Source organism: Saccoglossus kowalevskii, chromosome 12 (assembly GCF_978046115.1).
Source record: "Saccoglossus kowalevskii chromosome 12, keSacKowa6.1, whole genome shotgun sequence".
Classification (NCBI taxonomy): domain Eukaryota; kingdom Metazoa; phylum Hemichordata; class Enteropneusta; family Harrimaniidae; genus Saccoglossus; species Saccoglossus kowalevskii.
The window spans coordinates 26,972,389-27,260,746 of record NC_140652.1 but is presented as its reverse complement, the minus strand read 5'-3'; the positions used below and the strand labels follow the sequence as shown (position 1 = coordinate 27,260,746).

At 34.6% G+C, this 288,358-nt stretch overlaps 7 protein-coding genes and 1 long non-coding RNA gene across 8 annotated transcripts; 5 read left to right on the top strand and 3 right to left on the bottom strand.

Annotated features, from left to right (window-relative positions):
* Positions 1–37,416: 37,416 nt before the first annotated feature.
* Positions 37,417–42,302, top strand: LOC146735686 (uncharacterized). The gene is made up of 6 exons (XM_085506216.1): positions 37,417–37,536; positions 39,050–39,119; positions 39,227–39,493; positions 40,041–40,366; positions 40,742–41,040; positions 42,061–42,302. The coding sequence occupies exons 1-6, from the start codon at positions 37,474–37,476 to the stop codon at positions 42,071–42,073; spliced, it is 1,038 nt and encodes a 345-aa protein (XP_085362342.1). The 5' UTR covers positions 37,417–37,473; the 3' UTR covers positions 42,074–42,302.
* A 2,475-nt stretch (positions 42,303–44,777) lies between these two features.
* Positions 44,778–46,541, bottom strand: LOC146735685 (uncharacterized). Its single transcript, XM_085506005.1, has one exon. It carries the CDS (start codon positions 46,539–46,541, stop codon positions 44,778–44,780), a length of 1,764 nt encoding a protein of 587 aa, XP_085362131.1.
* A 17,625-nt stretch (positions 46,542–64,166) lies between these two features.
* Positions 64,167–77,935, bottom strand: LOC146735684 (BMP-binding endothelial regulator protein-like). Its single transcript, XM_085506004.1, has 13 exons — positions 77,873–77,935; positions 75,570–75,639; positions 75,395–75,476; positions 75,165–75,272; positions 74,926–75,033; positions 74,015–74,125; positions 73,075–73,203; positions 72,501–72,521; positions 70,218–70,352; positions 69,772–69,882; positions 66,898–67,130; positions 66,023–66,324; positions 64,167–64,392 (listed from the first exon to the last, which is right to left on the bottom strand). The coding sequence occupies exons 2-13, from the start codon at positions 75,630–75,632 to the stop codon at positions 64,356–64,358; spliced, it is 1,440 nt and encodes a 479-aa protein (XP_085362130.1). The 5' UTR covers positions 75,633–75,639; positions 77,873–77,935; the 3' UTR covers positions 64,167–64,355.
* Positions 77,936–114,110: 36,175 nt separating this feature from the next.
* On the top strand, positions 114,111–118,979 carry LOC102804404 (uncharacterized). The gene is made up of 6 exons (XM_085506215.1): positions 114,111–114,249; positions 115,780–115,849; positions 115,956–116,222; positions 116,770–117,104; positions 117,479–117,777; positions 118,815–118,979. Exons 1-6 carry the CDS (start codon positions 114,187–114,189, stop codon positions 118,825–118,827), a joined length of 1,047 nt encoding a protein of 348 aa, XP_085362341.1. The 5' UTR covers positions 114,111–114,186; the 3' UTR covers positions 118,828–118,979.
* Positions 118,980–125,452: 6,473 nt separating this feature from the next.
* LOC146735683 (uncharacterized) lies at positions 125,453–126,889 on the top strand. The gene is made up of 2 exons (XR_014931181.1): positions 125,453–125,521; positions 126,621–126,889. It is a non-coding gene; the product is annotated as an uncharacterized LOC146735683 (long non-coding RNA).
* Positions 126,890–132,702: 5,813 nt separating this feature from the next.
* LOC146735682 (fucolectin-like) lies at positions 132,703–140,045 on the top strand. The gene is made up of 5 exons (XM_085506214.1): positions 132,703–132,799; positions 134,777–134,843; positions 137,755–137,776; positions 138,780–138,989; positions 139,642–140,045. Exons 2-5 carry the CDS (start codon positions 134,781–134,783, stop codon positions 139,851–139,853), a joined length of 507 nt encoding a protein of 168 aa, XP_085362340.1. The 5' UTR covers positions 132,703–132,799; positions 134,777–134,780; the 3' UTR covers positions 139,854–140,045.
* A 532-nt stretch (positions 140,046–140,577) lies between these two features.
* Positions 140,578–142,211, top strand: LOC146735681 (fucolectin-like). Its single transcript, XM_085506003.1, has 3 exons — positions 140,578–140,665; positions 141,145–141,354; positions 142,000–142,211. Exons 1-3 carry the CDS (start codon positions 140,578–140,580, stop codon positions 142,209–142,211), a joined length of 510 nt encoding a protein of 169 aa, XP_085362129.1.
* A 2,898-nt stretch (positions 142,212–145,109) lies between these two features.
* LOC100379008 (uncharacterized) lies at positions 145,110–248,476 on the bottom strand. Its single transcript, XM_085506544.1, has 36 exons — positions 247,142–248,476; positions 239,978–240,096; positions 239,071–239,207; positions 238,799–238,874; positions 238,403–238,561; positions 237,255–237,372; positions 236,905–237,033; positions 236,129–236,185; positions 234,609–234,668; positions 230,719–230,922; positions 229,995–230,219; positions 229,592–229,718; positions 228,903–229,057; positions 228,291–228,412; positions 226,169–226,200; positions 225,425–225,573; positions 212,720–212,833; positions 211,333–211,459; positions 210,203–210,713; positions 208,958–209,099; positions 203,982–204,082; positions 203,232–203,506; positions 202,517–202,713; positions 201,204–201,356; positions 183,765–184,015; positions 166,560–166,731; positions 165,644–165,775; positions 164,447–164,544; positions 163,967–164,016; positions 162,371–162,417; positions 157,486–157,563; positions 156,117–156,242; positions 153,012–153,187; positions 151,916–152,062; positions 149,357–149,482; positions 145,110–148,695 (listed from the first exon to the last, which is right to left on the bottom strand). The coding sequence occupies exons 1-36, from the start codon at positions 248,474–248,476 to the stop codon at positions 148,458–148,460; spliced, it is 6,465 nt and encodes a 2,154-aa protein (XP_085362670.1). The 3' UTR covers positions 145,110–148,457.
* Between the last annotated feature and the right edge of the window lie 39,882 nt (positions 248,477–288,358).

Genomic DNA, 288,358 nt, shown 5'->3' with positions numbered 1-288,358 from the left:
TCTGGTGAAAAATGTCAATATGGATTGTTGTTCTTGATGAGTAAGATGTCAATGATGCGTTCTTCTCTTAATAATGTATTCAGGAATGGGGGGATAATCTGTATTGTTCTTAAAATTCAATTATTGCTTGGCGACCAATTGCACTATGTGCTTGCTGTGTGAGAATGACATTTGTACAGGAATAGCATGTGTCCATGTTGTGTACATTTCTCGCTTATGCGTTTGGATTATTGTGCATGATCTTTATTATTCTTAAAATTCAAATATTGATTGGCGATAAATATACTATTGATTACTGTTCTTACAATGAAATGTACATCATTTCTCGTCCATAGGTTTTGGGGATAATCTTTATTGCTCTTAAAATTCAATATTGTTTTGCAACAAATATTACTGTGAATGGTAATATAACGAGGACATGTAATTATGGTGCATTCCTAATTCATGTGTTTGCAATATTTGAGACAATCTTTGTTGTTAAATACCGGTAAATCCTATTATGCTGGGATTTCCGTATGAAGGTAAGATGTATCTAAAGTGTTTTGTTGTTCATGAATATTTAGTACTGTCTTGAGAACATGTGCTTTTATCCATTCTGCACAATCTGTATCATCATTTGTGGTTTAAATAAAAGTATGATGTCTGATTTGAGAAAATGCTGTAATTAGGGAGAAAATTAGACAAATCGCCATCACTCACTGTAAACATGCTGTTATACAATTAGTTCTGTTTAGGTTATTTATTTTTCGATGGTAGGCTGTTTATTGGTTGTTTATTAATTGGTTCACTCGAACTTCCACACTGGCTTACTGTTGACCAGTCTAATTGAACGCATGAAGCTCAAACTATAATATTTGAGACAAAGGTGGGCGAATGTATCCTGTATATGTATATCACACGATAAAATGTGACGTATATTCGGTCCAAGCTGGTTAAAATTAATGGATATGATTTCGTGTGTATCTTGTGCAAATATAATGTTTTCAGTTTTTAAGTGTCGACGTCATCTTTTTCATTCCAGACTTTAATACAACGCTATCGTAACATCTGTTCTTGCAGGTTTTGAAATGATTATTTCTGTCTGACATACATAACCGTCACCGTAACAATCGGTGTGCATTGATGGCTGAGACTGATTCGTTAATTGTGTAAATGAAAGCGTGTTGACAAAATGTACACAAGCGCAGGTAATATCAGCGTAAATAACACATAATTCCTACAAAACTGCACACGCTTGGGCGTTTACTTTTTATCCAAATGTTTACAGTGCGGATTGATATTCCCGTGCATGAGGTTGTAAAAATTAATAACTAGCGCGAGCGTTGTAACGTTGGGTCGCGCAAGCACATTTTTTGAACTAGAACCTCGAACTCGCAAACTCTTGAATGCGGTTAGATATCAGCCCTTAAGGTCTCCCTAGTTATAAATAGCTAGTTATGATCGAGGTTTTATAAAGGAAATAGCCGCACGATCATGACAACATTGTGTCAACTCTAACTAACTGAAACCAGTTTGAAGTACCGCCTTATATGTATAAAAAACAATATGGTCCAAATATGGTCAAACAGTGTCGGGAGTGATATGGAAAATCATTGCAAGCGCATCGGATTTCTCATAGGTCACGAGGCCTGGCAATGCAACGGTAATGAGTATTACTGGTTCTAGTGCTATTCTATTGAATGTAACTTATAGTGAATTGAAACGATAAGTTGTGAATTGTGATCCGACAAATGTACATAAAATTATAAATTTATATAGTGTACTCACAAATCTACCAACAGAGTTGGCATCATCTAACAGCTGTCTGTACAATTCTTGTCGCTTTTGTTTGACTCCATTCGAGTAGAGTACACAGAAACAAAGTCGGCTTTCAGCATTCAAGAAGTAAAACAACACAAGTCGGGAGTAGCGTTTGTTATATACAGCTGTATGGTAACAATAGTTGATGAAATCGCATAATGCGAACCGTTAATACTTCGACAATGATCACCAATTTGACTCGGATCACAGCATGGGAAACATATTCATTGTTCGTATACGGTACCATGTGAGCATGCACGCTTTGCATTGTCGTGTCCTATATATGTCGCTTGTGAACGACGAGTGCGATTGTCGCACATCTGGCATTAGAGGTGATCCCTTTCTCTGATTAATAGTTGTGTAACTATTGTTGCTAGACCTAGCGATGTGTTCGCCTACCATTCATCATCCTGGTACTACGGCCTATACAAACAATTCGTGTATACAAAGATAGTGTACTAGCATATATAAGAGAAACAGATTATTCAAATTGAAACTTAATATTGTAATTAGATTAACACATGTAATATGAATGATGTATCGAACGCGCATGCGTGTACACTGTAACCATCCATTATTCATAGTGTACAATAGGCACACACATTATGCCCGGGTGTTTGGTCGTTGGGAGATAGTCGACCAGTGTTTTTTGGTGCAGAGAAGTAAAGTTAAGGTAGATAACCCACTTATGAAATATACTACTATAGCAAAATCTGAATGCATTATCTGAACGATCCAGTCTAATATGCATATGTGCCATGCCTGTTGACTCTCAAATACCCTCAGTTTACCTCGAAGGACTTATATTTTTGAGTGGGCAAAGACATCAGAATGGAACATATTGGCGATGACCTATTTATATGCTATTGCAAGAAACGCTGTATATTCAATATCACCATCTTCCTGAACAGATGATGCAAGCAATTATTTTTGCGAGAGACCATAGTGTGATATGAATGCAGAACATAACCTATCACCGTCATTCTTGTCGCTTTAAGTTGATGTACATTGGTACATTGAATCTTATATGTATATGATTGTACTCTAGTCCCAATTCCGTCATCGCAAACCGTCAATCCAGACGATCATCATACAGTGGCTTGGGGTTAATAATTTCAACAGGTTAGGGGCAGAGATACAGCTACATAACTGATTGTTATTCTGTAGGGTGTGGCGCTGCTCACCTGGTATCATTTCCATTACAAACCAAATGGAGTGACGCCACTGTATATTATGAACAACTTGTTGGAGAAACAGATGAAAATAGTAGAAAATCGCCAATCGTAGAGGCGCTAGTAGGTGACGGTATACTCTCTCATCCGACTGTTACCATGTATTACAGATGCCGCAATTTCATAGACTCTATTATGACAATTTGATATTGCAACTGGCTATTGGTAGACATAGTATACAAATATGCTTGATATACTTGGTATATAGAAATAAAGGTATTATTGTCTTTCCACAATTGTTGATCACAGCCTCATTGTATAGGCCTTAAAACTAGATTACATGTAAGTGAACCCTCGTTTTCAAACATAATGTGCTTGCTTGATTGTTTGACTTACTGACTAACCGACCCGACTTGACTGACGATTGATTATGAACTAAAACTAATATAAATCATTCACTATTCATTATGGTCGTCTCATAGTGTCACGTGCATGTTATTTTTTGTAAAATGTTACAACCTTTTATGTTGCAGTTTTAATTTCTACTATATCATAATTATTCGATTGTTTGAATATCCGTATGTAATGATTGAATATCTGAATGTATTGCACGAATATACAAATGTAACAATTGATTGTCAAAATGTCAAACATTCGAATGCAATAACCAAATATCCAAAAGTAGTGAAAAAATTTCTGAATGAAATGAACAAATTCTCGAATGAAATGATCAGCATGAATTTTACGCTCAATAGTGTTTTATCATATACGTATTTCGCAATTAGCGTTAATACGTTCCATGGATTTATATCCAACACAACGCGTCCTAGAAACCGAAAATTCTCTCTTTTCCATCAAAACTTATCTCCTGTTCGTGTTCGTTGTTACTAAGATGACAGTGATGTCACTAAAATAAGTGATGATATCACTGTCGTTAATTCAGTTACTATAAAATTATATCCTATCGTGTTGTGTGTGTGTGTTTTTTTTTTTCTCTTGTCTGGTTCGGTCATATTTGTTTTTCATAATTTACATAATTGGTTTTGTTTTAATTTCCCATCAAGCTATGTCGGAGAAAGAAGAAAGAAACAATTATCGCCTGAGCGAATAAATCACCATTCGAAACCCTCATTGTCAGTAATTATTTCGTGAAAAGTAACATATGCGCTGTCGTATCATACCAACGACACTGATACGTAATGGTTGCATAAAAAATGCAAATTTTGCATTTCTCTCCAAGCTGACGCCTTGTTTTGTGACACAATGTAACATGTACTTCCCATGGTCAAAAATTAACATTAGGTATGACATAGAACACATTGCCAATATAATGCATAACTGTGTAATTAAAGTAGAGAATTCCTTCTTTATACACACAATACATCGATGAAAACTTAATGTATGCAATTATCCACTCGGGCCACTTTGAGAATTGATGAATCATTGTGTGATTTCTTTCAGCACGTTTTATCTGAAACGCAATGTATGAGGGCGTACTTCATTTACGTTGGCTGTATGGCTTGTGTGTGGCTTTGTTTATTGCCGAATACCAGTGACCTGTGGATTGGGCAATTCTCAATTAGACACTTCCAAAATGGCTGAAAATATTAAAGGTAGAAAGCTTGACAAATCACTGTGTTTTATTTACTGATATATTTTGTAGAAGTTTGAGCTGGTCAACATGTGTTTTCTGACCAGAATTCTATTACATGCACGCGGTTGCAACAAATCGAAACAATATTTTGATCTTCTTTGTAACCGTTTTTGGAGAAATTCACTCAAATACTAACATTGTTCTCTATGAAGTTCAAATTAGTGATATGAGGCCTACAGAACCAATCCCAATAACACCCATTTGCGATTGTTCTTATTTAAAGAACAAACGCACAAATGCACAGTAACCATATATATGTATTTCAGTTCGTAACTTTGTCAGTTGTCTTGCAGTCATGGATTATTTTGATTCTAAATATGTTTTATTTTTGGTTGTTAACCCACCATAATGCAAGTTCAACAACTCCTGGGTCAGCCGTGTCTTGTATATAATAATACATCTGGGAGGTAATGTGGACTATCGATGACCTAACTCACCCATGTCAAGCGAGTTGTAGCGTGTGTGTCCTGTTTATGTGATTGGTCGTTGTTTGTGTACTAATATATATGTGACATTACTTGACGGACACACCATACACGATGGCTTTATTTTGCAGTGCAGTCTGTTTCTTGCATAACACACGTTTTATTGATTGTATTTACGGTATATATATATATATATATATATATATATATATATATATACATTTGGAGGATATCATTTATGGGGGCATATGCCGGGGTGGCACCTTGCTGCACCCAACCTCTGTGCCCACTCATTTGGCTTACTCTGATCAAGTGTCCAAGCTTGGGCACAGCCTATGCCCGGTAACTCGTCCGTAGGCCGTCTAAACCGGCCAAGATTCCGTGCAGACAGAATTTGGACGGTAGGGTCGTTCCCCAAGAAGCGAGCAACGTGCAGGTAACCCTCACCATGCCAGCCTCCCTGAGATGGTGGACACATGGTCCTGCCAGTGTTACCCAAGGATGACAAGTTGTTACAAACGTGTTAAGTCTTTGCCCCGGTCGCTCAGTAAGTGTCCAGGCCTCACAATAATAAAGTAAGTCCAGGAGAACAAGGAATTTGAAGACTCGGACCTTTATCCCTCTACTCAGATATCGCGAATGCCACACACCATTGAACAGCGATCTCATAGCACCATGTGCGACCTCAGCCTCACAGCTGACAGAGCTGCTGATCACGCTGCCAAGGTAGACAAACGAATCAGTGACATCCACTATCTCACCCTTCGTCGAGACAGACCTGACAGCGGTATCCAAGCTGACCCCGAAAGTCTTAATCCACGACATGGGGGAGTCCAAGCGGTTTGGCCTCCGGACGCAGTGCATCAAGTGCTCCCACTAGAGAATCAACCAACTCGACCAACAATGCGGCATCATCTGCAAAGTCAAGATCAGTTATCTTGACACTTCCAAACGAGACCCCACAACCTGTGCTTTCCATAACACATCCCATCACCATAACACCTGTGCATCGACAGGAAAATAGACAGACACGCCACCAGCACACTTAACAGCACTCTCAGTTCCAGCATACAGAGAGGAGATCAGGTCCACCAAAGGTGTGGGTATACCATGAACCTTGAGGATTCTCCATAAGGCTTCTAAACACAAGGCCTTGCTGAAATCAACATAGGCTACGAAGAAACCTCCATTGAATTCCTGCATCTGCTCAGACAGCAACATAGCACTGAGATACGGTCAACGATGGGCCGCTTGCGAGTAAAGCCAGACTGCTCAGAACGCTTTTGGAGGAGCAGCTGTTGGCGGATATGGTTCAGAAGAATCCGCGCAAATATCTTGCCGGATACCGACAGGAGCGTCACCCCTCTGTGGTTGGTACAGTTCTGGATATCATGGTCCTGAAAATAGCAGTTTTATTTGTTTAAACTTGACGTATTTGCGCGCAACTTCTTACATGGAGATAAGAAGTCAAAATGTTAGCTTTAGACGTTTCTTAGTCTGTGCTAAGCGTACAAGTTTAATCTGGTTCGTTTTCAAGACCCAGTCTAGATACTTAGCACGGGCTAACGGGCATTGAATTTGTGAATGTTCGTCACATTTGAGCGTTCTGACATCTTATTTCTTCTTTTCGCTATAACCAAGTGTTTTGCCTATACGTTCTAAATCTATATTGTCATCAAGTTGTTTTCCAAAACAAAGAAATATTTTCCGCCGTGCCATAGCAACTGCAGTAAATAATTACATAATAGTTGGCTTTTAAATTACATTTCAATTTTTTTTATTTAATCTGACATCTTGTTTTGATCGTTCGTAATAAAAATAAGCAAGTGTTAATTAGTTAATTTGGATTGAAATACATGGATGACGCACTGTGACAAAGTATCAACCCATATCTGTCTTGTTTCATGATATTTTCGAGTTCACATCGTCGAACAGGAATATTAGTATGAAATTACGCAGAGTGTTTCTCAGGACATAGAAAAAAGATGCGTTTTTCTACTATAGGGTAAACTCGAATAGTTAGTTGATATAACATGTTTGCAGTCTGGAGCACAAATGTACACCCATTTATAATTTTATATAGAAAAATACTTACTTTCAGCAGATACATTTGTTGCTTAGTGCTAAGTACTACATTTACATAGTAGTTGAGAGTATGCCGAACAATGTATAACACGCTTGTTCTATGAGAATAATATATTTATCTACACCCCGTGAGGCAAAAAGTGTTATTTTTCTACATGTTCGTTTCTTAGTCCAAATCGTCAATGATCGTTCTTTTTGTTGTAAAAAATGTGTCAATATGTGTTCATGGTGTGTGCATTTCTTGTGAATGTGCTTGCAATTTCGGGGATTAATTTTATTGTTCTCAAAATACATTTATTATCTGGCAAATTGTTTACTAGAAATCACTTGTCTTGCTGTGTAAGGATGACATATGTCCATTGTGTGCACATTTCTCGGTCATGTGTGCATGAACTTTATTATCACAGGGATACCACTTTCAAAGACCCCCACCACAAAATGTCATGCTGGTGTTAGATTTTCAAACCCAACTGTTTTTGAAAGCGAGAAACCCCATTTTTGTTTTACTTTCTGTAGCACAAATATAGTTGCAGTAGGACAAGTTACCAGTCAATACTACAAAGTGCGTTATATTGTTTTCCATTTCCTCGCCTAGAAATCGACTGGATTATCAAATATCGATAACATATTTTAAAACTTGTTTACTAGTAAGAAGTAATCAACACGAGAGCCTTTAATAGCGAAATCCCCCCAAACTACGCGTAGTCTTGTGGCGTCTCACCACAAAATAGCGATGTCTTGTGGCAGTATCTCTGAAGAGAATAATGTTCATGGTGCAAAGATTTCTCGATCACATGTTTTGGAAATTGTCATTTTTGACTGGCAATAAATGTTACTAACCAATCGTTGTTGTATTCATGTTTTAAAATGATATGGTCTGAACAATTGCTTGGGATATTGGGTTCAATCTTCATTATTTTGTGAAATTCACTTATTGTCTGGCGGTAAATGTCAGTATGGATCGTGTGTCTGATAAGTAAAAATGGCATGTGTCAAAAGTGTGTTCGTTTCTTGATAATGTGTTTAGAGTTTTGGGATAATCTTTATTGTTCTTAAAATTCAATATTGTCTGGTGATAAGTCTCAATATGGATTGTTGTTCTTGATGAGTAAGAATGGCATTTCTCAATGATGCGTTCTTCTCTTGATAATGTATTCTGAATTGGCGGATAATCTTTATTGTTCTTAAAATTCAATTATTGTTTGGCGACCAATTTTACTATGTAGTTGCTGTGTGAGAATGACATTTGTACAGGAATAGCATGTGTCCATGTTTTGTACATTTCTCGTTTATGCGTTTGGATTATTGTGCATGATCTTTATTATTCTTAAAATTCAAATATTGATTGGCGATAAATGTACTATTGATTGCTGTTCTAACAATGCAATGTACATCATTTCTCGGCCATGTGCTTGAATTGTTTGAGATAATCTTTATTGCTCTTAAAATTCAATATTGTCTGGCAATAAATATTACTGTGAATGGTTCCTATTATATATCGAGGACATGTAATTATGGTGTTGTGCATTCCTAATTCATGTGTTTGCAATATTTGAGACAACCTTTGTTGTTAAATACCGGTAAATGCTATTATGCTGAGATTTCTGTATGAAGGTAAGATGTGTGTAAAGTGTTTACATTTGTTGTTCATGAATATGTAGTGCTGTCTTGTGAACATGTGCTTTTATCCCCTCTGCACAATCTATATCATCATTAATGGTTTAAATAAAAAGTATGATGTCTGATATGAGAAAATATCGTCAACGCCATCACTCACTGTAAACATGCTGGTATAGTATTAGTGCTGTTTAGGTTATGTATTTGTCGATGGTAGGCTGTTTGTTGGTTGTTTATTAATTGTTTCACTCGAACTTTCACACTGGCTTACAGACTCTAGTCTAACACCAGTCTAATTGAACGCACGAAGCACAAACTATAATATTTGAGACAAAGGTGGGTGAATGTATCCTGTACATGTATATCACACGATAAAATGTGTCGTATATTCTATCCAAGCTGGTTAAAATTAATTAATTAATATGATTTCGTGTGTATCTTGTGCAAATAAATTGTTTTCAGTTTTTAAGTGTCGACGTCATCTTTTTCATTCCAGACTTTAATACGACTCTATCGTAACATCTGTTCTTGCAGGTTTTGAAATGATTATTTCTGCCTGACATACTTTAATGATTATTATTATCTCATATGGTAGTGTACTCCCTACTACCGTAACAATCGTTGTGCATTGATGGCTGAGACTGATTCGTGTATTGTGTAAATGAAAGCGTGTTGACAAAATGTAAACAAGCGCAGGTAATAGCAGCGTAAATAACACATAATTCCTACAAAACTGCACACGCTTGGGCGTTTACTTTTTATTCAAATGTTTACAGTGTGGATTGATATTCCCGTGCATGAGGTTGTTAAAATTAACAACACGCGCGAGCGTTGTAACATTGGGTCGCACACGCACATTCTTTGAACTAGAACCTCGAACTCGCAAACTCTTGAAAGCGGTTAGATATCAGCCCTTAAGATCTCCCTAGTTATAAATAGCTATTTATGATCGAGGTTTTATAAAGGAAATAGCCGCAAAGATCATGACAACATTGTGTCAATTCTAACTAACTGGAACCAGTTTGGAGTACCGCTTTGTACGTATAAAAAACAATATGGTCCAAATATGGTCAAACAGTGTCCGGAGTGATATGGAAAATCATTGCACGCGCATCGGATTTCTCATAGGTCACGAGGCCTGGCAATGCCACGATAATGAGTATTACTGGTTCTAGTGCTATTCTATTGAATGTAACTCTATAGTGGATTGAAAATCTTAGTTGTGAATTGTGATCCGACAAATGTACATAAAATTAGAAAATGATATAGTGTACTCACAAATCGGCCAACAGAAATAGCATCATCATACAGCTGTCTGCAAAATTCTTGTCGCTTTTGTTTGATTCCACATTAGAGTAGGGTACACAGAAATAAAGTCGGCTTTCAGCATTCAAGAAGTAAAACAACAGTCGGGAGTAGCGTTAGTTATGTACAGCTGTATGGTAATAATAGTTGATGAAATATCGCATAATTCATTGTTCGTATACGGTACCATGTGAGCATGCACGCTTTGCATTGTCGTGTCCTATATATGTCGCTTGTGAAAGACGAGTGCGATTGTCCTACATCTATCCATAGAGGTGATCCCTTTCTCTGATTAATAGTTGTGTAACTATTGTTGCTACACCTAGCGATGTGTTCGCCTACCATTGATCATCCTGGTACTACGGCTCATACAAACAATTCGTGTATACAAAGATAGTGTACTAGCATATATAAGAGAAACGGATTATTCAAATTGAAACTTAATATTGTAATTAGATGAACACATGTAATATGAATGACGTATCGAACGCGCATGCGTGTACTCTTTCATCCATCCATTATTCATAATATAATAGGCACACACATTATGCCATGGCGTTTGGTCGTTGTGAGCTGATCGCCCAATGTTTTTTGGTGAAGAGAAGTAAAGTTAAGTTAGACAACCCACTTACCAAGTGCCATGACGTCATGGCATTGAGATATACTGCTATGGCAAAATCATGCATTAACTGAACGATCCAGACTAATATGCATATTTGCCACGTCTGTTGATTCTCAAATACCCTCAGTTTACCTATAAAAACTTATATTTTCGAGTGGTCAAAGACATCGGAATGGAATATATTGGCGATCACCTATTTATATGCTATTGTAAGAAACGCTATATATTCAATATCACCATCTTCCTGAATAGATGATGCAAGCAATTATTTTTGCGAGAGACCATAGTGTGATATGAATGCAGAACATAACCTATCACCGTCATTCGTGCCGCTTTAAGTTGTTGTACATTGGTACATTGAATCTTATATATATATATATATGATTGTACTCTCGTTGAACTGATTGATGCAAATCTAGTCCCAATTCCGTCATCGCAAATCGTCAATCCAAACGATCATCATACTGTGGTTTGGGGTTAGTAATTTCAACTGGTCAGGGGCAGAGATACAGCTACACAACTGATTGTTATTCTGTAGGGTTTGTCGCTGTTCACCTGTAATCATTTCCATTACAAACCAAATGGATTGACGCCACTGTATATTATAAACAACTTGTTGGAGAAACAGATGGCAACAAAGCCAGTAGAATGAAAGCCACTATTCTATGTTGGACTAGTAGAAAATCGCTAATCGTAGAGACGCTAGTAGATGACGGTATACTCTCTTATTCGACTGTTACCATGTATTACAGATGCCGCAATTTCATAGACTATATTATGACAATTTGATATTGCAACTGGCTACTGGTAGACATAGTCTACAAATATGCTTGATATACTTGGTATATAGAAATAAAGGTATTATTGTCTTTCCCCAATTGTTGATCACAGCCTCATTGTATAGGCCTTAAAACTAGATTACATGTAAGTGAACCCTCGTTTTCAAACATAATGTGATTGCTTGATTGTTTGTTTGACTGACTAACCGACCGACCCAACCCGACTTGACTGATGATTGATTATGAACTAAAACTAATATAAATCATTCACTATTCATTATGGTCGTCTCATAGTGTCATATGCATGTCATTTTGTAAAATGTTACACCCTTTTATGTTGCAGTTTTAATTTCTACTATATCATAATTATTCGATTGTTTGAATATCCGTATGTAATGATTGAATATCTGAATGTATTGCACGAATATACAAATGTAACAATTGATTGACAAAATGATCAAATATTCGAATGCAATTACCAAATATCCAAAAGTAGTGATAACATTTCTGAAAGAAATGAACAAATTCTCGAATACAATTATCAGCATGAATTCTACGCTCAATAGTGTTTTATGATATACGATATATTTTGCAATTAGCGTCCTGGAAACCGAAAATTCCCTCTTTTCCCTAAAAAATAACCCCCTCTCCGAGTTTGTTGTTGTTAAGGTGACAGTGATGTGTATCGTGATTGAGAACTTATTTAAATAACTAAAATAAGTGCAAATATCACTGTCGTTAATTCAGATAATATAAAATTATATCCTATCGTGTTGTGTGTGTGTATTTTCTTCTTGTCTGGTCCGGTCATATTTGTTTTTCATAATTTACGTAATTGGTTTGTGTTTTAATTTCCCATCAAGCTATGTCGGAGAAAGAAACAATTATCGCCTGAGCGAATAAATCCGCATATGAAACCCTCATTGTCAGTAATTATTTCGTGAAAAGTAACATATTGACGCAATGTATGAGGGCGTACTTCATTTACGTTGGCTGTATGGCTTGTGTGTGGCTTTGTTTATTGCCCAATACCAGTGACCTGTGGATTGGGCAATTCTCAATTAGACACTTCCCAAATGGTTGCTTTGCTGAAAATATTAAAGGTAGAAAGCTTGACAAATCACTGTGTTTTATTTACTTATATATTTTGTAGAAGTTTGAGCTGGTCAACATGTGTTTTCTGACCAGAATTATATTACATGCACGCGGTTTCAACAAATCAAAACAATATTTTGATCTTCTTTGTAACCGTTTTTAGAGAAATTCTCTCAAACGCTAACATTGTTTTCTATGAAGTTCTAATTAGTGATATGAGGCCTACAGAACCAATCCCAATAACACCCATTTGCGATTGTTCTTATTTAAAAAAACAAACGCACACATGCACAGTAATCATATATATGTATTTCAGTTCGTAACTTTGTCAGTTGTCTTGCAGTCATGGATTATTTTGATTCTAAATATGTTTTATTTTTGGTTGTTAACCCACCATAATGCAAGTTCAACAACTCCTGGGTAAGCCGTGTCTTGTATATAATAATACATCTGGGAGGTAATGTGGACTATCGATGACCTAACTCACCCATGTCAAGCGAGTTGTAGCATGTGTGTTCTGTTTATGTGATTGTTCGTTGTTTGTGTACTAATATATATGTGACATTACTTGACGGACACACCATACACGATGGCTTTATTTTGCAGTGCATTCTGTTTCTTGCATAATACACGTTTTATTGATTGTATTTACGGTTTATATATGTATACATTTGGAGGATATCATTTATTGGGGCATATGCCGGGGTGGCACCTTGGTGCACCCAACCTCTGCGCCCACTTTTTTGGCTTACTCTGATCAAGTGTCCAAGCATGGGCACAGCCTATGCCCGATAACTCGTCCGTAGGCCGTCTCAACCGGAGAAGATTCCGTGTAGACAGAATTTGAACGGTAGGATCGTTCCCGAGAAGCGAGCAAGGTGCAGATAACCCTCACCATGCCAGCCTCCCTGTGCTGGTGGACACCTGGTCCTGCCAGTGTTACCCAAGGATTCGTCGCATGGAGGTTGTCACAAAGGTGTTACGTCTTTGCCCCGGTCGCTTAGTAAGTGTCCAGGCCTCACAATAATAAAGTAAGTTAGGAGAACAAGGAATTTGAAGACTCGGACCTTTACCCCTCTACTCAGATATCGTGAATGCCACACACCTTTTTCCAGTGATCTCATAGCACCATGTGCGACCTCAGCCTCACAGCTGACAGAGTTGCTGATCACGCTGCCAAGGTAGGCAAACGAATCAGTGACATCCACATTCTCACCCTTCGTCGAGACAGACCTGACACCGGTATCCAAGCTAACACCGAAAATCTTAACCCACGACATGGGGAGTCCAAGCAATTCGGCCTCCGAACGCAGTGCATCAAGTGCTCCCACTAGAGAATCAACCAACACGATCAACAATGCGACATCATCTGCAAAGTCAAAATCAGTTATCTTGACACTTCCAAACGAGATCCCACAACCTGTGCTTTCCATAACACATCCCAAATTACAGTCAATACAAGTGTTGAAAAGCATAGGAGCCAGTGTGCATCGACAGGAAAATAGACAGACACGTCACCAGCACACTTAACATCACTCTCTGTTCCAGCATACAGAGAGGAGATCAGGTCCTTCAGAGGTGTGGGGATACCACGAACCTTGAGGATTCTCCATAAGGCCTCTGTACACACGGAGACAAAGACCTTGCAGAAATCAGTATGGGCTTCTAAGAACCCTCTATTGAATTCCTGCATCTGCTCAGACAGCAACATAGCACTAAGATACGGTCAACGATGGGTCGCTTGGGAGTAAAGCCAGACTGCTCAGAACACTGTTGAAGAGCAGCTGGTGGCGGTTATGGTTCAGAAGAATCCGCGCAAATATCTTGCCGGATACCGACAGGAGAGTCACCCCTCTGTGGTTGGTACAGTCCTGCATATCATGGTCCTAAAAATGGCAGTTTTATTTGTTTACACTTGACGTATTTGCGCGCAACGTTTCTGAGTCCGTGCTAAGCGTTCACACATGTTAAGTACAAGTTTAATCTGGTTCCCTTTCAAGACCCAGTCTAGATACTTAGCACAGGCTAACGGGCATTGAATTTGTGAATATTCGTCACATTTGAGCTTTCTGACATCCTCTTTTCGTTATAACCAAGTGTTTTGCCTATACGTTCTAAATCTAAATTGTCATCAAGTTGTTTTCCGAAACAAAGAAATTGCCGGTGTAAATTAGTTGTAAATAAATCCCGCTATATTGTAGAAATCTCAAATATTTTCCGCCGTGCCATAGCAACTGTAGTAAACACTTACATAATAGTTGGCTTTTAAATTACATTTCATTTTTTTTATTTAATCTGACATCTTGTGTTGATCGTTCGTAATAAAAATAAGCAAGTGTTAATTAGTTAATTTGGATTAAAATACATGGATGACGCATTGTGACAAAGTACCAACCCATATCTGTCTTGTTTCATGATATTTTCGAGTTCACATCGTCGAACAGGAATATTAGTATGAAATTACGCAGAGTGTTTCTCAGGACATAGAAAAAAGATGCGTTTTTCTACTATAGAGTAAACTCCAATAGTTAGTTGATATAACATGTTTGCAGTCTGGAGCACAAATGTACACCCATTTATAACTTTATATAGAAAAAAATACTTTCTTTCAGCAGATACATTTAGTTGCTTAGTGCTAAATACTACATTTACATAGTAGTTGAGAGTATGCCTAACAATGGATAACACGCTTGTTCTATGAGAATAATATATTTATCTACACCCCGTGGGGCAAAAAGTGTTATTTCTTTTCATGTTCGTTTCTTAGTCCAAATCGTCAATGATAGTTGTTTTTGTTGTAAAAATATGTGACAATATGTGTTCATGGTGTGTGCATTTCTTGTGAATGTGCTTGCAATTTCGGGGATTATTTTTATTGTTCTCAAAATACATTTATTACCTGGCAAATTGCTTACTAGAAATCACTTGTCTTGCTGTGTAAGGATGACATATGTTCATTGTGTGTACATTTCTCGGGCATGTGTGCATAAACTTTATTATCACAGGGATACCACTTTCAAAGACGCCCACCAAAAATGTCATGCTGGTGTTGGATTTTCGAATCCAACTGTTTTTGAAAGCGAGAAACCCCATTTTTGTTTTACTTTCTGTAGCACAAACATAGTAGCAGAAGGACAAGTTACCAGTCAATACTACAAAGTGCGTTATTTTGTTTTCCATTTCCTCGCCTAGAAATCGACTGCATTATCAAATATCGATAACATATTTTAAAACTTGTTTACCAGTAAGAAGTAATCAACACGAGAGCCTTTAATAGCGAAATCACGTCAAAACTACGCGTAGTCTTGTGGCGTCTCACCACAAAATAGCGATGTTTTGTGGCAGTATCTCTGAAGAGAATGATGTTCATGGTGCGAAGATTTCTCGTTCACATGTTTCGGAAATTGTCATTATTGACTGGCAATACATGTTACTAACCAACCGTTGTTGTATTGATATATTAGAATGACATAGTCTGAACAAGTGCTTGGAATATTGGGTTCAATCTTTATTATTTTTTGAAATGCACTTATTGTCTGTCGATAAACGGCAGTATGGATCGTGTTTCTGATAAGTAAAAATGGCATGTGTCAAAAGTGTGTTCGTTTCTTAATAATGTGTTTAGAATTTTGGGGATAATCTTTATTGTTCTTAAAATTCAATTATTGTCTGGTGAAAAATGTCAATATGGATTGTTGTTCTTGATGAGTAAGAGTGGCATTTGTCAATGATGCGTTCTTCTCTTAATAATGTATTCAGGAATGGGGGGATAATCTGCATTGTTCTTAAAATTCAATTATTGCTTGGCGACCAATTGCACTATGTGCTTGCTGTGTGAGAATGACATTTGTACAGGAATAGCATGTGTCCATGTTGTGTACATTTCTCGCTTATGCGTTTGGATAATTGTGCATAATCTTTATTATTCTTAAAATTCAAAAATTGATTGGCGATAAATGTACTACTGATTACATTCTTACAATGAAATGTACATAATTTCTCGTCCATATGCTTGAAGTTTTGGGGATAATCTTTATTGCTCTTAAAATTCAATATTGTTTGGCAATAAATATTACTGTGAATGGTTGTATAACGAGGAGATGTAATTATGGTGTTGTGCATTCCTAATTCATGTGTTTGCAATATTTGATACAATCTTTGTTGTTAAATACCGGTAAATGCTATTATGCTGTGATTTCTGTATGAAGGTAAGATGGGTCTAAAGTGTGTACATTTGTTGTTCATGAATAGCTAGTACTGTCTTGAGAACATGTGCTTTTATCCATTCTGCACAATCTGTATCATCATTTGTGGTTTAAATAAAAAGTATGATGTCTGATATTAGAAAATATCGTCAATGATGTAATTAGGGAGAAATTAGACAAATCGCCATCACTCACTGTAAACATGTTGTTATAGAATTAGTGCTATTTAGGTTATTTATTTGTCGATGGTAGGCTGTTTATTGGTTGTTTATTAATTGGTTCACTCGAACTTCCACACTAGCTTACTGTTGACCATTCTAATTGAACGCATGAAGCTCAAACTATAATATTTGAGACAAAGGTGGGTGAATGTATCTTGTACATGTATATCACACGATAAAATGTGTCGTATATTCGGGCGAAGCTGGTTAAATTAATGGATATGATTTCATGTGTATCTTGAGCAAATATATGTTTTCAGTTTTTAAGTGTCGACGTCATCTTTTTCATTCCAGACTTTAATACGACGCTATCGTAACATCTATTCTTGCAGGGTTTGAAATGATTATTTCTGCCTGACATACATAACCGTCACCGTAACAATCGGTGTGCATTGATGGCTGAGACTGATTCGTTAATTGTGTAAATGAAAGCGTGTTGACAAAATGTACACAAGCTCAGGTAATATCAGCGTAAATAACACATAATTCCTACAAAACTGCACACGCTTGGGCGTTTACTTTTTATCCAAATGTTTACAGTGTGGATTGATATTCCCGTGCATGAGGTTCTAAAAATTAATAACTAGCGCGAGCGTTGTAACGTTGGGTCGCGCACGCACATTCTTTGAACTAGAACCTCGCAAACTCGCAAACTCTTGAACGCGGTTAGATATCAGCCCTTAAGGTCTCCCTAGTTATAAATAGCTAGTTATGATCGATGTTTTTTAAAGGAAATAGCCGCAAGATTATGACAACATTGTGTCAACTCTAACTAACTGGAACCAGTTTGGAGTACCGCCTTATATGTATAAAAACAATATGGTCCAAATATGGTCAAACAGTGTCGGGAGTGATATGTAAAATCATTGCACGCGCATCGGATTTCTCATAGGTCACGAGACCTGGCAATGCAACGATAATTAGTATTACTGGTTCTAGTGCAATTCTATTGAATGTAACTTATAGTGGATTGAAACCATAAGTTGTGAATTGTGATCCGACAAATGTACATAAAATTATAAATTTATATAGTGTACTCACAAATCTACCAACAGAGTTGGCATCATCTAACAGCTGTCTGTAAAATTCTTGTCGCTTTTGTTTGACTCCATTCGAGTAGAGTACACAGAAACAAAGTCGGCTTTCACCATTCAAGTCGTAAAACAGTACGAGTCAGAAGTAGCGTTAGTTATATACAGCTGTATGGTAACAATAGTTGATGAAATATCGCATAATGCGTACCGTTAATACTTCGACAATGGTCACCATGAGACTCGGATCACAGCATTGAAAACATATTCATTGTTCGTATACGGTACAATGTGAGCATGCACGCTTTGCATTGTCGTGTTCTATATATGTCGCTTGTGAACGGCGAGTGCGATTGTCCTACATCTAGCGTTAGAGGTGATTCCCTTTCTCTGATGAACAGTTATGTAACTATTGTTGCTAGACCTTGCGATGTGTTCGCCTACCATTGATCATCCTGGTACTACGGCCAATAAAAACAGTTCGTGTATACAATGATAGTGTACTAGCATATATAAGAGAAACGGATTATTCAAATTGAAACTTAATATTGTAATTAGATGAACACATGTAATATGAATGATGTATCGAACGCGCATGCGTGTACACTGTCACCATCCATTATTCATAGTGTGCAATAGGCACACACATTATGCCCGGGTGTTTGGTCGTTGAGAGATAATCGACCAGTGTTTTTTGGTGCAGAGAAGTAAAGTTAAGGTAGATAACCCACTTATCAAGTGCCATGTCGTCATGGCATTGAAATTTACTACTATAGGAAAATCTGAATGCATTATCTGAACGATTCAGACTAATATGCATATTTCCCATGCCTGTTGACTCTCAAATACCCTCAGTTTACCTCGAAGGACTTATATTTTCGAGTGGGCAAAGACATCAGAATGGAACATATTGGCGATGACCTATTTATATGCTATTGCAAGAAACGCTATATATTCAATATCACCATCTTCCTGAACAGATGATGCAAGCAATTATTTTTGCGAGAGAGCATAGTGTGATATGAATGCAGAACATAACATATCACCGTCATTCGTGTCGCTTGAAGTTGATGTACATTGGTACATTGAATCTTATATATATATATATATATATAGATGATTGTACTCTAGTCCCAATTCCGTCATCGCAAACCGTCAATCCAGACGATCGTCATACAGTGGTTTGGGGTTAGTAATTTCAACAGGTCAGGGGCAGAGATACAGCTACATAACTGATTGTTATTCTGTAGGGTGTATCGCTGCTCACCTGGTATCAATTCCATTACAAACCAAATGGAGTGACGCCACTGTATATTATAAACAACTTGTTGGAGAAACAGATGGAAACAAAGCCAGTAGAATGAAAGCCACTATTCTATGTTGGACTAGTAGAAAATCGCTAATCGTAGAGACGCTAGTAGATGACGGTATACTCTCTTATTCGACTGTTACCATGTATTACAGATGCCGCAATTTCATAGACTATATTATGACAATTTGATATTGCAACTGGCTACTGGTAGACATAGTCTACAAATATGCTTGATATACTTGGTATATAGAAATAAAGATATTATTGTCTTTCCACAATTGTTGATCACAGCCTTATTTTATAGGCCTTAAAACTAGATAACTTGTAAGTGACCCCTCGTTTTCAAACATAATGTGATTGCTTGAGTGTTTGTTTGTTTGACTGACTAACCGACCCGACTTGACTGATGATTGATTATGAACTAAAACTAATATAAATCATTCACTATTCATTATGGTCGTCTCATAGTGTCATATGCATGTCATTTTGTAAAATGTTACACCCTTTTATGTTGCAGTTTTAATTTCTACTATATCATAATTAATCGATTGTTTGAATATCCGTATGTAATGATTGAATATCTGAATGTATTGCACGAATATACAAATGTAACAATTGATTGTCAAAATGATCAAATATTCGAATGCAATAACCAAATATCCAAAAGTAGTGATAACATTTCTGAATGAAATGAACAAATTCTCGAATACAATTATCAGCATGAATTCTACGCTCAATAGTGTTTTATGATATACGATATATTTTGCAATTGGCGTCAATACGTTCCGTGGATTCATATCCAACACAAGGCGTCCTAGAAACCGGAAATTTCCTCTTTTCCATAAAAAATAAGCCCCTCTCCAAGTTTGTTGTTGTTAAGGTGACAGTGATGTGTATCGTGATTGAGAACTTATGTAAATAACTAAAATAAGTGCAAATATCACTGTCGTTAATTCAGTTAATATATAATTATATCCTATCGTGTTGTGTGTGTGTGTTTTTCTTCTTGTCTGGTCCGGTCATATTTGTTTTTCATAATTTACATAATTGGTTTTTGTTTTAATTTCCCATCAAGCTATGTCGGAGAAAGAAACAATTATCGCCTGAGCGAATAAATCCCCATATGAAACCCTCATTGTCATTAATTATTTCGTGAAAAGTAACATCTTGATGTAATCATCTCTAATATGCACTGTCGTATCATAGCAACGACAGTGATACATAGTGGTTGGATAGAAATGCAAATTTTACATTTCTCTCTAAGCTTGCGCCTTGTTTTGTGACACAATGTAACATGTACTTCGCATGGTCAAAAATTAACATTAGGTATGACACAGAACACATTGCCAATATAGTGCATAACTGTGCAATGAAAGCATAGAATTCCTTCTTTATACACACAATAAATCGATGAAACCTTAATGTATGCAATTATCCACTCGGGCCACTTTGAGAATTGTTGAATAATTGTGTGTTTTCTTTCAGCACGTTTTATCTGAAACGCAATGTATGAGGGCGTACTTCATTTACGTTGGCTGTATGGCTTTTGTGTGGCTTTTTTATTGCCCAATACCAGTGACCTGTGGATTGGGCAATTCTCAATTAGACACTTGCGAAATGGTTGCTTTGCTGAAAATATTAAAGGTAGAAAGCTTGACAAATCACTGTGTTTTATTTACTTATATATTTTGTAGAAGTTTGAGCTGGTCAACATGTGTTTTCTGACCAGAATTATATTACATGCACACGGTTTCAACAAATCAAAACAATATTTTGATCTTCTTTGTAACTGTTTTTAGAGAAAATCTCTCAAACGATAACATTGTTCTCTATGAAGTTCAAATTAGTGATATGAGGCCTACAGAACCAATCCCAATAACACGCATTTGCGATTAATCTTATTTAAAGAACAAACGCACACATGCACAGTAACCATATATATGTATTTCAGTTCGTAACTTTGTCAGTTGTCTTGCAGTCATGGATTATTTTGGTTCTAAATATGTTTTATTTTTGGTTGTTAACCCACCATAATGCATGTTCAACAACTCCTGGGTAAGCCGTGTCCTGTATATAATAATACATCTGGGAGGTAATGTGGACTATCGATGACCTAACTCACCCATGTCAAGCGAGTTGTAGCGTGTGTGTTCTGTTTATGTGATTGTTCGTTGTTTGTGTACTAATATATATGTGACATTACTTGACGGACACACCATACACGATGGCTTTATTTTGCAGTGCAGTCTGCTTCTTGCATAAAACACGTGTTATTGATTGTATTTACGGTATATATATATGTATACATTTGGAGGATATCATTTATGGGGGCATATGCCGGGGTGGCACCTTGGTCCATGTGTCCAAGCATGGGCACAGCCTATGCCCGATAACTCGGCCGTAGGCCGCCTCAACCGGCCAAGATTCCGTGCAGACAGAATTTGGACGGTAGGGTCGTGCAGGTAACCCTCACCATGCCAGCCTCCCTGAGCTGGTGGACACATGGTCCTGCCAGTGTTACCCAAGGATTCGCCGCATGGAGGTTGTCACAAAGGTGTTAAGTATTTGCCCCGGTCGCTTAGTAAGTGTCCAGGCCTCACAATAATAAAGTAAGTCCAGGAGAACAAGGAATTTGAAGACTCGGACCTTTACCCCTCTACTCAGATATCGCGAATGCCACACACCTTTGTCCAGCGATCTCATAGCACTATGTGCGACCTCAGCCTCACAGCTGACAGAGCTGCTGATCACGCTGCCAAGGTAGGCAAACGAATCAGTGACATCCACATTCTCACCCTTCGTCGAGACAGACCTGACAGCGGTATCCAAGTTAACCCCGAAAGTCTTAACCCACGACATGGGGAGTCCAAGCAATTCAGCTTCCGCACGCAGTGCATCAAGTGCTCCCACTAGAGAATCAACCAACTCGACCAACAATGCGGCATCATCTGCAAAGTCAAAAGTTATCAGTTATCTTGACACTTCCAAACGAGACCCCACAACCTGTGCTTTCCATAACACCTCCCACAATCCAGTCAATACAAGTGTTGAAAAGCATAGGAGCCAGTGTGCATCGACAGGAAAATAGACAGACACGCCACCAGCACACTTAACAGCACTCTCTGTTCCAGCATACAGAGAGGAGATCGGGTCTACCAGAGGTGTGGGGATACCACGAACCTTGAGGATTCTCCATAAGGCCTCTATACACACGGAGACGAAGGCCTTGCAGAAATCAATATAGGCTTCTAAGAATCCTCTATTGAATTCCTGCATCTGCTCAGACAGCAACATAGCACTGAGATACGGTCAACGATGGGCCGCTTGGGAGTAAAGCCAGACTGCTCAGAACACTGTTAGAGGAGCAGCTGGTGGCGGTTATGGTTTAGAAGAATCCGAGCAAATATCATGCCGGATACCGACAGGAGCGTCACCCCTCTGTGGTTGGTACGTCCTCGATATCATGGTCCTGAAAATGGCTGTTTTATTTGTTTGCACCTGACGTATTTGCGCGCAACGTTTCTTAGTCCGTGCTAAGCGTTCACACATGTTAAGTACAAGTTCAATCTGGTTCACTTTCAAAACCCAGTCTAGATACTTAGCACAGGCTAACGGGCATTGAATTTGTGAATATTCGTCACATTTGAGCGTTCTGACATCTTATTTCTTCTTTTCGTTATAACCAAGTGTTTTGCCTATACGTTCTAAATCTAAATTTTCATCAAGTTGTTTTCCAAAACAAAGAAATTGCCGGTGTAAATTAGTTGTAAATAAATCCCGCCATATTGTAGAAATCTCAAATATTTTCCGCCGTGCCATAGCAACTGCCGTAAACAGTTACATAATAGTTGGCTTTTAAATTACATTTCAATTTTTTTTATTTAATCTGACGTCTTGTGTTGATCGTTCGTAATAAAAATAAGCAAGTGTTAATTAGTTAATTTGGATTGAAATACATGGATGACGCATTGCGACAAAGTATCAATCCATATCTGACTTGTTTCATCATATTTTCGAGTTCACATCGTCGAACAGGAATATTAGTATGAAATTAGGCAGAGTGTTTCTCGGGACATAGAAAAGAGATGCGTTTTTCTACTGTAGTGTAAACTCGAATAGTTAGTTGATATAACATGTTTGCAGTCTGGAGCACAAATGTACACCCATTTATAACTTTATATAGAAAAAAATACTTTCTTTCAGCAGATACATGTATTGCTTAGTGCTAAGTGATACATTTACATAGTAGTTGAGAGTATGCCTAACAATGGATAACACGCTTGTTCTATGAAAATAATATATTTATCTAAACCCTGTTAGGCAAAAAGTGCTATTTCTCTTCATGTTCGTTTCTTAGTCCAAATCGTCAATGATCGTTCTTTTTGTTGTAAAAAATGTGTCAATATGTGTTCATGGTGTGTGCATTTCTTGTGAATGTGCTTGCAATTTCGGGGATTATTTTTATTGTTCTCAAAATACATTTATTACCTGGCAATTTGCTTACTAGGAATCACTTGTCTTGCTGTGTAAGGATAACATATGTTCATTGTGTGTACATTTCTCGGCCATGTGTGCATGAACTTTATTATCACAGGGATACCACTTTCAAAGACGCCCACCAAAAATGTCATGCTGGTGTTGGATTTTCGAACCCAACTGTTTTTGAAAGCGAGAAACCCCATTTTTGTTTTACTTTCTGTAGCACAAACATAGTACCAGAAGGACAAGTTACCAGTCAATACTACAAAGTGCCTTATTTTGCTTTCCATTTCCTCGCCTAGAAATCGACTGGATTATCAAATATCGATAACATATTTTAAAACTTGTTTACCAGTAAGAAGTAATCAACACGAGAGCCTTTAATAGCGAAATCACGTCAAAACTACGCGTAGTCTTGTGGCGTCTCACCACAAAATAGCGATGTTTTGTGGCAGTATCTCTGAAGAGAATGATGTTCATGATGCGAAGATTTCTCGTTCACATGTTTCGGAAATTGTCATTATTGACTGGCAATAAATGTTACTAACCAACCGTTGATGTATTGATATATTAGAATGACATAGTCTGAACAAGTGCTTGGAATATTGGGTTCAATCTTTATTATTTTTTGAAATGCACTTATTGTCTGTCGATAAACGGCAGTATGGATCGTGTTTCTGATAAGTAAAAATGGCATGTGTCAAAAGTGTGTTCGTTTCTTAATAATGTGTTTAGAATTTTTGGGATAATCTTTATTGTTCTTAAAATTCAATTATTGTCTGGTGAAAAATGTCAATATGGATTGTTGTTCTTGATGAGTAAGAGTGGCATTTGTCAATGATGCGTTCTTCTTTTAATAATGTATTCAGGAATGGGGGATAATCTGTATTGTTCTTAAAATTCAATTATTGCTTGGCGACCAATTCCACTATGTGCTTGCTGTGTGAGAATGACATTTGTACAGGAATAGCATGTGTCCATGTTGTGTACATTTCTCGCTTATGCGTTTGGATTATTGTGCATGATCTTTATTATTCTTAAAATTCAAATATTGATTGGCGATAATACTGTTCTTACAATAAAATGTACATCATTTCTCGTCCATAAGTTTTGGGGATAATCTTTATTGCTCTTAAAATTCAATATTGTTTTGCAACAAATATTACTGTGAATGGTAATATAACGAGGACATGTAATTATGGTGCATTCCTAATTCATGTGTTTGCAATATTTGAGACAATCTTTGTTGTTAAATACCGGTAAATCCTATTATGCTGGGATTTCCGTATGAAGGTAAGATGTATCTAAAGTGTTTACATTTGTTGTTCATGAATATTTAGTACTGTCTTGAGAACATGTGCTTTTATCCATTCTGCACAATCTGTATCGTCATTTGTGGTTTAAATAAAAAGTATGATGTCTGATATGAGAAAATATCGTCAACGCCATCACTCACTGTAAACATGCTGGTATAGTATTAGTGCTGTTTAGGTTATGTATTTTTCGATGGTAGGCTGTTTGTTGGTTGTTTATTAATTGCTTCACTCGAACTTCCACACTGGCTTACAGACTCTAGTCTAACACCAGTCTAATTGAACGCACGAAGCACAAACTATAATATTTGAGACAAAGGTGGGTGAATGTATCCTGTACATGTATATCACACGATAAAATGTGTCGTATATTCTATCCAAGCTGGTTAAAATTAATTAATTAATTAATATGATTTCGTGTGTATCTTGTGCAAATATATTGTTTTCAGTTTTTAAGTGTCGACGTCATCTTTTTCATTCCAGACTTTAATACGACTCTATCGTAACATCTGTTCTTGCAGGTTTTGAAATGATTATTTCTGCCTGACATACACTATTGATTATTATTATGTCATATGGTAGTGTACTCCCTAATACCGTAACAATCGGTGTGCATTGATGGCTGAGACTGATTCGTTAATTGTGTAAATAAAAGCGTGTTGACAAAATGTAAACAAGCGTGGGTAATATCAGCGTAAATAACACATAATGCCTGCAAAACTGCACACGCTTGGGCGTTTTCTTTTTATTCGAATATTTACAGTGTGGATTTATATTCCCGTGCATGAGGTTGTTAAAATTAACAACACGCGCGAGCGTTATAACATTAGGTCGCGCACGCACATTCTTTGAACTAGAACTCCGAACTCGCAAACGCAAATGATGTTTTATAAAGGAAATACCCGCAAGATCATGACAACTATCTGTCAACTCTAACTAACTGGAACCAGTTTTGAGTACCGCCTCACATGTATAAAAAAGAATATGGTCCAAATATGGTCAAACGGTGCGGGGAGTGATATGGAAAATCATTACACGCGCATCGGATTTCTCATAGGTCACGAGGCCTGGCAATGCCACGATAATGAGTATTACTGGTTCTAGTGCAATTCTATTGAATGTAACTTATAGAGGATTGAAACCCTTAGTTGTGAATTGTGATCCGACAAATGTACATACAATTAGAAATAGAAATAGTGTACTCACAAATCGACCAAGAGAGATAACATCATCAAACAGCTGTCTGCTAAATTCTTGTCGCGTTTGTTTGACTCCACATTAGAGTAGGGTACACAGAAACAAAGTCGCCTTTTACCATTAATGAAGTAAAATAACACGAGTCGGGAGTAGCGTTAGTTATATACAGCTGTATGGTAACAAAGTATCGTACAATGCGTATCATTAATACTTCGACAATGAGCACTATTGCGCCTGGGATCACACCATGGGAAACATAATCATTGTTCGTATGTCGTACCATGTGATCATGCACGCTTTGGGTTGTTGTGTCCTATATTCGTCGCTTGTGAAAGACGAGTGCGATTGTCCTTACATCTAGCATTAAAGGTGATTTCCTTTCTCTGACTAATAGTTGTGTAACTATTGTCGCTGGACCTAGCGTTGTGTTCGCCTACCATTGATCAACCTGGTTCTACGGCCTATACAAACAGTTCGTGTATACAAAGATAGTGTACTATTATATATAAGAGAAACGGATTATTCAAATTGAAACTTAATATTGTAATTAGATGAACACATGTATTGTGAATGATGTATCGAACGCACATGCGTGTACACTGTCATTCATCCATTATTCATCGTGTACAATAGACACACACATTATGCCAGGGCGTTTGGTCGTTGTGAGCTGGTCGCACAATGGTGTTTGGTGAAGAGAAGTAAAGTTAAGGTAGATAACCTACTTATCAAGTGCCATGACGTCATGGCATTGAAATATACTGCTATGGCAAAAGAAGCACTCATCATGCAATATGTAACGATCCAGACTCCTAAACTGCATATTTACTGCGCCTGTTAACACTCAAATATGCCCAGTTTACCTGGAATGACTTATATTTTTGAGTGGTCAAAGAAATCTAAATGGGATACATACAATCTATATATATGCTATATATATATATATATATATATATATATATATATATATTGCCAGAAACGTCTCATATTCGATATCACCATCTTCCTGAACAGATGATGCAAGCAATTATTTTTCTGAGAGACCATAGTGTGACATGAATGCAGAACATAACCTATCACCGTCAGTCGTGCCGCTTTAAGTTGAGCGACTTTGGTTAATTTGAGTTATAGTTGGATAATGTCATTTGGGAAATGGGATTCCCGCCGATGACGATTGATCCCTGGTGGAAGATCGGTTGCCAACGCGTACCATCGTCCGCCTGCACGGTGTTGTTCCGTTCGGACATTCCTCCCTCCACAACACCGTGCGGTAATACCATTCATAACCGTGTATGTCATGTGGTTGCGCGATAGAAAGTTTACCGACCAATAGAAAGCTTTGTTACAAAGACTGCCAGAAAGCGCGCAGAGCTCTGCATTTCTGATGTTTTCGGCTTCATTGCTGCCGATATGTGTTGCAGTGATATCAAGAGCTTTGGGATATAACATCTACTCTTCTATAATAGTCAAGAGTGGTGACAACACTATTACCACTATTATTAAGTAAAGCTTGAATAGCTTTGGTCTGAATATCAGTGAGTTGCATGATGTATGGATATTGTCGCTGTATCGCCTCGACATCCAAGCCAACACAGCTTTAGCTGTGCTCAGAGAGATTTATTTTCGGGTCAGGCATTTTCACCGCCTGGCAACCATCATGGTGAAACAAAGGCCAATAAATTCTCAGAAAACGGTATTTTGGGATGGTTGTTGTCACTCCCTACATATGCAACATATTTAAATTTGGTTGGATTTCTTCAAAGTTTGTGCTATGTTCTCGATTTTAGCTATTTTCACCGGCTTTTTGATCAGTGCACAGCAGCTCGCGCAGAGTCCATAGAAATACATGGTAGAGTGGTGCGTGTCTTAAATAGCAATGTGGAGCGTTTAGTGACTTAGCTCTGCCTCGAAGATTTTGATAGCTTGGCCAAGCGCATTGAAGAAAGAAGTTATATGATTGGCTGTTGTTAAACTGATTCTAAACTGTGAGGGCATTGTCACATACACATAGTCCTAATGAAATACTTCAAGGTGATAGTGGACTACTTCGCCGGAACATTCACCTTGAAAATTCAAGATGAAGCGTACTTGTGAAGGCGAATTCTAAGGTATCGAAAATGTATATATATGATTATACTCTCGTTGAACTGATTGATGCAAATCCTAGTCACAATTCCGTCATTGCAAAATCGTCAATCCAAACGATCATCATACTGTAATTTGGGGTTAGTAATTTCAGGTCAGGGGCAGAGATGCAGCTACATAACTGAATGTTATTCTGTAGGTTGTGTTGCTGCTCACCTAATGTCATTTCCATTACAAATCAAATAGAATGACGCCACTGTATATTAAAACATTTTTTGGGGGGAAACATGAAAACAGAGCCAGTAGAATCATAGCAACACTGCAACGTTTATGTCAGACTAATTTTAGACTGGTTGGAGGACATTTTATGAGAGGGTATTGTGGTCGACTACTATAAATAATAACAAATAATTTTTAGATGTGATGATCAGCTCACAAAATTATCAACTTCTAGATACACACAAATTATATGTATGGTAGAGAAACTATAAACTGTTGAATCCACTGAAAGAGTTGCATATTCAGCCAGATGTTGCGTTTTCTTATCTGTGCACAATCAATCAACATGTGAATCTCTTGAGCATTAACACAATGGAAAGTGATGACTTCATCAGTTATGTTGTTATGGGTTGTAACAATGATGCATCGATTATCAAATGATCAAATATTCGAATGCAATATCCTAACGTAACGTTCGAATGTTTAAATAAAATGATCAAAAACGCCCACTCTTCGCTCACAACACCCCCCCCCCAGGTCAATGCTGTTAAGCTAACAGTGACAGTGAAGTTTATCGTGGTTTGAACTTATGTAATTAATAAAATGAACTGCAACTATTACTGTAGGCCAGATTTCATTTTGTATGTAATTCTAAGTAGACTATTTTAATAAAAATATTAACAACGAATAAGGATTCTATTTAAAATCGCTGAGAAACATGCCACTAACAACACCTTCTCGTAGGTCTTTTAGGCGGGAGTTTTCAAAATTGTTTTAGTTATGTGGTACCAGGAATCCACATTTCTTGGTCAAGTCAAATCAGAGTCTTAGTCGCTGAATGATGTAAATGTCACGTGTCAAAAACATGACCGACCATTCGTCCTGCTGCTAAGGCAATGCTATATTATCATGTAATGATAATGATGTCCAGAGGTAAGCCTGAAGGAAGAAATGACTGAATTTGACAAATGTGTTTATCTCTTTACTTGGAGCACCATATCTTCAGAACTTTTTTCAATTTCATGGTGAGTTATCCATTGTTTTCAAATATTGTTGGTTAGTGCACGATTGTGTTTTGTGAGTTTGCATTGGGGAAGTAATTATTGTCACGTTTTTTATGATCTGTCATATGTTAGTTTGGCGATGACTAGCATTTTTAACATCTCACTTTATGAACGCAGGAACAGGTACACTTCAGTTTTAGTAATGTATTTGTTCATGCATTTTTTGTTATTTTCCTTAGTTTGACATCGTTCATAGTGTCCGCGTTTCACTGATAATTATGTTTATCCGCGTGAGTAGACTCGGACGCCATCGTTGGTTCTAATTTCAGTTTACGACTCGTGCTGGACGTTTTCTCTGTATTGTGTCGATTTATACATAAAGTATTTATTTCATGAATATTTCTCATTAATATTTCACATTTAAAATGTGACGAGTTTGGTGATGACATTCTGCTGGTCTTTTATTCACCTACTTATCAGGTGACGTCTAATATCCAAAGAATGGCGGACCTGTGAATTGGAAGTGCTTTCAATTAAGACAAGTTTTTTTTTGTTCATTAAAACGAATAACGTAAAGCTATAACGTTTGGACCATTAGACACTCTGTAAATAACATCGGAGAAACGCATGGTAAAGATTATGTTACAATAAAGTAAGCATGTACTGCGTGCGTGACTCGAACCAGCCCTCTGGTCTCGAGACCTGGGTGGAAGAAAAACTTTGCACAATTTTTGTTTTTCCTTCATTCATTTTGTTGATGACCTTTTTTTGCACGGTGTGAAATATCCCTAAGATTTTGTTTATAATTCATATAATTGTCTGAATTCAAAAAATGCCACTTGTACTGTAGACTACTTTTGCCAAACTTTGATGGTATGGCATTCAATTGGTTTAACGGTTTCAGATCATTTAGTAACCATTGCAGATATCAGAGTATCAGAGGTGATTCTTCCAACTGTGATTGTTGTATTACAATGTTGTTTACTAGTTCACTTTCTTTGCTTGCTTTCAGAAAATCGCCTGCATTTGCAAACAGTTTAAAATGACAAAGATAAGAATGTATATTTCATCTTCCCAAGTCTGACAATATTAGGTTCTGTCATATATCAGCAATTAATTCTGCATTGACCAAACCATTTTGTTAGCGCTTGTGCTCCATTTTAAGTCATAACTGACTATTACTGGCTGTCATGTAATTTTCAAGAGGAGTTAATGTCAATCTTATTTACAGAATATAAATGAACGTATTCTGTAGGTTTAGTTATTCAAGACAATTGTGTGGTGTTGCAGTAACAACAATTAAAACTCAATAGTTATTAATCTAACACCATGTGAATATATTCCCTGACAGTTTTTAGCAGATGAGAAACACTCACTCCATGATATCACTAGAAGGATGATGATTGGAAGAATGATTTGAACTAATGGAAGAACTCCCAAATATTATACATGGCCTACCAGTTTTGAGCATGGCGACCTTCGCAGAAGTCTTTCCTCTTTCATGATGCTTAAACTGCTTTGACTGTTCGAACAGAAATCAAAACTGGTCTTCTCGCAGCCACTTGCACCAAACTAGTGATTATCACATCTTGTTTCATAACCATCATGTTGGCATATAGTTTGTCGCTCCTATTTATGGAATTTCTAAATACATTACGATACCTTAGCCAAATTTGTCAAGCAACACTTTTCGGACATCACAGGAAATATTAGAACCAATCACAACAGTAACTTTTCTTTAGTGTTTTTCAATAGGGGTGTGTGACTACTAAGAAACCTAAATTTGAAAAGAACAAGCCCAAAACTGAAAGTGATAGTTCCACATAACCTAAGTAGGGAATATTCAAGACTTGAGAGCTTGATATACTGATAAAAGAACTCACATCTACCAGTTCTCCTTCATGAGCGTGGTGTTCATTGAAGGAATGTTCAGAAATGTTCAGTGACGGTGGTGGTAGTCCCAGCCTCATCCTCAATTGTTAACATTGTCCCACCATTCTATCTTTGATTGAGCTCTTTTCCACATTGAATTCTCACCCACCACATGGCTCTGAGCAGCGGGTGGAACTAGTGTAAATTCCCTCTTATGATAGGTTAAGTTTGGCATAATTGCCTCTTTCTCCGGCTAGGACAGTCACGCCGGAAATGATAAAGAGCACCATATATCTAACAACCAGTCTTGGAAACAATGGTAGCACTTCTGCAATCTGGATTAACCTGGACCAACTTTATGAAAGCATCAATCAGCTTCTGGTGGTTGGCTATTTGGATTCACAGCTGCATTACAATCTCCTTACTTTCACCATCAGTGACCAAGCTTGGCCATACAGTCGGACAGATCATCTAAACTTTCCTCCTCACCATGCTTGTTTCGAAAGAACTGTTGCTGAAGTTGTATCAGACTATGCTCTGTGAGCACTGCGAGAATCTTATCTTGATCTCGTCTCAGTTACTCATCTGTAGCATAAATATCTCTACGAACTTCTCCTGCCAGGTGTTCCACAATAAAGGTTGTTCTTCCCTTGCTGAGTTGTCTGGTAGCGAGTATAGCTTCTGCATCCTCAACCCATTCTACTGTGTGTTGATGCATCTGAGATGACTCGTTTATTTTGAGCAGTACATTTGTTTATTTTTGTGTGCCATAAAATATTGGAGATGAAGTGCCAGCAAGGTACCATAAACTTTGCTAGAGGCGGCGAATGCCAGCAGAGTGCCGTAAATGTCACTGGAGATGCCAAGAAAGTACTGTACATGTGGAAGAGTTCTTGTAAATGTCACGTTCAATAAAATATTGGAGGCAGTTAATTTTATTATTACAACACAATGATAAATATCCTACCATACCATACCATACCATGAATCTAGGGAACATATTTACATGTTACCAGGTTTCACCACTTATACTATTTTTTGCTGAAAAGAGTTTCAATAAGATTTCCCATGTGAAGTATTATTATTTTGGGGTTTCTTTTTGTACTGTTGACAACCCAAACATGTAAATATACAGATCAAGATCCAACAAGTAATTAGTTACTTTTATCACATTGTGTTCGCGTTGGTAGTGTTCGTTTGGCCACTAATTCCCTCCTTTATCTGTAATTTACATAATTGGATTTTGCTTGGACCTAGCAAATTTGATATAATTTCCCATCAAGCAGTGCGTCATGTGGCCAATCTAGCTGTGATATTTTCGACAGTATTTGCAATCGTCATCAGAATTAGGTTTCAACGGATCCTTTTTACAGAGCCCTCTTGTTTCTTTCACAATAAAAGTTTTCTCCATTATATTGTATTTATTGTTTATTGTTGTTTAAGAGTGTCATAGTCCTTGTATATGCTTGATAAAGAATAAAACATAGCCCGTACAAAGAAACCGTGTGCGAACGCTTATCACGGGCAAGGAAACGCTAAATTCGGATTAAACCTCATATGTTTTTAAGACACATTCCAGATGCCTATATAAGGTGTGAACGCTTAGCCCGGACTAAGCGCTAACAATGCCACTGTATTAAATGTTCATTTGAAAGATTTATACTGCTTAGTAATCATAGTTAAGAATATAAAACTTTGGATAAACTTTATCCCGAGCTAATCGTTGCGTGTTTTCTCCCGATAAACATATGAGATGATAAGATTAAATCTGTACACGTCGAGTATATTTTTACGTGATGATATATAAATATGCCTGAATATGACAGGAATAACATTTTTTGGCCGTACCTCACACTACATAAGCTCGTCCAGTTAGCTCTGCAGCTTGTCAACAACCATGCCATTTATTACTTTTAACTTGTTTTTAAACCTCGCTCCAGTAACTCACGACATTCTTAGTGTGGATATCAGTCACTAGATAACAACTAGAAAAATAACGCTCGGTATAAACTATGTTATATGTACGGCTTATCAGCGGCAGTATACAGTATTGCACCACTCAATGCAACTCATCAAATCAAAATATGGAGAGGTTTAAATTCGCAGCACATTTGATTACAACGCGATTGAGTCTAAATTGGTGTTAATAACCCCGCAACACAATTAATGAGAAAAAACAAAATCACAAAAAAGGTGAAATTTGTGACTCACATATATTGTAGGGACGGTTCTTAATTCATCGACCAAATCACGTGACCGTATGGCTGCCTTCGTCTAAGGAAACGATCGTTTTATATTTGCCAGTTCTAATTGCAATTGCATGTTTTGATTGTACATGATATACAAAAGAAAAACCCCTAATATCGGCAAAAAATGTCGTTTTCACTAGTTGACTGTCATGTGCTGAGCTGCGCACAGTGTTGTGATGGTGAATGTTATGTAAACATAATCAACGCTGTTTGTTTGCAAACGATTAGTGAAGTGTACTATCTGCCGTAGTAGTTCTGATTTTAATAATTATTGACATTGGCTACACAATAAATTACACATAAAAATTATTAGTTGTTTCAAGAAGTCACGTTATGAACAGATCTTTTAGGTAAGTGATTCAGAAATATTTTATGTCGTTATTTGAAATGTTAGTTTCCGTCACACGGCAACTCAAATTTCAGATTGATGATCCTTCCCGACTGTCTTGAACCAATATGTTCACTGAACCATGCGACAAATTACAATTTTGCTGATCAAACTTCATCTTTCTCACACATGCTCACGATGTGAAAGGAAACAGCAAAAGTAGAAAATGATAGAGACATGATGACACAGCAAATGTATATACGTCATCCTAGCATTTGACTAACAATGCCAGTTAACGATCAAGAGCGCTCCCTCATCGACCAGTTTCAAACATTTCTAAATCGCCCACCGCCATCCGTTTCAAAATAACGATCGTCAGTTGAGCTTTTGTCAAATTACATAAATTTGTCAAATTCATTTCTATGTTTACTATTTGTGTAAATTCGCAACTTTCATGTGAGTGTTTTCCCGAGCTTACCAAATCAACTCTAATTACTCATTAAGCTGTGTTCCAAAGCAAAGAATTACCGCTGGGAATAAATCCCCTATGATGCAGTATTACTCTCTAATATGCCTTGTCCTGTCATATCAAATGTGGTAAAATACATATTAGTTGTATTTAAAATAATTGTTTTCCAAGCTGACACCTTGTTTTGGTCGTTTGCAGTGATCCACAACAGTTAAACTAAATAGAGAGTACGAATGGCATATGTTATCTGACCAGGTCTAAAAATCACGCTTTCTGTTAGCAGGAACGTCGTTCCTCGCCTGGGGCCGAGTACTACATTCACGCCGGTACATTGCCGCTACGTGGGGTAAAGTAATGTACAATATATAGTTGTATACGAGAATGATGTTTTAAATGAACACTTTAAACTTTACATCAATATATAAGACAATTGCAGTTTATTTACAGGAAAAAAAAATACTCTCTTCTGGAGACGTTGGACATGACGAAAAATTGACCTGTGGGGAGGGTAGCTAAAACTGCCCGCTTATATTCATGTGACTGCTTCTATCAAATAAAACAAAATGTCGTACTCAATGACTCTCCGTGAGACCGCCTAGTAACAGCAATACTCTATGTAAATAATATATGTCACTGACATTTCCCCGTGTGGTGAAGAGTGTTAATACACTTCTTGCCTGTTTTGTAGACGGAATCACCAGTGATAAATCAACAGTGTGGAGCTTACATCACAGTGAGCAACAAGTTTAAAGCACCCACACAGTAAAATGTATAGTGAATGTGGTACACAATATCCATTATTCATATCACGCCATCACGTGGTGTCTCCACATTAATATTGAATGACGCTTGGGTAGAGTATGCAAATTCAGTCCAACACCCAGGAACTGAATGGCACACTGTATTATACTAATTTGAGGCGGATAGCTGCGAAATACACGCGACATGACAGACATATTCATTTACTTTTCAGAATTGCATGTGTCCATCACAAGAAAATAAAATTATGGCATAATTATGGAACATTTTGTTAAATGCGTGTTTCATAATGAATATTTGCTTCCACATCAACAATATTTTTAATTAGTAATTAGGAGTGCACCAGGCAAACATATTGTATGTGCCAGGAAAGGATTGTTCAATATGAACAATACAAACACTTGATAGCATCAACCTTGAAGAAATAGAGTTGAGTACCAATGACAAACACGGTGACAGAGATGCACATGTGAAAGCAAGGACAGCTTTTCAACAACTCAAAAACATCTGTAAATCGAAAGTGTTAAGGCAATTGGTTAACTCCAATGTAAAGACAGCTCTTCTCTGAGACTCGGAGAGTGACAAAAACATCACCAATAAAGCGTAGGCCTTCATCAATAACTGTCTTAGACGATTCCCCTGGCCAAACACGATCAGCAACTATAATCTATGGATGAGAGCACACGTACAAGCAGAAGAGAAAATTCACAGAAAAAGATGGCGATGGATAGGTCACACGCTGTTGAAACACTATCAGACAGATCCTGACGTGGAATCCTAAAGGAAAGACGACCTGGTGAAGAGATCGTCAAGTAGACAACAAGAGGCTAAAATACAACTGCAATAACATAGATAAGGAGGCCTTGGGTGGGCGTGATCGCCGGAAGTTTATGGTCACATACCACAATTTTATTGGCAGTAACTAGTCGTAATATTGTATGTTTACTTGAAATCGAAAATACAAAACACCCTTTGCCCTCGGGCATGTTGAAGGGCTCATAGCAATGTATACAACACGTGTAAATTACACTGTTTCGTTACATGAAAATCAAATCCACGCTACACGGCGACCATTACCTTATAACTAGAGTGTGTGCTTGACGTGAGATTGTTTCGTAATGCCATAAATATGTTTTTATTTTTGATTTTAATAGTACAACTTGTTTTAGGAGCATTACATTTGAATAGCAGGAGGGAGATGATGATCTTGAGAGATATGGCGATGAGGGCAGTGTAACAATCGGAAACGCTGGTAAAAGAATGGCTTGTTGCATTTTAGGCAGTACCGATAACTTCGGGGGCTAGACTTATCCTTGCATCGAGTTTTCCGATCACAATAATTTAATAGAATCGAATTGAATACTAGTTCATATCATATCAACACACTATTATAATTCAAATCACTGTACATCTACTTTGTGTGTGGCCTTTTCTCACTTGTAGATGTTGACATATTAACGAATAAACAACCACATTATGATTAGAATGGGAACAGATTTTGTTGGCGTTGTTAAGCCTTGATTCACTCACACTGGCACATATTGTTACAGTACATTAACACATACAGTAAGACAAAATACAATAAACACTAAGCCACGTCCACTATAAACTAATATTTGATTAATTTGTCTTTTAAGAAAGGAAAATGTAACGTAAAATTCACGTTCTATGCACAATAGTAATATTGTATTCGTACGCATAATTTTAAGTTTTTAAGTAAGTGAATACAACATAGAACGGAAACAGTGTTTTGACGGACTATCATCATCTATTGTGTTCTAAATGAAATAAATTATGTCACTGATATTGTCCTATTGTACCATCTTTGTACTTATAATTCCTAATAACATTATTAGAAGTAACATTTGATACTCATCAACATAGTTATGGCGTAGTTAAATAAAACAACTGTAACCCATGCTCTTTGAACTATGAAGTAATAGGCGACACTGTGTGCACAACATAGATAATGCTCCTGATAGCGTAACATCTGCTTCCTGTGCTTTAACACCTTTAGATGTGTAACCATATGCTTATGATATTATGATATGACCATATGCTGACGTCATATCGAATAATCAATTAGAAATCAATCTCTATAGATAGTCTATATTATTCACTAGCGACGTTTGCCCTGCATCTATTCCACTGAGGTATCATATAGCTGCATTTCAAGATGGTCGTTGTCAATGTTATAGCTGTGACTACCCTGCTTTTAAGTGTTGTATTGATTGTAAAGGTAAGTTAGGTTAATCAACAAACAATATGTGTCCATATGGGCTCGCAGATAACATCAATCCTTATGTATCATGTTACTCGCATAACATTCACTTTAATTGGAAACATTAATTTTGTATGGAAATCACAAACACGTACATTTCCACACGTTCTTAAAACCCTAGTATGTTCGATGACATTGGTGTATAATTACAGTAATACTACTTTGTGGCCTTATGCTGTTGTTCGATGTTGGAAGGTTTTTGCCAAGCATGTTAAGAAAGTGCTGTTCAAAAATGCTTGTTTACTGTGAAAATATTCTTTGTTCTCAACAATACCCAATTAATCGGAGAGGAATGCTTTGCAGAACTTGGTTTTTCTCACATGACTCAGGTGAAGACCATAAAGTTCCCTTCATTATTTAAACACGTGGCACATATTGTAAACAGCAACACTCTGGATTGGAACCAGATAGTCGAGCTATATGAATGGATGGCCGTTCGACTTAAAGAGCTAAAACCCGACAAATGAGCATTATTACTTCGTTAAAATACAGCAATTCCGAATATGTATATTTATGGTCACGGAACTAGTAAGATCTTCGGCCTGTTAACTGCCTCTAGCGTAACTATCAGTAAACTATAATATCGTGTGAACTAAGATACTATTACAATATATTCACCCTCGAAAAAAATGCTTATTAATATTAAGAGAAACATAAGTTTAATCAAACATATTCTTTTGGAATCTAAACATATTTGGTAATAATTTGAAAAATCAGTTGATTACATAAAACTGTGAGATTTGATTGCATACATGTGCTCATTTATATCTCAAAAGTAACTATTATAGCTATTACAGAAAATTTTGAATTATTTAAATGGTTTACAAACCGAATAGATGATGTTTTTTACACTGTTCTATTATCAGCTTGCTCTTCACGTTCTATGTTTAGCCTCGTTGACGCCCAGTGACGCAAGTGATTTTATACTGCATCCGCAATTAATCTGGAGAATCTAACCTATATGAAGCGTTCAGGCCTTGTCAATTGGGCAGCAACTCGTCTTGTACCGTCACTGAAATAGTAAACTCTGTGAGCTTTTAAATGTTGTTTAGCTATTTGGAATATTTCGTTAAAGTTTGTGTGCAATGAGAATGTTACTTTGTTTGAGTTACTGTAGCATCGTCACAAACGAATCACTGTGATTTTGTATTCAAATAAACGCTACAAAAAAACTGGTTGGGCTTACCCTTTGATGTTATGTCCTATACAAACTTATGAAGGCAGACAATTCAAGGCAATGAATGCGACAGAAGCAGAAACAGGATGCTCATAATATTTACAGTCCTTCAAGCAAGAATGGCAAAAAAGCACTATTTAGATTTTAATTACAGATTTCAAATTGTCAGAATAATATTTTCAAATACTACACTTTGTTTACATGTTGTGTTCACCATAAGCATTTCGCTCTATAATTCCTTAACCAGTTGGTTACTGACTATTGTTTGTGTTTGTCATCAATCAAACCATACAGGGTAAAGAATATCATTACTTGGATCCAAGTGGGGTAGATGATAATGAGGAGCACAACATAGCTAAACGAGGTAAATATTATTTTGAGTTTTGTAGTCATTCAGTGTATTGCATATACTAAATATTATTTTGCATGATATATTTTTCTGACAATTCTGTACATGTTTTTTTTTTCCAGACCTTAAAATGAATTTGATTTGGAAAGACTGCAATAGCCGTATTGACCTTACAATTGAGGTGAATAAAGATGATGAACAACAAGCCATTATTGATTTTCAATTAAATAGCACTGATGGTGTCAGTGCTTCGGGACAAGTGACACTACCACCTGGTCAGAACAACATGACAGAGGAAGTAATTCTTGGAGGGAAAGGTCCGTGGGCTACGTGGGTATATCTAACAATTAATCAAACAAAGACTTATGAACAGCGAGTCTTGGAACCATGTGAGTAACAGTTAACATAACGCAATGCAAACTAGCTGCAAGTGCAAACCTCCAAAACAGATGCAAATTATTTATGTTTACTGTATTGTTTCTTCTGTATTGTATTAATATATCTAATTTACTGGCTTAAGATTTAAAGACGAACCTTAGCTTGCAATAAATGTTCTTGGGATACCCCTCCATCAATAACTGTTTCTGTTATAAATGGAGAATAAATTTTGCACTATCAATGGTAACCATTCCTACTTCCATACCAAAATATCGAGCGTGTTCACATCAAACCGATTGATCATTGTGTCAATGGTAACCCTAGTTTTTTCAATTCATGGCTTTTACTCAATTTACAAAAAATTGCCAACAGCGCAAAATATGGGACCCTAAAATAACTGAACTATATAATTTAATGTAATTGCAATGTAGCTAGTTCAGTTGCACTTCACTTGTCATCGAATACTTAGGGTAGCAATAATTTGATTCTATGTTTCTCAGGTTAGCATCAATACATTATAATTCATTATTGACAGCATGCATTTGTGTTATGCATTAGGTTCGACACCCGAAACAGAGTGGACTTTTGAAAAACAAAATGAGTCGACATCAGAACAATTAGTATTACCTGAACCTGACGCAGGAGTGAAAAAAGACCCCCACTTCACAACATTCGATGGAGTGAAGTATAACTTTCAAGGTCTTTGTACATATATACTCACCCAAGACTGCACGAGTATAATGAACCCATCATTTAGAATCACTGCTGACTTTCGTGGGAAATATTCCAAACTACGAGCCAAGCCATTGACACGAATTGAGACAGTTAATATTTATGTTGGGGGAAAACTGTTGTTACGTATATTGAAGAAAAATGCATTCTTGGTAATATAGAAGTCATGTTTCTATTACTATCTTCAATAATTTATTTTTCGCCAATAAGGCAACGCACATATAATAGTATAATAGTAATATCTTTTGATCTTGTGTTCATTAGTCATTCGTCACTAGACGAATTTGGAACAATACTAGTTGCATTGTTGTATATCCGCTGAAACGAAGAGTTGCAACGTGGCTTGTGCAGGAGCGTTTTGTCTTAACTCACAGATGAATATTGTGTATCATGGTTACAGCTAGCCATTATAATGAATTTAGGGGGGGTTACAGGATTGGTAGATAACATAAAATAATTACTATTTTTGTGATTTCATTACTTCGCTTCATTACAAATTTGACATCATCACAACATTTGCTCCATAGATCAAAGGAAATTTGTTCACCAAATCAAAGGCTGTAATAGGAAACGAAGAAGGTACTGTAAACATCATAGATGAGCACATGTACGTTGAACTATGGTATCCCCGAGTTTCTTTGATTTGGACCAAGACGATACGCGGCATTGACATCGATTTAAAGGATCCTGCAATGCGTGGTAAAGTATGCGGATTACTGGGAAATTATAATGGTAACCCTGACGATGATTTCATGAAACCTAATGGGCAAATATTGTCTAAGAACGATATCTATGAACTTGGGGAGAGTTGGATGGTTCCTGAAAGGTGAGTTGTCAGTTTATAGACTTGTACAAACAATTTAAGTTCGTAATACAATCTTAATGTAAATATTAAAAAATAAATTAATTTTATATAGACAAGAATATGACTAAAGTCAAATGAACAGTTGCGTATCACTGTCAGGATGTCGTTTGGCGCGTCTTCTGTTATTGTATGACGATTCTCACATACTCTAGCAACAGAAGCTACACATTATTTGAAGTCAGTTATTGCTAATTATGACAGTGGTGACTTCTCTGTAGACAATACTTACGTGTAATTATAAGCTTAGTGGAATTTTCAACTATTGGTATTATGTGTTATCATTACTGCATTTTCGATACGATGCTCATGTTTCAGTACCAAAAGTTAAAAAAGAAAATGGTGCTTGGAAAATGTCTTTAGAGACGCTTGTTATATTCAAGGTGTACGAAAGATTGAATATTACCAAGAACCAGGACAATTTGACCATACATTATATTTTCAAATAATAACAAAACACTATTAAAGACAAGCAGTTCGTTGGTTTCACCACAAATTAATCAAATGTGTTTTAATTGCACATATTTATCATACATTTTTACGGTTTTAATAAAATCGCGTAATACTTTTAAATTTATTAATAAATCGTTCAACGAAGGAGTTTCTTTTAAAACCTGCTAGTAGCCTATGGTATTTAAATGATACACTAAATTGGTTACACAAAAATCATTTTCGGCGAATGGAAAATGTTGCGCATACAACATGACGAGTACAAATGGTTTTAATATGCCTCTTCTTTAAAATAAATGGTAACATATTTCATGCATATTAACAATAATCTTTCAGCTTATAACTCTCAGGACATTTTTATGTCACAGTGATAGGTAAATGTGCATTTCATTTCAAGCTGATTCGCAAGTATTATAATTGATACCAACTAATATAAATGAGAGCAGTTTAACCTAAACTCCACGAACAATTCTGAACATAAAATAATGTTAACATCACTTGAAAACAACTTATAATTCCTTCTTTTTTTTCCAGCTGTGATTACTAACTAATGGTGTAAACGGACACAAACAGTATTTTATTAGCATAACAAAAATTATATTGTAATTCAAAATAATTGGGATATGTATATGTATGTTGTATTGTTAGTAGATATATAAAATGGTTCTACATCTCACCAGATCGTTATCTGTTTGTTTGGGTGAAATGAATTAAGCCACAGTGATAATAATTAGGCATATATAATAAATATAGTAATACCAGGAGTAGATTCACAAGTTTGTGTGATTGTTTTAATATAAATAATGATGTTGTCTCTAGGTCAGGGGATCGGATCAAAAATTAACTCCTAATGCACATCATCCGTCAATCGTATACATACAATAGTTTATTAGGTACAGCACAATCTAGCCTTGGTATGGTTCTCGCCTCTGACATTGGCTTACCCTGAAGGAGTGAAGGCGTCAAAGACGCACTACACACTACATCAAGGTTGATACTATCATGCGGTAAGAGGTTGAGAGAACATTCAATAATGTACACATAAATATTACCACATAAATAAACTGGCCAGGAAAACTTTATAAATAGAAATAAGAAATGAAAGCCCAAGGCCTAACTGCGCGAGAACAGCACTATTTGGTATCTGAAATACCTGGCAAGCAAACCGCGACAGTAATTTGATTATTAAAGAGATTACGTAATTAATACGACCCCAATATTTAGATGGATGTATTAAATTGTAAGTTATGTGCTTTTTTTCGATTTACGATGACCAAGGTTGCTTAAAACCAGAATGTGCACAGTAATGAATTAATACCTAATACTGTGATATTCAACTTCACTTTCTTACATTCTTGTTCTGAATGTAATTGAAAATTGGATGAAAAAAACACTTACCTGGAACCATATTTGGCCGTCTCAATTTGTTTTTATATCGCGTGTTGTATTTGTATTCATTATCCAGGCACAGTCAGCTGGCGCACACGTGATAATAAAATAAATACGATATTTACTACATTGAGGCCGCCATCTTGAATGACGCATAATACTAAATAAGAAACAAGTTGTGAAACGCGTTTTTAAGATTCCTGCAAATCAGGACAAAAATACTAATCTTTCACAAAAATACGATCCATTGGGGTTATATTAAGCCAACCGCTAACAAAATTCGGCCTAATTTGTCGTTTTTGTGTGGTAAAATCCCTTGCATACGAACACCTAATTACACAAAGAACCTAGAACACTTTCCTGGGGTATTTAAAACTAAAAATTTGCATTCCAGCTCAGCAGCCAATCAGCGACGGCCTAGCGCTTAGATGACAATTTCGGTTTCACATACCCCGGCTTAGTGTAGTGTTCTTCGCGTAATTAGGTGTTCGTATGCAAGGGATTTTTTCACACAAAAACGACGAATTGGGCCGGATTTCGTTATCGGTTGGCTAAATATAACCCCAACGGACCGTATTTTTGTGAAAGATTGGTATTTTTGTCCTGATTTGTAGGAATCTGAAAAACGCGTTTCACAACTTGTCTCTTATTTAGTTTTATGCGTCATTCAAGATGGCGGCCCCCATGTAGTAAATATCGTATTTATTTTATTATCACGTGTTCGCCAGCTGACTGTGTATCCAGGCATCATAATTTCACCACCATCGACAAATATAATCAAGGTTTATGAAATGCAAGTAATCCAAACCTCATATTGTTGCCTGAACCCAAACATACCCAGGCTTACTTAGCTCCAATAAATCTATGTAAGATCAATTTCACGTGCTCACAACATGTCTAGTTTTGTTATATTACTACCTACCCAAGCCAGCCGCCGAATCTTCCTTCCATGGTGCAGTATGTGCTAAAATATAAACAGGTGATTGAGAGGCACTTCTGTTTGTGCAACTTGTTCGTTTTTCTAACGCGGCGTCTCTAACAAAAGATGCGACATGGGAGACTTACAGAAGTTGACAGCATCAATAAACAACACCGACTGCACTAAAACTATAATCATTAGGTGATTCACTGACGCCTTTGTTTTTTGTGCAGGGAGTAGGACGAAAATTACTAAAAACAATAAAAATATATATTTCCATCTACCACCTCCTGTATAAATTATTGTTCTCCTTGCTATTCCCCTTCACCGCCTAAATTCAGAATGAACTGTATACTGGCTCAAACAGATTACCCAGAAAAATGTTGAATATAAGATGTCGCCATAACAGAATGCACAACAAAGACTAACCATGGACCAAACATAGACTAACAGACTTGTACAAAACAACCCTGACAAATTCGATCATAATACAATCGGTATAAAATTATGTTCGACCAAACTTTTCATACATGCCATGATATTGTGAACAGAGATGGATCAAGGGTGAGTCATGACAACTTAAAGTAGAACATCAAATCATCAAAAGATGTTTAGTGGTCTGAGGATGAGACTGTGACGATAAAGACGATAAAGATAAACTGCCAGCTGACCTAAATCACAATGTGCACCGTCCAACAACAGCGTTTCTTGAAGCGGATGTTGAGGGACCGAGTATTTATGTACCGACACTTGGATAAAAACATGCACTGTGGTTGTTGTCAAAAATAATACAATACCAAAAAGATCATTTGTACATTTTTTTCAACAATCCAAGATGGCGTTCAAACCACGTGACTGATCAAAATTATATTATTATTCTCGTATGACGCTATGGCAAGACTAGTTATATACAACATATCCAGTTGATCAGTTGAATTACCTCTCAGAAACAAATGCGCAGACATTTGATAGTTATGCCTAAAATCCAAAATTGTGGCTTAGATAAAAAACTAACTCCTAAAAGCATAGGACCTCTGATAGTCCTCCTATACAACAGCTCAAAGGGGGCAAAACCTGTTGATTCTTGGGGCACTTCTCTATAGGCGAATAGCAATGCATTGATGTAGCGGTGCCACTGCTTTGGCTGCTCACTGCATAAACGCTTCAACATTGCTTTTAACGTACCATTAAACTTTTTAACCAGCCCATTACACATTGGATGATAAGGGGTGGTTGACAGTTGTCTAATACTCATCAGACGAGAAACTTCACACATACACTCTGACACGAACTGAGTTCCAATGTCATGTAAAATCTCCTCGGGTATACCTAGGCGACTGTACATATGAACCAGTGCTTCAGCTACATCCTCTGTACTGATATGTTTCAGGGGTATTGCCTCTGGATACCTGGTAGCATAGTCTACTAATGTCAAGATGTACATATGACCTTTTTCAATAGGAGGGTGAATAGGACCAACTAAATCAATAGCAACCCTTTTGAACGGCACATCTATCAGTGACATCTTCTGAAGGGGGACTTTTGCAATTTTACCTTTAGGTACCGTTTTCTGGCAAATATCACAAGATCTACAGAATCTTGTTATGTCACCATGTATTCCTGGCCAGTAGAAATTGCTCAGGACTCTATCACTAGTTTTCTTTACGCCCATATGCCCTCCCGTTATCGAATCATGCGCCACCATCATGACCTGGTTACGCAATGGCATAGGTACAACCATCTGCTTAACAGACCTACCCTGATTCACATGAGGATGAGTAAACTGTCTGTATAGTATACCGCCTTTCTTCAGAAACATAACTTTCTGGTTACCTTTAAACTTAGGTTCCTTCAAGGACCAATATTTACTGAGAGATGGATCTTCATGCTGCAATTTTACTAGCTGAGCCTTATTTACATCTAATGACTTACCCCCGTCAGGTACACACAAAGGAACTATTTTGTTACCTTTCTTAGCCATAGCACGAGTAACCACTGCACAAATTTCTTGCCATTGTGGGTCAAGATCATCTGGTTCCCTGGCTCCTTCAACATTACCAATGACTAGATCATAAATAGCATCAGGCAAACACTGTGCCTCCACCTCACCAGTGAAATACGGGGTGTCTACATAAAGCTTAGCTATAGGTACAGTACGTGCAGTATTATCTATCATGAGCATACAACAAAACTTTCCAGTGTACTGGTTGTCACTAACAAAATCTCTTTTTACTACCACATCACTACAGCCAGTGTCCCTCAATGTGGTAACCACTTTCTCTCCAATCATTCCTTTTACCACAGGCATTTTGGTTTTAGATTTAACAGATTGTTGGAAACAGGCATTATGGACTAGTGGTATTCTCTTTCCGCCAGCCAACAAAAGCTCACCACCACCAATACAAGATTCAATATCAGCTTTGGTTGTGAACTTGGGTTGCACTAAACATACTGCACTAATTTCACTTTCCTGTTCTGCATCACCACCTAAATCAACCACAGCAGCACCGACTTTTTTCACATTAGGCCTATTACCAAACCTTGTTGGAAATCGACATGTAACAGATCTGTGTCCCAAACGGCCACAATTATAACATCTGACCCCGTAACCCTGTGAAGGCCTCACTTTGCACTCTCGAGACATATGACCATACTCTTTGCATTTATAATACTGAACATCAGAATTGATTTCCTGACCACCCGGCATCTGAGATTTTATACATGGGAAGTCGCAAGGGGAGGTCAACTTCCTGTCATGAGCAATTAAGTAACGGTCGGCATACTTAGCCAATTCATCAAGAGTTCTAGGCTGATTCTCGCGCATGCGTATGGATACATCCCTGGGACAAGATGTTTAGAAGACATCCAAAATTGCGGCAAAAAAATGTGACCAATCATAACCATTTTTTCAAACTTGAATCTGATCGCCTAAAGCCTCAGAAAGCAGTCATATAGCTACTTCACAGAGGGGACTATAAATTGGGAGAATTCCAAACTATTTTGCAGTTTTTTTCTTTTTAATTGCAAATTTTTTTTTCAAGAATCTTGGTCAGAATTATGTTTTCATATGTCGAGATACTAGCAGGAAATTTACGTAAGGGTAATTTTGTGTTCATATGAATTTGGAACAATTTTCACTAGATTTGGAAGATTCTATTTTTTGGCCGCAATTTGTGCTTGCCCAGTACTATTCTTAGAGTTTGTTTTGTTAAGCATCCCCCGCACCCACAGCTATCGAATATTCTGCCTCTTCGTGTTTAGAGAATATCGGTACATCAACAGTGTGCATTCTGTAACATTATGTTGCTGGAAATGTTAGATATGTGCTTGCTTGGAGGGCCTACAACGAGTAGTATGGTACAGAAATTTGGTTTTAGTCTGAGTGCCTGTGTTATCAATATCACCGCCACGGCAGTAGTCGGGATTCGATTCTTTAAACGAATTGGCCAACTGTACTTTTACAATGAATGATCGATGGTTGATTTTCAAAATTAAACGCTCAATGTAGGAAAACTGTAAATTTTAATCCCACTTTGCTTATCAGTACAGAAAGTAAACAGCTATATCACGTACAACATTGACTGGATATACTGCCCTCACGGGCGAGAATACGTTAATACACACTATTTTTTTACACAAAAAAACAATCAAAGATTGCGCCCTCTTCAGGGCAACCACGCGTTTTATTTAAACACTCACCATATGACAATACAACATTTTTAAACACCCATGCCACTTTATAACACACACGTCATTTAAAAACTCGCATTTATTGTGTGTAAAAAAATAGCGTGTAGTTAGGTATTGTTAACTTCAAACATAATATAAGTTAATCGGGTTCACTACTTAATGAGATTGTGCATTACGCTTTAGGCATCGCAGTCCTCTCGCACTTTGCTCTCTTGCCTACGGCTACTCTATTGTAGTTCTTTCGCTTCCAATACACTTTGAAAATAAACTGAGTTTCTATGGCAAGGAACATTCAATATCTTTGAAAATAAACCAACAGCAGTTTGGACTATTAGTAACTCAATTAATCATTTATTTTGAGAATAAATAGAATTCAGTATTGTCACAAGGTATGTATTAAAATATATTCACTATGGTCAGTTAAAAATAAAATATTGATTGATGCATTGTGTTTGAGTGGTACACAGAATCACCGACGATATAGGAACGATCAAAGTGGTGCAATTGTGTCAGAAACCGTTAGCGCACATATGATACTATATGCCTCCACAAGACGTCACTGTTACACGGGTCATTCAACTTCATTGGAAAGAAGCTATAACCCAAATTAACAGGTATAAAGTTCACTCTTGCCATATAACTTCACGGAGGTATCGTAGACCATGCCATAACGCTACTGTGAATAGTAAATAGGCTGTAACGGGAAATGTCAGCTAAAAAACGTCCGAAATTTACGTAAGGGTAATTTTGTGTTCATATGAATTTGGAACAATTTTCACTAGATTTGGAAGATTCTATTTTTTGTCAGCAATTTGTGCTTGCCCAATACTATTCTTAGAGTTTGTTTTGTTAAGCATCCCCCGCACCCACAGCTATCGAATATTCTGCCTCTTCGTGTTTAGAGAATATCGGTACATCAACAGTGTGCTTTCTGTAACATTATGTTGCTGGAAATGTTAGATATGTGCTTGCTTGGAGGGCCTACAACGAGTAGTATGGTACAGAAATTTGGTTTTAGTCTGAGTGCCTGTGTTATCAATATCACCGCCACGGCAGTAGTCGGGATTCGATTCTTTAAACGAATCGGCCTACTGTACTTTTACAATGAATGATCGATGGTTGATTTTCAAAATTAAACGCTCAATGTAGGAAAATCGTAAATTATAATCCCACTTTGCTTATCAGTGCAGAAAATAAACAGCTGTGTCACATACGACATTGACTGGATATAGTGCCCTCACGGGCGAGAATACGTTATTACACACTATTTTTTTACTCAAAAAATCAATCAAAGATTGCGCCCTCTTCAGGGCAACCACGCGTTTTATTTATACACTCACCATATGAAAATACAACATTTTTAAACACCCATGCCACTTTATAACACACACGTCATTTAAAAATTCGCATTTATTGTGTGTAAAAAATAGCGTGTAGTTAGATATTGTTAACTTCAAACATAATATAAGTTAATCGGGTTCACTACTTAATGAGATTGTGCATTACGCTTTAGGCATCGCAGTCCTCTCGCACTTTGCTCTCTCGCCTACGGCTACTCTATTGTAGTTCTTTCGCTTCCAATACACTTTGCAAAATAAACTGAGTTTCTATGGCAAGGAACATTCAATATCTTTGAAAATAAACCAACAGCAGTTTGGACTATTAGTAACTCAATTAATCATTTATTTTGAGAATAAATAGAATTCAGTATTGTCACAAGGTATGTATTAAAATATATTCACTATGGTCAGTTAAAAATAAAATATTGATTGATGCATTGTGTTTGAGTGGTACACAGAATCACCGACGATAAAGGAACGATCAAAGTGGTGCAATTGTGTCAGAAACCGTTAGCGCACATATGATACTATATGCCTCCACAAGACGTAACTGTTACACGGGTCATTCACCTTGATTGGAAAGAAGCTATAACCCAAATTAACAGGTATAAAGTTCACTCTTGCCATATAACTTCATGGAGGTATGGTAGACCATGCCATAACGCTACTGTGAATAGTAAATAGCCTGTAACGGGAAATGTCAGCTAAAAAACGTCCGAAATTTACGTAAGGGTAATTTTGTGTTCATATGAATTTGGAACAATTTTCACTAGATTTGGAAGATTCTATTTTTTGTCAGCAATTTGTGCTTGCCCAATACTATTCTTAAAGTTTGTTTTGTTAAGCATCCCCCGCACCCACAGCTATCGAATATTCTGCCTCTTCGTGTTTAGAGAATATCGGTACATCAACAGTGTACATTCTGTAACATTATGTTGCTGGAAATGTTAGATATGTGCTTGCTTGGAGGGCCTACAACGAGTAGTATGGTACAGAAATTTGGTTTTAGTCTGAGTGCCTGTGTTATCAATATCACCGCCACGGCAGTAGTCGGGATTCGATTCTTTAAACGAATCGGCCTACTGTACTTTTACAATGAATGATCGATGGTTGATTTTCAAAATTAAACGCTCAATGTAGGAAAATCGTAAATTATAATCCCACTTTGCTTATCAGTACAGAAAATAAACAGCTGTGTCACATACGACATTGACTGGATATAGTGCCCTCACGGGCGAGAATACGTTATTACACACTAATTTTTTACTCAAAAAATCAATCAAAGATTGCGCCCTCTGCAGGGCAACTACGCGTTTTATTTAAACACTCACCATATGACAATACAACATTTTTAAACACCCATGCCACTTTATAACACACACGTCATTTAAAAACTCGCATTTATTGTGTGTAAAAAATAGCGTGTAGTTAGATATTGTTAACTTCAAACATAATATAAGTTAATCGGGTTCACTACTTAATGAGATTGTGCATTACGCTTTAGGCATCGCAGTACTATCGCGATTTGCTCTCGCCTACGGCTATTCTATTGTAGTTCGTTCGCTTCCAATACACTTTTCAAAATAAACTGAGTTTCTATGGCAAGGAACATTCAATATCTTTGAAAATAAACCAACAGCAGTTTGGACTATTAGTAACTCAGTTAATCATTTATTTTGAGAATAAATAGAATTCAGTATTGTCACAAGGTATGTATTAAAATATATTCACTATTGCCAGTTAACAATAAAATATTGATTGATGCATTGTGTTCGAGTGGTACACAGAATCACCGACGATATAGGAACGATCAAAGTGGTGCAATTGTGTCAGAAACCGTTAGCGCACATATGATACTATATGCCTCCACAAGACGTCACTATTACACGAGTCATTCAACTTGATTGGAAAGAAGCTATAACCCAAATTAACAGGTATAAAGTTCACTCTTGCCATATAACTTCATGGAGGTATCGTAGACCATGCCATAACGCTACTGTGAATAGTAAATAGGCTGTAACGGGAAATGTCAGCCAAAAAACGTCCGATGGAGAAAGTGATGATTTTTGTTGTTGTTAATTTGTAAAAATGTGTGTAAGCACGAATGTACTCATAGTAGTGTATAATCGTAGCATTTAGTTGTTTCGTTATTGCTTGTTTATCGCTAATGGCAACAAACGTAGGATACGATCTCTGCTCCCATGCAAATGACGGAGAGATAGTCATTTTATATCCGAGAATGTTGCATTTTCTCTAGTGTCTGGCGTTATCGAACGTTTTTAACTTGAACCCATATTAGGTGTCCCTGTTTGCGAGCGTTCATGTTCCAGATAACATAAATGACGAATACACCAACATATGTTGTGTATCATCTATGTGGGAGATATATTTCACATGGGAAAACTTCAACACTAATCAATTGGATCGTATTCTGTCGACTAATCCGTACACAAAAAATACGTTCTTTGGCGGTTACACTTGCGACCAACTACCTAAAACGCTTGTATCAAACACAGATGACAGTAGCGGGAGTGGAACGCATTGGGTGTTTTTTTTTATCTGTAGGATCCATATCATGGAGAATATTTGGCTCGTACGGTAGTCAACACAATTACATCGAATTTCTTGAATGAAACGTTCGTACGTGGATCTACAATCATTGAATATTCAAGCACCACTCTCTACAGTGCGTGGCGAATACAATTACTTGCTGCGCAAGTGTTGAGGGTGACATATGCACTTCGTAGTTGACTCTTTCACTCCTGATAGACATTTACACGACGTTTATATGAACAGATACATCAAGAACTCTGTCTCTGATTAGAAAGTGTATGTGTTGACTTTCCGATGTTACTCAGTTTTGTATTGTCCCAATCATTTTTTTTCACCTAATCATATCGTATATTCGTGGCATTAAAAAGTAATACTTAAACACAAAACTTAAACACATTATAAAGTTATACTTTATGTAGCTGTTCGTCGATTTAACTTTTATTTATCGCTGTTTATTATAACTCTTATTGTTCTATGTTACTCAGTTTTTTATCGATTTTTTGTTATTTACTCAAAAATAGAAATATTTAACTATGCTAAAAATATATACTCTTTTTTCTGTAATAAACATCGTTAGTTATAAATAAAACGTGTATTTAGTAACATAAGCAGTGTGAATGTATGTGCATGTGTGTATGTGAGCGCCCTCTACCGTCCAATCATAAAACACATGCTGGGTGAGACGTCATTGTTCGTACAAATGGAGAAGAAAAAATATGCTTATTTATGTTAATTTATTCACGGCGTCCTCGTTACTCGCTCGATTTAAAAGTACTTAATTTATGCAAAAGAATTCACACAATCATATTGTGACGTCATAATTATTCAAATTCCGTTCACGGTAATTTAGCCATATACAATTGTAACGTAATAATGTATGCATATTATATTGTGATGTCACACATTATGTTAATTTATGCGCATATTATACTGTGACGTCATAATTTATGCTAATTTATCCACGGATTCTATTGTGACGTCTTAATGGTTCAAGTCTACCTATAGTGTACCTTCAACTACTTACGTACAGGCAATCGGATGATGAATGAAGTGTTTTAGATGCGCTACGAGGATAATTATAAAAATTAACATGTGTCAAGGAAACAAATAGTCGTATTGTTTTTGTTTTTTTCAGCAATGTGTAAATTTTAGTTTCACACATTTGGCGACAAATACTATGTTTTACTTTCATACTCTATTTTACTCGTGCCACATTTTTTTCATTGAAAATCAAAAACGTTCTCAGTTACAACACAAAAAAAACACTTTACATTGTTGTACAAATAACATCTGATTAGGGAAGGATAGTCTTATTTGGATTACACTAAGTGCGGGCTAGGATTAAAGCTAATCTCATACTCTTACATATGTTCGGCTAGACCCAGTTGCATTCACGGGAACAGCAGTTGTATGGGCTATGGAACACTTAAACACTGCTCAGTACAGATGCCAGGAAGGTATACATGTTTACATTTTTGTACAAATAACACCTGATTAGGAAATGGCAGTCTTATTGGGATTACACTAAGTACGGGCTAGGATTAAAGTTAATCTCATACGCATACATATGTTCGGTTAGACCCAATTGCATTCACAGAAACAGCAATTGTACGGGCTATGGAACACTTAAACACTGCTCAGTACAGTTGCCAGGAAGGTATACATGTTCGGTATATGCTAAAAGTGAAAGAAAAACAATAACAATGCAAATTCATATAAAATGCTGAATAAATATAAGTAGTACAGAGTCTCTAAGTAGTTCATTTCTTTTTTTTAAAAAATGTCTGAACTCACGTCAAAAACGCCACATCGAATTGAATAGCCATAGATATAAAAGTAAATCTTTCAAAGGGAAATTGAATACAATAGTGTTCTGGCACTTAGCCTAAGCTTAGCGTTCACATTCACGCACACTTCGTTAGTCCTTGCTGACAGTCCAGACTGGATCTTAAAATTGGTCAGATTTAGCTCGTACTTACAGTTACTTAGCCCGTAATATGAGTTCATAGCAAATAATTAAAACATAATTACATCAACAGTGTCAGTAGTTTGGTATTAAAGATCACATCAGGTCACGGTTCACAAGCAATCGAATTCTGTGCAAAGTTCCAGATACAATAAACTGTTGAGGGCGCTGCATTGCAAAATCGAGCTCGAATGGCAACTGAAAATGGTGGATCCCTGGTTTCGAAACTAGTTCTTCTTGACAAGACGAATATCAACACGGCACGCTGACGAACACATCTCTCCCCTCTTTGTAGTTTGCTATAGTGTCAGCTGTAAGTTTTTAATTATTACTACACACAACAGCGACTCTGAGATCTACGACATCAGTATCAACTGTGTGAATAATTGTGCGATTCATTCCCTGTCCTTGTTTGGCATTCTTTTTATGTACAACAATCCTGGTGTCAGCCTCCTCGTGGTTACACGGGTTGATCAGGGTTGTGTCTCTTTGAGGCCAGCATAACACATTCTCCCCAATTGTCACTATGATGGTCTACTCTTCGGGTCTCAGATTTTCGTGTATGAACTGAGCAAGGTACAAAAATAGTTCGGTCTTATTATCACTATGGCGCAGAAAAGACTTCCAATCCGTAGGAACTTGTAAATTAATTTTCACACGCCGACGAGATCCCAGACCACGATGAACTCTGGCAGAATCCTTTAGTGAGCTCTCCAGGTAGACATTGAATACCACATCGATTCTCAATGCATTGGTTGACAACTTTCTTAATCGTGCAAGAACCGTCTTAGAGGCATAATCTTCAAACGTCATATTGGTATCTGGCTTCAACCAATTGATCAGTGCTGCTCCATCAAGGACTATCATTTCTGTTTCTGAGGGATCACAGCTATAAATTGAGTAATTCATGCTCTCGAGCTGTTTCAACAGCTCTACTTTGTTCCGTAATCTCAATTCACTGTTTTGTGAGATTAACGGAGGTGTGCTCTGGTTTTCATGCCGGAAAAACTCTTCTATATTGCCATCCCTATTCTGACATTCAATGAAGAGACGGGAAAACAATCTAACGTCATTCTTCAAAGATGTCATACACTTTTGTTGCTTTCTTTGTCCTTTGGGTGAGTTGAAGTTGCTCAATTTATTTCTTATGATAGTCTCTGACAATGAGCCCTTCTTCTCAAGCAGCCTTTCAGTGATGAATCCTTCAAAATGTTTTCGGCCCACTTCTTCAATCTTGTCTAGATTTGACACTGCAAATCTTTGGTGTCTATTCCCTGTGAGTAAGACAATCAATGAATCTGTCGACTCTAAAAATGGATTCCCAAATTCAGGTATTGTGCATTGCAAGTTAAAACATCTGCAGAAATTCTCTTTTGAAATAGTGCTGTTTCTTCATGCTGCTTCTTCTCCATCCTGTTTTTTTTAGGAACGTTGTTCTTGAATGCCTCTGTCAATGCAGATATTTGGGGGCCTGAGATGAGCCAGCGATGTAGGACATTCTCAATGCTTGTGATGCCAATTCCATCTTGCCCTTTCACTTTCTTATTGTTTTGTTCGTGAGCATGATCAATCGATATTCCTGAGAACCTATTCTCTGAATTGTGAACTACAAATTTCCAATCTACAAAATTCTGATAAACTTTAGGATATTGTTCGCTTAAACTCAAAATGTCTCTTAGGTGAACAGGAAGCCACTGAGAATAGTTCCATCAGGCAAAATATTTCAATATACAATTGAAAATCCCCTTCTGTGAGTGATTTTACAAATGTGAGCAGTAATATTTCCAATTCTAAAGCAGTTAACCAGTATCTGAATTGAGGAATGTTTTTAGACTGCTGGTAGAAGACTTCAAAATCTACATCGTTGTGAAGGGAAGGAGCATCTTTAAGTAGTGAATATAGTGCGGCAGCACTAACTTCATGTGCATATCGACTTCTTTTACATGGCTGCATTGCAGTATTGCAGCAGCTCTTCCACTTGTCGTAACTCTGGCTTCTTCAAGAGCTTGAATCCACCCACTGTCTTTAAGCCAGGATCCGATCAGGCTAATAAACGCCATTTCAATGTGTAACCCACTTAACATTACTAGTAGCATATTCTCTCAAAACTTCTCAGGTTATGTCCACTGAACTGTGTTTGCTATGGCATAGAGCGGCTGATCATATGTCATAACAGATGTCTGTCCTGGGTTGAGAAAAGCTGTCACTTTTTTAATAACTTCATGCTATGGCACATCAAGGCTACAGAATGGGAATCTCCTTTGAAAGGAGGAAGCATTGGTGAGATGGTTTTCAACACTACTAGCTCATGATCTTGGTTGGCGTGGTAGGCCGACCAAGATAACAGGCATTGAGGACTTTCCATCATTCGCAACCTTACAAACTCAAGCCACGTCTTCCCATATTTCATAACTTCACTCAGAGAACTAATTTCTTTTTATATTCAGGATGTGTATTTAGGAATAGGAGGAGTCTTGTTTTTCATCATTATTGGTGTGATTGTCGATTACTCTTCTGGCAAATTGGCCTTTCGTTTTCTCAAACCATATCTTTGTAATAACTACCATCACGAGGCTGGCCAATGTTATGATCATCAGGATGCTGGAATATTCAAATTCCTGTTCCATGGAATGATTCCTTTGTAGACGCGGAGGTAAGGTCATGGTCCAGATTGTCATAAGCTGATGTGGTAAACACATATTTTACAAGGTTTTCAGGACAGACAACCTCTTCCTCATCACATTTTGTGCACAATGAAAGTACTATAGTGTTTTCAATTTTCAGAACTCTGTCATAGGAAATTGATAGGCCGATAACATCTCATCAGCTAACTTGGCCAGGCGAGTTTGTAAATAAACATGTACAGCGAGTGGTGGTTCTCGGTCTTTGCTATGACGATGATACACCTTATTATTCAAATCTCGTCATCGCTTACAGAAATTTAATATGACCATCTGTGAAACGGAGAGACGTGTTTGGTTTTGAGATAACATATCATGCTTATTCTTTCCTGCAAGATCAGACGCATTGAAAATCATGCTGATCAGAGTGAGCAACGTTTTAGGAACAGATTCCATCTGAGCATCTTTGCTAAATGTACCATCAAATTTGATTGCAGTGGTAAAAATATATCTTCGTATGATGCTTGCCGCCTTTGCGAGATATGTTCCTTCATCGTCACCACAGTCTGCATAAGCCATTTGGATCATTTCTTTCTAGACAACGTGTATACATATCGCGTCCTTTCATTTCAGCTATCAGGCCTGGTAAAATAGTAAGAATTCGATCTATAAGATGTGTGCTGTTTACACGAGTATCCACAAGTTACTGAACAGATCGCCGATGCCGCCAATGAAAACATAGACACTGATAACGTTAGTAATTTTATTGATCCATTTGATAAAAATGAATACTTTGATATAGATGAAGTGAGGTATGACCCCCTCCTTCAAGAAAAATCACAACCCCCAAACCGCCCTCTTCAATGAACAGCTTATCACTACCGAATATGTTAGTTGCTGACCCTGACAGTGACCAGGATAGTGAAGACGGGCAATGTGGTGATATAGAGGTCGAGTCTATTTGTTCTGAAATATCTGATCTGCAAGATAGTCACGAACAAGAAAAACTACTTATCCCCTCTGGGCTGATTACACTTTTAGACGACATTAAAGGGTCTAAAATGATCCTGGAGTGTTGTTTAGATTTTTCAATTTTTACACATCCAACAAATGGATGTGCACTCGATTTGCAATGTTGTCAGTGGGCGTCTACTTCACTTAAAAGTTTCTGTGAACGAGGTGACGTACCATCTACTCAATGTCTACGCCCCAGCAAACGGGGCAGATCATCTGACGTTTTTCATACACGCAACCATCCAGAATCGGCACGTTTTCTAAACAGCATAACTAATCGCTTCAAACTTCTTGACAGCTGGCGTCGGTTACATGGTGACGCACACAACTTTACTTGGGTCAGAGGAGACAATGGCTCTCGGATAGAAACTTTTTATGTAAATAAATCGTTAACTTCACATGTTACGAGCGTGTCTTTTATCCCATCTTTTTACTACTCAGATTTGTTATGTCACAAAAACAAGTCAATAACCGCTCTCCTTCATGGTGCTTCAACACCAGTCTACTTGACAATCAGTATATTGTGATACACTCACTAATTGTTGGCAAATATGGCGAGAGAGAAGGTCAACCTATCCATCTATTCAGAAGTGGTGGGATATCGGGAAAAATAAAAGAAACAGTATACGATACTCACATCAAATCACAAACGCAATAAAGACATGCTCACACATGAATTTATTAATCTCGAAGCCCGCCTTACCTTGAATCCAACATTAACTGTGGAATATGAACAACAAAAATTGCACTTGCATCGCTCATTAAAAGCAAGAGGGTCATCAATTCGCCCACGGCATCTGCTTTTAAACGAGTCTGATACAAGTAGTACATTCTTTTTTAATCTTGAAGCTCGCACAAGACAATGAATCAAATTTGTAACCATGACAACATCCTTACTGAAGAATTATGAGAAATATGTAACTCAGCGGTTTTACTGTGGCTCGTTTTCTCCCTCTCCTATTTCAGAGGGAGCTCAAAATAAAATTCACTGTGATATTCCTCAGCTTGACACTGACACCGCTGAAATGTGCGAGAGTCCAGTCACGCTTGATGAACTAATGAGCTAACTGCATCAATTAAGCTTGTCTCTATTGGAAGAACCTCTGGTATAGATGGACTACCAGGAAATATTTTAAACAATTCTGGGCTGTTCTGAGGTTTTTTCAGTCTTCATCACTGAGGGCGTCCTACCACTGTCCTGCCTGACTATAACATTTCCATGTAAACACTGTCACGACTGGGCAGATTATCTATCCTGATCAAAGCTACAGAATTCCAGGCAGGCAGATATAAGACAACATCCGCTTAGAATGTGACACTTACTGTAATGAATCACATAACCCGCTTGGAATTTTGGCGCTTGATCAGGAAAATGTAACTGATAGAGTTCACCATGATCACTTCTTTAGAACTTTGAGTGCATTTGGATTTGGTGAAAACTTATATTTATAAAACTAATCTACACTGGAACACAAACCGTAATCCGCGTAAACAGCGCCCTCCCTTCACCTGTACCCATTCTTCAGGGGATTAGACAGGGTTGCGCCCTCTCTGGTCAACTTTATGCACTGGCTATTGAGCCTCTCCTCTATATACTAAGGACAAAATTGAGATTGAAGATTGAAGGTATCATTATCCCAGAAACAAACAGCAGGCGATGCCAACTCTCCGCCTATGCAAATGTTAATTTCTTCATCATGAAGATTTTGACAAACTATCACGATAATAATAATAAGTATGCATTTATATAGCGCCATATATCCAAAATTAAATGTTCATAAGCACTTAACAATATAAAAGAGATAACGTTATAAACAAACATAATAAACTCAAAAACTGCTGACTATCAAAAGTCTGTTTAAAAAGGATGAGTTTTAAGTTTCTTCTTAAAAATGTCAATATTGTCTGAGAGTTTGATATGTAGGGGTAGTTCATTCCATAAGGCAGGAGCAGTATGGCAGATGGCTCGATGACCGAATGATTTGGTATTAGTTTTTGGAACGTTCAGAAGAATTTTATGTGTAGAGTGTAGACTGTGGGTGGGTTTGTACGATGAAACAAGTTCGCAAATGTAGGATGGCAGGGTGTTGTGAATTACATGAAACGCGATTAACATGATCTATATGTATATATCGGGTAAAAAGGAAATCACAAAATAGCTTACTGTTAGTCTAGTCTGATTTCCAATATACACTGGAAGTAAATTATAATGTATAAAGTGGAGGGCTAAAAATAAGTATATTAATATAATGATTAACTAACCAAATTAATAAATAACTAAATAAATGATTATGTAAATTAATACAAATAAGTGATTAATAAACATATAGCTTATTAGCCAATAAATAAACAAATATGTCTGTATGGCATCACGCTTTGCAGACACCACCACCAAGGAAACACCGGCAGCGTCCTATGGGTGGGGATGGTGGGCCACAAACATGACGATTATACTCCCCTTCCTAATAGGACGTCATTGCCAACATCCCTCGCGTTTGTGGTCACCCACCCCAGCACCAAACACCGTTGGCAACCGCGACAGTGGTACCGCCAACACCAACCTGATGCCATACAGAACTTTGAAGTCTAAGAAAATAAATAGTAAACAAATAAATCAGGTTTAAAAGAAAATGAATAAATAAACAACTTGGCAAACAAAATCATACGTATCTAGTTTTCTGTCAATAACAATTGTTTAATCGTTTTTTTGAACGAGCTGCGTGAGATAATTGACCTAATTGTAGCCGGGATATCATTCCATATTTTCGCACCTGAGTATGTCATCGAAAACTGGCCAACAATTGTACGGGTATATTCAACAAAAAGATTTGTGCAGTTGTCTGGAGGATTGAGTCAAAGATGATGGTACAGGTGGCTAATTTGTGCATCATATAGATATCAAGGATGTTTAATTTTTTGAATGAAAGGGCCGAGAGTTCAGTGAACGAACTAAACGTCATTGCACGAACTAACATTTTCTGGGTCATATAAATGAAATTTAAGTGTGAGTGATATGGAAATCGATTGGGGCATTTTGAATGGTCCAATCTCAGATGACGAGATACATGAAAGTCTGAAACATATCAAAAACGGCAAATCAACAGGTTCTGGTGGTCTTATTTGCGAATTTTTAAAAAAAATGCAGAACCATTTGTGATTCCCTATCTAAATATTCTTTTAATTCAATTTTTGATACCGGAACTTTCCCAAGTACCTGGTCAAAATCGACTATTGTCCCGGTTTACAAAAAATACACGGTTTATGACCCAGGGAATTATAGGGCAATCTCTTTAATTAGTATTGTTGGTAAAAGTTTCACTCTATTTTTGAACTTTCAACTCTACTGCTGGTCGGAGGCTCTTGGTAAAATAAATGAAGCACACGCAGGTACTCAACGGATACTCAACTTTTGATAATATTTTTATTCTACAATCTTCGGTACAAAAATACATAACACGTAAAAGAGGGAAATTCTATTGTGTTTTCGTAAATTTTTCCAAGGCCTTTGACATGGTAGAAAGACAGCGACTATGGTATATTTTGACATAGGGTGGGTGACTGGAAAAATGTTTCGTATACTTGCTAGTATTTACTCCAATGTTAGATAGATTATAAAATCAACTAATCATACGGAATATTTTGACTGCCCAGTTGTATGTTAAGTCCGTTCCTATTTTCCTTCTTCTTTAATGAACTAGCTATTGAACTACAACAGCCTCCTCACCATGGTATTCAACTTTCCCCTGACCTCATTGAACTCTTTTGTTTATTATTTGCTGACGATATTGAGTTTTTTTCGGACACTGTCATTGGCCTACAAAGATTAATTCGTTAGCTTGAGGGGTGTTGTGATAAATAGCAAATGACAGTGGGGTTGGACAAAACAAAAGTAATCGTTTTCAAAGCGGGGGTCAGATCTGAAAAGTGGTATTTTCAAACAGACAACTGGAGGTAGTTTGACATTACAAATATTTGGGAAGTTCAGTATCATGTCGATTACAGTGGACCTCTGCAACGAAGTCTTTAGCACAACAAGCTAAAAAAGCATTTATGGGTATATATTATGAAAAATACTAGCCCTTTAAAATATGATTCATATTTTAATATTTTTGATTCCATAATTTTACCTATTTCAACCTATGCTTTTGAGGTATGGGGGTGTCACACGCAACGTAATATTACCGTAATTGGTATAGTACAGATGTGATGGTTCAAATACCAAAATGGCAACAGTAACATAAAGACTTCCCTGGCAGCGATGATAACATACGAACACGGAGCCAACAGATGAGGTTTCAACTGGTACTGGTATTATTATACTCTGCAAACATCAAGTACAATAACGCGGTAAAACTCCAAACTCCAATAACTAGATACTTAAACTCCAACACAATTCAACGAGATCTCCGATCTGAACTCAGTGCTGAACAACTTTCCTATATATACCCCCACTGTCTATAAATAGACCATTACATCAGCATACATAATGAGTCTGGAACTTACTACCAATTTCTAGAATGTTCCATTACCTTCTATTGCCTCCTACAGTGTTCTATTATTTATTCAACCATTTTTAAAAAAAAATCTAGAATATTCCACCCAGACACAGTACGGTTTTAGAACATTCTCAGTGACACGGAAGTGGTAAATAAGTCGTATGCGACAGGGGGTTTAAAAAATATGAATGTCTGGAACTTATTCAATATCTGGCTTGCAAATATTCCCTTGGTGTTTCCACACGATCACTTAACAACTATGTACTGAGCGAGTGTGGAAAATACCTATTTTCCTTTACCCCGCAAAACGATGCATCAAATATTGGGCTAAAATCATCATGCCAAGTAACAGATACCCACGTACAACATGTTATATAACATAGACAAATCGGGGTGAGGGCAAAAGCTACCTGGGTGGCAGTCATAAGGAAAGTGTTGTATTTGTGAAAATTAGAACATGTTTGGTATTCGCAGAAAGTTGGCAATATTCAGGAATTTGTAAGCGTATTTCCATGTCGTTTTAGGCAATATCTACATCGTGAGTGGCTTACTGATGTTTGTTCTTTAGACAAACTGGTTACATCTGGGGAATTCGACTTTACATTGCAGCCTAAAAAATTACCTAAATTCCGTTATTCCCATAGAGTCGCACGGTTTCGATGTTCCTCTCACTACCTTCGCACCGAAAAGAGATCGTGGTGTAATTGAGAGAGACGAACGTATTTTCCCTCTTTGTGACATACATGAAATTGAAAATGAGTTCCACTTTCCCCTTGTTTCCCCATATTAACATGAATTGCGAATCTCATACCCCGTCTTTTGATAAATTTATAGAACTTGTTACTACTCATAATTCTGACATTTTACTGGCTGCATACATGTTTCATGCATTGAAATTTAGGAATGAAATATGTGATTTTATTTTAATATTTTTCTTGTAAAGTATTTTTATTTTTTCGACTGTTCTTCTTGTACATATAAATACTTTTATGGCCGATGGCCTTGAATTTGTAAATAAAGACAGTTGATATAGTTATGTATCACCCCAAACATCCAGACCATAAGTAATATTCGGCAGTTATAAAAAAATAGTAACATTCTATGACGTGTCTGAGTTTAAATAATAGGCCACATTTTATAATTATACTGTTGATGTGATCGATGTGACTGGACCAAGTAAGATGTTTATCCAATAAAACACCAACAAATGAAACTACCCTGACTTCTTGAACACATTTTCCTCTGATGCTAATTGGGCCCGTCACATTAGGTAAGTTTTGTAAGCTACTAAAAACGATATAATTCGTTTTCTTTTTATTTATGAAAAGTTTGTTGACATCACACCATACCAGGACATCAAATGGGCGGTTGTTTCATGTAAAAATGTTGGCATGAATGCCCAGCGTCGGGTGTTCTTCATTCGTAGATTGAAACGTTTTCATTTGCAGACTGCTTTGCTGCTTAAATTTTGCCGCTCCGTGATCGAGAGTATCTTGATGCTCTCCGTCGGTGTGGTTTAGTAACGTCAGTTATGAAAACCAGATGCTCCTGGACGATGTGGTGGTGGGCGCGTCGCGTATTATTGGGATCCAACTTCATCCCTCTATGCGATGTGTACTGGAAACGCCTGGACAAGCCAGCCGAACGCATCAACGGTGACACGTCTCATCCTGCGCATGATCTCTGGAATCCACATCGCCCTGTCAGCCAAAGGCTTCTACCCCATAGCCGTACGAAGCATGACGTCAAATTTATGTAAGGCCCCTAGGTAGTCTTTTTGCATCTAGCCAATGATTGGATTGTATTTTAGATTGTATTTTAGTACGCAAGGCCAATCCAATTTCTATGTATATTTTAATATATTTAGCCAGTAAACTATGATGTTACCTAATTTCACAGTAAAGAACATTGTTTGTGCTAGATAACCCTACCTATACCTATATTTGTGAGCAATTGACTTTAATTATAGACGAAATTTAAAATAGTTTATTTTCATTTAATTTAAATACAAATTCGCCCGGATTTAAACATGAACATGATTTTTGTTCTTGGTGGATGACCAGAACATGACTAGGTGTAAAAAAGTAATATACTATGACTAAAATGCAATTAGTATGACTACCAGCCATTGATTTCGAGCATTATTCAATTCACTGATCGTCTCAACAAGAGGGGGGTTACAGATTTGCTTACATCTGTTTTGGGGGACTCGTTACAGGTAATAGAAATGTTGTATAACACTATAACATAAACTGTCGTCATAGTAATTATGTCTTTCCAATTGTGTATTTCAGAAAAAATTAAGAGTATTCTTTTTCTACAAAGCCTGGCAAACAGTGGTACAAGTGTACAAGAACAAGGCTCATCCATGATGCTTTGAAGTGGCGGTGCAGATAGTAGATGGTGGTATACTATAGCATGATTTAATTTTAATGTTTTGAAACTGAGTGCGCAAATGGCAAATGGTGGCTGACATTTGATTTGGTTTAGGTTCATTATTATAAATAACGTGATAAATATATATGTAGCAGTTTATGTAAAAACATTAGTTTAGTACCAAACATGAATGAGATGTGCATCACAGATATGATACAGTATATACGTTATTCATTTCAAAACAGAGAAAATGAAAATAATATGATCACAACGTGGTTTCCAGTGCTCAATGATAATTTATTTTACAATTACTGCAAACGCACACCAAGAAAACGTAATCAATGACAACCCCAAAGAAGTAAAGACGTATTTATGCTAAATAAATCAAGTCATTCAATATGGTATGCGAATTTAAATCAAACAATAAACATGCAACGTGATTCAATTTAGACAATATACATATTTTTATATTCCATCATTCTTGGCCAGTTTCTTACTGCAACTGAAAGTAAAACGAAAAATAAAGCAACGTTAGTACACATAAGATTGTTATCGTAATATTTTCATGAATCTTTCAGCCAAGGGAAACATATTTCTATCACATTTGCATAGCCTATTTCAGATGGAACTTGTTTCTGCTAAAAATTAATATAATAGCGGGGATTAGAAAAGGTAATCAAGCATTTCAAAATAATATTAAATATATCTATTTATTGCAGTCTCTCTTACTTATTATTGTTTTGTTTATTTGTAATGTTTAGTTAATTTTTCCAAACGAATTATAATGCTAGGATGATTTGCAGACAATGGTGTATAACGTGAGGCAAAATAGAGTTATCTGGTTTCACCAGAACACCACTAGAGGGCGTAATAAAGTATCCGGATGACAGCCATGTTCGGCTCTTGGAGTGAAGTTGAGTTAATACAACATTGTATGCACCCAATTAGCATCAAGTGGAAAGCGTATTATTTCCAGATTCGGGTTTCAATAATATAAAATGGTTTACTGGCGAAATATCCTCGACTTTCGGACGTTATTTTTCGTGACTTTCCACGAAACAACTTTTCATCGTAAGGGAAATAACATTTTTTCTTCACTGTTCGTTTAGTCTGTCACACTTATTTCAGGTGACATACAATCGATGATGATAACTAAACCCATGAATGTTCATATTTATACATGTATGTACAACGGCAATAATGATAGCCGCAAACGTGAACCTGAAGATAACAGCGATGTTTTATTACAGTAGAAATTTTAGGGAAAACAGTCTGCACATATAATTTGTAGCAATTAAATATATGACATGTACACATAATTGTTATTGGTGGTGCTTTTTTCACAATCCCTGGTACTTATAACGTTAACGTTAACTTTTAACGGTTTTGAAAAGTACGACGGGATTATTTCACGATCGCCAGACTTCAAAGAACGTACATTTAGTGTATCACCATGCTCTACAAGTTCAATAAGCTTTGAATTTCGTGCATCACTGCATGTTATACAACGCTCCTGGGGGTATTTACGAATTCTGCACCTTTCTTCGAACTTGAGATTACTCAAGTTATTACGCCCTGGTCATTGAAAAACAAATCCACTCGCAGTGCGCCCGCACGCGTTCAAAACTTTGGATGGTCATGCAAATGACAGAAATTTGGAACTCGAAAGTTATTCCTAATAATTTTATTCGTATTTCAAAATAGTTTGTTCATCTGCTTGGTAACCAAACCATCCCCTATATGTATTTGAATAATGCATCGCCTTTGTTTTGTGCATACTCATTGTATTATATAACGCACACCAGTCAGAAAACCTTAATTCTGTATAAAAAAAGTTGATGTTTGTTCAAAACCCAACAAAGGAAATTGATGAATAAACAATGGTCACAATTTGCACGTTCTGAAATTAGTTTCAATTATTCAAATCACTATTACATGGAAACATCGATAGAGTTATTCGGCACCATGTACGTGACTTCTTTTCAACAAAAATTTCCACATTCCGTGCATTCTAAATTCAATTTTTTCAAACAAAGGCACGTTTCAAATATGTTGAAAATACGTTTGTTTTCGTTGATACATTTTAACATGTTTTTAGAGAGGGCAATAATGTGCTGGTGTGTGTTTGTTACCTTCCTGGCACCTCCCAGCTGTATCCAAATTCATTGACATCATCAGTCAATTTCAATGTGCCATCAGGTAATAACATTTTCATATCATTTTCTTCATCTCCATTGGCGTCACCTAGCAACCCACACACCATTCCATGCCACGCTTCATCTAAGTCGGTAGTCACAGCACCATTTCCATTCCATGAGAGTGTAAATACGCCGGGATAATCTACGATAACCCTTGTTCTTTGTTTATTAAATCTGATTTGTGTAATGTTGTTAATGGTGACAGGCAGTGAGAAATATACGGATTTACCGTCCACCTGTGTCAAAAAATCGGATAATTAGCGGCATTATATACCATTCCCCATTCACTGTGAGATCCCGCGTTATGTGTGAAACCGAACGTGACACCGGACACACAGAAGTCGTAATGGAGTCAAAACATCGCACGGGATTCTACAAACGCGAAAGTATTTTTGGTTAAATAATACGCTATAAACATTTGACGATGGTCATTTACAAACTTATTTTAAGACCCGATTATTACATCAACTTTAATGCACTGGTTAGACACTAGCTTTGTAGCACTATATATAACCACAGACAAATGGCAAAAAGTAGACAGTTTTCAAATAACAGCAAAAATACAATAACATGAGAAATATAAATATAAATACAAATAATGATAAGGTGATATTATATGTTACTCCTTCATTGCATTAACCTCAGCTATCCTTAGTTCATTAACTTGAAACAGCTTGGTTAACAAATTCTTTGTAAAAAGCAAAACAAATCTCTAGGGAAAGTGATCCGCCCACCTTTACTCAAAAATGCTCAGGGCTTCTTTTTGGAAAATCGTCTCAGTCTAAGATAATAAAATGTTATGAGTTTACCTTGACATCAGTATTACTCAGTTCAATGACAGCAGTTGGTAAGAATATCCATACAACTAAAACATAGGTCTTGTTATGGCCGTCATTGAAAGATGAGTAGTGTTCAGTATGGACAGCAAATTGCTTCTTTCCTGTGCAATCCTGGAACAACTTGTATGTACAGGGTCCGTGGAAGTTAAACTTCAAACCATCAAAAGTCTCGAAGTGGGGGTCGCCCAATTCATGTCCTCCTTCTACAAAATATGAATATTTGATTTAGATCTACATTTACAATCAAAATGATGATTTAAAAATATCTTTTCAAACATCATGTCCACATTACATTTTCCTGTTCGAAACGCACTACCATGTAAGTTTTTTGTGTGTACACAAATATATATTCAAAATGATTAAAAGCAGACGAACATAAAGATTAAAACACATCACATGTTATAAACAAATCAGAAAAAGTAGAACATTTAGTTTTTGACTCCCGTGTGCGAAGCACAAAGGGGAGTCTTTGCAGTTACCCTGTCTGTATGTATGTATGTATGTATGTATGTATGTATGTATGTATGTATGTCACTTTATTTGTTCCACCGTTATCTCAAGAACCACTAATCAAATTTTGGTGAAACTTGGTACATAGATGCTCTGGAATAATGCGCAGAGTTGATTAGGTTTTGGTAAAAATCTATGAATATTAATTACCTAATTTGCATGATAATTAGCTGATTTTTAGCTGTTCCAAGACTGTTCCACTGATATCTAAAGAACCACTCATTGGATTTTGATGAAATTTGGCACATGGATGCTCTGAACTAGTGCGCAGATTTGATTAGTTTTGGGTAAAAATCTATGAATATTAATTACCTAATTTGCATGATAATTAACTGATTTTAAGCTGTTCTATGATTGTTCCACTGATTTTTGAAGAACCACTCATTGGATTTCAATGAAACTTGGCACATGGATGCTCTGAACTAATGCGTAGATTTGATTAGTTTTGGGTAAAAATCTGTTAATATTATTAATTACCTAATTTACATAATGATTAATCAATTTTCGGCTTTTCCACTGATATCTCAAGTACTAATCATAACATTTCAATAAAACTTGGGACACTGCACATACCTGATAGTTTTTAGGGTAATATCAGTACATATTAATTACCTAATTTGCATAATTAATTAATTTTCAGCTTTTGATATTTCGAGTAGTAATGATCACGTTTCAATGAAACTTGGTACATAGTTACTTGAGGACTGTGCAGAGACCTAATTAGTTTTTGGGTAAATATTTGTGCATATTAATCACCTTATTAGCATAATTAGTTAATTTTCAGCTTTTCACCTGATATCTCAAGTACTAATCATCACATTTCAATGAGACTTGCGACATAGATATTCTAGGACTATGCAGAGACCTGATTAATTTAGGGATAAATAATTGTGCCTATTAATTACCTAATTTGCATAACTAGTTAATTTTTTGCTGTTCTATCTAAAAACCACTCATTGGATTTCAATGAAACTTTTAAATAGTACCCATCACATTTCAATGAACCTAAGACTATGCACCATATTAATTTTTGGTAAATATTTATGCTTCTTAATCACCTAATTAACATAATTATTTAATACTGATATCTCAAGTATTGATCATCACATTTGAATAAAACTTGGTACATACATTCTCTAGGACAATAGACAGTCTGATTAATTTTGGGTTAAAATCTGTTCATATTAATTCTCTAATTAGTATAATAATTAACATTTTTTGGTTCTAATCACATTTCAATGAAACTTGGTACATTGTGCAGACCTTATTAGTTTTACGCTTAAATCTGTTCATATTAGTTACCTTATTTGCATAATTAGTTTTCAGCTATTCCATCAATATCTCAAGTATAAGTAATTTTGAATTAATTTGTAATGTGTCTCAAAAACTCTCAGCACACGGGAGTTCTTTCTAAGCTTTCTTTGATTTAAGACTTTGTTTCAAAATAAATAAATGTGATCGACAACCACATTTTAAGCCACATATTAATTGCCAGAGCAATGTGATGGTTCTCAAAAAATTATTATTAACAAAAATAAATAATAAATATGTGTTACCATCTCAGTTTTCCCGAAGATCTTCAATGTACATATCACGTATTAGGGTAAGCTGGCTGGCACTTATCAAATATAGAGAATTTTAACAAATCTAAAAGACATTCTTTCTGTTCACCCACAAATGTTGTATTTTTGTATTAAATACCGATGTTTTACAATCGGTTTAATTATACGATTGCTGTATTGTACGACATTGCAATTATCCTAAAAGATATTTAAACAAGAAAGGTGCACAACAACCTGATTAAACTAATTTTACAAAATTATTAATCACACCCGAAAGCCCGAAAATAACTTGCTTTGAAACAAGCCATCTCATTTACTGTAAAATCGACATACCAATTCAAACTACAGTGATTTTGTATTAATATAAACGTTATATGACAAACTGTCACTCAATAACAAAATTACAAAGTCGTCAGGATCGCATATTAGATTCTAAACACACTTTGTACTTTTGTTTACCAGCATTTGACGAAGTTGAGTAATATGTTTTAGCTGGAACAAAATGGGTTCAGGATTCATTGTGGTACCCCAAACAAAAAAAATATCAGCTTAAAATACTTACGTCCTTGGTGATCTGTAAACGCAATCATAGAACATGTTGACATTAATACTGATGAGCATAGATACTATACAAATGAATACATTAATTGTATTTTTATTACAAATATCATTGAATACGCGTTTCTAGTTTAATATGTATGTATATTGATAAGTTGTTTTGTTTTAAATTCAACTTACAGTTCTGAAATAATGAAAAACATGAATTACTCACGTTTTAAACAGCATTTTTCACCTTCTCCTGCACATCTACAAAGTGTACGAGCTACTGAGTATATGTTGTTACATTCTTGGAGACACTTTCCATTACACGCATTGCAGTGCACTATATTAAATGATACAAAATATTAATATTCTGAACATTTTTAGTCGTAGAACTACTAATGAATGTACTGTTTGAATAAATAAATGAATAAATAGCAACAAAATAAATAGCCTTTATCGAAACAATGTTTTTCCATGTTTGCTGTAATCAATTATTCTATCAAATAAAAATGGTTATTGCTGTATCGTTTTGTCAATCTTGACCATCTTCGGTTGGCAAATGGTATTTATTTGTCCAAACATAAATTGCTATTGTTGTTCAAACAACATAGTCTCAATATAAACACATTATTTCATTTGTATTTGTAATGAACCTGTTTATCTTGAATTACTTACATATTTTTTTACAGCATATGCACCCATTGTCACAAAACTCGCCATCTCTCCCCACTTTTTTCTCATCCCACTCGCATGCAGATGTTGTCCTGCACGTGCCACGACCTGGAAACTGTTTGGCACATTTGTCCTCATCTAAAAAATAATGTTCAACTAATGATAATATGCATTTTCTATGTTTAATTATAGTTCCGTATTATTATTTTGCTTTTATTTTATTTTTTTATCATTATATAATATTAAAACAATACAAATACAAAATAACATAACACCGTAAAAATTAAGATGAAAAAACAAAACAAAACAATAATTTAGAGTAATTCCATTGAATCAAACAGGGGTCCCATATACGTTTGAATCCATGTAGAGAATCTTTCTGTATGGCCTTGGAATACTCAATATTAAAGGTTGACATGCCTGTACACTTGGCTGCACCTGTTTCCATTTTCACCGCATAATAGACAATTTTGTAAAAAGTACTAGAAAATTTAAAAGGGAGGTGTGATTTCTGTTTGAATTTAAAGGTATGCCCAATATTATATATTTCTGAGAAAATTGTATGCAAATATTGCCGTTAACGTCTAAATAATTTTTTACCTGTGTTCAAAGCTCAAGCACATGGGGGCATTCGAAAAACAAATGATGACATCTTTCTACAAACAAACCACAAAAGAACATCTTTCATCCTCTACCAAATTTCTTAATGCAAGTATATATTAGTTGGTGTAATTCTATGTAATAATCGAAATTGAACATTTCTCAATGATAGATACGCTTGAGCAAGTGATGTTTAATTTTAGTTGACTAATAAAACGTTGTTTCCATGTATAAAATTCATCACTGAGTAATTTATAAATCCAGAATGATTTCATGGATTTCATAAATGATAATAAATGGGTCAATTTCAAGCCACCATCGTTGTATTCTAGGCACATTCTATTTCTATCAATTTTATCATAATTAGAGTTTCAAATAAAATTGTCAATTATTTTTTCCAGGTCTTTGATAATATTAGCCGACATGTTTGGAAGAACTGTCAACAAATGAGCCAGTTTTGAAATTGCTAATGTTTTTACCACTGTAACTTTTCTTATGAGTGTCAAGTGTCTCTTTTCCCATGACTTAAACAACTTTTTAATATCGTTGATAGCGGGAATATAATTAAGGTCACATAATTTAGCTTTTATTTGGTTTAGTGAGAATGTTAATAGCTTAATGATCAGGTGTGTATAATCTTGGCTCATATCACACACACGAAATGTAAAACTACAATCAAGGTCATAGATGGGAAAGTATTTCCTGTCGAATATGGTTACCATATGATGACCAAGTGTATCTCGGTATTTGTATGATCTAAATAGTCAAGCAGCAGTGATAGGAAGCCATGTAATAGTTTTGTTTATATTACGCGCTGTTAACATGCAAAAACTTCTGATGACTGATGACTATACGAATTATTCGTTTTTAAACTCTTCAAAATATGATCATTTTGAATGTTCTTGCTATATGCAAGAAGTTCGCTGATGCGTAGCAAATTAGTGTTTGATATGCATAAGAACCTCTGATAGAATTAGCCCTTAATTTATTTACAATGTTGCCCAAATTTTAAACTATTGATTTATATTTAATTGATGGCAGCCTGTAAACCGCTAGTAGCGCACGTTCAAGGAACGGCGTCGCTGTATGCACATTTATTGAACGGACATTTTCTCTTAAGACAGGCTCCAACGAGTTTAATCAGTTTATGCTGAGAAATGTTAATATACAAATGCGGCATTTATTCATTCTAAGCTACATAATGTCACGCAAATGTGTTCTGATCAGTAAGCAATGTTAAATATGAGGTTATTACGAGAATACCTCAAAGTACGCACGAAGACAGTACAGTTGGAGTATCGACCGACGAGCAGCGGAGGCCGATGCGCGGCGTACTGTCTGAGTGAGTATTGTGAGGTATTCTCGTAATAACCTTAGAATTATACATCTTTTACTACCAAGGATACATCATGGGAATGCCAACATCCAAAAAGTTTAGAAGAGAATCTGCGAACTTCATTGTGTGGAGTCCGGTCAAACCCCGTTCGCAAACATGTTTGTTTTTATTATTAGAGGACGCTTACGGGCGTTAATCATTCCATATTTGGTGTTCGCATTTCCATATATGGTATTATGAAAATACACCGTAAAATACCGATCAATTACGGCACGCTGTAACTTATGGCATTAAGGTGACAGATGTATAATAATAGTAAAATATATTGTGTAATATCTGTAATTACTCACTGTCTTTATTTTGATTACAATCTGCAAATTGAAAAAAAACATACATTACAAGTTAGTATATTTGTTAACAAATAATGTCTCTGGTGTTTGTAATGTTATAACTGACAATTTGACAAGGACAATATTGTTTCTCATCACACAAGAACGTAAACGTTAACGCCACTAATTTACAATAACAAGAATGAATAGACAAATGGAAAGTTAAACCGTGTAGACACCTGCCTAAGAGTATTCGAAGGAATAACATAATTTAACACACATGGTGCGACAAGACAACTACAATTTGTAAATAGTCGGTTATGAGTATGTTTGTACATTGAATCGATAAAAAATAACTCTTTTTATTTACACAAACAAAAATAAAACATAAAAAAATCATTATGACACACAATCTGTATATATGTTACACAAAGTCTATATTATTGAAACTATTGAAACTGAAACAGTATATGCTGGAATTTGGTGAAACACTATGTGTGTTTAGAAAGATTGTAAACAAATATTGCCAACTACTGAGAGAGGTATACAGAACGTTAATTCTTAACTGCATAGTACTAGAAAATTGATGACTTACTCTTTTTGCAGCATTTTTTATTTGCAGGACACACACATGGCTGGTCTTTACATTCAATTGTTATTGGTGGGTTGCAATTAATATTGCATGATTTGTCGTGGCAATAGAACTCGTTTGTGTCACAGCTATCTGTGTTAAAAATAAAACTTTTACTGTGTTACAATATGAAACGTTTGCTGTTCATTTGATCAATTTGAAGTATAAAACGTAGGCTCATATTTATTTTCAAATATATTATTCTACAAAAATAATCTTGTTGGATATAATACAAATACAAATCAAGTGATTTCCGTATCATCACAGAAACCAAATGGCGCTAGTAATAAACACTTGCAAATTTTAGCTGAAACATCTTATTTAATATGAAAATAAGTAAATAGCGGATAATTTTGAACTAATCTAGGTGATAATCTCGTCGCGTTAAATATTTTAATTTTAATATTAAAACACATGTAGAATAATTTGAATAGATTCAAACACATTTTGAAGAAGTATATAAACCGTACGTAAATTATATTAAATAATATTTATTCGGAGCATCATTGCACTTCAAACTGAACAGCTAAACAAATTATGCAGAATATATAATATTTTGTTCACTTCTTACTGACATGACAAATGCCTACTCATGATTATTCTAATTAAACCATTCACCCAATTTAGACATGTATTTTGCCTGACTAAATTGAAGATTCAATTGTAGTAAAATATATTTTCAAGAAATTCTGATAAAACAAATTGGGTCATATTTATTATGAATATTATTTTCTTTTTGAGTATGTGTCAACTCATACATTTAGTCTTTGTAACTACTATGCGGGAGCTTCACGCCAAACAATGGTGACTAGACGGTTAAGATGTTTAAATCAAAATACAGAACTATACATAAAACTATACGTATTCGCATGTGAATTTAGCAAAAGGATCGAACAGAACTTACTATCAGCAATACAACATTTTTGGCCGTCACAGTGACATGATTTCGTTGGAGACTCTTTTGTCTTATCTGGGCAGACATCGAAACATTTACCTTTGCATTTATCGCAGCTTTCTGAAAAAGAGTGACAGTAAAAACATATTTATTTTTATGCCGACCCACATCAAAATGATATACTATTGAAAATAGACGACTTTCAAGATTCGAGCAGCAAATAAAATTAAAACATTCATTAAAGAATATTAGAGTTTTCGCGGATATTCTTTTACTCAGTGTAGCCAGCAATTTGAGCTTCAGCATTTAACACGTTTTGTGACATTATACATGCTTTGTGACATTATACATTCATATGCTGACCAAATGTTCAATGCAACCACCATGTTTAGTGTAAATGGGTAACCGATTTGACTAGTACACTGAATTCCTGTACTAACTCTTTTGTGAAATAAATAACAAACACACAAGAACAATTATAGAAAGAAATCATGCACAAAAATTGTTATATAATGCTATTAAACAACATGCTGTCATATTCACTGAATCACAATTATTTCACTCCAACCCAGCTACTTTTTTAAATTGTAAATGCCTGAACAGTTTTCAGCCACACAATTTCCATTACCTTGAGAACTCATTTGTTTATTATCGTTTATCATTTCCACTTTGGTTATTCTAAAATTGTAGCATATTCTGATAATCAAATATCACACTTTTTAAGTAATACTTCTAATCTAAATGTCCGTTGAAGCAATTTATTTTCGTTCATATGTGGACAACACGTACAATATGCAAATCATTTAAATCTCTAATATTCACACACATGTTTTATTCAATGGAAGATTCAGATATGTGAGTCAATCTGGTTACCGATAACCACAAAATGAATACTCTTATACAACAGACAATGAACTTACTGACATAGCATTTCTTTCCCGAAGGACACTTTACTGTTGGTTTCAGTATGACCTCTCCCTCAAGAGGAGCCTTGCGACATACCCCACCGGCTTCATGACAATCTTTATCTGGATTCAAGATAAATAACTAGTTAATAATTTTATATTAATTATTACCTTAGCAACAGATTGTTATTCGTAATCTAAGTGTGTGTATCACCGACTATGTGGGTATGTAAATCTGATAATTAATTACTTACAAACACAGCATATCTTTCCCTTTGGTACATAACAGTTTACTTCAGTTTGTGATAAAAGACAAGTATGTGTTCTAATTAAACCACCACAGTCAGTCAAACAGTCAATTCCTGAAGCCGAATCACAAAATAACGTATAATATAAATAAAGTCCAAAAATCAAATATCTTGCCCGCAAATTTTGCGGTGGTTTAGACAAAAAACTGAATACACAAGTAGTAAATGTGACTTACTTCCATCATTGCCGGTAGCAGGGTCATTGTCTTCGTAATGGTCTCTATCATATCTGTCAATGGCTTGTATTTGTTCAGTCGTCTTAAATAAAAAATAGAACAAAGGAATGATATAATAAATCGTGAATATAAGTAATGTCTCATTAAGATAAAACGCAGAAAGTCTACAACTTACCGTAGAAATTGCAGAATAAATTTGCCACATTAGCATAAAAATCAATATCCACACTCGAACCATTTTGTACCTGCACAAGGAAGTTGTCAATAGTAAATACACACATCGATATTCCATGTTATGTTCGTAGATACTGCTAAAAATAATTGGATAATTTTAATATAATACGATACTTCGTATAGTATTACTAGATTTGCTTACATTCTTCTAGATAATAGTCTAAATGATGCATGCGTGATGAAGATATGTTTTGTCAAAGTATACGTTACGTTACGTTAGTCAAAGTGACAGGCAACCTTAATACTAAATCAACGGCAACATTTTGCATCACCAACCCTGAATTGAAAACTGCTGCAAATGTAACTATCTGAAATGTTTTTGTTTATTATTATATTTGTGTTGTTTCCAGTATGCACATTTTATTGCGATGTCTGCATACATTGTTTTATGATAAAATATGTCTTTATGGATTGAGAGTATTTTTGAAGCTGACAACAAAAGTATTACTACTTTTGTAATATATGTTCTATAATTTAAATTGTTGGAAAAACATGTTATTTTATTCATATTGTGATTGTATTTCAAAATGAAATTTGTTATTTTTAAAACGGTGTTTAGTTACTCTGGTGATCTTAAGACCCTATATTAAGAACTGTCACAGTTGCAAAATAAGTGCATATATAACGAAAAATCGAGCACAAAAGGAATCATTTGATATTTCAATTGTGAGGACGATTGTGCAACCGATGCTTGTTGTTTGAAAATATCCTCGTTGAACGCAAGCTAAGATAGAGATAATCAACCTACTAACAAATGGATGGCGGGTGAACGTTGAATATTGGCAAAAATTGGTCGATCTATTTCAGGAAAATCAAAATGTGCTATATATATATATATATATGTGCTAGTAGTGCCAGCCTTGGGAACGATTTGCAAACTTAGCAACGGAAAATCATAATACTTCTTTAGTTAGGAAAAAAATTGGTTTAGATGGTGAGTGAACATTATACACAACAACAGAAATTCTGAAGAAATAATATACTAACGATAACGAATTTTGAATGTTCAACCAAGGGTGAAGGCTAAATAGAACTAAATTCGTGATTGTTCACATCGTATGTAAACCGATTACGCCATTTACATACAAGCGTTACTTTATCCCATCATGTTCCTAGTTAGGAAACAACTATTGTGTCACGCCCTGCCACTATTTACAATTTCTGAACAGTGTAAGCCAGTGTAATGCTCATAGCCTTAAAGGTGTATAGCCAGTCATAAATACAAATATTCATTCTTCAGTGCAAATATGTATGTATTTATATACTGTAAAACATGTTGAAAAAGCGGCATGCAATTTTAGCGAATTGTGGTAAAATGACGTAATAGCGAAATGTTGATTTCGCCAATCTCTCTTGTCATTGTTGATTTACTTTGTTTGGCGCCCATTTTGAATTGACAATAAAGTCATTAGCGACATCTTGAATAAGCGAATCAGTTCTTTCGCTAAATTCGCGAAAAAGACATGCTCGCGAAAAAGACATGTTTTGCAGTATATGGTGAGAGTGGAATTAAGACACAACAATATAAATATTGATACTATACAGCACTGTAGTATACACTTACCTCACCAAGAGTTTTATATTTAATGATTCACTGCTGTACCAACGAGCATACATTGTAAACTTCACAAATAAACATATCAATTAAAACTTGTGGTTTTAAATTTTACATAAAAGTGCCTTCGATCTGTGTCGGCATGATGATACGAGTTCATTTTTATTGTTCAGTGTGGAGTAGTGGTGTTTAAAATTTAAGATAAATGTTTCCTTCAAGCATAAAATGCAGCGTTTGCTAAAACTATTTACGGCACTAAAAAAATAGCTATTCGAAATTGACACTTATAATTTGCCTGTCAGCTTGAAATTAACACAATAACAAACACTTTAAATCATAGCATCATAGCATACACTTTTTTTCCGTATATTACATGCTAATTAAATGTAAGCAACTTTGTGATAATTTAACCAAAACTACCATTGTAACCAAAGACGAATAGATGGCGTTATGCACATTTTGAGAATACCAAGTTTCACAAAACATTAGAATATTCCTGGAATGATTCAGATTGGCAATATTATTCGAAATTAGTAATAGTGGTTTAAACAAACGAACACTGGAAAGCAACTTTGAAAGATGGTATGTGGTGTTATTCGAGTACAGAGATTCTCATATACAAAACACTGATCAAATATATACACATCAAACCATCGTGATTGAAATAAAAAAAAAACATTTACAATTACCTTAATGTACTTGTCAGACGATTGCTGTGTTCAGGTCTGGAGAGCTTGGATATATATCGGCGATGTGATATTTTGTGAAATAACGCGTAGATATAAATACTTTTTTGATCATGCTAATCATGTTTGCTTTTATGTGGCCAATGAGCGGATAGTCATATGCGTTTCACATTTCCATATTAGGGAGGATACTGACTAGATTTAGTATTATAGACATGAATAACAAATGTGACATAATATCAATTCGACATCTTTATGAAATCAATGTTTTCGATAGCAACACCTGTGGTTCACTTGTGCAACTGTTGTGATTGCAATTAAAATTACGCTATTATAAAGTAATGAATTAAACAGCATGTTGGAACATATTGTCTTCATGCATTTTCTACATATCCTGTACAAATGAAAATGCATGATTCATAATCGTTAATTCACTAAGTGAGGTATAACCCAAAAAACACCCAGGCAAGCGGAACACAACATACATTTACGCTCCCGAAAATAAGCTAGACTGGTCGCCATTAACAACAAATATATCTTGACTGCTGTCAACTAAACAGGGAACTTAACTGATATAATGACGCTACGCAATTAATTTTATACATATGTAGTAATATCCGTTAATATGATATCTCCACGAGAAACTATGGTACGATTGCAAATGTAAAAAGTAACTTCCACTTTATCAAATATATTCTAACTTAAAATATCGAAAAAAATCGTTTACAGCCATGACCTGCATATATGGTGTCGATCAGTCACAATATGGATGTATCGCACCGATTTACTTGTATACTATAATATACTTTAGATTGTCTTTTAATCTAATGCAACATGTCATTTTCATTAACCGCATCGTGTCAAATTTTAAAATGTAATTGTCTAACAATAAATGGTAATAAAGTGGATTGTTTCTGATGTGTAAAGATATCATGTGTTCATAGTATACACATTTCTCATTCGTACGTTTGAAGTATTGTGCATTATTGTTATCATCTATAAATAAAAATTATTGATAAATGTTACTATTGCTGTACAAGGAAGGCATGTGTCATTTTGTTATATTTATCGTTCAAGTGATTTACATGATCTTCGTTATCCTTGAAATTATTTTATTGAATAGATATAAAGCCCGTAATGAATAATTTATCTTGTATTATAAGGATGGCATGTGTCCCTTTTTTGTTGTGCAAAGTCATTACTATTTTTAAAATATTGGCTAGCGATGCAGTTTACTATAAACCGTAAGTCTTGCTGAACAATGATCACATGCGTTCATGGTATGAACATTTCTCGGTTGGATGCCACGCATCAATAGTGTGTACATTTCTTTCTTTCATGTGTATATTATGTATGATCCTTATATTTGACTCGTGCAATTGTTACTATTGGTCGTTATTTCTGCTGTTTACATAAATGACATATATCCATGGTGTACACACTTCTCGTGTATGTGTTTGGAATAATGAGCATGATTTTAATTATTATTAAAATGTTTTTCTGGAACAACGCGTGATATTTTTTTATGTATATGATGTGTATATTTCTCTTTCATATGTTTAGAAAATTGTGCGTATTTTTATTATTCCTAAAATGCAATTATTGATTGTGGAAAATTTCATTATTGGCCGTTATTCCTGCTTTTCACCGTGATGACAGATATTCATGGTATGTACACTTCTCGTGTATCTATTTTGAATAATGAGCATGATCTTTATTATTCTAAAAAAATGTCTAGCACTAAATGTTATTATTGATAGTTTTTTTTCGCTGTATTACATGTGTTTTGGTAATAATCGTTATTGTTGGCGATAAAGTTATGGGTATTTCTTGCTGTGTAAAGATGCTACATGTCCTTGGTGTGCACACTTCACGTTTATGTGTTTGGAATTTGGAGGGCAATCGCTATTGTTCTTGAAATTCAATTACTGTGCGTGATAACTATTTCATTGGTCGTTCTTCTTGTTGTATACGGTTTGGTGTGTACATTTATTGTTTACGTGTTTTGAATTTTGGAAATACTCTTTATTGTTTTAAGAATTGATTTTTTTCAGGCGATAACGGTTGTTATGGTTAGTTTCTATCGCTGTGTAAGGATATCATGTGTCCATCCATGGTGTGCATACTTTACGTTCATGTGTTTGGAATAGTATGCATGATCTTTATTATTTTTAAAATGCAAATAATGACTATCTATGTTTCTATCGTTCGCTGTTATTGCTGTATCAGAGTGTCGTGTGTCCATGGTCTGTATATTACTCGTTCATGTATTTAGAATTGTGAGGTTAATTTTAATTTTTATTAAAATTCAATTAATGTCTGGTGATAAATTTCTCCATGGATCGTTGTGTTTGCTGTGTGAGAATGGCATGTTCCCATGTTGTGTTCATGCATTTCTTATATCATGTTTGGAATATTGTGAATGATTTGTATTATTCCTAAAACGCAACTATTGCCTGACGATGAATACTATTGTGTTGTGTGGGTGGCATGTGTTCCTGGTGTGTACATTCCTCGTGCATGCGTTTCGAATATTATGCATGATCTTTATTATTCAGTTATTTATTATATAATTCAGTTATTGACTTGCGATAACTGTTATTATTGATCCATATTCTTGTTGTAAGGATGGACACGTCCGTGTGGTGTTTGTTTCATGTGTTTGCTTTATTATGCATCTCTTTCATTCATTTCTTATTTTATTGTTCAATGGCAATAAAGGATATTATGGATAGTTGTTCAAGTTCAAAACAAATGGCATGTATCCACGGGGTGCACATTTACTGTTCGTTTGTTTGGAACACTGTACATTAACTTTATTACCCTTAAATTTAATTTTTGTCTGGCAATAAAAATCACTTTGAATTGTTGTATTTGCTGTATAACGATGGCATATGTCCATGGTGTACACATTTCTATGTCCTATGAATTTTAGGGATAATCTTTATTTTTCTTAAAATTCAATTATTGTCTGGAGATAAATATTACTGTGAATAGTTGGTCATATTGTATAAGTATGTATACATGTATTCATGGTGTTGATTTCGATTTTACTTGTTTGCAATTATGGAGACAATCTTTGTTGTTATATTCCTAATATTGACGGGCGATACATGCTATTATGAGTTGCTGAGTAAGACGTGTGTGTGTATATTTCTTGTTCATGATTTTTGAGTGCTGTGTTATGAACATTTGCTTGTAATCCCTGGACATAATGTATATCATCATCACTCTTGGTAAGCATGTTGTTAAGGAATTAGTGCCGTTTATGTTATTTATTTTAAGAAGGTAAGACAGTGTATTGATTGTTTATTAATTGCTCCCCTCCACACACTACCTGACTGAATTAATCAGTCTAATTGAACGCATAAATCACATGATGTAGCATTTGAGACAAAGGTGGGTGAATGTATTCTGTATACAACTTTATTTATATCACATGATAACATTTGTCGCATATTCTCTCCAAGCTGTTGAATATTGTGTACAATTATTGGATTTTATTCAGTATGTATTTTGTGCGACAATAATGTTTTCGTTTTGTTAGTGTCCATGCCACTTTTTCTTTATTCTAGGCTTTACTACGACTCTATCGTGACAACTGTTCCTACAGGTTTTGAAATGATTACATACAACAAAGAATGTATTAATGTGTGTACTCACTCGTACCGGAACAATCGGTGGATTAATGGCTGTGTCGTCAAGTTGTAAACAGGCGTAGGAAAGTACAGTGTAACTAACATATAATACGCGCACGAATAACTGCACAAAGAGTTAATTTTGATTTCAATATGTGAACAGAACACGATATTGATATACTACGCTATATTTTTGTTGTTGTAAAACCGGCAATGTGTCTAAAATAAGGTTCATGTATTGAAAAAAATGATTACAATTCTCGATATAGATGTTCAGATTGTGATGAATTGCAAAAAACCGGAATATATATTTGTTATGAACTTTCAAGGCCCAAAGTCGTACAGTGGAAGCGCGCGTGCCTGCGACGATGCGTTAGTCATACGACCGAGGATCACAAAAAACCATAATCAGTCTATAACGTTTTTGTCATATTCCCTATAGGGGCATTTTAAATAAAAATGCTGTTCCTGTGAGCCACAGATGTTTCAGTGAGTCGGATATGAAATCATTGAACAGCTGTTTGCCAGATTACTGTCGCTTTTGTTTTGATTCCATTGGATTAAGTAGGCACAACATCATAGTCGGCGTTCAACATTCAAGTAGTAGTGTGTATCAACATTTTAACAGCACGAGTCTGAAGTAGCGTTAGTTATATACTTTTGCATGGCAACAATAATAGTATCGTATTATGCGTACCGTAAATACATTGACAATCTTCAACATTCAGGATGACATCGGGAAACCCATCTTCAGTGTTGGTGTACCGTTCCATGCGAGTATGCACTCTTCGGTTGCTGTTGCCTATATACGTCGTTTGTGAATGCGAGTGCGATTGTCGTACATCAAGCATTAGTAGCAACTCCCTTTCTCACTAGTTATGTAACTATTGTCGCTAGACCTTGTTTTGTGGTCGTCTACCACCGGTCATCTTGGTAACACGTCTGACACAAACAATACGTGTTTACTAAAATAGTGAATATATATAAGAAGAACGGATTATTCAAATTTGAAACTCAATATTTAAATCATATCAACACATGTGTTATCGTAATCATCGCGCGTGCGTGTACATTGTCATCTCTCTGTTGTTTTAATATAAAATTGGTATAAACATCATCACGGGGGCGTTTGGTCGCTGTGAGCTGATTGGGCAATGATTTTAGTGAGGATTAGCAAGGTTATGGTAGATACCACACTTACCGAGTTCCATGACTACATAACATTGAAATACACTGGTATATGACAAACGAAACACGCACCATGTAATATCCTATAATGAATGAGACTTTTCAAGTGTATATTTACCGCGTCTGTTGCTAAGGAGTGGTCAAAACAATCAGAAATGAATACTTGATTACTTGATTGATTGCCTGCTTGATTGATTGATTGTCAATTTATATTTTGCCAAAATTACTATAATGAATTTGAGATCAATTCTATGCTCATATCCAACACAACGCCTAGTATGATGTATGCCAAGCTTTACAGTTTAGCCAATTATGGGTACAGGTTTATTTAAATGTAGTTTCTATCAAACATTAAGGAACTTGTCTTAATGTGACCCCCTAGCTCAAATTGCATTCAGCAATGTGTTACAATTTCCCATCAAGCTGTGTTGAAAACAGAAAAGGATTATCATCTAAGCGTATACATCACCAGATATCGTTATTTACCAGGGCTTCGGTGATGGACTGTGACGTTTTGGAGCCCGACTCCAGCTCTGAAATACGCTCGTCGTCGATATTCGTTTCCATGCTATAATATTCGTATAATAAATTTCAACTTTTCGTCTTCGGACAAGTTGTTTAATTTAGCTGGAAGTGCATGGTTTGGTGTGCTCGAAAGAGAATCCCCAGTAAAAGAGAAGCTCAATATTGAAACCTTACACCATATGCGTTCTTGCTAAAAAATAATAGATCCCTCGGGTTGGCAGCACTTGGCAAACCATACCCCCTATTGCGAACGCAATGTAAATTTGTACCCCTAGAGCAGACATATTGAAGAAAAACACCCCTATTGCAGACATATATTGACAACATCCTACCCCCTATTGCGAGCATACTCTGCCGGTATTTTTTTTCACTCAAGTGGAGTGTGATCAACTCAAACCATGCTACTTATGGTTGCTGTGTACGCAACTCCTGTTGATGTCATTCGTTGTGAAGAAAGATGAGAACTATTGACATGATTCGGGAAGGCATTGGGCCCTGGTCGTGGTATTGGAGTGGTGTATTGTTGCAAGAGGGGACCTAAGGCGGGCGCAGCAACCCTGTGAGTTATTCCTAGGGACCTATTGCAGACATTAGCATTTTAAAAGGGACCTATTTGCCTCCCGCGCGGGCCCGCTTTAGAAGGTGAAAATCATCCCCTTTCCCCGTTGAATTTGGAACGCACATGGGGTAGTAACGGCCTATATAGTGACACCCCGGAAAAGAGGCATGTTGTATAGCGCTGGTGAAGCCATCATGGATGTACATTGGTCCTTTATTATTATACCTTTGGAGGCTTACCAGATAATTCTGTCGGCTTTTTGGAAGTACTTGACCTAGTTTTTACGCCTTGATCCATGCTATAATGTGTATCAAACACTGTGTAAAGCAGGCCATGTGGCACACGTCTTTACCATACAGACTAAGCAGCTATAGACACGAGCTGCGGTTAGTCTTTACTTGGCGGCATGCTAGGGGTCACAATTATTTACTTGCGATAAAAGTTACTATTGCTGGGTAAGGATGGCATGTGTGCATTGCATTGCATTTATCGTTCATGTGCTTTGCGTGATTTTTGTTATCCTTGAAATTCAATTACTGAAGGACGATGTATTTCTCGATCATGTGTTTTGTAATATTGTGCATGATTGGTATTATTCTTAAAATGCAATAATTTACCAGCGTTACATTCAACTATGAATCGTTCATTCTGTTGTACAATGATTGCATGTGTTCATCAAGTGCACATTTTTTGTTCAGATACCACGTTTTAAAAGTGTGCACATTTCTGATTCTTTTACTTGGTATATTTTACATGTTCTTTATTATATTTGTAATTCAATTATTGACCTGTGGAATTATTTAATATTGGTTGTCATCCTTGTTATATTTTGTGTAGTATTTTGTGGCAATGAGAAAACATCATTGATTGTTTCTTTTTATTCAAATAACATGTTTTAATGTTGTATTCATTTCCTGTTATGTGCTTATTATATTTATTGTTCTTAAAATACATTTATTATCGGGGAACACATTTTACTATAGACCATTTTTCTTGCTGTGTAAGGATGCCATGTGCTCATTGTGTGTATATTTCTCGTTAATGTGTTTTGAATAGAGAACATGCACTATATCACTGCAAATCATTACTTTCACTATATGTTGCTATTGTGTGTTATTCTTGTCGTACAGGAATGGCATGAGACCATGCAATCCCCCGCGAAGAGTTCTATTTCCAAGAATATATAACTGCCACCATGCAATCCCATGCTTGTCGTTGAGTAGTCTACTCCTCACAGTGGCACTACGTTCAAAGACGCCCACCCAAAGCGTACGTGATGTTAGTAGATTCTGGCTGTTTTCGAAGTGAGAAGCTCATTTTTGTGAACGGAGAGGCAGCAGGACGATTTACCCGTAAATACCACGAAGAGCTTTCATTTGTTTACAATATCCGCTTGGGAATCAACAAGACGGCCAGCTTGAAGAACCGAGTAACAAAAACATATTTTACGTTTTTACCTGAAAGAAGAAATCAACACGAGAATCCTCTAAAAACAAAAACTCGCCGAGAATACGCATAGTAAAAGTCTTGTGTCGTCTCACCACAAAATGGTGATGTGTGGTGGCAGAGATACTTCCTATGTTCTGGCCGCAAGGATCTCTGGGAACTAAAATGGTGGGAAAATTTCCCGTCCACGTGTTTTAGAAATTGTGCATGATCATTATTGACTGGCAATAAATGTTACCAATCATAGTTTTGTTCATGTCATATGGGAATAGAATAATATGCCTCCATGTCTGTACATTTCTTGTTCATGTGCTTGGAATATTGTGATTATTCTTTATTATTTATAAAATAAAATTTATTGTCTGACGATAAATGTCAATATGAATATATTTATCAATATGTGAGAATGGCATGTGTCAATGCTGTGTTCGTTTCTTGATAATCTGTTTTGTGTCAATAATCTTTATTGTTCTTAAAATCCAATTATTGTCTGACAATAAATGGCAATATGGATCGCTGCTCTTAATGTGTAAGAATGGCATTTCACAATTTTGTGTCCTTTCTTGATGGTGTAATTTAGGGGATAAACTTTATTGTTCTTAAAATTCAATTATTGCATGGCGATCAATTTCATGTATCGTTCGTCGTACTGTGTAGGAATGACACGTGTCCATGCATTTCATGTTGTATAGGAAAAGCATGTGTATATGTTGTGTATGTTTTTCATTTCTTTGCGTTTGAATTACTGTCCATTATCTTTATTATTAAAATTCAATATCTAATTGCGATATATGATACTATTGATCTTTGTTCTTTTGGTATTAAGATGTACACTTTTCTCCTTTAAATACTTGGTATTTTGGGAATAATCTTTATTGTTCTTAAAATTAAATTATTGTCTATGGATAAATATTACCGTGAACGGTTGATTGTATTGTATAAGGAGGTCATGTATTAATGGTGTTATACATTTTTATTTCACTTGTTTCCAATATTGGAGACAATCTTTGTTGTTCAACTCCTAATATTAAAGGGCGATGTTCGAATTGCTGTATGAAGGTAAGATGTGTCTGAGGTGTGTTTCTTGTTCAGAAATTTGTAATGCTCCGTTATGAACATTTGCTTGTAATCCCTCTACATAATCCAATTAGGTAGAAACCCGGACAAGTTACCGTCACTCTTGGTAAAAATATTTATTTTATGAAGGTAAGATAGTTTATTGTTTGTTTATTACTTGCTTCACTCGAACGTCAACACACTTGCTGACTTAATTGATCAATCTAATTAAACGCATAAAGCACATACTACAGTATTTGAGACAAAGGTGGGTGAATGTATTCTGTATGCACATTATATATATCACACGACAACATGTGTAACTTATTATGTCCAAGCTGTTGAATATTGTGTAAAATTAATGGATTTAATTCAGTATATATTTTGTGTGACAATAATGTTTGTTTGTTTTAGTGTCTATGCCATTTTTGTTTTCATTCAAGACATTAAAACGATTCTATCGTGACATTTGTTCTCGCAGATTTGGAAATGACCACCTCTGCATGGCAGCCTTTAAAGAATGTGATTATGTTATGGTGTGTGTACTCACTGATATTGTAACAATCGATGTGTATTAATGACTGAGACTAATTGGTTAAGTGTGTAATAGAAAGCGTGTAGAGCATAACTAACACATAAAAACTGCACACATAAATGCTGTCGATTGCAATATGTGAACTGAATACGATATTGATATACTATGCTGTGATTTTCTTGTAATGCGATGAGTTGTTTAAAATAAGGTTCAGGTAGTAAACATTTCATTACAATTCTCGATATTGATGTGATGTGATGTGATGTGATGTGATGTGATGAACTGTAAGGTCCAAAACATATAATATTATCGGCTAACACCCTCGCCAGATTGGGCGTTTCCGCTGCACAACATCAGTCCCAAAAGCTGTATCCAGTCCATAGAAGTTGTATAGTATACATTATAGTATTGATGCCTCGGTTATTAATATCATTTCGTCTATTTATTAAAATGTTTACAGGACGTATCGATATTCTTGTATAAAAAATAACACCAAGCGCGAGCACTACTAGAACCATCACTCGAACTCCGACCCTAAACCCCAAATTGCTTGATGCAGTTAGATTTCAGATTGAGAGTACTGGCTTTAGTGTCATTCTATTCAATATAACTATATAGTAGTTTGAAACTTATAGTTATAAATTATGTGTGGTATTGTGATAAAACATTGTGATCTGGTAAAATGTACATAACATTCGAAATTTATATAGTGTACTCACAATTCGACCAACAGAGATAAAATAATCAGCTGTCTGCAAAATTCTGGTCGCTTTTGTTTGACTCCATTAGAGTAGGGTACACAGAAACAAAGTCGGCTTTCACCATTCAAGTCGTAAAACAGCACGAGCCGGGAGTAGCGTTAGTTATATACAGCTATATGGTAACAATCGTTGATGTAATATCGTATTATGCGTACCATGAATACATTGACAAAGTTTGTGAAAGACGAGTGCGACCATCGTACATCTAGCGTTAGAGGTGATTCCCTTTCTCTGATTAATAGTTGTGTAACTATTGTTGCTGGACCTAGCGTTGTGTTCGTTTACCACGTCCTATACAAACAATTTGTGTATGCTAAGTGTGTATATATAAGAGGGACGGATTATTAAAATTTCAAACTAAATATTCAAATCAGATCAACACATGTATATGTAATGTTTATAACACTCGTGCATATACACCGTCATTCATTCATTATTCATAGTGTACAATGGGCTCACACATCATGTCAGGGGCGTTTGGTTGCTGTGAGCTGATCGAGCAATGGTGTTTAGTGAAGAAAAGCAAGGTTATGTTAAATACCTCACTTGCCGAGTGCCATGACGTCATGACATTGAAATATACTGCTATGGCAAAAGAAGCATTCATCATGCAATACCTTAACGATCGAGACTCTTCATGTGCATATTTACCGCGCCTGTTGACTCTCAAATACGCTCAGTTTACCTGGAATGACTTATATTTTCGAGTGGTCAAAGAAATCAGAATGGAATACACTGGCGGCGACCTCTATATATGCTATTGCCAGAAACGTCACATATTTGATATCACCATCTTCCTGAAACAGATGATGCAAGCAGTTATTTTTCTGAGAGCCCACAGTGTGATCCACATGGACATATGCATGCAGAACATAACCTATCACCGTCAATCGTGCCGCTTTAAGTTGATAGACTTTGGTTCTTCTGAGTTATCGTTGGATAGTGTCACTAGGGAAATGGGATTCCAGCCATTGGCAATTGATCCCTGGTGGAAAGTCGGTCGGCAACTCGTACTTGTGAAGGCGAATTCAGGGGAATCGAAACGGTATATGGTTGATAACACTCTCATTGAACTGATTGATGCAAATCCTAGTCACAATTCCGTCATTGCAAATCGTCAGTCAAAACGATCATCATACTGTGATTTGGGGATAGTAATGTCAACAGGTCAGGGGCAGAGATACAGCTACATAACTGACTGTTATTCTGTAGGTTGTGTTGCTGCTCATCTGGTATCATTTCCATTACAACTAAAGTGGAATGACACCACTGTATATTATAAACAACTTGTCGGAGAAACGGATGAAAACAAAGCCAGTAGAATCAAAGACACCTTGCAACGTTTATGTCAGACTAATGTTAGACTGCGTGGTGGGCTAACATTTGACGAGGGAGTATTGTGGTCGACTACTATAAATAATAACAAGTCATTTTTAGATGTAATGACCAGCTCAGAACATGAACCACTTTTAGATACATACAATGATATATATGGGGAAGAAACTATACACGGCTGGAAAGGACTGTTGCATCCACTGAAAGAGCTGCGTATTCAGCCAGATTTGGTATTACTGTATCTGAACACAAACAATCAACATGCGAGTCCATTGAGCTGTAGAGTTGTTTGCATTAACACAACGGAAAGTGACGACTTCATTAATTATGTTCTCATGGGTTTTAACAATGAAAGAAATCAGCACATCGAACTAGGGTCGTTGTTGTATAAAAAGCATGCAATATCCCACCCTATGCTAGGAGCAGTACTTGTGGTTGATTGGTTCAGTATGTTGCCCTCACATCGAAGAACATCATACCCACTCTACTTCTTGAAACGATCGGTTATTGCTGTCAAAGAGAAGCATAATAACGTCAACTCACATTCTGATATGAAACTTGATAAAAGTAAAGTGGCAATCCGTTTCATCGTGCTCAATTACGAAGAAGAGGCGCTAATAGATGACTGTATAATCTCTCACCCGACTGTTACTATGTATTACAGATGCCGCAATTTCATTGACATTGTTATGACGATTTGAGAATTTGTCAAATTTACTGATACACATCCACTTTGGCATATATTTATATGATGATGGACTTAACTTTGAGTTTGCAACCGGCTATAGAAATAACTTTATAGGTTTGTTCATTTTACCTACTGATGGGCGTGATTCCTGCCACCTTACTCATATTTTATTTCTTGTACTTTATTATTTTCAATGTTGATTATGTTCATTCTTGTTCTGCTTATGTTATAGTAGTTGACATACACCACCACCGGGTTGTAAGTGATTATCTACTGATTGAGCGTTGACTTTTATTTTGTATTATTGTCCAAAAATCTGCATGGTTTGCTTAGTATATTGAAATGAAAATATAATTTTACTTTCCTAACTGTTGATCACAGCTTCATTGTCTGGATCGTAAAAATAGTTTATATGTCTCATGAGTGATTGAAAACGGTTTATCAAACAAAATGGTATTGACTACTAGCTTGCTTGCTCGTGTGCTTGATTTGATTAGGTTTTGGTTGAAATCCATGCATATTATTTACCAGATTTGCATGATAATTAGATAATTGATTAATTGATTTTGAACTAAAAATAAATCAGTCAACTATTCATTATGGTTGTCTTACCGTGGTCTGTCCATGTCCTTTTGCGAAATGATACACACTATTATGCTCCCGTAATACAGTGTTCGCTGCTACACAACAGTCGAAAATTTGAAATGATTTCGAATAAAATGATCAGAGTGAATTTTATGCTCAATAGCGTTTAACAATCAATGTCAATTCATTCCATGGATCCATATCCAACATAGCGCGTCATAGATAATATAGATACAGATGCTCGTTTAATTGTAATCTCTATCAAATATCTTGGGAAGGTCTCATTACTTGTTACTTTTGGAAACCGAAATTCCTTCTCTTCGCTCAAAACATGCCCCACCCCCGATCCCACTGTTGTTAAGCTGCAAATATCACTGTCATTAAACCCGGGGGATCACTCTATTTTAAAACCCTACACCATGTGCGTTCTTGCTAAAAGAACACATTGCCAAACCATACCCCCCTTCCACGCTAAATTTGGTATGCACAATAAATCAGTTATGCTGGAATTACATGCTATCGTGTTGTATTATCTTGTTGTTTCGTCTGGTCTGGTCGCTTACCCCCCCCCCCCCTCCCAAATCACATAATTCGTTTTTGCTTCGACTCAGCAGATCAACTATAATTGTTCATCAAGCTATGTCGAATACACAAAAAGGATTATCGAATAAATCGCCATAGAAAATATTCGTCGTCAGTAATTATTTTGCGATAAGTCATGATATCATAATCTCTAATATGCTCTGTTGTATCATAGCAACGGCAGTATGGCAGTAAGTAAAATTAATGGTTGACTACAAACTGCATACCGTTTCCGCTAATGTGACGCCAGTTCGTGTGAGACGATTGAACATGTACTCACCACGGTCAAAATTAAATATTAGGTACACAGTACACAGACACAAATACATCGATGAAGAATTCTGTTCATGGATGCAATTTCCCACTCTTAGTGCTTATTTCATACTATTGTTGTTGTTGTTGTACTCAGTGTAGTCGAGATTTCTATCGAGTTTGGGGTACTCATCCATTGTAGATTACCTTGATAAGTTGGTAGAATAGTGGTACGTACAGTAATCGTTACCATGCGGTAAAGGCGTACACAGAGAAGAGATACATTTAGTCCAGTATGTAACGCTTAGTAGGTTTATTTTTAATGTACAGTAGATCCCATCCATGACTGCTACAATCACTAAATATAAACGAGTCCAGAGTGATGACTTAATCATAGTAGTAAGATCGGACGGATCGCTGAATCCATTTGACTGCAGCTCCTCTCGGCACCAATCGAACCGATGTTTTTGTCGACTTACTCGTTGCTGCTCTGATATTCCTTCCTACAGAAAAACAGTTCTTATCTTTTATTCACATAAGCAACCAAATTGCTTAGTTTCTAATTTTAGATATCTATTCATTTTGTCATGGATGGTCATAGTTCAAATATATTGTCAGTTCAATGGTTGTTTTGATTGAGCAGTAAATAGCAATTTCCCTACTTAGAACGTAGCAGAATTCAATGAACAATGGGGAAAGAGAATCATATTGTTGTCATTAGGGAACTTGAAGATACGCAGACGTAGAAGTTAAGTTTCAAACATTGTTGTCAGTGGGGAAGTTACGCCCGTGACATAGACGTCATCAGAATCAGACTTTGCTCTGCTACTAGAATGATCACCGGTGTGATAAATTTCCTATACCAGTGCATCTAACAACATGAAAAATGTCTCCTTTGTTCAATTAGCTATTTTGTCCTCATTGTATGGTTGTTGTTGTTTGCCAATTGGTTTTCTTTCACCGCGTTTTATATTATATTCTTTTATCTTATTTAAAGAACAAAAGCACACATTCACAGTAATAAAATATTTTATTTCAGTTGTTTTGTGTCATAGATTATCAGCTCATCTAATTTCACACAGTGTTTTGTATTTTGGTGTCTGCCCAGAAATTCTTCTGAAGTTTTTTGTCGTTTTCCAAATTGACCCACCATAATTCAAGTTCAACAACTTTTGGGTCAGTTGTGTCATGTATATAATAGCTCATGGAAGTTATGTGACTATCGGTGACCATGCCAAACGAGATCTAGCACATGTGATTTGTTCACGTGATTTTTGTTGTTTATGTACGAATATACATGTGATATTACTTAACGACATTCCACACTACGGACGACGGCTTTCTTTTACAGTGTTTCTTTCATAATACACGATTGTATATATATTATATATTATATATATATATTATATATTATATATTATATATTATATATATATATATATATATATATATATATATATATATATATATATATATATATATATATATATATATATATATAGCCGCGCCACCTTACCAGACAGCTCTAAATCAAAGTGAATATGATTATCACCTCAAATTCGAACCCCCCACGGAAAGAAGAAGAACAAACAGACCTCGTAACAACATCCTCTGGTTTAACCCTCCCTTCAGTAAAAATGTCACTAACAGCGTCGGGAGAAGATTCCTCACCCTGGTTGATAAGTGTTTCCAACAGGGAAACAAACTCAGGAAAATTTTCAGCCGTAACACCATCAAATTGAGCTACAGTTGTACGAATAACGTGAAGCAAATAATCTGCAATCAAAACAAACAACAGCTTACAGCGGCCAACACCAATACACCCAGTACCGAGATCAACAGATTATGTAACTGCCGTAAGAAATCTGAATGCCCCTTAGACGGAAATTGTTTACAATCGGCCTTGGTTTACCAAGCTAATATCAGACGGCAAGACAACAACAAGTGTGAAACATATGTGGGACTAGCAGGAAATGAATTTAAAACCCGGTACAGAAACCACACAGCATCGCTACGCAACCAATCATTGAGAAACGCAACACAGCTCAGTAAATACGCTTGGTCATTAAAAGACAATAACATCGATTACGACATCAAATGGAGAGTGTTATCGCGTGCTGCACCATACAATACTTCAAGCAAACGTTGCAACTTATGTATTAGAGAGAAATCTATTATAATTTTCCAACCACATTACTGTAGTTTAAATAAAAGAAATGAGCTTTTTTCTTCCTGTAGACACAGAGCCAAATCGTTGCTATGCAACAACTAGTTTTAATATCGTAAACACACTCCATTGTTATGCAAATCTGTAGCACTTATAACGTAGTCTGTTTCGGTGGTTTATTTAATAAAGTCTTAACTCCTGATGAGTGAGGTACTCCATGTACCTTACGAAACAGTACTGTAGAGTGAACTTTACTCATGTAGTCGTGTCTTAATTTCTCTGTTCACGTATGTAAATCTGCTCTACAAACTCATCGTTTAGTATCGAGCACTCTCACCTGGAATAATCGACTACCTTCCTATATATATATATATACACCACGGGCTAAGAGATCAAAAAGTATCTTTTGTTCAGAAAACGTATCTGAGCCAGTGCTAAGCGTATGAGTTCAATCTGAGACGTTTTTTTAAAGACCCAATCCAGATCCTTAGCATGGACTAACGAAGTGTGCATGAGCTATCCCAAAATGTCATTGTATTCAATACGCTTTGGGAAATTTACTAAAACTTTTGTAATAATTCAATTCGGTATGTCATTTTTAAAATGGCGAACATTATGTAATCTACACTTTCTGAATTTGCTTTGCTATTGTTTTATTATCATAAGAACTAACTTGTTAGTGAACTGAGTAATCATAGTTTAAAAATACTGAAGATGTGTATATTTTTAACAAATCTTGAAGTGTTTTATCCCGTAATAACCACTGTTTGAGCCTATATGTATATGAGGGAGACTTCGTCTTTGCCATGTTTCAGTAACTCTTGACATTCTGAGTCTGAACACTGGATAACAAAATACAACAAGTAAAACAATAGCTATACAGAAGAGTTGTTTGATGACAGACTGTCCACCAAATGTCATCAAGGTGTTGTGTGCTTGGCATGAAATTCACTTATTCATTTACGGCGTGCCATCTGTCGTCGGTGCAAATTAAGAGAACATTTCGCAATTATGAAAAACGTAGTGCTGTCGCGCGAGGCTCTCAAACGGATCACTAATACACATATTCGCTGTGACAAACTGAAGGTGCTACAGTTGCTGGCTCAACAGTCACATCACGATCAATTTTATATGCCAGTTCAGTTAAAATGGTAAGTAAGAAAGCCCTGATATTGTTAAATAAGCTGCACTCATTGTTGTGAAGGATTGAATGTTATATAAAAAAATGAGTCATGCTGTTTGATATAGCTGATTAATGACGTGTCTGTCGTAGGAGCTCTGTTACTAATGAGTATTGACTTTGGCATATACATGCTACAAATCAAATTTCAGATAAATGGTTCGTTATCCCTGAAATCTTACGTTATGACCTATAGTGTTTATTCTTGATATGGTAGCACATATGCAAATGATGTTATATAGAAAGTGTTACCATTAGATGACGCGAGCTTGTTCTCTGTTCTTCATTACGAACATTAACATTAACATTAACATTAACATTTAAAAAAAAAACATGCTGTTTTTAGGCATCATAATAGAATAGTATGCACGTGTCTAGTGACGCATTTAACCAAAAACAATTACTCTGTTGATGATTCTTAGCGACAGTGAAGCTCCCTGTCAACACCACAATATACGTAGTAAACATAGGTACCAGACTAGCCGATTTGACACGTTATCCATGGAAACCGAGTGAGAATTGTTGAGGTAAACGGTAACGGTAACTTTTACTTGAAAAAGTATTTGTTCTGGCTAAATCTTCAAACGTGTAAAAAAGAACTTTCAACATCTATTTATTCCCAGCAAAGAGTATACTGCTCCTAAATTCATTTATTTTGAGGCAATAACTTTTTCCATTGATATTTCTTTTTGTTGTATGAAATGGCATGTGTTCATTGTGTGTGCAATTCTCGTTAATGCGTTTGTAATTTCAGAGATCATTTTTGTTGTTTTTAAAATACATTTCACTATTGATAATTTGTATAAGAATGCTGTGTGTCCATCATGTGCACATTTTTCTTTCATGTTTTTGGAATAGTGAACAAATGATGACTTTATTCTTGCCGTACAAGTGTGTCCATGCAATACCCCACACAAAGTTTTATTTCTACGAATACAAATCTGGCACCACGCGATCTGTTATGTCGTTGATTGGTTGACGCGTTATAGTAGTACCACTTTCAAAGACGTCCACCGCCAAACATTTTCCATGCTGGTGTTCGATTTTCGAACCTCGGCGAATGTGTATGCGATGATTCTAGATTCTGGCTGTTTTCGGAGTTTATTGTTGCAAAAACGGTGTGGCAGTCAGACGGGTTACCCGTCAATACCACAAAGTGATTTCTTCTGTTTACAATTCTCCGTCTGGCAATCAACGTTAACTTGAAGAACCACCGAATAACCGAAGAAGAATGGTGTCCATGGTGTGGATATTTTTCGTTCATGTAATTTGGGAAATTGTGCACGATCATTATTGACTGACAATAAATATTAAAGTTGTTCTTGTTGTATCGGAATAGTGTAACTTGCGTCCATGGTGTGTACATTTCTCGTGTATGCGTTTAAATTGTTGCTCATGATTCTTAAAATTCAAATATTGAATGGCAATAAATGTTAGTGCTGATCGTTGTTCTTGCTGTATTAGAATGACGTGTTTTCATAGTCAGTACAATTGCGTTGCTTGTACATTGTGTGTTCATGTCCTTAGAATATTAGGTTTATTCTTTATTATTTCTTAAAATTCAATTATTGCCTGGCAATAAATGTTAGTATAGATAGTGTTTCTTACTAAATAAGAATGGCAGCTGTGAATAGTGTGTTCATTTGTTCAGAACTTTGGGGATAATCTTTATTGTTCTTAAAATTCAAATATTTTCTGGCAATAAATAAGGATCGTTGTTATCCTGAGGAAGAATAACATTAGTCAATAGTGTGTTCTTTCATTGATATTGTGCTAAGAGTTTGGGGGATAATCTTTATTGTTCTTAAAATTCAATTATACTCTAGGGATTAATTTCACTATGAATCATTGTACTTGTTGTGTGGGGTGACTTTTTTTAGCATGTTTCTATGTTGTGTGCATTTCTCATTTATGCGTTTGGACAATCTTTATTACTCTTAAAATTGAGATATATGTTACTATTCACCATTTCTGTGTGACATGATATGTACATCATCTCTCGTTCATGTGCTTAGAATTTTGGGCCCAAGTTTTATTGTTCTTAAAATTCAATAATCGTCCAAGGATAAATATTACTTTGGTTGTTCATATTGTATAAGAAGGTCATGTATACATGGTGTTTTACATTACTATTTCACCTGTTTTGCAATGTTGTAGACAATCTTTGTTGATAAACTGCTAATATTGACTGGGGGGAAGCTAGTAGGATTTACTCGGATTGTCTAAAGTGTGTACTTTTCTTGTTTATTGATTGATTTACTCGAACCTCCACACACTACCTGACACAGTTGATCATTCGAATTAAACACTTAAAGCACACACTACAATACTTGAGACAAGAGTGGGTGAATATATTCTGTATAAATGTATATCACACGATAACATGTGTAACCTATTCTATCCAAGCTGTTGAATATTGTGTAAAAGTAATGAAATAGATTCAATATATGTCTTGTGCAACTATAATGTTTTCTGTTTGTGTCTGTGTCACCGTTTTTCCATTCAATACTTTAATACGACTCTAACGTAACATCTGTTCTTGCAGGTTTTGAAATGATTACTTCTGCCTGACATACACAAAAGAATAGGATTATGTCACATGCTGAAGTGTGTACTCACTGGTACCGTAGAAATCAGTGTGTATAATGGCTCAGTGTCATTCATTAATTGTGTAATAGAAAGCGAGTAAAGCGTAACAAATAATACCTGCACCACTGCACAAATAAATAATGTTGATTGCAGTATGTGAACTGAATACAATATTGATATATTAGGCTGTATTTTTGTTGTAAAACCGGTAATGTTTTGTCTAAATCAAGTTAAACATTGATTAAAGTTCTCATTGTGATTAACTTCGAGGACCAAAACACATAATTTTATTGGCTAACGCACCCCCGCCAGTATGGACGTTTCCGCTGTTCGCAACTGATATCATATACTGTATAGGGTAATTTACAAACAAATATGCGATTATGCAACTAATGTCTTATATAATTTCCACTATTCAAATGTTCACAGCGTAAATAGATATTCACACAACACGCGCGAACCATCACTCACACCGACCAAAACCTGTAATCTCCTAGCGGTTATGTTCAGCATTTAGATCTCGCTAGTTATAGATATCTAGTTATAGATTATGTGATGTTTTATGAAAGCAATACCACATAACGGCAACAATCTACCATCTCCGGTAAATAACTGAAACCAGTTCGGTGCACATGCGAAATTAAATTTACAAAAAAAATATGTTTGTCCACATATGGTCAAACAGGGTCGGATATGATATGGACAATCATTGCACGGCTCGCGCACCGGATTTCTCGGACAAAATGTACATAAAATTGAAAATGATGTAGTGTACTCACAAATCGACCAACAGAGACAAAATCATTAAACAGCTTTCTGCAAAATTCTTGTCGCTTTTGTTTGACTCTATTACAGTAGGGTACACAGGAACAAAGTCGCGTTTCACCATTCAAGTAGTAGTGTCCATCAACATTTGAACAGCTCGAGTCTGGAGTAGCATTAGACGTATATTGCTGTATATAACAATTGTTGATGAAGTATCGTATTATGCGTATCATTAATACTTCGACAATGTTCACCATTGAGACTTGGATCACAGCATGGAAAACATATTCATTGTTTGTATACCGTACCATGTGGTCATGCACGCTTTGGGTTGTTGTGTCCTATATACGTCGCTTGTGAGAGACGAGTGCGATTGTCCTACATCTAGCGTTAGAGGTGATTCAGTGTCTCTGATTAATAGTTGTGTAACTCTTGTTGTTAGATCTAGCGTTGTGTTCGCCTACCATTGATCATCCTGGTACTACGGCCTATACAAACAATTCGTGTATACAAAGATAGTGTACTATTATATATAAGAGAAACGGATTATTCAAATTGAAACTTAATATTGTAATTAGATGAACACATGTATTATGAATGATGTATCGAACACACATGCGTGTACACTGTCATTCATCCATTATTCATAGTGTACAATAGGCACACACATTATGCCAGGGCGTTTGGTCGTTGTGAGCGGATCGCACAATGGTGTTTGGTGAAGAAAAGTAAAGTTAAGGTAGATAACCTACTTATCAAGTGCCATGAAGTCATGGCATTGAAATATACTGCTATAGCAAAAGAAGCACTCATCATGCAATATTTAACGATCCAGACTCTTAATCCGCATATTTACCGCGCCTGTTAACACTCAAATATGCCCAGTTTACCTTGAATGACTTATATTTTAGAGTGGTCAAAGAAATCAAAATGGGATACATTGGCAACGACCTATATATATGCTATATATATTGAAACGCCTCATATTTGATATCACCATCTTTCTGAACAGATGATGCAAGCAATTATTTTTCTGAGAGACCATAGTGTGACATGAATGCAGAACATAGCCTATCACCGTCAATCGTGCCGCTTTAAGTTGAGTGACTTTGGTTATTTTGAGTTATTGTTGGATAATGTCATTTGGGAAATGGGATTCCTGCCAATGACGATTGATCCCTGGTGGAAGATAGGTTGCCAACGCGTACTTATGAAGGCGAATTCGAAGGTATCGAAAAGGTATATATATACATATGTGTGATTATACTCTCGTTGAACTGATTGATGCAAATTATAGTCACAAATCCGTCATTGCAAATCGTCAATCCAAACGATCATTATACTGTGATTTGGGGTTAGTAATTTCACAGGTCAGGAGGAAATATACAGCTACATAACTGATTGTTATTCTGTAGTTTGTGTTGCTGCTCACCTAATGTTATTTCCATTACCATTCAAGTAGAATGACGCCACTGTATATTAAAACAATTTTTCGGGGAAACATGAAAACAGAGCCAGTAGAATCAAAGCCAAATTGCAACCTTTATGTCAGACTAATTTTAGACTGATCGAAGGACATTTTATGAGAGGGTATTGTGGTCGATTACTATAAATAATAAGTCATTTTTAGATGTAATGACCAGCTCACAAAATGATCAACTTCTAGATACACACAAATTATATGTATGGTAAAGAAACTATACACGGTGGGAAAAGACTGTTGAATCCACTGAAAGAGTTCCATATTCAGCCAGATGTTGCGTTTTCTTTTCTTGCACAATCATGCAACATGTGAAACTGTTGAGTATTAACGCAATGGAAAGTGATGTCTTCATTTATGTTGTTATGGGTTGTAATGATGCATCAGATATTCGAATGCAATACCCTACAGTAACGTTCTGATTTCTAAATGAAATGTTATTTTATTATTAATAAAATGATCAAAGACGCCCATTCTTCGTTCAAAACACGCCCCTCCCAGGTCAATGCTATTAAGCTAACAGTGACAGTGAAGTTTATCGTGGTTTAAACTTATGTAATTAATAAAATAAACTGCAACTATTACTGTAGGTCGTTAATTTAATAATGCTGAAATGTATAATTTCCGAAATGAACTGCGTTTCAGACATTGTTTGGTAATTGTTCAGAAAACCGTCCTGGATGGCAAACACCATTCGATAGTCACAGCAGGGATGACAATATTTCATTGAAATCGTGTAATCAAACTGTCAGATTTCATTTTGCATGTAATTCTAAGTACACTATTTTCATAAAAGAATCCACAACGACAACGAATTCTGTTTAAAATTGCTGAGAAACATGCCCCTATCAGCACCTTCTAAGAGGTCATTGAGGCGGGAGTTTTCAAAATTGTTTTAGTTATGTGGTACCAGGAATCCACATTTCTTGGTCAAGTCAAATCAGAGTCTTAGTCGCTAAAATATGAAAACCTCACGTGTCAAAAACACGACCGACCATTCGTCCTGCTGCTAAGGCAATGCTCCATTATCACGTGCGATGACCAGATATAAGCCTGATGGACAAGATGACTAAATTTGGCAAGTGTGTTTATCTCTTTATTTGGAGCAACATATCTTCAGAACTTTCTTCAGTTTCATGGTGAGTTATAAATTTTTTCAAATATTGTTGGTTAGTGCATGATTGTGTTTTTGTAATTATTGTCACGGTTTTTATGATCCGTCATCTGTTAGTTTGGCAATCACTAGCATTTTTAACATCTCACTTCATAAACGCAGGAAATCATGTCATGAACAGGCACACTTCAGTTTTAGTAATGTATTTGTTCATGCATGTTTTGTTATTTTCCGTAGTTTGACATCGTTCATAGTGTCCTCGTTTCATTGATAATTATGTTTATCCGCGTGAGTAGACTTGGACGCCATCGTTGGTTCTATTTTCAGTTCACGACTCGTGCTGGACGTTTCCTCTGTATTGTTTCGATTTACACTCTACATAAATTATTTATTTCATGAATAGTTCACATTAATATTTCACATTTAAAATGCGACTAGTTTGGTGATGGCATTCTGCTGGTCTTTTATTCCCCTACTTATCAGGTGACGTCTAATATCCAAAGAATGGCGGACCTGTGAATTGGAAGTGCTTTCAAATATTAAAACGAATAACGTAAAGCTATAACGGTTGGACCATTAGAAACTCTGTGAATAACATCGAAAAAACGCGTGATTAAATTATATTACAACAAAGTAAGCATGTACTGCGTGCATGACTCGAACCAGCCCTCTGGTCTCGAAACCTGGGTGGAAGAAAAACTTTGCACAATTTTTGTTTTTCCTTCATTCATTTTGTTGATGACCTTTTGTTTTACACGGTGTGAAATATTCCTAAGATTTTGTATATAATTCATATAATTGTCTGAGTTCGAGATATCAGAAAAATAATCTCTATTCATCGTAAATTAAAGTAGTAAACATTGATATTTTCATTCTTTATTATGTTGTTTATGCATTAGAACGTTTCTGCAACATGACCCTCACAATATTTGTGATGCTTGATATGGCATAATATGACTGTCAATGCCTAACGACATTTTAAATACAGAACATACACATATTGTATTGCAGTAATGAGTGTCTAATATAAGTGTGCTCAGTTTGATATGCAATGTCAATTGAAAATGCATGTTGTACTGTACACTGCTTTTGCCAAACCGGATTAACAGTTTTCGATCTTTTTATTAACCAGTGCAGATATGGAGATAATTACAAACGCAGATTTGTACGCTTCCAACTGTGATTGTTGTATTATAATGTTGTTTACTATATTACTTACTTTGTTTGCTTTCAAAACATCACCTGCATTTGCAAACAGTTTGGGATTAAAATGAGAAAGGTAAGAATGTTTATTTCATCTTCCCAAGTCTGATCAAATTAGGTTCTGGTATATATCAGCAAATAATGATGCATTGACCAAACCATGTGGTTAGAGCTTGTGCTCCATATCAAGTCAGACCTGACTATTATTAGTTTTTTTGCAGATGAGATACACTCACTCCATGATGTCACAAGAAAAGGTGATGATTGGAAGAATGATCTGACATAATGGAAGAACTCCCAAAGACTAGACATGGCCTACCCGTTTGAAGCATGGCCACCTTCGCAGAAGTCTGTCCCCTTTCGTGGGCCTCATTGATGCGCAACTACTTTGACTGTTTTGGCAGAAATCAAAACTGGTCTTCTCCCAGCCAATTGCACCAAACTAGTGATTATCTCCTTATGTTTCATAACCATAATGTCGACATATAGTTCCACAGCATGGTGGAATAGTTTGTCGCCCTTATTTATGGAATTTCCAAATACCTCAGGAAATGTACAACCAAATTTGTCAAGCAACACTTTTCGAACATCACAGAAAATATTAGAACCAATCACAACAGGTACTTTTCTTTTGTATTTTTCAATACGGGTGTGTGACAGGTCTCTGACTACTAAGAAACCTAAATTTAGAAGGATCAGGCCCAAAACTGTCAGTGATAGTTCCACATAAACTAAGTAAGGAATATTCAAGACTTGAGAGCTTGATATACTGATGAATGAACTCACATCTACCAGTTCTCCTTCATGAGCGTGGTGTATATTGAAGAAATGTTCAGAAATGTTCAGTGACGCTGGTGGCAGCTGACATCAGTCTGTCCCAGCCTCACCGTCAATTGTGAACATTGTCCCATCATTCTATCTTTGATTGAGCTCTTTTCCACATTGAATTCTCACCCATCACACTGTTCTCAGCAACAGGTGAAACTACTTTGAATCCCCTCTCTATGATGGCTTAGGGTTGGCATAATTACTCTGTCTCTCTCCGATTAGGACAGTCACGCCGAAAATGATAAAGAGCACTAGATATCCAACAACCAATGGTACAATGGTAGCACTTTGCCTTCTGCCATCTGGATTACTTTGGGCCAACTTTATGAGAGCATCAATCTGCTTCTGCTGGTTGGCTATTTGTATTCCAAGCTGCATAACCATCTCCTTACCTTCACCATCAACTGCGACTTCTTCTCGAACTGTTACTTCAGACTTTGCCTTTAATATCCATTCCTCTACGCCTCCATTTTTCACATATCATCCTGAAAGGCCTCAGCCAAACGGTTCTTTAATTAAGCTTCTCTATTATAGTTGAGAAAATGATCATGCTTGGCAATATAGTCGGACAGATCATCTAAACCTTCCTTCTCACCTTGCTTGTTTCCAAAGAACTGTTAATGAAGATGTGTCAGACTATCGCCATCACCAAATACTTTTGTGAACACTGCGCGGTCTTATCTGGATCTCCTTTCACTTCCTCATCTGTAGCATAAATATCTCTCCGAGGTTCTCCTGTCAGGTGTTCCACAATAAAGGCTGCTCTCCCCTCACTGAGTTGTCTGATAGAGTGTATAGCTTCTGCATCCTCAACCCATTCTTCTACTGTAAGATTAGTTGGTACTTTAGGCTTGCCCCTGAAACTCTCAAGATAAACCATTCGTTCTTTAGGGTTTAGGTGTTCGGATGGAATGACTTTTGATTTTCTGTTCATTTTTGTTCATCTGGCAAACTTCTGCTTGTGCTGCTGGAGTCGTTTATTTTAAGTAGTACATTTGTTTATTTTTTTGTGTGCAATGCAATATTGGAGGTGAAATGCCAGCAAGGTACCATACACTTTGCTGGAGGTGGCGAATGCCAGCAGGGTACCGTAAACTATGCTGTAGGTGGCGAATGCCAGCAGGGTACGTAAATGTTTCTGCATGTGAGCAGTGCCAGCAAGGTACTGTAGATGTCTCTGGAAGTGGCGAATGCCAGTAAGGTACCGTAAATGTCTTTGGAGGTTTCGAGTGCCAAGACAGTACTGTACATGCCGATGGAGGTGTCGAGTTTCAGCAATGTAGTGTAAATGTACCGTATATGTTGCTGGAGTTGGTAAGTGCCAGCAAGATCCCGTAAATGACATGGGAGGTGGAGAGTTCATGTAAACAGTTTAATGTGAATGACATTATATTCATATCATAGAATCATGTTTTGGGATTTATTATTACAATCAATATACAACCATACCATAAATCTAGGGAACATGTTATATGTTACCAGGTTTCAACACTTATACTTTTTATAGCTGAAAAGAGTTTCAATAAAATTTCCCATCTGAAGTATTATTATTTTTTTTGTACTATTGGCAACCCAAACATGTAAATATACAGATCATGATCCAACAAGTTACTTATAACACATTGTGTTGTGTGTGTCCGTTCGGTCACTGACTCCCTCCTTTCACTGTAATTTACATTTTTGCTTGGATCTAGCAAATCTGATATAATTTCCCATCAACCAATGTGTCATTATTTGGCGAATCTGTGATATTTTAGACAGTATTTGCAATCGTCATCAGAATTAGGTTTCGACGGATCCATTTACAGAGCCCCCTTGTTTCTTTCACAATAAGAGTTTTCTCCATTGCTACTGTATTAAATGTTCATTTGAAAGATTTATATTCCTTTTCATAGTTAATAATATACTTCTTTTGGTATAATTCGTCGCGAGCCAATCGTTGCTTGTTCTCTCCTAAATCTGTACATGTTGAGTATATCTATACGTGAGGATATATAAATATGACAGGAATAGCAATTTTTTGGGCCGTATCTCATCCTACATAAGCTCGTCCAGTTAGCCCTGCAGCTTGTCAACAACCATGCCATTTATTCTTTTTAACTTATTCGTAACCTCGTTCCAGTAACTCACGACATTCTTAGTGTGGATATCAGTCACTGGATAACAACTATAAAACAAGAGAACTGGTGATGATTGTAGAACCATAACTGCCTCAGCTCAAAGATTGTTATATAATACAAGGGGATGTGAAGGGAAATGTATTGTAATGTTACATCTGTGTAATTTACAATATATCTGCAGTAACCTTCACTGAGAAGGACAATATGGGAGTTGACTTAAATGACTGGTAGAAGAAAGGCTGGTCAAATTTTGTGAGATAGTAGTTAGAATTTCCAGATACACAATCGACACAATGTGGGATATCAAAATATGGATGATAAACAGCGTCAGTGATATTTCCAGAGATGTAGTTGGAATTGAAGCAAAGGAGTGGCCTATTAATCCATGAAACATACTCACACATATCCGTACATATCATCCTGTCTTATTGTGTGTGGGCAAAGCTGTCATGCACACAATCGGAAAAATATGTTATTACTGTAAATTATTATGAAAAATAAAAAGTGAAATTTCGAAAAACTATGAACTATTAATAAGGAAAATATGCGATTTGCTGTACAGTTCCCAGAAAAGTATTACAAGTCCCAGAAGTACATACGAGTCGTCAAAACGTACAGTTTGGTGACAGTTGGAAATGATACCAAGATTTAAAGCATGGTGGTCGTCGCGCAGCGCGTGTTCAAATTTCATGTAAAAAACAATGTATTTTACATGCATTGTATATGTCGCTATAAGTCCCATATCGAACAGGACGCGGCACGACGACTGTCGCCCTTTAACAATTCCATGAGAATATCGCAACATTCTTTTAACACATGAAACAGATGTGCATTGGTCGAATTTTGTATAGTTTCAGTAGGCATACAAGCACCTGTATATGTTTTGACAATAGACCCCTCATTCACATTGTGCAAATACAAACAAAACATTAAACCTTATGGATAGTAACAAGTAAGTGTTGTATAAACCTGAATGAAAAGTCTGGAGTCACGGCGAATACTTCTAGCGAGTCACCCCTCTAAAAACGTCATTACTATGCCAATGACATTTAACTTTGCTCTTCCATAAAGCATCAGTTTCCATCTTCAAATAATCAAAATAACCCTGATACCCTGGCGAAGCATGTCCATTATTTCACAATGACTGTCCCAAGGGCTTTTCGTCTTCTCAATTTCTCAAGATAAACCTCCCAAGGTTGTTTTGTTTACTAGAAAGACATGTCTTTTGGCAGAATTTCTTGTATTATTTTCCATTGCACAAACAAGTAGCAAATATTGTTACTGAAGCACAGAATTGGCATGATTTTTTCTCCCCGGCCATTCACACAAACTGCAAACGAAGTCTTTCACCTCATCCAGTTGTTGACACTTTGCAACCGCCTTGATGGATGTATTTTGACCCTGGATTCTGACCTTGCATTCCGGCTAAATTTACTGCACTTTCATACCAGTTTAATTTCCTTTTATTATTACATCCAAATTTCATGATATTTAATATTTAAAACCAACCTATATTTCACATTCACTTTAGTTTTCACTTTTCTAAAATTATTTTACAGATACAAAGACTTTTCACTCCCATCATGCAATCTCCCATAGTACTTCCGCAGACACAGGAGCTGAGGAATTAACACTCTGTAGAAACTATGTTATATGCACGGCTTATCAGCGGCACTATACAGTATTCCACCAACCACTGCAACTCAAATCAAAATATGGAGACATTTAAATTCGCAGCACATTTGACTACAACGCTATGGAGTTATTGGCTGTATTTAATGTGGTGTTAAGTACCCGCAACACCCACAATTAATGAGAAAAAACACAATCACAATTCACAAAAAGGTGAAATTTGTGACCCACAAATCTTGTAGGGGGCCGTTCATGGTTCATCGGCCAAATCACGTGACCTTATGGCCTTCGTCAGAGGAAACGATCGTTTTATATTTGCCAGTTCTAATTGAAATTGCATGTTTTGCTGATCAAACTTCATCTTTCTCACAGGAAACAGCAAAAGTAGAAAATGATAAAGACATGATGACACAGCAAATGTATATACGTCATCCTATCATTTGGCTAACGATGCCAATTAACGATAAAGAAGCGCTCCATCATTGACCTGTTTCAAACATATCTAAAACAACTCATTAACCTCCACCCCTCCCCCATCCGTTTTAAAATAAAGATCGTCAGTTGAGCTTATGCCAAATTATATGAATTTATAAAATTCAGTTTCATGTTGACTAAGTTCGCAATTTCCAAGTGAGTGTTTTACCCGGGCTTCCAAAACCCACTCATCAAGCTGCTTTCCAAAGCAAAAAATTACCACTGGGAATAAATCCCCTATGATGCAGTATTACTCTCTAATATGCCTTGTCCTGTCATATCAACTGTAGTAAAAATACATATTAGTTGTATTTAAAATAATTGTTTTCCAAGCTGACACTTGTTTTGGTCGTTTGCAGTGATCCACAACAGTTAAACTAACTACAGAGTACGAATGACATATGTTATCCGGCTAGGTCTGAAAATCACACTTTCTGTTAGCAGGAACATCGTTCCTCGCCTAGGGCTGAGTACTACATTCACGCCGGTACATTGCCGCTGCATGGGGTGGAGTGATGTACAATATATAGTTGCATACGAGGATGATGCGTCGAAAAATTGAACACTTTAAATTTTACATCAATATATTGGTTGCCAATTGCAGTTTAGTTTATTCAATCTTAATCTCACATGGGAAAAAATTACTAAAAGATTTAATAAACTTTATTTGACGATCACTGTTTGTAATTGATATTGGGTCGCGCTTTTAAGATGGAAATGTCACTTATTATGTAATTACCCTGATAACACAATTTTGCACTTTCAGTAATCCTGTGACAAGATTTAATATCACCATTGCTTAGTGTGGTATACCGTTCTACACACGAATTAGTGGATATAGGAGGCGAACCAATCATTTCACACTTTGACACGGGTCCCCCAAACACAGCAAACAACTCTTGGGCAGACGTTATCATACCTCTTTGGGAGACGTTGGGTATGACGAAAAATTGACCTGTGGGGAGGGTCGCTAAAACTGCCCGCTTTTGTTCATATAACTACTACTATCAAATAAAACAAAATGTCGCATTCAATGACACCGACATTTCCCCGTGTGGTAAAGAGTGTTAACACACTTCATGCCTGTGTTGCAGACGGAATCACCAATGATCAATCAACAGTATGTAGCTTACATCAGTGAGCAACAAATTTAAAGCACCTACACAGTAGTGTATAGTAAATGTGGTACACAATATCCATTATTCAAATCACGCCATCACGTGGTGTCTCCATATTAATATTGAATGACGCTTGGGTAGAAGAGACAAATCCAGTCCAACACCCAGGAACTGAATGGCACACTGTATTATACTAATCTGAGGCGGATAGCTACGAAATGAAATACACGCGACATATTCATTTTATTTTCAGAATTGCATGAGTCCATCACCAGAAAATAAAATCATGGCTTAATTATGAAACATTTCGTTAAATATGTGTTTCATAATGAATATTTGCTTTCACATGAACAATATTTTTAATTAGTAATTAGGAGTGCACCAGGCAAACATATTGTATGTGCCAGGAAAGGATTGTTCAATATGAACAATACAAACACTTGATAGCATCAACCTTGAAGAAATAGAGTTGAGTACCAATGAAAAACACGGTGACAGAGATGCACATGTCAAAATAAGGGCAGCTTTTCTACAACTCAAAAACATCTGTAAATCAAAAGTGCTAATGCAAAGGACAAAAATGAATTCTTTAACTCCAATGTAAAGACAGCTCTTCTCTGAGACCTGGAGAGAGACAAAAACATCATCAATAAAGCGTAGACCTTCATCATTAACTGTCTTAGAAGATTCCCCTGGCCAAACACGATCAGCAACTATAATCTATGGATGAGAGCACACGTACAAGCAGAAGAGGAAATTGGTAGAAAAGATGGTGATGGATAGATCACACACTGTTGAAACACTATCAGACAGATCCTGACGTGGAATGCTAAAGGAAAGACGAGCTGGTGAAGAGATCATCAAGTAGACAATGAGAGGCTAGAATACAACTGCAATAAAATAGAAAACGAAGCCCTGGGTGGGCGTGATCGCCGGAAGTTTATGGTCACAGACCACGATTTTATTGGCAGTAACTAATCGTAATATTTTATGTTTACTTGAAATTGAAATTGAAATACGAAACACCCTTTGCCCTCGGGCATGTTGAAGGGCTCATAGCAACGTATACAACACGTGTAAATTACACAGTTCGTTACATGAAAATCAAATCCACGCTACACGCGACCATTATCCTTTAACTAGTGAGGGTGTGCTTGACGGGAGATTGTTTCGTGATGCCATAAATATGTTTTTATTTTTGATTTTAATAGTACAACTTGTTTTAGGAGCATTACATTTGAATAGCAGAAGGGAGATGATGATCTTGGGAGATATAGCGATGAGGGCAGTGTAACAATCGGAAACGATGGTAAAAGAATGGCTTGTTGCATTTTAGGCAAAACCGATAACTTCGGGGGCTAGACTTATCCTTACTTTGAGTTTTCCGATCACAATAATTGAATAGAATCGAATTAAATACTAGTTTATATTATATCAACACACTATTATAATTCAAACCACTGTACATCTACTTTATGTGTGGCCGTTTCTCACTTGTAGATGTTGACATATTAACGAACAAACAACCACATTTTGATTAGAATGGGAACAGATTTTGTTGGCGTTGTTAAGCCTTGATTCACTCACACTGGCACATATTGTTACAGTACATTGACACATACAGTGAGGGAAAACACAATAAACACTAAGCCACGTCCATTATAAACTATTATTTGATTTATTTGTCTTTTAAGAAAGGAAAATGTAACGTCAAACTCACGTTTTCTATGCACTATAGTAATGTTGTATTTGTACGCATGATACAACGTTTTTAAGTGAGTGAATACAACACAGAACGGAAACAGTGTTATGATGGACTATCATCATCTATTGTGTTCTAAATGTAATAAATTATATCACTGATATTGTCCTATTGTACCATCTTTTCACCTATAATTCCTAATAAACGTTATCAGAAGTAACATATGATGTTCATCAACAAAGTTATGGCGTAGTTAAATATAAAAACTGTAACCCATGCTCTTTGAACTATGAAGTAATGGGCGACACTGTGTGCACAAAATAGATAATGCTCCTATTTTGGGGTTTCTTTTTGTACTGTTGACAACCCAAACATGTAAATATGTATTAAATGTTTATTTGAAAGATTTATACTCCTTAGTAATCATAGTTAAGAATATACAACTTTGGGTATACTTTATCCCGAGCTAACCGTTGCTTGTTTTCTCCCGATAAAGATATGAGATGATAAGTTTAAATCTGTACACGTCGAGTATATCTATACGTGATGATATATAAATATGCCTGAATATGACAGGAATAGCATTTTTTTGCCGTACCTCAACCTACATAAGCTCGTCCAGTTAGCCCTGCAGCTTGTCAAAAATCATGCCATTTATTCATTTTAACTTGTTTTTAAACCTCGCTCCAGTAACTCACGACATTCTTAATGTGGATATCAGTCACTGGATAACAACTAGAAAAATAACGCTCGGTAGAACTATGTTATATGTACGGCTTATCAGCGGTAGTATACAGTATTGCAACACCCACTGCAACTCAAAATATGGAGACGTTTAAATTCGCAGCACATTTGATTACAACATTATTGAGTCTAAATTGGTGTTAATAACCCGCAACACCCACAATTAATGAGAAAAAACACTATCACCAAAAAGGTAAAATTTGTGACTCACATATATTGTAGGGACGGTTTTTAGTTCATCGGCCAAATCATGTGACTGTATGGCTGCCTTCGTCAGAGGAAACGATCGTTTTATATTTGCCAGTTCTAATTAAAATTGCATTTTCTGGTTGTACATGCTAAACAAAAGAAAAAAAACTGATATCAATAAACAATATCGTTTTCACTAGTTGACTGTCATGTGCTGAGCTGCGCACAGTGTTGTGATGGTGAATGATATGTAAACATAATCAACGTTTTTTGTTTGCAAACGATTAGTGGAGTGTACTATCTGCCGTAGTAGTTCTGATTTTAATAATTATTAACATTGGCTACACAATAAATTTCACATAAGAATTGTTAGTTGTTTTAAGATGTCACGTTATGAACAGTGCTTTCGGGTAAGTGATTCAGAAATCTTTTATGTCTTTTTTTGAAATGTTAGTTTCCGTCACATGGCGCGATATGTATAATACATTTGTCGATGATACTTCAACGCAAATTTCAGATAGATGATCCTTCTGAAAGACGAGAGAGATAGAGTACTTCCCGACTGTCTTGAACCAATACGTTCCCGGATCCATGTGACAAATTACAGTTTTCCTGATCAAACTTCATCTTTCTCGCACATGCTCACGATGTTAAAGGAAACAGCAAAAGTAGAAAATTATAGAGACATGATGACACAGCAAATGTATATACGTCATTCTAGCATTTGACTAACAATGCCAGTTAACGATCAAGAAGCGCTCCCTCATCGACTAGTTTCTAAATCGACTTATCAACCCCCCCCCCATCCGTTTTAAAATAACGATCGTCAGTGGAGCTTTTGCCAAATTATATAAATTTGTAAAATTCATTTCTATGTTTACTATTTATGTAAGTTCACAACTTTCAAGTGAGTGTTTTACCCGGGCTTGCCAAATCTACTCTAATTACTCATCAAGCTGCTTTCCAAAGCAAAAAATTACCGCTGGGAATAAATCCCCTATGATGCAGTATTACTCTCTAATATGCCTTGTCCTGTCATATCAACTGTGGTAAAAATACATATTAGTTGTATTTAAAATAATTGTTTTCCAAGCTGACACTTGTTTTGGTCGTTTTCAGTGATCCACAACAGTTGAAAAAACTACAGAGTACGAATGACATATGTTATCTGTCTAGGTCTAAAAATCACGCTTTCTGTTAGCAGGAATATCGTTCCTCGTCTAGAGTTGAGTACTACATTGACGCCGGTACATTGCCGCTGCATGGAGTAGAGTAATATACAATATATAGTTGTATACGAGAATGATGCGTCGAACAATTGAACACTTTAAACTTTACATTAATGTATAAGACAATTGCAGTTTATTTTATTCAATCTCAATCTCACAGAGAAAAAAATACTCTCTTGGGGAGACGTTGGGCAAGACGAAAAATTGACCTGTGGGGAGGGTCGCTAAAACTGCCCGCTTCTGTTCATGTGACTAATTCTATCAAATAAAACAAAATGTATTACTCAATGACACTCCGTGAGACCGCCTAGTAACAGCAATACTCTATGTAAATAATACATGTCACCGACATTTCCCCGTGTGGTGGAGAGTGTTATTACACTACATGTCAGTGTTGTTGCCGGAATCACCAATGATCAATCAACAGTATGTAGCTTACATCACAGTGAGAAACAAGTTTAAAGCACCTACACAGTAGCGTGGATAGTGAATGTGGAACACAATATCCATTATTCAAATCACGCCATCACGTGGTGTCTCCATATTAGTATTGAATGACGCTTGGGTTATGCAAATTCAGTCCAACACCCAGGAACTGAATGGCACACTGCATTATAATAATCTGAGGCGGATAGCTGCGAAATACACGCGACATGACAGACATAATCATTTAATTTTCAGAATTGCATGTGTTCATCACCAGAAAATAAAATTATGGCTTAATTATGGAACATTTCGTTAAATGTGTGTTTCATAATGAATATTTGCTTCCACATCAACAATATTTTTAATTAGTAATTAGGAGTGCATCAGGCAAACATATTGTATGTGCCAGGAAAGGATTGTTCAATATGAACAATACAAACACTTGATAGCATCAACCTTGAAGAAATAGAGTTGAGTACCAATGAAAAACACGGTGACAGAGATGCACATGTCAAAGCAAGGGCAGCTTTTCTACAACTCAAAAACATCTGTAAATCAAAAGTGCTAAGGCAAAGGACAAAAATGAATTCTTTAACTCCAATGTAAAGACAGCCCTTCTCTGAGACCTGGAGAGTGACAAAATACATCAATAAAGCGAGACCTTCATCATTAACTGTCTTAGAAGTTTCCCCTGGCCAAACACGATCAGCAACTATAATCTATGGATCAGAGCACACGTACAAGCAGAAGAGAAAATTGGCAGAAAAATAGGCGATGGATAGGTCACACACTGTTGAAACATTATCGGACAGATCCTGACGTGGAATCCTAAAGGAAAAGCGACCTGATGAAGAGATCGTCAAGTAGACAATAAGAGACTAAAATACAACTGCAATAACATAGAAAACGAAGCCCTGGGTGGGCGTGATCGCCGGAAGTTTATGGTCACAGACCACGATTTTATTGGCAGTAACTAATCGGAATATGTTATGTTTACCTGAAATTGAAATACGAAACACCCTTTGCCCTCGGGCATGTTGAAGGGCTGATAGCAACGTGTTTCGTTACATGAAAATCAAATCCACGCTACACGGCGACCATTACCTTTTAACTAGTGAGGGTGTGCTTGACGGGAGATTGTTTCGTGATGCCATAGATATGTTTTTATTTTTGATGTTGATAGTACAACATGTTTTAGGAGCATTACATTTGAATAGCAGAAGGGAGATGATGATCTTGGGAGATATAGCGATGAGGGCAGTGTAACAATCGGAAACGCTGGTAAAAGAATGGCTTGTTGCATTTTAGGCAGAACCGATAACTTCGGGGGCTACATTTATCCTTGCATCGAGTTTTCCGATCACAATAATTGAATAGAATCGAATTGAATACTAGTTTATATTATATAAACACACTATTATATTTCAAACCACTGTACATCTACTTTATGTGTGGCCGTTTCTCACTTGTAGATGTTGACATATTAACGAACAAACAACCACATTTTGATTAGAATGGGAACAGATTTTGTAGGCGTTGTTAAGCCTTGATTCACTCACACTGGCACATATTGTTACAGTACATTAACACATACAGTAAGACAAAATACAATAAACACAAAGCCACGTCCACTATAAACTATTATTTGATTCATTTGTCTTTTAAGAAAGGAAAATGTAACGTCAAACTCACGTTTTCTATGCACAATAGTAATATTGTATTCGTACGCATAATACAACGTTTTTAAGTGAGTGAATACAACACAGAACGGAAACAGTGTTGTGACGGACTATCATTATCTGTTGTGTTCTAAATGAAATAAATTATGCCACTGATATTGTCTTCTTGTACCATCTTTGTACTTATAATTCCTAATAACATTATTAGAAGTAACATTTGATACTCATCAACATAGTTATGGCGTAGTTAAATAAAACAACTGTAACCCATGCTCTTTGAACTATGAAGTAATAGGCGACACTGTGTGCACAAAAAAGATAATGCTCCTGATAGCGTAACATCTGCTTCCTGTGCTTTAACACCTTTAGATGTGTAACCATATGCTTATGATATTATGATATGACCATATGCTGACGTCATATCGAATAATCAATTAGAAATCAATCTCTATAGATAGTCTATATTATTCACTAGCGACGTTTGCCCTGCATCTATTCCATTGAGGTATCATATAGCTGCATATCAAGATGGTCGTTGTCAATGTTATAGCTGTGACTACCCTGCTTTTAAGTGTTGTATTGATTGTAAAGGTAAGTTAGGTTAATCAACACACAATATGTGTCCATATGGGCTCGCAGATAACATCAATCCTTATGTATCATGTTACTCGCATAAAATTCACTTTAATTGGAAACATTAATTTTGTATGGAAATCACAAACACATAGGTTTCCATACGTTCTTAAAACCCGTGTATGTTTGATGACATTGGTGTATAATTACAGTAATACTACTTTGTGGCCTTATGCTGTTGTTCGATGTTGGAAGGTTTTTGCCCCGCATGTTAAGAAAGTACTGTTCAAAAATGCTTGTTTACTGTGAAAATACTCTTTGTTCTCAACAATACCCAATTAATCGGAGAGGAATGCTTTGCAGAACTTGGTTTTTCTCACATGACTCAGGTGACGACCATAAAGTTCCCTTCATTATTTAAACACGCGGCACATATTTTAAGCAGCAACACCCTGGATTGGAACCAGATAGTCGAGCTATATGAATGGATGACCGTTCGACTTAAAGAGCTAAAACCCGACAAATGAGCATTATTACTTCATTAAAATACAGCAATTCCGAATCTGGCGGTAATTAACTGTCTATTTAGGGTCGCGGAACTAGTAAGATCCTCGGCCTGTTAACTGCCTCTAGCGTAACTATCAGTAAACTATAATATCGTGTGAACAATATATTCACCCTCGAAAAAAATACTTAATAATATTAAGAGAAACATAAGTTTAATCAAACATATTTCTTTGGAATCTAAACATATTGGGTAATAATTTGAAAAATCAGTTGATTACATAAAACTGTGAGATTTGATTGCATACATGTGCTCATTTATATCTCAAAAGTAACTATTATATCTATTACAGAAAATTTTGAATTATTTAAATGGTTTACAAACCGAATAGATGATGTTTTTTACACTGTTCTATTATCAGCTTGCTCTTCACGTTATATGTTTAGCCTCGTTGACGCCCAGTGACGCAAGTGATTTTATACTGCATCCGCAATTAATCTGGAAAATCTAACCTATATGACGCGTTCAGGCCTTGTCAATTGGGCAGCAACTCATCTTGTACCGGCACTGAAATAGTAAACTCTGTGAGCTTTTAACTGTTTTTTAGCTATTTGGAATATTTCGTTAAAGTTTGTGTGCAATGAGAATGTTACTTTGTTTGAGTTACTGTAGCATCGTCACAAACGAATCACTGTGAATTTGTATTCAAATAAACGCTACAAAAAAACTGGTTTGGCTTACCCTTTGATGTTATGTTCTATACAAACTTATGAAGGCAGACAAATGGCTGATCCAGACAATTCAAGGCAATGAATGCGACAGAAGCAGAAACAGGATGCTCATAGTATTTACAGTCCTTCAAGCAAGAATGGCAAAAAAGCACTATTTAGATTTTAATTACAGATTTCAAATTTTCAGAATAATATTTTCAAATACTACACTTTGTTTACATGTTGTGTTCACCATAAGCATTTCGCTCTATAATTCCTTAACCAGTTGGTTACTGACTATTGTTTGTGTTTGTCATCAATCAAACCATACAGGGTAAAGGATATCATTACTTGGATCCAAGTGGAGTAGATGATAATGAGGAGCACAACATAGCTAAACGAGGTAAATATTATTTTGAGTTTTGTAGTCATTCAGTGTATTGCATATACTAAATATTATTTTGCATGATATATTTGTCTGACAATTCTGTACATGTTTTTTTTTCCAGACCTTAAAATGAATTTGATTTGGAAAGACTGCAATAGCCGAATTGACCTAACAATTGAAGTGAATAAAGATGATGAACAACAAGCCATTATTGATTTTCAATTAAATAGCACTGATGGTGTCAGTGCTTCGGGACAAGTGACACTACCACCTGGTCAAAACAACATGACAGAGGAAGTAATTCTTGGAGGGAAAGGTCCGTGGGCTACGTGGGTATATCTAACAATTAATCAAACAAAGACTTATGAACAGCGAGTCTTGGAACCATGTGAGTAACAGTTAACATAACACAATGCAAACTAGCTGCAAGTGCAAACCTCCAAAATAGATGCAAATTATTTATGTTTACTGTATTGTTCCTTCCGTATTGTATTAATATATCTAATTTACTGGCTTAAGATTTAAAGACGAACCTAAACTTGCAATAAATGTTCTTGGAATACCCCTCCATCAATAACTGTTTCTGTTATAAATGGAGAATCAATTTTGTACTATCAATGGTAACCATTCCTACTTCCATACCAAATTATCGAGCGTGTTCACATCAAACCGATTGATCATTGTGTCAATGGTAACCCTAGTTTTTTCAATTCATGGCTTTTACTCAATTTACAAAAAATTGCCAACAACGCAAAATATGGGACCCTAAAATAACTGAACTATATAGTTTAATGAAATTGCAATGTAGCTAGTTCAGTTGCACTTCACTTGTCATCGAATACTTAGGGTAGCAATAATTTGATTCTATGTTTCTCAGGTTAGCATCAATACATTATAATTCATTATTGACAGCATGCATTTGTGTTATGCATTAGGTTTGACACCCGAAACAGAGTGGACTTTAGAAAAACAAAATGAGTCGACATCAGAACAATTAGTATTACCTGAACCTGACGCAGGAGTGAAAAAAGACCCCCACTTCACAACATTCGATGGAGTGAAGTATAACTTCCAAGGTCTTAAAAAAGTTTGTACATATATACTCACCCAAGACTGCACGAGTACAATGAACCCATCATTTAGAATCACTGCTGACTTTCGTGGGAAATATTCCGAACTACGAGCCAAGCCATTGACACGAATTGAGACAGTTAATATTTATGTTGGGGGAAAACTGTTGTTACGTATATTGAAGAACAATGCATTCTTGGTAATATAGAAGTCATGTTTCTATTACTATCTTCAATATTTTATTTTTCGCCAATAAGGCAACGCACATATAATAGTATAATAGTAATATATTTTGATCTTGTGTGTATTAGTCATTCGTCACTAGACGAATTTGGATCAATACTTGTTGTATTGTTGTATATCCGCTGAAACGAAGAGTTGCAACGTGGCTTGTGCAGGAGCGTTTTGTCTTAACTCATAGATGAAACTCAGAATAGTGTGTATCATGGTTACAGCTAGCCATTATAATGAATTTAGTGGGGATTACAGGATTGATAGATAACATAAAATAATTACTATTTCATTACTTCGCTTCATTACAATTTTGACATCATCACAACATTTGCTCCATAGATCAAAGGAAATTTGTTCACCAATTCAACGGCTGTAATAGGAAACGAAGAAGGTACTGTAAACATCATAGATGAGCACATGTACGTTGAACTATGGTATCCCCGAGTTTCTTTGATTTGGACCAAGACGATACGCGGCATTAACATCGATTTAAAGGATCCTGCAATGCGTGGTAAAGTATGCGGATTACTGGGAAATTATAATGGTGACCCTAACGATGATTTCATGAAACCTAATGGGCAAATATTGTCTAAGAACGATATCTATGAACTTGGGGAGAGTTGGATGGTTCCTGAAAGGTGAGTTGTCAGTTTATAGACTTGTACAAACAATTTAAGTTCGTAATGAAATCTTAATGTAAATATTAAAAAATAAATTAATTTTATTTAGACAAGAATATGACTAAAGTCAAATGAACAGTTGGTATCACTGTCAGGACGTCGTTTGGCGCGTCTTCTGTTATTGTATGACGATTCTCACATAATCTAGCAACAAAACATTATTTGAAGTCAGTTATTGCTAATTATGACAGTGGTGACTTCTCTGTAGACAATACTTACGTGTAATTATAAGCTTAGTGGAATTTTCAACTATTGGTATTATGTGTTGTCATTACTGCATTTTCGATATGATGCTCATGTTTCAGTACCAACAGTTAAAAAGGAAAATGCTGCTTGGAAAATGTCTTTAGATACGCTTTTTATATTAAAGGTGTAAGAAAGATTGAATATTACCAGGAACCAGGACAATTTGAACATACATTATATTTTCAAATAATAACAAAACACTATTAAAGACAAGCAGTTTGTTGGTTCTACAACAAATCACAAATTAATCAAATGCGTTTGTATTGCACATATCTATCATACATTTTTACGGTTTTAATAAAAACGCGCCGTACTGTTATTTGTTAATACTTTTAAATTTATTAATAAATTGTTCAACAAAGGAGTTTCTTTCAAAACCTGCTAGTAGCCTATGGTATTTGAATGATATACTAAACTGGTTACACAAAAATCATTTTCGGCGAATGTAAAATGTTGCGCATACAACATGACGAGTACAAATGGTTTTAATATGCCTCTTCTTTAAAATAAATGGTAACATATTTCATGCATATTCACAATCATCTTTCAGCTTATAACTCTGAGGACATTTGTATGTCACAATGATAGGTGAATGTGCATTTCATTTCAAGCTGATTCGCAAGTATTATAATTGATACCAACTAATATAGATGAGAGCAGTTTAACCTAAACTCCACGGACAATTCTGAACATGAAATAATGTTAACATGACTTGAAAACAACTTATATTTCGTTCTTCTTTTTTCCAGCTGTGATTACTAACTAATGGTGTAAACGGACACAAACAGTATCTCATTAGCATAACAAAAGTTATATTGTAATTCAAAATAATTAGGATGCACATTCGAGTTTCACTTACGGTGTATGCATGCTGTTATATTTATAGATAAATAAGGTGCTACATATCATCAGAACTATATGTGGTTGTTGTTTGTTCACCATATTATAAAACACGTGATTACGTATTACTTCACTTTTTCGCCAGTGTGTGATAATACTTTGGAGTATGTTATTAGTAATGCCATAGTAATGAGTATATTTCTATTTTAATTTTACCTTATAAATACAAATGATGGTCTTGTCATACGGTCATGGTCAAAAATACCCCATAATTTTCAATATTTCCCTCACCGGTTTAAAGTTATAAAATGTGTGTAACGTGGCAATAATTAAGACTGAAATAGAGGCAATAATGCAGTAGTCAATTGTATATATGACGCCACATATAAACAATGTGAAACCACAGTGTATCAAGTACAACAAATCATATGCTTGGTATGGATATGCCCAGGGGAGTATTGACCACCCCTTTAGTAGTTCAACACTCATTGATTTGAATACTTAGCTAGTAAGGAATAAAGTTGATGACGACACATATGCACATACCACAGCAGTAACAATAACGAGGCAAGCATGAGAAAAAAACATTGAATACTAAGATATATTTTTGAAAATATTTTATAAATAAACAGTAAAAGAATATAGTATATAAATTATATAATAGTATAATAACTGAAAGTCCAGGTCCGGCCAGTGTCCGTGTATGAATATTCAGCATCAGAAATTCCCATTGAGTGTCAAGTCGTGAAAGTCCAGTGTGGAGTCCATGTAGCAACAACTGGAGTTCATTAATTGAAGTATTGAAATCTACTTTTGCAACTGCGTCAGGTTTCCTTTCCTATGGCTGTATGTGAACCAGATCACCAGATTTTAGGATCAATCGAATCGTGTATCCTCATCACCAGGCAAAAGCATGAACATGTAGTAATATGCGGTATTCATCATGACGGTACACAGTCTATTGTGTTAAATATCATTTGGTTTACAACACATGTACATTCATCGGCCACATAGTCAGCTAGTGCCTCGAATGACCAGTATGCCATTAAGAGCGGCACCTGTAGCGCGGGCACAACATACTTAGCAATTATATGTATGGTTCTCATTCATACATATCAAGTGCCACTGAGTGTCCAACACCATCATAATAGTGCAACGTGTTTGCCCAATAGTCCAGCCATTCTAGCAAAAAAAGGGGGCCAACCCGTCACAAATTGCAACACATTTTCACAACATGGAAATATAACTATTTGGACATATCTTTAATTCTAGATGAGGTATTTTAAAAATGCATGATGGTATGGTACTGTTTTGAGTCAGGGAAAGTATGAGAGTGCTAAATGTGTAGATTTGGTAACTGGAAATTAGCATAAATCCAATATGGCCGCGATAATATAATTATTTAATGTAACTTCTCTTCCGGCTTCTCTTCTGTTTGGCATAAGTAATAAGTTTAAGATGCTAGAATGCTAGAATATTTTAAACAGAATCGTACAGTACAGAAAAGATGTAAATAAAAGGTTTCCTGGGTAGACGGATGCTTCATCTGCATAAATCCAACATGGCTGTACCATATATAAGAAAAACTAGAGGAATGAAACACCTTGGTTGGATCTACAAATCTGGTATACTATATACACAATAGACCATTTCAACTATATAAACTATATTTTTGATTTAACAAACTGTATTAAATAGTTATAATTTTGTCCAAAAGTTTATTGTTTAATTAATGTAATTGCTAATCATCATCGCTATCTTCATCAGATATCTGAACTACATTTGTGCATCCAGATCCCCGACACTGACCACAAACTGCAAAACCTTCAAGGTTGTGCTTTCTGCAGGTACATCTGAGACTGCGACAGTCTGTGGAGCAGTTGCATCTCACTATCCTCAAGAGAAATTCAGGGGCTTCCTCCTTGCCAGTCATTACAGGAATGACAATCGGTTGTGGATCGCGTCCTGGAATTTGCTTCCTGGCAAGAAACCTGATTCGTGTCTTTATCACGACTTGATTGTCCATAAGGCAGAAGCCAAACTGGCTCACGGGTCCCACCTGTACCAACAGGTCAGTGGGTCTAGGAGGCTGGTGCGTTCCGCCATTGAGACTTCAGAGTGCTGGCGGCGCAAAACAATTCGTTTCAGTGGGCTGGCCAGAACTCAAAAGGTTGAGGGTCGCCTCTCTGCAGTCAGTGCGTGGATTTTCCCGAGTAACCGGTCGAAATATTCGATAAATGTTGCCACCCATTTTGCCCGTCCCACCGAACCAAAAAAAGTCGTGATACCAGGGTTGGGGAAGAACCGAAAGATCTGATCAGAACACGTGATTTGACTCCAGACTCTGCTGGCTCCGGTCTCAAACACTGCCTGATCGACTAGTACTTGATTCAGTGGAAAAAGGTTGAGCCTAAAATTTACCTACCCTAAGGACTTAGGCCTCTACCCCGCTGGGGACCAGGGTCCGCCCATCATCACCGTCTATGCATTGCCCCTACGTCTATCACTTGGCGCGATCCAAAGCAATACTGAATACAGTCCTACCGAGAGTGATTGTTTCAGGACCGAGGGTGGGGTGGGGGGTTTGATTGAACATCGGGTAACTTGGATCGATGTTCCCCCTCACCCCACGGCGTGGCTGTCGGAGTCATTATGAGGAACAGACTCCGAGGAGCTGTCCAAGGCTGCACATTCAAATGATACTATTTTGACGGCCATATTGGATTTATGCAAATAGAATTGTTAATCAATCAAATGTTTCACAATCACATACATTCACACACACCAAACCATATCGCAGCAACTTGAATATCTAAAAAATGTCATCTAGAATTAAAGATATGTCCTAATAGTTATATTTTCCATGTTGTAAAAATGCACGAAACGGCCATTTTGAATATATGCAAACTAGGTATATTTCCGAAGCCTAGATTTTCCTAGACTTTTAGTATGTCAATCTAGTCACCTCCCCGGAATGTATTGTGAAGAAATTATTTCTGTTGCAATTTGTGATTGGTCAAACCATAAATTGACTGGACTACAGGGCCAAATTCAGAGGGGTCTGGCAAAAGCAAAACGTAAGTTTGCTAGAAGTCAAAATTTGCTTAATATAATATAAATATTTCCGAGTTGTTTGAGTTGTTTTGAATGCCAGTTGGTTACTGTAGGGAAAGGTTCGGGCCGTGGAGTAGGAGAGACTAAGACGAGGTGTGCCTACACTCCAGGCGGGCCGGTTAAACAGATAGATACTTGAAGGGTTAAACCAATAAGGATATAAACAGAAATATAAAAATGAATTGACACAATATGAATTAACGAAAAATATGACGTGGGTCAAATACTTGAAAAAAATGAAAAGAAGCACAATTCGAATATTACGTACAATTACGAATATTAAAACCACAATACTATAAAACATGATACGACGAAAAGTGTATGATTACATTTAAATAATAACACATGCTTGTGAGGGTAATATCACGATTTGTTGCCTGCCCATGGGATGGTGGTCATGACCATAATATTGATGATGCCAGAGCCGAAGGCGAGGGCATCATCAATATTATTTTCATAACCAGCAGCCCGAAGGCAGACAACTGATCGTGATATTGCCTGAATAACCATGTGTTATTTATTTTATCACATCAAACAGACATCAACCATGACAATCACAGATACCATACATCACTCACACCCGCTCTCCCACAAAATAACAACACTTATATTTGAAGTATTCAATATTTTATTTTATCTATTATAACAAGTTTCATATTACTCAATAACGTACATACATTGTTTGCTGAAAAAAAATACATTCAGAAAATGTTATTTTCAGCTATGGATACTATTTTAGTAACCGTGCTTCAGCAGTGTGAATAACTCAAATTATCGAGAATAACATTTTTGAAATGAATTGAGAAATTCTCAAACGCAAGTTATTTGATCACTCTACAGATAACAATTTCAAAGTGCCGTGGAAGTGACTGAAATTACTTTCTCAAAAACGTACCACATCTTTTCACAGTCCACAAAACTTTAGAGTGTTTTCGGTTAGCATCGGCGTGGAACGCGTAGAAATGCTCACAGCGTAGAACGCGCTGCAGCGACCCCGGCTGCGACGTTTCAGTGGCGGCTGCCATACATTTTTGCTTCATATAAAAAATACCCTAAACATCAAAACAGAGTATCTTACTTAATATTCATTCTGGCACTTTCACTGTCTTTGTCGGATGGCTAAAGTTCCTTCAAAACCTTGAAAGCAGCCCCGAAAACAACAGCGGCCGGGGCAGCCCCAGTGCAGCGAATGACAATTTGTTAAGCGCAGTGTCGTTGCGCAGTAGTTTCAGTGACGTCATCCATGTGATATACCCATGTAATATCCACTTGGCGGGCAATATACCATTCTTACTCAATGTCATGTTACCGAGTCTCAACCAGTCGCAGCATGCATAACAACAGTGAGATGTGATAATTCAGGTTATTCTACAATGAAATTTGGATTTGCGGCCATGAACCTTATGGTGTCCTAAGCAGTTGAAGCACAATCTGTATATTTTCACAATTGCATTACGTGCATTACGTGTGTCAAGTCCGACAACGGTTTCACAGACGTGTTTAGAATGGGGCCCTTTGCAGGAGACGCACTTGAAGGATCTCATGGGTTTAGCGACCGCAGATCTAGAAAATTTGTACCCAACAGTAAAGGATGTTTTAGCGGGTAGACACCTTTCACTGGCGAATTATCATTGAAGTGTTCTATGGGGTTACCTACCTGTCTGGCTTGAATTTCCTTATGGACCGCTTCCTTTAATTCGTGTAGTGACCACGCTGTGTTGGCATGCTCGCGGGAAATCTGGGTTTTGACGTTTGACTGTAGTTTCTCAAAAATAACTGGCACAAGTAGATCACCAAACGAATCTTCACCTTGACCGATGTGAGATTCGAGATTGTCATAAGAGTTCGTCATGCTGGATAACGTATTATCTGGTGGCGGTAGTCCCCAAAATGCCTTCGTGTAGCTTGAATTAATTTTGTGTGGCTGACCATATCGTTGTTTCAAAGTGGCTAGCGCTTCTGAATAGTTGGTATTGGTCAACTGGAGGCCCTCAATCATTCGCGCTGCTTTACCGTCTAGTTATGAGCAATTAAGTATTGAAATTTCTGGACGTCTTCTAGATTACCTACTGACGATGTGAATGTGTTCTTCAAATTTCAGCAACTGCAATTTGGGGGAGGTTGACCGTCCGTCTTGTTGTAGACGATGTCATGGAAGTATCATGCGTTGAGCTTGCTTCAAGAATCGATCTCTGCTGAGTGTTTCTCTCTAAGTTTTCGTAACGTACCACATGTTCGTTGATAATTATAGCATAATCGCCCGCGTCTTCAAAGTACCGTGCGTACTCGTCTTCGTTTTTCAATTTATTATTTAGTATTATTTCGTCGCATTCCTGGATGGTTTCTATGAGTTTCTTGATGTCTCGAATTGTTGTCAGCAGTTGTCAGAAGTTTTTCTTTTCTCATAACCTCTTCAGCCTTGTTGAGTTGCTTGGGCATTTGGTCTGTGTGGTCCTTTCGTTTCTTGTAAGCCCATTGGCTTTCTGTCTGTTGAGTTACACGATCGGTAGACATGTCGAAGATGTCTCAGTCTTGACTGGAGACTCACGATCCTGGTCTAGACATCAAAAATGTAGGGAGAGATTCGGATCGTGGAGTAGGGGAGACTGAGACGAGGTGTACCTAGTTAGAACACAAAGCGGCAAATGATTTAATCGTTTAAACTGAGCAACTATATACTAATACAGATCAATATTTGTATAGACAGACATTGCAGGGTAACAGGATGTTACATTATATCTAAGTCGTAAAAATAGCATGTATTCAGACATCTGTTCTTCTTATCTATACATCACACAATTTCCGACAGTTACAAGACTCCCAATTGACTTTCTTGGGTTTACTATTTTTTTTAAATTACTATTTTTTTTAAATTACTAATCATGCCAAATGTTGGTCTGTAAATGAGGACATTATACTTTACAGTAATGCATCTAAGAATCAGGCTTATATTCCTTGCCTATCATCTATTTTGTGTGTATGTTGCCAATTTAAACAACTAATTGTCTGGGTATAGGGCGCCACCAAGTGTTTTTTTTTTAAATAACTCCCAGAGTTTAAATTTGGAGGATTTTTTTTCGCATGAGAAATTATTCGTCTAATGATATTCCATCGTGTACAAGATCAACAAGAACTTAAACCTTAATTATTCTCTTAAAGTCTCATGCCACTAATCAACCAATGCCAGTTCGTAGCAGTTCAATTTAAATGTCTTGCAAAAACAATTACATTTTTTAAATATTTCTTTTTTCTCAGGTGCTCCCTGTTTGAGGGCATGATCACCTGGGTCAAAGGTGAGACTATCATGTGGTCTTTTGTTTACTTCTTAGCGGCTGTGTACCTGTGGGTTTATTCTGTGTGTATTTGGATGTTCTAATCTTGGTGTTTTCCCATTGATTTCTCTAGGTGCAATCCAAATACAGTTGGTGTGTCTTGTTTACCTGAGATTTGCAAGAGTTTGAGCTGACCAGCATGTTATTTTTTTACATGTGGTTGATTACTGGTATGTTGATTTCCCATTTTAGCGCCATGTTTTCAACTTTGTTTATCATTTCCATATATAAATCACGTCATATGTTAACATTGTCGTCTATGGAGTTTCAGAATAGGTGCACTGTGTGTATTATGTGATGGGCACCCCCAGTCAGCACTTACGCTCGCGGCCTATATTTATATAAAGCAGGGTTTTCCTATTACACTCGTAAAACTGTTTCTATATATAATATAACACTGTTTCTTTTGTTACACAAAGCATGGCTTTATTGCAGTATCACAGACACGTTTACGCAGAACGGAACTTTGAATGTTTTCAAATTACGTCACTTATTCACGTGACTTTGGGCCGGAATCCCGGCAAAAAGGAACAATATGGCGATTACTGGTTACCTGCGTCCTACCTGCCATTCGCAAAGGACGCCGGGAACCAGCGAACGTGTAGTGGTGATGGGTAGCTCCGTGAAGTCAGAGGTTTAGCGAATGTTTTTGAGGTGACATGCTGCTGAAAAGTACTGGACTTGCAGGCTAGTAATTGTAAATGCTGGGTGTTTGAGGACAAACAAGACAAAACAATTCTCGCCAATATTGCTTAGCCAGTGTGGAGGGAAAAGTGTTAGCGTATATTTGCATGGTGTCCCACTGATTTCTATTCAACACACTATAATATATTTTGTTACACTACCTCTGTATCTACAATAGCCGCCGTCAAAAACAAAATTCAGGTTAGAAGACGCATGTTATTCTAGATAATATCGGCATGTTGTTTACAATCTTAGTGTCGTTGCTAGTGTAATACGATTTGCCATTAAGTGGCTATTCAGCCTAAATTATTACCAGTGAGTTGTGATTAGTTTTTTTAGTTTTTCAATCAGACACTCAGCCTAATTTCAGTTCTCAAATGTTACGCCAAAATACAGACGAGGGTTTGCATATGCCTAACAATATCATTGTAACAATATGCTGTTACGATGTATAGGTTATATTATTGTTTAGAAAATATTATAAGAACTAATGTTGTGAAATATTTGTTACAGACTGCATATTGGCATTATTCCTAGGAACAGATATACTCTATAAGTAATAACTATATTCCTTTTGCTTTGTAGGAAATACCGAGCAGTAACACATCTAGAACTACGTTATTTCTGTCTTAATATCATGACGTCCAACAGTTTATTGTGTAAATCATTAATTGGCCCAGAACTGTTCATCACCTGATACCTATCCAGTGAGGTCCAAAACTAACATCTCGAGTACGTTACACCACCCACATTCCTGTATCTGTTTGTGTTGTGTCAAACTGTTAGCTATGAAACCTACCTCTGATTGTGGACTTCCAGTTTATACTATGATAATAATTAAATACAAAATTTCATCTCTGTGTGTAATTCATCATCATAAAAGAAATACGTCATGACACATATTGTGTACAGCACGTAACTCAATTCTTATAATACGATCAAGACGTTCATACAGGTGTAAGTTACTTAATCTAACACTCACATCGTTACTCAGATCAGTGTTTCTGTTCAACTCTATATAAATTACATTCATATTATCAAAACAATTAGATATAAAATTTGGCAACGGTATGTTTCATGCAAAATTGATTTTAGGAAATATGTATTCACGAGTTGGTACAACATATAAAGCTGTTCCGATTCTTTCAATCTGAATCCATTGTTAACTTGCTATATTTGAGTGTGAAATTGAAACTAAATGATGATATTAACTGTGCTCCACCATAGACTACCCCCATTACATACAAGATTGTCTTAAGTGTCTTTGTTAGTACTTGACAGCTGTGTTTTATGTGCATACAAACTCACAGTTCATTCCTCACATTATGACAAGCTACACTCAAAAACCAGGTGGGCAGTATGAACAAATGCTGGATCACGAAACTATGCACTAGTATCAGGCGATATGTAAATATGTACATCGTCCGCCTGCACGGTGTTGCTCCGTTCGAACACTCCTCCCTCCACAACACCGCGCGGTAATTCTATTCATAACCGTGTATATCACGTGGTTGTGCGATAGAAAGTTTACCGACCAATAGAAAGTTTTGTTACAATGACTGCCAAAAAGCGCTTCGGGCTTTGCATTTCCAGTGCGACTAAAAACGAAGGCATCAGACTTAAAACTAAATAGCTTGAATAACTTTGGTCTGAATATCTGTCGCATGATGTATGGATATCGTCGCTATATTGCCTCGACATTAAAGTCAACACAGCTTCGACAATGCGCAGCGAAATTTATTCTCGGGGCGGGCATTTCAACCGCCTTGCAACCATCATGGTGAAAACAAAGGCCAACAACTCTAATAAAACGGTACTTTGGGATGGTTGTTGAAACACAAGATTACCCCTGCATATGCAACATATTTAAATTTCGTTGTTTAGGATTACTTAAAAGTTAGGTTTGTGCTGTTTTCTCGATTTCAGCTATTTTCAACGGCTTTTCGACCGTCGTTTCACAGCAGCTCGTGCAGAGCCCATAGAAATACATAGCAGAGTTGTGCGCGCTTTTTAATGGCGTATTGTGACTTAGCTGCGTCCCGAGGATTTTGATAGCTTGGCCAAGCGCTTTGATGAAAGAAGTAATGAGATTGGCTGTTGGTAAACTGATTCTAAGCTGTGAGGGCATTGACACATACACATAGTGCTAACGAAATACTTCAAGGTGATAGTGGAGCGCTTTGCCGAAACATTCACCTTAAAAATTCAAGATGAAATATGTAGAAAACACAATATTTCAAAATAAACTTTTGATCACGAGGTGATAAAAATAATTTATTTGCATACATAATAAATAACATTCGTCCGACACATCCGGGTATTTTTTCATGTATTCCATTGTTACCACACACATGTTTTTATATCTCCTGGTATTTACAACAAATATAAGGATTATACAGTCGTGACGCGAACCACTTCCGACCTATGACACACTCTCTTCCTGACGACGAAAGAAGAATCACTCACCCTCTAAATTGTATGAGCAGACCTTGCACACACACCCAAACTAGCCCATCACTGACACCGAGTTTTTGACTGCCATGATGGTCTCTGTGCACACTTACTTACAATCTACGTCACATCATCATGATAACCTACACTGAAAATCCAAAGGGAAAGTACAAGCAAATGCTGAACTGGCGAAACTACGTACTGCAATCAGGTAACATGTACCAAGTTGAAAGCACAATTGTTCAAAATGAACACTAGATGAGAAAAAAATAATTATATGCGAGATGATAAAAGTTGTCCAGGTATTGTTTCTTATATTCCATTTGAAACACACGTTTTTCTATATCTCACTGTATTTACAACTAATATAAAGAATATACAGTCGTGACTAAAACTATGTTCGAAGACGAAAGAAGTAGTGTTCACCACAAGCAGACCAAGGCTGAGTTGTAAGTTACTTATTCTAACTCTCATATCGTTATTCAGATCAGTGTGATAAGGGTTTTCAACTCAAAATAAATTACATTAATATTTATCAAAACGATTACATACAAAATTAGACAACGGTACGTTTCATGGAAAATTGTAATTTTAGGAAATATATGTTCGCGAGTTTAAACAGAATATATAGTTGATTGTTATTCCTTCAATTTAAATCCTTTGTTAACTTGTTAAATTTGAGGGGAAAATTGAAACTAAATGATGATACCCACTGTGCTCCACCATACCCCACTACATACAAGATTGTTTTAAGTGTCTTTGTTAGTACAGCTGTGGTTTATGTGTATACAAACTCACAGTCCGTTCCTTACATTATGACAAGCTACTCTCAAAAAGCAGGTGGACAGTATGAACAAATGCGGAGATCACTAAACTGTGCACTAGTATCAGGTGATATGTAAATATGTAGAAAAGACAATATTTCAAAATAAACATTTGATCACTAAGTGATAAAAATAAATTTATTTGCATACATAATAAATAACATTTTCCAGACACATCCGGGTATTTTTATTTGTATTCCATTTTAACCACACACATGTTTTTATATCTCCTGGTATTTACAACAAATATCAGGATTATACAGTCGTGACTCAAACCACTCCCGACCTATGACACACTCTCTTCCTGACGACGAAAGAAGAATCACTCACCCTCTAAATTGTATGAGCAGACCTTGCACACACACCCAAACTAGCCCATCACTGACACCGAGTTTTTGACTGCCATGATGGTCTCTGTGCACACTTACTCAAAACCTGTGCCTCTTCATCACGATTCCCTACATTCAAAAACCAACGGGAAAGTACAAGCAAATGCTGAACTGGCGAAACTCCATACTGCTATGAGGTAACATGTACTATGTTGAAAACACAATTTTTCAAATTCAACACTAGATGAGAAAAAAATAATTATATGCATACACACTAGATGATAAAAGTTGTCGAGGTATTGTTTCTTGTTTTCCATTTGAAACACACGTGTTTCTATATCTCCTTGTATTTACAACTAATATAAGGATTATACAGTCGTGACTAAAACTATTCCCGCCATATGACACACTATCTGTCTGAAGACGAAAGTAGTAGTGTTCACCACAATGAAGCACACCGAGGCTAAGTTGTAAGTTATTTATTTTAACTCGCTCATCGTTAATCAGATCAGTGTAATGAGCGTTTCCAACTCAAAGTAAATTACATTCTTATTATCAAAACAATTACATATAAAATTAGGCCACGGTATGTTTCATGGAAAATTGTAATTTTAGGAAATATATGTTTGCGAGTTTAACCCAAATATATAGTTTTTAATGTTCCGTCAATCTAACTCCTTTGTTAAAAATTGAAACTAAATGATGATATTCACTGTGTTCCATCATATACTACCCCCATTACATACAAGATTGTCCTAAGTGTCTTTGTTAGTACATCTGTGGTTTACGTGCATACAAACTCACAGTCCGTTTCTCACATTATGATGAGCTACTCTCAAATCCAAGTATATTTCAAAATAAACATTTGATCACTAAGTGATCAAAATAAATTAATTTGCATACATAAATAACATTTTCCAGACACATCCGGGTATTTGTTCATGTATTCCATTTTCACCACACACATGTTTTTATATCTCCTGATATTTACAACAAATATCAGGATTATACAGTCGTGACTCAAACCACTCCCGATCGATGACACACTATCTGTCTTACGACGAAAGAAGAATCACTCACCCTCCAAAATGTGAGCAGATCCTACACACACACACACAAACTAGCCCATCACTGAGACCGTGCTTATAACTGCCATGATTGTCTCTGTGCATACTTACAATCTACGTCACATCATCATGATAACCTACACTGAAAATCCAAAGGGAAAGTACAAGCAAATGCTGAACTGGCGAAACTACGTACTGCAATCAGGTAACATGTACCAAGTTGAAAGCACAATTGTTCAAAATGAACACTAGATGAGAAAAAAATAATTATATGCGAGATGATAAAAGTTGTCCAGGTATTGTTTCTTATATTACATTTGAAACACACGTTTTTCTATATCTCCTTGTATTTACAACTAATATAAAGAATATACAGTCGTGACTAAAACTATGTTCGAAGACGAAAGAAGTAGTGTTCACCACAAGCAGACCAAGGCTGAGTTGTAAGTTACTTATTCTAACTCTCACATCGTTATTCAGATCAGTGTGATAAGGGTTTTCAACTCAAAATAAATTACATTAATATTTATCAAAACGATTACATATAAAATTAGACAACGGTACGTTTCATGGAAAATTGTAATTTTAGGAAATATATGTTCGCGAGTTTAAACAGAATATATAGTTGATTGTTATTCCTTCAATCTAAATCCTTTGTTAACTTGTTAAATTTGAGGGGAAAATTGAAACTAAATGATGATGCCCACTGTGCTCCACCATACCCCACTACATACAAGATTGTTTTAAGTGTCTTTGTTAGTACAGCTGTGGTTTATGTGTATACAAACTCACAGTCCGTTCCTTACATTATGACAAGCTACTCTCAAAAAGCCGGTGGACAGTATGAACAAATGCGGAGATCACTAAACTGTGCACTAGTATCAGGTGATATGTAAATATGTAGAAAAGACAATATTTCAAAATAAACATTTGATCACTAAGTGATAAAAATAAATTTATTTGCATACATAATAAATAACATTTTCCAGACACATCCGGGTATTTTTATTTGTATTCCATTTTTACCACACACATGTTTTTATATCTCCTGGTATTTACAACAAATATCAGGATTATACAGTCGTGACTCAAACCACTCCCGACCTATGACACACTATCTGTCTGACGACGAAAGAAGAATTTTCCACCCTCCAAAATGTGAGCAGATCCTACACACACACACACGCACACACAAACTAGCCCATCACTGACACCGTGCTTAAAACTGCCACGATGGTCTCTGTGCATACTTACTTACAATCTGTGTCGCATCATCATGATAACCTACACTCAAAATCTAAAGGGAAAGTACAAGCAAATGCTGAACTGGCGAAACTACGTACTGCTATCAGGTAACATGTACCATGTTGAAAGCACAATTTTTCAAAATGAACACTAGATGAGAAAAAAATAATTATATGCGAGATGATAAAATTTGTCCAGGTATTGTTTCTTGTATTCTATTTGAAACACACGTGTTTATATATTCCCTGGTATTTACAACTTACTAATATAAGGATTATACAGTCGCGACTAAAACTATTCAAGCCATATGACAAACTATCTGTCTAAAGAAGAAAGTAGTAGTGTTCACCACAAGCAGACCAAGGCTGAGTTGTAAGATACTTATTCTAACTCTCACATCATTATTGAGATCAGCGTTTCTGTTCAAATCTAATTCAATTACATTCATATTTATCAAAATGATTACATATAAAATTATAACAGTATGTTTAATGGACAATTGTGATGTTAGGAAATATATGTTCACGAGTTTAAACAGTCTATTTAGTTGACAGTGTTTTTGCTGCCATGATGGTTTCTGTGCATACTTACTAACAGTCCGTTCCTCACAATTATGATAAGTTACACTCAAAAAGCAAGTGGATAAATGAACAAATGCTGAGCTCACGAAACTGGGCACTGATATCAGGTGATATGCAAATATGTAGAAACACCCACATGTTTTCACATCTCCTGGTATTTACAACAAATATAAGGATTATACAGTCGTGACTCAAACCGACCTAATACACATTCTCTGTCTAACGACGAAAGAAGAAGCATTCACCACAGCAGACCCAGATTGAATTGTAAGTGACATATTTCAATATTCACACCGTTATTAAGGTCGGTGTTCCTTTTCTACTCAGAATGAATCGTATTGTTACTTCTCAAAAGAATTGCATATAACATTAGTTAACAGTATACTGGATAAGAAACTTTAATTTAATGAAACTTATGTTCAAAGATTTAAACGATGTCTAGTTATGACGTTTCCCTCAATCTGAAACGTTCGTTGGTTTGTCAAATTCGGGGCAGATATTGAAACAAAATGATGACATCAATGATATCGCTGTGCTCTACTACCATCCGATCCGGGACTGTCCTTAAATTCTGGCTATCTTGAAGCGGGTTTTGTAAGATTTTTTTGTTGAGCTGCTGAAAATTGAATATATTAGCAATTTTTCTGTTTCTTATATATGTGAATCTGGAACATATTTATACATATCGGCTGTATGTGTGTAATTTGGTGCAATGTCTGTTCACATGAATTGAAACTACAGTCCATCATTGGCAACTCATTCATTTGTTTCCTATAAACTGGTATAAATATAATAACGTGGTTCATTATTCCCATTTAAATTATGGATGAAATGCTATCTCATGTACATTTATACATGGTAATGGAAACACGGTCCACTCAACTTTACCTCATAAACAAATAGTGTGACACAGTCGGCAATGATATTCGGGTTAATGTGGTAATGTGGTGGTTTCCGATATATGTATTACTTTGTTGAATTGGGGTCATGCATTTATTTAAGTAGTAGAAAATATACGCTTTTTTGTCCCGTGTGACAACATGAGATTATATTCTGTTGTTGACCAACGTCCGTCACATGCCCATCTATCGAACGCCTGCAACACCTGTCCAACATTTTGACTGTCGTATCCCACAGGACGTAAGATTATGTACAGGACAGTCACCATAAGGCGATCAACATACTCCATTCCGAAAGCTCATTTCCCCTAACTAGCTCAACACTGACACACTGTTTTCGACTGTACAAATGTAACTAAATGACAATTCATCAGTAATTAGAGTAATACTACTTTTGGCTCGTCTCGTTTGCTCCGACTGAATCCGACAGTCCACTAACCTTCCATAGCGGTTTTTGTTCCGCATTTACTAGGAATGCAAAGCAAAGTGATCATTATTGTTCCAAAGAATTATCGTGCACTATGTCTTTGTGCTCAACATTGTTCCTTTGTGGAGAGTAAAGATTTGTCCTCCATTTTCAAAAAATGGGACATTTATTTGTACAGCAACAGAATGAATTCGAACCAACGATTATCATATTGCCAAGCTGTGTGGATAAATGTTCAACTGAATGGGCTAAGCAGGCGTCTTTTGGTTGAACGCAGTTCATTATGAACCGAGTCAGGCGCGATTTTTACAAGTCAAAAGTGAAATGCCGAGTATTATTCTTAAACAATAAAGGCGCTACATAACACACATACACTGTGACTACACACAACCCACAATGGGGCTTTCAAGACTTACGCAGCTATACAAATAAAGCAATTACTTATGGTGGATATTTGGTCAACTTCGCAACTAATCAGGTTCAGTATGAAATTAAGTTTGGCTTACCTTGGTTTAGGAAAATAATGTTCTTGCAAATGTTGAATATTGTACTCTATTACAACATCAATTTTGGCTAATGTGCCACAGTTACTTGGGTGTTCTGCACAGATGAACGTCACACAATAATAAGACACACTCAGCCAACACTAAATCCACTAGTATTGATATACAAGTGAAAACATGTTCCACTGCATCATGTATGCATATGAGTGGACACTGTTCTGTACACAAGTAGGAAAACGCATGTCCATTGTATACAGGTAGTGGGAACACATTCCTTTCACTCTGTATACATGTAACAAGGAGTAATGATGCAACCAGGTGCCTGGACGAGTTTGTGTAGTTATGTCATATTACAATTACAATTTTACACTTGCTACTACTTCAGTTGATTCTTATTTCATTTTTTTGATGACAGAAAGATGACTAGCTACCAAGCAGCATTGGTAATGTGCGTTGTGTTACTGATGGTTGTGGATATACAGGTAAGATGTTCATGTACGTTAATAATGTAAAAGCATTTAGAGTGATAATTGTTTGTATTGGCTCATCTGTAACATTATCTGTCATGACGCTGCTTATTAGATGATAATGCAAACACAAGAAAATAGTATCCTTTTTAATATCTACGAATTGTTATTACTTTACTCATTGCTGCTATGAGTAAAATAGCCCAGCTTTTTAAGTTTTTACACAGTTGTGTATTGAGAGTTCATTATGCACTATGTACTTTTTAATTATGACATCACCAAATTACTTGTGAACAATTACAGTTTATAGCTCTAGAATGTTATCCATTCAATGGAGTTGGGGATTGAATGGAAAGTATTATGGCAGTCATATTTTTCATTATTTTAATTACTTCATCTTTATCGTTTTTTGTGTTATGTATTATTTTGTATTGATCACGTGTCTCATTCTAGAGCTTGGAAAAATTAGGCAACGTTGGGGGGGATATTTCAAAAAGGCACGATCTATTGCCAGATTTTATTGTGAATTTTAGATTTTGTGACAACGGTTAAATTATGAATTCATGAATTAACAACAAACACTTTGTAATGTAAATGATTCTGTGCCCTTTTCCAGTGGTTACAATCATTATAGACATATTTTGGTATGTAGTTTTACATGAAATTCATTGAAATTATAGGTACTATTTAAATGATGTTATACAAACAAAATATAGTTCATGTAGTAAAGACATTATTCAACATCTGTCAATGAACATGCTTACCATATGATATGACTTTCACTGATGTACTGCCGATAGTTCACCACTTACCTCTTTTGGAATAAAACACAGCTGCAATGTCATGTACCTATTGTGTCCATCTTGAATGAAGGCTTGTTCTTAGTCCAAACTACTTCGACATCGCTCTCCATAGATGAAATGGCATACTTCTTGAATATTTAAACTTGATCTTTTATATGGTCACTCACACCTACTTATAATGACATTCAAATTACCGGAATCACCTGTATATTAATTATTAACTCTTGTGCCTGACTAATATCTTCTAACCACAAACAAAAGTCTCAAACCCCTCTTGAGATTCTTCCACATGTGGTATACTGGTGGATTCATTCATGGCTGAGATTCGTTTAATCTTGTTTTTACAGTTTATGATTAGTGCACATTTTTAGGCTTGTATTTTCAATTAACAGGTTCCCCGTAAAGCTTGAAACAATTTTAGCACAGACTTATATCTTGAGTGTTGCATACTTTGCAACATGCTTCATTTTAATGATAAGTTAGTGCAATTCATATTGGTTGTAGTTTTACATATTGATAATGATATTGTTGCCTGCACTTTTGTCATCAGGGAGTTGCATCTTAACATGTTTGTTATTCCTCAGGTGCTAACAAGTTAAGTTACCAGTCAGATGGGTTATCTTTTATCATTTTAGGACCAGACACATTGCTTTATTATGATTATTTTATCTTCATGTCGTAACCTCCATGTCTTTGTGCTCGATCCGATCTGTTATTAGCCTTCGTCACTTGGCATAAAATGTATGCCACTCTGACATATGTCACACTTGTTATTTTTCCGTGGCTTTTCTTTGGTTGCATGATTCGTATTTGCTTAAAATTATGGGAAACATTCCCTGAAGCATCATATTTACTTTTAACGTCACTGACTTGGCTTTGATGAGTAGCTCGATCGGATGGTTGAACTTTGTGTTCAGCCAAGTTTATGGTTAAACTCTTGTTTTCCACAGCTACAATGAACTATATGTATGCGTTGCTAGGTAGATTACGCATATACAAAATAATCACATCGCGTCTGTCGGTAATTCGGGAATTAAGAATTAATTAGGATATGTTTTGTTTGTTTTTATTCAGAGGCTAATTCTAATTTGCAACTTTCTTCAACAACAAACATCTAGACATATTTGACAGACTGAACCGTCTTCTAATATCTCAAGAAATGTATTCCTCTTTGAAACATTTACTTCTGATCATAACACACATTATTCATAAATAAAATATATAAAAATACTCATATTACACAGACTTTCTTTCACCTTTTATCTCTCATACCTTGTATTCATCATCACAATCTGATCATTGAATTGGCTAAACCAACAAAATACCAAAAAGTACAAAGTTGTGCTATCACGTTGTAATTTTTATTCTATGTTTGTAAATACTAACTAAGTGGAATGTTGCATGCGATGTACAAGTTAGTGTTGACTAATGAGTTCAAAGCTCACTTTAGTGCTTGTAACGTAATTTTATTGCAATACCTGCATGTCATTTGACTGTCATTTGACGTCACGATCGTTTATTTTGATTTTCACAGGTGAATATTTCAAGATTGTTTGGCTACGTAATTTATGGGTATCTTAAACTGCATAATTAAAAACGTTTCAAATATAGTTTAAGATGCAGTTTTGTTAAACGTTTTCTACAAATATGTCATTCTTTGTCTTAAATATACCGAGAGCAGGACAATATAAAGAACGCCGTACAAAGAAAATACGATTAAATGACAAATAAGTTTGGATTATATCTAGGTGGAAATACCCTACATCACATCAGTTTAGTACTGTAATGAAAGGGAAAATACTCATCCAGACCTCCCACCTGAACAATTATTATGTATACATGTAATGTGGTTTCTGTATGCAACACGTATTTAGTACTTGTAATTAAGAAAAACAACTCAAATATAATTGTAACATAATTCAGGAGTTTTGCAAGAGTCTTAAATTGTTATGACATATGTAGACAATATAATTGTAACAATGCACTTAATTTACTGCACATCCAATCTTATCTGATTGCCAGGGATGGTTTCTGTTCCCTCTATGTCCCCCATTGTTCTTACAATACATTGTTGATAGTAAATAGACAATGACTTTCATTTTTTTTTATTTATGTGAATCCAGGCTCAAGAGGATCCTGTACGAGGTTAGTATTTATCAAACCGTGAAACCCCCAACCATAATCCGCTTTTTGTATTACCTTGGTGTCTGCGTATAGTATCACGAGTATTTGATAGCTGATCAAAGACCTCTTAGAATAAAATAAACAAATAAACGTTTTCTGTTAATAAGCTCACCTATGCTCGATTAATATTTCCCGCCAATACACTAATTTAACATATATATGGCATTCAGAATTCATATATTCATATTGATTTTCCAGCCTCAACAAATAGATCATATCAAATCTAATTCTTGGTGCATTTGTAGAGGTAAATTGGGAAAAATTATTATATATATATTATATGGATAAACAAACATCGTTTCGATAATGTGTCTAAACGATAATAAAATTAATAATTGTGATCTTTCATCAGTGTCACTAGTAAATTGTGATATTCTGCAATTATACACTTCCTCTAGTGAACACATCCCCAAAATGCATAGATGATAATGCACAAGTCGAACCATGGACATAATCTACACATGTTGTCGACAAATAAACTTAGTTACAATTGAGGACATATGAATCTGTCCACCAGCAGAAACAGCAACTAAGTCAAATTATTAAGTTATACATGCTAATAAACAGACAAATATTACAATATGAAACACAGGTATTAAGCCCACATTTGTGAGAATCGCCTCGCCACTCCAGAGAGATGCAACACGCACTGCGTCACACTCGAAACACGCCAACGCAGTTCGAAATTGCATGTTGTGTAACCCTCCCACAGCGACTAGATGGTAATGTCACAATAACTGTGTACATGTTTAAGGCACTTTTTCGCGTACTACAACGACTTACTGTCCAAGAAGTAGCGCCCGGGACTGATTTTGAAAATGTGATTGATTCCTGATTTACAAAACAAAATGTTCTGCCTTGTTGACTACAACTGTGAAACTGCCTCTCATGCCGTATACATTGTTAAAACAAAGCATTAATCGTCCGTTCACAGTCTGATGCTGTATTTATATATATTTTCCAGAAAACCTTGCACTACAGGGAACTGCAACCCAGATTTCTACTGCTTTCCTTGGGAATGCTAGTTTGGCTATTGATGGGAATGATGATCCTAGTTACTTCCATAGAAGTTGTAGTCATACCGGATTAATAGAGAACAGTTGGTGGAAAGTTGATTTGGGAAACAGTTATTGGATATCGGAAGTAGTGATAACAAATCGAGTGGGTTGCTGTTGTAAGTAAATGTTATTCATACATTAATTTGCTTTGTTTTAATTTTTAATGTTTTCAAGTTAAACTTCGAAATATTCTACTAACACGACATTTGTGAACTTCCATTTTTTATAAACAAAACATTAGAAGTAGTGCAACCAGACTTTGAAATAAAAAAAATCGTCTTCTTATGTGCAAATGTTAGTTATTCAGGTTCAAAAAAATGTATGTATGAATTGCTGGATGCATGCTGTGTGTTCCATCTATAGATCATAATAATAGTATAGTACACATATTGTATGATTATTTCCAGACCTGATTAGATTGTGGTGTACATCTGTGCATGCTAATAATGTAATTTGCCTAAACCAAAAACCAAACAGGAATAATTGGAATAGCCATAATATTCATGTTCATTTTTTTTATCAATGTAACCATTATAACATTGTCATCTGCCCACTTCTTGCGCTTATTTTGTGGTTTCAGGTAGTATTTACGGTTCACCTTAGCGAGAAGTATTTTGGCTATGATTGCTTATTAATCGTATCCAATATGAGAATTTTTACAAAACTCTTTCACGTATCCACTTCTTGGCCGAAAACCATATGCTACGTTTAAATTTACTTAATATTCATTACATCTAAATCTTAACATAATTTATGTGTATATTTCAGCTGAGAGAATCGATGGAGCAGTGGTAACAATTGGTGACAATTGTGATTCAAGCCTGAACGAGCAATGTGGTGATCAAGTAGACTGGGATGCAAACACATATGATGTGAAGATTCCATTTGAATGTCATCTCAGAGGGCGATATGTTGGTGTAACACTGAGAGATCACACCAACTGGTTACAACTGTGTGAAGTGGAAATCTATAGCAATTAATTATAATCTTTAATTAATTAATAATTAATTATAATTAATTATAATACATTACATTATAATGAAATTATATATAATGAAATAAAATTTGTAGTGACACACAGCAGAATATTTTTTCAATTTCGTCATCTTTTGTCATACTTCGTCCTATCTTACCATGTTGTTTTATTTGTGTTAAAAAGACTAATTAATCAATTTAAAGCGCGTACCTCAAACTTCGTGATCGCGGAAGTGTGGAAACGGGATGTTAATAGAATGTTTCTTGTTTAAATGCGATATCACGTTACTTAGTGTGGTGTTGGCGCATACACCGTTCAGGAATGTCATTTGAATAATATTTAGCTTTTTACTAAATGTGTCACCAATACGCACATGCTTAGCCATATTCCCTCAAGATCACCTGTTAAGATTGAGGAATGTTGGCATAGCAAAAATGTTATTCATTGACACAATATCCTAAGTACATAATATAATTCCATTAGTTATCAACTCCTCGTCGGGAAATGACAGATATTGTTATGCCCACACGGCCAGCGGGCGTCTGTTTACCGATTAATACACAGTCCTTTCCATTGCAATAATGAGCAACATATTAGCAGCCCTTTCAAACAGCGGAACATTTATAACAAACAAACAAACGGACAAACCTCTTAGTTGTCACTTGACGATTTCGTGACACTTGAGTCACAAGAGTTGCAGCTTTACTGTCAATGAAACTAAACTGCTAATGGGAAGTGCAATCGCCCAGAGTGCCCAGAACATTGCCTATCAACACATCAAAGAAGGGTCTGGTCATTATTCCAGTATAGGAAGGAGTACGGCCTTTGTTCAGCTTCGGGGACTCGTTTCCATTTACCACCAGCTCGTATGCAAGTACGATATCTCCCAGTGAACTGTGAGAGATGCAGCAAATAGTTTCGAAGAAGAATGACAGAACACTCCGTGTCTCTAAACACCAACACTTTATGTTCATTGACCATGCCCTCAGCAGTACAGAGTTCTAGTAAATTTCGCACACAACTCCCACTAGTGGCTGTCAATATTTTTCCATCTTGCCTCAATTTGGCATGACAATCTTTCCTACTATTTCTTTCGCGTACTACAACGACTTACTGTCCAAGAATGTAGCGCCCGGACTGATTTTGAAAATGTGATTGATTCCTGTTTTGTAAAACAAAATGTTCTGCCTTGTTGACTACAACTGTGAAACTGCCTCTCATGTTGTATACATTGTTAAAACAAAGCATTAATCGTCCGTTCACAGTCTGATGCCGTATTTATATATATTTTCCAGAAAACCTTGCACTACAGGGAACTGCAACCCAGATTTCTACTGCTTTCCTTGGGAATGCTAGTTTGGCTATTGATGGGAATGATGATCCTAGTTACTACCATAGAAGTTGTAGTCATACCGGATTAAGAGAGAACAGTTGGTGGAAAGTTGATTTGGGAAACAGCTATTGGATATCGGAAGTTGTGATAACAAATCGAGTGGGTTGCTGTTGTAAGTAAATGTTATTCATACATTAATTTGCTTTGTTTTAATTTTTAATGTTTTCAAGTTAAACTTCGAAATATTCTACTAACACGACATTTGTGAACTTCCATTTTTTTTATAAACAAAACATTAGAAGTAGTGCAACCAGACTTTGAAATAAAAAACATCGTCTTCTTATGTGCAAATGTTAGTTATTCAGGTTCCAAAGAATGTATGTATGAATTGCTGGATGCATGCTGCGTGTTCCATCTGTAGAACATAATAATAGTATAGTACACATATTGTATGATTATTTCCAGACCTGATTAGATTGTGGTGTACATCTGTGCATGCTAATAATGTAATTTGCCTAAACCAAAAACCAAACAGGAATAGCCATAATATTCATGTTCATTTTTTTTATCAATGTAACCATTATAACATTGTCATCTACCCACTTCTTGCGCTTATTTTGTAGTTTCAGGTAGTATTTACGGTTCACCTTAGCGAGAGATATTTTGGCTATGATTGCTTATTAATCGTATCCAATATGAGAATTTTTACAAAACTCTTTCACGTATCCACTTCTTGGCCGAAAACCATATGCTACGTTTAAATTTACTTAATATTCATTACATCTAAATCTTAACATAATTTATGTGTATATTTCAGCTGAGAGAATCGATGGAGCAGTGGTAACAATTGGTGACAATTGTGATTCAAGCCTGAACGAGCAATGTGGTGATCAAGTAGACTGGGATGCAAACACATATGATGTGAAGATTCCATTTGAATGTCATCTCAGAGGGCGATATGTTGGTGTAACACTGAGAGATCACACCAACTGGTTACAACTGTGTGAAGTGGAAATCTATAGCAATTAATTATAATCTTTAATTAATTAATTATAATTAATTATAATACATTACATTATAATGAAATTATATATAATGAAATAAAATTTGTAGTGACACACAGCAGAATATTTTTTTCAATTTCATCATCTTTTGTCATACTTCGTCCTATCTTACCATATTGTTTTATTAGTGTTAAAAAGACTAATCAATTTAAAGCGCGTACCTCAAACTTCGTGATCGCGGAAGTGTGGAAACGGGATGTTAATGGAATGTTCTTTGTTTACATGCGATATCACGTTACTTAGTGTGGTGTTGGCGCATACACCGTTCAGGAATGTCATTTGAATAATGTTTAGCTTTTTACTAAATGTGTCACCAATACGCACATGTTTAGCCATATTCCCTCAAGATCACCTGTTTAGATTGAGGAATGTTGGCATAGCAAAAATGTTATTCATCGACACAATATCCTAAGTACATAATATAATTCCATTAGTTATCAACTCCTCGTCGGGAAATTACAGATATTGTTATGCCCACACGGCCAGCGGGCGTCTGTTTACTGATTAATACACCGTCCTTTCCATTGCAATAATGAGAAACATATTAGCAACCCTTTCAAACAGCGGAACATTTATAACAAACGGACAAACCTCTTAGTGGTCACTTGACGATTTCGTGACACTTGAGTCACAAAAGTTGCAGCTTTACTGTCAATGAAACTAAACTGCGAATGGGAAGTGCAATCGCCCAGAGTGCCCAGAACATTGCCTATCAACACATCAAAGATGGGTCTGGTCATTATTCCAGTATAGGAAGGAGTACGGACCTCTGTTCAGCTTCGGGGACTCGTTTCCATGTACCACCAGCTCGTATGCAAGTACGATTTCTTCCAGTGAACTATGGGAGATGCAGCAAATAGTTTCGAAGAAGAATGGCAGAACACCCAGTGTCTCTAAACACCAACACTTTATTGACCATGCCCTCAGCAGTACAGAATTCTAGTTCTGCTACCTGCTTATAAAGAACACGTCCCGTAATTTCAAGAGCTGACAAATGTGTGCAGGATGACAATGGTGTGTGTTGGCGGTATGATAATGGGAGGTGTCAGGGAATCTAGTGAGAAGGGTAAATTTCGCACACAAATCTCACTAGTGGCTGTCAATATTTTTCCCATCTTGCCTCAATTTGGCATGACAATCTTTCCTACTATTTAATAGTATTCATTGATTGAGGATTTAATGAAATTGAACAATGAATTTCCAGGAACAGGCATAAACATCCATTTCACACTATTTTTTGAACAAAAATGTCATGTTTTGACTGAGAGACCCCTTTAATAGATGTTGACATTTTCTTTATCAACATATGGAATTATTGTACATGACCTAGATGTAAAGTTTGAATGCAATTTGTCAATGCATTGTCAATAATAGGCATATAATTTTGTTCAAAATTCACTTCTTGAGCAACTGTAAATATAAATAGAAAACAAACAAGGCTGTGATGAATCTTGAACCTCCTATAGTTGGTACCAAATGATGCCATCAAGTTCACATTACTTTCACCGAGTGATTAATTGGGATTCATAGAACATGATACTTGATCAACCATCAACAAGCACACTGGTGCCATCAAGTTCACATTACTTTCAGTGGTCATGTACAATTTTTTACCATCAAGTTCACATTACTTTCACTGATTGGTTAATTAGGATTCATGGAACACTGCTTGAAAAATAATCAACATGCACATTGTTGAGCCTAAAAAACAATATTATTCCTTTTTTCATAAAAATGGTCGCCATTTCACTGAAATCCAAAATTAAAAACATTTAACCCATCATATCACAGTCCCAGTTAGTTTTCAAATTGAAGATATAAAGCTTTGTTTATAGTAATATAGTTGGAACACAAACATGTCAGAAGTATGGATTCAGAAGATGATGCTCGATTATGATGATTTTTTACATTAAAATGATTTACATCCTGTATCTGATCGTCAAATGAGTCCTTTTCCATATTGAGAAATATTGCTCTGGAACAGCATTATTTAAAACAAAATGGCCACCAGTTGGCCATTTTGAATACATCTATATATCTATAACTTATAACTAACAATGATGTGCATCAGTTACCCACTATGTGTGATGTCAATGCCAAGTTTGAATGAAATCGGTCAAGGCATGTCCAAGAAATGGTTGAATTTTGTTAGTTTTCGATGAAAATGACTATTTTGGCTAAATTTTAATGAAATCGAGAAATAACTGAAAACAACTTTTAACCCATTATATCTTACCTTTGTACAAATATGTACAATCATCTCTGTAAAATGAGCAGGACACACTAAAAAACTACCTGCATCAGTAACCCACCATGACTGGTGTCAATGCCAAGTTTGAATGAAATTGGTCAAGGCATGTCAAAGAAACAATTAATGAAATGTCCAAATGTTGATATGGGACAAAAATGGCCAATCAAAGGTCAACCAAATAAAAAATAAATAGATGTGCACATGTCTCCCATTATGGCTTGTCTTTGTACCAGCTTTGGCTTTCGCCAGTTTTGCTGAGCGAAAAGAAATTTTCACCAGATCTTTGTCATACACCCAGGAGTGGACTGATATTGACTTGCACTGGCTTTGAGGTGAAAACATGAAACTTCCCCAATTTGTAGTTCTGGATAGAGAAACACACGAGTGACATTTAAATCCTGTGATTTGACAATTCTACGCAGATGAGCTCTACCTATAGGCAAATTTTCTTACATCATCCAAATGCATGCATAATTAAGAGGAAGGCTGCGCGTTCAGCCTATAGCAGTTCTTCAGACCTTACAGCATTTTCCTTGAAATGACTTTGACATTTTCGCAGGTGCAATACATTAAGTCATTGTATACTAGACAATCAATCATACACAATACATATATAACAAAAAATAACATTCAATGTTTTAATTTAACAGACATCAGTCATTACAAAATTTCAAACTAATGTGATCGAACGTTAGAAAACTGCATAGTTATGTAATTTGTACCCATAGTAACCTTTCTTGTAATCAATCACTTGAATCATGTATTTATAAGAGTAATAATAATAATTAATATATATTTATTTATTTATAGTTATCTGTATATCGTAAATTATGTTAAGTGTATTATATACAGAAACATAAAAAATCGTCATCTTGGAATTCAGAGCGATGTATTTTTTTCCCTCAATTTTAGTTCTCGAAAATTACTTTTGTTAAAGAAAAAAAAATGTTCCGAGGAACTGATTTTTTTTTCAAATAGACAAAGCAAAAGGCAAGAAAATATTGGAAGGCATTCATCTATTATGCTATTCAACCTGGCGAACTGCAACTGCAAACTGTTTTTTTTTTTACATTTCTGCCAACAGTGTGCACATACATGACAGAAGATGCTGTCATGTATGTGAACACTTGCTCTGTGATCTACTGTAACCATGTTGCCTATAAGTTGTTTTATTACCAGGAACAAATAATCACAACGCCATTATTTTATCTTGGATTGGAACGATTAGTTCTTGTTAATCACTGCTAATATGCAGACACCAAAGCTGCTTCTGTAAGTCTAATCAAAAAAGCTTTCTAAATAAAAGAAATGTTGAATTTTGAAAGAAAAGAAATAATATACATGTAAAGTAGTAACATTACATCTAAAATTAAATTCAGAAATCAAGTTTCTTTAAAAATAACAACATAGGATTGTGTAAAATTAACATCTATAAATTACATTGCACAGTTATTAAAAAAATAATCTGAATTTTGCAGATGGCAAGGCGGTTATGTGAACCATCGGCATAACAAGAACATATTTAACATCACAACAATTTATAACACTGTCGTACAATTTAGTAGCATTTTACAAATTACCTAATGGCGAGTCAGGCTCGCGAGACCAAATCAATACATGCATTCAACTCGTATTTGGTGGAAGTGTAAAGCTGCTATAAATATGTATGCACAGTACAAATCATGTATTGTTTTAGTGATCACATAGTGATTTTAGAATTATAAACAAATCAGATTAGATTAGTCTTCACTGAATATGAGTTTTGTAATGATTCAGAGGGAAGTTTCATTCTTTAACAAAGCAGATTGGTAGATAATATTCAACAATTTCTACATGAAACAATTTTCCATTTTAACAAAGCATCGGAATTGGTTATACAAAATATATATCAAGGTTATTATCTTCTGACAATTATATGTACAAACATGAAATGTTACTTAGCCTGCTTGACTCAAAAAATGTCTTCACTCATATAAGCAGTGTGTGGATTTACGGTAAATTATTCTATAATATACATGTAAATTTTTACATCAATTGCATCATACATTAAAATAATCACTTTAAATATTGCTGCTGGCTGGTAATATAAAAGCACAAATATGAAAAAAAAAAAACTCAAATGAAAGATAAGGAAATAACTATTGATAAAATAAATAGAAAAGCATGTCAAAGACAGCACTGCTGCCATACCCATGTCTGGTACAAGCAGATCTGAAATGTGTGTAGACGACATAAATAGGAAATTATTGACCATATGATTCGGTTGAAAAATGCTAGCTATGACTAGTCATTGGTTCCAGTACAAATTCAAAGATCTCCAGTATAAATTGTGTCTTGATGTTCATTGACCAAAATGTTTCACATTTAGTCAAAAGTACTGCACCTCCCTTTAATGGAAGCACAACATTAAACTACTGTAGAATAAATTATTTTCGCTTGGTAATTATTTTCCATACAAAACACCCAAAAAGTCTTTTCAGTGAAAATTATTTCCAGCTAAAAAAATATTTTACAGTAACATAGCATATGGCCTTGGTTAAATGTTTATTAAGTCATCATTGCATGTATGTGATTCTAATGAAAAAAAAGCTTTCATGCATAAAACTCCATTTTGTGAACAAATGTGAAAAAATATTATCAACAATTGTATTTTTCATCTGTGCAAAAAACAAGAAGAACATTGATCACATCCTGTTTCATGTTCTTTGGTGTCAGTTCAAGGTTCACATCAAATGAATATAATTCAGATCAGGACTATGATTTTCAGATAGTGGATTTTGTCCTCAATAATGTTGATGCCTTAAGTTTAAAAAGTATTTCTAGCAATCATGTCAGTTTTCTGAAATTATCAGTAAATATATTATGGAATGGTAAGCTTAGTGCTAAACTGAAATTTATAAACAGGCATTGCATTATGCCATCAGTTTGAATAATTAGCTATTTAAAGCCACCATAAAAGAATACTGCCCTGGAATTAATTAGAAGTATAGGTTATAGAATGAACCTTTAAAAGGTTATGCAACAAGCAAGTCAAGTAATATCAAAACCATGTATGCAGTGCTTGTCATTGCATCGCTACAAGGATGTAACTACAGATATGTGTAGACCTGGCCATTTTTGTTTATCATATTAATAAAGTGCACTCAAAGTTAGTGAGCAAGTGGTAGGTGCAGACATTTCAAGAAATGTCTGTAAATGCAATCAGTGGAGTAACACTGGATAGTGTTTACAAAATTATTAATGAAGGTCGATTGGGAATCAAAGACCTGTAGCACCACTGTTGAATTACACAACTGTATCTATCAATGTGAACACATTACTTTTCAATATACTAGTTGGTTAATGTATAAGATAAACCCAGACATGTTCAAGTCACTGTCTGAGAACTGTTTCCTAACTTTCCTTGAACAATACATAATGGCATCACAGCCAATATGTATTGCATGGAAGGTACACTAGTGTCACAGTTGTGCGAACAGATTTTATGAAACCACCATTGCATATGCTGGATTCAGGTAATGTCTTCTTCAAGAGACTTCATTAAAGTTATCTAAACAAGGAATGGCTTCAACACACAGAGGTATACAAATCTTTTAGATGCCTAACCAGAATGCCTAACGATGTTAGTAATTTTTAAAATGTTTACTTCACCATTTCCAAAACTCAGATTTGGCCCTGAGTTTAGGATCCATTCAACTTCAAAGTTTCATTAAAATGGACTGCGTCAGTTACTCTGTAATATTTTTATATTTCCAGCATTCAGTCATGCTTCTTCCTTATATCCAATCTAACATCTCTGGACAAAAAACAATGCCTCAAAATTCAATGATTTTATTCTGTTAACAAAGACAAATTGATTACCAACCAGTGCTTATCATCCACATTATATTGACTGTTAACTTGCGCTGATTGGGTTGGAAACCAAAAGACTCACTCAAAAAAGACTGCTAAGACAAGACTTTACTGTGGAGGTGGTGCTTGATGTCTTAAATCCGTGAATGGTCCAAATAATTCTCCAAAAGATGTCCAGGAAAGGGGGATACTATTTTTTGATCCGCATTGCACAGGGAGGAGAACTACCATGATCAAGAAGACTGCAACAATGAATACAATGGTAGAAATAGTTACACGAAGAAATTTACTTCTTGGATTGTTTTCTGACGGCCACCACCACAATTTTTTCTCTGATGATTCAATCCTGTAAACAAGAAAACATATTAAAGGTTGAAGACTTTTGAAAAGTTTATGAGGTAATCACATATAAACAATAGATCAATAGTTGTCACCAATGTTTGTCATTAAGTCCAAAAAGTCGTTGGGCTACAGGGTCTGATAGTTTCTGTTTATCTACATTGAATATAATAAATTTAGCTAACAAATTATACAACACTGACAAGTAGTAGCTGATTTGATTTATGATTTGTTACCAACAAAAATTTAAAAAAAGAAATGCATATTACATTATACGGATTATTTTTTTGGTTATCATGTGAACAATTTTTTTGATTGACCAATTTTTTTTTCAACATTTCGTGACGTCTGTTTTGGAACCAAATTAATTGAGAGATAAGCATATAAAATGCAAATTTTTTAGGTATTTTTTGGTTAATTATGGCCGCCAGTCAGCCATTTTTATCTGCACAAAAAAATATCTGGAGCATATGTATACTATCATGTATCAACTAAGAACCAAGTTTGGAGGAAATCAGTCCATGAACTTTTGAGATACTGGAATAAACGTAACCCAATCCATAAGCCCTGGACTGTGTTCAATAAAGAGTTAATAATAACATCCACAGACTTTGTGTGAACATGCATTCTACACAACCTCCGATACACACATAAGGATTTCCACTTACTCTTCATCTTCCAAGTCAAGTTCAGCATTGTCCATCAACTCTTCTAAGTTGTCACAAAATACTCTCTGTTGTTCTCGAAGATCTGTAATCTCTTTGGACACTTGGCACCTAACACCTTGTTCAAATCTAAAACACAAAACAAACATGCAAATTATGCTTTGTCACCAGATTGCTAATCATTTTGGAAGCCTACAAAACTCAAAACTTCTGGTGTTACTGAAAAATCTGTCCTAATCCAATCACAATGCACTATATGCTTATATGCGTCATCAACAGTACATTAAAATAAAGTATGACTGTTCTAAATCTGCATTGGTTCACAACTATGTTATAAGCTTTTCATAGGCTTTAAATGTCTAAATTAGGCTGAAATGACAACATTATTATGGCAAATTAGCTACTTAAAAAGCAGACAGGTCTGCTGCTTTCCATATTTGGTCAAAATCTGCTCATAAATCTTGCTTACACAGGAATACCAAACTCATTACCTCCCTTGTGTGCTTTGCATACCCAGAAGCTAACTACCTCGGTATTTGTTTTTATCTCTGAATAATAGGTTTCTCTTATTGTGATTTTAGCCCTCTGATGTCAGTTTCTTCATTTCTGTTTTGATGCAAATGATGCTATTATGAAAATTATGGTCACTGATGGTCTAATGACAGCTTTCTAATGACCTGCTACTTATTTTTAAAAGCCAACTTTTGTGTGGCTTACACTTTAATATTTCCGGCAGGATGGCCAAGATGTGGTTTTGGGTACTGATTGGTGCTACCACGGTTACTAAAAAAGACGGTTAGGAAACGCCATTGTTAAAAGGTGTGAATCTGCCTAATCCCTCAAGGATGTGTGTCGCGCTGTGTATGCCCTCTATTGCTTGAGATTTCAAGGTCCACCATTATGTTTCATTTTTGTGTCGATCACTTGATGTTCCGCGAATTTGAAATTTTAAGCTCGTTTTCGATAGAATATCCACGTTTAGTGAACAAACTCTACGAAGAACCACACGTACATTTCGGATGAGTACTCTTTGTGACTGTGAAAACATTCAGAATCGAGAATCGTCATTTATCGTTTTCACTGTTGTCATGAGAGTAAGCTTGGGTCCCGGTAGAAAAGTGAAAAAAATTCTAACCCCTAAGTCACTATTTTAAAATACATTATATTATAAAAAATACTACCAAATGATTTTTTAGTATACTACTGTGCGTACTTATGAAGGTTGTGTGCGATTGGGGGGCTTATTAGAGTTATTTTTGTCGTTTTGCTTTCGCGTCACTGTATCAGCCATTTTGTTCAAAGTCGTAACACTTTTTTGTAGACGCCGTAGAAATTGTTGAAAATGTATTCAACATTTTCCGCCAATTTCATAAAATGCCTGTTTAATTGTTCTTGTCTGTCCTTGTTTCAGTTTTTTTGGAAAATTTTTCATGTTGCAATATTTGCACGTTAAATGTGGTTTTAGTCAACGTTACAATTTTTGAACACATTGAACTGTCGGTACAACTTTCTAGCAGTCTCTTCGCCAAATCAATTTTTCGAACCCTTTTTAACCGTTCTTAATTTCAATATTTGGTCTGCTTACATGCATTTTGTAGAGCATGGGCGGGTCATTTCAGTTATCTTATCGCATACTTTGTTATTTCCAACAAAATGTACGTGGTATCATGGCTCCTCATTAAAACTTTCGCCTGGCTGAAATATAAACACTTGTATGGTTTCTTTGACGTCTTTTTTTCTGATCATATTTTGTTGGTTTTTTTATTTCAGTTTTCTGCCGATCTTGTTATTTAGAAACAAAAATGCCATACACGACAGGCAAATTTGTTTTGAGTTTAAATCGAGCGACAGGTTTTGTCAGGATTCACTGTAACAACTTACACTTTAGTATTACTGAAAGTATCAACAGAGACACAATAAAAAGGCGTGCAGTTGTTGATTGCAATGAACTCGGGGGGAAAATGACGTCATATTTGCGTGATTTCCTTTCTACATTTTATGTTAATGATTTATCACAGATTAGTACGCCTTTTGTTTCAAATGTTTACCCGCGACACGCATCCAATGAAAAGAACATGATTCGTTTCCTAACCGTCTTTTTTAGTAACTGTGGTGCTACTGTGTGCAGGCAATTGTGGCTTTTTTGTTCCTGGGTGTGAATATGCAAATTGATCTCTGTTCATTGTTGTATGGTCAAAATGGTTTTATACTGCCTCACAAAATGCACAAAGATAACAGTATTTTAGGAATTTCAGTATGATTTGTGATTTATTGCTAAACTTCTGGTTTATAAAATAATTTTGGAATTGATTTTAAGCAAATTTGTTTATATGAATATAGTGCACCGAGAAGCCACAGTCACACTGACCGAGAGTTAATTAGAATGACCTGGATTTCAGTCTCGGGCAATACAGAGACTAATATTATATAATAATATACATGTATATGCATATTTGTGTACAGGCAGTGGCTTTACAGTATTTTGGAGACTACCATACATTTCCATTTTTTCCCCTTTTACTCAAAAAAAGAAATACATCACTGTAATGATGAAGCACTTACCCTTTCTGGAATATATCTTCTTCTTTCTGGTCAGATTTCTTCTTGTCAACTAATGACGAAGGTGATGCTGGGGGTGATTGACTATTACTTCTTCTTACAGCACTTGTTGCTGTACCAAAACTAATCCTTTGTCTTGGTGAAGTTGAACTAGAAGAGCATGGCAAAAGCATGTTTTGTACATTTATTTTTTAAGTTGCTGTTTGTTATTCTGCACAATGTACATTAATTAATTTATATTAAAACTGAAAGTTGAATTGAGATTTTGGGGTTGGTGTATTAGGCCAAAAAAAAATTGTTTTGTTGCCCTCAGCGACCAACCGAAAAATATGAAATATCGGGTCACAATTTTTTTTTTTTTTTTAAATAAACCCAAATATTAAAAACTCATCATTTTAAGCAGTAAAAAAGTGTTTCCTCTAAAAATTAACTATCCCGGACTGTTGTTTGACCCCCAGGGTTCCTGTGGGGATAAGTGGCTACTTTGAACCTCCGGTTGATCTGTATTTCTCTTGAAACAAATCTGACTGACTGACCCAATTTTTAAATTTTCCGACTTGAGGGCAACATAATTTTTTTTTTTTTTTGGCCTTACAGTGTTTACCGGTATACCATTGGATATAAATTGGCGATTTTATAATTTCGTGATGGGGCTAATTTTTCATTAACTGTGAGATCTTGTGTAAAGATTTGATTTTAAACTTGAATTTTTTTTTTTTGTTACTACAATGTTGAAGGCCAATCTTTCAGATAAGAATATGGCGTTAGAATACATTTTCATTAAAATTAATATCATCAAATGCGTATAGCAAATTACTAGGCATGAAAATACTCAAAAATTATTTTAAATTTGTGTTTGTTGAATCTCACCCGATGTAATGATGGCAATACATCAATATATTAAGTTCCTTTGTCCTGTTTTACATTGGAATTTAAACATAACGTTGGATCTCACGGTGAACCGAAAATGGGCTGTTGACTGATGGAAAAAATCCATACAATAAACAGATAGAAATGAACATTTCAACATGGGAAAACTGTCCTTACTTGAAGTCTAAGGTGAAATAAATTATTGCATAGAACGAATGTCATGACATACCTTTTAGAAGAGCCATTCGAAACTCCTTCATCTTCTTCAGGAAGACTACTTTTTCTTTCTAATGACTGTTTAGCATCAGTTGCAACTGATGCCCTGCGAGCTCCCTGTAACAGCCCTGTCACTTTATTCCTTAGTGTTGTAGCAGCTATTGCCTGTGTAAATCTACCACGTGCATCCTGAACATAAACAGTGATGAATTTTCATTAGTTGACATGGTTGATTAAACAGCTTAAACATCAACAGTACTTACCTTATCCGAGTCTAATTATAAACACTACACAATATTCAATGTAGATGATGTGATACATTTGACTGCCGTGTCTGCTCCATTAGTAACCCATGTGCTTACATTTACAACATCAGTGTGACTATGGCCAAACACAGTTAATATTAGAATGATCCAGTATACAATAAATGCAACTGATGGTTTGCAAGCACTGAAGATGTACCTCTAATAGAGCAAATACAGTATATGTCTGTCACAGTTACAGCGAACACAAACAAGATTTGTAAAGTAACTTGAGAGGTTGAAGCATAAACAAATAAGATTCATACAGATGGTATAGTCACAACAATGTTAAAATATTAAAACAGACAACAACTTGGCCATAGTATGTACCTCGTCCCAAATCATGTAGCGCCAGGGAAGCGAGATTGTCACAAAATGTAGCAAATGGTTTTTATAACATTAAATCATTTGATAACACCAATAAGAAAGTAATATTGCAATGTTCATAGGAACTCTTCAAACTCCCTGTATGAATCTTGTTTGGGTCCATTGTAATTGACAGTACCGGTAAAAGTATTATTTGTGTGAATTACATAAATTATGTACTTTTAAATGCTTTACATTTAATACAAAACACGCAAGAAATGACAAAACATATACACAATAATATACAGCCCATACAACAGTTACATGAGATCATTATTGACAAAGGTTAAAATGTTTCTGAGATTTAAACATACTTCAATTTAACTATTACGATAGGTGACATAACCATCATGAAAAGTGTTCAGATTTCATGAAATTTTGTGCAAAAATACCTGCTACTGAAAGAGATACGAACAATCATACCATTAAAGATACACAGTTAAGAATATCAGTATTGTGAGTTGGGAAAGTACAGGGGTTTAGTAGGGATTAGGGATTGACAAAATCAAATGTGATCAAGTGGGGGAGAAATCAGATGTACTCAGCAGGGGAAATCAAAGGTATAGAGTGTGATAATTATAGATTATCAGAGAGGAGATATGGAGTATGAAAATGAAAGTTGTTCAATGGGGGGTCATTATAATTTTGTTGCATCTATAGGAAAATTTGAGTTTCTATCAGTCTATAGCAATGAAGAAAGTATTAAAAATGAGTACAAATAGTGGATAAGATAACATTATGTTTTTGATTTCACACTCAGAGTATTAAAAAGACACTGTGTATAAATTATCCTACAAGTCTGATTATATTGGTATCTGTGCCTTTTCAATGGATAGATTTGGTTGATTGTTCTGAACTTGGCTACCAAATTTTTTTGTTTTGGATTTAGTATTTCTCAAAATTGCATTTTACTTTCAGAATTTTTGTATCTTAAAGGGTTAAAATGATACGTGTTCAGTAGAGTAAATCAGGTATTGTAGTAGAAAGCACCAAAGGGGAAATTTTTAAAATTTGTATGTTAATATTACATTATGTTAGTAGATGAAAAACAAATGTTATTAGAATGAATAACGAATATTTTCAATGAAGTTTCTCATGAATTAAAGCAGCACAATACAACCAAATATATGGCAAATATGTGTATCATACATTAAGTAAACTGATACATTTTTTTTTTTTATTTTGACTAAGTGTCTTGCTATGAGTATTTAAAATATTTCAGGATGCAAAAATCTTTAAATAGGTTATTATTTCTTCTCTGAAGTGAGATTATAGATTTTGAAAAATATTGATGATAACACATATTTTATGAATGTGATGAATTTACATAAAATTAATATCAACATAATTATGAAAATATAATGAATCACCTCATCTAAACTAAGAGACGACTGTATATGATCAGATCTACCACGACTAATATGGCTGAAAGGAAGCTACAGATTGAAGGGAAGAAGCAAATTAAAAGTGGTTAGAATAGCAGGCAAGTAAAGGTGTTAATAAAACTGTGATAAATAATATATACTTGTAGAGATTTCTTAGGGAAATGCAGTTATAAAAACGTAGGAAAGATACACAAAACAAAAGTTTCACTCATACTCATACTCATATGCACAACTTATCTTTGCATACAACCTACAGGTACAGCAGTAGAACATGCTCAAAAACTATCATTCCATTTTGATTTGGGTACGTCTGTGACTCGCACTATTATAAAGTGAAAGACTTGAATGATACTGCCCTATATCAGACTCAATAAGCAAGTATCCAGATAATGTTGCATTCTGAAATATCACTCTTAAATATGAAATAAATCCATTCCACTTGAAATGTATCAGTCATTGCACACAGTACACAATTGAATTTTGTTCAAACAATGTAGTTCATACAGCACACGACTCTGTGGTCTTTTAAATTTAAACCACAAAATTATGATGTACAACTAAAGCAGAAAGCTTTTCGCACTATGTATGTAAAAAAAAAAAAAAAATGACATCACATATTCTTGCATTAGGGTCATACATTTATAACGTCTGTGTTGCTCTTTTATAGCAATCACATTGCTCATTGATCGCATGCAAATCGTGCATTTTATCACCTTTACATTGCATCTAGATATAGGATATATTCACTACTGCTACACTGGATATCAAAATGTTTTTTGCCTAAGCTATATGCTTGCCCATACCTTCCAGCTATTATAAAATATAAAATTAACATGGTTTAGCATGTCTATTCGATGAATGAGTAAATGTATAAATTCGTGACCCTTTAGCTAAAACGTATCATCAATGAACAGACACTATAAGTGAATTGGGTTCATGAGGTGATAAAAGAATTTTTTCAACCAAGCACTTAAACCTTGTGAACCATAAACAAGTTTGGATGAATTATCTAGCTTGTGCAGCCATAAAACAATGATACATGCATAAATGTTAGTAATTTCTCACCTCTTCTGTGTCGTCAGTTGTTAGTAATAATGTGCTATCAGATCTAGGTGATGATTGTACTATGAAAGGTGGTGATGCATAACATACGCTCTTACTACTCCTCAATGGGATGCGCTTTTTCCGTTGCTAAGCATGTTAAAAGTTTTCAACAAGGAATAAGTTGTTATTGAGTTATTATTCAACAAGTTTTTTTTTGTTTTCATAAAGTTTAAAGCCACGAAAAAATAATCCATTTGTAATATTATAAACCATAGTGTATCACTGATATCATTTTCCATTTAATAATTGATTTGTTAGAGAAATGCAAAATTCAAATGTGAATTTCATTTTGCTTTCTTCAACTGTACCAAGCAATTCTTCATAACAAGCAACCTGATGTTGGAAAATGCATTCAGACTAGTTTCAGAAAATAATGTGCCAAAAAAGTTTCTCATTAAATCATTCATATGGGCTGATAATATGTATACACTTAATTCTTCTTGTTGCGTGAAAGTATTTGCATTAATTTGGTGGGAAAACAAATTTTAAAAGTTTTGCCGATAATAAAATTTGTTTTGGCCAAAAGTTTGATCAACTTTTTTGGTAAAACCATTCTGTAAGCAAACTTGAGACTTCCATCTTAACTGAGCCAATGAGTACTAAATTAATATTATTATATGAATGATGTATAAATTGCCTTTTTCCTTAAAATCAAAGTCTTAGAATGTTTCCAAAATACATCAGAAAAATGTAACATAAACAGTCAATAATTAAAAGTTTTTGGTTTGCTCTACTAATATTGGTGCATAGGATTTCAAATGACAAATAAATGTGGTAAAAGTGAAACGAGTCATGATAGTGAATTAGATCAGTGTTCCCACCAATCATTTTCTTTTCATCTGAAAATTTTCAAAATTTCTCATTATTACTCAGTTCCTTAACTGTTTGTAGGCATGTAGAAGTTAGTTATATTAATGAGAGAAATTAATGGAAATAAAGGCCAATGAAAGTTGATTTCTGGATTTGCATTTGTTCCAAAAAATTTCTTATTTCTTTAGGATTTTCCATTTTATTGACCCTTTAAACACCATATTGTTTCATCAACAAATTTGACTGCAAAATTTTACAGTTTTTTATGTATTTTGTTTATACTTTTTTCATATTTTCATATTTCCAATTAGTCTTAATCAAAACTTCAGGAAAAGTATGAAAAGAGTTATTTATGCAGATTTATTTTGTGAAAAATAACAAACAGCAACTTTGGCATTCAAAGGGTTAACATGCCTTTTTAAATTAAAAATTGGGAAATTGAAGAATCAACTTACTTAGGCCTTAAATGTTCAAGGTGGAAGGGAGAAGGATATTAGTAAGTTGGTTTGTTAAGTCTCACCTCCATTAATTTGACAGGCAAATTATTTGAGAGGGCATCAATACTCATATTCGAATTCAGTGCTGGTCGACATGATGACTGTGACAGATAGTGGTAGTGATGACATGAGAGGAAATAAAATATTAGTAAAACTACATTATAAATAATGTTAATAATGAACGTGGAACTGGAGTACAGGCAGACAATCAATGCAATACTTTTTTAAACACTACTTTAGAAAATAATCAATAATGATGATCTAATATCTAATTTTAATTTTAATTAAATAGTTTTATAGAATAACTTCCAATAATTATTTTAAACTATCTGAAAGTAATAATCTGTTCTACTGAATATTTTATGAGAAGGTATAACAATTGCAAGTGATCGTAAATGTGTTTCATATATATATTATTGACAGTGTTCGGTCTGCAATATAATAATTATTGCCAAAGAATGTTTATTATAAGACAATTCACCAAGACGCAAAATTGTATGTGACAAGGGACCTTTTGAAATCAGCCATAGCAAAGTTGTGAAGCAGAAATCACAAATGTGCAACATTTTCAAAAATTATTATACGTTAGTTAAACGTTTTACGTAATCAAATCTTCATCAGACATCACTATACAGGCTTGCTGTATATAAATCATAATACAAAATTAAATAGTAGAATATTAATTCATTCAGGGACTATACTTGATATTTAACTTAAACTGTACTTTATAGTTACACAGTGGCAACAACTGTGACACTAACAATCACTTAGATTATGAAAACTTTTTAACATTATCACTATATCAACAAATTTTCAGTAATTACGCCATAACATGCAACTCAATCCATCAATTATTACACACATATACACAGTGTAGCAATGATACAAAGTCAGTTATATATATTAATATAGGGAGTAATGCTTATTTAGTATGTACAAATGTACAATCATACTGAACACTCGTCAACATATTAAGCAGCATAAGATCTATGATTTGATTTTCAGAAAATGCTGTAAATATACTAGGTTTGACATATCTAGATTTCAACCACACAACTTGATATGTTACAATATTAGCTTCATTTTTTTAGGCATCTACGTTATCTTTGAAAGTTTACACAATAAATAAATAAATAAATAAATAAATAAATAAATAAATAAATAAATAAGCTGCACATCTTGTAGAGTCTGCATTCATCAATTGATGATGAAGTCTTGCGTGCCCACATAGAATGCATGGGCACCAACAACACTACATGCATATTACATCACACAATAGAAATAGAAAGCTCTTGACGCTTCAAACAATGAAATGCAAATAGTTTATACGCATTTATATATGTGAACTGATGATATGTAAGGTGGACTGTAAACCGACCAAATGATCCATAGCTAGTAGCTGTCATGCATTGTATTTGTGAATGATTTGTGAATATGACTGGTTCAAGTAAAATGTTAACTGACATTCAACGAACAGTATTCAAAATTACCACAAATAACTCGTGAAGATGTGCTGTAAATGGACCTGCATGTTCTGTGTGAAATGTGGACAATGTTTATTGGTGTAAAAAACAAATACAAATGAAATACACAATGAAAGCAATGTGATGTATGAGCCATGAGTAAGAGTCCAGAGTAGGTAATAGCAGCCATAATTTGAAAGCAGTGTTCCATGTGAATAAAATGTAAAGAATTGCCCAATGTATAAATCAAACCAGTTAGAATGACAGAAGACATGGAACAGCAATATCATTACATAACACGATTCATTTAAAAATAAAGTGTGTATTCATTTTCACAAGTTTTTTTTTAATCTGAACTATCCATAGAACTTTTCTCATCTGTCATAGTTGATCATGCAAAATGTTATAACAGATTCAAACAGGTCTGCATTTTTTAGATTGATCTGGTCTATATTAAAAGACAATGGTTCATCAAGTAATATATGGTGTGATTGTATTTGTGTCAATGGAATGTAATCGTACTATGAACTGCACATAAAAAGCTGAGATCCCACAATGTGGAAGATTATGTTAAAGTTGAAATGAAGTGAAGACATGCAGTAATGGATGCGCAATTGTGAACAGCAGGCATTCTGTGCTCGGTGTTGGGGGAAAGTACTTACGGAGGAAGTGCCCTGTGAATTGGGTGTCCCAGCAAAGCCAAGAAATGTGGCAACGGACGCACGTCGTCTGGTACCCTACGCCCATCAATTGCGTCCAATTGATGATAAAGATGCAAAAGTGACGAAATATAAACAAGTAGAGAGAAGAGTATGTGGTCAGTAAGCTTACCAGCATGCTATTCCCAAGCATTAGTAATTCACCAATAAGATGGGGCTAAATATTTCTCATGAATAAATTCAGGTCATTGAACATTCTTCAGGTTGTGATCGATAATTCATACATTTTTAGGTCAGCCTAAAAAGCTCTTATAATTATGGTTTGAATGTGAATTTAAAACCAGCAACATTTGGTCAATACCAGCATAAGAGTCAAGCAATTTAAAACACTAGATGGACAAATAGTCATGAGAAATACAAGCCTTGCCATGTTGAGCAGCAAGTGTGCATGACTACCCAATACCTTACTTCACCAATGTAGTCTGAAGCACAAGTAATCCCCCATAATTGTCATTTAAAACATGCATTGCAAGGTGTGGTTCACTAATGTATGCATTACATGTACATACAGATCAGACACTAACATGCAGATACACTAAAACTAGTATGCTCTCACTAAATAGTTCACATTACACATTTCTGTACACATCACAATGTTATTGATATACATTTTTTTGTTTTTGTTTGTAAGACATAATGTGTACATAAGCTGTGCAACATAGGAATTATGTCTGCATACATTCTCTAATACACTACTACTACTACTAATAATCATGCATTATCTCTGTGCACCATCTCTGCACCACCCTAACACAATTATTTTGAAAGATATCCAAATAAGAGACTGCAATATTTGTTTCATGACACATTATTGGCCTAATATTATCCAATATGCATGGTGTTACAATAATCTATAATATATAGTCCAAAACCATGACAAAATAACTATAAACTAAAGCAGGTTTTCGTTGGCAGACAACTTAATAAACAATATGACAACAATTGTGTATGGGTAGTAAGGTGCTTCATGCAACTATAGTGAAGTGAATTTGAGTGTCATTTTTTTCAAAGAAGAATATTTATAAGGTTGTATTTAAGTCAATATATTTCAAAAATATTCCATAATAGAACAAGATTCTTTAATTATGTGTTTTAACATTAATAAATTCAAGTTTATATCGAACTTATATGTTCCTTCAAAAACTGAAATAATTAGTTGGTTATAGGGCATTATTATTTTTTTTAAAACATTATTTTCTGGTTTGGATATTGCAGTGTAATCTTGTATGAATTCCAAAAGTGTAGTTTATGGACATTCAAAGGTTTATAATGGTTTTGTATTCATCTATTAAGTTGTATAGAGAGCTAGAATGGAGTCGAAGTTCAGGTGAATTATTTATGTGAGTAAAAGTTAATGACAAGTTCAAGAGAATTTGTGTACATGCAGTGCAATGAGATCAATACCTCAGAATTGGGTTGGTGAGCCATAGAGATATGGAAGACTGGGGTTTTATACTGAAAAGAGGAGGCTATATGATATGAAAAACGGAATACATTCAATATTAGATCACAAAATCATGCAGCAATGACAGAACAAAGAAAAAGATTATGCATGCAGAGTATTATTTATAGAAATATTAAATATACACCACATTTTTCATGCACATTCACACTTAAAGGTTAAAATGTTTTGTATGTATTTGGGCATGCTACTGGGCTCATCGTTTGTTATTAAGAAGAACAGCACAGAGCACAGTTCGTTATGATAATTATATTTCATATGCATATAAGATGGCTTATTTATCACTTATTCACCTTTCCACAATGTTTTCATGCTGTTTTCTGTTCCGAATAAATTTCACACATTGGTTTTGACTTTCCAAATTGTTTTCACAAAAACTTTATCTGTTGGAATATTTACTAGCACTATGTCACTTGTCAGAGTTTTGAGGTGAGATGCATGTTATTGGTAAGAATAATGTGCATGGAACTCAGAGAAAGGTAAATTGGTGGTGTTGGTAATAAATTTGTAAGACTAGATGATTGTGTAAGATAGCTCTGCATGGTTGAGAAAAAAAGGGGTGACTGACATTGGTATTATTTGGTATTTCAAAAGGACACTAACAAATTATGGGGGGGTGCGCCCTTGTTAATCTGTTCAGGGAGAACACTGTATATAGATGAAAAATGACCATTTAACAAATTTGATTTACTTTAACAACTTAATAATTGAAGTGATGTAAGGAATCAAAGCCTTTTTCTGGATATCAATTCTCAAGCTGGTTACTTCCTCTTTATTAGACTATAATTTAATTTGAATTAAATGAACTATGCTCATTCTTCAGATGTGCGATTGCACTACACAATTTGGTCACAGACATTTTGTTTATATTTAAAATTCATGGTTAATGTCTATTTCTAAATTAACACATGTTGGTAGATTGAATAAAAGGGTAGTCTCTGCTGAAATTGTAGCTGAGAGTCAGATTATTTGAAGTTGAAAAAATGCCAATAAATGAAAATGCTAAATAATTAAATACAAGGCATAAGGCTGTGTTTGTTTTGATAGACATGCGTGGGATAAAGTAGAAATTATATGTAGTATCTAGTTGACCGGTGTATGTATAGTTTACTATACTTGTAGAAAGGGTAAAGGATATCATCTCCTTCCTCGCAAATAATGTAGATTTCCAACTTGAAGCACAAAGAGTTAGGAACAGTGTGGTGGAATAAATGTATAGAGAAGGTTTGCATTAGATTATGTTTATTTAAATTTACAAGCTTACCTTACTTCCTGCCAAGGACATTGACCTCTTGCTGAGTCGGCTATCATCTATTATGAATAAACAGCAAACAGCTATTAGTTATTGAATAAAAACAAAACAAAATGGCTTTAAAAAGTTACCATAGAGGGCGCTGTACCCACATAGTCATTGCAAAGTTTCATAAATGTTGCCATAGATGGCGCTAAGCAACTGATAATAAACTGAATTCATGATCCTAAAAAAAGATAAATTGAATGCATTACTGCCAAGTAAGTGAATGTGAGGAAGGATTATGACTATTTAACCTTGAGGCACAAGGGATATTGATTTGAAAACCACAATGTGCTTGCTATATGGAAAATTGAATATAAATTAAGCAAACAAGACAAGTGAGTATAGAATTGTTAAGCACTCAAAACATACTACTGACCTGAACATGGGTCTATAAAAATCACAAAATGCATGAAAAGTAATGTGTTTAAAAAGACATTAATTAAGTATCATAATTCATGTTAATTATGGAATGAGTAAGGCAACATGAAAATGAGCACAGGGTGTGAAGGAGGTAGGTTAATTTTATACAGCCTGAGTGAGCAAGGTACAGTCTTACAGGTGAGCATCAACTCAATCAAACCAGTAGTTATTAAAAAGTCAAACAGCAATTTTATTACCAAATATGAAAAAAAAAAAATTGATAAAATTAGAGAATTCAAAATATCTTCACTAAATGTCCAAATCTATTGGAGGAACACCCATAATCAGAGTAAAAGTTTTCAAGAAAAAGTCAAAAATATTTACCAAAAATTGCATTTTAAATTAAAATATTCATTAAAAATAGAGAATTTAAGATGTCACCATGAAACGATCAAATCTCAGAGGTCAACCAAATATGAACCACCAATACCAACAGCTCTGCCTGTCATCTTTGATGACGGTGTAGATAAAAAAAGCTGGGAAAGTTTTTTTTGAAAAATGGATTGTTCAAAGTTTACAAGCGCATACTCGGATAAATATATCATGTCATATATCCTGGAAATTATTGAACAATGACATCATACATACAGGAAATGACATGCAGACTAAACAGGTCGTTTACGTTCATTCAACTTATCAAATAAGGCTGAAAAATTGATCATGGTTTTTTCTACAAAATGATCACATATTGCTGATTTTATCAATTTTGGGGCTTTTTTATCAAGTGGAAAATAGTTTTTTTGAGAAAATGGTATGAAAAATTGACCTTTTGAAAAAAATTCAAAGAACTTGTAAAGTAAAACCAACTAACTACACACTTCTTGTTTAAACATTTTTTTTTCACCATGTACATATTAACAAAATTTTGAGATGGAATGAAACCGTAAAAACAGGTAACAGGTGCAAAAATCATCCTTTTCATGAGTAGTTTGGTGACAATAATTTTTTGTTTGGATTTTTTGAGCAATTGTATGAAACAAAGCTATATTTCTGAATGCGAGCCAACTACCTTAAGAAATGTAAACTATGCTAGTTGTTACATGATACACTATACATCTAGACTGTGACTAGGACATCCTGATTAGAAAAAGAACAGTGATTCAACAAGAATAGGACATTAAATCAACTAAATTTGAAACTTACCTTCAGATGCCCCTTGTCGATATAATACTTTATTTTCTAGTAAAATTTTTCTGTGAAAAGTGGAGAACACGAATTTATAAGCGACGATAGAGGTTATATTACTATACAACTTCAATGTTCATTTTCTCCAGGACATTTCTTAATGCGAATAATTTTTTTCCCATCTAATTCAAATTATCCCAAGGCCATTCATAAATACATGCTAATGACACTTTGTCTTCAGCAATTGACATACCATTTTGTCATTCATAATACTGACCAATGTCACTGAAAATGAGAACCTCAAATTATAAAAATATTTCAGAATCAATATCCATTATTTTACAGAACACAATTACCAAGTATTTACATTGTTCTGTATTTCCAACTTCTTATCAATTGACATCGCTCGTTGGAAAATGTGTAGCAGACTGTTGTGTTGTATAAACGTGAACAAAAACATAAATTCAGATCACATAAGATAATAATAAGCAACTTTACTTTGTGTCTTCCAGTTCACAATGTTCTTTCTCATAAAGTCTTTTCAAATTCTCGACATGGTTTAGCATCACTTCTACAGCTTGGTTCATTCTTCCCTCCTGCAAAAATAGTGACAAAAAATATACATTGAGTCACTGAGTCTTCAATACAGTGGCTGCTAAATATTTAGTGGACGTAACATCATTTTTCCCACTACAATTTTGGCACAACATTTTTATATATTTTATTTTCATAAGGTTTTTAGGTAATTCTGGACAAACTGCAAATAACTTTCCACTCTACACGTCTAGATCAAAATATGAATTATAGCGTGTTTTTTTTGTCAAATTGGTGACAAAAGTTGATTTTCGCACTCAACGAGTCAATGTTGTATGCCCTAGATTCAAATCAGTTGTAGCTTTTAATGTATCTATTGGTAGTCATGGCAAGTTTGAATGAAATCTGTCCAGTTATCTGAAAAAATGATCTACAGCCAATAACATTTGAGCTACGAATCATCATGCAAAACATGCACATACAACAAATAAATGTATTTATATACAATATACAGTATCGCTATCACTATATTTTTAAAAATACACATTCTTGTCCACGTTGCATTTTTAAAGAGACACTAAATGTGTTATACCGGATTACTGGCCAAAATAATACTTGTGGCACTCAATGGGATAACAACATTAATGGTATGTAACAGTAGCTACATAGCTAGAATATTATCTTTTTCACCAACAGATCCTTCTTTTCATCACAAAATAGTCCCGTTTATAGTCTGTAGTTGCCTTCAGAAGATTGGGACAAAAATGGCCTAATTTTCTGAGTAAAAAGTGAATTTTGTCTGTTGGCTCCAAAATTAGGCTTCATTTCCAGAAATACTGATTAGAAGAATATAAAGAAAATGTTCAGACAAATTTGAGAAAGAAAGTCTGGTGGTGAAAAAGATAAACCATTCATTTACATGGCATTGTCTATTAGCACAGGAATGCTTTGCTTATTCATTCAGCACCATAATTGTTATTGTGGCTCAGTGTCACATGAATTAAGTGTCCCTATTCAACATAATTCTAATCACATTGAACCATATTCAAATTTGTAAGTAATACATAACTGTCTATATACATAATTTAATTGATTGTAGTGTTTCAACTATATATTGTGCAATACACATGTATGTAACAAGTAACTGACAGAGGTACTTGCCTGTTGTACAGCACCATGTAGTTCGGATTTACTACAAAGCCGTGAGGCACTTTGTTGTATGACATCCACATGGTATTTAAGTTTATCAATTAAGTCTTTGGTTTTAACATCAACACAGAGAGGATTCAAATCCTTAAATAAAATAATTATTACCAAAGAAATTATATAAAAGCCCATGTATAATCCTACAGGCTAGCAATGGATCTACTGCCCAAGGATGTATACAGACTGTAACAGAACAACATTTACAACAAGTTAATTGATAAAACATCCAAAGGCCAGCTACTCAGCTGAACAGTGGACATGAAAAAACTTTTACTGCAGCTGCATAATTGTTACCTATATATAAACTTATTGCAACTGGCATAAACTTATAAAACTGGTGTCCAGCTGGACTTATAAATTAAGTACAACATAAAAGCCAGTGAAATAATTATATATACTAGATAAAAAATGTTATCACAAATATATACTAGTAAGTTAAAGTTGAGTTAAGAGAAAAATCACAAAGAAACTGAAGACAGAGAATATATTGTTTCACACAAGTTCTAATTTGTGCACATGTTCAATCATCTTTTTTTTTGTCACAGAAGCAAAGACCATAAAGAAAGTTATAATATCAACTGATGAAAATACAGAAAGCAATATAGATAGAGTTAAATGGTTTACACAGTGTATATAGTTCGAATTTAGGTGAAAAAAACACAACTTCCAATGATTATCTCTGAGTACGATTTTCAGTTTCCTTGTTAGCGAAGAACAGTAAAGTGCATGCATCATTAGGATATTTGTCAGTCGGGTTAAAGATAACAAGAAACAAGACTATTGGAACATGTAGTGATTTGTAGGAGACTAACAGTGGCTTAGCATATTTTAAATTATTATGTACACTTCTGATACAGAGATCATGACTTACTTGAAGAGAAGCCTTGAGTAGATTAGTTTCTTTTTCAACATTCACTTCTGCTATATCTCTCTGTCTTTCCTGCAACTCTAATCTCTTTTCCAATGTAAATTTGTCAGTTTTAAATGCCAATGCTAGTGAATTAAACTTGGCTTCAACTTCATGATCACTAAGGTTGCCAGGACTAAAGAAGAAATTATCATTATAAGACACATTTCAATATTTATAAATACATGGGATAAAACAGATATTATAGTTAAACACTAATGTACAGGAGTACATTTCCATACATGTTACATCACTCATGACAATTACAACACAATAAAGCTAGATGCCACAGTTAATTAAAATCATAAGCCTGAATGTTTATGAATCTTAAAAGACAATGAAAGGAGTACCCCTTCAGACAGGCAATCATCCAAGTACACACAGACCAACACGAATGACAAACCCCCCTAACCCCCCCCCCCTCTCCCACACACACCAATGCCAATCACTCAAGCAGGCAGTCAACATGTAAAAAACCATAAAACACTCATATACTAGCCAGGCAATCAACCAGGCAGAATGATGACCATCAGCAAAGTTCACTCACAGCATGTGCAGATACTACCCAAATAATATCATTCACACAATCCCATGCAGCATCAACATGTATTATTGTATCATCTCTTTACATACACACTAGTTGTCACATTTTAATCAGATGCTAAATTAATCTTATACTGACACTACCAACTAGGAACATAAAGCGTGAAAAGATTTTCAGAAATTTTTATGACTCCTTGGATAATTTTTAGTACATCTATTTGTTGTCTTGGTTACTATTTCATTTGACAATGTGCAGGTGTTTTAACAAGTACGCATACTGCAATATAATATCAAAGAATTGAAAAAAAAAAAAATTTATACTATAATAAAGCAAGAACTAAAAAAAAATATTCCAAAGACCAATAAAATATCACAATTTCCTTGCATCCTTGCATCTTTAAAAAAAAAAAAACACATTTTTTGTTCTGTTATGGGTAAAACATTATTGAAGCAGGATTGATACTTGTTTTTCTTTGAATTGAATATATAAGTAACTAACAGCAGCAGAGTTATTAACAACAGCTGATCAAATCTATGAAACCTAAAAATAATATCAATATGGTCAGAGAATGTCACAGATGTACACAAGACTAATATAGATTTGTTTGATTTTTCATACTTGTTTATTAGAACCTGGACATAGAAAATCGACCATTATTCAATTCACAGACACACCTGCTGTACAAATATTGTGTCACGATTTCAATGTTAAAAATTAACTGCACAAAACCAATATGAAGTTGGTTAAAGTGGAATGCAATGCAATTATTGTCAAGTTATGCATGTATGCGGTTGCATCCTTTAAAATGTAATGAGAGGATAAAATTTGAAATATGTGAATCTCAAGTTAGTGTCGCATATACTTGGGTAAATAAATGAAGACATTTCCCCATGGTACACCTCAACTAAAGCGCTACAGGTGTCATACTAAATAGGGTTTGATATAGACTTAATGCAATGTATACAACAAGTGTAATATATATTGCTTGTTTACATGAGATGGGATGATGGGAACACTAGGGAGATTAGCTCCCTGCTTAGAGATAAATAAAAGTTTATATAATCAAGAAGGCATGTTTAATTATTTATAAAAAATATATACATATTTATATTTTCTTTTTTTTTTTGCTATTTCATTGACAAGCCCTATTAATTATTATGTCTATTTATTGAAGAAGGTGGGAACGAACTAGATTAGCAGTCACCTGACTGCTATTTTCTGATCCTATTCTCACTTATGTTCTTGCTTTGTTTTTAGTTTTTGATTCTATTAGTGTATTGGTTATAATAAGGAGGATAAACTTATTATTATATTGGCTCAGAGTATTAGATAATGAAATTTGAACAAAATCTGTGAATTTTCATGTACGTGTAGATATTAAGAAATGAATAACGATCATAAGAGGGTGTATATAGATTTCAGTACTTTGATTATAAAGACGTAACCTATTGTGTATGCACATGTTCTTTTTGTGGACAAGCTCCCATCATAGAAAATGTCTGTAGGAGGAGAGCATAAAGAAGTGTACAAAAAAGAAATCTTAAACAAGTGACATCGGCAGCCAATGTTAATCGATTTTCAATTATCTGTTCTTTTTTTTTTTTCTAAACAGAACATACTATATAATGATGAAAGTCTAATACAATGTCATTCAGCATCAACGAAGACTGAATTTGGCAGTTGCCTTTAACACAAATGGTGTTGACAGTAAATTTACCATATTTAATTCATTAGAAGAGCATCTTTAATAGAAGCGCATATATTGCATTAACTGTATACTACATCATTTTATATATTACTTTTTTGGTCACAGGCACATCACTGTCATTTGCATAAGTGCATGAGGTACATTGTACGATCAGAGCAAATATGGTCATTATCATGATAAATAATAAATGAGTGCTAAACTTGTCTGGTGCAAAATATTAAAATAATTGTAATGGATGTTTTAAAATCAGAACTCACACACAATGTTTTCACAATTTTAATTACAAGATATTGCAAAATGAATATGTCCATTGTTTCATAACAATTGATTAGCTGAGATGGAAACACTTCTTTTACTGGTTCGTGACTGACATAAAAAAAAATTGTTTTGTACAAACATTCCTATTTTTAACCTTTTATTGACCTGAGATTATGCTTGCTGAAAAAATGGTACATGTACAAATAAGACTAACTATAATGAATTTGGTTTGATTCATGTACAGTGTCATTATCAAGTACTATAGTACACACTTCAGACTGTTATCAGAGAGTGGAGTAGTTCTATTTTCACTATAAAGGAGTGCATCAAGAATACAGAAATGTATGAAGAGTTACATGTATTTAAAAAAATAAATAAAAAATTTCAATTTTTCTACCGGTATTTACTTTAACATGCTTCTTTTATTTCCCTCATACAAAAGTTTGTAAATTATTCAGCATTTTGATCAGATTTATAAGAAAATGTATAAGATGTACATTAGCCAGAACACTGAGGATAATATTCATTTATATTTAGAAACATATATTCATTGCACAGAAGATTTGAGTTGTTCAGTCAATACACAATGTAAATCACATTGTTATCCAGTAATACAACCATACTGATAAATATTGTACTACCTACATCTAGGTATATTGGCTATCTATTGGCACAATTGGCAAATGTATGTATATATAAAGTGAGAGTTGTCACCTGTGCATATGGCAGACAGCCATATTGTATTGTTGTTTACAAACAAGCATCTACCCATGTGTTGTTATCGTCGCTTGAGATTTGATTCATATGAGTGTGCATGTGACGACCCCTCTGGTTTAAATAAATGTGTGCATACAGTACAAATAAATTATTAAATGAAATTAAATTCAATTTAATAATCAATTATGTAGAGCAGGATTATTTGAAACATCTGAAATTATGTATACCATGGGTCCATACATCTTTCTCTCACTGATTTGACTATGTTGTGTAATGTCAGTTAACTGCTTTGTTTATTTGAGTACTGATAAATATTTTTGTTGTGTTCTTGTAAATTTTCCTATATGACTTTCAAGGATTTATAGTTCAGTATGTTATTTCCATTTTATTAGTTATTTGTAGTGAGGCTTTTGTTAAATTAATATGAAATCCATTACCAAACTTAAACTGATAGAAAATAACTCATAATAATAATAATAATAATATTTTTCAACTCAACTCAAGGTCAATTGTTATTATATTTGACTGTTGAATAAATGAAAGAATGTGCTACATCTTTTATTTATTGCCCTTCATTAAATGCATTAATTACATTGGAGTCATATATATTACCTTCACATACACACTACATCCATGATGTCACCACTTTACACATATCCCCGGTAAACACTAACTGAAGAAAGCACTCATTCACAGTCAGTAATCAACATTTTTGCTTTCCACTTACCTAACTGGAGAAGTTTGTTGTTTAAAATGCTCCAGTAATTTTTTCATCTTGAACTTTAGTGTTTTCACACGCTGATGCACACAGCACAAGTGTGCAATGCAGATTATGGATGGTCACGAACACAGCACAATGCATTGATGGTGTAACTCACTGCCTTAGAAGAAACAGACCTAGCCTAATAATAACATTCCCTGCCAAAAAAGCGACAGGTGTTCCACACATATGTATTCCTAGCAATACAAAAGTAAGACAGTGTCCCAAGTAGACTGAGATTGCTACAATGCTGTATTGTTGAAAACCAAGATTCAGAAAATAAATACACATGAGGGATTATTGATTAGTGGTAGTGAGGATTAAGTCTGTATAGAATGCAAAAAGGTTCACTGCTCACAAGTAAATACATTGTTGGAAATTACCTGCAGAAATGTGATTATCTACAATATGCAATACACTCTTTGCTTTAGGAAAGAGGAGTAATTTTATAGCTTGTTTAACTAGAGAATAAAACAACTTTAAAATATCTTATAATGCTAGTATATATAAATAATTACAGGTCAAATTACTTTACCGATAATTTATGCCCATTGAAAGATATAGATGTCTTCCAAGACAGTGGTTTCTCAGGGATGCAAGTTGCACACTGATAAACAGATCTTTATCTTTCATATATGCAAAGATATCATGAATACTAGTTTGGTCGCAGGTATAATGACAACGGTGTCCCTTTGCACCTACAACAGAGTACAATCTAAACAACTTGTGCACACCCACAAAAGTTCAGATCACCTCAAATATCGTGAATGGATATGGGAAGACAATTTGTTGAAGACTCAATCTGATGAATGTGGTGGCCCTTTACCAGTTCAGAAAAAAAAACACTTAGTAGTCAAGGGAGATAGAACCATATTCAGGTGTTTGTTGATAAGTGAAACACTGAGATTGTAAGTTAAATGTGCAGAGTATTAACTCCCTATGTTTAGCATGACCACAGCTAGAGGCAGTGTTGTGTATAACACATAGTTAATGACGCATACAGGTATACATGGATGAATAGGGACGATTATACACTTAACCTTAAAGCTGCATGACCATGAATCAATGTACAGATCACAGTTTATAGTACAATGCATGCACTGTGGATGTATCCACCTTGAAAAGCTTGGCAAAAGATTCAGTGATTTTAAATACAAATTTTGCTACCCAGACATGTGATGTGATATGTGATAAAATTAGTAAAAGGTAAACTAATAGCAAGATGAAGTTTTAAAGCAAGCTCTTCAAAATGATGTCATATCATGTAGAACAATACATACTATTATTAGTGGAAGAGCCCAACCTAAGGGGTCAACTGCACACCAGAGAAATAGCCTTGAAAACCTAAATTGACTATAGCACACACATAGCACAACATGACACTAACCACAAGAAATTGGCATTGCATAATAATTCTGCTATATCAACAATATGCAAATGTATATTATGTTTAATACATGCAGCCCACTATGCATATTAACAGCTGACAGTTACATGGCTTCCATCACAATCTATTGTCCTGCCAACACATTAAAGCATTGTATAAAGAAGTGACTTACATAATCAACAATTAATGGGGTGAAAATAAGCGTAAAGTGCATCCAAAATCAACATGTAGTATCAGTTACTAAAACTTAAATAAATACTGAATGAATCTTACAGAACAGGATTGTGTTACTGTAAAAAGTACAGAAATATTTCTATTTTCAAGTAAAATTATGTACATTTTCTTTTTATCAAACTCACTGCAAAATCATGTCAAAATTATTTCACAAATATAATATCAGCCAGGATGGATTGGAATATTCCACAACATGGTTTTACTAAATATTTGCATATAATTAATGATGTGGAAACGCTAATACTCACTGTGAATCCACAATATATGTGAGGTTTTATATCAATCAGCCAAGCATAAAGACTAACTGAATTCTAAAAGCTGTGAATGCATGGGTGGCTGTCAGTGATCTATAAATATATGTCATTAAAGCTGCAGTGATAACAAAGTCTACTCATATCATGTGTATTATTCATGACTTGTTACCTGTCAATAATATGTGGGTGAAAAACTGACTAACCGAACTTGTTTGGCATATCCAACACAATATCTAGATCCTTTGGAAAGACAATGCAGTTCAAGTTTTATAAGATCATTCAACCAGTAGAAATTATCCTCTTTAACACTGATAATGAGTTTCTTGTAATATTAGATACAAGATGGATCAATCAGTAACTAAACCTTTCACATTCCCATATCAGTGAAAGTGAAATACAACTGGAATAGTGCCACTGAAAAACCACAGCGTAAACATCTGAACTTTCTGCTATCCTGGTTCTATACTGAATGTACTGCCAAACAAATGGCTACACTACACTCACATAGACTCACCTTATCAGCAATAATGACTGCATATTAATGAAACCAATAGTAACATAGGGAAAATAATCAACAGCCATGCATACAAGACAGACGCTGGGTATTCCATCCTAGACAGAGAGACCTACCTCTAAAATTTTGATAACATTTGTTTCCATCGTCATATGTTTTCAATTACAGCAAAGAGAGTGCAAATAAGATGGTTCTTATTACAAGGTGGAGCAGCGTGAACTCCAGGGGGGGATATACAAACCACAATAAAACAAAGTGTAGATAATACACCTGACTTTAACAGCTGACACAGGAAACAGACATCAATCATTAATTAATCTGGCTAATGAAAATGGCAAAATCATTATGAAAAGGATCAACATAATTGTCTGGCAGACAAAACAAGTTCAGAGTCGATAATATTCATTTCAGTAGCAACAGAAGTGCATGATTGTTGTCAAAATCATATTGCACTGTATCATGCAATATGAGATCAGTCCACAACAATTTCCTGAAATAATTTCATATAATTTCTCAGCTCATTTATAATACCCACAAAACAGCACAGGAATGATGCAATATATTGTGCGAACACACACAGTATTGTATTGCACAGGAAAGAAATTTCCATAGCACTATATGCCAAGCTGACGCATTGTATACTTTGGGTATATTCAAATACTGCATATTTAAATAACAGTCTGCTTATTTGTTGAATATAACACAAGGAATGTAAATATCAAATTCACCATCAAAGTGTTGGCTCAGAGGCAGTCAGCACTAAAGTGTAAATACATATCACGATTTGACAATTATGATTGAATTGAATATTGTTTGATATGACAACAATTCTTCTTTTGGTTTCTACACATGTAGAAGGAAATAAAGATTATGAAAGATGCTTTGAATTGATTTAGTAAATTGCATCTATAGTCATATAAAACCTACGGTAACCAAATACTTTATGTTAAACTTGAAAATGAAAAATAATATAATTATGAAAAATGATGGCAAAAAGTGAAAAACCCAGCACTTGAAAAAAGTTAGAAAGAAAGATAATACAAATATAAGTTTTATAATACATGAAAGCATTCATGAAAGTTTCTTAACAGCATGTTTCTGAAATACCAGGATCTGCATGAACTTTTGGTAGATCCACTTACATGTACACCATACTAAGCACTGAACAGGTCTTTTCAAGTCTTTAAACTATATTTAGTGTGATTATTACAAAAGGTTATGAACCTCAAAGTAAAACACCTGCATGTAGGCAATATTGTATCCATGTACAAGGGAAAATACAGTTAGAGTTGAATAATCCGGTTTAATTATGACATTAGGCATTACCATATTTTCTTTACTAGAAGTGCAACACAATTTTTCTGTTTCTTTGTCATAATTAAAGAAAATTAATTAAAAATTATAATCTGACAAACACTTTGAGGATATTAATGATTCTTATGTATGCATAATATAATACTATAATACTGGACAAATCGAAAACACATATCATATGGTTTGATGTCACAATTATAATTCAGTCCCTCCAAAAAATCCTTTGAAATTAAAAAGAAATCAAATGTCACCTGCGGATGTCAATTTAGTAGAAAATATTGTGGGATTATATACAGCTTCAGCATATTACATTATAATTCTTATATTTTAATCCATAACCGAAATGGGACAGTTTTTTTATATTCTCAGCAATAGCAATATATTATCAGTTTATGTAGTAAGCACAAATAAGCTCATAGTTTGGCATTGTCAGAATAGAAAGACAAACTAAATACTAATTAAAGGCCCAGGTATACTATAAATATGCTCCTAAACAATAGGGATTATTTCCTTGCTTGTCACGCTGTAGTAAACAGCTCCAGCCAAGCTCCAGTAAAAACGTGTTTTCTCGAACTTACATGTCTATTATGTCGTGCCAAAGTGGATGCATGTGACTATGAATATCACAGCAGTGACTGTGTGTAGTATTTATGACAATAAATAGTGTACGAGCTGAGATTTTGGCGGATAAAAGTAAAAAACATGAACCGGGGAAAGGGATATGCGCGACTAATCTTGAATAACTACTACTGTCAATCAAAGTCACGTGATGTTGGACCGCTGAAACAGGATGCGTCATAGGCTATGCAAGTGATTAACACCATGCATTAGAATAGCCACACCTCCAATTCACACTTGCCCAGGGCAAGTGAATTGGGCCTTTAAGGCATAAAAACTGAATCCTTCTAGTTTTAATTGCTATTAAATACATAAGGCTACTTACATAACATGCAGAGTGAATGATGTCTGATACTACATGTTGCATTTTTGTAGTGAACATATTTTAATCCTCCAACACAAGAATGTCTTGCACAATAACAGAAAAATTGCCCGTCTAATGGTTAATACCGGTACCGGTATATTAACAGACTATTTACTTTATATTCAAAGAACACCTGAACAAATGAGAATAATGTCAAAACAGAAAGAATACAAAATGTATAATCATAGTACATTCCCTGTGTGTCATTTTTTTTTCACTGAAAACATAGGAACTGCAGGTGAACAAAATAAGCTAATTGGAATTAGATACATAACGATTATATCAACACAATAAATTTAAAGTCAGAAAGCAAACACCTATTATAAAGCCATTTTTTCTACAACATTCATTTCTTTTTTTAAAAGTGAATAAAACAAAGTATGTAAAAAAAATGGCAAACGCATGATTTATTTGAGTAGGCCTAAGTACTGAGTGTACAGACACTGTGATAACATATTGACAAATTAACTTGTTAAAAATAGTAAATCAAACAGTTTTTTTTTATAGCAAACTAAATAAATTAGAAAACAGGTGCAAACAATCCACCATTAATACTGTGATTAGTGAACACAGGTTATAGTTGAATGGGTTAAATACTCAGGAAGATACATGTATATTTAACTGCAGGCCTGGCACAATTATGGACACTTGGAGATACTGGAATGTCTGGCACAGCAGAAATGAATGGGTATTTTTTCAGCCCATGATCTGATCATAACCTTGAAAAAAAATCACCATGGTTAAATTTTGCCACCTCATTTTTTTTTTTCAAAATAGTACTGTCTATTTTGCCCAAAGAAGTTTATTAATAATAAGTTTAATAATAAGTTTGACATTTTGTGACAATCCATAATCAACATCTTACTCTAGGGTTCTAACATTGATATACTGTTAAGGGGTTAATTATTCACTCGGTTTTAATTTTGCTTATTTCGCTGACTAGAAAATGTGCTGAATTAAAACGCAGTGAATATTTACAATTTAGCATAGAACACATTAACTAAATGATAAAACTGTGAATTTAAAATCCACTGAATATGCCTGAAATGGTGAAGCAGCGAAACTTAAACCCAGTGAAAATTAGTCATTTTACAGTAATACGGCTGCATTGTACACAGATGAGATAAAACAGAATCACTAGTTTGTACTACCTATTTATACTAAAATTGAAATTAAGAAGATGTGTTATAATGTACTTGACATTCATGATTGGTCAGTAACTAAGCTAATCAGTCATTTAAATTCCAAAATTAATTCAAGTTTTTATCGTTGCCAACACCAAAGTGGAGTTGCAATTTAGTAGTACATTATCACTACTCATGTACTGCAGTACAGCATAAATAGTACAGAGAGGAAGTACAAGGTTTAGATACACGGGATATGGTAAGTAAAAGATCAGGAAAGACAAAATGTAATAGTACAGGGAATACAATACATTTATGTATAGGAAGTACATACATACACAGAGTATGGTACATAAAAGTACGGGGAGCACATGTAAATTTTGTATAAAATAATGTAGGAGAGGAAATGTAATCATTCAAATATCGAACAACATGTTGGCCACAGGCTTACAACATGTCAACAACACCTGGAATTTGTTCTGACCAATCACATTTGACTGACTGTGTTGGTATAAATGTGTTCATGATTTGGTTTTTGCAGGTGTTTGATGGTTACACTGTATATAAATCAATTTATGAAATATACAGTTTGAACGCAACAATGTATAAACACCAATCATGGACATTATATTTCTGGTAGATCAAAGGCATAGTTACGATATACATTTGTTTGTATACTGGCACAATTTGTTTATTGATTCTATATTACTTATCTATGAGTTTCACTAATTAACAATTTTGTTGAAATTCAGTTGCAATTATTTTTATAGACTTAAATAAACTGTATAAATTAATGACTAAATGGAATTCTAGTGGCTAGTAGTACACAGTTTATTATGTAGATTAATCGACCATTGCATAATTATGTCAGTTCCTTGAACTGGAGAGTTAATAATTTTGGTATCAGGCATTTGTTTTTTATGAATTTCTTTCATGGTACTGAAATTAATTAACAATTTCCAAGACCAAATTTAATACTAACATTATGTTATATCTTGATAAAACAATATTTTGACAATTCTTTAACAGGCATCAAAACATAATTTTTTTTTTAAGCAATGATGTTAGACAGTGATACCCAAATGCTCAAGACAAACCAATATTTTTAGACGAAATGGTGACTGAGTGAACCACATATACAAGGTACACAATTATAACAGACATCAGGTTGAAGTAACAACACAAAACAAATCGTCCAAGCTCCCAAGCACATTTGAAAATAAAAACATATTTCTGTAATCATTGTATTTTTAAAATCAAAGCAAAGAATAATTGGCTTTACAAACAATTCTAGAAAGACCTTCCAATCCAGTCAATGTAGTGTTCATGAATAGTGGAAAACCACAAAGTACTGAATTGTTCACCTCTAAATAGCTAGAATGGACTGCTCTGTTATGAGATATGCACAATTTGAAGTACAGTATAAAGAGGCTAAGACAACTGCATAATTTCTTCCTCAGAATTAAACGTAGGTCAAAATTACTTTTCACTTTGAAATTGACTTTTACTAAGAATAACTCAAGCAAAAATAAAAGGAGAATACACTTTGTTGAGTGAACAGAGCAAAACACATTGAAATAACATTTTCAGTGATACTAAAATAAAGTGGTTCATTGATCATGGTTAATTTCCTCAATGAAAGTGCATTTTAATAAAACGTATCGGTAATTTCCCATATCTAAAAGTAACTGTGGGCTACATATACAAACATACTAGCATAAAAGATCCACATATGTACTGCACACACTTGTTTTCTTTGATCCCACTGAAAAAAATATGCCTAAAAACACAAGCTAATTATTTTCATTCTTGTAAGGTAATGTAAAACATGTCTTTTTCGCGAGCATGTCTTTTTCCTGAATTTAGCGAGAGAACTGATTCGCTAATTTAAGATGTCGCTAATGACTTTATTATCAATTCAAAATGGCCGCCAAACAAAGAAATCAACGATGACAAGAGAGATTCGCTATTAAAATCAACGTTTCGCTATTACGTCATTTTACCACAATTCACTAAAATTGCATGCCGCTTTTTCAACATGTTTTACAGTATATAGCAGCAGTCCTTTAAAATGTCAACTGCTAATACATGTATAGCAGGCACACTAAAAGTAAGTGTAATTGACACTTTATATACCTCAGGCATTGAAGTTAAACTGAGTTTGTTTTTATTTTTAAGTTAAAATTGACTGCAGTGCAATGTTAGAAGCAATCAATCAAACAATGTGGCAATGGCAATGGCAAGTGGGTTTTAATAAAATGATTGCTACTATGAGGGAATGCATACACAACAGCTATAATGTGAAAACTATCAATGTACATACAGAATACAAGAAATTTAATATGAGTAAAATACATGTATAATCCATTGCTGTATAGTTTGAAACTTCAACCATAGGATAGGATACCAAGTGACTCACATAGAGTGAATTAGTAAGAGAAAGTTAAATAAAGATGAATTCCATGGTATTCGAAACTAGAAAGTATGGAAGGTATACATTACATATAGAATAGTCACACAGATCTGTGATAAAAACCATGTGTATGCCTCCTAGTACAACACTTACAAGAAATGAACACAAACAAAGAGCAGTGAGACACTTCAAAAGTATAAACTAAAAATCCAAACCTCTACATCAAATGACAACATTGACAAAGACCTCCATCAATGCTCATGACACAGCAGACTACATTAGTACAAGTGTCAAAGCCACACCAATTCAATGAATGTCCTATTGTGTGGTAAAATACACAGCATTTTAAAAAGTAAACATTGAGGGCATCAGTCATTTAAATTATTCCAGGCACTTTAAACTGAATTGAACATGGTGAAAATAACAGAACAATCAACTACTGTTTTCCATAACAACATTGAGTAAGTGGGGTGTAGAGTATTCATGATCAATACTTAATTATTTTAAATAAAAAACTAAAGAAAACCATGTTGGGTAATAAATACTTTTTCAGCCATCACCCAAACAATACCACTCAAACTATCCTACAGACCCAAAACAGATAAGGTTAATCCTATAAATTTTTTATTGGAATTCCAATGTAAGTTTGTTTTTAAAATCTTTAGCCAGACAGAAAAAAAAACACCCTTTGCCATATACTTGGGGGAAAAAAATAAAAAGAGACATTGATCAACCAGCTAAATAACAGGTTAAAACCTGGCCGCTTGTTAATTCTGAATACAAATTCGTGACTGGTGTGCACCTATACCCAACTTTCCCTGAATGTACATATGTACTGTGGTAATTTCAGCTGACAATAAACACCACCCAGACAGACCACCTGTTGATCTACGTGAAAATAATCCAACTATTTGAAACTTTACATATAATCAGTTACCGATCCTATATAGAATAAGATGACAATTAGAGAACACTCACACAGATATGTGGTTACTCCACCTAGCATAATAACACCCACCAATTGTTGGATCCAAAATGTCTCATGAACTACAGTATGATATTACTAGTAGACATCTTAAAAATAAACAGTCCAGACTTACATGTCTAACACTGCCATTCCACCAGGCATTTCCTGCCCAACCTGAATATATTAAGCATACCACAAACTCTACTAACCTTAACGGATGAATTAGTATTAAAAACCATGTCTGTGACACAAGCCAATTACATGCACATCTGAAATCTGAACATTAAAAACACTCCAGCGTATATCCGGACAACAACTGTCACAAAAGTAATCATCGCATGCACTGGGAACAACAGAGTTAATTTAAATACAACCAATATGAAGGAATTCCAATAGTTGTTTATTTCAAGAATGTTTGGCATTCCAACACACTCTGGGTAAAGAGTTTTCTTCCTGTCAACCCTCAAGAGATGCTCAAGTCAAGTATGATAATTTGTATACCATAAATCTATCATCTGATATGGAGAAATAAATTACTTAATTTAATAGAGTACAGTCATAATTAACAATATAAAGTAGTATCATATCTCACATAGTAACTGTCACAAGCAGGCATGAGATGTGATCAAGTTGTCTACACATTCAGTGATTAGATTAGAATTAAAAAGCATTTCCAGGGTGAGCTGGAAACTGACAAAGCTGCACCTCATCGTGCCCTACAGGAAATCATACAGGGAATATTGAAATTCGCAAATGTCATGAGTACAAAAACAGTTTTCTGGTCTCAAGAATTGTGCAGCTTCACTCGAGACTGACTCAAAGTAAACAGACCATTAAACAGTGTGTACATGTAGATCATCAGTATCATTACCACGTAAAACAGAGTAAGGTATAGGGAAGATCTACTTTAAGGCACTTCAAGTCAAAATTTGCACGAGTGAGCATGTTATGAATTGCATTGTGTGAGAAAACTTCCCATTGTACATAATGGGAAAACTGACTAAATGCCATTTTTTTAAATGTTTAAACAATACTAAGATTCCCATCAATGACAATACTCTATGTCCTGATCAAAATTTCAAGACATGAAAAAACAATTTCACTATAGTAACCAGTGCAATAAAGTCAAATTTGACCATTTTTCATGACATTTCAGGCACAAAAAATTGCCTGGTGACCCAAACCAGACAATTAACACAACATCTGTTGAAGCCAATTTTTCCAATTCATTTTGGCTATGTCTTGAAGCTTTCAGCAGACGATCTGTTAACCCATAATAACGATAGCATGGAGAAGACGAGGTATAATCTTCAACATGGCTTGAACCTCTTTAAGGCCTTCACAGAATATTAAATATGGACAATTAATCAAATTATTTCAAAATAATTACATTAAAATAATCAATCAAGATAAAATATTGTTGTCTTTATTTAATTTTTCACAAAACAAATTTGTGAAAAATTACTATAATGGTACCAAATGACCATGGATGAAAATAAAAGAATGTGACATTAAGTGGCATATAATTATGATAATATCTTGCAAATGTTGTTTAAACAACAATTCATTATCCATTAGCTGTCTAAGTGCAGTTTGCATGTGCACGAGGATGAACCCACAAACAGTAATAATTAATGCAAAAAAAAATAGTTATCATCAGAAGTACCCATCTTACAGCTACATAAATAGTGAACACAATTTAGAGATATGATAAGACCTTTTTACCATAGAAACCAATGACGACTGGACTTCTTTATCTGGCTTTTATGAGCAATTCAATAAAATCAGAAATGTCAAGTAAAATTGATTATCTGATTTAAATGGTAGCCAAATACCCCAAGAGACTCTCTGCCTCAAAGTATTCATTGCATAGTGGACTTTGTTAGAATCAATGTCATGTTTTTATGACAGGTATATGTACAGGTTAATTTGTGTAAGAATCTATAGTAAAAGAAATTGTCTTACACTCAAGTTCATTTGACTGTCCCAATCTGCAGTGGTTACTATATTTTGTTTATTAAAAGTGCATCTCCAAGAGAAGGGCATATAAAACACAAGTCATTGTTAATGACACAGTCCCTGTTGCAATTAGGGGAAATGTTATTCAAGTCAGATCGTTTTTATCTGATCACAAATTGAATTGTTATGAACATGTATTGAAAATTACTGGTCAAGTGACCAGGTGAATTGATTCTGAGTGAATTTGGTCAGTAATTGATAGCATAAATAATAGACTAATAGACAGATTTATTAAACTTTATATTACTATTGCTATGATTTCATGGCAGGGAATTAAGGCACTTCACAAAAGCATAAGTCACAACATGAACATGTACCGAGCGACTAACATACAATGTATACAAAGTGAAGATTACACTTTGCATACCAATATAAATGTGGGATTACAATCAGCATAAATACAATGGATTTACAAAAATAAGAATAGGTCATGTGACGAAAAGTTGTATACCATTCTATGCAAAGGAGTCAATATGTTATTTGTTATAATTCATATACTAAGTTTGTCTTCAGTTACGAAGCACTTACTTATGAAGAAAACATTAATGTAAGTACCAAACGGTATTTAATGGGGGGTGAAAAACACTTTAATTTCAGTTCCTTTTCCACAACAATACAGATACAATGCACTGACTATTATAGACGATTGACAAAGCTTACAGTATGAGCTGACTGCAGAATTAGTGACTAAAAAGACATCAAAAGTTCAGTGACTTCTTGTTTGACTTGCTTAGTACACTAGTACATGAGAAGCAGTCAATACAATGCAATACAGTGCAGTGTTTTGCATATTTTTATGTACATCTATCCTTTATTTGTTAATTTTGAAATAAGTTGACATGACTTTGAGTTGTCTACAGACTTGATCACATTTGGGGGGGGGGGGGTATGGAAAAAATGTTGTAGGTTTATTTTGTGGAAGACAACATTTAATTTTTTTTTCTTTAAAACCTTTTTCATTTACCGGTACTTTATTTATAAGTATATTCAATGAAGCATGTTTTTGTAAAAAAAAAAAAAAAACGATATATGTATCTCTGTATAAAGTCTATGATATGTGAGGCTTTCCCTGTGAACAGCTCCCTCAAAGTTTGAACTATTCAAGAGTGGAAGAATAAAATACCTATTTTCAAATTACAATTTTTCTCTTCATCCACTTCTTCAAGATAAAAACGCATTTTGTTTGACCACCATGCAGTAATAATACAAGCACACATGCTAAGCAATACAGAACTTATTATACATACATACATGCATGTCACACCCAGGGAATAGACAAAGCAGACAATATCTTTTATACATACATTTCATCCATAGACTAGAGTCACATGCTTACAACATTTGTCAATTTCTGCAATACTCTCACAGCAAAATTCCCACACAAACACACTGGATTTCTAAAACAGTCAAACTGATTTTTTCTTGTTGTGACAAATGATGCATAGTGTAAAAAATAAATAGTGTACAGCTACCAACAACAACTGTCACAGGAACATTTTATAAGAGTAACTCTGTACCGTCATTGTTTAGTTATTGAATGCAGGAGAAAAATAAAATTCAGATTTCAACTTAATGCTATATTATTAAGCCCTCATTAACTTTGTTGTGTAAATTTCACATTGTTTTATATAATAAGCGACCTAATGGTTAAAAAAGTTTCTTTTTTTCACAAAAAATTAAAATGTTCGTTAAATTATCAGAGAGAAAGATGTCTTCACAAAATGAACAAATCTGACTGAGGTTCCCCATGGTACTTGCGAATAAAGTATCAAAGCAATTGAGCTAGTAGTTTTCAAGAAGTCAAAGACAACATTTTTGATAGTGTTAACAAAACATATAGTTTTTTTTTAATTTTAGTGCTTAGTAGTTTAATAGTAGACAAATTCAAAACTCCTACACATACACACTAAAAACAATTGCTTACTACCGATACATTGAAAGCTGCAAAATAAGCAAATCCATAATGTGGCCTACCTTTTCACTGATTTTCTTGTGAGTCCAAGGGTTCGGAGTATTGAGTCTGATAAAGTAGGCGTTACAGGTGATTTAGATGAGGATGGTGTTGAATCCTTTTTCTCTTCTGTAATAACTGAGTCATTTATTTCAGTATTCATTGATGTATCAGATTCAACACTATCACCTTCTCTTGTGCTCTCCGTTTCCGATGCTTCTGATAATTCAGGCATTCGAAATTTAATGTCTTTCTTCTTCTGCAGCTTGTTCTCCTGAAAAAAGAAGAATATAAAAATGTTTGCCTAATTACTTTGTGAAATTCTGCTATCGATACAGTCTTATGTATGCAAGCCTATCAAAATGTCACACAAATATAATCAATAAATTTTTAAAAGTTCAATAGCAGAATAGTATTAGATATGCATCAACATATACAATGCATGTACAAAACTACCGGTATGTGTAATTTGAATGTGCACAAGCATGACTGTTACACTTCAGCAAATTCAATATAATTTGGGAAAAAAATAAAGGTAAAAAAAAAACTTGTACAAGCACCACCAATTCTGAGTGTTGACGGATAAAATTTGTTGGTCAGTTAATGGATTTCTAGAAAAATGCACTGAAAATTGAAAGTGGTAAGATTAAAGATTATGCATTACAATTATAACACAGTATTAAATGCAACTGACAATAATGATGAATACTGATTCTTAGCAGCTTATAAAGGAAGCATCCACCAAACTCACCAGAACATAGTAGTGCATAAATTCCTCTAAAACATGTGTAAGATTGAATATGAGTAGCGCAAGACAAAGGTGCGAGACAGCTGACATGCTTGGCTGCAAGTTTCATTCAGATTAACTAAATATAAGATAATGTGACCGCCCCAAGCAGTTGGGAGAAATGCATCGGTGGTGATTGATGATAATTACTGTGGTTTGCATGGCCTGAATCTAGTAATTAAGGGTTAGCTTTTATAAGTGAATCAATAGTTTATAACCAAAGGGAATAAATTTAAGATGATAAAAGCAGTCTTGCTGCTACTACCTTTGGCTGGAAATAATGCTGTCCACAAATTACAAAGCTACCCAGAAATAGATGCTTTGAGCAGGTGTTCTGTTGTTGACCAAGGTTGGTTCAATGCTGGTTGGATGAGTGTCTCCTCACTCTTATTTCCACCATCGGTTCCAACAAGATTTTCCCCAGCAATTCAGACAGATGTCTATGTACATGTACTTCTCATGTAAACACAGATAAATTCTTCTAATATTTTGTACACTACAATTGATTCAGGGTATGCGATGATGAATACCGTGGCAACACACAAAAAGATTGCAGGACTTCAGAAACCGTAATGATTTAGAAATCGATTCATTCAGTTATGAGTTCTTAAAAAGAGTCTGTAATTGGCAACACCTGTCTAGACACACACCCACTACAGACACTTGATACATGTTTTTCTAAAACAATGCTAATAATTTCTTGAATAAATTACAGTCATTAAGTTACTTATTTATTAATACATGTATCTAATAAAATTGCATATAACTTCACATTATAATATGAGGGTGACCATGTTTTTCTTTTTTTTTCAAGGCAAAGTGTGATATCAATGTTAGCATTAAAGCAAGCCATTTTCCTTAAATGTTAATAAAATTAGGATTAGATTAAATTAGTCACATTCCCTAAAAGCAACAATAACTAAAGTGAACATAAAAACAGAATACATCACTGAGGAGGAACAAATCAGAGATTTTTAATATTTTTTAAAAGAAACACTTTGGTGTATCATTTGTTGTTGTTCACTGAACACTTGATATTTTGCATGCAGCTTATCATAACTAAATTTTCTGTCTTGCATATAAACTCCAGCTTTTTTAAACAGGTTTCAGCTGAGCCACAATTTGGTTCTTATATAATGACTTGTTATTACATGGACAGAAGACAATATTTTTGTTATGATGACGACGATGATGATTTTTTTTCTTGTCAGCACAATAAAACAGGGTTTACCAGGTCATTAGAAGCAGAGATACATTTGTAAGATAGTGTCACTCTTACAATAAATGTAATTATTCATTCAAAACAATGTTACATGAACTGTCTGACATTTATAATTTCATAATTATACTCTTGGATTTCAGATATAATGTAACAATGAGAACTGAGTACTGATATTGTTATGAAAATTAGCCATAGCACTATACTGTTTCCCTGAAGAAAGCACTGCATAAGGCACGATTCAGTAATAAACTATTTTTACTGTATATACATGTACTAGTATAACAATTTGGCTATTCATTGCGATATTGCTTATTTGTGAATGCTTGTGTATACAAGGAGAGGATTTTCCTACACTGATTTAAACATACAATGTAACTGTAATGGAATGAAACTGAAATCTGTGATAAAGTTTAGCCTACAAAATCGTAAAATTGAAAGAGTATTAGTATCATTATAAAAGAGGCAGAGACTACAATAGAAATAACTGAATAAAATAGCAATGCGCTGCATGGTATTTTTATACCGTTCCAGGCTTTGTTTTGTTTGTGTTGCTCATAACTGGTTGCAGATTGAAGAGGTTTAGAACCAGTTGTTGAATCGGTGTCCTGATCCAAAGTTGAGTTTTTGACGCTTTGGCTTGCCCTGAACCGAATCTGTACTGGCACAGAAATGTATTCAGTGATTGGCTGCTGTCCATCTTGTTCAAAATCAGTCAATTCAGTACTTGATGTTTGTGATGATTCAGTGTCTCTTGTGGCTGTAATCCGAGGTTCCACAGCAGATATACTAGTTAACGATGGATCTGGTATATTTGACTGAGGCAGCTCTGAGATGTGATAACTATCTACACCAATGTCAGGCAGTACAAGAGGAGTTTCTGTCTGTGGAGTATGGACCATAGTGAGTTCATCCTGCTTGAAAACATTACCAATTGTGGCCAAAGGATAACTTTCTTCTAGTTTAGTATCTTTATCATTTTTTGTGGACTGCTCTTTACATGTATCTTCATCATCACAGGTGTTTGTGAAATATTCTTGGTCAGTATTTTGTTCAATTACAGCCATAACACTGTCTTCATCACTTGCATCTACTACATCAACGGTGGTAAGAATTAGTGGTTTGTGGATTGCATCCTCAAATACTGCAGGCTCACTTTTAACCACATCTTCTATAAGCTCTTCTGAATGTTTTGGTCCATTGTTATCACGGTTGCCAAAATCACTTTTACAAGATAATTCTCTTTTTATGTCTTCCCTTGCCAAATTGCCAGTAGCCTTTACTATTTCACTAACAATCATGCTAGTGTCTTGGGTTGAACTACTCTGACCATCTTTGTCTGTTATATTAACATTTAACACAGGAATGATAGATCTATCAATTTCGAATTTGGCCACCTGTAAATCAGGAGCATGTACCTGAACATGTGGCTCTTTAGTTGCAGCTTGCAAGTCCGTAAGTGGATGGAGTGCAATTGTGAGATCAGAGGTGAGTGTTTGTTTAATACACCAATCATCACCTGGTGTGTTCTCAGAGGTAACATCAACAACATTCTCATTAGGTTTTAATTCCACTCCTTCAGGGTTGTCCAACTTGATCTCCTCATTATCCAAAGATATTAAAATGTCACTAAGATGCTTGGGAAAGTTGCCAGCTGTCTCATCAGGTACACAAGTACTGTGCTTTATAGGTTCAATATCCATAGTGCATTGAGGAAATATAAACTCATGCCCAACCAACAAATGTTTTTCAGATGGGCGAGGCATGCCTTCATCTATAAATGTTTTGCCATGTAAAATAACTGTAGGAGGAATAAAGTCATCTGCAGGAGCCACCTCCTCCCCCTCCCCCTCTTCCTTCTCATTTGATGCAAGGACTGTTAGCATTCTTTGTAAGCACAGTTCCGTCTTTGTTGGTAAACTAAAATTTACAGTGTTAGTTCCTTCAATATTTACTTTGTCAACACTTGTACTATGCTGACTTTTTTTAACTGAATCCTCCCAACATAGTGTATGAAATTCAGTTTCCCTGACATCTGTCACAGATATAGACATCATCTGAGGAAAGTCAAAAGATTCAATCACAGTAACTTCATCTTCTTCAGATCCAATTGTGAGAATATCTGCTTTCGAAAGGTCGAATCCAAACATTTTAGGGTCACAATTTTCATAACTAGTAAGCTCCTTGGGTTGTTCAGAGATGTTAATTACAGTTACATCTAATTCAAAAGGGGGAGATAATTTACCAGTACAGTCAATGTTTTGTTGTTTTTTATAATTACAGTGCAACTTCTGTGATGACTGATTTTCTTCTTTCTTGCTAAACTCTGGTGAGTTCCGCATTGGTAATTCCTCCAATTTTTCAACAACAGTGACTTCTTCTGTGCTTTGTAGTGCAATAAATTCATCCGAGTGGTTCACATCTTGAACAAAATCACTCTCTTGATTACAATCACTCAGTCGAAACAGTTCAGAAAACTCAACAGAATGACTGCATTGCTCAACTACAGATTCACTACACTGTGTAATGCCACCAATGTTCTCTGCCTCATCAAAATTACTTGTCATGGATAAATCACCTACAATTAATTTTTCCAGCATAGTTGTGTGATCAGCATTTGGAGGTTGCCAGATTTCTTCACCCGATTCATTCTCAGTATCACTGACATGTGGAGTTGAAGCATTGTCTGAAATGTCATCACCTTCTCTCATTTCCGACATGGACAAGTCAAACATACCACTATCCACTTGAGACATCTGGTCTTCAGAGGAACTATTAATTCTTGAGTCATCGCAATAAGTCAGTGCAGGCCCAGGAGATTTCTCAGGCAATGTGATCTCATGGCCAGGTTTATCCCACTGTTTGTCATTCAGAAGATTTATTGGCTTAAAATTGTCAGGTATTGAAACACCTGCAGGAGAATTGGTCACAGCAGCATTCACTGATGCATCACAACTTGTACAAATAAAGATATTACCATCAATGTCAAGTTCATCTACAGATATTGCATTTACAGTGTCTTGTATATTTCCCTTGATAAACAGCTCAGGAGAATCATCACAAATTTCTCCACTCATTACAACAGCCCGATTAGTTACATGTGAAGAGCATGAGACATCATAAAACGCATCAGTTACATTGTTATCATCAATGTTAGTGTTTATGGGTGGGAGAGCCACATTTTCTGGGCAACATGCAAATTCATTACCATGGTCTACATGTTTAAGTTGTCTACTTTGGCATTCATAGCTGGCAAATTCTTTAGATAGTTCAGAATTTCCAATTGCAAAAGGTTTCTTAGTATTCTCATCCATAAAATTTATCACAACCTCCTTGTATGTTTGATTTTTATCACTGTGTGATTCAAACAATTTAGAACCTACATATTCATTTGAATGCACAGGTGTTCTACCAGTTATTTCAATTTTTACTGTGGGGATTTCCATCTGTTGTTTTTCAGAACTTTCAAGGACTGTTGGTTGTGTGACCTCTATACATACAGCATCAGCTGATTTACTCTGTTGGTCACATTGACTTGGTAGAGAAGCAACTTCTATGGTTGATGATGTTTCAACGAAGGAACACTGTTTGACATTGTCTTTTGTTTTAGTGACCATGATGTCATTCTCTGAAATTTCTTCCACATCAGAAGTTATATGTGCCGACCCAACACTTTTAAAAGATTGGATATCATCATTTAAACTAGCAATTGGTCCGACCACAGGCTGGAGATCAACAAATCTAGTGACTGGACTTTGCAAAGGTTTTACAGGTACATGTAACATCTCAGTTTTGGTCTTCTTTTTTGATTTGGGGGGAAATGAAAAATCAAGATCTAAACTAGGAAAAACAATTTCGTTTTTCAAAAATTGGTTACTACCTGGTGATGTTGATGAGGTCTTCTTTCTTGTAGTGCCTGATGTGCGCAAAAATCCAGTGCTGAATAGTGGCAATGATGTCTTCATAGGACCAAAATTATAACTGTCACTGCTATATTCATTGTGCTGATAATTTGGGTTTAATTCAGGATTGTTGGATATATCTGTATTTTCTGATGCACTGGAAGAATTATCAATTTGCTGGATCATTTTCTTACAAGCAGTAGTAGACATTGGTGGAAACAAAACTTTATGCAGCAGCGAAGTAAGATCAGCTTTGACTGGAGTCTTCGGTTTAATTTCTGCGTCAGAGTTAGGAGTAGAGTCAGGTAATACACCTGTATTAAGTTTTTTGGTTCCCATATGTTCAGCCATTGTAAACTATTCTTATTTTACTTTGCAGCTATAGTTCAAGTTTTTTGAACAAATTTAAGTATAAGTTTAGTTAATCATTAGGTAGTCCACAGTCAGCTTGCACTTGATAGATCTTTATTACTCCAAGTAACCTGATGAGTGTGCAACAGGAAACAGTTGAATTTAAAATCCTTCTCGTCAGCTAGTAAACAACCACCTGTTTATAACAGGCTGTCTTTCACAAAGTCACTGGCATGTCCACTACGACAAACAAAGTTACTGCCCTTCATATAAGCTGAACCAATGTACACTGGCTGCTATCTTGAACAATTAAGAGCCACTGAATACCATGAATGTATCCTAGTCTGGCGACTAGCGAGTTGTATCAAAATTATAACAAACAGGTTACACCAAAGTAAACAAATGACGACATAGCAGATCAATAGTTCACATTGGTGATCATACACTTTGGCCAGTGACGTAGTCCCGATAATTAAAGCTGACACTACATATGGTGATAGCAGAAGTCAAAATTCATCAACAGTCACCTAATATCACTGAAGAATATAAGACAAAGGTGCTAGCCACACCCCCAGTACGGGATCACTGCAGCCTAATATACACCCTTATAAATTACAGATGAAAAATGCCATTACTGGTGTAGCTGTGCAGTGAAATAAACAACAATGTCAAAATTTAAATCATCTGCTACATTTGCTGACAACAATAGCACTGTTCTACCCCTTTGAGTTATTAAGTTACAAGTGTCCTGAAATACCGTGAGGTATTAAAGTTCAACCAAAAACTGCGGTAGACATGTAATGACAAGTCTGAGGGAGACCACAACACATATATTATAATACATTTTCAGATCATAAAGCTGTCAATATTATAAATCTCAGCTTTCATATGTCCAATTCCTGACCTGCCGCTAACTACGTCATTAAATAAATTGGTAACAATGTTTTAATATTGTATATGATATAAAAAACTTAGTGACCCACATAGGATAGAGGTTAATGCCCTTATCTGTGTAGTGATAACAACTACATTTTTGTACATGTACTGTGTTGTTGAGTTGCCTACAGCAATCAATGTAGTTGCCTAGGTAAGTACAAATGGGAACTGTCATAATACAGTGAACAAGACAAAAAGCTGTTTTCGATGTAAAGGTAGATGATAATAACAAACATGGGCAATACCAGTAATGTTAATATCAAAGATCAATAGAAAAGTTGATAATAAAGTGCAAAAGTTTACGATAAGGGTTTTGTTGTGTACAGTATGCAATATACACTGGTATATTATCATTAACACTGATGAACCAAATAAAATAAGTTCACCAACAAAATAAAGTGCAAATTCTAATAAAATAAAATAAATTACTAAATTACTTAACTAGCTAGATTGTATGTAACATACATTTTAGTATTAATGCCAACTGATTTAAGATTACGGCTGGATTAAGGGCTGGATCTGACAAATCACATTTACTATTTGCTTTTAACAATATATGACCACAACTAAAGCAGGTAAATAGACATATCATTTAACAATGAGTTGAAAGGGGAATTAGATTTTTATGCAGTTATACAAAAGGAGCTAAATCGTGACTGGTACACACAATACTTTGATGTTACAATGACATTGGTTTTAGACTAGAAAAACAATATTAAATAAATGTATTTTAAATCATTGGTACAGTATGTTATTGTATAGCATCTGATAACAGGCTAGCTAAATGGCAAGTTGAAAACAAATTGATGACGACAGCTCTGACATTTTCATTGCAGAAAAAGTTATTGAAGTTTGTTCGGTCACAATCGCAGAGGTGAATTCCATGCAAATGTTGATGATAAAAAGTTGATACCAATTGACATTTCAATCATTATCAGCAATGATAGTCATAAACTAGATCCCCTTCCAAATCCTTCAGGAGGTGACACAAAGTTGTACAGTAAATCCAATACTGGAATTGCAAACGATGACCTGAATAATGGCTTCAAATTTAATCAACAACGTCAGAGACAGCAGAAAAGGACAGGCTAGTGTCACATCGGTGAATACAGCCCAATAAGTAAAGTGTGTATAGTGACAACACTTCATCCACTGCCCTGCTATCAACATATCAAAGCCAACAATCCTCAGATTCTCTATATATAAATACCACAGCACAATATCGACTGCTGGAGATGTCAACAAACAAGAATGGAACCAATTAATTTTATCAGATCACAGAGACAAAACTGTCTTGACTTCTACCCTTATGCATGGGTATAAATGCAAATAATGGTTCATTCGGTGAGAACTGTGTTTGTAGCCGATGAAAGACACCAATGGAGCAGAAACAAGTAATTTACTATCATGTTTTATTTTTTATATATTAATACAATGAAGAGCATACTTTCAGCTTGGTTCCTAAATATTTTTTACAATACGTGTTGTTCTGGTGACCTTTTTTTGTTTCTAATTGTGTATGGGTGGGGTGTAAACATTATTGTACTGTGACATTACATACCTGGAAACCATGAAAACCTTCAATAAAGTACATGTTTTTGTTTTGTTTTTTAACTGAAGTTCAAATTATTTCTAGCAATCATGTAAATATACAATATAAGATATAGCTGATACTATCTTTACAGCCACTAATCCCCAGCTTTTTAAGTGCCAGGAAATTGTTAATTAAAACTTGGGAAACAACTTCTAGGATTATTTATAATCTAATAACTATTTTCAAATTGTCTGAATCTTTTCGTTAATTATTTCCATATTAATTTTAGTGTCCTATCTTAGCATTAGTATGAAATAAATTACATATACAGATACTGTAAAGGGGGTAATTATTCACTGAGTTTTAATTTAATAGCTTATTTCGCTGACTGGAAAAATGCGCTAAATTAAAACACAGTGAATATGTAAAATTTAGCATAGAACACATTATCTAAATGACGAAACCGTGAATTTAAAACCCACTGAATACTGTGGAATACTTTATTTTCGCTGGAATTAATTTTCGCTTAAAAGGCTTTTTGGGCGTTTTGCTTGGAATTTATTTTCACTGATTTTTCATGAGTTTAATGTGAAATATAGGAAAAAAAAGTATATTCACTGGATTTTATTTTCACGGAATCATCCCTTCAGCGAAAATAGCGAAAATAAATTCCAAGCGAAAATAAAGTATTCTACAGTATGCCTGAAATGGTAAATCAGTGAAATTTAAACCCAGTGAAAATTAGTCATTTTACAGTATGTCAGTTCAACTTCTCAACACAGCATACTTAAATAGTCAGAGATACAATATACAGCTAACAATACAGACTACATTAACAATTGCTATTGTAACAGTGGAATGTGCAAATAACAAAGACATCACATCGACCTACATGCAATATACCATGTTGTGGTCAGCATAAAAGCACAACGTTCGAGTCTGTATAGCAAAAGTCAATAGTTCAGGTATTTAAATTTTATAGGACTCTACCATAAGGATAATAGGGATTCCTGATTGTTTAACCAATTGTGTGAGGTTTTTTAGGGAAAAACAAAGACAATCATATCAGCAAATCTATTACTGACAATACTAACTTTATGGTTGGTCACCAGAGGGCAGCTCTCAGATCATGAATGTAGACATCTGAGAAATTCAGCAGTGAATGTAGTTAGTAAGAATTCAGGAGTGGAATATGGAAAAAAAAATACCTAAGAAAAACAACAGACATGTGATTTTGGTACAAGTATGTTTGAATATTCTAGAATAAAATTGAAACTACATGTAACAAAAAAAGTTTTCAATCTGTTGGATTTTGTCCCAAACCACAAAAATCCAACGACAAATGGCAAAGTCAATGTGCATGAGAAAGGTTTCTGGCCACTTGTCAGCAGATTATTTATCCACAATCTATCTCGAATTGTACAAACACACCAAGTGGCAAGAAATACAGCTAGGAATATTTAAAAAATGTGGCCAAGTAAGCTTTGAAGACATGTCACACCTGGTTGACAACGATGAAGTGAAATTACTGAAGTGGAAAGAATGCACTAAAATAAAATAAGTTCAAAGGTTCAATTTAGGTGTTTAGCCCCAAAATAAACAGTTAAGAATATAAGAACTGAAGTATAAAATTGGAATGTTACTTTAAAGTATTTGAAGTATAACGGAGTAAAGAACTCAGAAGAGCAGTATAATAATAGATTTACATTATTTTGGGAAGGGTGGAAAAGACTTTATGCACTGTTTTTGTTAAAACCAAGAATAAATATTTTATAAAATATACGGAATTCTCTGATGATACAGTGGTCTATTAAAGTTATTATTAATGCCAATTTGATGCAGTCAGCTGTTTAGATAGAATAACCTATTCCTAAGATACAAAGAATTCCAGAGTATAATAGACTGATCTCAAGGGGCACTATAGATAGGCGTATGTGTTGAGTACAACATATATAATAAAATAAGGAGCACTTACATATGCATCCATTAATCCTAATCTTGTCAGCTTAATGTATTTTACATTGACTTGACCACATAAAAGATAATCTAAAATCAACAGGCATATAGGGTATTCAACAAAGTACAATGGACATACAACAAGAGCTTGCATGTAATCTATACAGAGTTCCAAAGCAAAATGATATTAGAGTTTGATTAGTTACTAGTGACAGCAAGCATAGATGCAGACAGTCTGCTAAAATACAGTAAAATGTAGATTTTTAATGCTATATAGGGATTTTCACAGATTTGAAAAATTCATAAGATTTCTCTATCAAAATTGAAGCAGATAACAGTAAACAATAATGGCAACGTTCACCACCAACCCTTCACTAACAATTTGGTTCAGTGCTTGATGCAATGATTGACAGGCTCATTAATATTCCACCAATCAGCAATAAGGTCAAAATTAGAGTTAAATTTTCATAAACAAACATTCATCTCAATAGTTTATAGAAAAAATGTCCAAAGTGAAATTTAGCATGCATTTATTTCACAATATTCTTTGGGATCTTTTTATGACGGCATTGCAAGACAGTGCTAAATTACACTAAAGATACTAGGCAATGCACCACTTTGAGAAACCGAGAAGTCGTTCAGAATGTTTTTGTGAGTGCGCCAATCGATAGTGGAAAGTCCTTAACTTTCCAAATTGCACCATTCTGCTTTAACTACATACTTTTTCTACATTTGACCCACATACAATGCAAATGCATTCCTTGGCGATAGAACAGTTGTGATGATCGTTTTAGCAATTGCTTGCCCACTATTCACAGCCATCCTGGATCTGGAAATTAGATTTTTTGAGCTTTTGTTACTTTGTATTTTCTCATTTATAACCCGTTTCAATCCTCCTAAAGTTGTTATATGTTATCAATTTAGGAAAGAAAGAAAGAATGAAAATTTACAGGTATGCAAGCTTTGCCCATCAAATTCTGTGATATGTAAATTATGCCAATTTGTGACATCATTGAAATGCTAATTAATATTAAGAGAATGGGAACACTTAGAATATGAATGATTAGAGCAATTAATTTCGCTGAAGTAATCAGCAAAAAAAAAAAAAATTAACGTCCATATGTATTTGATGATGACAGAGTAAAGACAAACATAAACAAAAGAAATAATTGAAAGATAGTACTACCACCAGAGGGCAGCACAAACATTTAGCCTAGTTTGTTTTTAATGTTCAAGAATTCCTTCAGTTGGTTTGTTTAGTATTTCTGTTTGTTGAACTTTGTACTTAAATATAGTAGCCTGTCATATCCTGCATTCATTCAGCTTAATTTCATTTATTAACTATTTACAACACCTTTTAGCCATACGTGATACCCAGAATGTGGTTTCTGATAGTTAAGTAGGAGATAAAACATTGCAAACAATAAACAGATCAGGCATTCTCAGCCACAACATTCTTCAAAGCTTTTTATGTCAATAATATTTCTTATTTCATTTTTACAACTTCATCTTCCGTTCAACTACTTTAGTGCAGCTATATGGAGCGTTAAATTCAGTTATCAATAATGTACAAGAATGTGCATAACTATGTGACTTGGGAATATATCAAGGCCCAGTGACGACGTATGTAGTTAACATTTGGTGATAATCTTTCAATGTACAAAGCCATCTGGGCAAGTATTTGAAAGCTTTACGATAATTATCATATAGTTTGTCACTAGACAACCCCCATCACAGGATCTCTAAATTATTTTTGACATTCATTCATTATCAAAATTTCACTTTTCCTCACAACATACATAAACAGGGTCAAATATAGAATTGCTTTTAAAAGGTAAAGTCAATGACCACCTTTTATTTTGGCTCTCATTTTACATGTCCCTGTGAGCAGATTTTATGAAACAGTATTCATCAACAACCATAAAAGGGTACAGACTACTATCAGCCAAATCCCCAAATTTGGATTAAAAAAATTTCCTTGGAATGCACAAGACAAATTAAAAGTGTAAATGTCACAGAAGAGAATGCAGTGTGATTATGTGGTGCAATCGAAAGATCAATATCTCCCAATGAAGGTTCAAGTACATACTGAAAAATATAAATGTACATTCTAGCCTATATTGTTGACACGCCCACATGGCAGAGCATGATATATACATTCCATAGGTCAATATCCTGAACCAGCAACATGACCACAACACAAAAATGCCATGCTCCAGTATAATATGTCAGTATTGGTATAGGTTATGTATGAGTGGGTTCTACACATGGACATAGCAATGCAAGCTGGCAGTGTAATGAACACAAAATAAATGCATGTTTTTTGATAATTTCCAAATTTACAGACACGTTTTTTTCAATATTATAGTTTTAACAACTGTTCCACAGGGGAAGTCAAATCACATGAAGAAATGGAATTCAATGATCCTTCTATCCTCCTTCTCTCTCTCTCTCTCTCTCTCTCTCTTGGTCTCTCTCTCAACATACAAGACAAGTTTAACATTCTCTATATCCCCTCCCAATTTCTAATATTATTAGCAGATACAGAGCATGACACTAAGTAGTCCTATAGCCTGGGACAAGTAAAATTGGATTTCAGACAACTGAATAGTAATTCACTTGCCTATTAAAATGTTATTGCAATGCCCTTATATGCACTCTTCCACTATATCATCCACAGCACAGAAATAATATGTAAAAAATCTAAATGCTGAATGACCTAGAATATAGTTGAATATTTGCTTCACATTTCAATCAATCTAAGCCAAATTATGGCTTTAGAAATTGTGTACCCTCAGAATACCAAAGTTCACTCCCTGTTTTAGGCTCCTCAGATCAAAACAGATAAATGAAAATTTATGACAAGCATGCAGAAAAAATAGATTGAAGCTTGTCTACGGAGGAATGTTTACAATTTCCACTTATAATGCTAATTGGTTTTTGCGAGGGATTTGTTCTGAGTTTGGGATGGTAAAAATCAATAGATTAATCAACAGGTGGCATGGATTAAGCCAGTATATTATTGGGTGTAAGCCAGTATATTATTGGGTGTTGATACAAGGCAATACAGTTTAACTTTGGATGTTCAGTAAAGTAGTTCATTTGTAAGGGATCCACCACTAACCTGAGGGATGTAGGTTAGTGGTGCTGACAAGCACACAAATAACAATCATTGGTATTAGAAACACGATTTATGCTGAAGAATGTTACCCTTTGTTGTGAAAATTCCCCGAGTTTCTGGTAGTTGTGGTGTGTTGAATCTAGCAGTATTTTGTATGCAGAGTGTATTCTTTGTAACCATGATCAACAGTGTGAAGTAGAGATTATAACAAATTGACACTCAGTTACCATCATCTTGATAGAGCAGCAGAATGTTGAACTTGTTTACAAGGAGTTCATTTAAAAAGCTGTACAGGGAAGTGTTTGCAGATGTTTTAAATGGCTGTAGTCAATTATGAATACAGAGGAGTCCATCTAGTTTAAATGCCAAGGTGTCTTACCTGTAAAATCTGTTTAAACTATGAAGTCAATGTGTAACCACGTGATATAACCTTAGACAGCTAGGGCCACATGTGCAGTGCCGCTGGGTTATCAAAAAGCACTTCAAATATCGACAACTCGGAAGCAATTGAAGTGTAACAAGCCGGAAACAAGTCGCGGTAACTCCAGGTACTTGTTACTACAGAAATAATGTGTTCCTGGTCTAGACAGTAACTAAATAGACAAAATCACATCATCCAAGTTGGGTGGATCACACAATAGAGGGAAGTGTGTGAACTATTTTATAAACTATTTGACAATGTTTATTTGTTTACAACTGGTGTATTCTGTGCAATATTACAGTCCACTGAGTCCTGTGATCGAGCAACAATACAGTTCATTTGTTGGAATGTACACAAAACAAGCTAGAACTAATCATACAAAGGCTCTACAAGACATACTATATGGCAGTAATTTTTGAGAAAATTAATTTATTTTACCATAATGAATGTAAGATTCCCACCAATAATGTTGAGGCAAGTTGATTTTATACATGCAATTGATTACCCTTAAAAAAATATTATTTTCATTACTCAGCCAAGAATAATTAATGTTAAGATTTTTATCCCAATGTACATGAAACAAACATGGAGCCTTTATCCTTTGAAAAATTCCACAAAAGCAATTAACTAAAAATTTAGAAATCTGAAATCAACTATATTTTCACCTTACTTTTAAATCAAGAGTGAATGACAATTGTTATTGAAATAATACTTGCGCCAATGGGAAAAGAATAATGAAAATTGACCAATGAATACTGTCAATATATTAAATGTAAATCCAATACTGAGAGACAAACTCTATTAAATGACCATTGCTGAAAATTCCTCAGTGGAAATAAGTGAACTGAATTAACTTTTGTGTTCAGTAGTATGAATATAACATTGTGAGCAAGAATAAATAACAGACAATAGAGTGGTTATGCGTCCTATCCAGAATTAAATACAGAATAACAGTAGACATACAACTTACAAGGTTCCATGGATGAGAACACAATGGGTGTAGATGCGAGGTACTGATATGTTTCAAAAATGTGTTGATTCTTAAAATTAATATGTACAGTGACATCATACTTTTGAAATTTTTGAATGATTAAATACTTTAAGAGATGTTCATTTTCAAATCAAGTACAAATATAAAGGTTGTAACAAACATATTATTGATAATCACCAGCTTAAAAATGACAGACCTTATTGCTAACTTATGTTTTTTTAATTACATTATGACTGTGGTACAGTCAATGGTACATATTTTCATTTTCAACTATCCCATGTCAACCAGGACTAGTCAAACACACACTCAACCAAGGCTTTTCCTAAAGTCACATTAATTTTTGGTGTTCCATCCCAGGTATAATTTTAACTCAAACCCAGCAATGCTGAGTCCAGGGAAACATGACCATGTGACTACTACTACTGGTGATTGATCCAATAAAAATCATTTTAGGAAATGTCAGTATTTTATTTACATCCTGCAGTTACTAATTTCATTATGCAACAATTTATGATACCAACTGATCATAAGTAGAAACAACATAATTTTGTGCAGTAATGATGAGTGACAAAAGTTTCACAAACCTTTCCGCTTCCAGGGACTACATTATGTTAACACCTCTAGGGCAGTCACATCAAATATCATATCCTGGCTAACACAGTGCTAGCATAGAACACTTAAAGCAGACCACTGTATGGTATATTGTACTGAGCATCATTTGTTAGCTGAGACAATCTACCATTTTTTGTAACTTCAAAACTTATTATTCCAGTGTGTGTACCTTCCCAGGACCTATAGAAATTATTTTAACTTTGACTAACAGGTGACTGTCAGTAAGTTTGCATAAGCATGAATCACCATGTACATGTAGTATGTTTGCATGGAAAAGGAACAGAAGTCAACAAATGAAATTGAAACATGAATGAAATTCTCTGCAACAACCGCTCAAAATTTAAAAGATAGCATGAGGACCATTGAAAAAACAACAAAACACAAATGTCAACTCAACAGATATTATCTGCAAATGGCATTACGTCTACTTTTCTTCTAATCTATGTAACTAAAATATTTGCAACATAGAACATGATGGTGGGATATAATATAACTTATTGAGAGGCAAAAACCAATCACGTAATACTTCAAGATCTGAACAGCCATTTTTGCATACTCTATGCATGTAGGCAATTGGTCATCAATAACACATCTAAAGACATGAAACCAAGAGTTTCCAAATAAACACTTGTGAAAATACTTGAATTTGAATCAAACCTCAACTGGCGAAAGCAAGATACAGCAACCTCTGATATAATATTGTTAGAAGAGAGTCCGATATCTGATGTGTGCACAAGTAAATCCTTTTAAGAATCATACCCTTATTGGATCAAGATTTGAGAGCAATGAAGTATACAATTTGTATAAAGAATGAATTGAAGCATGGTAACTTTGGTATCTAGCTTTTCAAACAACAATTAACCTACTTTATGCTGTAAATATTATTCCACCCACAATGAAAAATCTCATCAAATAAGCCTAGTTTAAAATGACCTGCAGATTACATGACCTATATTTGGGGATCTGAAGATAAGGAGATACAAGGCACACTGGAGCATCGATATGTTTATTCTATTTTTATTTTAAAACAAGACATAAATGTCACAGTCGGGGTCTTTGAAAAAGAAATACACGACCTTAGATAACATAAAGAACTATATAAAATTGAATACGTTTTATTGTATTGTATAACTGTTAAAATTAGCTTGATTTATGCAAAACTTACTTATCATGTGTGATGTGCATGTCAAGTGTGAATGAAATCGGTCCAGGCATGCCTGAGAGATTGTTGATGAAAAGTTCAAACATCTATTTTTATGTTCTTTTTTTGGAGGGAGAAGGTAGACTTTAAAATGGCTACAAGTCACTCAAAAGTCAATGACAACAAAAACATTATGTGCATTATGTCTACGATTATGATTTGTCTTTAATTATATCAATTTTGAAAAAAATTGATCCACGATGCAGAGAAAAGATGCCAGATGCACACACAGATGGGCGTCCTCAGTCCAAACTATGTCTGACAAGGATAACAATCCAGCAGCGATCTAAAAAATCAAGTGTGTTCAGCAGAACAGAAATATTTCCAGTAAAGAAAGTTGGGAACTATGATCTGCCACTTGTGGTCTATTTCCTTCTAAAACTACCTCTACAAATATCATGTGTAAACAATGCAAAATGTATGGTACTAACCTCTAGAAGCTTGGACAGTGGTTGATGTGGTTTAGCTACCAACTTGACCGCAGTATCATCATTTTTTTCATTTGGTGATAATGCTTTCAAAATATCAGATTTTATGTCAATGTCAGAAGGTTCCTGCGTTGCAACAGGCAGATTCTCAGGCTCCTGAAAGTAAGTTGTACTCCTGTAAGTTATACTCTATAAATTATCACTACAGTTCCGTTTGTAAGTACCGGTATATATACTATTTATACGAGAGATTGAGCCAAAGCAAATTTGACATGTACTGATACTGAACAACTTACTTAAGCATGAAAATTCCCATTGACTACAATAGAAAAATATAACCACATTGGAAACTCCCAATATTTTTAAATAATGTAAATATTCTTATGAGGTTATTGAGAGAATATTGCTAATTACGAACAAAGGCAGTACAGCGATTATATCAACCAATGTTTAAACAGAGGCTGATGTGTTACCGCATTGACAGAGTACATATTTATTTTTGTGATAACCTTATCATTATACATAATATTATATACATATAAAATATAATAATCCAAAATGCTTGTAAAAAGCTTTTTACGCAATTCCTGCCCGTGCGATTTTTATGCCTTAGGTGACATGATTCTAAAATGTCCAAAGTTTATCGCCATCTCCATATATGGGTGGCATGTATGAATTGATTCATGAATTCACATATTTGATTGGATAACTGCGTGACCCTGTGTCATAATTTCTTTTGTACAGTCCAAGTTTTTGGATGCTGCCATGGCAACGGTAGGCGAAATTTGTTTTTAGATTTCCCCCTAACTAGAGTGAATATGCATGACCTTCCTGCCAAGTTTTAGCAAAAATCAAAAACACACAGACGAAAGTGAACTTGTATTACATTATATTTTTTTGGAGATACAGGAGTTTTTTTTCAATGTCCATCTTGGCTAACTCTTGGATGTCACAGCTTTATTTTTTGGCAGATTTGTGTTTGCCATGTGCATGAAATTTGTGCTGAACCTGCTGATGCTGGATCATATTGTGGCTAATGTTACATTATCTGTAAAAATAGATTTAATGTGGACATGGGAAAAAAGTAATTTCCATTAGTATGCTATTAATTCGCAAATTAATTGATTTATTTACAGATATCTGTAAATATTTTCTTTGACCTTAAAGAAAGTATGAAAATAATAAAAGTTTATTTTCAATTCAGCCTGAACTCACTAATCACATTGTAGAATAAGGAAAGATCTTTTGCTAGAGTGAAATCTTGTGTAGATTTCCAAGATAATAGTAGAATAAAACACTGGATAAAATAAACGTACGTTTTTCACTGATACTGTCACGGTCTGTTCATCTTCTTTGCAGTGCCCATTATCTTTGGATGGAATATTCCAATTCAAAGGTTTCAGATCTCCTTTGACGACTTCCTGTTTTGTGTCCAGACTCTCAAAGGATTTTGCGCGAGGTATTTCGCCTAAAGAAGGTGTAAGTCTAGTTGGTGATGGAGTTTTACTTCGTGCTGTTGAATACAAAATTAAATGAAGATTTTGAAGAGAATATTAACTCAATGTATCAATGATGTATCCACATGTAAGGCCAAATAATTTTGTGGTATGGCATGGGGTATCTGCATTCTAAGTAATTATTCTTAAATGTGAATAACAAATATGGAACGATTATACAAACAAGTTTAAAAACTTTATACACCAAGCAATCAGGTCGGTAATATGTATAATACTATTACCATATTAACCGCAATGTATGAGAGGTAGCAGTTGCATTGATCTCTGAAGTTGTGTGTGATACTCACTGTACAGTCTACATGTACTTTGTTGTATCCTGTAACAACTTCATAGTATATGTACACAAACTGTGAACTAGTTTATAAAATTTCATAAATTTTCCTTGATGTGGTGAGCAAATGGGAACCAGTGATTTTCATGAATTTTACATACACTCAGTTAATAGCCTTAAACGTGGTTTTCAAAATGTGACTTGTGACTTAAGTTTTAACAATAACGCAAAACAACATCTTACCTACAGTTTCAGAAGTAATGAGTGGAATATTTCTCTCACTTCTTCCTCTTCTATTTTGGAACTTCTGGGATACTTTCCTGGCCTCTTGCAGTAACTGTTCATTGAATTTCTTATCAGCTTCTGTCAACTCAATCTCATCTAGTTCACCGTTAACCAGATCAATTACTTGGCCATCAGAACCAACTGTTGTTAGTGATGGTGTGTCTTGTGTTTTTATTTTTGGGGTGGATGTTAGACGTTTATGTTCGTTTTCATCAACATTATCTTGCGTTAGCCTACATAATAATTTTAAATATAGATATTTTTACTCATAAACAGAGATATTCTCTGAAGAAAAAAACAGTATACAAAATTGTGTTTAAAGACACATGCTTAATGGTTCAGGCAAACCAAAAGTGTACTGCTAAATAATATTTTGGAATGAAAAATAATCTGCCTGTTGTTGTATATCTTTAAAAACAGATTTATTGCTTAAATACAACTTTCATGAAGCTGTATCTGGCAACCTGTTGAAACTTGTCAAAATATCTAAAATCAGTACAAAAAACACTGCCTTTGGTAGTCCAGATGTACTCTCGCTTATTTCCACTGCCTAATATTTAAATCCTCACCTCATCAACAATTATGAAAATACATCCTTGATTAGCAGGAGGGCGTGTGTAAAACACCCGTTTAACATACCGTAAGTTTGACAAATTGTTTTTATGTGTTTCAGAAAAAATCAAGAACAGTATATAAAATTAGATTTACCTTTGATTGTTGTCCTTTGTTTTATTCTCATTCTTAGAGAAGTCCACAGATTTATCATCCATTTCTTTGTTCTTAGCAGCTCTACGTTTGTCTAACAGCTCCTGTAAATAAAGAAGAGTTGATTGTACAATATGATTGGATATAGAAACACAATTCTAATATGTCAAATTGTAGCACAACCACCGAATACATGTAGTAACTTGGTGAATGCATAACTTGTTTTACGAGAAGAGATGTGAATATTTGAAGCCAGGAATATATGCCAGCATTCTTTATTTTCAGTTGGCATGGTGACTGGCAAGTAGAAGTACATGTAGAGATCAAGTGTACCATCATCATACACATAGAACAGATTTCCCAAAGAGCTAAAGATAGAAATACACCAAGTAGCAAGAAAATCCACAACACCTTCATAATGTGCCTGTACTTATATTGAACAGACACGAGAATGTTTCCCTGTATAAATGGCTGTATTTGTCCAAGCTGCCAGGTGACGAGTTATATACCTCACAATGTTACAAGTAAACAAACCAATTCTTTATTCATTTGAAATATGATGTTGCCATTTGGCGAGATTGTGAATCAAATGTCACTTATGAACTAACATTTGTATTTGCACATTATTTACCCGAAGGTACTAGAGGATACAGGGACAGGCAAACGCTGCAACCACCAAATGGAATAGAATGATGTAGTATGCAACATCTCAGGGTGCATGCAACCAGCCCACAACCACCATATGACACTTTTTCCAGTAGTTTATGTCCTGTTTTTGAAAACATTTTGACTAATTTTAGTATTACTATTCATATTCAGTGACATTGTTTTGTTTGTAAATTGGCATCAAGTCTCAAAAAAGAATGTCCTGTTGACTTCCACCAGTCATTTTGTAACAACTTTTTGAAAACAAATCTAAAATTTGTTCAAAACCGACTTGGTAGTTCATGTTCATCTACCCATAATGTGTTACATAGGTAGAATCTTGTTTTAAAATCAATCAAAAAATATGATTACTAATTTTTGGGGGATTTTGTATGTTTGAGATTTAATTTGCATTTGAATATTTTAACATTCAAAATCACACTTGAATCTGAAGAGATCGTACATCAAAGAAAAGATGCAGTTTCCTGTCCTTGTATTCTCTAGAATCTTTGACAATTGGATCAATTTTCGTTTTTATAATTGGAAAAAATATCTTAAAAATTTTAGAAAATAACCTATAAATATCAAATACATGGAGATCATCATTTTTCCTATATTTAGAAGTTTGGGCTTGAACTTTAGAGCTGAGAGAGCACCCTGTTTCAAGGCCAACTTTTATACAATTGCATTAACAACAACTAGTTGACCATCTTTTGGAAATTATCTTTTAATTATTTTAAGGAGTTCAAGCCCTGGTAATAAGAAAATGAGTGAGAAGGACAATGATGTGGGCATGTGTCATAGAGGGTTAGTATCACAAAAATGTTTAGAAATAGCTGCAGAAAATCAACTTACGTACTATTTGTATATAGGTGAAGGTTTATGGAGCAGTCAGGCAAATATTGATACAAGAGGGGCTACATGCACAAGTATGGAAAATATCATACAACAGACATGTACTAGCATGTTATAATGTTGTAAGCAAGGAAATTTAGTTAAATTAACTGAATAATAATGACATGACATTGGCAATTGGGTAGCAACACCTGAACTACTTTGATACATGCCCACATGCAACTCCAGTATCTCCTTAATAACAAGTCACTATTGGTATATATGCTTTCTACCTTTCATTGGAAGAATGTTAGTAGACAACACAACACATGCAACTCCAGTATCTCCTTAATAACAAGTCACTATTGGTATATATGCTTTCTACCTTTCATTGGAAGAATGTTAGTAGACAACACAACACATGCAACTCCAGTATCTCCTTAATAACAAGTCACTATTGGTATATATGCTTTCTACCTTTCATTGGAAGAATGTTAGTAGACAACACAACACATGCAACTCCAGTATCTCCTTAATAACAAGTCACTATTGGTATATATGCTTTCTACCTTTCATTGGAAGAATGTTAGTAGACAACACAACACATGCAACTCCAGTATCTCCTTAATAACAAGTCACTATTGGTATATATGCTTTCTACCTTTCATTGGAAGAATGTTAGTAGACAACACAACACATGCAACTCCAGTATCTCCTTAATAACAAGTCACTATTGGTATATATGCTTTCTACCTTTCATTGGAAGAATGTTAGTAGACAACACAACACATGCAACTCCAGTATCTCCTTAATAACAAGTCACTATTGGTATATATGCTTTCTACCTTTCATTGGAAGAATGTTAGTAGACAACACAACACATGCAACTCCAGTATCTCCTTAATAACAAGTCACTATTGGTATATATGCTTTCTACCTTTCATTGGAAGAATGTTAGTAGACAACACAACACATGCAACTCCAGTATCTCCTTAATAACAAGTCACTATTGGTATATATGCTTTCTACCTTTCATTGGAAGAATGTTAGTAGACAACACAACACATGCAACTCCAGTATCTCCTTAATAACAAGTCACTATTGGTATATATGCTTTCTACCTTTCATTGGAAGAATGTTAGTAGACAACACAACACATGCAACTCCAGTATCTCCTTAATAACAAGTCACTATTGGTATATATGCTTTCTACCTTTCATTGGAAGAATGTTAGTAGACAACACAACACATGCAACTCCAGTATCTCCTTAATAACAAGTCACTATTGGTATATATGCTTTCTACCTTTCATTGGAAGAATGTTAGTAGACAACACAACACATGCAACTCCAGTATCTCCTTAATAACAAGTCACTATTGGTATATATGCTTTCTACCTTTCATTGGAAGAATGTTAGTAGACAACACAACACATGCAACTCCAGTATCTCCTTAATAACAAGTCACTATTGGTATATATGCTTTCTACCTTTCATTGGAAGAATGTTAGTAGACAACACAACACATCCAAGGTTCCAATGTAGAGCTATATTTCAGCTAGTTTCAAAATTTAAATATGTTAGGAATGTTCAATCCTTTTGTACAGTTGCAAGTACCCGTGGTGACTTTTGGGTTTCACCTGACCAAAGGTCTTCTCTCACACCCTTGCCGGTTTTAAAAAGCCTTGTTTTCAGTATATTTTCCAAAATATTGGCCAATTTTAATATGAACTTTCAAATAATTTATTATATATATTTTATTATATATATATATATATATATTTTGTATCATACATTTTACTGTACAATAATTATAATCATGGATCTTTGTAAAACAGCTTTTCGCTGCTAGGATTGCTCATCAACTTGAACTGTAAATAGTGTGAGACTTGAGCGAGAAAATGACAGTGAGAATTGTTATATATATTCAGTTTGGTAATCAAGATTTAAAATTCTCAACGTTTCATTGACAAGAATACAAAATCTCAACAACTTTTACTGGCAAGACTTTAAATTCTTTTTTCACAAAAAGATTGGGTGAGAATTGGAAAAAACATACCCAAACATGGACCGTTGAAAATAGTCACATACTGTAATTTACAAGACCAAAAACATAAAACAAATGACTGACAAAAATAGACATAACTATCCACCAAAACAACTGACAGGTACAGTAAAGGAGATATATGGACTCCAAGGTATATAAGAAGTGATAACAGGTGTTGAGAATTTATTTTTTTGCCAATAAGGTGATAATAAAGTATCAAGCACTATTATTTTTTTTTAATCTACATTAAATTACATTTATTACTGAGTAATAATTTGGCAGATTTTCTAACATCAAAACATGATAATTTTCCTTGAAAAAGCAACATATGAATGGCTAAAATTGTATAAACAAGACATGAATGCTAGACACAGGATATGAGGTTATCGAGGACACCACAAAGAATGCATGACAGGACAGTGCAACCAAAGTACTGATGAATACATAGTGGCAGTGAATTTATTGCAGAGGTCAAACAATGCTCTGTCCAGGCCAGTGGTTTATTAGAAAAACCCAAAAATGATGAAATAAACTTGGAAAGAATAACTTTTTTATTGACTTATTTTCAATCATACAATTTTATACCCGGAATAAGTAATAGTAATATGTACTGTACAATTGACAATATTCGCACTATAGTGGGCTTACTCTAAATACAATATATCGTATTTGCTCTGTTAGTAGCAAGTGTGTTTCTATGGTAAAAAAAATTTATAAGTAATATTTAAATTCTTCAGTATACAACAAATGTGATTTTTAATTCATATGCACTTCTATTGAAGATGCGCTTCTAATAGAGCAAATATAAGTTCCAATAAAGTTGGTTATTAGAATAGTGATAGTGAGAACTCAAACACATAACAAATTTAAATTAAAAACCAAAATTAAAATTATGAATGAATGAAAATATAAAAAAGTAGTATTATAAACATTACAAATAAAATATGTAAAACAAACTGAATCAGATATAAAACGATGAAAAATAATAAATATAAAATACTTCCCTTGAACATCGAACATCAACTGAGCAGATGGCCATACCATGTTGTTGTTTACAAACAAGCAACTACCCATGAGCCTTTGCGATTTAATCGTACATTGTTATTGCCGCTTAAACAATTCCCCACATGTGCACAAGTGAAACCCCTTCGCTTTAAAGCAGTAACATACACTGAACCATTTTCCCTAAAATACTTTTTAATCTGTTCGTTTTCTTTGAATTGTTGCTGGTTTTTCACATAAATCATATTCATACAAAAAAGGCATGCACAATATGCTAAAAAAATAGATAGACGTTAGAAGCAGTCACTTGTCAGGAGCATCCAGAGAACTAAACTACACCACACCCATGAATTCCTGCAACACTATAAACAGCTGTCTGCAATGAACTAGGACTAAAAGCATTTCCATGTTGCATCACTAGAATGAGTACAATATGGAGCAATTGACCATACCTGTTGCCATTGTGGTAACTTTGGTTTTGGTTTGGTTTTACTACCATTGGTCAATGTAGTTGGATTGTCTTTATTTATTGATGATACTCTGGTAGATGATAATGGTGGATGTCTGATTGACATGCTGGATAATTCGCAAGTTCTGAAAATAATAGAATATTACAATAAGTTATCGCATCACATGAAAACATATTTTCTAGATGGTTTACCCAGTTGTACATCTATCACAGGATTTATGCTTTCAAAATCAGTGTTGTTATTTTTTTTTTCAATACTAGCTATTTTAATGCAGACATTTACAAAATTTGATTTGTTCATGGCTTCAGGACATTCAAAATTGCACTGTTCTTTCAGTTTTTCAATTTCAGAAACATGCTAGAATTTCTATATTACATACTTATTAGTTTCATTTTTCTAAGTAATAATGAAATAAAGATGTTCACATACAATTGTATTCCTGTGTGATTTGTCAGAATTGCTTGAACTAAATTTGAGGTTGTGCATAACTTTTTTTTAGAAAGTGATAGTTGTGGATATTGAATGACAATAATAATTCTATGCACAAGTTGTAAACAATTTAAATCTTTCGCATTATGCCAAAAAATCTATATTCCATGTTTGAAATGACATAACATGGGCGCATGACCATCTTCCTATCATTAATGGTAGTGCAAAAAGTGGTAATACCCTTGCATCAACCAGGTCAAACCAAGTAGCTAGTAGGAAGTTATAAACTCAACAAGAATACAGGTTGATCTCCTTTTGATGTTAAAACCTACCAAACATGGGTTTGGCCACACAGTGATCTGTACCTGTTGTAAATCATCTGCAGTCTGTGATTCGAACCCAGCAATACTGAGAGATTTACAAATCTATGATAAAACCACTCCACAAGATCAAGCTGTCTGCTGTGTGACATATTGACTTTTGTATTATGCTATTATGTTTAAAAGCAAATAACCATTGGCTCCCAAAGCCTTAATGTCTATACATTTAACTCTGGACAATTTGTTTTGGTATTTAAAAATCCCCTGCTGTCAATATTTACAAATTTATTTGAAATTACTTGATCACCAGGTCAAAAAGAAGAATGCATGGACTGCCAATCGTAGGTTAGTATTCCAGATTTCATATCACCTGATGATTTTGTTTAGTTCTCTGGTTGCTATGTTACTGTTTTAGGTAAAATAAATAGTTAATTGATTATCTAAGTATTGTATACAATAAGAATTAAATTAAACTTACTGTTGACCATCAGATGAATAACCTTCAATTGGTATAGATGATGTCACAAGTGATGGATACTCCTCTGTAGACAGACTGCTAGATGCTTCCACACCAGCAATTGAATTATCAGTCCGTGGGAGAGTATGATAAGAAGAATTATCACTGTCATCAAAGACACTAGGAACCTGAATTTTTGGAGACTCTGGATGAGTGTCAATGCTGGTTTGAAAATCTGAAAAGTATGATGTGTCTTGTTCACTTGATACAAGGTCACTAATCTGTGATACACTCAATGAATCAGATGTTTCAGTTTGTGTTGATGCTGTTGATACATTGAGTGAGTCTCTTTCACCTAGATTAGGACAGGATTTGTTCAATCTGTCACTAGTCACAGTTAGAAATAGCCTGTTAGATTTGGAAGGTGGAGGAGGTACCAATGCATTTGTTGATGAGAGAGATGAGGCTAGATCCAATAAATTATTTCTTGGCGTATCCCTCGGTTTAGATATGTCATCCAAAGTGAGTGCATCTGAAAGAAGAAAAGAATGGAAATGAAACTATTTTTATTAGCAGCATATTGTACTTGACACATATTGGAGTTTCTAAAGCTGCAATCTCAAATAACCAAAGTATTAATCAGAACAAGCTTCAAGTTGTGTGACTTGACAGATATTGACAGTGAATACAGGCATATATCATGGAATACAAGTCGCTATTCACAATTCAAATTCTCAATTGCACATCTTTGGTGAAACACTGCATCATATGAAGAGGTTGAATAATCAGATATGGTGAAATACTAATAACCATATACTGTTGTTGTTTCTTTTATAAGCTAAACTACCAGAGAGTGGAAATGTTAAAAATATTCTGACACATTAAAAACCCCAGAAATTTATAGACAGATACCCCATAAATTCATTTGCACGTAAATACAGAGAAACATGTTATGTACAGGTCCTCAAACATTAGACACATTCATAAATGCAGATGCTGTAGAAGGCGCAGGGATATTCACGAGACAAGTTTGTTACAACACAATACAATATACTTGCTGGGTTTAATTTAGCCCATTTAGCTGTCAGTGAAATAATTAAGTGAAAATAAAACCCAGAGGATAATTCAGTCCTATACAGTATGTAGCTTACCTAGTAATGAAGTAGAATATTTTGCATAGTTGATGGAAGATGGGATATGATATTCTGATTTCAGTTCATTCTTTATTTTCTCTAGTGAAGACACTTCTATACTTTTTAAAATGCCATCATCAGCATTCTGTAAGATTGATGAGACAATTTAAAAGTTAATATGCTGCAAGCCGAAATGAAAAGTGGAGCTTGCAAATAGAAATACATTGCATATCAGGCACAGAAACAAAATGAAAAGAAAAGAATTTAGCATTCGGCAAAAAGCAGTATTTGCATTCAGACAAACCTGACTTGAAATTTGTGGCACATCCAAATTATTTCATTTGTTTACATATTACATTAGGTGGAGCAATAAGTTTGTGATGGTAATAGAATCACATGACTGAACACATACAGTAACGCAAATAGTCAGGCAGTACAGGATTATACACTTGTTGACAAATTTTCAGAATAGTTAAGTTTCCAATACGTAAAAGTTTCTGAAAAAAATAGATTGCCTACACACAATGTACACATACAATTCTCATATGCAGTGAAGTATTACTACCCCTGGTATTTCCTGTACATGTACTTTGTGCCCCAAGGCAATCAAGTCATTCTGCCTAATGATGGTTTCAATTACAATGGAAAGGTAAGCACACAAATCCACCTGACACTCTAGGCTGTGTTTAATGAAATACACTTAAGTGCAGACTCACAAAAAATACCTTTTCTAGTAATTGTAAACGCTGCCAGTATTTTCTACTAAGACTTTTCTACTGTGTTAATGTAACAGGAATATGCATTAAAATGATATAGGATTTGTATTTTGCCTATATGTAGACTTATGTAAGATTTTAGTTATAAAAAGTGTTTTTAACTTTTTAAATGTAAATGTGCAGATTCATTGAATTCTGATTTTACTATTTTAATCGTATCAATATTAGCTTATTTTTAATTATGTGGAAGATAATAACAAACACAATAAACATCAAATAAAGTGAATTACATTTAGTGTTTTCCCAACAGATGGAACTGCACTTAAAAAGATTAAAGGTGTGGAATTTCTGGATAAATCCAAACATAATTTTCAATGTGTTTATATATTTGAGACAAATAGCAAAGGTGTTGAAATAGAATATTCAGGTGTATTTATTATGAAGTTCAAATAATCAAAAGTGGACTAGGAAAGCTTCAAATAAAAGAAACACTGATTAATTCTTTCAACTCATTTACAGATTTGTATCCTGTGATCACTTTACCATACCAGACAAATTGTAATAACTTTTCAATGGGCTTACAAGAGACTGCCTTCAGTTTGCCCTGTGAGAGATATATGGGAGTAGGCATTTTATGCAGGATATTACATAGACAGAATGGCATAGAAAGAAATTTCTGTACAACTTACCAGAGATGTAAGAAGACTCCTAGACTTAGCTAGCTGTGAATTAAGGTCATTCAATTCTCTGCCAATGGCTTCTCTTACTTTATCACCGGAAACTATTGATGGATGAGTGTTTTTCTACAATACAAAATACAAAGATGTGAAAATTAAGTATGGATCATAAAATGAAATTGTAAAGTAGGAGGAGGTGAAACAATTTAGACCATGGTCAAATACCAGTGCTGGCACTGTGGGTGGTTTTCTTCATGTAATATTGACTCTCTGGTACCAGGCAGTGTGCAAACTAGAGTTCAACTGTTTATATTAGTGCTGTGTTGATAAACTTAACACTGAAGCTGCAAAACAGCAGATGTACAAGTATGAATATACTGGCAACAATACCCCCCCCCCACACACACACACACACACATAGTAAATTTGGGAAGCTTTTCTTTCAATTCCCAAAGGTTTTGTTAATGTAATAATGTAGAATACTTTATTTTCGCTTGGAATTTATTTTCGTTATTTTCGCGGAAGAGATGATATCGTGAAAATAAAATCAAGCGAATATACTTTTTTTCCAATATTTCACACTCAACTCATCAAAAATGAGTGAAAATAAATTCCATACAGAACGCCCAAAAAGCCTTTTCAGCAAAAATTAATTCCAGCAAAAATAAAGTATTCCACAGTATATGACAATAAAGATGTTATATATATATAATGTCTTTAGTATTCTTCCAAACGTAGTTCAAGTACTCATTTTGCATTTTCTGTTCTTTAAAAATTAAAAAGGTAAAAATGACATACAAACTCAATGATGTGCCAGGCACAGTAGCAAGAAAGAATAATTTGTTTAATTGATCATTCCATAGCTGCAATTTTGTTTCTAAAATATAATAAAATGTACCCTAAGTACAGATATTATGAACATAAAACATGCACACATACATACATACATACATACATACATACATACATACATACATACATACATACATACATACATACATACATACAGAACTCACAACCACTAGCTGCAAAGCACATTGCTACTGTAAGCAGACAGGCAAGTTGAATAGAATAGAATAGAATAAAATTTCAAAGTATGGTGATGGCTTCAAGTAAACTATCTAAATAATTCTTTTCTTAAGTTTCAACCAATTACCAGATGTTTAAAACCTTTATACAAAAACTCACATGGATAAAACATGTGGGCAACAACAGTTATTACCAGCTGTGTAAGATAATTGGAAGACAGAACTGATCAACAATTTTATTTATTGATTAAATTGCTGTTTTTGTTATCACTTTGATGAAATTTGTAGAAAACAAATAAATTACATTTTACAACACTCAATGTTTACATTTATACCAGTAACCATGATACTGTGCTTATTAAATCATGCGTGGTGAGTTCTGATTTTAAACAAAAATGTGAAGACTTATGGTAGATGCCTGACAATGAGAACCAGTATTAGGGGGTTAATGTAGTCTCATCAAGTAAGTGAATACAGCTATGAAAATTCATACATCCTTTTAGACAGCTTTCTTCAGTTTTACCCACAAAAACAGTGTTTACACAAGTGTACAGGTCACAGCACTATACATCTGTTTACATCTTTCTATAATTTTAGCAAACAGCATGTATGCCTGACAACAAATGTCCTGCAGTGATGACACTAGCTGATAACCCATTGTGATATAATGAGATCATCGAAGAACTTTATAACTTCTCTTTCTTCTCTCACAAAACTGAACTGATATCACATTAAATTTTGTTATCCCACAAATAAGACACAAACACACATGTACCTGCAATCAGTCTTTTAATCTGCAACTTGTCTGCTTGTCATTTTTGACAGACACTCCACATTTAAGACAGGTACAACATTTCATTTGACAAGCAAAATCTTCACAATCCTGTCTAATTTTCATTGAAAATTAACAGATAAATTACAAACTACCTATAAATAATCAACAACAAAATAGACTACAATCTTTGGCTACAGACTGAGCACTGTTTTTTATTTCAATCAAATTTTTACAAAGGCAATTCTATTTATTGCCTATAACCATACCTGGGGTGAACAAATTATATACCGATATTTCAGATCTGAAGTATTATCAAAACCTGGCATTTAGAAAAAATGATCTATAAATATAATGAAACTTGAAGTTGTGATGATTTTTTATTTCAGCAGTATATGAAATAACATATTTTTTAGAAGTGCACAGAAATCGTATGTTGTATTTAATGTCTACTGGATCATCAAAACTTCATTTTTCAAACAGATACACACATTGTTTATGTTAGCATATGTAAAACTAATATACCAAATACTGTAGAGGTAGAACCGGAACAAACACTACTGAGAAATAGTTTGGAATTCCAGGAATCAATAACAATATAAAAAGTTTCTTCACTAGGATGATCATCTTGGATTTCCTGAGAGTGAAATACTCTAAATTAATTAATCATGTCACATACTGTGATCCAATTAATAATTTATTATGACAAAACACAGTATAAATTTCAGCAAAAGTCAAGGAGGCACATTTGCTGTATGCTTTTAATAACAACTTTACTATACTAGATATTTTTGGAACAAAAAAACTGTATTTATACCAAGATGTTATAAATATTATATATTTATATTACACATGTCACACATAATTAAACATATATTAAGCATAGGAATGGTGCATTCATGCATGGTAGTGGTGGTGCAGTGTTCATATTCAATTTTTCTTTGTGTACAAACAATGTTTTTTTCACATGTGTTGTATACATTGTATAGAACCTAGAAGGAATACAAGGCATTGCAACAACCACTCCCTTCAGTTTTCAAAAATACCTATTTGATAACTTGAAATAAGCCTGAAAATTAATTTTATCTTATACAAAAATATATTAGCAAAAACTGATAGCATGTCTGTGTATTGATTATATTAATTCATTTTTTGATCTATGAACCTTTAGTACTGCATTGATCTTCATTGTAGTAGCATTGATCTTCATGAACAGAATGATCCAAATGCAAACTAAACAAAGTTGGGAATCAAAAAAGATAGAGTGAGTTGGAGCAAAGACTATAGATCTTCTCTATAGTCTTTGGTTGGAGACAGTAAGCTAAAGGATAAGGGGGAGGAGTCTTGAAAATATCGCCTCATGTACAATCAGTGAGAATTCACCATACAGGTGACTCAACTATATATGTCTCAAAATATTTAGGAGTGTGCTGATGGTATTCACATGCCAGGGCACATATGGTCCAGTTGAGATAAATGGAAATAAACAGGTCTCGACAGTAAACAAGTTGACCTCAGTACTCATAAAAAAAAACCTATACCATCCTTATGTCAGTTCAACATAATGCCAAAGGTTGCCTCTATAGTCTGGAGTTTGTTTAAAACAGCAACTCAATTAGAAACGGATGTTTTCTTAGTAATTTTTATTGGCCATGGTTACATGACAGAAATATTCTATGTACAGAGGAAATCAATTCAGCTCAACACAGTTCAATATGAGCTGAGCTCAGCTGCATTGCCTTGTCTTTCTAACTAAGCCTTGTTATATAACTAGCAAACTTGACCCGAATCAGCATGGGTTTGATCCTCAGCCTAGTCAGTATGTGCCCACTTTTTTGTATCACAGTCTGTTTAGAAAGCCCAGATTTAACTGGATGCATGCTAATTGTGTGTCAAAATGGATTTAGTGGTACCAAAACCAACACCAAGCAAATATGGTGATTGAAATTACTGGTATGTAGAACATCTAGCACCAGAAACTGTAACATACTTTATTTTAGCTGGAATTAATTTTTGTTGAAAAGACTTTTTGGGTGTTTTGTATTGAATTTATTTTCACTGATTTTTGACAAGTTGAATGTAAAATATAGGAAAGAGGTACATTCGCTGGTTTTTATTTTCACTGAATCATTCCTCCAGCGAAAATAGCGAAAATCAATTCCAAGCAAAAATACAGTATTTTACAAAAGTCTAGAAAACCATGTGATAATACCACTGTAGTTGTCATTCAAGAAATTATAGAGCCTAAGCTGAATTTTTGTTTTGTTTTGCAATAATACATGTAATTAGGTGATTTCACAATGATTTTCCATAAAAAGACAACTGAATTTTATTCATTTTTAGGAATAGCATTTGACAATTTTACAAAAGGATGCTATGTTTATGAAAATATTCATCCTACTTTTTCTCTGGTAATGTCACCATCAGGGATTTGATACTTCAGCACATTCATGAATGAGGATGTGATTTAAGAATCAGTACATGAACACAGTGGCAATAATCCTTCCATAAACATAGAATATTAACTATTTCTGAATCCAGATCAAGTTCACTAGTGAGAACACTGCTTTTGAGCCAGTGTTTTTTATGTCTAGACACTTTTAGTTTGGGTCACTCATTTAAAAATAGCGTCAATATCGAATTGCTGAATAGCATTGATTTTCACTTCACATTTGAACTAAAACAAACTTAAGTATTGAGCATCAAGTGTGGGCTAAAGCAAAATTTGCCAATATAAGTAGTGCAATATAAATGGTACAGAGAATTGAATTACACTACGTCACTAGTTCACAGAACATTGTATTACAATCATGTAGTTCACCAAATATCTATCACACTATACCCTGGTAGGTAGGTAGGCAGGTGATGCACTCCTTTATTGTAAATCATAGGGCGGTGCCCTGGCAAAAGTTAAAATAATCAGTCTTGTAAGTACATCCCCTCTAACTACATCTGACTAATTAGATAATTTACAAATCATGTTCAGGTCTTGTTGAATCAACAACAAGTCATAACTTGCATTACAGAATTTGTAAGGTGATCTCTAATTAAATGCCATCAGAGGTGAGTCACCTGAATGCAATTGTAGTCATTCGATCAGATGTTGTCACACTACGCTGTACAGTGATAGCCAGAATGCTTAAACCTACGCTGAATATTAATCAGATTTGGTAAATTCAGTCTGTTAACTGATTCGTCTTTGTGAGAGCCAAATATAGCATCAGTGAAAATTACATTTTGGTTGTTTACACAGAGACTTTCATACATGCAATCTAATTGCCAATATTTATTAGCTCTAGACAAGTCCACTTGTACTGTAACTGGTATCTCCAAACAGAGTATAAACTGACAGAGTACATTACATGTACTGTGAACAGCCTGCTAATTGCAAGACTTGTATTCTGAACTGTAAAACACTTTGATTTTGTGAGCCAAATTTTCGTGAGTTTGTAGCAATGAACATGTTGTTTTCCTGAATCACTGAATGTCATAAACTTTGCAAATCAAGAAAATTAACGATTTACAGTAAGTAGAGCAGATTTCTTGAAACAAATTCTCAGTACCAATGCAAAATGAGTAATTAGAGTGTCACAGAAATTTGGGGTCACAAACCTGAGCCACCAGATTTAGTCAGCCAAAAAGTGTGTGTGTGTGTGTGTGTGGAAGGGGATGGGATTTGACATACTTTGGACTAAAATTTGAAAATGATTGGAAATGATTGACGTTTATAGCAATTGACCTTCATCTAACTCAAATACAGATCTAGAGTCTCCTAGACTACCTATAGTTTTTTGGGGGGGGCTCACTCATATTACACAGGAGCAAGTCTGGAGCTATAATGCTTTTCACAGACTGCTTGCTGGCAATAAATTATCTATTACTTACACAAGGGTAGAATCAAGGTTACTATAAATCAAACTGCTTGTATCTACAATAATTAGTACACATGGAAGGAACATGTGACTGCATGAATAATAATGAATTGGAGGAAAATACCAATGTACAGTTTAAGTTTTACTGTTTTGTCAGTCACGTTTGTCCCTGAAAAATAGGTTATGGCCGTTTAACATGTGCTGAATAAACTCAATCAAATGTAATGACAAGTTTATGATGGTTTCGCAATTATGGCTTTCTCTAATTTTCAATACATTTATTGATCGTGACATACATTTTGAGAACAGAGCATTAAAGCTTTGAGGTTAATTTGGTGAAATACATTGCATACAGTTAAAGTATTAGTATGAGAATTAGTGTTAATCTTTTTATTGAAAGATAAATGATAACAGGATGAAAAGTTCACATTTTAGCTTTATATTGGAGATGTGGTTGATTAGTCATTAGAATACTATTTTGCAACACGTTTTTCTTTGGTGCTGTCACAAACCATTAACTTTAAGAGAGAGAAAAGGTTTCAGCATAAACATCAAACATATAGCCAGACATCGCACTGAAACCCTTTCCTATAGGAAATACCTAAGGATTTTTACTAGACAGTCCTCAGCAAGGCTACTACCCCTAAGTGAGGTGTACACGGAGTTTAAACAGGCACATTACTAGGATAAACATAGTATTTTGTATACTGTTTATCAGAATAACAATATACCCTTAAAAATTAAACAAAAACATCTTATAAAAATTCTAATTAATCCTACACAGATAATAACTGTTTTTATCCTGGCAAAGAAACAAACTTTTATCGATTCAAGAATAGCTGATTTTTTTATAGGATGGTCCACCATACATGTGGTCAAGCAGAGATTGAAAATGAATCAATTACTGTGAAGGACAGTATTGCTTGGAAAAAAAGTTACTCATGGTTAATTATATACACATTATGTTTCAAAATTTTGTCATAACATTGTCATTCAATGTAGACTCTAGAAAGGCAGTGACCATGATCACACTATTGGATTATTTCATTAACTGACAGGCCAAACCAAGACACTCATCTCACTACTCTATATATCGAGTACCAATAGACCATTTTCAGTTTACTGCGAGAATCACATGTTATGCGTGAAATCGAACGTAAAATCAGGACAAACAAAGGTCATAGCGTCGTAGTGGCGTCAAACATCGCGTGGGATTCGACAAACGCGAAAGTATTTTGGAGGCATTTCCATGCTTAATAATGTGCTGTACACATTTGATGATAGACAATTTGGATTAAGTGAGGGTATCCGAAAGCAATGTTCCTCTGTCGAAGAATGACTGGTCGATGTGAGCTACAAAATAAAGAAATTCAAGTTCAAAATCAAATCGTCCGTTTTTTGTTCGCTGCATGTCTTTCAGTTGAACGGAAAATCACCTATTATGAGTTTAAAATGAGTGTTCAAGTATATTTTGTAGATTTCAATTTTTTTTTTCACAGATTTACTCCTGAGCAAAAACTATAAAATTAATGAGCAGGCTTACAAGTCAATAGAAGTAATCCAACATCTACTACTAGTACATATCATGTGAACAGGAGAGTTTCAATAATGGGTTGGCATAGAACAGTACAACTACAGTAAAGAGTGCATATAACTGTGTACACAACAAAGAGTGGACAATACACTATACATGCAGTCACTAACCTACCACATGTCAGATGAATAAAATAACTTTGTGGTTATCTACTTTATTCCAGTTTCCTAATTTGTTACAATGAGACTTCCTTGGAGTGCATAAATGTCATTCAACACAGCTATAACAGGCATGTCAGTAACAACTAGGGTGATCACACTACATAACATAAATGATTTAAGCACTGTGATTCATTTGTCTTTTTTATCAGTCACTATCATCTCCACCCACCCAGTCGAAATTTTTTTTTCAACTTTTGAATATTTCTATTAGTTTTTTCGATAATTTCCTTGTTTTTTTCCAACCCTATATGTCTTGATATTCACAGATAAATCATTTTGTGAATATTAGTCTCATGGATTAAAAAGCAGTGGACAACACATTTGTATATTGACTTATAAATATTGAGAGTAATGATGTCATTTGCAAATTAATTGCCGGTATATTTAATCGGTTGACAGCTGAATGAATTCAAGACTAAAACATTATGGCAAGGGAAATATACATTTTGAGGTTGAGAAAGAGAAATTAATAAGAGAATTAAATAACATTTACAGACCATTTATTTTCAATAAGAAATTCATCTCCAATACAGGTGGAAGTGTCTTTTGGTGAAATTTTAAGTACACCAAACTCAGCTTCAACAATTTTTTTTTTGACAGATCAAATAAGTGCATATACTACTAATAATAGAGCAAATACAGTATACCATGCTCTCGGCTAAATGACAGAGGTGTTTAGTGAAAAGTATTAGGTTATCCTAACAAACACTTTTCCCAACTTTATAAAGAGGGAAATCATAATCCCCTGCATAATAAAAATAAACGATGTTACACATTCCATGGAACATGTTTTTAGTTTCATGCACATTCCAACAGAAAGCTATTAATTTTAACTTAGCTGGGTTATTGGTTACCACATTGATGATGAATACAACTTAGTTGTAAGAGAAGACCAATAAAGTTCAGTTATACTTGCAAGGGAGGATCAATAAAGAAAATGGGACAATGTGCAGAATGTCCTAGCAAGTACTTGACTAAACCTCCTTTCTCAGGGACAGGACAATGAAGATGAGATGAAGAAAGAGGCAGATTGAACGATGAGAGTTAAGTCAAATACTGCAATGACATAATGATACTGAATGGCTCATCTTTTCAGAACCAAAAACTAAGTAATACACTCCTATAAAGCCGGATAATTAAACTGGCAGACACCTTTCTGAGTATAGTTAACCTAGAAAGCTAAATTTACCCTGCATACATCATACCCCAATATGTGTTCAATTTCAGTTGAGCTAAATCCAACCCTGCATTAAACAAAAACCTGTTTTCCCATTTCCTTTTTATGGATTTTTGTAGAGAAAAGTCCATATATAGCCTACATGTAGACTATGCTAACCTGAAAACCAACTTCTTTAGTGTCCATGTATGTTCATAACAAATTTATTTACAAGGGTTGAAAATTAAGGCATGTCCACCTATCAGAGACAAGATTTATTGTTGCTGGGTCAGATACATGTAGAAATTGAACGATGCTGTTGACAGCTGAAAGCATATATCAAGTTTTTACTAACTGACCAAATGGGGGAAGTTCCAAGTTGCTGATGTCCAAAAAAATGTTTTTTTTTTTAATTTCAAAAACTACAATATTAACAAACTTCTCCTAGGATGTATGGGAATTGAATGCAACACATGGGGAGATAATTTGTCAATCTTTATAGTAGGTCAGAGTTACACTGTAACTGATGTTACTGTCACTATGACATACTGTGTGTATATATTCACAGTCATTTATGTTATGCATTCCATAACCCTAGAAATGCACATATACCATGATTATACCCAAACACAACAAATACATGCATACCAAACATGCAAACTGTGAATCAAAGCATCCCTCTGGTCATGCTTCAGTACTAATGCTCAAGTTCAACAACTTTGGAAAGGTGATGAACTGTTTTCCAAAACTGAAATTCAAGCAAGAAATGTGCAATAAAAGAAAAAAATATTCCATGTTTTGTGATTATATTTGTATAGCAGGTATGGAAAAATCTTAAAACCAAACCAAAATTTAGTTTACTTAACTAATTTCTGTGAAAACCAAATGTCAAAAATTGGTTGGATTTATAATTTGATATCAGTGCGAATAAAGAAAATGCCTTGAAATAACTACAACTACAACCTGTTTAATGTATAACTAAGCATAGCCTAATTCAGCTTAAGCACCTATAGTTGCATTATAATAATAGGCTGGCTGAATGAGCATCATTTTGAAAAATGCTTATAATAACTATTACCTAAAAATACCATTTTAAAGTAACAGAAACTCTGTTGTGATAACCTCATGAACATAATTGGTTCATCCCTGAGAATTCCAGGCAAACTCCTACAGTATGCAGCTGAGACATGCTTGAATGATTATCCGAGTTCAACAACTTGTTTATAAGTACTTATCACATTCTAGAATGTACTGACATGTACAACACTCTGAATCAAAAAGTATAAAGCCAAGAGAAACTAGAATGACTGTACACAGTACCACAGAGTTATGCACAGACCAGGTCACGGTGCACCCATCCTTCCTCACCCTCTGACCCTATGTTCTATTCTCAGACTAGTATGAGCTCTATTTACCTAGCAAGTGGCATGAATTCTCAGGGCAAGTTCACCAACTTGTTAGCGTCAAGTATGGTTAATTAGTCAGATAACAAAGTAAGCAACTCAGCAGAAAGTTGTCAAAGTGAAAACAGCGGGCAGAAACATGTACGGCAAACATGATATGAATTGCTTTCACTGGATTGTATAGACATTGCTTACATGTAGCTAAGTGAACCAGAAGGAACACTAAATGTATCATAAGCAACAAGTTATAAGACATCTGGTTAGTAGGTTATATCCAACTTTGCTGTAAGTTGAATGGTTCAAGAGAAATAGAGAGTAAATGTCAACTCACCACATCTGCACAGAGCATACATATGGGCCGGCTGCCGGCAGTATTTGTTTAAAGGAGACTAAGCCTGATGGCATGTAGGCACCTTAGAAGTGTGACAACCATGTAATGAGTAAATAGTTCATGGCATGAAGTACCCTGTGGACCAAACCATTAACTGTGCAGGGGTGCATAGATGTTGGTGAATCCACTTATAAGTACCGGTAAGCAAGATAATATAGACATAGTAGTGGACTTTGATATGTTTTAAGTTCAAAGAAGATAAAATACAAACAAAAATTTGTAAATACCGGATTTAAGGTAGAATGTTCTTGCAAGTTTTTGACATGTGCATTTTAGCGCATACAGCAGTGACAATATTTCAAGTCAAAATTGGTCTGCAATTATTTGTCACTAGTATGTAAACTTTTTTGGTTCACTGACAATCTGTTTTTTTTTTTTTTGAGAAACATGGTAAAAAATTTGCATAAAATGGCATTTTAACAGTGATTTCCATACACCACAATGAAAACACACTCACTTGTTAAAAACCCACGAACCACTAAAAAAATTTGTCAATACTTCCATCATCAAAGAATACCTTGTAAGACATTTTTTTTCCGTCCCAGATATGTCACCAAGCAAAATTTCCTGATATTGAAAAATATTCTTGCCATATAAAACAATGGTAAAATGCCTAAAAACTGGCAAAACATGCTATTTTCACTATTTTTCATTAATTGATTTTTACTTAACCAAGAAGGATGACCCCAAATATTTATTTCATTTCATTCATTCTTGTAACATGATGTATTAAATACGTAAAATAAAAAAATGACAATAATAATTTTACTTTTATGTAGCATTCTACCTTATCAAATGGGAAAAAGAGGTTTGAAAATGATGTCCCACTCAGAATATCAAAACAGTCATTAAAATCAATCAACCTGGTTTTGTTCGTTTTTGTCTTTTTTTTGTTTGGATTCATATCTCTCAATCCTAAACCCTAAACCAAAATCATATTAGAGATGAATTTTATTTTCTAATCAGGTCTTGAAAAAAATATGGTAAATTTGCATACTGTATAATACTTTATTTTTGCTTGGAATTCATTTTAGCAATTTTCGCTGAATGGATGAGTCAGTGATAATATGAAAATACCTTTTTTTTATGTTTTCCAATAATCTCGCCAAAAATCAGTGAAGATAAATTCCATACAAAACACCAGCTAAAATAAGGTAATTTACATGTAGTTTATAATTAATTTTCCATGGGAGGGTGGGTGGTCTTACGATCTTTCACTATTTCTAATATAATAGTGCCAGTTGCTAAATATTCCCCTTTGAAACCAAACAACTACAATGAAAGCAACAAAGCAGTTAAAAAACAACAGAAAGCAATTATTTATTAGCTCAATCATTATATGCTGGTTGTTGCATAACAGGAAAAAAATAATAATAATAAATGAAGGCCAAATTTACAGAGAATTCATGCAGATCAACATATACAGCCACTAAGATCAAATTTAAAAGGGAAGTGTTAAAAGACAGCAATAAAGTATAAACTTTTTACTGAAGTGAATGTGTACCAGTCAAGTGAAAGGAGCAACCAGCCTCTGGCTGGGTTTATTAACCCTCATAAAACAATTGATCACACTTATTCTCACTGCATAGCTACGGTATTATGAGGTAAAAGTACTGAAAGGTGTGAAAGGTACCACCAAGGCAGTCAGGTGGAGCATACATGATTATGAACTTCATGGACTTTGCTAAATTCTATTCCAGGATCAGAGTTGTAATCAGTAAATGTTATAAATGAGTATCACTAAATATAAGATATAAGAGTCTCGCTAAAACCAATAGGTTAAATGTTAAAGTGATAAACAAATACAGAACAACAAACAAGAACATAAATTAGTACTTAAGTATGTTATAAGATTTCCAAGTAACAACCCTCAATTTACAATGACCAGGTACAGAATGCTCACCTGCATACAGACACACAACAAATGTACTTTAGAATCATTCTTCAAAATCACAATACTTGTATAAGTTATAATAATTCACAACAAAATAAATAATTTATAGAATAAGACTGAAAAACCACCCACCATAAGTTAGCCTGTACTTTTCAAGTCTTTGTAAAACACTTAGGAAACTTGTACTTAGACTTATATGGTACTGTGAGCTATTAATATAGGGTCAAGCAATTGTATTGGGTGAGCTTTGAAAGCCTCCAAGCCACTCTTCACCCTGACACAAAATGATTGAGTTACCATCTGATGTATGGGGGATAATAGAAGTCCAAAGATTACATACCTTTCGGGTACTTGCAAAGTACAAGGAGACAGTAGACAACTTGCAGGCATGCATTGTATGATAAAAACATTTCAAGTTTTTGCACTGACATGAGATTGTATCTTACCTGGCACTCTGTTCCTGAGTCAGTGATCTCAACAGCTACTAGATCCAATATAGCTTTCAGTTCACTATTATGTTGTTCTTTCAAAGCTTTGTTTTCTTCTTGTTCCTTCACTATTGTGTCTTTAGCCTGTTTTACTTCGGATTCAAGGTCTGCCGATAAAAAAAATACATTTTTATCTATTTGTTGTAAATCTCAGAAGAAAAAAAAATTGTTTGGAAACTTTTGATTTGATACACCTTTTAAGTTGAACACTGTCCTCTAGTGGTGAAAACATGTTATGAAACTAATATAAGTAGTTTCTGGTATCAATGGTATTATTTTACTGTAAAAGCCAATCCAATGGCTTCAATGCATATCAAACTTTTTTTTTTTTGGTATCTAGTAAATTACAATGTATGTTATAAATCAATTATAACTTGTTCTTTAAAGGATTTTACAATCCAGTGGTACGACAACATAATCTTTTTCTAAAGTTATCTCAGCACATTCAAAAATAAAGCAAAAAACTTGCATTTGGAAGATGAGATTTCAATATTCGAGAGTAACCAATCTCAGTGTTTGTTTTACAAGTGTACCGTTACTACTTTCTTATTCATGTCAAAAATCGAGTTTTAGATTTCTGTTTAGTTGTAAGTTGTAAAAAGGATAAATGATAAAAGAGTCATCAATCAGTTTCATTTCTGTATCCTTTAACTTTTAGAGTACAAGCTTTTTTAATAGTTTACTAATATAAATTTTTCTTACCTTGGCTTAGTTTTTTAGTTTCTTCTAACATTCTGAAATAAAGTACAATGAATACAATAAATATGGAATTACAGGTTTGTTAACTTTTTGCTATTAGTAATACATGATGCAATCTGAAAAAATCTAATTCTGGCAATAGTTAGTTCACTGAGAGATCCCACATAAAAACAAGACAAACTAAGTTCATAGAATCATTATGAGGTCAAAACATCATATGGGGTTCTACAAATTTGATTGTACTTTGGAATATTTCTTCACTTAATTATATGCTATACACATATGATGATGGGTCAATTTTAATGAAGTAAATTAAAGGGTATCTCAATGCCATATATTTTAAAGATCAGTATTTCAACATTGAGCTTTGAAGCATGGTGGTCAGCACACAGCACGTGTTCGAATTTCATGTAAATAAACAATGTATTTTACACGCGTTGTATATGTCGATGTGAGTCCCATATCGAACAGGACGAGGCACGACGACTGCCGCCCTTTAAAAAACCTAAATTTAAATTCAAATTTTGTGGCAGTTATACGGTTCGCACCTTTCACACATTGCACAAGAACTCACAGTGAGTGGAAAAAACACCTATTGAGCACATTGAAATTATCAAATCATGCCTTGAACACTTTGTATTATATCAATTACAAATTAAAGCATGCCCTCTATAGTCAAAATAAAAGGAGATTTTAGGTCACCATTGTAAGTACATTGTAATTTCCTAGAAACAGTAAATACCATAATAGTGATCACATTAATAATAAGTTACTGTTGTGTCACCAGAATAAAGTTGATTCTGATTTGATCATTGTTTATAATAATATTTCAACACTTTGGATCAACAACTATCAGCAAGAATAGATTTTGACATTTTATATGCAAATTAATTTCTGACAAATTTTAAAAATACACTATGCAAGCAATTAAGCATGAATAAAAACAAAAATGACAGTAATTTGATGAGACCTACTACAAATTCAATGCACGAAGCACATTTATTTAACCTAAAAAAAATGGTCAATTTCAGATGATAATGGACATTTTTTTTCCCCTCAAGGACAATAGCAACAGTCTACATATTTATAATTAGTTGAAAAACTAGAGGAAGTCAATGTTTGATGATGTTAGCTCATATTAGGCGACTGTAGATCGAAAAATATTGTCAAAGGAAAGATTAGAAAATTCCAGCTAGATTTGAAGCTATCAGTACTCTAATAATGAATCCTTGTATCTACTTGGTGGTTATTAGGTACATCCTCTTGAGAATGAAAGGATTACTTCTCGCCATATATTGACTGTAAAATTTTCACAAAGAACTTATTTTGATTTATAATTTTGGTGCACACAAGTAATGAATACAGATCTTAATTAATTAACCCTTATCCTGCCAGCCCTATGTACTTTTACATTAACTTGACCACATAAGGGTTTATTATTATTAAACTTATTAGTAGTATTAACACATTATATTTTACTTTTTAAATTTATACTTAACATTATAAGATTTTTTCTTTCTTTATTATTTCATATTTATTATTATACTTTGTTATACTTTTATTGTTACTGTACTGATAGAAATACTTTCTAAAGATGCAATAAATATTCTTCTTTTTTCCTACTTCTTATTATTATTAAGGGTTGAAATAGCGGTGACAGATACATTGTAATGTATTTGCTTAATAAATAAGTATAACATGCACTTTGGTTAAACAAAAAAAAAATTTAATTTACCGGTCAGACCCGGTACACAATAAATGCAACTTTTGGTTTATGTGCAGTTTTAATGGAGATGTGCTTTGAATCAACCAAATAGCTTTGATTTGTATTTTCAGAGTCCAATTCCCAACTTGCATGAGCTTCATTCATTGTACAGCATCGATTACCTATTCGTCCTGCAATTTTTCATCAAACAATATAAACACTTGGATGAAAAACAACTAAAAAAAAAACCTTGCTTTCAATATATGTATTAGGTATTGCCTACAACATAAGAACCCTTAGGTATTGAGATTCAATAAATCTTTCAATGAATCATCAATACCCAAACAATAGCCAGTATAAACACAGTTTGCTTAAATGCGGAGCTTAGAATACACAGCATGGCTTACTTGGCCTACTTACTTTTTAAGCTCTTCAATTTGTTCTTCTAATTGGGTCCTTGATTCAAGTTGAATTTCAAGTGTATTTGTCAATGTGTGCGCTTCTTCTCTGACAGCTTCTAGATCTTTCAATGTCTCAGTCAGCTGTAGGCAGCAAAAATAATACTGTTAGGGCCCCTGTTATTGTGTACATGCATTGATATTTATATTTTACACTGCATCATATGGGAGACATATATTGTAAAATTTCAAGACTTGGACTTTAGTAATATTTTAATAATACATGTATAAAGACAAAACTTGGTAATTTAACAATATTAGTTTTGTTATGTTATCATGTGATAGCATGACGAGTGTCTTTCTTGAAATTAAGTGCTAGTCAAATTGATTGATATTAACCCTTGAAAGCAGATTATCATAGATTATAATTATTATTTATTGGCAATGTATTACAGATTGGATTAAATTCATTCATTCATTCACTCACTCACTCATTTTATTTCCAGTGCAACTATAAAGTATGTCAGCACATTTCTTTGTTCCCAGTCGCATATACCTGAATCCATAAATATTGAGCCAACACTTGAAACAGGTCCTGTAATAATACTAGTCATAAAATAAATGCAAGACTTACTTTTTCATGTAGTTCTTTCACTCTTTTCTGCTCACTGGTTAAAGATTGTTTCAATTGTTCCCGAATTTCTATGCTACTCTCTGCTTCATTCTGAGATAAGTTTTCTAGTAGATGTATTGCCTGCTCATGTTTCTTCTTTATTCGAATGTTCTCTCCTAAAATTTGTAACAGACATACGTTTGTAAGTGAGACAATATTACAATGAAATGTGTGTGAAACTGCTCTCATTATTCCGACAGGTCCATTTTCAAGAGTTAGAGAAAATTGTGAATTCTCAAAGGCTTTATTGGGACTCAAGTTGCAAAATTTTATCAATACAGTAATTCTTCACTTAATTATATACCTTTATGAAAATAAAATGTATATATAACTTGGCCTAAAAAGTTATTGGTAAAGTGGTGGTAAATTTAAAATAGGAACAATGAAAATGACAGTCATGGAATCTCTCTGAACGCCATCAAGTAAAATCACAAATGACAATTTCACTATATTTCACATTGATACCACTACAGTCAAGTAGTGAAGGGGATAATAACATAATACCACGATTCCTTCTTTGGGTTGATGTGAGCAAACACTAATTTCAGTGTAACAACATAATCCTACGTAACAACCAATCACATCACAGGATCTAGATGGGACATGTTAATCATTTCTATTATTTGGGAGTGGGGGGTGGGGTTGCAAACCTCTTAATCTCCTTATTTCTGTTGATAGTTTGCGTGTTTTCTTGTCAGATTCTTTCTTCATTTCAGCAAGACTGCTCACTTTCTCCACAAAGAACTCCATACTATCTTCAACATCAATTTTTAATTTCTATAAGAAAACCAGTAAGTAATCTGTTTAAAATTGTTATGCTCTCGCATACGTGTACATATCTCATTAACACATTACCTGATTAAAAACTCCACAGATGAATGGTAAAAACCCTGTGCCAGACTGGGAGATAGTGATGGCAGGGACTAGAGAGAATTCTGTCTAGATCAGCCTTTTGTATTTTTGTATGAAATCAAATTTAGCTATTTTGAGTGTAGGAGACTGTGGGGGCAAGCAGAAGCATGTAATGGTACATCTCCATCAAATTGAACCAACCTCTGGTGTGGAAATCCTTGATTTGTCCTCTAGTGTAGCAGAAGCAGAGAACTGATTGATCTGTTGTAAAATAAACTCTTTCTTTCTCTGGAAGTCAAATGAGACCTGAGCAGCAAGTTGGCTGAATTTATCCATGGACAGCGTGGGTGTTGTGGAGAACACATCGGAGTCATCATTCAGATCATCTCCACATAACGGAGATGGAAGAGTTTCATCCGCTGATACCTAATATGAATAGAAACATACAAGAGTGAGAATCCCATTAAAGGTTCAAATCAAACACAAATCGAATGGCATAAGTATGACATCACTTATTCACATTTTGGATATTAAAAACAGTGCAGTGAATGACAACATTACTTTATTATTTTTTGGTGCATATGACAGGTTCTTGCCAAGCAGACACAGTGCTCACACATGTGTGCAAAACATGAAAAAAGCGCATCAAGTTTACAAATATATATACAATGTATTATAATAATACATGGCTAGTATCAATTGTCTGAGAGTTATGAAGTACACTCAAGATGTATTTATCATCTCATTACTGGAATGTGGTGATGTAATGTGATTGACAATATACTCAGATTAAAAACACAGTGAAAAATATCAAAATCAAATATTTTAATGAAACTAATACTGTTCAGTTTATAAAGGTGGCCAGAGATGAAGTGAGTCCATGGATCACATCATTTTTAGCTTTTATTACAGCACTGCAACCTACCAAAGATTTCAACTCAGAATGAAGTGATATATTTTTATCTCGACGGAATGGTGTACTTGTAATAATAGGAGAGAGTCTTTTCTCAGGCAACAATTCATCTTCATTTTCTTCCAATTGTAATTGTTTCTGCACCTGATAAGTCATCAATTCTTGCTTTGTTTCCAGCAACTGATTCTCCAACTCAGTTTTCTCAGATTTCAAATCCTGGAACAAAGCAATACAAAGCAATTATGAAAGAAACAACTTTTGCAAACTATCATTATTAACCATATTCAAGACTATTTGATATACAGTCACACTGAAAACATTTAATACAGAGGTACTCAAAACCTTTCTGTATTATGGTAATAACCTTCATGTTTCAGTTCGATGGCAGTAGTTTCTAATACTAGTACCGAGTGCTCCATAAGAATTACTGTGTAAGATATCAGCCACAGTTGACATAAAAAACAAAAACGCCTCATGATAGACGTGCATGACATGCATTCCCAGCACATACACAAAACAACCACTAGCTGTAAAAGCCTGTTCTGTTCTCTGTGTGGGTGTAGTGTAACAGATAAATCAGGTACCACACTGGATCATTATTTTATAAATCATGGCACAATAGAGTTGTCCCATACTACCAAAGCAGCAGTACCTTTTTTACAGGCAATTCCTCTAAAATGGATTGGTGAAAGATACTAGAATTTCAGTGAAACATATCAGAATTACACAGCACATCTGATGAAGATTAGTCTATTAAAATGGATGCATTTGCATGGAGACTCCAATAAATACACAAGAATGAATTCTATAAAACCTATGAAGGACACATTAAACTCTTTTATGCACTCCCAACAACCAATTAATATTATGGGTTAGGAAAGAAATAAGGTAATCAGAACTTTTCCAATAATAATCTCAAATGTCAATCATAATATGCATGCACCCAACATAACAAGTTGAATCCCAGAAGCTAATTTTTCACATCTGAACATAATCATAAATTTAATTTCAAATGCAAGCACCCTGGTCAAATAAAGTGCCGATATTCAAATACATGTTGTTAATTTCAACAATTGAAGGCAGAGTCAGCAACACTGCTAGCAATATTCCTAGGAATTTTACAAGTGAGGCGACAGTTTTATTTCAATGTCCATTGTAATTTTAAATTCTTCATTAATATATTCATTGATGGCTTGAGGTGGATTGTAGTATAAGCCTAATTCAAATTTTTTACTACTGCACATGTCATGGCAAACATATGCAATGTATCATGGGAGAACTAATGGAAAACTGTTTTTATACTCAAGTGAGTATTGTATGTCCATCTTTTCAAATATTTCAACAATATTAGGATTCTTATGATAATAATACATGAATTTTTCACCCCATGCCATCAAGCAAAACTTTGAAAAAATATGGCCCTTTTTTTTTGCTTAATTTGTCTGGTAACGCAATTTTTTCGTTTTTAGTATCCTGATGGCACGAGGCCAAAATAATGACAGTATGATAAACAACTCACTCTATTTTAATTCGACTTGACCCTCCTTAATCATCAAGGATTATCAGACATGCAATGACTGAAGCCAAGACTTGTACAAATTTCAGATTAATAGAGTTGTAATATGATAATTCATGAAATTAGTCAGTTTTGTGTTGAAGTACGTCATCTGAAATTAATTGCCTTCATTTTTCTGTCTGAGAAAAGACAGACATATATACCCTTAATAGTTGGGCCATTATTAGGTATTATACACATACATAACATGCTTTTACAAGCACATTTAGATTTCCATGCTCAAACCAGTGAATCATTTTGCTCAAATTTACCTTTGGAATATTTTGTTCAAAATGGCAACTACTGTCATGCGTCTTTTTTTTAATTATTTGTCATATTTTGGGTGTAACAGTAAGTTTAACTGAAAACATTAAGGTTCTTTGCCTGAATTTATTGAACAAAATTAGGACATTTTGCCAAAAAACACCTGCAAATAGCTGACGTCCAGTTGCATATGAATCGCTGTATCAACCAAATTTGGTACAAATTTTTAGTTTTCCGTTTATAGACTAGTATAAAGAAATTACAGTAAACTGTAAAAATCACTGTATAATTTGAGGAAAGTCACTTTGACATCCTAAGAAATAACCAAAATAAAAGAAGTTTATTCATTGAATCAGTTCTGCATTAATAGTGGGAACAATAAAAAATAACATAGCATCTGATTAATTTCCAACAAACAATCAAGTGTAAACTTACAACTGCATTTTCATGTTTCCCAACAGATCCATCAATATAGCAATAGAATTCACTAGTTTCCATCATTGTAACAAATTAATAGCTCAGAAGCCAAACTTGTGTACAATATTATGACAAAAACAAGTACCAAATGCACGTGATGAAGGATTCATATGATCCGTTTGCAATCCAACCAGTTAGAATTTAGATTGTACACTTTAAAACGACATTGTTCACCATGTAATGCACTGTACAGTTGGTCAAAATCTATAAATTGTAACAGAAGAATTACTTCCACTATGTGAACAGGCAATGTACTCAGTTCAAACCACTATGCACACATATACATTGATGGTACAGAATTTACAATTAGAAAGCAGACTTTCTATGTGTAATGCAAACTAAAACATGCTGGCACATAAATTTGTACCTACCGGTAAACGCTTAGTTCAATAATAATATAGACCATTAGCAGAATGGCCTAGTTTCAATAAAACCAACTACCGGGGATAACAGGAATTTATTAAAAGTCAAATGATTATAACATGTTTTTATTGAAATTTCACCATAATTTATGCAACAAGCAGTAAGCATTTGGCTGTAAAATAGGTGTCTCAAAACATTTCTGACATTTTATAGTAATAATTTAAAAATACAAATTTAGAAAAAAATACAAATACAAAAATACTGTAATATGCATTGGTATTCATTTTGTGGGTAACAAAAAGTATTAAAAAAAAGTCTGATGCAGAGTTTTAAATGAAAGCAAATACAAAGGCACTGCTTAGTGGCACATGAACTATAGTCATTTCGGTCATGCTGTTTCACAATAACAAATGTTGATTATATGATTATAGTTTCACACAAAAATCAATTTGCTGGTTTGTTAAGAAATGCTTAGTTTCAAATGATATTTGTCGTAGCTTTTTCTGCTCATACTGACAAGCAACTGTGTTGTTTGATTTGACAGGTCAGGCCAGTTATTTACCAATCAGAATGCAATGTGGTGCAGCTGAAAATATCCGTGAATTTCTGAATATTGGAAATGTGAACACCAATGCTTTTTATTGATGTTGAAGTACGATCTGTTGGCAATGATTTGGTATTATGTATATAGAAAGTTTGAATCGTTCAAGGCAAGTCAGAGAGGTATCTCCAGAACCACACCATCATTAAAACAAAATGATCATCAAGCAGCCATTATGAATTCGGTCCAAAAAACAAATACATGCTTAAAAGTGGGATAATGAACAATGTATACCAAGTGTGAATGAGATCCATCCATACACAACTATGATCCACAAATGCTCGATTTTGATTTTGATTTGGCACAAAAATGGCCCCCATTTAGCCATCTTGAATTGGATAATGAAACTAATGATTGTACATATCACTAGATGTATGTGTGAAGTTAGAATGTTATCAGGCTGGCATGTCAGAGATACAGGTGAGGATGCACGTATGGATGCATGAACAGAACCACAGAGTGAATGTCAATCCATATAAATTTCTACTTTTGGACTTTGGTCGCACTGAGACTAATAAGCATCCAACAATCAAACTAAATGCAGTAATGAAGATCATGTCACATTTGGACACCAGAGGGCACAATTCATGTTCAATTCATGTTCTTAACTGACAGATAGTGAAGTATTGAACATTCACAAACCTTGTTCATCCTGGAAAGCTCTTCCATCATTTCCTGTATGTCTTCCATCTTTCTTGCTTTCTAAAAAAAGAGATAAAGTCAATTTGACAGGCATTGGGTGTTAGTGACACCATTATTGGTAAAAAGTCATTACTGGAAAAAATGGAAATATGTCACAAAATTCTGAACTGTATCTTACACGTTCTCATGAAAAAAAATCACAAAACACCACATTAAGATTCACTGAATGCAATGTAAAAACAGGTGTACAATAATCTTCACTAATCAGAAAAAACACACAGAAGTCATACAAATATACATTCCATCTGAAGTGAGTACATGAACAGAAGAGGTAGGTATCACAGCAGATTTCCCACAGTTTAAAAATGCAATATAGAAAAAAAAACATTTTATTTGTAATACTGTTGTTTGACACTGTATATTGACAGATACATTGGACTGTTTTATCATGACATGAAAATGCTATTTTTGTAACACATCTGAGTATTCATTCAATGAAACAATGAATTCTCTAATGTGTTCTGGTTGTTTTGGTACAATAACAATCACTGCACATGTGTATCACTGCTGTATTTTCTGCAAATTCAACATTTTCAGTTTATGACAAATCTAAGCAACAATATTATAAATACGCATTCATCAATATTGCATTTTTATGTGGAAACACACAGCAGTTTAATTACTAGTACCTGCCACAGAAGTGCTCCATACTAAAAATATGTTACCAGTTTGTAAAAGAAAATTATCTATTTTACTGAACATAGACACATAATATTTAAGAGACAGCTTTCAAACTATCAGTCACCCCTGACTAAGAGTCAGCTACTTAATATGGTAAGTACCATAGTCTCAATTGATAAAGTAGCATCCAGATTTACATCTCAATGTGTTAAAGTAAAACTTGAACTGTGATTAGGCGATTTAATATATTTGTACTGCCATTTATATTTTGGTGAAATACTTTAAACCTCTTTTACTAACCAAATATGGCAAATTACCCAATTCACTGAAGTTATAATTTCACATTTTACATAGTGAAGCCATACTCGTCTTACACCCAATCAACAGAAAGATATTAATTGAAACTCTCAGGCATTAATTAGACCAAAGATCAAGTAATGCCCAAGAGTTTCAATCAATCTTCATATCAATTGGGTGTACAGTAAAAGTATGGCTTCACTATGTAAAATCGAGAAAAAAAACACAAACTAAACTGTAGCTTAACACTGTAAAAATGGAAAATGAAATGTAATGTAAATACTGTGACAGTATAATTACAGAATGTGGCCAGTATAAAAACCTAAGATGGACCAATGGAACAGAGCTTTGAACTGACAAGTTTCAGAATATATTGGCTAAAGAGGCTTGTTTTTTTGTCTTCGTCTGCTATTATTTTTTTTTAAACTCACAGGCTCTACAGTTCATCAACTGATGTCAGTGACAAACAAAAAGCTGTTATAGCATGGCCACAATGTACAGAAATATAACGTTGGATACAAGCATTACAAAATGAAACTTACCTCAGTAATTTCTATATCTTTGAGAATCATCTGCTGTTCAAGTGTTTGACTTTGTTTCTGAAGAAAAAAAAAACAGTAGTTAGAAACAGTGTTCATACATGTACAGCGTTTATAATTTTTGTGAATCAAAAAATAAAAAATATATTTGATTTAGTCAATTTGATTTAACGATGCATAGCAACGTTACACATTGCATAGCAACGTTTCTTGTGTGATCTATCACTACCAGTTCTCTCTTTTCATCCCAAATTCACAAAATAGCCCCTTTTATAGTCTGCACTTTCCTTCAGAAGATTGAGACAAAAATGGCAAAATCTTTTGAGTAAAATTTGAAAATTGACTCAAAGTTTGTCACTTGGATCCAAAATTAGGGATCATTTCCAGAAATATTTGAAGATTATAAAAAAAAAGTGCAGAAAAAATTTGGGCGAGAAAGTCTGGTGGTGAAAAGGTCAATTAAAATAAATTCATGCTTTATTTTCAAAATTTTTCTATTTTAAGATAATTTTTTTGCCGTTTTTAATTGCATTAAATAATCAATGCAAGGTTTTGAAATCCCTTGCGTCAGTGACGCCTCAAAATGGCTTAGAGGGCACACTGGGAAAAAAAGTAAAGATTGGAATCAGCTAATGGGTTCAGAAGTTGTAACATATATTATGTTTGTGCTGCTCACGTGTATGTACGATTTGACAAGTAAAAGTAAAACGACTGAGGACCCGCAAACTGTACAAACATGTCTTTCATATGGTAGGATTACAAATGAGATAAGCTGTTACCTTGCATTCATCCATGCAGGATCTCATGTGTCTTTGATCTTTCTGCATACTCTCTACATTCAAGCTTGCTTGTTGCAAGTCTGCCTCTAAATTAGATATTTTAATTTCAAAGGTATTCTTCTCTTTTTCCTGTTAACAAAAAAGGCGGACAATAAATGTTTGCATCCCAGAGTAAATCAACTGAGTAATTCAAATCATACTTATAATTATATCAGTAATTATAATGCCACCAAACAGAGAAAGTAAGCTCTATACATTGCCATCATTGCAATCAAGGCAACAATAAAAAAAAAGTGAGATCACTCGTCTTATTATTAAAATTGTTATATTAAATTCTTAAGAGTACTTACCAACTGCGTACATTTTCTCCTCAAATCTCTATTGGTATCCTCTAGTGCAGTGATAGTAGATATTAAATCATCATTTTCTTCTCTCACTGAATGGCTACGCTGAATAGATTGATGAGTACTGACAGAAACAAAGTCGGATTATGAGAAATAACTCTTCTGTCTCATAGTGCTTTTTGATATAGTACATTTACAGTTTTCTAGAGCAAGTACTTTAAACAAATTGTAATAAATGAACCAGAAATTTACCAACAGCATGAACGTAATTGGAATCATCAACCTACAATATGGGATCAAATTTCTATCAGCAGGAACTGCGTTAATGTTTTATTCAAATAATTTGATGTGGACACATTTTTATTCTGTTAACATTAAATTAATGTCAACATTATTACGATAATGCAAAATTGGAATAACCTCTGTCAATTTGTTCGTGTGAACTGGTACTATCTAAATCCCCAGGGTTTAAAATTCAGATTGTGATGAAGGCAGAATTCCTTCCCAACTGTAACGACATTTAGGTAAGTACGATCTGAGCGTACATTTACATTTAGCTGAAGTAAAGCTAGCTTAGCTTGTTTCCAAATCATCAGATTGCGCAAAGTAATTTGCCTAAATATGTCTCATAATAGTAAACATGGGTAAAGATTATGCTCCAGTCAATGTCAACCCCCACCCTCCCCACTTCGGGGTTTAGTGGGGGATTTAGAAATTATTGTTGAAAAATTTGCCAAATGCTCCACCTCCTGGGCAAGAAGGATAGGCAAATTCCCACCCAAAACATTGTCCGCCATGCTTGCTATCAGCAGAGTATTTAATTAATGAACGAATGCGCATGCGCAGCTAGCGATGACGGGACACGAAAAACGGCTATTACCCCACCTCCACGGGCACAGTTTGGCGAAAAACCCCATCTAAAGCCCCACATTTGTCCCGTATCGTGTCCCGTATAAGGTGGGAGGGGCCGGGGTTGACATTGACTGGAACATTACTAGAACAAGTTGAAAATGTAGCCAGCTTGGAAGTTGGACTTGAAATTAGATGTCGTGAGAATACAGACATTGAAGCTCTGAATCCTGACTACATTTGCCTTGACTTAAAGAATATATTACTGGTAAAGAAAACTTCACAGCTGGAGTTTTGATCCATACCTTTTCAATTTGTTTTTGAGTTCTTCTACTTCTAATACGAGTACACCATTTGCATCCTCAGTCGTATCCATCTGAGCATTCAATTTCATATTCTGTTCAGTCAGTTTTTTCACTTGAAATTGCAGATCTTCAATTTGATTTTGTAATTCAACATAGTCACTGAAACACAATGTGCAAATCATTTATAATTTCCCTGTATGACAATTGGTTCTAGGTTTTTGAAAAAGTAGTCGAAAATCACAATTTCTTGTCGCTGTAATATTATTAGTAGCCATCACATAACCTACAGAAATATATCATTGACACTTAGGAAGTCATCTTTTTCACTGACTAGTAAGGGAAATAATTGAAGAAATATTAAATAATTAAAAAGTGCATAAATTATTTTATACATACTTAGTCGGCTTTCCAATATCATCTTCACCTGGGGTTTCTATACTACCAAAGCTAACCAAGGAAATATCAGAAATCCCTAGAAAAATGTAATATTTATTATGAATGATACAAACAATGGATTATTGAGATCTGAGACTTATGAAACACATGTACAGATAAAATGTCTTTTTTTCTATTCATGCTGAGAAACTAGAAACTGTCATTGAGACACTATGCTTACTCAAGTTTAGAAAATGTTAAAAATTAAATTTACAGGCACAGCTTCAAAGTACCTCGTGTTGGAGCTTGATAAGAACCCGTTGAAAGTGATCTTTGGATGGGCAATGGTCTTTCTGGAGTGGATTCAACAGGTGTCTCCCGATCAGGTGCATCGTCATAGTGTACGCCTTCCCCATCTTCATCCTCATACCTATAATCAAACAACAGAAACAAAATCTCATTAGTCGTATTCTTACTGATGAGTGTTCCTTTGGATGTTGTATTCAGGAATTTAAAGATACAGTACTGTTGTTTGACAATATATATTGATAGATACACAGAACTATGATTTATCATAAACTGAAAGCTATTCTTGTAGCACACATCCAAGTATTTGTTCAATGAAACAATGAAGTTAATATGTACATTAACAATCAGTGCGCATGCGTATTAGTGGTTTTGATTTTACTGTTGTGTGTCCTGCAAATGCAACATTTATGGTAAATCTTAATCCAATTTAATCTACAGTATGTTTTTCATCCATATTGCATCTTTAATGAAGTCTGAGCAAAACATAAGAAATTTGCTCACAGTATGAAATTCAGAAGCATCAAAATCTACTGACATTTCATTGACTGCATGTAAGTTGATGAATATAGTGTTCTTAAAAATAATCAGAATTATTTGTTCACTATAAAACAATTTATCTTGGTGTATGTTAAATAATATACTTGATAGAATCTACTTGTTGTTATCATTTTGATCCTGACAAAGTCAAAGCAAGCATCAGTGGACTTAAAGGTGATCCTCACTGTTGCATCCGTCAGTGGAAATGCCTCAACCAGTACTATAACATTCTTTTCACACACAAGCAAATCTGTGATATATACAATGATGCCACAATTCAGACCTTTTTCAGAACCTTGCTAAAACTGAAACTGAAAACTCCTGATCAATGATGAAGATAAAAAATTCACTTACTTTCTTTGTTTCAGTATTTCAATCCACTGTGTGACACCTGCATGGTATGCTGATAGACAAACATTGACATCATGACCACTTGGATCTAAAATCTGACCAAGTTCTTCAATATCACTTGACTACAAAAAAATAAATCAGTATGAAAACATATTGAATAGAATTGCTTACAATGAACTATCAGATTACCTCTCAAAAAGGATGAGACAAATTAAAAATTCTAGTGAATATACCTTTTTTCCTATATTTTACATTCTGTTTTTTACATTTTACAACAGGTCAAAAATCAGTGAAAATAAATTCCATACAAACACCCAAATAGTCTTTCCAGCGAAAATTAATTCCAGCTGAAATAAAGTATTTTACAGTACATTAATTCTAGCTGGAAATTTTATTACTACAGAGAAATGGTTATAGTTTTTATATAAAAATCAATGTTAGATCACAACATCAATCAATTCATTAATATTCAAAGAGAACTAATGTAATTGGCTTGTTGCAGTGGATGAATACTTTAAAAGTTTAGTATAATGTGGTCAGGCTTTTGCTAATTAACATATGAAAGGGGGACTACAACAGGAACAAGCACATAGAGAACAGCATATTTCATTTTAAACTAATTTTTTTATTTATACAATATATTCTGGGATTTTTTAAACAAGGGAACAGAGGCGCAACACCTTCATGTCATGGCCATGCGTCCCTTTACCCTGGGCAGCAGATCCTCTGGCATCCATAAAATTCTGATTGACCAGGAATCACATGTGGCCAGTCATCAACTGTGACCTGTCTGATAGTCATTTTGGCCCCAAGGAAGCCATAGAATGCTCCATTTTAACTTAGAATTATTTAAAACTACACACCCTGGTAAGGAGAACCCTATCTCCCCCACTTGCTGAATTGCAGTGTTTCCTCTTGCAGTTTGAGGTATTAAATTTATTACTGTACCCTAATAGAAATGTTATTTCTAAAATTACAATACAACAGTATTATTATTAAAATACTCCACTTAAGCCACTGCCACCACCAAAATTCAGAGTGGTCAAATTTTGTGAGAAATACATGCACAGACACGTTTTATTTTATTTTTTTCTGTGGGAATGAATAAATAGTTCTGACATCAGTAGTTAAAATGCAGACAGAAACATTTTTTATCTTTAGCCTAATCCTAGCTTAAATTTGTAAATAAAATCACTACACAGTACATGTGAACTGATTGATTGCCATGGAAACAAAACATACAATTACGCTAAAAGGTTGTCATGCTCTATTCAAAATACAAGCATACATGTACCTGTACAAATTCTGTATTCAAACACGCACACATACATGGATATATAATTAAATTACATATTGACACAATAATGTTCCTCAAATTAAGAAATATAGAAAGCTTGAATCTTATCAGCATGTATGTATGCTGTGAAAGATATTTTAAGAAATGCAGAGAAAACAAAGCCCATCCAAATCATCGATAAAGCCTATGTGCACATCCACTTCCAGCTACAATTAGAGTCTGCAACAAACTCATCTAACAGTGCATGCCTCAAGCTGCTTCTAAAACAAGCAACTTTTACATAAGGAACTGCACGAACTGGAAAAAATAGAGTGATATCAAGTTGTTGCCAGAAGGCATGTCTAGAATTTTCCTGCATGCAAATATTAGCAAGTACTGTGCAGAGTTACATTTAATGGTATGATAATGCTGCAATGTCACTCGTAATAATCAGGGTTCTTTTTAAATTTTAAATTACACACAAAATAAAAAACTCTTTACCACTAAAACACAAAGTGGGATTTTTAACATGCTCATCAAGTTAAACTGAGGATTTTTAACATGCTCATCAAATTAAACTGAAAAATGAACCATACTTTTGGGAAAATTAAAGGATTATTTATGTACTTTACGGAGCCTCAACCACATACACACCATAATGTTCCTAACACCCAAACAAGAACATTGCCGGCTATACAAGTAGCTGACTGGTTTGCTACATTCGCCTAAAGATCTAGGTGATAGGAACTAGTTAGATCAAACCAATTTTATAGGGGTGCTCTATTTGGCTAAGTATCAGCACTTACTTGTGTCATGCTATGCACTAGACACACCAGCGACTGCATCAATACATATATTTTGTTTAATTTTTTTCAACTTTGCCATTTGTCATACAGCTGGATGAAATAAATTGAAAGGTAATTATATCTTCCATTTATATTCTATGTATTGGAGTCCCTCAGTATTCGTTTGACGTTGGTATGACCCAACTTGTTTTTACAAAACGCAAGCAACTTACTGATGATGTTCGGGTATCAGGTACAATAAGGCAGTGACAGTAATTCTGTCAAAAACTTAACAGACAAGCTAGCATATTGTATTCACAATTCTCAAAATATATTACCAGTAATCCAAATTTAGCACCAATCAATAATGGCAAACTGAAAAGTGCTTCTGAATAGTAACCACTTTGTGGAATGCAAGTACAAATGGTATTCCAAAGTAATTGCCAAATGCAGCTGAGAGTATATTATCATACTAGTACATGTGACCATCTATCAATGTGTTCAAAATATTGTTTTTTTGTGTATATTAACGGCAATTAAATTGATTAAATATGGGCAAAAATAAATGAAAAAGAACACAAGAGACACAAATATATGATCAACTGAAACAATAGTTGCGTTCACGCACAGCTCCTTAGCACGGGCTAAGAGGTCAAATTCCTTAGCCCGTGCTAAGAAAACGTGCGTGAACGCTTAGCACGGGCTAAGAAATGCTAAGTACGGGTTAAATCTGATTAGAATTTAAGACGCGGTCTAGACCATTAGCACGAAGTATGCGCGAACGCTTAGCCCAGGGCTAAGCGCCCTCTGCGGCGACCTTTGGGTGTGAAAATTGTCCCATGTTCGTATAACGACTCTATTCCACTAGTCATTACTCCGCGCTCGCTTCCACATTGACCGGGTCGCTGTAGTAGAGCGTACAGAAGCTCCAATTGTAGACAACATAAATTTGGTTCGCTGTCTACAACGTGCATTAATAAAACTCTGTATTCTGTTACGCCCGTTGTATACTGTTTCTGTGCATCCAAATAAGTTGGGTCCGTCTTCTCCTCGCGTTCCTGTGCACGTCGCTTCAAAATTAGAACGAAACATGCCAGCAGCAGAAATAGAACCTCGCGCGTGTCATCCATTTTTCGTTCGTAAATAGCGGCTTACCAAAGGTCACCGACTAATGGCACCCCTTAGCCCGTGCTAACGACTGGCCCTCCCTGTGCGTGGACGCAATTGGGTCTAGCCGAAATGCAAATATTCTAGATAAGCCTAAATCAGCTTAAATCTTAGCCCGTACTTCGTGTAACGTGAACACAACTATAATCCATCTGCGAGCCAGTGCAACTATGTGCAATATCCAACGGCCATCGTATTTTCGCCCAAGTTAAAAAGGCTGGTATGAACATTATGATTATGAGAACTACATCCCTTCATCTGTTTATTGTTATGTGTACACTGGATTTACCTTTCAAATTGTTATTCATTGAATTTTAATTCATATAACTATTTTTTCCATGTTTAATCTGTGATCAATTAGCATGGGATTTTGAGAATTGTTTTTTCGGGAAAAAAATAAGGCTCATAAAAGTTGTATGCTATAACATTTCTATAATTAAGGTAACCTTAAAATTTATGCAGTTCAAAATAGTGTACAAGGGCACTATTTCTTCATTAGGATTTTGTCTAGAAACTGACAACATACGAAATGAATGACATATGCAGTGAAATAAAATTCTGAAATACAGCCATTACACTAACAAATGATTGCATAATGTACACCTTTTGATACTACAGGGCTTGAATATACAATTTGTGCAAATGGATGTAGATTGTAGTTGTTCCTTCTCGGTACTGAATGATAACAACATCGCCTCAGGTTTCATACGAATAAGGAAAATCTAGTTACAGACATTCTGCTCATCCAGAGTTTATTTTACTAGTACCGGTGAACTATATTACCAAATGTAGTTATGACATTTATTGCTGAGTCAATAGAAAGAAATCAATGTTGGAATGTTTCAATAACAATTAAATTAATGATTACGGTATACAAAATACAATTATTAATTTGTCAATTATTATCAATTGTTCAGACTTCAAGTTTATCAATAAAACATTTCTGACAAATAGGTATGCACAAAATAAACAATTGTATGTCATCTTCTTGAAGGGGTCATTATTTATAGGTTTGTGCCATCAGGGTATCAAAGATTCAAAAGAAAATGTGGGTTCCCTGTACAATTTTCAAGACAAGAATCTGACATGACATAGCAAATGGTCAAAATCTGCATTTCGTTCTATAGTTAAAATTATTTCTTTACTCAGTTTACACAGGGTGAAAAACTCATTGTTATTATTACTACACATGAATTTTAATATTGTTCAAACATTTTAAAAATTTCCTGAGTTACATTGTGATAATTCATTTTCCATTATATACAATGGGAATTTCTTTCCCATAATGCATTGCACATCAGTGCGCACAATTGTAATTTGGCAAAAACTGCTTTTAATGCCACAACCTGAAACTGTGGGAAAATATACATTTCAATTGTAATACACTAACTTGAAGACAGTCAAGTAGGTTTTTGAGAATTTTTAGCCTGGAATTTATGCCCAACTTGCATGATATAAGGAATCATACTTTACTATAATAACATTTGTCATAATTAACTAAAGGTAGTTCAATAAATAACAAAATTTATACCTCCCTTGGTTAAGTTTATATATTTTCAGAAGATACTTTACAGAAATTTATCTCAAGTGAATAGCAAGAGAAAACAATGCAAAAGCACAGAACAGTACATGTGCAATAAGTTTTATAACTGTAGTATTTACTTGCAAGGATAACAATCTGCCAGGGAGAGCTACAATTCACTTCAAAACTATCAGAGAATAGACAATGTTCATGAAGGGTGATAACATCTACAGACAAGCCACTCAAAGATGTTGCCTGGTAAATTAAAGAAATAAACTGCTAATCTGCAGTGGCCCAAAAAAAAAATACTGAGAGAACATGTCAGCTGCAATATACATTAAATGTCAGCGACAGCAAGGCTTATTTATTCTATGGTCAATTTATCTAACACTCATCTTGGGTAAAGTGTGAGTACTTTACTGAAGTAATGATGGGAAGAGCCATCTGCTGTGAGTAATCAAAACACCATGGAGAGAGGAATTATACACAGCACTGTATAAAAGGGATATTGATGGTAACATATATGGTTGCCATAGTAATTATTGATTTCCACAAGAAGAAAAAAAATACTATTGACTCCTGAGAATTCTCTTTTATTTGGTTAGAAATCTCTGCAGTTTCTTATCAATTGGTAAACTGATTTAATATTGCACGAGACAAATGTAACTGAATTTATTGACCTTGCATTTTTGCATCTTTAGACTGCGAGAGCCAGTGAGAAATGTTACCCTTGGGAATACACAAAAGTCACAAAAAAATTATAGCAGCAAATTTATATTAGCAGACATGGTGTTTTCCAGCACACAAGTTTTTGAAATTATTAATTTAAAATGTTTAAGTAAATCATCCTTTTAGTGCTCCCAATGTATACATATATGTCGCTACATGGAACTGTATACATCTTTTACCTGCTTAAATATATCCGAAACTGATCGATGCACAATTATCATGAAAAATCGTTTAGAGAAATTGCAAAAAGACAACAACAAAAAATTACTTTCAAATATTTGGTCTGATCCAAGAACAGGTACAATGTATATAAACACTCAAGAAGGTAAAAACACAGAATATATGTACATACTGTGATCTCCCTAGCATTAGTAAATGTAGATTGAGATAAGTGTGTACTAACTTGATAAATTACATTAAGATGTACTGGTATATGGGAATGTTTGCTACATGTATTTACTGTTTTCTATTTTTATTTATCACATTTATTCATTCAAATCCAAATCCAGAGAACATGTTATCTTTCAGCACGAAAGCCAAAACATAATTAACCAGAATCATCAAATATCAAAAATTGAGACATTCATTTATATTCCAGATTAAAATCTGTAAAGATCATGCAATTTCAATGAAAGAGCCAGTAGGGCAAACAATCTCTTACAACAGTGAAATTGCTCCCCGAGACAATATAATGAATTATAATGCTGCTTGAACCTATTATGTATGCAGTACTATCTATGTTTAAGAACTCACTATTGCAGCAGGACTTAAATTAACAGTAACCCAAGATGCACAGACTACATGTACTAACTGTTGTCCTGAGGGCTACCATTTTCCAAAATTATTAACCAAGCTAGAATAGGTACTGGCAGATTACAAAATAATACAAATTTTACATTAACCAGTTTGTCTTAAAAATATAATTTTAGTTTTAATACATAATACTTGAATAGATTTTGTTATGATAGGGAGGGTGAAATGAATTTCAATTATGTCACTATATATTAATGTAATCCTCGTTTATAACGGTTGCTATGGTTAATTCATGTTCCTAAAGTCTAATTATTCATAATCTGTACAGCATTGACTTTTCCTCTGAAGCCAGGATTTTAATCATGACTCGTGCATTATTTGTGATAGCCAGTAAATATTCATGTGAACTAACATTTGTTTGTAGAACTATAGGATGACAGTGAAATAAATAAATGTAGGCAGTGATATAATTGTCAGCTCTTCACTGTTTCACCACCAGTTCTTACTTTTCATCACATATTCATGGAATAGTTTATAGTCTGCACTTTGCTTCAGAAGATTAAGCCAAATATAACCAAATGTATGAATACAAACTCAAAATATAACCAAATTTGTAATTTTGAAACTATTGTTTTTTTGGTTTATTTGTGTTTGTTTTTTCTGATCTGTATCCTTACCATACAGCACCCACTGATGGTGCAGTTGTGTAATAAAGTTATTATTATTATTATTATTATTAAATGTATGAATAAAAACTCAAAATTGTGTCTGTTGGCTCCAAAATTTGGGTTCATTTCCAGAAATATTGAAGAATATAAATAAATAGTGCAGACAAATTTGGGCGATGAAGTCTGGTGGTGAAAAGGATAAATATGCAAGAACAATCCTGCTGATATAATTGTTAGCTTTTAATTATGACAAAAATCAATCCTTACCTCATTTAGCTGTGCTGGTAGCATGATCATTCTAATATATTCCAGTAACTTAGACACAGTAACTTTTCCAGTGCTTTCTGGATCACATGAAAAGAAAATCGTATCCACCAAGTCCTCTTCTGTGATCAGACGACTCACATTACCATCACAAGTAAGTGACGCATTACTGCAATGACTTTTAATTTCATTATCCAACGGTGATGATAAGAAAGCGTTATCCGTTTCTGACAAAGTGTTGTTAACTTTTAGAGTGTTATCACAGTGGTCATATGTGTCATTAAAACATGGCTGAGAATCTGTTATGTTTTCACCTTTTGGTTCTTTTTTAATTTTATCAAATAATGACTCACCATCCACGTTATCTTTCTTTTTGTTTGTGTATTGAAACGAATTACTGATTCGTTGTGAAAAACTAGATTTCACGTCAGATGATCTGGAGACTTCTGGAGAATAAGACAATGGGCTAATATTATCGGAAATACTGGCACTAGCACCTCTATAATCCCCGTACTGACTTTTCATATCAAACTTGCGATAAGGTTTATGGTCATCTTTTCCACGTGTACTGCTCAAAGAACTTTTCTCAAAGTCCGGCAAAGAAAACTTTGCCCGGTGATTAGGACTGGAACCTTTTGTATCTGGAGTCCACTGTATTGAATGTGGTGATTGTAAATCATTTTCTGAATATTCGGATAATTTTAATTTATAAGAACTTTTCATGTCTTGTGCTTTAACAGTTGCATCAGGATGTCTATGGTAACCAAATCGGCCTTGTTGATATGATGTACGAGCAGATACCAGAGGTGATATTTTTGGTCGGTAATGAGATATGCTGCTATGACTGAAACTACCTCTGGCTGAACCATTGCTTAAAGAGTCAGCTTTTTTGTAATGCTCTAAAGTTGGACTGCTATAGGATTTCCCCACTTGTTGATCAGTCCCAGAGTCTACAGGAATAATTGTGAAAGAGTCAGACAATCTGTAAGATTTGGTACAAGATGAAGTGACAGTACTTTCATAGCAGTCCATCAGATAATCCCTTTTTTCAGTCTTTAATACTGGGGCTGTGTTTGCAACATGTGAATAATCCTGAGGAACAGTTCTACATGTAGTTGTGATATTGTCCGGGCTTTTGTATACTCCAGTGGTGGATATCTGCTCTGGCTCGGAATCATTTCTGAACACTTCAAAAGTTTCATTAGATTGAGATGAAGGAGTTCCTGAATAATCACCTTTCTTTCTCATCGCAAAACCCGATATATCTTTACTTTCATCTTCCAAACTCCAAGTCCGGCTTGGAGTTAATATCTCGGATGAATAAGCAGCAGTTGCCATTTTATATTATTTAAATTTAAATTAGATTAAATACAGATTAAATACAATGTATATATTAAATTTATCCAAACAAATAATAAATATTATAGTAGAATTTCTTTTTTACATGGAACGTTTCACAGTTGAGGTTCAATGTGCATTGCTTGATGGTTGTGGCAAGTTGTCTTCAGTAAAATCCAACATCTATTGAGAAAGAAAAAAAACATAGATTTGAGTAAAACTGTACAATCAATAAATGTGCTATCTCAAGAATAATTTAAGCAAGCTATAAGCCAGGGGATAATATAACTATACATTATCACTTAAAGCACAGTTCACATAAATCACTCACAGTTGCCAACATTCAGTGCTGATATGGTACATGACGTCATGGGCTGTATTAACCACTCACATTTGGTTTGTGGATAATACAGCCATTATGACGTCACTTGCATCAACCAGCTCTATGAATAAGTAATATCAGGTGATAACCTTATCAGGACTATACAATTATGCTGAGCCAAAAAAAGAATGTTGTGGTTCTGATAACATGTACTTTAAAAACAGGTAAAAAATGTAGTGAGAAATAATTCTAAACTCATAGTTGCTGTCGACATAGGAAGTAAAGTAAGCAAATAACACCGAATAAACGGCAAGGTAAAGACTATGTCTAATTATAGTAAACACGTACTGCGTGCGTGACTCGAATCGGCGCTCGCGTACGGCACCTAATCACCTAGCTTCACGCCACTACACGTCTTCCCCTCGGCCACCGGGCATCCCCAAAAAAGGATGTTTAATAACCGAGCTTATTACGTGCAGAGAACATGAAACCCGTCCACGCGATCCGCGCCACACAGCCGTAGGCGAGCGCCGGTTCGAGTCACGCACGCAGTACGTGTTTACTATAATTAGACATAGTCTTTACCTTGCCGTTTATTCGGTGTTATTTGCTTAAAAAATGTAGGTTGGATTGTCTTCTCTTTTTTTTCTATAATGTTATTTAGTTTGTGCTTGCTTGCTTGCTGAATACTATAACAAAACTCATGTCTAATGATGATTACACTAATTTGTCACTAATCACTAATTTGTCCAAAATTCAGGATAATAACTTCTGTTTTGTTCAAGTCCTATTTCATTGATACCTTGTCTGATTTTGAATGATTTTTTTTCCCCAAAATAGGTTTAGGGTACATTTATAGGCAATAAATGTTAGGTACGGTAGGGTAGGATTTTCAGAACCATGCATATTTGTTTTCATTTAGCCTCAACATGATTTGGCTGACAGTCCAACTAATGGGCAAATATATGCTTAGATTCACCAACAGTTGGTAGTTGAAAACAAGAGAATCAGTTTTCTTAGTGCAACCATGACTGCATTCTGTATACATGCACAGTTATAGCACACAATTTAGCACAGCAAACATACTGAAGATCATATTGATTGTTTGGTGGCTATGATATGACTTTAATACATTGTAGTTTGACTATACATATTATAAATACTTTAAAACATAACATGCAAAAAGACAGTACTGCAGTAGGTAATTGACCAACCGGTAGAATGCCTTTGCAATACCAGAAAATTATGGCACACTGTGATTTATGATGGAAGTATACATGCATAGTAATAGAAAATATGACTGTTCAACCAATCATGGATGAATAATACACACATATATTTTCAACATAATTATTCCTGAAGAAAAATTGTTTGTATGCATATATAAATCTAACATGTATGTGCTAATCTCTAAGAGTTAATAAGATTTAATAGAAAATTACAAATGACACTTTTCAACAATAATGATAATTATTAACTGTGATGTATTCTCACAAGGAAGAATAACAATGAATGTTTACAGTACTAACAAAGATAAATTTCATCTAAATGAATTGCCAGGTAATTATAGCATAAATTACTTTTTTTCATAATTCATCTACTTTTGTCGTATGGTAAGTTCACCTAATTGTCAATTATCTGGCTATATCTACTTCAAATTCCCTACACTATTGGTTCACTTAAGTTAATTATAAATGAGGAATCCTAAAGAATAAGATATTCTCACACAAGACTAACTCAATTATAGCTATATTATGTACCATTGATTAATCTATACTTAGTATATGTGTAAAGTATGAAGTGAGTTGTATTTTAATGTACCGGTACAAATTTATGTTTCAGCTAAATGCTTTTTTTTTGACTGGAGTTCAACCCTAATTACATGTAGGTTTTGCTTTCATTATCCATCATGTTTGGAAGGTACACAATGTAGGACCATGCTATCAGGATATATAAGAACATAATATGTAATACAGTAATTGTTATGAAGGTACAAATTAAGTATTGTTACAGTAGTTCCTTTACTAGTTTGACCATGGAATTGGCCTAAAATAATTTTTTTCCTCTAGCGATAGACCATTCTCTGTTCATTGCGAGAATCACGTGTTATGCATGAAATCAAATGTAAAAACAGGACAAACAAAGATCATAGCGTCGTAGTGGCATCAAACATCGCGTGAGATTGTTTATTTACATCAAATTCGAACAATTGTTGCATGACGACCCCTCCGGTTTAAGACGTAGCAAAGAAAAACATAGATCACAAGTGAAAGCATGTCCAAGTTATCGCCAGTCGGCAATATTTGATCAAATTGCAAATTGAATTGACATGTACATGTATCCATTTATGACATGCTAAATATCAATGATACATGCGTGACAGAGTTATTTTGAATCGAATCGCTAAACCACTGCAAGCGCATACATGTATGTCCCATATAAAGTACTAGGCACATGCAAAGATTGAACAGAATTGGTCCAAAGGATTCTGATATATGACTTCGGATGGATGGACGGACGGATGCACAGATGGTCAGAGGACACGTATCCTAACATGTATAATCTATGTATCAATTTTGAATGAAAACTGATAAAGCATGTCCAAAATACAACATTTTCAAAAAACAAGATGGCTGCCAGTTGGCCATTTTGAATCGAATCACTAAATCACTGCATGTGCATATGTCCCACATAAAGTACTAGGCACATGCAAAGAATGAACGAAATTGGTCTGACGGATTCTGAAAGACGACTTCGGACGGACGAGCGAACGGAGACCCAATTGTAAGTCCCCGTTTTCCGACTTCGTCCGAACGGGGACTAATAAAAATGTACATGTAGACACAAATTAATTGTCAGTACATGTACCGGTAATCCTATTAGACCACCTGATTGTTGCTTAAAACATTTTTGTTCCTCTTGTAATTTAACCAAATTTCCACAATCAAACTTTACAATTAGAATAACAAATACTATTCCAACAATGTGTAAAGGTTTACAAACTGTTTTTGACTTGCCAAATGCTATACATGAGAAAACTACTCCTTGACTACATTTCACTTAAGATGCATGTCTAAATTTAATATTTACTGCAATGTAGTGGCAGACAATAACAAAATGTAGCTTGTCAGATTTTTGAGATGAGCTATTGCAACAATACTGGTCAAAATGCTGTTCAAATGACGCAGGTGGATCTCTGTGAAAGGTGAACACCTGACAGGAAATAGACATTCAGATGCTATCAATTCAAATTGATGTTTTTTTTTTTGTTTTGAAATGAGATAAAGCTATTTACAAGCATTTCTGTGTTACGTTTTTATATTTAAAGCTTTTCTAACAATTTAACCATCCAAAAAATAATCATTTGTTTAAAACTCAAATAACGGAGTTTTCATAAACTTTTTGACGTTTTATTCAAATTATTCAGTTTGTACAGTACATAAGTTAATGAAGCCAATGTCCTAAATATGATTATACAACAGTATGAATAGTTTAAAATATAGTTATGGCGATTTTACAAGATGGTAAAAAAATTGAGCTTGTTTTTCTTATCAAGTGCTAAATTTAGACTAATACTGGTACGTGCATGTCATGTTCAAGCATACATTGTATGTGAAATTAACCATCCTGTATTGAGAATAAGCTTGTTTTTCTTATCAAGTGCTAAATTTAGACTAATACTGGTACGTGCATGTCATGTTCAAGCATACATTGTATGTGAAATTAACCATCCTGAATTGAGAATAAGCTTGTTTTGTTAAAAATTCCAAGCGCAACATTGCAGAACGTTTTACTTCCATTAATTCAATTATTGCCATAACAACAAACATGGAAACAGTGACATGTTTAAATATCACAGCTACACACATTATCATAATGTTCATTCAAATTCGGCTTTCTAATTTTCCAGACTATTCATGCATGTCAAAACTTAAAAGCATACACTTTAATCTTTAAATCTAAATATTATAATGAAATATCATCTATTTTGAAATATGATTTATATAATAGTTGCGTTCATGCACAGCTCTTTAGCACAGGCTAAAAGATCAAAAAAGTTAGCCTGTGCGCAAAAACACAGCACAGGCTAAGAAACTTACAAGCTAAATCTGACCCTTCTTTAAGATTCAGTTAGACCCTTAGCACGGGCTAAAGAAGTGTGCGCCCAAAACGTATGTATTAAATGTCTATTTGGAAGATTCACTTTTGTATATTCATAATTATTCATTATGTCATGCAATTTCCTACATCAACGCAGCACATCCAGAGACAATGTTCTCAAGAAGTAAAAAAACACTTTTATTCTGCACTTTCAGAATTTGCCTAGGTATTGTTTTATAACCATAGAACTAAGATGTATTACCTTCCTGGTTACTGTACTGAATAATCATAGTTAAAAGAACTGCAAATTTATATATTCTAAAGAGGTTTGGGTGTACCTTAGCCCATGCTAACCACAGTCTCCTCCCACGCACGAATGCAATTGGATATATAGCCGATATGCAAAGATGAGCTTAAATCTTAGATCAGACTCAGTGTAGCCTGAACACGACTAATGTAGACTAACCCTTATCTGATCAAGTCAATGTACTAGTAATTAGGTAATTAGGATTAAGTAGCAAAAAATCCTATTATTTTGGTCAACTTTAAAAATTCAGTTTTAACACCCAACCCTAATTTCATTATGCTGCAGGATATAATAATTCAGATAAATTCCTGGGTATTTGATTTTAGTAAGCTCCTACCTACTAACTTAATAAGATTTAACTTTACATTGTACAGAATTCCATAAAAATTAAATTAATCAGATCAGTGTAAAATAACTCACAATTTTATAATGAAATATCAAAAGTATGATTAATAATTTACAAAAGCATAAATTTCATTTGTAAACGAAAATTAGAGCTGATGGCATTGAAGGGTGTGTCACCCTTCGTATGTGCAACATTTATATCAATAAACATTGATTTTCCCACAATGCATTCTTCTAATGGAAGTCTTGAGTATGAATTTTGACCTGGACGTGACGTGCCTTAAATACTGTCATTTAGTCCTAAACCTTCCAATCACCAAAGAAATTAACTATATCTCACACAAACATGGTGCAACAACCATCGCCCTTCAAAGGACAGATACAAGTATTTGTACATGTATATGCTTGCATAGACAATTTTTTTCCAACAATTAAAACTTGTATTCCAAAGCTACAACTAGTACAAGAAATTACTAGTATGTCGCATGGCAACGACCTCTGCTGTGACTCTGCTGTGGATACAAACAACGTGCATAATTTGTGATATTCTAGTTATAGGGGAAAAAATGTAGTGAAATGCCAGCAAGAAGTATTTGTGCCTATGTCATTTGCATTCAGTAACGTGATTCTATTTCAGTCACGCTAAATTACCAGATAGTAATAATACATGTAGTAGTTCTTATCCTGAGATGAGTTGAAAATGTTAGCTAAATCATCTTGAGAAGTAAGATAGATATGCACACTGCTTCAATTTTGTGAGAGACAACCTTTTGTGAATTTGATGAGTAAAAATGATGAGTTTCACAAAATGTTAATCATCAAACTTGCTAGCATGTTTATCAATTTTAGTCAAGGCATGAAGACGAATATATCACACTTGACAACTCAAAGTAAATATACTGTTTTAAAAGCTTAATCTTCAATACTGTAAAATACTTTATTTTTCGCTTGGAATTAACTGGAATTAATGATTCAGAAAAAATAAAATCCAGCGAATATACCTTTTTCCTATATTTCACATTCAACTCATCAAAAATCAGTGAAAACAAATTCCATACAAAACACCCAAAAAGCCTTTTTAAACGCAAATTAATTCCAGCTATAAGAAAGTATTCCACAGTATACTAAGGGCAGGTCCAATTTCAAGACCAAATTTCTAAATACAACGTATGCATTAGATCGATTGAAATTGTGAAGGAAAGAATAGACTATCTAGAAGAATATCAATCAATGTATTCACCTCTGTGAATTCGCCCCTGCTTTGAAACACCACGTATTGAAATTCACCACTGATATAGATTTGTATGCGTACACATGTACAGAGTTACTTTTATAATCACATATATGTATAGCTACTTCTAATGAACTCATTATTAGTTTTTTCATGCTGGCTATCAAGAATCTAATGATTGATATACATGCATATTTTGAATTTCCTACAAAAGGCAAATTGATGATTGAAAACTGAGACAGTAATTATCACACTTGAAAGGAGTGGGATTCTTTTCACAGAGCCCCATCAACCACTGAAAAAAAAATGAACTGAGAAGAGGAATATTCATTTTTCTACAGTACTGTAAAATACTTTATTCCCACTGAAGGGATGATTCAGTGAAAATATAATCCAACGAATACCCCTTTCTTCCTATATTTTATCATTCAACTCGTCAAACATCAGTGAAAAAAATCCTTACAAAGACCCAAAAAGTCTTTACAGCAAACATTAATGCCAGCTAAAATAAAGCAGTTTACAGTACTACATGTAGGTGAAGGTGTTTGATCCTAATTATAGAAATAGATAATAGAGGATTGTATTTTTCATGCCATACAAGTTAAGTTTGTGAAATTTTATTTTCTGGTTATATGTTTCATTTTTATTCTGGCTTTGTTTTAATATTAATGTTCCTGGTCACTAAACATTCCTCTGTGTCGACAGGTTGACAGATTGGCATCCATATCCTTCTAAGATGGCCAGCAAGATCTCTTTGTGAGCAGGAGAGCGACAAGACTTGTTGTTTCCCTATAATAGTATTCCATTGTTAGGGAAGAGTATGAAATCAAACTGGCGATGCACCGCATTCATCGTATGGTACACACTTTACCAACAACCGCGGTTGCATATAAGCAGTCCTTAGCGTTCCGCAAAGAGCTACGGCAATGACCGCAGTGAACCACCTGTGTAACTGTGGTATTTGAAACAGCAGACCTACTGATGGGAGGGAATGGAACACTATTTGATGGGGAAAGGTACGTAGGTCTCTCACTGTCAACAAGATTGCAGCAGCCACTTGCATTTATTTAAGGTCAATTAATTTCTGAAATGACAGGCAATTCAATTTGTGAAATGACAGGCAAATTAAATTTCTTCAGACTTTCTTGATGTTCGTTGAAAGAAAAACACTACGTCTCAATCAAATTAACATATATTATTATACATCTGTCATCATAATGCTATAAGATAAGTTACAGTGTGCCGTAATTTTGCAGTATTGCACTGGGTATTTGCATCTTACCATTTAAGAAATGCAAATTCCAAATATAGAACGATTAAGTGCATAAGCGGCCTCTAATAATAAAAACAAACATTGCTGCCACCAGGGTTTGACCGGACACCACAGAAAGAAGTTCGCTAAATCTGTTCTGTTTGGATTTCGGCATTCGGATGATGTATCCCAGGAAGGAAATGATGTATAATAATAGGGTTATTTTGAGGGTACCGCAAAGTATGCACTCAGACAGTACGTGGTTGCATCAACCTACGCTGCGTGTTGGTCAATACTCCTGTTGTACTGTTTTTATGCTTACTTTTCGGCATCCTCGTAATAACCTAATAATATCAGCTGATTATTTGGCTTAGGGTGAACAGGAAATCAAACTGGCGGTGCACCGCGGTCATTACCGCGGAGGTGGTGGGTGCTCGTCGGTCGACCGCATTTTATGCAAATTTATGCATAGATTCCATGACGCCGGCTGACCGCGGTCTTCCGCGGTGGGCTCGCACAGCAATTTACACTTATTGTCATGACCATTAATGAACACAAAGAACTGGGAAATTATAAGGATCACAAAGTTCTAATGAAAAATTAAACCAATTTGTCTAAGCCAAAAACTAGGAAACTAGTCTATAATATTTGACATTATTTTATTTGCCTGAGCCTTGGAATAAATCACAAAACGATCCAGAAAGACGTAGAGATCAACATAATATAAAATATGATTGCATTATTTTGTGAATATATATCATGCATGGTCTCAGAAAATGTTTAGAAAGATTAATGTTTCGCGTAGACCAAATATAATCACGCATAAGTATAAATTCAAAGTGTTTTAATACATTGGTGAGAGGTCGCATTTACGTGAACAAGAACATGCACTAAGAAGGAAAAGCAAGCCAAAGTCCAAACGGGGTATATCATGGACATGGTACAACATGCGCTGCGACAATTGAGTGATCGTCGACATCATTTTGGGGCACAATTGAACTTCAAGTACGTTGCGAAACTTGCTACGCGGCGATGCTGACATCAAGTGTGTGTTGACCGAAGTTTGACCCCAAGTCACGCCCTGAACTGGCGCGTTACCTTAGCAACGCTTTTCTTTCTTGGTCCGCGCTTCGATCTCGTAAATTTGTTATTATATCCGGCGGTACTGTAATAACACAACTTGTATCCAACTCTGTATTGGCTTTGAATATTTCAACATCGTTTACTTAGTGTGCTGCTTTTCTAATAACGCAAATATGTTTACAGTATTGCACGGGCTCTAAGTATTTCAACTTTGCAATGTATTGCTTTTATAATAATTACGCAAATTACGCAAAGTTTAATATTTTTATTATTGTTGGGACACTAACCCGGGCTATTGGGTCTGTGAATATTTCAATATTACCGACTTGATAATGCGTTGCATTCGTAAGTATTACGCAAATAAATCATTGAAAAAGATAGTCAGGTCCCGAAGACAGGTGTTTAACGAAAGTCGAGAAAATATTTTAAATACTTGTGACTCATCGTTGAATTATTTTATTCGAAATAAAGTGAATATGTAATATTAACCATACAATAACATACAATATCATACGTAATGTTAAATTTTTCTATAATAAACTCGCAGCGCACTTCGATCATTATTCGCGTACATTTCGACTGAACTCTAATAACCACGTGTTTCAACTACGTGCGGCAATGGGCAATGACCTCAAATGAGTTCACGCACTGACATTTAAATTCGGGCCACCCAGTTTGACGCGAAACGATATAGTTACTTAACATTTGTTCAAAAAACGGTAAACTCCCGCGAAGAGTCAACTGAAAGGCAACGTCGTTTTTGACCAAAAAAAAAAAACACGTCAATACAAGATTATGTGTGCGAGGTTAGATTTATAGAACGTACATGACCGCTTGTTTGTTTTTTTTAATAATCATGTCGCACGTGAAACACAGGAGACATTTTAGTTCATCCATTTCTTGTTTACCGATCTTGAACTTTTTGTCTGGAATGCGATACAGGCAAAGAATAAACATTAATGATACCCACCGTTGTCAAATCAACAAGAGGCTCAAATCAGGAAGGCTCGGCTATTTAAAACTTCGTAAATAACATTCTTTTTATATGGTAGACTTTATTCAAGTGTAACAAACGTAAGTGAAATGTATGAACGAGTCATAATACTCGTACCTTCGAAAGTTACGACTTTTACTCTTGGAATTGGTGATAAATACATGCATAAAATACAACATTGTTTCACGCAACAACAATTCGTATACAGCATTGGACTTATGGATTTTTATATAAATAAAATACGTGGGCCGATATTATTACCATATGCTTAGTATTTCCATGCCAGTGATGCTCGTATTTATTCAAAACATAGTAACTCTTATTTTTAGATATTCTGTATTGAGGCACATGTAAATCAATATAGTGCAGAATGTCAGCTAATACATTGAATAAAACACAATCTGACACACAATTATATTCTCTATGCCCAGATGCATTTGTCATGAAAAAAACAGCACCATACAAAAGATATAGTTCACTGCTAATTCCTTCTCACCTGAGGTTGCATTTTTGTATACTATAAAATAAAATCACCAAAATATATTCCCTACAAAACATTAAAAAATAATTTCAGTGAAAATCAATTCCAGCTAAAATAAAGTATTTTAGAATAAATGTCTAAAGTTGGGAAGTCATATTCATTTATAAATATCTTACAAGCCTTTGCCAATTGATCAAACACCAAGTCACTTATACCAAATTACATGTAGAATAAACAGAAATTTTATTTGCTGGGTCTGACAAGCAATCATATATATGCTGTAAACTGCCAAGAATTTATTATTTTCGATCACCCCACTGCTACCAAATTTCAGTCAGTAAAAATCACAAAAAACTGTCCCTCAATCAATTAAATTGGTTTACAAACATTGTGTGGTCTATTAGTGGGATTACCTATAACCTCTACTATAGATACATAATTTGTGCAATAACAATATCTTTTCAAGCTTGATGCATGTCACAGTGCAATTTAATTCCCATTGTATGTGATTTGCACACTCTTACAAGTCTTTTGTTTTCCATTTAAATTTAATCATAAAATGAAAGAGACTATGGTTGGCAGGTGAATGTTTAAGAAAATTTAAATTTGGTTTAACCAACACAATTACATGTACTTCTATACATGATTAGCAACAACAAGTTACCCTGATACGACTCAAACATCATTTTCTGTTTATCAGTATAACTGCAAACCTGGTAGACATGCAATCATAGGACTCTTAAGTCACACAGTTCAGGGAAGTCATACAGAGTTCACACCAAGATATTAATAATGTAAGCACAACGTCACAATAGTAGTGAAAAGAAAATCAATTGACTTTCAGTAATTTGTAGAAATCAAACCGTAGAGAAATAATAAAACTGGCCATGCCTAACACAAAGCTTTCAGATATTAATTTAGTCAGAACATGTTATGCTTTAATGTGTAAACCATGGATGGGGTGCCCTATTGCAGTACACCTCTTGTGAAAAGCAAATCAATTGATTTTCAGTAATTTATAGAAATCAAACCGTAGAGAAATAATAAAACTGTTTGGTCATGTCTCACACAAAGCTTTCAAATATTAATTTAGTCAGAACCATGTTTTTACTGTTACACTTAATAATGCGTGAACCATGGATGGGGTGCCCTATTGCAGTAAATATACCTCTTGTGAAAAGCAAATCAATTGATTTTCAGTAACTTGTAGAAATCAAATTGTAGAGAAATAATAAAACTGTATGGTCATGCCTCACACAAAGCTTTCAAATATTAATTTAGTCTGGACCATGTTACACCTTCATTGTGTGAACCATGGATGGGGGTGTTCCTGTTGCAGTTTACCTCCTGGACATGAACATTATGCTAATTAGTGTGCTAATATAAAGCAGTCATCTCAGGTCATGCCCCCTAGAGTTTTAAACAATACTGTGACAAGGTCAACTTTTGTCTTTGTTCTTTTCTACCAACAAAAGTTAACAATACATTAGATTTTGTAATTGAATAAACACACTGGTGAGTACACAATAGTTGACAAGACCCACAGGAATAATTATACCTCCTAGCCTACTAAAGTATGCACCATGTGTTGGTTATCTACTCTTTGTAACCATTTCTTCATCATTTCAATAACTACTTACGTTGTTATGACACCGTTGTACCAAGACACTATTTTCAATAAGGTTAAGTCTACTCATAAGTCTACGCGTATAATGCTGAATTACGAATTAGATGCAAAAGTCACACAATCTCATCTGAATAACTAAAGTCAAGAATTGTGTTCAACATCTCAATATTTCAGGCACAGCATTTAAAATTTGTGTAACACCTTGTCTGCTAAGACGCTCCACAGACATACCAAAATCAGCGGATTAAAAAGAAGTCAACAGGAAATGTGTTAAATAAATTAGTTTGGCTATCATTAAAACAGATTATAACTGCATTACAGATACAAATTGTACATGTATTTTTTTAACTGATTACAATTAAACATTTAAAATATACAGAAGACATTAAAACCTTTTAAATATATTTTAGCAAAATGATTATTCTCACCTTTCTATTTGAAAACCGGGACAAGACAAATTAGACTACATGTATGAAGGTGAATTATCCATTAATTGAACAGTGCATGCATAGCACAGCAGTAATACACATATAGCATAGTCAAATAATAATTCTGTATCTAAATTTATGGCATGCCATTAGCTACACCTGTTGTTCTGAACACTTCACATTTTTTAGTTGCCTGGGTTTCACTAATTACATAAGAGAGACCTTTGTTCTGCGGCTAATAATATTTTCATACAGAATTAGTTTTCTAACTAAAAATTGTACCAGCGCCATGTTTGACTGAAGTGAAGTTGGCAATAAATTCTGTGAACATAGTTTTTCCCTATGAATGGTTTAAAGATGGTTGTACCTAAGGTCTTGAAGTTGAGGGTGGGGACACATAAATTTCTTCTCATCACATATTCAAGCTGCACATTTTATCGGACTTTCCCACACCATAATATATCTGCTATAAATATTACCATACTTCTGTTGGCATTACCCAACAAGTTCCCTATATTCTTAACAAAAACACTGTATACTTCATAACAAATGTGAATTAATAAATATTAAAAAAGGTTTGTTTTAAAAAAGAAATATCTAAGAAAAACAAAAAATTATATCAAGTGCAAAGGAAATAAAATTACCTTATGTGATGCATTTCAATGAGATATGAAAATAATACCCTTCTTCGGAGGGAAGGCCAGCAGCATGGGAGTGATGTTCGCACCAACTTTACACAGTTGTACAATAAACCAAGTATAATCAAATACACTAATGCACATGCTATTTGAATTTATACATTTACATGCCTAATGTTAAAAACTAATGACATCATATGAAATGAGCAAAAGATAACAGCTGTTGCAAGATAAACATAAATGCTAGAACTACATGGGAGAGCTCTTGGGAGGGTAAGAAAAATATAGAACAATGAATGAGAGATAGCAGTGATTTAAAAAAAAAAGACAAAGAATTCATTGTTGATGCAAAACAGGCCAATGCATGTCTCAAAAACAGTTGCCAACACAAATTTCAGCCCTATTGTTATTATTTGTCATAGAGAAATATCAGTAATTGAAAAAATAAATTTACTTATTATTGCTAGAAACTATTTTTAGGGGGACGAAGCTGAAAGAAAAAAAATAGCTTATTCTATAAACGTGCATATGCTGTCAGGTGATATTATAAAATTATAAATAAGTTACTACCGTAGTAGTTAATATTGTACGGCTCACAATAATTAATAAATTCTGCATTTAAATTTTAACCAATTTTAATTGCTGTTCCCATGAATACAGATAATTTAATTTTATTGTATTTCCGCATGAAGTTAAAATGTGACTGCCGAACCAATAGATTGATGGAACCCAATCCATAAGCGCCAGACTGTGTCCAGTTAGGGAGCTAAAAAAAATAAGGCAAATTGAATGATACTATCTTAAAAACTATTTTGTGATACCTAAATGAGGCCACATAGAATAAATTCTGTGTTTCTAGTGACTCTACCTGCACATTTTGAGGGAAAAATCAAAAAGTTTCTTTTATGCACATAAGCTCAAAATTATTCATCTCCAAATGGTTTATGATTTCATGTACCTTTTAATTAAGTTCTTTCTTTTTTTCTTTCTTTCTATTTAAGACTAGCACTTAGTATTAATATAAACTAACTTAGATGTCATTTTTCAAATATACATGTAGTTAAACCTTGATTATGTTTTCACTTAAATCTACAATTCATTAGTTTGAAAATGTTATTCAATAGATGTCAATGTTAAATTTGATATCATACCATATCTGTGTCCTATGTTAAGTTTATTCACCAAGAAAGTACATTGTATTTGGTATTTACTGATTTTATAGCTAAAATTGTATTTTCGAGAGATTACTACGCACACCTATTCTACATCAACAAGATGGTACCACACAGATATTTGCTAAAGGAAAACTAAACTTCAAAAAGTCATGCTTTCTTAATTGCAAAATTAAAAGTGGATAAAGATTTTGTATTGCTCAATCCAAGCATTCAAAATATCCTCCTCAGGTTACACCTACTATTAAATGTTCTCTGTGATGTGAAAGCTCTTGTACTAAGGAGACTTGCCACAAGAAGGTCTACGTTAATTGCAGTTTGATTGTTAGGTCCTCATTAATTGTTGTGGATGAAAGCTGCAGATACCCATTAAGCTTAATAGAGCAGAAATTCATTCTCGAGAAACTCCTTTGTTTAAATTGATATAATACTTGCAAAATGTTACTACACGCAAATCATGAAATTTAATAATTCTAAATTGATCTAGTTCCAGCAACTAATCATTCAGCTCAAGACATATATAGTTATTCTTGGATCAATGGCTAAGTAATGGCTGAATACAAGTGCATTAGGTTCGCATACAAACACTGAAACAAAATCAATGTTAATTAGGAATATGCTGCCCAAGCACGTACGCACATCCACTGATACTCGTGCATTGCCATAATACAGTTACTTTTTTGGATTTGTAAATGTAAAATTTTCAACAACAAAAATGACCATGAATTGAAACATATATTATATATAATTAACAAGTTGCAAGCATGAAGCAACATTCCAATCTGAAATTCATTTTTTAGATATTAATAATTCATAGAAACTGTTATAACAGAGAAGCAGGAAATATACAGATGGCCTATGTGTAGTAAGATAGGAAATTAAAGACATATTGAACACAAAAGAACTGGATAAGGATTGATGCTGTCCTTTCCTGTTCAAAAACACAATTTTTATTATCCTGAGAATGTTTTTTTACAAAACTGAAACTGAGCAAGATTTACCATGGATCAAAATACCTTTCCAGGGTTGATCAATATAATTTCCTAAGGTTGATCAATATAATTTTTTAAGTGGTTTCACTGTCCATGTATGCACACATACTACTCTACTTATGTTTTTATTCACAAGTACAAAAAAAATACAAAACTTGATTGATATATATATTTGAAATAAATGTTTTGTGACCTTATGTTAAGGAAACAACAATGAGGAGAAAGGGTAAAAACACATTTTTCCAAATATTGAGATTATATTGCATTCTTTATTTATTTAATGTTGGTTAAAATTTACCAAGTAGTTGGTGTGTAATTTTAGTTTATTTTCAAACACCAAGAGTTGTGGGTAAAAAATCAACTAGATATTTATATAACCAGGCTGAGTTACCACTAAAGACAATGAATTTAATTTGCTTACTGCTTGAAGCCATTTTGAATAAATTAGATGCGTGATTTTATTGAAGTTACGCCATTTTATTGAAGTTAACATTCACTGTATATAAGTGTTCAGTTTGGGAAGCGAGTCATGCAAATTTTTCTCATGTCTATTAAATATGTTCACTGAAAAACAAGCTAAAAAATTGTGTATCATAGAGGATTCTATGAACCTCTGATGTTGAGTTATGACCACAAGATCATAAATATGTATTAAGTCCATGAAATAAAGTCTGAACTGTATTTTTGGAACTAGTCCATAACATAATTTCCTTTGCAAATATTAACTTGGAAAGTATGTAATTGTATTCTCCAATATTTCATCTTTCTGAAATTATACATCTTTTCATGGTTGCTCAGTAACTGTTGGATAATGCCAAAACCGCAATAAAACTTCTACTTGATTTTTACCCAACGCAATAACTTTTAGTATTATATTTCCGTCTTTGCATCTTACTCAAGTTACAGGATAATATACACACAAAATCCTGGGCTTCATATATAACACAGTTGGATTGGATTTGGAACTTAAGTTTATTAAGGATGCACTCAGAAAGTAAGCCGATGCATCAAACTTTACACATACACATGAGATACTTTATCATCCATAAATTAGGATTAATGGCCAAGGATAACCTTTTTTTGGCATCAAGGCAGCTCATTTGCATAATAAGTAGCATATTTACATAATTTTTTCATGATATAATTTTTTTTTCATTTTTGTAAACTGCTCACTGTATTACTTTTAAGTTTTATAATTTAGAATAAAAACACTCAAGTTAAATCAGAAAAATTAATATTATTATAAAGTACTCATCCGCTATTTATATGTAATGGAGGATTCTTGGTTAATTAACATTATTAACACCTGAACTATATAAAATATCCCAGGCCGTAATGGAAATTGAATGTTACAATGATTGTAAACAATCATAGCAGCCTTGTGTTACCTCAATCAAAAAGAAACTACCCAGAATGCAATATTTCAGTTCTCCCAACATAGTGTTATGATTAGAGTGCCCCCAACAGCAGATAGGCTGCAGTCTATGAATACAGTAGGCCAAAAGGTCACGCCATGATGAAAAGCAAGTTGAACTATTTGACATCAAGTTTTCTGAGCCTTACATGCAGCCTGCAACAATTTTTTGATTTCATCGATGTTTCAGTTATTAGTACATGTACTTTCATAAAAGTATTATTTTCAACATTGGAATCAGCATTTCTTCAAAACGATTTTTGTTTTCAAGTCGGTTATATTTGACATAATCACATAAAGAGAACCAAATCTTACCAAAATATTTTAGACATTATCATATATCTAGTATTGCCCGGCGTCATAATGCTATTGGAAGTACGCCCTCACTCCAGGGCAATCATTTCTCGTATCACATCCATTTTTTATCAATCAAAACAAAATGCATCATTCTAAATTAGGTCTTGTGTTTAAGGTCAGACTGTGGTAATCTTGTAATTGCACCTATAAGCATATGATAAAACCTTCATGAACTGGATACAACTTTTGCGACCCTCGGTCGTATAGCTAACACACCTTTGCAAGCTTCCACTGCACAACCTGTCATCTTGGACCGCAAAAGCCATATCCAGTCCATAAAGATAGCAATTGCAAGGGCATGGCTACAAGGCGAATGTATAAAATACAATGTGAAAACTAAGAGTCGATTAGTCACCATTTCGATCATCATGTGATGGGGACTATGAAAAATTATGATGCACAATGAACACTATTATGGGAAATCATCGATAAGAAACGGTCAGAAGAAGGCTCAGCCTCTTAAGATGGCTACATATTGGTAAATTCACCAAGGGCCCTGGGTAAGTTGTCTTTTTGCACTGTAATATCTGAAGTTCGCTCGACAAAATTAGATTAGGTGGCACACTCAAAGTAAGGTTGGGTGAGCAGCTAACATTTTTTTTAATGTGTTCATAGACATATGTGGTCACATGACCATGTCGATTGAAATATACAACACATTCCAAAAATCAAAATTTTTATACATCAAGTAATTTGCTCAACATTTTCACACTGATACAAATATAACTGATCTTTTAAGTAGATCTTAATGGTTGTTATTGATAATATTTTGAGGGCCGTATTAAAAGTCAATATTTTGAACACATCGACCAATGATGGTCGAGTGGGAATTTATCAAGATACCCAACCCAACACCACCCCACCCTACCCCTAAATTGTTGTTTTAGTCCCTACATCAACAAGCTGCTAACAGTTTGGGTTGGGCACAAGCACATTATCACTGCAACACAAAAATGAACAAGACATACCTTTTCAATGTACAAGCAAATCAATGTGTAGAAGCACCTCACAAGATATGACAGATTTAGACTCCCTACCAACAATAATCCACAGCACAATGGTACAAATTGAAATGGTAAGCAAAGTTTACAATCCATTCGGAAAATACTTTCCAGTCATAGAACTTTTTTCCAGCAGCTAGTAGACTAAGATTCATAGCCCATATGCTCAGCACACATCCACACCATAACAAGGGTGCGTGAAACAACACTATGTCATGTGGATAGAGGTCATCAATGGTTTACTAGCGTACTGAATCAATATCGGAATGACTGATAATCACATAAATCTAATACTTACATGTAAAGTGCTCTCAAGGTACAGTATGTGTGACAACCACCCAAGTTGCCAGGTAAAATAGATTGTCGGCAAAATTTTAAACTTTATCGTTATTTTGACAACAAATTAAAAAGTTTGAAAGCTGATTACCACATTAGTTTCTGAAGAAATCTATACTGCAGCAACACTGTACATGTAATCTCCTGTACATTCTCAATGTTTACGCATGCTAGTAACCTGAACACACAATGCAGAGTACACAATACATCTAATGATCCCATTACATAAAGCGAACAACAAGTTGGCCAATAAACAGTAGTTGTAAATAGCTGCCAAGGTCTCGGTAAGAGTGCAAGAGACACACAAATTATTTTGGCCCACCAAATAATGTTTTCTTCACTATCTTTATCGCATCCACTGTTTCAGTGACCCATGTAACTGTGGTATTTGGAACGCGGTGGCAACAGAAAATAGAACACTGTTTTGGAGACAAAACGAGTCGCGTGGCTCTCTCGCTCCCAATGACCATTTACAAACAAGGTCTATTACAGTGATTCAAACTACAACAATGATGTGTAGAAAGGAATCCCATTAATACAATCCATTTACAATAATAGCCTTAGCTGTATAGCGTAATAGTTAGAAATAGCACCACCTGCTACATGGTACATAAAACCCACATACTGTATAGTATTACAAGCATACAATTATATAACAAAGTACATTAATTGTATTAAGCGCACAGTCCCTAATTATTGGAAGCACTGTAAATAGCCAGCAGAATATTAAGTAATCATGTTTGCACTGTACTGCACTGCACTGCTCACCACTGCTCCTCTTAAAATTATTTTAGCTGTGCTGTTTTATTTTGTATTTTTCTTGTGTGTTTTTTTCCAGTTATTTATGTCTTTGGACTTTGCATAAGCTTTGTTCCAAATAAGATAAAATAAGTGTCCTATATTATAATCTTATTTTCATTCACTCAGTACATGTACATGCATTTACAACCTACATGTGTATTTATCTCAGTGTGTATATTAATAATAATACAGAGTCTGATACAATGTTTAAAAGTCTATACAGTAGTACATTCTAATATAGGAGATTTCAGTCAATAAGCCATTAAAAGGACACTGAGGTCGTGGATTAGGGTTGTTATGTTTTTCAGTAGACTAACACAAAAACAAAACTTTTGACTTCTGCAGATCAGCTAATAGACTGCTTTGTATACAGTATGATAGCGTTGGTGATAATGGTGAACTTTACCACGGAGGAAATAACAATCAATACCATGGTCATGCTAGGATAACAGAGACTACCTGACATGAGTCATCCAGCCATATTAAGTAAAATTTTAGTTTACTCAACCAAGTTTTTCAATATGTCATGCCAGAAAACTTGCCTGATAGCTATGAAAAAAAATTATAAACCCTAACACATGACTAACAGTGGACACAGTGCACATAACTGACTATCTCAAAAGTGTTTTCTGACTTTCTGTGGTGACACTAAGGTTGCAAAAAAGTAAGCATTAATGGAGAAGTTGTATTTAATACATGTACTATATAGACAGAGCACAAAACACAGTTTTTACAAATAAAGTTTTGAGTTCAAACTGAAACATTGGTCAGTTCCACACAATGGATAGGAACTTTCACAAATAGGTATTTTTCTATGAAATCATTAGAAATTTACTTTCACTAAGCTTGAAGGGAAAATGAGCAAAAGTATTTATTTCCAAAATTATTCTAGGTACTAAAATGGAAGCAATAATTTTACAATAAAATCGTCTACTTATATTTTGGTGTGCAGCGGCCTAATTCTTTGCTAATAACAAAACATAGTAAAGTACTGGTATAATACCATTCTAATGTGACAGTATAGTAAAGTTTGCATTTCAATCGCAACATCCTAAAATAATATTTTTATTAATTTGTCATGTTTCTGGGTAGCTATAATTTTGTTCTTTTATACAAATTCAATGTGGAATCATGAGTGATTAATGATATACCGTATTTTGCCCTCTTAATAGGACATGCACTTCAATAAATAACAGTAGTGTCTAAGGTCATTGAATAACAATTATTCTAATAGAGCTAATATGGTACTGGTAAGCCTAGAAAAAAACTGTTTTTTGTTTGTTTGTTTGTTTGTTTTTTGGGGGGGGGGATAATGTGATTGTTCAAGCAACAAACAATTGTGTGCTCACATTGCATAATTAAAACTTGAGAGCTTTTTAACTTAACTGTGACACTGTTTTCATTAGCAGTGCCTTTATTTATTTATTTATTTATTTATCTATTTATTTATTTATTTATTTATTTATTTATTTATTTATTTATTTATTTATTTATTTATTTATTTATTTATTTATTTATTTATGGGAGGAGGATGAAAAAAGTTACAAATCAGATATTAGTAAAAGAAAAATAACTACATAAAAAGTAAAGGAACAAAAAAGCATTAAAAAAAATAATTTGTATACAAGGAATGTACGTAAATAATCAACTGTCAATAACAACCATATATAGACTGAATGGCAGTGTCAAATAAATGTGTTTTAAATCTGTAGGCAGTATGCTTCACACACTGAGAAAAGTGATATTCATTACCAACGCTGTTCAATTAAAAGAGTAAAGAAAAGTCACTTTCAAACATTCAAAACAAATAAACAACAGTGATTTATATGGTACCATCATGCAGGTCACACAACCAATAAAAAACATAATTGCTCAGTAGGGGGTTGACATATTGATCTATGTTCATGTGGTTAGGAGGGTAAAGAAGTGTACAATAGATTACACCAAGCATACTCATAACACATTCTTTTGCACCATTGTCAAGGAATAATAAACAGGCAGCTTCTGGGCTGAGATAGCTCCGCTGTTAACAATGCACATTTCGATTGAAGAACTGAAGACATTATTAGAAAAGGAACAAAACTGAGAGAGGTCTACCTGAGGTACCTATATGTATAGTATCAAAGTAATTGAACTTGCGGTTTTCAACAAAGTCGAAAATATCACTTTTTATCAAAAATGACAAAAATATTCATCAAAATTAGAGAATTAAAGATATCATCACGAAATGAACAAATCTGAGAGAGGGCTACCTATAATACCTATATATATATATAATATCAAAGCAATCAGACTTGCAGTTTTCAACAAAAAGTCGAAAATATCACTTTTTATCAAAAATTACAAAAATATTCATTAAAATTAGAGAATTAAAGATATCATCACAAAATAAACAAATCAAAGAGAGGTCTGCCCAAAGTGCATATACACTAAGTATCAAAGCAATTTAACAATTGTAGTTTTCAAGAAGAAGTTGAAAAATTACAAAGTTGACACGGGCGCCGAGGAACAATCACTGATATGATAAGCTCCGCGCGACCAAGTCGACAACAGAGCTAAAAACCTGCATGACACTTATAAAATAAACAAAAACAAATTAGCTGAACAAAATATTACCTCATACAATGTAGTTTTGAAAACTGAAAAAAGTAGGATCAATGTTACAATTCAAGTGAATGGATGTAATATTAAAGTAACATGTAGGTCTCATAATACACTTGAATAATGGCAATGTTGAAATCCTTGAAAAACGGATAAAACCTTTACCCAACAGTGTTCTGCCCAGACTCCAAGCCAAGCATCGCGGCTAATTTACATAACAATACATCTTATTTGCATAATAATTAGTTACCCCAAAAACATTATAACTGCAATAAAGAAGAGTAGTTTTATACATATCTCATATTTTTTATATCATTTAAATTCATTGTATTGAATGCGTGCATCAAGTCAAATAAAGTTTGAAATAGAACAGGAAATAAATGGAAATACTTATAGCCAGTCAGTGAATATATTGTTATCCATGGAGGTAACTGGTTCATCATTATTTTGTGTACAACAAGTACAGTCAGGTTTAGTGCCAATGTTACTGTCAGTTCATATGACATAGGGGAAAAACATTTTTTTGTTAAATTTGTAAAGTCTGCAAGATTGCGAGTTATCAAAATATGAAGAAATTAATAAATCAATAATGATATTTTTTTTTCTACAACGGCATTTCAAAACTAAAGTCAGTGATTTTTCATTGATCTCTCTATACCTTATGCGTAACGCTATGACCATCGTAACATTGTCAGCTGACAGCATTGCGTTGAACAGGTATTCACCGCTGCTGTTGCGATCATCTTTTGTGTTTAAAAATACACAAACTTAGAATGTTTGGTTAATTAAAACGATTCATTGACGATTATCTTAGAAATTACATCAAAATCGCCAACGAAATGTTGTTTTTAAACGTCGCGGAAAAACATGCACTCTGCGCTGCAACCTTTGTTACCTCAATCAAAATCTCCATTGTAACCCAGCATGCATCGGTTGTGATATCACTACATGCGTTATGTCGCCTTAGGGTGGCGTTCCTCGGTATTGAGGCACTCTATGAATTAGATATTTCTAGTGGTCTCATCTGCAGTTGAATAATTTTTGCTTCGATTTATTTACAGTTTTCTTTCCAATGCGACTTAATTTCACTTGTTTTTTTAATTCTTGGTAATTAGTGTCACTGGCGATAGAGTAGTAAAAAACGCAATTAACCGCAGTGCAGCGACTTGGGATAGACCATACCGACGCAATGAGCAAATTATTACTACCCTAGTATTTTGGGTTTGCCAGTTCCACACCCTTGATAGACTTGGTAACTTCTTTTAGACTTCTGTTTTTATCACTGTTTTTGTAAGGCTAACCATGTACAAAGGCGGGATTACCTTTCAATCAATACATGTTATTGTTTTAAAGATATGCAAGACGAGGCTGACACTTGTAAACAATACAAAATGAATAAGCACCGCGGACAAGATTTCAAGGATCGCGGACGAAACGAAAGCGACGCGGCTGTTTGTCTAAGTGACGTGGGTCTGCGATGCTTGTAAGGCCTGGGGAGAACACAGCCCAAAATTGTTTAACAGTTGAAAACACTATGATCAGTAATTAATTAAATTAGAAAAAGCTGTATCCATGAACACTGGATACTCACTTTAGGATTCACATCCACCATATTTCTTGAATCATGCATGTATAGTTGACAGTTTACAAGTCATAAGTGCAGCACAAATCATAGTAACTTTCAGAAAGCAGAAAAAAAAATATATTGATAAGATTGATTGATAAATTGAAGAACATTTGCACATACTGGTTCTCATAAAATCAATTTTTAAAACGCAGCTTCTAGTAATCAATACTTCCAAAATAACGCATTAATTTTCTTGAAAATGAAAAATCACCCAGCTGTTTATTCAGCTTTAGGTAACAACTAACAAAAGCTGAGCTACATTTGTATCAAAAAAGAATAAGTTTTTAATTAGTTATTGCTCAGCCTAAAAATGTTTTTGCCAATAACGTTTATATTTTTATTTCAGGAGTGTTGATGTTGTATAGGACAATAGTGATCAGTTATAATTGTAATTAATTAGTATAAATTATCTATTAACTATTAAATGACTGTCCTAGCAATATAGAAACAGAAGATGTTCAAACCTAACTGTCTGTTAAAAAATGAAAATACAATGTAATGATAATGTTATGTATAGGGCTTAAACTAATATTAGGCCACATAAAATAAATCCTGCGTTTCTTATATTTCTACCAATATTTTTGAAATTGTACATTTTCATACATACAGTTCAATTATAATTATGTTCTAGCAATAACCAAAAAGTTAAGCTTAATGGGATAAAAAAAAAAAATTTTTAAAATATACTGCTTACCAATCTGGCCAGCATTTTTTTTATCTTGTTACCAGAATGTGTTTTATTTGGTTTTAGTTGGGTCTATTTACACATAAAAACCAATGAATAATTATATGCAAAATTAACAATAGAATTAATTGTTTCCTTCATAAACCAGTGATTAAACCAGTAAAAACTCGTCAACATCCTCACAACATCAAATCCAATAAAAATATATTTAATAAATGAACCACATCCATAGTTTTGTGGACAAAATTAGTCTGCATTCAATCAGTGTTTGTCAAAAATCTTTTACGTATGAACACTGAACATTTACACAAAAATTCTTGAACACTTTTCTAGGGTATTTGAAACCAAAATTATCGCTCAACGCAAGGATGCCAAATCAGCTAGTCTTACAGTAGGTACACATGTAGGTGTTTGTAAGCGAGGATTTTCCACAGAAAAATGACAAGTAAGGTCAAATTGTATTAACAGTTAGCTTAATATTACCCAACAGATTATTTGGCTGTGAAAGTTTGTTATTTTTTTCCTAATTTGTTGGAATTAATAAAACCTGTTTCTAAATTTGTCTATCTTTAGTTTCAAGATGACTTGCCTTTATTAGTAAATATCGGTAGATTATTCACATTTATTTGATTATCTGTGTACAAGATATTTTGAAGTTGTACTCAATTAAAAATAATTTTAATGAAATAATTTTTTTCAAAACAGTATGACATACATGTACCTTGTACTGCAGGAGATAAAATAATGAATAAAGCTGTCTGCCAAAATGTCCAAGACAGGCAGATTGGCATAGGTGGTTGCAAAAATAAGGAAATAGTGACTTCAACTTTTAGTGATTTCAAGTTTTCACTTGCCTTGGGGAATTAAGATTATCACAGTTTATAAATGTTATATAGCTTTATGTTGGACAGTTTTCAAAAGTTTATAAACAAATATTTTAAATTTTTTCAACAATTTTATTTTGACTAAAACAGGCAATTTTAATTCCTCAATGGGCAGGCAACTTGTTCTCTAGGTATATTATAGTTATGAAACCAATTAAACTAATAGATATGTGACAGTTTTTTACAGACCACAGGGAATTGTACACATCACTATTATACTTAGTACATGCCACTTTATAATGCAGGTTAAATGATTACTAGCACAGACAGTGTACTGTTAACATCAGAATAAATGGAAGCCTGTTACCATGGCTACCACCCAGCTCAGAGTTAGTGTCACAAAAATGTACTCCTCAACTATCTAATGCCGCATACCTAAATGCATAGAAAACGCATTTAAGGATTTTGTTTACTGAACAAGTGTCAGTTAAAGTCAGTTGTAACTGTTTGCTTGTACAGATACTTTAGGGATTATATGTTTATTTCAAACTCGTATATTATCACCTCTCATTAAACTTTTAGGCATGCTGGAACAAGCCCTACGAGGAGCAACTGTCAATGCCTATTGGCAAAGTTTCAAGGTGGGAATTTCAAAGTTTCGCAGCTATGGTCAAGCTCCATCAAAATTCTGAATAGGCAGTGATTAGAATCCTTCCAAGTTTTAGAGTACCAATATAAAATCGTTGAGGTATTTAGTGTGAAAAGGACAATAGCCTATTGTCTGGTAGTCTAATCTTGTCTTAAATCCTCGCTGATCAAGGACTAATATTAAACATGGCTTTAAAACCTGCATTCAGTATAAGTTGCTCTTTAGTATTTTTAAAGTTGCTTAAATTGGATATAAATGAAAATTACCCAAAGACATATACAACAAGATTAGCATCTTAGCAGTATGGCCTTCTACAAAGAAAACTCAAATAATTGTCCTTAGTTACATACATGCATGTATTGTCAGGAAAAAAATTTAGTTTTCAGTGAATAGAAAACATTTCCAACTGTTAATTGAAATTCATTGTAAAGCTACACTTGGCTGTTGACGAAAAAAGGAAAGTCTGAACCGTAATAAATAGCTGTACCTTACTACAATGCAGATATTTAAGGAGAACTATTGCTATATGGCATGTCAAACAGTAGTCTTTACCATGTTTACCTGTGACAAACATTCCAATACAACTACCAGTCAAACTGAACAGAGCTAAATTCTATACTAGGTGAAAAACAAATAAACTCCATTTTGTTTGTTACAAGTAATAACGTTTCTTCACAAACACAGAAGCCTTCTTAAATAAATCAAATGTCTAGCAATAGTTTATTAAAATTTGCTAATAGCATTTTCAGATTTTTTATTTTGCCATTATCCATATCAGAGGTTTCATTACTAATTTTCGCAGCCAACTGATTCTTATTTACATTAAGTTTTGTGATTCATTATAATTCCATTTTTTCAAGCCTAAGCCAGCCATGACACTCTACCAGGAGGCAAAAGCAGCCTGTTGGGAGTTTTAAACAAAATTATTATCATACGTTTTAGTTATACAGCACAAAATTCAAAATGGATACAACTTGAATATACGTTAGTTTTTTGTCAATAAATCAAGCTTAAAGACTTTTAGGATGATTTATTTGGAGATCAAAATGCCAATTTAGTTAAAATTTATTAGATGTTGAAATAACAATGAGTTCAGTTTGTGTCCAGGGAGACTGAAGTGTTACTTGTTCATTATAGATTAGTAATGGATAAAAGTCAACCACACTATAAGTATCACTAAGGGTGAAATAACCACCTGTACACACCAGGGAACAGAGGGCAAAGAATACTTTAACTGTAATTCTTGTTTGGGAATCAGGGTGTAGTCAGTGAGAAAAAAATAATCAGGACCCACTCACTAATGTTGTACTACTTCGTTAAACTTTGGATCTTCTGAGCACAGTAATGTGAGTGATTTGAAAAGTTGTACTGATAAAATCTCCTAAAAATAGAATTATTGAGAGTGACAATTAGAACTTCTGGGTCTTGAGTTGGGCGAGTGATATAGGCAAGCGCAGTGATCAGATAATAAGGTCTGGCACAGTAATAAATGGGAATAAAGTAAAAAAAATAATTCAAGTTTTACGAATTCTCTATTTAAAATCATAGTATCAAGGAGTGTACAATCAAAACAATCAAGTCATTTCTTTTTAGCAAAACTATTATTTTATAGGACAATGTAAATGTGCCAAAAATATGATGAAAAAGTTTGACAAGATCCTTTGAATATAAATTGTAATCACCTAGTAGTATGAACATAAACTAACATTATTGGAAAACAGACTTATCCTTTAATTTTGAACTTCTGCATTACAACTACGACGATCTTGGCAGCAGATAGTTGCCAAAACAGAACAATTACGAAAGGTGGAATAAGTTTTTACATGAACTATTTTCAGTTGTTGGGTAAACAATGCAATTGTTAACGCCAGCAATCTGAACAATGATCTGTGCCCTCCAGTGCTGCTTTATTGTACAGTGCTTTATTCATACCTATTTAAAATCATCCATCTGCGATAAATCTTATGTCCCACTGGGATATTTAATTGAGGGAAGATACAGACCTACTCTTTGCTAGAAATAACAGATATAATTATTTAAGGTACTATGTCTCTGAATCATTTAAATGTGCCCTGCCCTGGGTTAGAAAAAAAATACCACAATGATCAGCTCTGAGAGGGGAAAAATTATCTAGAAAGTCAATAAATATTTGTACTTTGACTGCTGCAATTTACTAGTTTTTCAATTTTGATGTAATATTGAAAATTTCTAAATTTTTTGTGGCACCAGTTAAAAATGTTATTACTAAAGATAAACATTACCCAAAAGTTAAACGAATTATCATTTCATCACGATCTACAGACAATTTATCGATTTTCTTGAACCGGGTGCACTTCCTGTGATAGCAGCGATGACGTGCGGTTCAATACAAATCATCCACGTATAAATTCTGATAAAAATGAATATAAGAATGTAAATCATTCTTGTATTTCACCTTTCGTCGATCACAAAAGTGTAAATCTCCGGACAGAAAGATGTGGCGAGATGATCAAGAACATGGAACACTATTGTATCATTTCCGGTCATCATCGGCTGCTGCATTTTTGTTGAAAAGTTGAAATAATGTTAGTGACAGAATTGTCATTTCACACTTTTTATGAGATAATACACCCAACTTATATTACCATCACTTGTTATGTTTTAAAAGATCAAGACATAAGTGATAAAACTATTTTTTGGTCAGTTGGAAGCGAGTTCTCAGAGCTGTCGACGATCGCTCTGCCGACTGCGCGAAGATTTTCAACTTGGATGATAAACATAAAACACTTACTAGGATTTTTTCGCTAGACTTGCATCTGAAGTGACACTCTGGTATCCAAGGACGGCAATATTCACATAAATTGTCAGCTCCGCATGAAATTTCGTAAAAACACCAAGATTGGATTCTCACTCCCTCCGCTTGTTTAGAAGCTCTCGTGACAGCTGAGCGAGTGAATGTAATCTCAAAATTCCCGCTCAACTAATTCAGCAAACTGGTCATCTAACGGTTAACTCCTCGTAAATCCAGTTCAATAGGTCATAAAGCATGACAACGAACAATTCACACTACAAGATTGGGGTATAGCAGCGAGAGACGCCAAAAACTGATTAAAGGGCAATAAATTAGTCCACGTACAGCGTGCAGTGAATGAACGGCGGAATGAGAATAGCTTCCAAGTGGCAGCAGGGTTATTTGCATAATTATGCAAATTAAGTCGTTGGTCTTTGCCTGAGTAAAAAACAACTGAGCATCGGACCCGGACCACAGATAACCACCACAACTGTGGATAGCTCACACCTGTTTTTTAGAGTACTATCTATTGAACTTGAAATGCCACAATTTTTGTTTCATTCACAGAGCCACTGATCAACAGAAACTTGAATGCTTTAAACCACGGAAACTGCAACAACGCCCGCCCTCATACGTTGAAAATGAAGTGATAATCGGATTTGTTTTTTTTTTCTGCAAATCATTTTAAAAACAATCAGTGACGAAAAGGCGGAGGTTAATGAGACAAACCATTTTACCCAAAGGAGTGGTAAATGTGATCTCATTTATGCCGAACAAACCTGGAATGTTCGTATAAAAACAAGATTTGGATGGTAACAGTTCGAAAATTTACGAAATATATCTATAACTAAATCCTGTAATAAGCTGGAGCAGCCTGGCACCCCGGTCTGGCAACCCAGTGTGGCACCCATTTGAGTTCAAGAAGTTAAAGTTTCACTGAACACGCGTTGTGTGTACAGTCATCAATGTTGTGAAAAGCATTTACGTGTGTGGAATAATACGGGGAATTTTGTTTTAACAAAATAAAAAGGTGTTTAGAGCGACCACCGTTGTCTTTAATCAGCTTCGGAAATTTTGCGTATTCCATATACTCTGCCGTTGAGGAAATTACACCAGTTGACACGAGATCATTCTTTAGTGTAACAGGAAATATGTTTGTTTAGCTCAGAAACGGCCCTTATTAGGGCCACCATATCCTCCAGAAAGAGATATACCGTGTTTTAACGAGTGTAATGTTTTGATTTTGCTGTGGATCCGTTGCTCTTTTTGTGTTGGCGTTTAGTCTTTGTGGTGGTTTTTTAGTTGGTGTTATCAAATTTGTTATTTTCAGACATTAAGATTTTTATCGACACAGAAGAGCTATGCCCATTCTCCCCTATAAACCCCCTATAACACAAATGTGCGTCACCAATACAACATTTACCGTCACCTATTTATATTACCACAGTCCCTCAACACCGGTGTTGAGGGACTGTGCCAACACATAACCGTTTACAAACCCTGTCGCCGACACTGGAACACGTTTCGATCTGACTAATTTCACGCAATTGTGATGTTTGTTGTATTAGTTTATGGATATGTAACAGCCGAAAATGTCAGGGATTTACTTGAAAAGCAACAGAGCAAAATGTTAAATTCTTTGTCTCTCAGCCTATGCTTGGGCATGGAATTTAAGCTAAGCTGAAACATAAAACACCCAAACTATAAAATCTTTCATTCAACTGAAATACTTGTGAATATCAGTATGTCGTTTGCATCATGTGCGTGGAAGATTATACGGAAAGCGATTTATAGTGGCTGGCCACTCGACATTTTGGAATTTGTGTGCAGTTAATTAGAGAATACCCATGATGCTCTGCTACACTATCCTGTGTCCATTTCGCCTCGTCTAATGATTTAAACTCCAATAATATGGTGTATTGTACACGCTATTTCCCTATTATGGAGACTATAATGCGAATATTTTTTTCAATGTAGAATATATGTGAACATATTCCCCCACTATTACAGCCAAAACAAAGTCAGCTTGGACATTCAGTTGTGAGAAATTACAAAATAAACGGTGCCAGCGATAGATTTCGAGTATGAAAGAACAAAATATACGCAATCAAAAGCGACGGCCACGCACGTTGGAAATAAATAGAACGCGTTGCGACAAGAAATCTCTCCTGCATCCGTCTTTCACTCACGCAAACGCACCCACACGTGCTACTTTCCATATATTAAATACGTTGGCAATGGAAGGGAAAGTTTAAATCATCTTTGTATTAACACAACTTGAAAACAGTCTCACACTGAATATATGTTTATAAATTATCAAACTAAACATTCAATGAAGCGGACTGCAACGGCTAAGACGAAAAACATGTGACAGTACGAGTATGCTACACAAATCGAACGATTTGATTTTGAACATGAATTCTTTTTTTTACATAGTTCAATGTTGAAATGCCGATTTCAGAGGGAAATGCGGTGTTGGGACGCCCTTACATCATAAAAACAAACTGGTTCTCGGCTCATCAAATGTGTATAGCACATTGTTGAGCGAAGAAATACCCCGTTCGTCGAATCCAATGAGATGTTTTGACGTTCCGACGACCATTTCTGCTGCAGGTCGGCGTTTTGTCTGTGAGACCCTGCTAAGACCTTTCCCGTTTTGACAATGGATTTCACGCATAACGCGAAATCTTGCAATGAATTGAAAATGGACCATTTTGATCGTTGAATATGTTACTACTTGCGCTCTGAGTTCATTCATAAGTTGTATTGCGGCTTGGGAACTATTGTTTTACATAACGCCATGTGCTATTAATAATGCCAACGGAAGTTTTCATGATTGGTTAAAAAATAATATCAGTACGAGTCATTGCCATGTGATTGGCTAGTGCGACTTTAGAGGGCGGGGTTAATGTCAAAGATTTCCAAATGTATCCCGCATATGCTTTTGCTGAGTAAGAAATAATTATTGACAGTCAGTTCAAATTTGTACCACAAGTCGATTCGTTCCAATACACTTTCGTCCCATTAGTCAGCCTTACGATTGTGTGCAGTGTCGAAATATACATACCTGTAATTACACTATATTCTTGAAATATGAATAACTTGATTTGACCATTGAAGCATTAACGTATTGCAAAGTGTGATAATATAAACATCTTCGAGGTGATGTATGTCGTATGACTGTGGGGATATGATTCGTGACTGGGTTATATCCAAAATAAGTAAGAAATGCCAGGCTATGCAAACAAATCAATCACAGGAAACGAATACGTAAGTAATAAACGCGTAGAGTAGTTTATTACATCAATACAGTATATCCACTGATACACCGGAGAATTTACCATAAATAAAAATGTAAGCAAATATTGAACACAACAACGCGGTAAAGACTGGCGCTAAAATACTTGTGCGTCCTATTTATAGGCTCGGTGGGATTCTGAACCCTCGGCGGGAATGTCCCTCATTGGTCGAAAGTTAACATTATAGAAATGCGTATAAATATATAAAAGTACTCAAACACAGTATTTAAGAAAACTTTGATAATACAATAATCAGTGTTTTCAATAATAACGATCAAATTGCTTAACTCGACAATGACCGACGATTTCATAACTACGATAAGATTCAGTTTGTTGTTCGGATCTTCCTGGGCCTATCGAAAAACCATGTGAGACGAATCAACCTGGGGGACGAATCGACGTGGGCGAATGAGTTTAAGTTGGTCGGGTGGTGGCTTCGGCCACTGATGAACAACTTGAATGGGCTGAACCTATTGAGTTTTGCACAGCTTTTGGAATAAATAAACTGATATGCCCACGGTTCATCCCCAATCATAATGAATGAATGAATACTGTATATGCGAATTGTTAAAATATTTCTACTAGATACAATAAATGGCTTCAAAACTGAAGCGAGGCAGGAATACACTCAAGGACAGACACTAAATATTTTCTGCTTACTTAACGAAAACAAATTCTGCCAGACTCAGAACGGCCGCTATTAGCACATTTGTCTGTCGATCCAACTGCTTTGAACTCGTGATAGAATTAGCTATTTTGTCCTTTCTACAAATATTATGTATCAGCATTACTACGTTAGGCATATTTGCATAACGGTGATAAGTATACTAGTATCTCATTGCATTATCATTGCTCATGAAACATCGTAACAGAGGAGGACGCCCTCTACACACAGTGTGTAATAAAATAGAAACTATTCGTTACTATTTCTCGTGTCAAAGAATTCAACAACAATTAAAATAATATTTAGGCAACATTCATACTAAACCACGAAGTCGGCTCAAAGCCCGCCTTCTACGATATACGTTTATACATAAGTAGTAATATTTTTTTTTTTTTTTTTTTTGCATCACAGTGGTGATAATCTTGAGTCGCTGTTTTTCCCATATACTACCCACTTTATCAGAGACAAAAACCTACCAAGTATGTATGCCTATGTGATGAACGTAAAATGATTCGTTGGTTAATGTGGTTGTGGATATAACTAGCACGCCCGCAAAAAGAGTCAGATCACCCACGCGGGCTGTTGGTCGTAGTCACAATGTTGATGATGCCCTCGCCTTCGACTCTGGGGTTATCTATATTATTTTTTTCTTTGTGAAACTATATTTTGCTAGGAAGATAGTTCAATTAAATTATTATTTCATAATACATGTTACACCCTCCAATGGATTGGCATCGAACAAAGACACTACACACGGTAAGCTCCCATCTTCGCCAGCCAAGGACCATTTATTCGACCGAAGTCTCAACATTAACCCTTGAAAGATTTCACCACGATTTACTGTATGTCACACGCTCTCAAACGAGTATAAGATTCACTTCGGCTCATTTGCATCTCCAAATCAGAACTCATGAAAGAAACTACACATTACTTGGCAAGTCGATATGTTATCAATTTCGACATTTTTGTCAGTTTACTAAAACACAGTTCGCACAAATATTTAGACATTCCATCGTTCTCATTCACTTGTCCACATATAATGTTAAAATTTGGAATAAGAAATTTTGGAAACGCATCAACTAATATAGACCATCTCTTCTTGACTCCGGGTGAATTAGTGCAAGTCTGAACGCCGCCATTGTTTTAATCTGTGCTGAGCTCCTCGATCTGAGAAGGGTTATGCGCACGCCACATTGGGTCGTATCTGGGAGCTCTCAAATAGGACCTCACGAATACGACCTACTTTACATATTACCCATATTGCATTATACAAAATGGCTGGTAGGTTAGTTGTTAGTTTTTTTCGGTTTCTTCGCAGTGTGTACTTGATGTTTTGCGTTTACCAGTAATCGTACGTTTTCCTGACGCAGTATTTGAACCAATATCGCCTCGCGAGATAGCGATTCAGTTTGCATGTTTATTCATGTTTATGAACGTAGGATTTATTGACATTTATTGGAATATTTATTGGCATCGGACTCGTTGCGTTGACCCGAATCTTCGACAGCTTGTTAAACGGAAGAATAACAAATAGATTTCCATACTCTTCAGGAGTAAAACAGAGCTGTAACTTAAGCCCAACATTATTTAATCGTTTTTATTTTATAAATGCTCTCCAGACATTTTTGCTATGAACACTTGTGACCCTCCAACCAGTCGGAGCCCAGGAACTTTGATCAACTGTACGCAATCCCTATGAGGGGGGGGGGGGGGTGTTATCGGCTGGTATCTAGTTTAAGAAATAAGGGATGAAGGCTCCAGCCAGCTCATATTTTTTAAACTCAAAAAAACAGTCAAACGGAATGAAAAAATAAAATCTAAAAAAAAAATACCAGCTTGAAGAATATTGGTTGCTGTTTAAAATTTCAAATTTGATCATAGTTCCTGTGCTCCAACACGGGGGGGGGGGGGGGGCTCCTTTTACCAAAACCACCACCCCATACCACTCCTAGCCCAATTTAATTGCGTATGTCCCTTCTAAGGACGCCTATAGTTATCTAGAGGGGGTATAGGGAAGAAGGCTTATTACTGAAACAAACGTACACTAGTACAAGTTCGTACTAAAACAAACACTCAATTCTGTCTCAAACCTCAAAATAAGCATAGCTCTAAACCTATTTGATAAATTGATAGCACCCATCATTAGCTATGGGTGTGAAGTATGGGGAGAGGAAGTCACTAAAAATAGCGATATTATTGAAACTGTTAACTATTCTTTCTTCTGATTACTTCTGAGGGTTAAAAAGAATGTTACTAAGCTTGCAATCTTAGGGGAATTGGGAAGATACCCTCTTGCCATAAAAATTATCACACAAATAATTAAATTCTGGCTCAGATCAAAACTTCCATAGACGCCCAAGTTAATAAAAAGCACCTTTGATGAGGTCAATACAGTAAAAACTAGGTGGACAAGAAATGTCGACAAAATAATCAGTGACAACAATCTTGATAAGGCAATAAAACAACAAATAAAAAAAAAGAAACCACACCAAACCAAGACTATCTCTGCTTTACTGAAAGAAAATTATAAAATAAAATGGAAAGAAGCTCTATTTGATGACAACAGAGCAAATGGTGGAACAAACAAATTGGAAAATTATAGAACATTCAAAACACAGTTTAAAATGGAAAAATGTTTAATAACAATGAGTAATATTTAACTGAGACACTCCCTATGCCAGTTCAGAATCTCTGATCACAAACTTCATATTGAAACTGGCAGGCATTGCAGAACTCCAAGGAATGAAAGGGTCTGTAAACACTGCTAAAAAGCAGATTGAAGATGAGATACATTTCCTTATGGACTGCAGTCTGTACAATACACACAGAATTGAATTATTCAAGTACTGTAAGGAAATTATACAAAATTTTAGGAAGTTAAATGAACTAGAAAAGTTCAATGCAATCATGAAATATTGTTCAGGAATAAGAACTGCACAATACATACAAAAATGTATGCAAATGAGATGTGAGCAGCTCCACCAAAATTAAAAATATTCTTTCCACCATAATTATGACTCTAATGTGATTTTAATGTGGTTTTGTTACCTCTTAATAATATTAGCTAGTGTATTGTATTGTACCGTATAAGTTTATTTTGATCTTTTGCGTGTTTGTAATATTATTTAGCTTTATTTAGCATTCTGTGTAGTTGATTAACATTACTGTATCTTAGTGTAGTTTATTTTATTTTATCTTATCTATTTTTATTGTTATATGACCATAGAACAACTCACTGTAGTTCGTTTTAGTGTTGAATAAATAAATTATTTGACAAATTAATTTATTTTTTAATTCAGCTAATCCTTGTTTGAGGTAGTGATGTCTGGGGGCATTGAAGCATGTACTGTTCCAATGTACTATTTAACATCTAGTATGTTAGCTTGTAGCATTTAACTGGTACAATTGTATAAAACCAGTTTAATTCCTCTCCAGGAATTTGACATGTTTCAATAAATGTAAGGTTATCCTGATATTACTTGTTCTAGACCTGAGTGTTTTTGGGTAAATTTTTTTTCTAAGATTGGGGAACACAGCATTAAAGAACTGGGTAATATTCTTTCCACATTAGACGTAAACAAATTTCACTGGCTAACTCAGGTGACTGTGTATTATTGTTGTCGTTAAAACAATACTTCATACCTTTGTAATTTTTAAACATTATTATCTTGGTATAGTAGTGGTTTATACCCCGGTATAAGGAGCAGTATAAATTTGATATCTTAGAACATAACATGTTTCTGTTTTAGCATGTTTGGTCTTATATTGCTTCAGTGATCAAAACATTCAATCCCATTCCTATACACAAGACAGAACCTATATTTCAAAACTGTGATTGGAATAAACATCTTTCATGATGTTGAATAGTTCCTTAAAATAAAAGGAAGACAGTGATTGGTGTGCTTACTACAGGCTAATTACTGCAATGTATTTTACAACAACTTTCTTTTGGTAACCATCAGGTGCTACAATTTTTTTCTCAATAATGATCAATGTATGTTTCTAATTTGTGTTTATTGAAAATCAAATTATTTTACTAATAGATGTCATCTCTATTACTTATAATAAATAAAATGTGGCTAATGATTTTTATCAAATTTACCGCTGCATGTACATAAATCAGATTAAATTATTACCAGTAGCTGATTTGGATGGCTGATAGACAGTATGAACCTAATAAAATGGTCCATGATTTAACAGTAGAATGTATAGTTACCTTTCTCAAACAAGTGAATTTTTAATCTAATGAATATTTCTATTTAGTATCCACTGGAATTCAAACCAGTGAATGTTTTTTAAATACACAGTGCCCTCTATGGGTTGCTTGGAGAAAGATACAAAATAATGTGAACTACCCCCGGTAATTGAAATTGAAGATTGCATAGCAATTGTTAGTTTTATAGAAGTTCAAGAAAGATTAATGTCTGATAATTGTAAATGTAGTTCCACCTTGTTCAAATTCTACCATTTAAAATCATGAAGTGAAGAATATCATTTTTCAGGCATGCCTTAATATATTGTGTTCACCATAGTTTTGGAATCAGCTGTCCTGAAAATTCATTCATTTAATATTTTAATCATTCATATTGTGAAAGGTGCAGCATTTGAATATTGCATAATATTGCATATATAAATACAATACTGTATCTTATTGTTCACATTTGTCCAGCCATCCCTTTGTGCTAGGCAGCATTATTCAATTTTTGAGACTAATTGAATCCCACATCCCAAATGCCTGGGTTGAGATTTCTCATGGAAGGAATATTGTTTTGAAATAGAAAAGTGATTGTGTTTACAAATCATTAACATACCATTGTAGCTATATAAGGGGATTATTAGGTTTGGGCCAATTGATATTTAAGGTAGAGATGCAGTTTACCAGACAGGTATTTTAATTAGTTAATTAGGCAACCAAGATGACCTCCCTTGTCCACATAACTATATATTTTTAGAAAGCTTATTGTATGAATTTTAAAATTTTGTAAGTATTTTTTTTATGGACATTGTAGTTTGAAATATGCACAAAAATGTTTTTTTTTTGGTCAAAAGTGATTTAAAACAAATTCGCTTCTAAACCATGTCTCTGTTTCCTGTCAAAATTGGTTTACGGGTACATTCGTTTACTATGAAGAAAGTTTCGTCTTGAAAACTGTCTACCTGGGCAGCAGCTCAAATTTCACTAATTCAAGTTTATGCATAAATTAACACCCAGGCTAGTTGTCTGTACGATTGTTGTAACACTGTTCAACCAAAAACAATGCCCCTACGGCGTTTTGAAGATAAACACATTGTCAATCATTTGTGAAAATTTCAAAACAAAAGGTCAAAGCGTAAAGTTTATAAGAGACAATTGCTAATTTGTATATTTTATAGTTAAGTAAAAATATATGCTGATTTACATTGCTATTGGATTTAACAGAGTTCCACTATAAAATGCTCGGCACCATCTAAAAAAAAATTGTTATATATATATATCTGTCAGATTTGTTAAATTCGTGTAAAAATATGGAAATTTAGATTTTAAGTGAATATTTTTGTCATTTTTGGTAAAAAATGTTATTTTCGACAACTAGTTCGAAACCATAAGTCCAAATGCTTTCATATTTCCAGCAATGATACGTTGGATGGTCAGATTTGTTAAACTGGTGTCAAAATAAGCAAATTTGGATTTTTAGTGAACATTTTTCTCATTTTTGGTAAAAAATGTTATTTTTGACAACTGGTTCAAAACCGTAAGCCCTATTTACAGAGAGCTTTCAACTAAATATAAAACATAATACAGCTTTAAAGTATACTTTGAATATGTAATAGCACAAGTGAGTTAAGTAACTGGTATTTTTGATGAAAAATGCGATGATTATTCTGCTTATATCAGGTCCCTTAAATTGCACACATAATAATTTGGACGGTCATTATAAATAGAACATTGATGCAGTCATTAGAAACAACTTTTAGATCTTCTCAGCTTATTTCAGAAGCCACCACATATATGGCACAACAATTGATCTTGCATTCAGCAATGTCTTATGTAAAACTGGAGTACATTTGTAATTGACTCTTTTATACCTGATCATAAGATTATTACTGCACAGATTTATTGAACATTTGTTCTTGGGTGTAACAAAACAATTACATATATGTACAACGTATCAGGAAAGATAACATTTCAAAAACATGACCACAATTTTCAAACAAAAACATATTTTTTTTTCTCGACCATTTCTCAGGTTTTTGCACATCCATGATTTCTTAAGTTTAGCCTCAATGATGTTTGTCCAATGAAATGCACTATCCTTATGAACACTATAAAAGTTCATAATTGCAACTGCAAGAAACTGCAACTGCAATGTTTTCTAAATGACTGACTATGAATATTACAACCACAATGCCACGTCACTGATTCTTGTTCCATGATAATGAAAACAGCGGACCTATTTCGACCGTCAGGTCGCTTGGTTTTCAGTAGATTAATGATTTATTTCACAGCACAAATCATCACTGTGTACATGGTATGCTATCAAATCACATATGCAATCTATAAACGACAACCATTACAAGTTCTGAATATTAGGGTAACATCCATGTGAAATATAGGAATCTGAGTCTTTGATTTGCACAGAAGATCTGAAGTTTGTGGACTCCTAGTGATACGTCACTCAAAATAGGGAATACTATATAATAGCTTGTGTTGCATGCTCGTTGAATTATGTTGTTTTATTATTTTACCTTTTGATCTTAAAAATTATATTATGTTGTTCCTGATAATAAAATCAACGAAGATCCCATAAATTTGCATGCACGAAGTTTCTTAAAAGTGGGAATAAATATAACCACAGTTTGGCAGTGCCATATTTACAATTAAATAATTGTATTTAATGTATTCATGGTCATTAAAGCGTTGCTGCGCATTCCCTGTAAACAAATGTGTATTTTACACGTATTGTGTATGTCATGAGTTCCATATTGATTAGGACAAGTAGTAGTTTGACCAATCATTTTCATAAACAGATTAAACAGCAAATACAGTGTTTATGTTAGCAACATATTTCTTAAGAACATTTCCCATCATTTCCAATGCTACTACCAGTACTGCAGAATTTACAGTTGATGGAAAATGTTACTGATATTAAAATATACAATCAATACAGTTTTTCTCTATTGGTGCATTAAAATTCTCTATTTCTTTTCTCTAATTTTTTTGGAGTATAAAGAAAACTGGTATTTTTTTTTTACAAAATTGACCATCACATTAAATGTTTGCAGTTTTCCCCATAAACCACCATGTAAACTGAATAAGGGTGTATAGTAATGAAACATTTTATTTAGCCATTTCTGAATACAGTCTTGAAAATGTATTGGTCACCCTTAATTTCTGTGCAAATGAATTTATTCACTGATTTCACCTCAAATTTGGTTGTTTTCCAGACTTTTACAAAATTGTTATATAGGCTTGTACATATGACTTACATATGAACATCCATTTGTGATACAGACTTATTTAACATGGACAAACAGTGGCAATTTTAGTGCTAAAAATACATCAAAATTCCCTGTTTTGGCCATTTCAGAAACAGATCTTGGTAATGCATAGACTGATTACATTCAAACTTGGTACAATGAAAACGAATGGGACCTTGATGCACGAGACATGCAGATATAATTAAAAATGGCTTACTGGTGGCCATTTTGTTTTACCAAATACAGTTCCAGGTCTCTATATTGGAAACACTGGAATGGTCAAGTTCAAACTTTATACAAACACCATACAACATGTGCTACTACTTGATTCAAGATTTAGTACTAAAAATGCATTAAACTTATTTAAATTGGCCTTTCTGAACTAATATTGAACCTTGATGCGCGTCCTTTCCTTTTGATTTA

Excerpts from the sequence above, each read along its gene's own strand:
- LOC146735686 (XM_085506216.1), top strand. The coding sequence starts at position 37,474 with ATGGTCGTTGTCAATGTTATAGCTGTGACTACCCTGCTTTTAAGTGTT. Across the intron at positions 37,537-39,049 it reads GTGTTGTATTGATTGTAAAG|GGTAAAGAATATCATTACTT; the intron begins GTAAGTTAGGTT and ends CAAACCATACAG. Across the intron at positions 39,494-40,040 it reads ACAGCGAGTCTTGGAACCAT|GTTCGACACCCGAAACAGAG; the intron begins GTGAGTAACAGT and ends GTTATGCATTAG.
- LOC146735685 (XM_085506005.1), bottom strand. The coding sequence starts at position 46,541 with ATGCCGGGTGGTCAGGAAATCAATTCTGATGTTCAGTATTATAAATGC.
- LOC146735684 (XM_085506004.1), bottom strand. The coding sequence starts at position 75,632 with ATGGTTCGAGTGTGGATATTGATTTTTATGCTAATGTGGCAAATTTAT. Across the intron at positions 73,204-74,014 it reads AAAATGTTGTATTGCTGATA|ATAGCTGTGACACAAACGAG; the intron begins GTAAGTTCTGTT and ends TTTTTAACACAG. Across the intron at positions 64,393-66,022 it reads AGCTGGGAGGTGCCAGGAAG|TTGCAGTAAGAAACTGGCCA; the intron begins GTAACAAACACA and ends TTTTACTTTCAG.
- LOC102804404 (XM_085506215.1), top strand. The coding sequence starts at position 114,187 with ATGGTCGTTGTCAATGTTATAGCTGTGACTACCCTGCTTTTAAGTGTT. Across the intron at positions 115,850-115,955 it reads GCACAACATAGCTAAACGAG|ACCTTAAAATGAATTTGATT; the intron begins GTAAATATTATT and ends TTTTTTTTCCAG. Across the intron at positions 117,105-117,478 it reads TGAAGAACAATGCATTCTTG|ATCAAAGGAAATTTGTTCAC; the intron begins GTAATATAGAAG and ends TTTGCTCCATAG.
- LOC146735682 (XM_085506214.1), top strand. The coding sequence starts at position 134,781 with ATGACTAGCTACCAAGCAGCATTGGTAATGTGCGTTGTGTTACTGATG. Across the intron at positions 134,844-137,754 it reads TGATGGTTGTGGATATACAG|GCTCAAGAGGATCCTGTACG; the intron begins GTAAGATGTTCA and ends ATGTGAATCCAG. Across the intron at positions 138,990-139,641 it reads AAATCGAGTGGGTTGCTGTT|CTGAGAGAATCGATGGAGCA; the intron begins GTAAGTAAATGT and ends TGTATATTTCAG.
- LOC146735681 (XM_085506003.1), top strand. The coding sequence starts at position 140,578 with ATGGGAAGTGCAATCGCCCAGAGTGCCCAGAACATTGCCTATCAACAC. Across the intron at positions 140,666-141,144 it reads TTATTCCAGTATAGGAAGGA|AAAACCTTGCACTACAGGGA; the intron begins GTACGGCCTTTG and ends TATATTTTCCAG. Across the intron at positions 141,355-141,999 it reads AAATCGAGTGGGTTGCTGTT|CTGAGAGAATCGATGGAGCA; the intron begins GTAAGTAAATGT and ends TGTATATTTCAG.
- LOC100379008 (XM_085506544.1), bottom strand. The coding sequence starts at position 248,476 with ATGGCAACTGCTGCTTATTCATCCGAGATATTAACTCCAAGCCGGACT. Across the intron at positions 211,460-212,719 it reads GGAGTCTTCTTACATCTCTG|AATGCTGATGATGGCATTTT; the intron begins GTAAGTTGTACA and ends TCAATCTTACAG. Across the intron at positions 156,243-157,485 it reads TGCCTGTCAAATTAATGGAG|CAACGGAAAAAGCGCATCCC; the intron begins GTGAGACTTAAC and ends TAACATGCTTAG.